The 288,358-nt window shown below is 47.5% G+C and overlaps 2 protein-coding genes across 7 annotated transcripts; one reads left to right on the top strand and one right to left on the bottom strand.

Moving 5' to 3' along the window:
- Window positions 1–82,957: 82,957 nt before the first annotated feature.
- Zasp52 (Z band alternatively spliced PDZ-motif protein 52) lies at window positions 82,958–201,156 on the top strand. 6 transcript variants are annotated; one of them, XM_077676367.1, is made up of 17 exons: window positions 82,961–83,579; window positions 133,113–133,264; window positions 136,850–136,970; window positions 139,854–140,041; window positions 141,714–141,919; window positions 147,178–147,379; window positions 149,061–149,146; window positions 149,630–149,732; window positions 155,332–155,608; window positions 159,423–159,488; window positions 161,242–161,329; window positions 163,682–163,768; window positions 174,981–175,092; window positions 185,151–185,337; window positions 185,552–185,672; window positions 197,794–197,909; window positions 199,015–201,156. In XM_077676367.1, exons 1-17 carry the CDS (start codon window positions 83,472–83,474, stop codon window positions 199,090–199,092), a joined length of 2,298 nt encoding a protein of 765 aa, XP_077532493.1. In that variant the 5' UTR covers window positions 82,961–83,471; the 3' UTR covers window positions 199,093–201,156. The 6 variants fall into 6 exon arrangements, with proteins under 6 accessions (XP_077532476.1, XP_077532472.1, XP_077532502.1 ...); XM_077676346.1 differs by lacking the exon at window positions 163,682–163,768 and having other exon boundaries at window positions 82,959–83,579; window positions 174,513–175,092; XM_077676376.1 differs by lacking the exon at window positions 159,423–159,488 and having other exon boundaries at window positions 82,960–83,579.
- LOC144174698 (SUZ RNA-binding domain-containing-like) lies at window positions 177,927–178,644 on the bottom strand. Its single transcript, XM_077703524.1, has one exon. The coding sequence runs from the start codon at window positions 178,404–178,406 to the stop codon at window positions 177,927–177,929; it is 480 nt and encodes a 159-aa protein (XP_077559650.1). The 5' UTR covers window positions 178,407–178,644.
- Window positions 201,157–288,358: the final 87,202 nt, after the last annotated feature.

The following is a 288,358-nucleotide window of genomic DNA, read 5'->3' as shown; positions in this document are numbered from 1 at the left end:
ATTGAGCAGCTAAATATCGTGTCAGATATGCGCCCAGACGAGGTGGTGAAGGTGAAAACGTTTATTGCGAGTTCAGCGTTCGGAGCCACTGATCAAAACACCTACTCCAAATAGGCCATCGCAGCGTGTCGCGCCGACTTGTTTGAACTTGACGGACCTCACTACATAATCGTGGTGGATTACTACTCTTGTTTTCCGGAAGTAATCAGCTTGTCGTCGACCACCTCCACAGCTGCCATCGCGGCTGTCAAGAGCACGTTCGCCCGGCATGAAATACCTGATGTGTCCGTGTCCAACAACGGCCCGCAGTTTCGGTCACTGTGGTTAGCAGAGTTTGCGCAGAGCTATGGATTTCATCACATCCCGAGCAGCGCGGGCTTCCCACAATCACACGGTGAGGCAGAACGCATAGTGCGGACCATTAAGGATCTTTTCACGAAATCCAAGTATCCACACATGGCGCTTCTAGTATATCTTGACAGGCCAGGAGTGAGCGAATACAGCCAGTCGCAGCTCCGAATGGTCCGACGCCGTCAAACGACAGCGCCGAAAATGCCAGGCACCCGGCAACCGGAGTGGCCGTCAAATGACGAAGTCAGAGCCAGGGATAAAGCTATTCTCAGCAAACAGAGCCAGGGCTTTAACCATAGTCACGCCGCCCATCAACTCCGCCAACCCTCTGAAGGAGAAGATGTGTGGGCAAAGGATATGGCGCGTGCGGCGAAGTTACTTAAGCCTTATATTTCTTTGAAACACCAACAGGCATTATTCAGCGCAACCGTCGGCATTTGGTGCCATACAACGGTGAAAGCATACCTGATGACCTTACGTCTGACAGTTCAAGCACGGACACAAGACACGACCAGTGTCTGTCGAGAACTATGCGGATCTAAGAGGAGAGATGACCTCAAATCAACGCACGGAAGAGCCAGAAGTAATGGCTGCAACGGCCGCGATGTCGCCATCAAGAATACGCGAATATGATTATCCACTTGCGTCAGTGACCACGTCCGGCCGACAAGACAGGTGCCTGAAAAGACTTCACTCGTGAAAGCACAATTCCCCCAGAAGGGGGATGTAGAAGACGCGCACTCCAACGCATCTCCATGCGCCCAAGCAGAAGGTTACTTTCCCACGCACTGCGCTCGGAAAGTTTGAGTTACCCGAGCCCGCAGATGTATGGCAATCGTGTTCGGACACTGCACCCCTCCATCAGGAAGGGGGGTAGTACCACCTACCGATCGGTGTGGCCAAATTCTCCGTCGCTCGTCCTACGACAAGACACCATGCATGCGGGTCTCACGCCTGTTCGGCGACACCGAGAAGCGCACAGTGCCGATAACAGCCGTCCTATTGAGCACAACACGATATTTCGTCGTGGCTGCATTGCTGGCAGCTTGTAGCCGAGGTTGAATTCGGGGAATCGATGCCCGCTGTTGACGTTGCGTACAATTGCGCTTTCAAGGACGTGGTTACGACATGCGCATAAAGTGTGGAGACCAGCACATGCGGTGTTAGGGTGGTGAGCAAAACGCTAGCATTAACGCGAAGCGTAGTCGAGCTTCTCGTACTACTCGCAAGGATTTCTTTCCCATCCCGATACCGATATCCTTGCTTGAGGGTAAATTTGGGCTAACAGCGAGTTGTCGCAAACCAAGCAATACTGCACGTTTAAAGACAAGAACCAGGGATAAATTCTTCCTGAAAGGTTTATTCCCCATAACGAGACAGCAAAGGCAACAAAAAGCTTTACAAGAGTGTCCTTCGAATAAGCTAATTCCCATTCGGTTCGGAGAGAGAGAAAAACTTTATTGTACAAGGCAGTTAAGAGGGCGGGGTGGCCGGTGGCATGAGCCTGGCGGCGACACCGGTGGCTCGGTTCACCAGGGAGATTTGGATCCCCGGATCCGAGCTACCCAGCGCCCCCTCCCACTGCTCGTCACACGCTATGGAGGGGAAGGGATCATTAGGACATGCCCACATGGAGTGCGACACGGTGGCCAGAGCACCGCACGAAGGGCAGTTGGGGGAGGGAAATAGTGAGGGGTGAATATGGTGCAGCACTGCACGACATGGAAGAGTGTCGGTCTGCAAGAGCCGCCACGTGCGTTCCTGGGAGTTATTAAGACTGACATGAGCGGGCGGAAACGCGCGGCGGGAGAGACGGTAGTGTAAGACCAAGTCGTGATAGCTGAGGAGGCTATCTCGAGCCGATCTGGCACCGTGGGAGGGGACAAGGCTGGGGCCCGCTCAGATAGTGAGTTCTCGAGCAGTAGCGTGGGCCGCCTCGTTACCCCCCCACACCGGTGTGGGCTGGGGTCCAGATCAGTTCTATGGGGGTGGTGGGTGGATTTTTGGAGAGAATTTGGAGGGCCTGCGGGGTTATTAGACCCCGGCCGAAATTTTGGACGGCCGTCTTCGAATCAGAGATTACGATTGCGGGGGCTGGCCGTTGAGTTAAGGCTAGTGCAATTGCCGTCTCTTCCGCCGTCGCGGGACAGGTGGTACGGACGGAGAGGGAGGTGACAGGGGGGCATTTGGTCGGTCGACTACTGCCACTGCGTATGCGGCGTGGTGTCGATAGTCCGCCGCGTCGACATAAAGTATGCCTGGATTTATTGGGAAGCGCCGGCACAGCTGTCGTGCTCTATGCTCCCTGCGACCCTTGTGATGAATGGGGTGCATATTGCGCGGTATGGGGCGGACTCTAAGACACGCGTGCGTATCACGCGGAATGGGGAGTCTCTTATCAGTAATTAGAGGGGCGTGCAGCTTCAGACGATCTAGTATGTGCCTTCCGGTGGAGGTGGCCGAAAGCCTCCGCAGTTGATTAATATGATGTGCTTCCACGAGTTCCTCCGCGGTATTATAAACCCCCAGACGTTCGAGTCGAGCAGTGGATGCGTGCATGGGCACTTGTAACGCCGCCTTATAAGCTTTTCTAATGAGGCAATCAATTTTCTGCAGTTCGGTTTTTGTTACATTAAGATAAGGGAGTGAGTAGGTGATGCGGCTTATCACGAAAGCTTGTACCAGCTGGAGCCTTTCTGTCTCCTTAAGTCCTTTGTTACGGGTGGTTATTCGTCGAATTAGGCCGATAGTTTGGTTTACATGCGATGTAATTTGCGATATAAATTGAGTGTTTGATCTGTTACGCTGTATGAAAAGACCAAGAATTTTAACACTTTCTACTGTTGGAACGGTGTTGGTCCCAATCTGAATTTTTATGTCCGGTGGGGCTTTCGATTTACGCTTCGCGGGTAGAAGAAGGAGCTGAGATTTCTGAGGTGAACAGCTAAGTCCTGCCGCACCCGCCTCCTCGACAACCACCTGTGCACCTGCTTGTAGGGCTTCTTCTATGAGGGCATCGCTACCACTCGGTGCCCAGAGTGTAATGTCATCCGCGTACAGGCTAAAGTGAAGGTGCGGGATTCTTTCCAACCTCTTGGGGATGTTGAGGAGGGCGAGATTAAACAAAAGCGGAGACAGTACGGCGCCCTGCGGAGTGCCAACTGAGGGGAGTTCAACAACGTTTGATGTGACGTCTCCGACCTGAATAATTGCAGTGCGAGACGTGAGGAAGTCCCTGACGTAGTTGTAAGTACGTTCTCCAGGGGAGGCTGTTGCCAGCCCTTGCAAGATTGCCTTGTGTGATACCCGGTCAAATGCCTTCGTGAGGTCTAGGGCAAGTACAGCGGCCGTGTCCATTTTTGACGGAGGGGTAATTACTTCCCGGGATAGTTGAAGAAGAATATCCTGAGTGGACAATCCTGATCTAAAGCCAATCATGGAGTGAGGAAGAAAATTAGTAGAGTTGAGATAATTCGTAAGGCGAACATGGATATTGTGCTCTAGAACTTTTCCAATGCATGAAGTGAGGGAGATGGGCCGAAGATGTTCAATATTGAGCGGCTTCCCCGGTTTAGGTATCAGTGCAATTTTTGCGTGCTTCCAGGACTGGGGTAGAACGCCGAGTTACCAAAAATGGTTATAGTATTTTGTAAGGGTTGAAATAGATTGGTCGTCTAGATTACGGAGCATCTTATTTGTGATGCCGTCTGGTCCTGGGGCCGACCCTGGGCGAATGTGGAGGAGGGCGGCTCGTACCTCCGCTTCCGTTATTTCCGCATCTAGTTCAGCATTAGCTTCCCCTGAATAGGACGGAAGAGCCTGTCTATCTCCTGTCGGGATGTAAAGAGAGCGTACCTTATTGAGGAGTTGCTGATTTGTGCCCGGGAAATTATGAACTATGGCGGATAGTCGATTCAACTGAGTTGTCTTGGACCGTTCGGGATCTAGAAGATGTCTGAGAAGTGACCATGTGCGTTTCATACTTAAGTTTCCCTTCATCTGATCACAGATCTGGGCCCATTGATCTCGCGCTAATTCGGCAGCGTGGTTTTGTATGGACTCGGTTAACTCAGCTAGCTTCGGGCGGAGTTTGCGGTTGTGCTTGTTGTTGCGCCAGCGGCGTTGTATGCTTTTGAATGCTTCCCACATGTGCTGTAGCCGGGAATCTACTACATCCGAAGGAATTTCTGGGTCTAAGCGAGTGCTTAGAAGTCGGGCATCGGAGATGATTCTGTCTACCCAGTCCTGGAAGTTGTCGGTGCTAACTTCTTGCGAGGTGTTATCAGCACGGACTTTGCGGAATTCATCCCAATTAGTGAAATAGGTTTGTCTGGTTCGCGGCGGAATGGTAACGTCAAGGAAGATATCCGTTTGAATAATTAAGTGATCGCTGCCCAGTGATGAATCAGTGCAGGTCCAATGGCAGCGCTTGATTTTGTGAGTGAGAGTGAGGTCTGGGGAGGAGTCTTTTTGTACGCTATTGCCAATTCTGGTGGGGATCGAGGAATCTGACTCAATAACAAGCCTGTGTGCTTGTATTTGTTCCCATAGCAGGCGATCCTTCTTTGTACAATGAGAGTATCCCCAAGCAGTATCAGGGGCATTGAAGTCCCCGGCTATGATCAGCATGTGATTCTGGGCTGCCTGCTTAGCGAGAGAAAATAAGTGACCAAATTTGTGCCCAGTATCTTTGGGGCTGCTGTATACGTTAAGTATGTATATCTTAAGTGCATCTCGTTTAGGGGGAAATAAGACGACAAGATCATGTGCGATATCAACGCTATCGAATTGAGATCTTTGAGCTGGCACATTCCGTTGAACCAAGACCGCCGTTTTTGGATTGGTTATAGATTGGAACGCCTTGTAACCCGGAAGCTTAACTGCAGTGCCTGTTTCCTGTAAGACAATAACTACAGGGGGTAACTCCGTAGACTGAATGAGCATCTGCAGATTGGGGCGTTTCCTGCGGTACCCTCTGCAATTCCACTGCCAGACTCGGAGCATCTCCTTATTGTTGCTCATACGTGGTGTCATAAGGGGGCTGGTTCACCGCAGGAGGGGCCGTGGGAGCGTTAATACAGGCAAAAATTTCTCTCATGAAATTGTGCAGTTCTGTTCGTAGTTCTTCAATGTTGGCCTGAACAACGGAGAGATTGCCTTGCAGAGCTTGATAAAAGTTGGAGTATTCTGCCTTTTGCTCCAGGAGCGCCTGCTTACATGAGTCTTCTATAGCGGTAAGGTGCTTGCCCACCAGTTCCTCTCTGTCCGACAAGGCGGGAGCGGACTGGGAGTCGTCTGAAACTGCCTTACGCTTGGGGGGTGGGGGATTGGGAGAGGGAGAAGGAGCTTCTTCCATGTGAGCAGTAATTCTCTGTTTCAGAGATTGGTTTTCCTGCCTGAGTGCTGCGTTCTCCTGGCGAAAGAGAGTCATTTCCGCCCTAATGGCGTTAAGCTCTTTAAGGATGTCATGGAAGGGAGGGAGGGGCGGGAGCGGGTGTGACGAGCCAGGGTGGGAGGCGCTAGGGTAGCTCACCTGTTTTCCGTAGTTCAGTTCGGGTTTTGACGAGGTGACCCGGCGGCGGGGCGAGAAGGAGTTGGCACCAGTTGTTTTGGGTCCCGCGTCGTTGGCCTGGCTGGTGGGATTATCCTTTGGTTTGTCTTGTGATCGCGGGAATTCGGCGTCCTTTTCAGGGGTCCTGTTGATGTTGTGGCCTTCAGTCACGATCTGGGCAAATGTTGGTTGTCGTCTGCGCGATTGGAATCGTTTAGGGCAATCCGCAGTCCCAGTGACATGAGGGCCCTCACAGACGATGCACCTGGGAGAACAGAGGTGGGCTTCAGCGGGGTTCACTGTGCCGCAGCTGGAGCAGCGGGAACGAGCTTGAGCGTTCGAATTCGGGCACACATCTGGTCTGTGTCCGGCCTGCCAACATGCTGTGCAGGCCTCTGTCTTCCTCCGAAACGGCTTGCAGCGATAGGTAGTCGCCCTGTAGCGGATCCAATAGGGCACGTGCATGCCGTCGAAGAGAATTTGGACCATATTGGAAGAGTTCAACCTTTTGGCGTCCAGTATTTTAAGATCCGGGTTGTAGTTGCAAATGCTGTTCATGATCTGCTCTGGAGTATCGTCCTCGGGAATATTGAAGATTACACCGACAACGGTGTTGGCTGGTGCCGAGACGTGAGCTGCAATTTCATACTGCTGTCCACGGAGCGTGAGGGAGTTGATGTTGGCGTACATTTTCGCTCGTTCCTCTGATGGGGTGCTGATGATGACGTAGTTGGCGACCTGGTTAATTCTTATCTGGTCATCTCGGTTAGGGGCTAATCCAGCTTGAGCCTGGATGACGTCAGCTAGCGTTGCTTGTGCGACAGACGTTAACGCTAATCCGCCTCGAGGGCGTAAGATGATTTTGACGTCGGAGGCTGGCAGTGGGGAAGCAGGTGGCTGGCGCTTCGGAGGGCGCCGGCGGCCTTGTTGTGCTGCGTGCATTGGACCCATGGAGTATTCATCATGCTTGCGGAGGCTTGTTCCGCGGCGTGCAAGACTTGTTGGCGGTGCCGGATGGTGGCCCAGCCAGGCTTCTGAAACTCAGCGGGGTCCATCTCTTCACCTTCGACGACGTTTTCCATGCTTGGGAATTGAGCGTCGTCGCTGCGCCGCAGCAGGTAGAGTGGAACGCCGCCCCTGCGGCTCAAGCGAGCTAGATGGAATCGCGAGGCCGAAGTAGGCCTAGCACGGTCGGCGGCGTGGTCGCACTTTCAGATGGTTGTAACTGTCCGGTGGGCACTCCGATGTCCAAGATATTGGGTCCCAGGAATCCGTGTGACACAGCGATCCTCGTGGTACCAATCTTGAGAGCGGGGGTGTCAATATACCAAAGAAACGAGGGGCTAAAGACGGAGCCGGTGTGAAGGGTATCCGCCGAGGACAGCTCCATTCGGTTCGGACGTCTGCGTCTGAAACCACTAGCTTCAAACTACAAAGTTATGTAGTCGACCATTGTACAATTGGCAACGCTGCTGGTGCCGGAAATTATTTTATGGGTGCAAAAGCAACTGCAGCAGTATTTTTTTTTTGTGTGTGTTAGCGTGTGTATGTGTGAGGCAGAAAAAGACTGTCGGATAGGGCTTAGAGCTGCTGATATAGGGCTCACCTCAGCATGTTAAATTAAGTCGTCAGCATGATTTCCCGTCTGGCTACTCCATCCGCCTTGAAATCCGCTAACTGCTAGTAGGACGCTGCTTCCCGAGCCGTGGAAGTACAGATTGCTGCCTTTCAGCAATTTTCTCCGTCAAAAACAAAAACAAAACGAAAGGCAGTATTGGAATTCGCAATAGCTCTAATGAAAAGAAAAGATCAAAAGTTACAGGCCACTTACATCGCTCTGCAACAGGCACGAGCATTTATATGGAGTTTTTTGACCGATAGCATGAAAGAACCATATCAATCGGCACAATATGCACAAAACGTGGGGATTAGAATAACGTTCAGAAACACAATTGGGCGAGAATACCAAAACTTCTTGTGTTAATTTCCCGCTCTTGCGGAAACTGAGACAGCTGTTCTCATATGTCATTGATCTGAAGTCTGAGTTGTCACTTAATGCGACCGCCACACTGAACATGCTTTATCATGACAACCTTATGAATAAAATTATCGGAGAGTCACCGATTACCACCCTGCCAAGTCCCGCGTGTAATCAAGCTGCAACATAAAAACATTAAAGCCGTCCTGCTCAATGTGAAAGCTGTCGGAAGTGCAGAGCAGTGACTCGCCATAATGGGCTGTGGCGCCGTTTTCCGCTCACTGCTACCACCCAATGCAATTCAAATTTCCCGCCTATTCAGTGCTCGCGCGCCCCTGCCTGAAACTGTGCCAGCGGGAGTTCTGTTCTTTTTGTGCTTGCGTTTCCTCCCGCACGTGCCGGCGTTGCACTGCCATTTTTTTCCCGCTTACTATCGCAAAAAAACCACCCAACGAGCATTTTTAACTAAATGAACGCGGGCGCTGCCGCTTAATTACGTATATTTTGGCTCAAATGCACCTACAATTTTCTTTGCGCTAAACAACGGGGAGATGTATGACAAGTTTCAGCGGTATGACGAGTTTCAAACGCTTGGCTTTCGAAGCCTCAGCGTTACGCCGCGACGACGGAACACCGTGTGGTTCTACTTGGGAACAGCGAGAAAGCTACGACGACAAGGCGAGCCTCTAAATTGCTCTGCACTTAAAAGTTAAAGGAAATGTAGTTTGGCCGTAGCACTTCGGAAGACATCATGACATTGCGCTGAAAGCGAAAATTGATGAATGACATCAATAAATGATCGCCTAATAAAAAAAGAAAGAAATATAATTCACTGCTAACGATTTCTGTTTACATCGCATGTGAGGGCGTTGGTTCTTGCGATAACAATTACTGCGTGAACAAAATTTAGGAAAGGAAATTGTCACCATCGCGTTCTTTGCGCACGAAAGTGAAAGCTGCAGAAATTTTAACTATTGTCTAATGATGCGTACGCGTCCTTACGCCGCTTCTTTGGGGGAACTGAAGGAACACTTCTACCTGAACAGCACATTTTTGTTTGCTCTATGCATTTCTAGAGTAAACGAGTTAGGGTGCTGGGTTAGATATAGTTTTTTGATTTTATAAGATATTTCTAGTATTTTTTAATTTGGATATTTTTTTCACTTTCCTGCGACGGAGAAACAGTGGTTGCCCAATTTTGGCTAACAATAGCTGAATTTGGCGACCTATATTTCATTTTGTTTTTACGAAGCCAGGCAAAAAACAAAACCGCTCGTGTATCGAGATTTTGCCGCAAGTTAACGATTCCCAGGCTGTCTCAATTATTTTGCGGCCCTCCAATGCAGTACACTCCATAGCCCAGGTGTTGCTCCGGGTGCTTGAAACCCAGTAACTTTGAACTAGAATCCCCGCCCTTCGTGTAGGCCATGGGGTACATACACAGAGTCGTGTTGCTCGGCCCATTAGGCGGCCAAGAAAATGCATTCGGAGCGTGGAAGCGTTTGCTAACTGATCCTTCCAGTACACATGGCTAGTTCTCCAGTTGTGGTCAGCCAAACTGTGTCCTCTTGTTTCCTCAGCATCTTCCCGCAGCCACCGATGTGGCTAGGTGCGAGACTAAGAAGAACGCTATCACTGCACGAGTTAAGCGTTATGTGTTAGCATTTTATGAACGAAACTGCTAAGGGGTAGGCTTCGGATCCAGTAGTGGAGCAGACAGGCAGTTTTACAAGAAGACCCTTTTCAATCTTCGATTCCCACGGCGACGCCGAAGATGCACCTCCGTCTGTCTATTTGTATCTCAGTGGGTATTTCGCCTGACAGGGCTGCTGGTGCCACCGATGGTCGCCTGGAATCAGACGTTGCGTCTCTGCGCGAGCAAAGTCTCTTGACGCAAACAAGGTGCACATGAAAAGTGAAGTTTCTCCCGGGGACAAACCACTCCTATTTGCAATTCCCGAGATGCAGCAGCTGCTGCAACCACTTCATCGTGTTTCTCGTCGCTGACGTCGGGTTCCTCAGTTGCTGGGCTCGGGCCGCGCGCCGTGAGTCCCGCGTCAACGAGAACATGTTCTTGCAATGCATGACAAGGATGGAGTTGCTCGCTGGGGCCTCTCGGACGAGGGGAAAGGGCTTTCTTTTGAACCTGGGATGAGACGCCCTTCTGAATTCGGCGAGACTTGCATACATTACGGTCACAAAGGAACCCTTTGCCCGTTCATTCCTTGAGGCCCTCTGCGTAGAAAATGGTATGGCACCTGGCTTCGCGTATAGTGACGACATCGCTGCGAATGACCGTGATTTATATAGACCACGCGTCAACGGTCTCGCAGCACCTCAATCAACATCATCTTTTCGAAATCATAGTTTCTGATGTGGACCCGGTCGGTCTTGTCATGGTCGAGCGGCTAATCGCGCTGTCCGCGAAGGAACAGTCTTCGCGGCGTCTCAGTGCTTCTGTGGCAGTGTGCACATATGAATGTGACAGTCTTGTGTGCGCTATGAGCTAAAAAACGTAGCGCCGCGAGCAGCGGATGGCCCCAAAATTGAACACGCCCTCAAAAAAACCGAGTCAAGAAGGGGGTCGAACACATGGACCCGCGGGTAGTGGCAAGGGTCTCATTCACTACTCACACATACGCTACACGAATCACTGGTTTCGAGGTACGCTTAAGTTTGTTTCTGCGCTTCTAGCTGGGAATGCATTTTGCCTGCGCCTGCCGATACGTTACTGGCACATCGCGTGTGTGTCATGCTGGTTCCGTGAAGCTACCGTAATGCTGCTTCGTAGCTGCTCAGAACGGAGTTCCAAATTGTCTTCGAGCTCGTACTCCCTCAAGGAGATTGGCCAATGACAATCACAGCTGAGGTCATAAGCTCACGGCCGATTCACTCCCATTTGGTTACGTCGCGAACACGCTCACCCACAATTCTCACGTACCCTTCCGGGGGACTAGCCAGTGGAGATGACAGCTCCCGTCAGAGGTTCACTGTCGATTCCCCAATAGCCGTCGCCATGATGCCTTCGCATCCAATTCACGTAAGCAGACATAAGTGCCTCAAGTAATTTTTTTTTCAATTCTGCGAACAACCAAGTGATATCTGTCCCATCACTGGCACGATAGGATTATCCGAGCCAGAGGCGCATTGCGCTGGAGCGAGCTTTCTAGTAACATCGTCGCTAGAAAGCTGAAGATCCTTTAGGATTCTAGTAACATCGTCACTACAATCCTAAAGATGGGAAGTCCAGTATGAGTCTATGTAGACATTCACCCCATGTGTTGGTTAAATGGACCCTTCAACCGTGCCGATAAACGCTTCCACTCTTTCCTTAGTGTCTTAAAGGAACCCTGCAACACTCTTTGAGCAGAGAGAGAGAGAGATAAACGTTTAATAAAAACGAGCAAATTTGGTGCTACATGGCAAGGGCACCAGCCCTGTGGGGGCGTCCTTAGTCCGGGATGCCCTGGTCCTGGCTGGCTGCCCGGACTCTTTGAGCAGTACAAGTAAACCTGCGCGACACTTAGCTTACACTACCAGAAATAGCTGAACCAAATATTACACGTGCACGTGCAGCGGTGAGGGCGCAAATCGCGGTGAAAGACGGGGGAAAACCAACCGCGCTCTCTTCAGTTCTCCTCATTACGCACCGCTGGCATGGCCTAAACGATGTCATTGAGGCCATGGCTGTCCGATCGGCAGTCACTGGTCAAGTTCGCAGCTAATTGCTCGCATTTCCTGTGAAGATCCGGCGTCGTCGGCGCTGTGTACAAATGTCTTCTATTCCTCAACCTGTAGGCACAGTTTTGCCGTTTCTTTTGTGTTTTGAGTGCGCGCAGAGTCTGAGTGATGAGCTAGATACTTCCCTTTCAACCAGACCACTCGACAACAAACGTTTATTGCTTCGAAAACGCCCTACCAGCCTGAGCGCGCGCTAGCGAGTAGGCACCCATGCCTGCTTTTATGTGGCACCAGACCGGAAATAGACCTCTCCACGTTGCGGAGAAAAGGAGAAAACTCACCGACCTGCGATATATCGAAGGCCGCAGAAGAAAACGCCGCGAGCCGCCCCCCTCTCCGGGAGAGAGCGCGCAGCTTTCGTCGCGTTGTCCGCGGTCGAATTGAGAGGGAACGATTATGCGCGATTTCTCATCGCGCGTAGTTTCGGTGATAGTGAAGGATTTGCATAATTCTTGCGGGAGGAGATTGCTGGGACAATAGAATTTACCCCAAAATACATTCCTAGTAGTCGATAGTAAGTGCTGCAGGGGTCCTTTAAGTACTGCGAAAGCTGTACTTATCGTCCGCACAGAGCGGCACTGCGTGATTTGCTCTTCGCAGCAGACACGCCTTTGTTTTGCTCTGTTTCTATTTTATTTGAAGTGGCGATCGTGTGCGCTTTTTTCTTTCTGTCGCAACTAAAAGGAATCCACCGAAGAGCCGCGATATAGGTCGAGTTACGTCGCTGAAGTGCGCAAGCAATTCCCAAGCCGAAAAAGATATAAAAAAAATTATGCAAATTTAAATTTATCTGATGGGCGTAGAGCAGCCCGGTAATATTTGGCTAGGGTACTTTGTGATCCAGTAATCTAAGCAAGAACTGCATGCGCTTCTCGACTGCGTTCTCAAAGAATTTCAGATTTTGAAAAAAGAAAGCTGATAAAGGGTTGCAGGGTCCGTGCACATGGTTCACTTTAGTTGCTTTTTTGTGAGGGCATTTTTTTTATCTACTTCTGCTGCTTGACCTTGCATCAAACCTTGCAGTGCAAGGAAGCAGTAAGATAATTGAATTTTGAACACTTAGAATGCAAAGAAAGCAGCGGCAGGATCACCTGCTAACGAGCAAAAAATGAACTGTTAACATACGCCAGTTAAATGAAACCGGTTACCTGCATGTCTACAAAATAAGAAGCACTTCATATGCATTATTGATGAATAAACCAACAACGACAAGAAAGACTCCCAGGACATTGAGGAACCTCTTCCTAGTTCGGGATGCGGAAGCATTGCTGCCCTATTGAACCCCGCTGAGTGATGCTTGGGGCAGGTATGGTGAGGTCGCCGCCAAAGGTGAATTGGTAGATCGCCCTTGAGCTTCTGACGGCAGCTGTAGTCGTTACTGGCCAATCCACCCGAGCGGATATGTTACGTCAAAACCATTGTACGTTGGGCTGCGTACGTGTAGCGGTCGTGGACGTTTTCTTAGTCGAGGGCCACAACGTATTCGCTAGGCCCACCGTTAGTCAGAAAAAACCACAGAGCCAAGTGGTGGCGTTGTTGAGTTTTCGACTCGCATGCCGGAGACCCTAGGTTCGGTTACTATCCTGCCCCAAATTTTGTTAAAGCTCTTTCAACTCAATTACTTTATACTTTTATTGTCCTCGCGTGGTCGGCCATTTTGTGTGCCGTTTCGCTGCTACAGACGCCAGACGGCAGTTTTTCCGCTCAATTGGCTATTTATTGCCTTCGCATTAAAGATCGCGAACGAAACGGCGCTCCAGAGAGCCGTCCGTTCGCTAATGAACATTCAGTTTCATTGTATACAAACGCGAAGAGTAAACGTAAGAGGTGTTTTTTTCGAAATGTGCCAGATCCACCTAACGCCAATTTCGGAAACAAAGGGAAGTTTGTTACCGGACCTAAATACAACGCTGTCAAAACTATTATAAGAAAAATTTACACGTCAGTGGCGGGAACGGCCACAAGTAATTAAAATTTATGCGGTGAATTTCAGCAATATTAGGGCGATAAGTTTGGATTTGGCTAATATTGAATTGAAACACTCAAGTCGATGCGGAATTCTAATGAAAACTTTATTTAAATAAACTTTCAAGAATGGTGCAATTGAGTAGTGGTGGCACTTCAGGAAACAGCGCGAAAAACTTGGACAATGAGAGGGCAAACGCGCTGTTACTAAGGGCAAATAGAGGGGCGGAGAGGTGGGGGAGGGCGGGCGGGGAAGATTTCCCAGGGCTTGTAAGCGGCGGGGATTTAGTTACGTACTAAATTGGTAAATACGAAGGTGAAAAATAGATATAAACAGAGTTACCGTAATTACCCGATTCTAACGCGCCCCCGATTCTAACGCGCACCCTAATTTCCAGGCAAAAAAGCCGAAAAAACTTGCACCTCCGATTGTAACGCGCACGGTACTTTGTGAGCACGAAAAACGAATACGAGAGAAACGGGCGATTTATTTCTCGAAGTAATCTCACTCATCTCACTCCTCCTCGCTCTTTGCTGACCACAACATCTCGTCCTTGGTGCCGTCCAGCGCGTTCGCGATGCCACACTTCATAACGGACGTTCAACCATGGTCGATGGGATCGTGGCCCAAGCCTAGCACGCCCATCCCGAGAGCTCATCCAGAGGCGCACGCTTCAGCCGACCGCTCCTTTTGAACGCGTGAGAGGCGCTGCTGCCATTTCTGTTATCAAGCGCGCAAGTGGAACGATTTGACGGTTTGTGTGAACGCCGATAGAAAAGCCTTGGTGCCTACGCTTCCTGCGTCCGAAAAATCGTTGCTAAAGGCTTTGGCGCCATCTTGAGATGGTGATGGCGATGGGCGGGACGAAATTTTCGTTGTTTCGGCAGTTTCGGTTTCGTATCCGATTCTAACGCGCATGCGATTTTTCGACCTATTTTTGCGGAAAAAAAAGTGCGCGTTAAAATCGGGTAATTACGGTACTCTGTAGGGACGGCAGAGACGAGATGAGATCGTTGTTTCACTTCTCTCAGTTTGATTTCTTTCACTCCTTCCGTTCCCTTCGTCGTTGACACCTGGGGACAAATCTTTCTCGGATCTCCCCATTCCGCCTGAATTCGAAATACGCCAGCTCCTAAAAGCAGAAAAAAAGAGAAAAACCTCCGGAGAACACCCACGAAATAGTGTGAACAGTCAAGTCAAAAGCAAACGCCCATTGGGCAAATGAATTCGGCTCCTTTTGGCCCGTGAAACAGCAGGATTTGGCTCATTTTTGATACGAACTACGATCACCATACACGTTCTTAGGGCGTCATTTCACATATTTTCTTTCCAACTCTTTTTAAAGGGATAGTTGCCGAGTTTTTCGTGTCGCTTCCGGGTTAACTGATTTAGTTCCGGTTTCGGAATCTGGCTCAATTCGAGAAAAAAAAAAGCCTCATATATAACGTTTATGCAATGATGAAAGGTGAAACGAAAGAACGGAGGGAGGGAGGGAGGGTAGAGGTTGAAGTGAATTCAGTTCGCTAACGTAAAATCTAACACAACCGGACTAACTCTAATCCCATTTTACCGGCGCCTAACAGGGCAATTTTGGCTCTGGTGGTTTTTGTTCTAGTTTGTGCAGCATTTGTCAGACAATGTTGAGTATAGAAACTGCTTTCGCTCTTTATTAAAACTCGTGAAAAGTAATGAAAGATCCAAACTTCAACTCGCTCGTTTAGTAGCAAAGATCGTTTTGGTGAGTCAACGATGCTTTTAGGTATTTGAAGGTTTGCGTCCAATCAGCTTCCGAACGTTAATGGCCAAAATCACGATAACCAGAGTAAATCCGCTCGATAGTCGGTATTCTACACTAATCCCCGTGGCTTTCTTTTTTGTCGACCCCCGTGCGCCTCTATCCCTGGTTTCTAAGCATTTCGCTCAACACAATCGCACGGGCAGTGAAGGTATCGAAACAATCTCTTTGCTGCTTGCTACCTAATTAGAGCTGAGATTAAGTGGTAGAGTAGAGTAGAAGCAACACAGGGAAAATGCACCAGCCAATGTCCCAGCCCCACTTCGAAACCTGTTTGCGTCGTGTTTTCCAAACAGCCTTCACCTATCGAAATAGGTGTCGTCTCTTAAGGTATCTAGTGCTTTGTGAGCGTCCACACTCTCAACGGGCGCAGTACAGCCCAACAGCTTTGCCCTTCACCTGCTAAACAAAAAACTGGCGCAGCTTGCACTATCGGTGCAAGGCTGGAGAAACAGCAGAGCTGGCGGCTGATCACCCTTCGTCGGAGACCCGGCTGGTACATCATCATCTGCAGCAGCAGCCCACTAGGTCCACTGCAGGACGAAGGCCTCTCTAATCGACATCCAACCGCTCCTGTCCCGCGCTTCTCGAGTTTATCCTTTGCCTCCGAATTTCCTTATTTCTTTCCTTTATCGAGCAGTGGGCATTCCTCTTTTTCTATACCCGTCTCTCGGTGTCCACTCTGTCGCCCTAGTACTCCACAGATTGTCATTTCGCCTAATTACGCGGTCAGCACAAGTCCATTTCTTTTTCCTTATTTTAACTATGATAACTTCTACTCTAGTTCGTTCTCTGATCCGGGAAGCTCGTTTTTTTGTCTCTAAGTGTTACTCCGACAACTTGTTCCATGGCCCGTTGAGCCGATCTAAGTTTGCTTTCAAGTTGTTTAGTGAGGCGCCAAGTTTCCGCTCCGAACGTCATCACCTCACATTTATTTCTGAACCTGCCGCTTGAAGTTCCTCATGACTAGCAGATCCGGATCGTGTCGTAGTCAGGCCTTCCCATCTCTCCCAAAGTGGACAGCGTTAGCACGCGCTAGAACCGGTGACGAAGTCCAAAGCGAACGCTCGCCCTGCGAACCCAAAGAAATGCTGCGGGGCCGGGATGCGATGAAAGCTCGATCGGAGCTCGAGCGAGCTTCCGTTCGGATAGACGCCGCTTTCATAACGCTAGGGACCCAGGTTCGATTCTGACCGCGGGAAGCGTTTTTTTTTTTTCGGTTGACTGCACAAGTTATTGTTTCCCACCGCTGCTAGCTAATCCACACCCTTCGGGCCTTTGGGGTGGTCCAGTGGTTAGGCTCTCGGTTCCCCGGCTGGCCTAAAGGTCGGGCTTTTTATTCCCGGGACCTCCCTTAACCACATTTCTTTTCTTGAGGCGTCCGGGTTTTCTGTTTACGCCGGACAGATTTGTGTCGGCCTATACAGCTCTGGTGTTAAGAACGGATTAGGAGAAAGTAAAAACTGTACCAGAGAAATGTCGTCTTTTTTTTTTTCTTGGTGCAGATGTCCACAAGGACACCAGTAAGAGGCGTAAACAGGAAGCTTGTTTACGTCTCTTACAAGTGTCCTTAAGCTCGCCTGCTCAAAAAAAGGATATTTAGGCGAAAACGAACTACCGCTAACTTTGACGTTCGTAGCGTACACGCTCGCAGAGACTCTCTCTAACATTTCTGACTTTATTTGTACGCTTGCCTTAGATAGCGCAGTACGCAAGAGTCTCTCCGTCAGTTTTTGCCAATGTCTTTAATAGCAGTGACGACAAAAATATCGCACTGCTTTTATACATTTTAAATAAATTTTAACGCGAATTTTAGGTAGGCCGGGCGTGGATCTTAAGACTCAACTCCTAAATCAGCGCATGTAGTCTACTCCAAACGAATTTTGACAAATTTTTAATACACTGAAAACGTAATTTCATTAGTTATTGTCGTTGCATTTATGGCGTATTTCAGACGCTGAGTCCGCAAACATAAAAGGTATTTGAAATACATTTCGATTATATCCGGAATATAATGATATGCGGAAGCAAATTTTAAAAGTATTCTGAAAGTACCGCCGCTCTAAATGTATTGAGGCAACTGTATTTGTATCGTCTTTAGAGTGAATTTTTTTCCGTGTTCATCCTGCAGAAACAAAATACATTTTTAATATATTTGAATACCTTAAGCCTACGTTGGTGCGATTCTCTGCATTTTCGATCTATCTGGAATATATTCATAGGTAGTGTAGTTTCCCGAAATTCTTAAAAATGTATTTTCAACACTTAGTAAAAATTCGGAAAATACCTTTTCATTGCATTTTTAATATACAGCAAAAAAAAAATCCCTCGAGAATTCGTTCTCGGATTTCTTGAAATATCAGTTGAGTCGAAACTTTTTTTCTCCGTGCATTTACCTACAATAGGCACCATGTATTTGCCCCCATTTACCTCAAAACTTTCTTTTTTTTTGTCTTTCGGGGGACTGCGGATATTTCGAAATGTTGACTGAGAGTCCACTGAGTCCGCTACAGAAACCTGATAAGGTCTCCGTTCTAACGCTTAGCTCACACTACGCGCCGAACACGGTCGTGGCCGGCAAATATACGCTGTACGAGGCCGATGTTCTCTTTACCGGAATGCTGTCCGACGCCTACATTGTTAAGAGAACTGTAGACGACACAGCTGATCATGGGGACAAAGCACAGCCTCGAGAAGTGCCTACAACAACAGAAACAACAAAGATGTCGTGCCTCCTTCTCAGCAAGGTCGTATGTAGGCGTGGCGACAAACAATTCATGCGATGCATTGAGCAGCTCGAGAACGCTTTTCTGGGACCAGATGCGAACGCAAAACAGGGGAGCATCATGCGGTTCTTTCCTCCCCAATAATTAAAATTCCTTTTTCCTGCGAACTTTTTGCCTTATTACGAAAGCGTGCATGTGCAGTGGAGCTTTTGTTGCCGGCATTAGCTCTTATTTCAGTGACCTGGCCACAAATTTTTGGCATTTCGCTTAACTCGAAACTGCGTTTATCTCGAAATTTTGAGCGGATTTGACGACTTCGAGTTATCGAGAAATTACTGTATCTATAAAATACCTAATATTTGAAGTACACTTAAAATATACTTGTACGTTTTTCGAACGTATTCCTTTTCGATAAGGGGTCTGAGCGAAGGATTTTGTTGTGCATAATTTCTTGCTGAAAGTATTACACACCTAGTAATCAGGGATTTGTGTGGGCAAGTGTGACCCTCTCAAGGCGGGGATCATACATTTTATCCCATTACGCCCTCGCGCAGTACTGCATCGAAGCAAGCCTGGTCCACCTTGGGCCAAGGCGGAAGAGCGAACCGCAAAGGCGACTTAACTCCGGTGCAATTTTCTGTCGGAATTAAGCAAAGCCGCGTAACTTGCGCGACAGAGAAACGGCCACATGGCAAGCGGACGTGGCAGGGAACTTAAAAGCTTAGGCAGCCGCCGTCAGCTAAGGGGTGTTCCACAGTGGTCTACTGACGTCAGGCGCTGCGTCAGAACAGCGGCCTACACTCATTCAGCTTCAGTTTAAAAATTGCCCCAAACCCACGGTGTGACCGCTGTGGTGCAGCGAAGTCAAACAAGTGCAGAAAGCAACAAAAAACCCATCTCCCCGCGAGTGGGACTCGATTAAATGCGTCGCATAGGGGGTGGGTGTATTGCGTTAACGTTTAGTGTTTGGGGAGTTGGTGGTAGTGAATGCGTTGTATCAGCAGCTTCTTGACGTAGTTTGGATGAGTCAAGGATATAAGGCGCGTTCGTAGCCTTTCATTCTGTGTGGGTTTTGTGGCGCAGTGGGAAGAGCACCATGTACCTCGCGTTCCACCCACAGGTAGTGAATGCGTTGTATCAGCAGCTTCTTGACGTAGTTTGAATGAGTCAAGGATATAAGGCGCGTTCGTAGCCTTCCATTCTGTGTCGGCTTTGTGGCGCTGTGGGTAGAGCACCATGTACCTTGCGTTCCGCCCGCAGGGTCGTGGGATCGAAGCCAGGCGCCGGTAAGTATTATTTTTTTATATAGTGTAGGGGGAGGGGTGCGGACCTGTTGTTGAGAGCGAGGAGGGTAGCGTGATGCGGGAGAGGAGGAGTGGGGGAGAGGGCGCACCTGGAACGGCTGTTGCGAACGCCGAGGCACGCCAACGCCGGGTGACATCGTGAGTTGAAGAAATGCTCTGCATTTAATAAACAATTCACCAGGGAGCAGTATCAAAGGAGTGCCGGAAAGAAAACACGAATTTTTGTAAACACGAAATTTTACAATTCAGATAATTAATTTAATGAACACTTGGACGGGCTACAGTTTTTCTGATTGTAGGGTTTAACGCGCCGACGCAACGCAGGCGATGAGGCGCGCCGTAGTGGAGGGCTCCGGATTAATTTTTACCACCTGGGGATCTTTAACGTGCGCCGAAATCTCGTACACACGGGCGTTTTTGCTTTTCGCCTCCATCAGAAAAGCGGCCGCCGCGGCCGGGAATCGAACCCGCGACCTCGTGCTCAGCAGCGCAACGCCTTAGCCACTGACGCCAAGCATTGACAGCAGAAGAGAATTCAGAGATGTTTACAACGAGCTAACAAATTGTGACGAGTAAATGAAACAAGGCGAAATTATGAAGTCGTGATAGCAGCTAATTGTAATATGAGTTTTTGGACATCCGCATTTGATCGAGGGCTACAGAACAGTCGGAAGAAAGTTGCCTTTGCCGCGAAGCGTTTTGGTTCGTGTACGTCGCCATTAGGTGGAGGAAGGTTAGCGGTATAGAGTTTTGCTGTAAAATTGAGGAGCAAAAACAGAGAAACAGAAACGCTCGATGTTGGAGAGGCAGCGGTTGAGAGCGCGTGAGGGGGTTGAGCCTGGCAAGGGGTGTGCCAGCGCAACTCTATGCACGAGACAGGGATCAGGCTGACCAAATGCAAGTTTGTTTAATTCGAAAGAGAGTTTTATAGTCCTGTCAGTGCTTGTCCGGCAACAAACAATGCTTGATTGCCTGAGAAATTGATAATTTTAAGCCCAAATTTCAATTCTCCCGCTTCAATTCTCAATGACGGGCCTTAAATCTGAAGATATTCTGCTGAGAAGGGCTGACACCATCTCACATACGGCCATTTGGTTATCTTGTTTATCGCCCACTTTCATAGGTGGCGCTGCAATGCCTCTGAAGTTAAGGTCCCGGGACCTTATCTGAAGTGCCAGTGTTCGCGCTTTGCTTTTGGACGGACTTCTATGCCTGCCGTATTTTTATTGCAGTTCATACTAGTCGTTTCCCAAAACGTGAGCTATGGTTCGACAAACATGGTCATGTAAGTGACCGTGCCACTTATGTCAGTTGGTCAGTGTTGTGTCAGACAAGTCCAACGCGTCCGACGGCTGTGTTAGGCAGTGTCAGCCAGCACAGTTCCGCACTAACTGCTTCGGTGTTCGCGTGTTCGTTCGTAACTTTAATTGTTCACGCCACAATTCTTGCTGCTGTAAAAAAAATGTGTCCTAAATTTAAACGCGAATAGCTCGTTCGGTAAGCTTATAAGCCCTGCCTAATTTGCGTTTGCTTTTGCCGGCATCAGCCATTTGCACAGCGGGGCATATGACAACATAGGTTCTGTTGCGGGAAATGAGTTAGTGGGTCACACGGCCATTCCCTTTCTTCATAATTATAGCTTATTTAAGTGACGTTTACGTTAAAGGTGGTACCAGTATGATTCTAACGAGGAAATCTTTCGAATGAACCAAACTTGTGTTTGGTCTGCATAGCCCCTTTTAGGAAGACAGGCTGCAAACTTTGCAAACGTATTGAAGCGCTCACTGGCATCTATGCATAATCGAGAAGAAGGTAAGCATCCGACCGACATCTTTCTGTCTGTGAAGGCACCGGGTGTTCAAATAAGGAGGCGTGCCATCGTTCTCAAGCATTCGTGTGATATAGGCCACCTCCCTCCCCACAGTAAAGTCCGTGTGCGACAAAGAACAAAACTCCCGGAGTAGTATACACACTTCCGTTCGCCGATTGTCCCTCCTGATACATTGGCGAGAGAAAACAATTTTCGGGGCCGAATCAGGCAGCACAGGAACGACCGACGTCCAAAACAAAACAGAAAGCGCAGCACCGTCACCGAGCACTGCGCGATAGCCATCCACAAAATTGACTTCACCCGAACAGACATCTTCTGACTGGAGGAGAAAAACGTCTACTTCAGTCGGAGCACATTCAGTGAACTCTACAAAACTTTAATCGCACCCTCCGTACTCTCCCGTCTGTGTACACGCACGGGCTGCGCTCCACAGGGAAAAGCTTTGTGGGAGACCGACTGCGCTAAATGACTATACGACGCCGCTGCGCCATAGCCCCAGTCACCCGTGAGGAAATAACCTATAGCTTCTTCCGTTACGTGGGGTTCTCCATTTGTTGTACATTTGGTTAGAGTTTGGTAGTTTGGTATTTTATTTCTCATAATCGAGAAGCATTTACGCCAGTCTGGTTCAAAAACTTAAAGGCACCTCTCGATGGGCTGGACTAGTTTTCTGTAATTTATTGAGCGAAACGCCGCGAGTACTGTTGAGGCCACCGACGGCGGTGGACAAAAAGTATTGCTATCTACTTAGGGGAACCCCTTAAAGGGACTCGGGCTTCAGGCTACGGAGCACAAAAAGTTTGTTTTTCAGTCTTCAACTCAGCGTAATGATAGAGTCGTCTGAGCTTCAACTTCCAGTAGAATTGTTTTTTCCAAGATAGGCATTAGAGTCCGGGAGTAAGCAACTTATTGAGGTGGAGGGCCGAGTTGCATAAATTCGACATGGTGCAGGGCTGAATGGCAAATCGGGCGGGAGAGGGGGCTATGCAGGCAAAGAGAAAAAAAATCAGCGATTTGACATAACATTTGACAATAATTCACAATAATCTGGATAAGTGTTGTAATGGGGAACAATGCCAACTGGAAGCAATCAATTATGTGTTCTTGTCTACCGTCTAACCCCATTTGAGGTCAAACTGGCGTGTCGGCCTTCAGACAGGAAGTGACAGGGGGAAGGGTGGGGAATCTGACGACGTGCTGGGGGCCGCAAATTACTGGCCCGCGGGCCGCAGGTTACCAACCCCTGCATTAAACCGAAAGCTACGGAGCATTCGAAGCATTTGCGGCGAAGCGTTTTGCTGAGTGGACGCCGGACACCACAGAGCCAACGAACGGGAGCGGGGCAAGGTTACGGTATACAGCTTTGCTGTAAAAAAATGGCCGCATATCTGCTCCTTTCGTTGCAAATGTCGACGAAAGACGAGAGTCGACTGGAGTTGCCAAGTAAAAGCCTCCCTTGTCTTTCCCGCTTACCTCTCATGCTGTTCCTTTCCCGGCTAATTCCTCCCAAGATAACACGCAAGAGGTTTGCCCAAGTTAATATCATTGTACGGCATTCTACTTCTCCAAGTCAGGTGTCTCGATGCCAGCGCTGCCGTACTACGGTGACGCGCGTGAATTGAGGCACCCTACTACTACATTTATAGAACCACGATGCCGTACTGCACAAGCGTTCGAAGCGGAACGTAGCACATATCTAGTGGAACCTTTTGTTCCTATTGCCGTTTGATTTCTTAAATGCCGCCAGGAGGTAGCGCTGGCAACAGCAGGCGACAGTTTTCTGCAGTAGATGTAGTATTTCATTTGCTATCGCAAAAACCAAGTGTCCATGAATTTTTTAACAAAGGAGCACTACAAATATCACTTATGTATTGATGTATTGATTTTCTGTCTTATATTTGCGTACTGTCTTGTTCTTGTTCAACAATGTTGACAAGTATGGACACTGACACCGGCAGTAGCTGTGAGTATATAATGGCAGTGAGTATATGACTATTTGGCAGACAGATTTGGCTGGGAGTATATAAGACTATTGCGCAGATTTTATTTCCCTTTGGCCGGGTGGCTGAATCGAGTCACCGATGGACAGACAGACAGACAGACAGACAGACAGACAGACAGACAGACAGACAGACAGACAGACAGACAGACAGACAGACAGACAGACAGACAGACAAAGATTTCTACGTTGAAGTAGCCCAGGAAAGACTATTGTTTTCAAAAATTGGTCGCCATCCCGCCCTGCGGAAGTGGATGTCCAGCAAAGCTGTTGTATACCACTACAAATGGTGATGGGGGAGGGCATGAAATGTTTCTCGTCGTCTCGGCTGGCTTGTTGCTTGCGCTTGGCTAGGGTCACCAGATAAGGCCTAGGTACAGAGTATCGGCACTCATTCTCATATTTTTCCGTACCGCCGGCATGACCATTAAATTAGTTCGCATTACGTGACATTTGTTTACACTGCGACTTTTATGGGCACGGCATTTTGTTCTTTATGCGTTTTAGTCGGTCAACTCTGGTAGGCTTAGCTTGTCCTCTCTGCTCTGCGGCTGAGCGCGACTGACGTCGTTCTCACTGCGAATCAAAATTAATGCGTGTAACAGCATTTCAGCAGCAAAAGTGTGTCCAAAGATGCGGCAAATGCTTGATCCTGCCTAGCCTGACGCATGCGCTCGGCGTCTTGAGCAAGAACTGCTCTGTTTAGTGACACTAGTCCTGCCTAGCCTTCAAACATTCTACGAACATAATCTTTACCAGGAACACATGGTGCGGGGGGGGGGGGGGGTCCCATTGTTCACAAGCGCCTTATCATCCATAATTCGGGTTCGGTGCTTGTTTTGTGGTTTCCTTAAACGAATTCGGAACTATATGCTGTATGCCCGATGGGCCTGACGCATGCGCAAGGCGCCTTAGGTTGTGGCGCCTTGGCGGTTGCGCCGACGGATATGAAACCGTTGGGGGTAGGGGTAGACTGCTTTGCTGTAAAACGTTGGGCATGACGCTACCGCTGTCAAATCAAGCATACCAGAGCTTTCGAGCGACAAATGACGGTGAAGTTAACTTACGTTCGCTTACTAGCTACTCGTTGGGGACGCATGCGTGTCGTATCAGGCGTTTCAGTCTGTTTTGGTTTGTGCACTCACCCATAAGCCAAGGGGAGGGGGGGGGTGAGACCCGCTAATCACAACCAATGATTGCTGGCCACTCATCAACGAGAGGGTCATAATAGGTGGGGTGTTAGACAAGCAGCCAAAGGTCAGAGGCCAAAATAGTTGCACGGAGACTAGGTGACCCAGTCGAGGATAAGCAAGTAACAACGCACCTTTGAATCACTGGAAGTAGCAGCGAAGACACACAGTTGGTCAGCATAAGTTTTAGCTCAGGAGGCGGGCAGATTACCTCTGTGGGATGCTTGGGCACAGACAGAAGAAGGAACGCATCATATGCTGAAAATTTGGCGGAATGACACACTGACGCCACCCAAAGGAGGTGCGTGGTGCACTATAACTCGGCACCTAGGGAGCAGTGATAAACACTATGTTGCAGCTGGTCAAGTGCTTTGGCTATACGCCGAAAGCAGAGGTGCAAATATGAGAGCTTGCCTTGTCACTGCTTCTGTGCACAGAGATCGATCACAGGGTACAACACATGAACCCTGTGCACAACATGCCCCTGTGCATGCGAATATGGGCTTGTGCATGTGTGTGTCGCCTGCCAAAATGGCAATGAAACACTGTTGGAGGGGAGGTGTTAGGTTTTAAAGCCCAAAGCACCCGGCGGAGTACCTTGCACGATGTACACGCGTGCGGGCGACGATAACTACAGAAAACCGACAGCGGGTCCTCCTCGATTCGCAGGGGACGAGGACGCTGTTGCTACAACTGACACCACCGGCCGGGGCTCGTAAAGGCTGTCTGTGAAAGCTCCGGAATACACTGCTGGCGTGCGAGAAGCTCGCAGCAGAGGTGGCGCGTTGGGTGGCCGATGATCGCAAAAGGAGCGCAGAGACGTTACGGATGAAAGGGCGATGACAGGGCATACTGTTGCAAGAACCCAGGCGTGGGAGTGTATGGACAGATCCTTGGGACAACTAAAAGCAGAGAGAGTGGCGTCGATCTATCGGCAAGCAATTGGTTCTAAGGGCGGTTTGCCTCGTGGCGCAAACACGGACCTTGGATCCCATTCCCACGCCACTTTGGACCCCCAACTCCCCAACGCGAGAAGTATAGTGAAAAACAAATGAGGTTGTTTACCACGCCGCAGCTGCACATGGGCTATGAGGCCCGCCGTATTGGAGGGCCCAGGATTAATTTTGACCAGCTGAGTACCTTTAATGGGCGCCTATTTCTCGACACACGGGCGTTTTCGCTTTCCGGCTCTATCTGAACAACAGTCACCGGGGCCGGGATCAAACCGGCGTCCTTGGGCTCAGAAGCACAGCGCCATATCCAGTGAGCCACCGCGGCGGGACGCCGCAACTAGAGTGAAAAATGGCAAGACGCGAAATGTGACCAATGAACATCGTCAGAGAGACTTGGGCAGAAGATGGGGGCTGGGTGACCGAGAAGAGACATTTGTTTTCTAGGTCGAAGTATGTGAGAGCTGCCGTTTTTCTAAAATGCGGGAGGGTAGAAATTAACGAGGCCGCCTTGGCCAGAGTGCTAGAAGGCTTCAAACTCCCTCCGCAAAGAGGGCTGAAAAGACAGCGCAAAACCGTAATTCCTCACAACAAAGCACTTTATTATTTCCCTATAAAGAACTCGTATGTTGCTTCCGGAATTGTTCAGGCATTTTCTCAGAAAGATGCAATGTCCTGCCAATTTTTAAGTCTGTATAGCCATTAAAGTTGGAGTATTGTTAGCATGACGTCATGTCTCCCGCGAACTATTCGCATTAGCCTCCTTGCCCATAACAGACACCATGGAGGGTACTTTTTACACTCATATTTGAGGGCAAGGACGCACATGTCGTTTGCGGGCGCACAAACAGGGTCTCGCATGCTACCTTATAATGAACATGTTAGTGCGAAAGCACTTGTACCCCACCTCTATTGATTTCGTGGATTTAAGCTAAAGTCTTAGGTGCAGTGTCATTACTGCTAAGGAGCCAATATGCGCTCACTGACGTTAAGCCTTACGTACGCTGTGAAGTGTAGCGCCGACAAGGGGCAACCGCAGTGTCGCACAATGAGTTTAACGTTGTTTGTCAGTTCGTTATGCCTAACGTTATAGGCTGCAAACGATAATTCTAGTAAAGCCCTAACAAGAGAGGTTGGCCGAGGCTCAGCGGAAACGAAAAATAAAACTCAAAGTAAAAGGATCATTATGTTAACAGCTTTAATGCCCACATCTCAAAGGGCAATGAAAACAAAAAGAAAGTTCTCTTCATTCAAAAGAATGCCTCGTCAGAATAACGCTGACACCTCTTTTAACGTAAACTTCGCTAAAATGAGCTATATAATGACGCAAGCAGAAGATAGGTATGCGACTCGCCAGCTTCTTTTCCGCACTGCACTCATGACGTATTATGGGCAGCTTGTTACGATTGGCCGAGGCCTACAAAATTCAGAGCAAATTACGCAGCAGTTGTAAGCTTGCAAAATTACCTAATGGGGCTTGAAGTTAGTGCATACACTTTTTTAGCAGTTAGAGTGGTAAACAATGGTCAGCGGGGTAAACAATGGAAGTGACGAACGAACACGTAAACATAGAAGCCCTGCGTACGGCGCTCACTATGCTGGCCGACGCTGCGCAGCCGTCGGGCGCGTTGGGCTAATCTGACCGAAAGTGGCCAATTGACTGGCATAAGCGACACTGCCACTTACGTGACCGCGTTTGTCGAGTCATAACGACCTATGCTTCACGAAACGATCACTATCATTCGTAAGCAAAATACTCCAGGTAGATAACTGAGTCACAAACAGAGCAGGAACAGGACAAAAAAAAATCACACAAACACGGCGCTGTCAGCGCCGTGTTTGTGTGATTCTTCTATCGTCCTGTTCCTGCGCTGTTTGCGACTCAGTTATGTAGTAACTGGCCCGCCTACAATCCGTGTTGCTCCAAGTAGAAGTCCGGTCAGAAGGAAACCCATTGTGGACAGCGGTCTTGAGCGGTGTTGCTGCGCCACTTAAGACGCCGGACGGTAGCCAAGGTTGCAAAGGCGCGTTTCCCCGATAGCGGCAGCCTCAGTCAAGGCACTAACTTTTAGATGCAGAGCATCTGATTCACTCGCCTTGACCCTCCGGCGTCGTCGTCGTCGTCGTTGGCGTTGTCCACCCCTCCTCCATTCACCTCGCCGCGCCAGCTGCGCTCTCCGCCGCTCACACCCTCTCCTCTCCGATAGCGAACACTCTCTCGCGAGGGGCATTGGATTGGCTTGGCTTGGCTTGGCTTGGCTTGGCTTGGATTGGATTGGATTTGGATTGGATTAAAGTGGATTATGTTGGATTGTGTTGCGTAGCCGCGGCAGACGCGCTGGGCCGGCGCATGTGCAGTACTCTCTCTTCCGCGGTTTCCTCTCCTTCGGGCGCGCTGCGCATATAACCGGTGTGCCGTTCTCCGGCGAAGCAACATCCACGCTTGGCTCAAACACCTAGAGTCCACGCCGCTTTACAAGTACGCCAACGTCGTCATCGACTGGGACCGGCTTACGCAGTCCCCTCAACGTTATGCGCGCTATAAAACGCGGTCCCTTCGCCGCTCCGCCTATGCGTCGCATCTACACAGGGGTTCGTTCCCGCGAGGGGAGGTGGGAGTTTTTTTGTTTTAGGTTAGTGCCCATAATGTGTCATTGCTGACGTCATGAACATACGATGCAGCGGGAGAATTGAAATTTTTGGCTTAAATTGTTCAATATCTCAGCGAATAATTAAAGCATCGTTTGCTGCTGGAGAAACGCTTAGGGGAATATAAAACACAGTCTTTGGAATAAAACCAACTTTATTTCGTCGTCGTGGCCCCATAAGCTACAGAAGCGTAGAGGTCCCCTGTTACTGGAATCAAGCTGGCCGACAGTGGGGCGTACCCGAAGAGGTACGGTTTACAATGCTTTATAAAATGAAGGATAACCGCAGTCATTTCAATGAATGAATCAATCAATTTCTTAGGGTATAATCGCAGGCAAGGTCGACCACAAGAAATTTGCGCGCGTAGCCTGCATAATGCATAGGCGTAATCTGAAGCCTACCAAAGCGTTACATACTCACTGAGCGGTTCATATTCGCGTTGATGTACTGGACACCGCTTTATAAGCAGAAATGTTGGATTTGCCTGTTATACTGTGGTTGGTGCAGCCCAACAGTACAGTGATTTTTGTGGAGGGAGGAGGGGGCAGTGACCTTGCCGCGTCCTTGCAGTGACCTTTCCTGGTGTCTTTGTTGGCGCTATTTCATTGGGTCACATGACAGACAGGGCCATGCCGCTAACAGACGCACAGAGAGGCGCATGCAAGTTATTATCATTTTCATAATATAAAATTGCTGGCCTTATTTTAAAATTAACTTTCCCTAAAAAACTCTATACCAACGCAGCTACGCATATCCGAAAACAGCCTGTCCGTCGGAAGAAGCTCGCCTTGCACCACGCGTGGCACTCCTCACGTGATTTCGAACTTGAGTAATAGCTTTTTCTGTCTACGGATGCGGAACAAAAAACGGAGAAAATCCGAAGAAAAGAAATCGAGGACACATAAAGCACTTTTCATGGGCTGTTAATGCGAAAAGATGAATGTCCAACTGAACGCCTGAGGCGCCTTGCTTCGGCTCGCGTTGTCGAGGGACTTTGCAACCTTCCCTGGAGACGCATCGCTTTGAGGTACGCTTTAGCACTTTTTAATGGCTTCCACCTGCTTCCTACGCGTTTTCCCGTTGCTCGTTTATGCCGCGGTGTAATGGGGAGTTAACGAAGAGGGTGAATTTTGGAGCTTGTTCTGATTACCCAAATTTCGAGGACCACACTGCCCGCATTGCCAAGAATGAAATGCCCACTTTCTTTCCCTCTGTGAGCATCTACACCACAGATTTCTCCCCCTACCCCACCCACACCGCTGAGAACAGGCCTTGGGCAGCTCAGACCTGGCGGTTCAGGGAACTCTAACGGCAATGGCCCTCGCGGTCACCGAATCCGTATGGGCCTCGGCCATCCCTCGTCCACAAATCCCAGTTACAAGAAAAATAAAGTAGTCCCCCCCCCCTCTCTCTCTCTCTCTCTCTCTCTCTCTCTCTCTCTCTCTCTCTCTCTCTCTCTCTCTCTCTCTCTCTCTCTCTCTCTCTCTCTCTCTCTCTCTCTCTCTGATGTTATCGCCTAGTTTAAGCTCACGCTGTGGAACACGAAATGAAGGGGCTTTTTTTTTAGACACCGGTACCAGACGCGGGCTTTTTCGCTCGAGCTCGCGATTTGGAGCTGTATGACTTGCACATGACGACACCACCGCCCTTTCCGGTGCAGCCCTTTCAGCTTTCGCAGCGCTGCTCGAGATAAGAGTGGCAGATAAGTTTCCAGCATTCTGCTGTACTAGCAGTGCAACAAAATGGGAGCTACAGTGCCGTCAGTGCAAGCTATCACACCTCCGAAAGCGCCGCATTTCTGTAACGGACGGTGCAGGCTGGCTTTTTCGCTCATGAGCCATTTAAGACTTTCGCCTGAATAAGCTCGTTATATTTTGCGGTCCAAAAAGACGGCTGTAGACAGCTCGGAACATAAACCCACTGTAAAAAATTTCTGTAAATTTACAGAGTTTTCACATACAATGTCTGTTGCCGTACAGAAGTTTTCTGTGATGGTTAGTAAACAGAAACCTGTTAACAGAAAAAACACAAATTTTCTGTTATTTCCTCATCTTGACCAATAACAGGCGTGAAATCGTGAAAATATTGTACTATTAATTTGCATAAAATAGAATAAAATATGAATAATTTTTTTAATGTTTAACAATAATTTTCTTAACCGTCAAACAGCGCCCGGCCGACGTCATTTTGTTGCGCTCCTGCAATTTTGAAATGCGGCCCTTTGCAAATGGCCGCCCTGTAGGTACCAGCATAACGATACAGCGGCGGGCTTCTTTCTTCAATTTTTCATCTTCCCAGGGTGAGTACTAAATTTTAACTATGTCGTGTGGAGGCGGCGCCTAGTTCCTATTTATGCCTCCCTTTTTCGTGCCTGCACTGTTGTTTGTTGGCTTGTTGGATGGAAATAGATTGTTATGAAGTGCTCACCCCGTACCGTAACGATAAGTCGCCTCGTGGGACAAGAGCGTTGTGCCGTGCCTATGCAGTGACGCTCGCCTTAATATAAGTCTTTTTTTTTTATTAATGTTGCACGCAGACGCGGCCGCCGTACTCTACTTTTCCTCTCTGTTTACCCGCTGATGACCGCGAATCAACACCATCTCGCGCGTTGTCTGTGGTTATAGATAGGCATTGTCTAGCGTGGGTTGCTAAAAGTTCTGTACAGACGAAATGAAATTTGGCGGATCAGATGCCGTTTTCCGTCGTGGAGTTTAGTGTGAAGGTTACGTCTCTGCTTACGGATGTTATAATTACGGGTTCGAGTCCCCCCAAGCTTTCCTCTTTCTTTTTTTCTTTATGTGGCCGTGGCTTACAGCTGTAGATATACTTCACGCCCCGTATAAACAGATCGCTACTGGAAAAAGTTCCATTGGACCTTTTTCCAGTGGCAATCTGCACGTGTGCGGGCTGCCGGTCCACCATTCTTGGCAGTTGCCTCGGGTGAAATAAACAAAAGGGCGCCCCCTCAGCTTGCTGTTTGGAGAGCGGCTATGCTTCTTAGGGCTGCACGTTTTTATTTTCTCTTTCCGGGAAACGGAATGCAGTTATCAAACACCTGAGTCTAGCTTAACACTTGATTTAAAAAAAACTGGCAGCTATTATTACAGCGTGATACCATACATAAAACCCTGAAAACGATGTTGTTTTGTTGGTGCACATGTATTTTATATGCGGAACGTATGCTATTCTTGTTGCAGGGTTATTGCAGCCATCAACCCTGACATGGGAGCAAAGAAGGAGAAGTCAAAGCAAAAGCAGCATTTCCTGTTTCCAAATGTCGCATCCCTGATCACTGTGGTGGAAGACCATGAAATCTACTAGGCTCTCCAATTTCCCTGCGCAGCAATGAAGATGTCTCTGATGGAAGCGCCTTGCACCAAACGTGCGGCATCCTTGGTTACTTTGCTATTGTATGAATTGACATTTATATGTTCTCTGCTTTTTTGTGATTTCATTAATGTGGAAAAGATGTTATGTTCCTAGTCTCACAACACTTCCTCTCTCATTTTTCATTACCGTGGTATTTGCGTTATGTTGCATCTCTCTGCTTCCAGAAAGCGCGAAAAATGTCGGATTTTATTTTATTGATGTTCTTTTTTTGGAAGTAGAAGAAAATGTGTTCCTAGTCCTATCGGAGCTCTCACCGTAGTAGTATTGTACTGTAGTAATACGATATGTGAACATTTTGTAGCTTAATGTCACTGTAGAAAAAGTGTTGTCAGTTTAACGTCACTGATTAAGTGCTGTAAATAGTTCCTTTTGCCTCAGTGGCGTGTTTGTGGGCATTTCTAAAAGCTGAAGAAAAGGTGATCTTCCTAGTCTAACAACACCTCTGTCACGGAAAGTCTCCTTTTGTTCCCTGTGCCACAATATCATGAATTGTGATTTTGTTTTCATACTCATAGATCCTTATATTTGAAATTGTTGATACGTTGTTCGTAAGTGAGTTAATTCTTGGTAGCAACAGCCTTAAGTTTGGCAGAAAAATAAATAATGTCAATGATACTTTCACCCTGCTTTCTTGTGTGCCTGAGTGGTCACTTTATGCTGTGTACTGTACGCCAGTAATTGTGTTGGCAGTTTCAAACGATATGATACAGGGTGATATTTTATTTTCAAGGTATGATTATTCTCACCCATGAAGCATAAAGCCGCGAAATCAACTGCAGTACTTCCAAGATGTGAAAAAGTAACAGGAAATGTATTTTATGAAGGACCATAACCGAAATTGTGTCAAGGTGCTGAATACTTTTGCTTTGACTTATTTTGCCAGAGATTGATGTCAAAATAAGTCAGAGCAAAACAATTTAACCTTACTTGTTAAATGAGCAAAACAATTTAACCAGAAACGTGAAACAGGACATTATTATAATTTTCGTAAGAAAAAACGATGTATGCACAACACAAATAGTCTATAAAAAGGTGCCAGTGAAAAACAGAAGGTTCACAGATTTTCTGTGGAGGAAAACACAACCTTACAAAAAGAAAAAAAGTTTATAAAAAAGCCGAAAACTAAAAACGGAAAACAGGGATTTCACATAAATTTTCTGTAGTGAGAAACAGAAAATGCTTGTAAAATAACAGAAACATGAAAAACCGAAAACAGGGAATTGACATAAATTCTCTGTAGTGAGAAACAAAAAATGCCTGTAAAATAACAGAAACATTAAAAACAGAAAACATAACTTTACAGAAAATTTCTGGCAAGACAGCTGCCAGAAAATTTCTGTTTTTTCGAGCAAAAATTTTTTACAGTGCCCGTAGAGTATCGCAACCCGTAACCTGCATGCAAATACTTGGTATTCCATTAAAAATAGAAACAACTGTTATGTCGCACACACATAAATAGGATTAAGTGAATCTCCATATCAATAAGCACCATGGTGCCGATTGAAAAATGATAACTTCGCACACTTATGCGTTTGAAGTTACACGTTGGCGCGCCTATTACGCACGGGACGTGATTTGAGAAGTAAAAGCGTACTTTGTCTGGCTGTTTTCCGAGAAACGCTTCAATAGCAGTTTCATTTGGAGTAACGCAGCGAAAGTTATGCACTACCCAGCACATTTACACGTGTAGTACGCTTGTCCTCTGCGCACCAACCCAAGCGCTTCCTGCTGCATAACATACTTGAGTTAAGCCGAATCGTGATTATGTTCCCCGAAATTCGGCCATAACGAAAGATTGAAGAGAACCTAATTCCGAATATTCGAAGCAAATACACACATAACTCAAATAAATCCCATACCACTGCCGCTAACTCCGACTTCAAAAGCTCCCTTTCCACCCGTCCCTAAGCAACCAGGCGGCTCGCATTTGGCGTCGACTGCAGACCCACATATGCTGCAACACCTCGATATTCTACCACATTATTCCCCTCCGCCTTTGCCCCTGCAACTGCACAGCTCTCCCCGTTCTGAATCCCACCTACCACATAGTATGGGAATTCCAGGCCTACGCGCCGCCCCATCCTCTACCCGCCGGCCCGACCGCTTCCCCGCATGCAGCTCACGGTGTGGAAACCAGGAACGGCTGATGGCTCGCGCCCGGGCTGCTGCGGTGGCTCGCGGCTTTCTGGACTAAGAAAGCCACCCACTCCTCGCTCAATAAATGGTTTCATAATAAACAAATGAAATTTCGAAATATCGAATATCCGTGTAGCCCCATTCCTGAGCAGTGGGACAGCGAAGAGAGAGAAAGTCGCTTTTCCCCGATCGCACCCAAACATATTGCGCAGTTGCACGCGCAAGTGCGAACACGCACCAAGGCACAAGAACAAGAACCGGCCTTGAGGAGTCCCCAAGGTCGCGTCACCTGCAGGAAGACATACAGGCATGATACGCGGCGACACCCACGAACGTCGCGTCCCGAGAGTGTCGAGTGGCGGCCTGTTAAAAAGGACGTCGCCGGGAGCGCAGTCCCCGACTGCATACCGGCCGTCAGCGCCTTAGCCATTGTTTAGCTCAACGTGGGTGCCAGACAAAACACACGCGCTGGCGCTTTGATACAAGGCGTACGCGTGGGCTTTGTTTTGACACTCGGGATGCTTCTTTAATGCGGCCTGATTCTCGCGCATGAGTTGACAGAGAGGTATGCGCATGCTTCTTTCGCTCACGAAGCAGCCGTAGCTCCTGGCGTGTCTCCTGTTATTTTAACGGTGTACGCGTTTTCTTTCTGGCTGGGGAGGCTTCGAACCGTAGTTTCACCGAAAATTGCGTTATGTGCTATTCGTTATAGCTCAGGCTGGAGTGGTCCCCAATGAAAATTGTTAGTTCGCGAAGCATGGCACGAAGATGATTTTGTGAAACATTCAGGCTTGAAATAGCCTTTTCTTCTGGTACTGAATTTGAGCAATAATTGTAATAAATGCCGATTGCACCTTCATTTTCTTAAAGAAAAGGTGAAAAAGAATTATGAGCCATTCCTCTTTGCGAAGGTGGATGGTCAGCGGAGCTACGACATATTGGGGACACCCATGCGTATTCAAGCGATGAGACGTATAAGCTTGAGGTCCAAATCAATGTTTGGAACCTGCGGCTTTGGAGGTGACCGCGTGCTAGTAGCACACATGCCGGGACGATCGCTTTCCAACGCCTCGGGCCAAAGAACGCCTCGCGCTTCAAAGACACATTCAGGAGTTTTTGTTCGCAGATATGCGAAATACACGGAGCGCTAGTCATATAAGCTCCACTTGAAAAAATATTTCCGGTCAATTAATTGCAAAAATATTAAATTGCGCCAGCAATGAACTTCCGGCAGGCTTTCAAGCCATGGTGGACCTTGCACCTCGAAGCGGGTAAGATGCGCGCGCCAGGGGGTCAACACTAGCAACTCTAGAAGGAGAGCTAGCCGGCCAGCCTGTGTGCGAACCAAAGTAAGCAAGAGTTCAGCTGTGGTGATACCCGCGCTGCGTGTCCCGCTAGTGTTATGCTCACAATGGCGGGTATTACTCTGCGAATATGTGGACAGCAAAGTCTGTCTCGGCTTAGCCCCAGGACGGCGATCCGCTGAAGATTTTAATTCAAAGACATCGATAACATCTTTTTAGGACATATATGCGCTCTCGTACGCAAGAGGCAAAGTACTATGGTAAAGTGGGGGGGGGGGGGGGAGCCACTTGTCTCTGGCCGAAATTTTCAATTTTCGAGTTGGGGAGGCACTGAGCTCTGCCTGTCATTAAATAACGACTGGCCAAAATTAAGTTTCTCCCCCAAGATGCACATTATTCTAACCGGATTTCGATGTGTACTGGTACCATGACCATCATCCTTTTGTCTATGTACCTGGAAAAGCTAAACGATGAACAAAATAATCGAAAGGCCATGCAGAATACGCCCACATCCCCCTAAAGCGGTTGCTTTTCATTTTGAATTGAATCATTCGTTAATTTCTTCTTTTTTGGATCTTCCGGTCTGTTCGTGTTTGCTCCCTTTTCGCCCTCTCTGTTTTCATGCGAAATCATCGCTTAACTATGCTGGTCGGAAATCGGGTGTCCGTAACCCACAAAATGGCTGACGGACGGTACACAGAGCGGCTGACGGGTTTAATGATAAAAAAATTCAGAGAAACGGCGGAGCTGTTGTAGGTGGGCATTGCCAGAGACATAGTTAAGTTTCAGTGTCATTGCTTATTTGCATAGTTGCGGTGCTAGTAATCGTTGTACGTTATGTGCATCGAAGAGGCCGTCGTCTTCTTCGTGGCGAGCGGTGCATGCAAGGTCATCCTCAGCGTTGTATATTTATACCATTGTAGACTTCGTCATCGACTCGAAGCAGGGGTGGCGGGATCTGCAAGTCGTCTTGGGAAGGAGTGGCACACTCGTAGCCATGTTTCTAATTATCCATAATGGCTTCTAGAGAATGGGGCGGCCGCGGTGACCTCTCCCAAGCCGGGTGTCGTTTCAACTTTAGCATTAGCGCTGGAGTTATTTTCTTTTTTTTTTTTTGCACTTGCAGGGTAGAGCTTGACGACAGTGATGTTTTTTTTTTTTTTTTTTTTTTTGCTAAAGCCCCCGCGTTTGCCGGGGAAGCTCTGCGTTCGCCGCCAGGCACGCGCTCACGAGCGCTTGGCATTTTCTTGGTATTTTTAAGTGTGAATACACTTTATAGGCGACCCCAAACCATCCACCGCCGGCGTCGGCGGCGGCGGCGTCCGCAGTGCTCCTCTATAAAGAAAAACAGCATCCGGCGCCAGGTTTCGATCCGCGGACTTTGCGGCCGCAGCGCGACGCTCTACCGATCAAGCCACGGTCGCGACGGTGATATCAGTGTTGACGCGCCTTATATCTTTAACGCATTCAAACTACGTCGTCAGCGGCGTGCGTTGGCGACTCAGCGGCGTTATAGCGGCTTGATAACTGCGTGGTGTACACGTGATACTACAAACCCGATGGAAGAGATGGAAGAGAAGGCGGCGAGGCGGTGGGCTGCGGGGGCCGAGCGCAAGCGCCGCAAGCGGGCCGACAACCGTGTATTCGCACTTTCACATTCTCCCCCTCGGGGAAATGCGGGGGAATTTTTTCCTGCAACGGCCAGTAAGAACGGCCAGTAAGAACAGCTCCGCTGTTGAAATTGGAGCAATTAATGCTCAGGATGACGCCACATTTGTCAGGGTAGCTCCTATGAACAAAGGGAATAATTGGGTTTACAAGAAAATCCGGAAATATTGCGCTCGGCGGGGTTCGAACGACAGTCTTCCTGAATGTGAGACGAGTACGGAACCCTTGGACGACCAAAGCTCAATGATTCTATAGTCAGTGACACCTCAACTCTGCAGCGGCGTTTGTAACTTCGAAGGGATGCTCCGCCCACTGGCCTCATGCGGTCGCCCTGTGGGCCTCCGTGATTAAGAATGTAGTTCCGTAATGATAGTCTTGTTTTGACTGTAAACAATCAGTACAAAGGAGGGAGCTATATTCATATTCATTTTTTTAAGGTATGAAGAAGTGTTTTAATAAAGGGTACGCATGGTAAACTAAAAAACTAAAAAAACAGAATATCATTGAAAAGGCGATGCGGCAGAAGAAAGAAAAAAGGAAATGCCAACCTGCTAAACAAAGATTCAGCTTTTGGGATATATATATATATATATATATATATATATATATATATATATATATATATATATATATATATATATATATATATATATATATATACATATATATATATATATATATGTATAATTGCTTTTATATTTTAGTTCGCATTCCTGGAAAAGCTGTTTTTGAGCATTTTTCTTTAAAAACGTGCAGGTAACTTATGCGTGCAATGGTTCCTCCCGTCAGGTTTTGGCGCATTCGCGCACGTGTAGTGTACCACCAACGCCACTTGGACCGTGCGTCGTTTCTACTTTCATCGGCTCTCTGAGTGCGCTGTGCGGCTTTTCTTCCGCGATGTATCCCCACGTGGTGACACCGGCACGCGATTCTTTCTTGCCTGGTGGGTCTGGTGGAGCTGCAACCGCTACACCGAGGACCCTAGGCAAGAAGAACAGGAGCGGCAACGTGTTCAACAGCGCTGCGGGGAAATTGATCTTCCACTGCTATGAGTTCTTCAGGGTCAGGAACACGAAATGCGCCGTGAAAGAAACTTGCGCATTTGACGCCCATATGCTGGGAATGCGCTCGCGGACCGTCCGGAAGGAGGCGCAAGCCACTGGTGGAGTGCTGTCAACGCCGTATCGGAAGCGCCCTCGGAATTCCGAGAAAAAGCGACGCAGTGCCCTGTGCGACAGCTTCATGTTGAACGCGCTGAGGTCTTGCGTGCACGATTTTTTTCTCCGCAACGAGATACCGACGGTGGCAAAGATAACAAAGGAGTTCTTGGAGCGTACAGGTGACCCGTCTCTGAAGGCGTGGATTGCAGAAGCCGGAACTCTCTGCGGCTTGAACCCGAAGACATCCTCTCATGGTGGCACGAGAATCTGCGTGACATTCAGCGGTACCCAGCGGAAAATCGGCAGATTTTCTACTTGGACGAGACCTGGGTGACGGCAGGACACACCACGTCGACTGTGTGGACTGAGGCCACTATGAGGTTCAGTGCAGACGCCTTCAGGCGCAGCTTCACGACGGGACTGAAGCAGCCTTCAGGCAAAGGTCAGCGGGTCATCTTTACGCTCATAGGCTGCAAAGGTGGCTTCGTTGATGGCTGTCTCGATGTGTTCCGTGGCAAGAAGACTTGGGCTACCACGAAGAAATTGATGGCCCACGTTTCGAGAACTAATTTTACGCTGTGCTGCAGAAGCTCCCAAGTGGTAGCGTCATAGTCATGAATAATGCCTCCTACCACTAGTCATGAATAATGCCTCCTACCACTCACGGCGGAACGAGGCGGTGCCGAAAACGAATTACCTCAAGGGAGCGATAACGCACCCAGTATGGCACTAGGCTGACTAAGAAGCAGCTGCTGGAGATAGTAGCTCGAGTGAAACCGCGCTTTATCGGCTACCGAGTCGACACGGCTGCACAGAAGTCAGGCTTTATCGTGCTGAGGCTGCCACCTTACCACTGCGAATTCAAACCCGTTGCCCTGATCTGGGTGCGAGTGAAGAACGCTGTGGCAGCAGCCAGTACGACGTTCAACATTACACGTGTGGAACAGCTGCTCAAAGAAGAGGTTGCAGAAGTCACAGCCAAACATTGGCAGGAAGCTGTGAGGAAGCAGGAAAGCCACTCAGCCTCTGCAGCGGGTCGACAACGTCTCAGGTGTTTGCCCTCTTGATGAGGGTTTATCTCCACCGTCACCATGATGAAACATACTTTTTAAAGGCTACCGAAATTTTGTTTGGAATTGCTCATCGATGACAGCCATGCCTGTCTGCTCTCAAAAACTTCATGATCTATGGCTTAAACAATGGCACGAAAAGCGGTGTCATTAAATAAGAACAGAGTGTACTTCAATGTGTTTGAACGCCACAGAGGGATAACCATACCACTAGTCGAATAAAAGATTGTAATATCTACACATCTAACAATCGCACCGGTAGCAGCGACGCCAGTGCTTTTGATTCTGAGTGCAGCAAGCACAATGCCTCAAAGATGCACTGAAGTGTAAAAGCAAGTTGACCTATATCAGTAGCAGAGTGTCGGGGATAAAAGCGTACCACTCGCAGCAGCAGCAGCAGTTACTTATTACAGAAAAAAAAGCATGAAAACATGAATCGCTGCCTCATACACTTTCCCATACTGCATTTTGCGACATAAAAAGTCTGCAATGGTGAAGCACAGGATTGTTGGAGCTTGCCGAAGCATTTTTCTGAAACCAACATCAAGGCAAGTACATGTAAAGGTAAAATAAATGTACGTGGGAATGTACTCGTTCGCTTTTTTTAAGGGATGGAAAGCTCAGCTTCCGAACATAAAATAGGATGCCTCAGTTGAAGCGGCTATTGTTGTTTCAGTTTTCTTTAAATACTTCACCTTGCATGCAAGCGCTGCCAAAAGATTCCTGCATGCGGGTCAACATGAGTCTACGGTACCTGCTTACCCCTGGAGCATACATGCAGCAGAAAGTGGCAGAATAAAACTGAGTGCAGTCAGCTTGAAAAAATGGAAGGGAAATAGTAGACGGAAAATTCAGCTTCAAATAATTTGCAGCAAATAAGTCAATGTTAGTAATAAAATAAAAGCTGAGAGAGCTATGAAACGTGTGATCTTTCAGTTAAAACAAAAAAATCTTTAGGCTTGAATGCTTCTTGAAGGACAATCAATTGCAGTATCAGTGGGCTACGCATCTTCCAGTTCGCAGAATGGCTTGCAGGTGCGAGGAAACAAGTGTTCTCTCTTATTTGCCAGTCCAAAAGTGTTCTGAGCAATTTGTGGGCATGCCAGAACTGAGGGCTGATCTCTCAGTAGGCATTCCATGGGCAGAAATAAAGCGTGGAGCTACCCTGGAGCAGTATGGGTAGTCTTCAGCTCTATCCGCAGCTTCACGGCCAGAAGCAACATTGTGCGCATGAGGATCAGCGACTTAACAGCCTGACGGCTTGAATCCATTCTAACGTATTACACGTCTTCAACTCTATCCGCATCTTCACTGCCAGAAGCAAGTCTGTGCAAGAGAAGCAGCGAATTTTATTAACACCATGATGGCCTGAATCCACTCTAACGTATTACACAAGTGGCTTGAACTCTCACCTAAGCTTTACGGCTTTACGAAGCAGCGACTTAACGGTCTGAAGTTGTCACATGAATCCATTCCGACGTTTAACATAACAGCCTTTCATTCTTACCGTAGTTTTCCAGCCAGAAGCAACAACCCACCCTTGCGAACGAGCGACATAGCACCTTGAAGGCGTAACATCAAATATTTTCAGCCTGCTAGGCAAACTTGTCCAATTCTTACTGCAGCTGTACATCCAGAAGCAAGAGAGTGTGGTTGAGACGCAGCGACATGACAGCCTGAAGGCTTGAAGTTAAACCATCTTGATATGCCGCATCGTGGCTTTCTATTCAACATTAAAGCTAACGCTTTGCAAAATTAGCCTCACGTAGAAAATCCTTCACCTTTGTCTCGTTCATAAACTTTTCCATCACAGCCAGCTACGCGAGGAACTCATTCTGCCTCCTTGGTACATTTCAGCTCGCATAAATCATGTCTATAAAGTTCGCTTGCCGTCCGGCAGAACTAACACCTTTTCCCAGTCATTCATACCGTGTACATCACAAGAATGGAACCGCCTATACCCACTGACAGCAGAAATTTCGGACCATCAACTTTTCAAGACTGCATAATCATAAGCATTGTATTTTCCTGGTTTTGTTATGTTTTCCATTTTTGTGCTCTGTTTCGTAATCCCATCTTTAATGACTGTGGGCCTGAGGGTACCTATCTAAATAAATAAACAAATAAACAAGCAAATTAATATTCTTAACACAGCTGTATAACCAGAAGCAACAGTGCGTGCTTCGAAATCAGCTACATGGCACCGTTAAGTGGCAACGTAAACCATTTTTTTCTGCTACACAAGTGTTTGCAGCCTAGCCTACCTTCAGTCACTCTATAAAGCATATCCAACTCTTTCCACAATTTATGAAGCAATAACCATATGCAAGTGTTGGGAACATCTGCTGAATCAAAATGAACTGAAGTGCTATGGGAAACCTCTCGAACATTTGCCCCCCTCTGTTGATTAACAATGATCTATCACGATTATGAGACACCGGAAATCTGAATGTCAGCCGATGTACATTTTAAACCCTTTTGACTTAAACGTAAACTCTGTTGTTAAACTCCGTAGATTCTTCAGTGCAGGAGCACGAGAATGCCCGCATTAAACTACAGCCATCACTATGAAACGCAACTGCAATAAACAAAATTTTTATTTCTGCTGAAAGCCATTACACAAGCTATGGCGGAAAGGCAATGGCAAGATAAACTGTTGGTTTAGTCCTCTGAAATCCGAAATTCATTTAGCTATATTAAAACAAGAGTAATAGCTTACGCTTCTGAGAAATCAACACTACAGACACAATACAAGGCAATTTGAGCTCATTCCACACAGTCCGTTTCTCTGATCCCCATTTGGTCAACAACGGGGACATACAAACCAACATCGCATACAACGAAGCATGCACGAGCATTTTTCGCAACGTATCGAAAACACCTGAAGTCGTGCCGCTGGGTCACACACTTGTTTCTTTCTGCAATGACGGGGTTCAAGATCGAGCAATACTTCAGCCTAATGTTTAGTTACCCCTCTTACAAGCAACCACAATCCAGTCACTGCATTTCATTACCTGATCAATATTCGCATTCTTTAATATTGCATTTTTGTCTGTAAAGCTATGAAGTCTTATAAAACCTTGCGCGAATGTTTCGCTCTTCTCACGCCTCTCCAATAACGCTGTAATCACACCTGCTTACGTCAGGAAAAAAAGACACATCGTTGCTGCGGCCGTACCACGACCAGCCAGAGAAACATGCGCAGCCGATGCGAATCAGTAAAAACGCTACCTTCCGCTGTTTACAGTAAAATTTGGCGAGAGACTTAATGACGCGTAAAGCTGTACGGGCGGCGGGCCGTATGCAACAAAACCAACACGCCACACACGCGAGCACAATCCGGCACCGCGTCTATCCAGACAGGCACAAACAATGTAGGCCTAGCGCTCGACATCAGGCGCAGCCTACGTTCGCAGCGCGAAAAAGAACCCTTGGAACTTGTCACTGCTACTGTCGTGGAAGAAAGCCACTCATAATATTCCCTCGGAGAGGTCGCGTTAGGCAGACACTTTCCACAATCACTCCAGCCTCGATGTTCTCGGTTGATCGGTGACGACGTTGCGCCCAAAAACAGACCATGCACAAATCACGACTAGAAAGACGCACACGGAACAAACGATGATAAAGCACCTTCTTGATGCACTACAGCGCAATCGTAACACAAATTGCGTACAGCGCTTTGGTTCTCGGCAAGGTCGTTGACGCTGGACGACGCGACGGCGGTCGGCAAGCGAGCTCGGCCATATTAGAAGTAGTTCTAATTTCAAGCGTACGAGACTGACGTCACGCTAACGGCGAGACGTCATTGGTTGCGGATGAGCACAACATCCCTTTGACGTTAAAAACGCCACTGCAGAATTAAACTGTCACTGACTATAGCTGACTGAAGGTGAACCTGGCGATTGGGTTGTGTCCTCGACTGCAAAGACGTGACAACAAAGAGGTGAACTGCAGAGCACGTTCCTGATAATGGTGTGTATACTTAGGGCTAAAGAGGGCGATGGCCCAAGCGTCTCAGCCATCTTACCCGAAACAGAAGGAAAAGTCGCAAAGGGGAAAAGATGACAATTATCGCTAGAGGAAACATGATTGCCACCGGGCACGTTCCACTGTACACAATATACAGGCACCACGTCATTACCGCGCATACAATTAGCGCTCTGGCTTTCCAGTGACAGTTTTCTACAGGTTTCATCGGTGTGGTGTATGCGGTGATAGACTAAGCCGTCTGCATCAACAGCAGCAGTGAAACATGACGGCGCAGACAATACCGGCATATCCGTTACACAACTCAGCGCTAAAACATTCGCATTCACTATATCACAAGGACGGCTTCCGTGTCCTAGAAGGTTTGGGTGGCATCTCCCCTCCCCAAAATAAGATCGTGCGTACTCCACTCGGTATATGTGACAACTGACGCGCCTATTTACCGTATTACGATCATGTATTTACAGCGATTTAGCAAGGGGTGAGGGCTCCCATGGATCATTTGCGGGCAGGATGGGCGGTTCAGGAATCAGCTCACGAGAGGCCAGCTCCGCAAACAATTAAAAATAAAAATGCCTAAAGACAAAGACAACACGTTGCTGATCGAAAGGTACTTCGACGCCGCCCATCGAGCGTGGGGTTACGTGAAAGACACGGCCAAGGGACGGGAACTGTTACAGGATACCCTGGATCTCAACAGTGCTCTGATCACGCACTCCGCTCATCCCACCTGCATCGGCAACTCCATAGCACGATACGCCACACCAGACCTTACATTTATCGAGAACGACCACACGGGCAAAGTAACATGGCACAACACCGGCGTCGACCTTGGCAGCGACCACTACATCCTCGAAAGGACGATAACCAACCGATTCCGGGGCAACACATATTGCCCACAAGTGGACGGATTGGACTTTTAGATGCGGAGCATCTCATGCTCCGGGCTGTGTCCCTCCCTCCCTTGTCGTCCGCCGTCCGCACTCTACTGCGCATGCGCGTCTCTTCAGCCCCGTAAGCGTTTGGGCTGACGTCAGCGCAGTCCACTATAAAAAGAAATAGTTAGGCGGCGCCCGGTTTTGATCCCACGACCCTCTGGCCGCAAGGCACGCGAAGCTGAACGGCAACGGAAACGACGAACTGAAAACTAATGGGAACTTCAGTCGACCCCATGGCTGCTTCGCATACTACTCAGGGTTTCCCTACGGGAAGATGGTGTAATTTTTTTCATAAGGGACGTCCTACCACAGTACAAGACATCACAGACATCGAAACCTGGGCGGCTGAGCTCCGCGATGAAGTGAAGTCGGTCACCAAGTCTATCAAAACGGACGAGGACGTCGTTACCATGGGCAGCCGCTTGGCCCATCTGATCAAGGTCAAACGTTTGATACAGGCGTGTTGGAAGCGGAAACGGTTGAATCGCAAATTGAGAAAGAAGGTGGCCGACTTAGGGCCATTGAACACCCCTGCAAGCTCTTGTCCCGTCAGCCGTGGAACAAAATCTGCAGCCGAGCTGACGGGAAACTGCATCGTGGTTGCACCTGGAACCTAATTCGGCACCTCTTAGACGAAACCAAGACCAGGGCACACCAGCGCGACCACCTGGCCTGCCTCATGCACACCCCCACACAACACCAAGGGAAAAGAACGCCGTTATCAAGAGCCTCGAAGTCAAGTATCTGCCGGACACGCCAACAGGAACCCACCCGCCATACTGGGGGCTGCCCAAAGCGTGGCTCGACCGAGACATTACCATGTCAGAGGTACGGCTACCGCTTCACGAGCTCAAAACCCGCTCGGCCGCCGGCCCCGATCTTGTTACCAACAAGATGCTACGCAACCTTGACGATGCATCGATTGAGGCCCTATCCAGTTACTTCAATGAATGCTGGTGTCCGGGCAAGCTCTTCAGACAGTGTAAAATGTCAAGAACGATCCTGATCCTGAATCCGGGCAAACCACCGGAAATCGGCAACCTCCGTCTGATCTCGCTCACGTCGTGCGCGTGCAAAGTGCTGGGGCACGTGGTAGCCAGCCGGTGGCAGAAATACCATGAGGAGGAAGGCCTCTATCCAGACACGATAATCGGCTTCCAATACAGATTCCGCACACAAGACGCCATGTTACAACTCAAACAAGAAATCATTGACCACAAGACACAAGTAATTCTGGGGATCGATTTATAAAGCGCATTCGACAAAGTCAAACATTCAGCCATATTAGCACAAGTACCAAGACTCAACATGGGGGTAACGAGTTACAATTACATTCCAGACTTCTTGACCAACCGTGCGGTGGGACTGCGCGCCGGACACCTCAAGCTCCCCGAACGCAAGCTCGGGAACATGGGTACCCCGCAGGGTTCGATCGTCTCGTTGTTTCTCTTGAACCTCGTCATGATCTGGGTAGCGAGGGCAGTGGCGGGGACCGGCGTCTACCACACGATCTACCCCAACGACATTACTCTGTGGGCGGCCGGCAGCACCGACTCCAGCATCGAGCAACAGCTGCAAGCGGCGGTTACCGCCATCGAGCACCTTGGCGGCACCGGCCTAGTGGGCTCACCCGCCAAATCCGAGGTGTTCGTCCTCACGCCACTACGATCGGGACGGAAACGCGATCCCCCTCGGGAGTGCGATCACATCAAGATCGTGACTGCATCGGGGCAATGCATCCCCGAAGTTCCTAAGATCAGGGTTTTGGTCAGATTCCTGCTGTTAAACAAGAGCGGCCGCAACGACGAGACCATCACCAAGCTTACCACCAAGGCAATGGACACCATCCGGCTCATACACCGAGTCTAGACGCGATGGGCGGGCATGCGTGAAGACAGTCTCGTCCCCCTCGTCCAGTCGTTCGAGATCAGTCACATCGCCTACGTTGCGACCTACCTCATTCCGCAGGTGACCGACAGGACCAAGATCAACACGCTGACCAGACGAGCTTACAAGGCGGCACTGGGCTTAACGGAGACCACGAGTACAGCTCGGCTCCTGCAGCTCGGCGTCCATAACACTCTAGAAGAAATAGCTGAGCCGCACCTCACAGCGCAAATGGAGCGCTTCTCTACTACCAAGACGGGCCGCAGTATCCTGGCGTCCCTGAGTTACAACCTCCGAGTTCCTAAGCGGCAACCGTGTGAGATTAGCGAGGAGGTGCGGGCCCACATCCGCATGGACTTCGCCCCGAAGAACGTGCATCTCGAGTACAATCAAGAACGGTGGCAGGTGCGGGCCAAGGTCCTAACCGAGCAACACGCCCAAGGCCCTCCCGCCCAGTACACAGGCGCATCGAAATACAAGCCAGCAGGCTTTCCGGCAGTGGTCGTTGCGGCGGCTACCGGCACCAAGACAACGGCAACAAGCGTGCGGTGCACGGACGCCACAGACATTGAGGAGGTTGACATCGCTCTGGAAATCTACGAGGCCGAGTGGCGCACCGTGCTCAGCGACTCGATGAACGCCGTGCGCCACTTTGCCAAGAGGAGAGTGTGCGCGCCGGCCGCTGTCATCATCAACAGGCTCAAGCTCCAAGACCGTGCAGCACCATCCGTATCAAATGACTCCCGCCGCACGCGGGCGAGTGTGTATTTTGACCGAACCACAACGAGACGGTCCATTCGGCGGCGCGAGCGCGAGCGTTCCGCGCCCCCGAGAGATACCGTTCCGAGTTGTTGGGTGAATGTTGAAACCAAGGAGCGAGTAGCCAGTTATGGCGAAGTTACCCAGGGTTACCGCCTAGCTCGACGGACCATGCCGGCATAGAGACTGGATTAATTCCCGGCCCAGCAGTGCTACACATACTTCACACAGAACTCTATCCGAGTGGTGTATGCAGTGCTTGTGCAGTGTTTGTGCAGTGGGTCCGGCAGACCAATGGTGCATGATGTTGGACTGTGCCAAGTTCCCGACCGAAGCTCCCTCCAGGACACACCCGCCCGAACAAGGACACTCAACTATGGGCCATCCAGCAGGCCCGGGGTGCGCTCAAAACGCATAAGCCTCACGACCCGCCACAAACGGGCCGAACTGAGGTAGTGCAGAGTGGGGCACAACCCCGGGTCCGTCTTGTCGCCTAATTTTGCGCTCTTAGAAATGAAATGAAAATATCTGTAAATACGTATCGATACACTACCTCTGTTTTGCCATCCTCGTAACAATACACAATGCCCGTACGTGTAGAATGTCGTTTAATGCCGATTAGCGGCTGCAGACTTGGTTTATGCAATAGAAACTGTGCCTACGGCAAGTGGCCTGATATAGAAAAAAACACGGGCCGCCAGAAATTAAGCCATTAGCTGGTGGGTACAAAAGAAACTAGCCGCAAACAAGGTAAACACCACGAAGCAGCCATACGCTCTAATCCGGATGTCTTTTTGAATGTTGGGCGTGTTAACGTGTCCACAAACGCCCAAGCGTGCTTCACTGCGCATCACCATGTAACGCGGCAAAGCTCACCCGTAAAGTCCATGTAACAAAGGCTGCGCTTCTGATAACCACGTCACGCCTAAAAATCGTGAGGCGAGGTGTAGCATGAACAAAGAGCGTCAGCTGAATTGAGAATTTGGCTAGAGTGATTCGTGATTGATTACGATTCGAAGCTATAGCGCCGTAACTTATTTTGGACACTTCGGCGACATAGCTAACGTAGTAACTGGATCGACAGTTATGCCAATAGCGTGGTACTTGCAAAGCACCTATTTAATTATTTAGATTACAATGAAATGATTACAGGTTAATATTCTGTTATCTTTCAAATATTTTAGGTCATGTTTTGTGTTAATTCATTCGATTTTGTAAAAATTGACGGGCAATCGCAGACACCTGATTGGAATTGAGTGTCAGCTCCGAATTCGTTGATATTGCGTCGCGATTTCATTTGACACTGCCATTGTATTTCGTCTTGACTTCGTTCACTGAATGTGTGATATTGCGTGCTTGTGTCGATATGGCGTTCATATTGCGCTTTCAGCGAGAGCGGGCCACGTAATGGCGTATTACCCTTTTCGCGCGAACCACTATCGGTCCGCTCGTGCCTTCGCCCTTTCACCGGCGTATGTGTGCACATAAACCGGCTGCTGTGCTTACTGCAGATGCGACGATTCGCTCGGCTATAAAAGTATGCCCACAACATCTATTTCGGTTCCGTATAAAGTGCGGTCAATTCGGTTCTATTTCGGTTCCGTACTGGGGCGGTCAATTCTTATCTCGTCGCCATGGTCGGCCACCAAGTTCTTCATTGTGTAGTAGTAAAGCCAAATGAGATGCCTACCATGATGGCACCTACAGAATAGTAAAAGTACAAAAAAGGGGAAAAAGCCCATCATCAATAGGTGATGCAGACAAGCAGCGGTTCCAGTCAGGAGAGTGGTGGAGCGTTCATAGACAATGCACACTTGAAATGTTCGCTGCTGGAACAAACTCTTAGTTGAGCGCACGGACTCAGCAAGCTAGCTACTAATTAATACGGGATATCCACAAACAATGAAAGCCAGCGAGAACACAGAGCTCAACAACGAACAGTTGCATCATTTGCTACTGTGAGGAGCCGAATAGCGACATGATTAAGATCACAATTTTTTAAAGTGCACGTTGCAACGAACCCCATAAAAACACTCCATCCCAACAATATAGAAAGTAAAGCTCAAGCGCCTTGAGTTTCTCCCATATATCCTTTGATGCGTGTCTCAGGGGACCAAAAAAGCTGTTTGCCTCCGGCCATGTATTTATAGGAGGAGTCGACATACGCAACTAGAAGAAAAATGACATTTCACTTTTTCTGAGATAACCGTCTAGTGCCTAAAATGCGGAGGTGAACCGTTTGACCCGGAAATCCAGCAAGCAAGAAGCCAGGAAGCAAAGAAAATCTATCCTTACTTCTATCCTTGGAATATTTTTCAAGGAAGCAAGCCTGCGGCAGAGGCGAGAGCCCCATACCACGCACGCGGCTGCGACCCAGTGGTTCGAGCGGAGAAACGACTTCAGGCGCGGGCGTTGGACTACAGACGCTCTGTGCACTGGTTGCACCCTCGTTTCGTCCCTGCTCGAGACTGATCTATCCTTGGTTCCGTTCTCAGTTTCGGTAATTTGGTTGACTGGAAATGTTTTACTTCCGGTTGGCGGTAAGTTTTACCAAATGTCACGACAGCTAAACTTGACAAGATAAGTATTCGATACACAGGAGGGATTGTAGGTCCAATAAATAAAAAGCTTCCCGTCAAGTATGGTCAAGCTTCCGGTCAAGGTATGGGCAATATGACCAGGAGAGCCGTTATCGTGTCTTTGACTAAATTGTTTTATCTCGTTCCCATCCCTCCGTCAATTGCATACAAAGAAGCAGACATTTCTAGTGGGCGCGGCAGTAGAAAAGATGATAAATATGCTTCATTTTTTATTACCAACCATTATTTTGTTGCCGTGACGTTTACGGCGGCGTGTAAAATAAGGTTATAACTTCCATTATAATTTCCTGAATTTAACCCGAGCTCGAAAAAAAAAAATGTTTTTTAGTTTTTTAACCGAGCCGCACTCAAAATGCAACATAAGAAAAAAACAGCGGTTACCATTCATGATTAAATGGTTGAGGCAGCCTAGGTTGGTAATCTGATCGTAGCGACGCGTCGTGTGTTTCTCTTTCTTATACCTTACCAGTAGGGATGAGACATTAATTAAATTATCGATTTATCGGGGAATGCATTTTTTGGTGAGGCATTTCGTCAACCGAGTAATCGATGCCGATACGACACCGGTCGCTTTTTGAAACAGATCTATAAATGCCCATACCCAGACACGCTACGACGCACAGGCGACGGCGAGACCTGGAAGTGCGTTAGAACCGTGTTTAAACTAGCACAAGTACAGCGATCAACTTACAATCACAAGAGATAAATCGTCGCGCGCGTCACTGGACCTTCCCGCTTCTCCGTTCCCAGCAGTCCTCCTACAGGCGTCTCGAGGGGCCGACCTATTCACTGGTTATGAACAATATTCGCTTACCTGACACATGGGTGACCCTCATATGCTTCGTAAAAGCGACATCGCAATCAGGATAATAACTTGCATGATTTCCCTTTCTGTCCTTGTTTTGGCATCAGTATGCTGTATTCCAACGTATGCCTCGTGAAGCGATCAATGAAGTCGAAGAAAAGCGTGCCAATAAAAATGCATTTGAAGGGTGTGAGGAGTGCATGTGCCGTTGGTTCAGCCAAAGTGGCAGTCGGTGGTCTCCTGAGCACATGTCGGCTCAACAACCACGCGAATCTTGAAGCGTCCTATTGTCCATATTTGGTAGCGAACACTGTTTATTTAGAAGCTGTCTTGCAGTTCGCCTTGAGCGTGTCGCCGGCTGAAAGCACATCGTGGTAAAGCGAACATTTATTGCGGGTGCGAAGCTTGGGCTTTCTGTGAATTAGTAACCGACATGATCCTGCCCCGTCACGTTACCTCAGAGGGGCTGAAGATAATCAAGACCACTGCAGGGACGTCGCACAGTCACTGCCCTAAAAAATTTTCGTTGGGGTCACGGAGGGCGGCTTGCAAAGCTTTAACGGCTGGCGAGAAAACCCAACTTGAAGTAATGTCACCCTGAGTAACGCTACCAGAAGCGAGCGACGTCCCTTGTAGAGATGCTATTGTGCCATTGCCCGTGATGTCAGCTGAGGAGAGGCGGAGGCGAGCTAGGCGTTGGGATTGTTGTGTGTGACAGGAAAACGGGGGCTACTGCAAAATGCGAGGTTCCGTATAAGTGTACTCCAAGCTGTGCCATAACCGCACGGACGCAGAACCGTAAGGAGTAATTAACGGGTGTTTGTCGATGGATTTCAGTGAACTCGTTGTGGGGCTTGGCACCATATGTAGGTCATATTTTTTGCCTCCTATAATGTGTTATTTCGGGACAGGAACGAAGCGACTTTCTGTTTGCGAAATAAAATCTGTACAATTAATCTGGGTATCGATAAGCATGACGTACGAAACTAAAGCAATAATAAAAGTGGCAACAAAGCGCGTTCTGTTTTAACTGACCTAATCTTCAAAATAAGAAATATTTCCACATTGATGCCTACCATCGATAAGAAAAGCAGGCAGACTACCACGGAATGTGTGTGGGGATTTCCACAGCTGTTTACCATTTGGATATTGACTGCGAAACATCGCTGATCAGGGCGACACATTTTCCATGTTGTGACGCCGCGTAAAGCGCTGTGCACACGACAAAGACTGCGCCAGTTATGATGGCTAACAGTTAGCTTATTGTCCGATATCTTGTATCAACAGAGATGAAGACGACGAGAATGACAATGTTTGCTTTGTGTCCGGTGACCGACTGAGCCAGACAGTACCTACACCGCGATCTCCGGGAAACGTGACCTAAGCAGCTGCGCTGTCTCCAGTAACTGCAACGCGGGGCAGGTAAAAAGCGTTCCTCAGTTTGCAAAAAGGCGCACAAAATCTGCATGTCTATTTCGAGGAACAGACGAGCGTTAGTGTACACAAGCGAAGCCGGTGCATTCCCTAGAGACACCTCTGGTTGAGGCCCGCGGAAAGTACGGGTGTCTCCTCTCTTCGGGGCTGAACACCGAACCAGGGGGAAACGAGAGAAGAGCGACCGCGTTCCGGCAGCTATTCGCGGGGATGGCCCACAATCGGCCCGCCTCACTTCTTAGGAGGAGCCGCAGAAAAGGAGCGCGGAAGCCGGAAGGCCTCGGCCTCCCGGCTTCGCGCTGCTGGCATTCTACCACGGGCTGCGGGCCGTGTGCTTAACCCACCTGGGAGATTTAATGCATTTACGAAGAAAAAACCTACTCCCAGAAGGGGCGTAGGCTGTTGCACTCAAGTACCCCTTGCCTCAGCGGCCGAAAATTCCAGAGGTGACAGCAGAGCTGCGGTTCGATAAGACGCAAGTGTAGTATGGTGCGATATACGAACTTTGAGGAAGAAGCAAGCGCTACCAGTCACATGGCCATTCTTGTCGAGGTTACTTAGTAATTCAGGGTCAATCCGCGAGGCTGATTAGATAATAGTACCGACGTCTGAAGCTGTAGAACCAAAACGGCAGAGTAGGTTACGGTCTTCATTAGACGAATTTCTCACGCTCGTGCGCATTGTTAGCCAGCAACAATTGCAGCTTCTTTTGAACACAATACCTTAATTAGGTTGCTTGAGCATATGAAATGTCTCGTGGTCTGTCATCTCATATTATAAAAAGATAAAAAGGGCATTTGATGCAACGTAGCTACAGCTGAACGGTGAAATGGCCTGTGGTGGCGGACTACAGATTTATTGAGACCACCGGAGCTTCTTTATTGGGTTCCGAAATCTGGTACACGCGGGCATCTTTGTTTTTCTCCTCCATAGGAAAAACAGCAGCCATGACTGGGAACCGAACAACGCCACTGTCGTCGAACATTATCGAAGCAGGCCGCTAACTTACGCAGCCAGGCAAATGTTAACAAACCACGTGAGAGTTGACGCAGCCTGTACAGCAGTTGGAATAGAAACATCAATTATTTGCTTCAATTTTTGTTCGTTGCGGTATCTTAAGTCTTTGCTGTTTCTCAGCAAACGAGGACGGTAAACCACAGCCGCAGTTTTGAAATAAAAATATTAGGAGGCTGCTGAACTCACGGCGCTCATCCAACGTGCGGCTTTCAATGAAAGGCTTCTAGGATAACTGCAATACTTCTTTTGACCACTTGGTTCTGTGACAAATGCAGTTAGAATAAAACCTAAACGCTGCCACAGAAAGGTTTTGCAACAAAGCAAGCGGTTGGCCGTTTTCTCTCCCCGTTAAGAAAAAATAGGGAAAACAAGTACACTCGTCTTCATAAAGTGTTATGATTGCGCGTATTACAGATTGCAATAAATATACAGATTGAAATAAATACAGATTGCAATTACAGATGGCAAAGTATTACAGATTGCTATGAAATGAGGGTGAAATATTAATATTCCTATATTAGTGATGATGACGGTTTGGGTTTAAAGGCGCAAGGCGGATTCGTATATTAGTGTCGGTCAATATTTTATTACGGTCTTCAGGTTACGCCAAAGACAGCTGTGAAGCAACGTAGTTCTCAGTTCATTCTCCTTCAAACGCAGGCCAAGCGTGCTGCGTTTAGCGCGTACATCCTTGCCCCGCCGTTCTACCCTCTGAAGCAGAATTAGACGGTAGTCACCGCAATGACATATACCGGAAAGTGCGTGGAGGTTTCATAAAGTGCGAATAAGAGCGATTGGGTGTACATAGACAGAAAGAACGTGCAACACAGAAAGGCAACAAAAAAAATTCGTGCGCGGTTACGTATGCCTAAAATATACCTCAGCAATTAAGCCACGCGCGTGCGCGTCACCATTAATCGAATAATTTGAAAAAGTGAAAGTGTGACCTAAATGACGTGACGAAGTGCTGGGGTATTTCAGCGTCACAGGGCTATGTTCTCAAGTCCGTATGAAAGTTTCTGCGCGAACATGGCTCAGCAATGATGACGGTCGCAAGGAGGGCGCACCCTGAAGCAAAAATGCTCAAATTAGTCTGAGTAATTAAAGAAAATATTTATACACCCATGGTATAAGATATCAAGCACCTCGAAACCTTTCGAAGGCATGTCAGGTTTCAATACATAAAATCAGAATTGGGCTCGCACCAACCCCCAAGAGGCTTGCGCTCAATACACAGAGTACAAGACTTCAGACACTGAATACGTGACCCGACGTCAGAGGAGGCGCATTCCTTGCTCTGATCGCGAAGATGCTGTACTCAACATCAGGCACCCGATGCGGGCACCGTTGTACATCGCTGCAAAATGCACATTTTGTTTTGCGGCCAACCAAACAATGTACTTTAGTCGTGCAGGTCTTGCTTCCATTTTGCCTCCCACGAAGGACGAAACACTCTGAGTAATGAGTTCTCGAGAGCTATCCTTTAAAGCTTCCGAGGAAGGGGGCGCTCCTTGAAGGGTACTTGTCGAGGAAGAACTCCCGCCCTTGCACTCATTCTCTTGCTTGGTATACGTTGGGCCACCGGGTAGACGTGCACCTTTTTGGCCTACCGGTTCGTATTGTACCACATCGGCACTGCGTGCTACGTACATGCTCCTGCGCACAGTCCTGCTTTTCAGCATACCAGACTGCCCCTCTTATTATAGTGAGGAAGGTAGCATATTTGTTTCAGAGCTGTTTACTACTGCGTGTGTTACTGTGTATTACTGCCACTTTGCATTTCACCACGAAAAACTTATTTGCGTTCTTAAGGTTCTAACGGATTCAGACTGCTCTTCCCGGCCAAAAAAAATTATTTCAATTGTTACAAACACAAGAAAGGTTTCGTATTCGGACTTATAGCAGTATTGACGTTCATAATTCTGTTTTATTTTACACCTTGCCTCCGGCGTTGATAAATATTATCATTCAGTAAAATGACATTTCTGCTCGTTCATCTGCGAAGTATCTTCCGACACACGTGGAAGCCTCATACCCTTTACACGGGGAGTGAGATATTAAGAAGTATCGAACCAGGCAAGTCAACCCTTCTTGCAGCAAATTAAATCTGCTCATCTATTCATCCCTTCTCTTGTCTTTGCGGTTCCTCTAATCTTTTCCACCGAAAACTTTGAAGCTCCAGCCGCCTATGGCCATGGCTGGAAGTTTTACTACGACGATGTGCGTACGGCTGGAAATGTTCTGCTCAGAGTTGACGTTATGCAATTGCGCGAAGATTTTTCTTGCCATTTCCAAGCCGGCATCAGTGCTGTTGGTTGCATTAATGTTCATCATATTAAGGTGAGAGCTAAACAACCTATTTTTTCTGTTACTTAGGGATTCACTGAAAAATAAAAAGAATTTGTTTCTCTAAATTTTCTGAGCAATACAATAACTTCTACATCAGACACATTGGCACGGTACTTTCCCACGAGCATCAGTACACGACCCTAAGAACACGATTACGAGCAGAGGCAAGAAATCTCATGAAGTATATTTCTGAAAATGTGGACACCGAGCTCAAATGAAGGGTAGCTGAGGTCGAGGTGAAATGGAAGCTTCGACTTGCTTTGTGAGAGCATTCGTAGGTTTTGATGTCAACGTCAACCGAGAAGTTTGGGGCTGAGTGAATTTGACATCAGATCTAAGATTTAAGTGAGGTCAAACAAAACAGACTTAGTTTTCGTCGCGGACATCACCTTCGTGATTTTTATTTCTCAAAAGATACTGCAGTGTACAGAAAGGACCGAGAGAGAGAAGGCACCACGCAGCGTTGATGTCTAGTATATCGAAATATAAGAAGTCCGCTACATTTGTGTGACATGTTTCCTAATATGAGGCTGCTGCAGTTTGATTAATATCACTATTGGATTCAATCTACAAATTGGGGGTACGTGGTCGCTGTATTTACATGTACAACCGGTTAAATGCTTGTCTATAACGCAGCTTCTCTACTTTCAGCCTTATCCTGCCAAGCCCGAGGTGCTTTCTTCATGCCCGCTACGTATAGTTGTCGTTCTTATTTGGTTATGACGATTACCGTTTAACCAGCCTCGAAGTGAAACAGTGGAAATATTCTAGCCCCTGTAAGCGCAGATGAGTCCCAAAAACTGTTATTTTGTGTTCATTCGAAAACCCGAAATCGCAGCTCTAAAACCCCGCAAGCAGCTGTCCAGTTATATTCTCTCGCCAAAAAAAAATCCTCTCATTTAAAAACGCATTCGCAACCTTAGATTGCATTAAATATTCTGAGTGTAACAAGCTGGGCAAAGTTTATTTTATTTATTTCCCTCAAAGAACTCTTGTTTTATTTTATTTATTTTACTTATTTGTTTACTTGCTCCATTTTATTTATTCGTATAAAAAAAATAAGTCTCAAAGAACTCTTGGCGGTATCAAACTGAGAATTACTGATGTAGAAATGCTAAAATATTCACGAAACTATGTAATAATTGAAAGCTATGATGCAGTTAGTAATCACAGGAAAACGAATTTTTCCGAGTTTTCATGCATACCGGACCACTCCGCATTCTCTGTGTTGTTCAGAAGGGGGCCTATTCTGTTTACTTTAGCCCTTTGGTTAACATTAGCATGTATGTTTCAAGACCAGCAAAAGGCCCTCACTTTCCAACGGCGTTCGCACATCGGAACTCGTGCTGGTAGGTCACACGCAGGTCTCCCTGAAAATCACCTACACATGATTCAAATATGGCAATAGTACAACGAAAGGGGTAGGTTTCTACAATTAATAACAGAAGTCTGCAAGCTTAGAACACAGGGCACGAACATTCCACTAAAAATGGTAGATGTCTTGCAATTGATCTGAAATGGCAGGCCAGAACCTGTAGTTTGCTTTGTTATGGCACACGTATGGAAAACAGCGAAGCGTTTGAGACGAGACGGGCATCAGTGGCTCCAAAGTCAAGTCAGCTTCAACATCAGGAAGACTCTGAATTGGCCGAAGAGCTTTATAGCTGGGAACAGCCCAAGTACTAGTCAAGGGTCAGCACTGATGGGCTTGGGTGTAGCGCTTTTGTGGTCGTTCCGTGTGCATGGTGTCTGAGAGGCATTCACATGTTGAGAGTGAGTCGTGGACGTGTATCGCATGTATTCTCACAACGGGGACTTGGGGTTCGCCCGAACCGACCCTGCGCATGACGTGTAAGTAAGTGTCGTTTGGGCTTGCAATGACTGGTTAGTTCGGAAAGATTTGGTTGATGTGAACACCATTTCTGGCTTTAGTGGCGAATTGTGTCGTCTAGAGATTTTACTTTGCACTTTTTGTATCCGCGCGACGCCGGGTTTGATCGATTACAGTTTTCCCCTCGTGGGTGGGCCCGCACCGTGCAAGTCCTTGCGGGAATGCTGCCCTGCACATGCTTTGCATGGCGCAGTTCCATTGCAGCGCCTGCAAAATATCCACGTCACTAGCACTTGAAGGATTGCGTAGCCACGCACATTTTTTTTATTGGGTAACTACAAAAGCGACGGAGTACCCCAAGGCAGGGAGCGTCCACTCCCAAATTAGAGAATCGCAAACCACGCCGTGACTGCGTTTACGCCACTTTCATTGGGAACCTAGCATGTTTGTGGTGAGGCAGATATTGCGCCTTGATCAGGTAGATTAATTCACTGTCGGCGTACTTTAGACTCACACCATGAGTATTGCCAAATGTGGGATGGTTTCCAAAAGAGCTTGGACGGTCATAGCAGTGATTTTAGTGGAACTGTCATAGATGTTAAGGTGATGCGCTGTACTTTTCGTTGAGCCGACGTCACGACTGCTGCGGTTACAAGGTTCGAGTTCGTCCTTCAAATGGAGCATCGTGGTTGCGTTGCCTGAATCAGGACTTCTGCTCCTACCAGTCACGTTTTCTGGTCCTTGACTGCTGTAAATGCAGCCTCGTCAACGGCCTCGGATCCATCGACCACTGCAGCAGCGTTCTCTTGCCAATCATCAGCGGCTCGCTCCTTTTGGAGCGATTGTTCTTGTGAGTTCACTGAATTACCATCACCGAGCAGTGCTGGTGGGACGTGTCGTCTAACTGCTCTGCGTTCGTTATGTCAAGATGGACAAAAGGCGAGGACGGTCCCCTTCCTGACAGCAGGTCCCGCTCACAGCGATGAACCAGCCGTTTGATGAGCTTCACTTGCCTGGCAGGAGCATTGAGACGATTAAAGAGCAACAGCCAGTAGCAAGGAATGCAATATACCGTTGAAGTACAAAAAAAAAAGGCGGAACCTCACAGAGAAGATACGGCAGTCAGCCTACTGCATCGATTTTTGTCTTCAACGGGGCCTAAAAGGGAACAGTACGATAGTGCACCGAGCTCCATTCCGGGTGCCGCAGAGGCATTGCTATTTCAAATAGCAGTATATGTCGGCTAAATGGTTGCCAAACAGACCTAACTGAACCCAAACTTGCTAATTAGAAAATAAAATGAAACAAGACTGCAATAGTTACAAAATGGCACGTAAGTAGGATGCCAATTTTACATGCCTAGCTATTATGCCTCTGAAGAAGGCTTCGTATAAAATGTAAATTAGCAAGCATAAATGATTCGTAAAGATCGAGTATGGGAGAGTTAGCAGTGAGGTTATCCGTGAGGTGAGCTTGAGGTGACATTTGTGGTGCTGAACTGAAGTTGAACTTGGCATTCCTACCTTCAGGCCAAATTGAGAAAACTGATTTCAGTTTGATGTTAGGTCGAAGGTGTTGGGGTCATTCACCTATTTTTGCTATGAGGTTCTTCACGTACCCACATTGTAGATTTATTATGAACAGACTTGTAACTCACAGAATTAAGGCTCACACGATCATAAGATTAGAGAAGTACGCCTAACGGCGAGCCGATTAACCTCGGCACTTCAACTGCCTTCTTGAACCTAAAAAGTATTAGTAATTTTTTTTGTATAGCTTCTGCAAGAGTGAATATGCGCCATCTCGGACAGCCTTTTTTTTTTGGTTAACATTAAATTGTGTTATCGCTTCTTAATATTTGTTATCATTCGGTTCTTACACTCTGGCATGGACGCTATATAAAAGGCTGCAGGATGAACAAAGGTAGTAATGTGCCTGGTTCCCTTTTCGACCCTTCATGCTGAACTATCTCCAACCATATTCGTTTATATGCCTCTCGCGCGCATTGTTCTTTCCTCCCCCTTCATTTATGGAAACGTTTAGACTAAGTGTTCTGCAGCTAAACAGCAACAGGGGCCCCCAGCTTACACAGCGGCGGGAGCCGTCCGCTAGCGTTCTAACAATGTCATCCCGCGCCTTCAGTACCGCCCAGAAGCGCGATTACCACACTCGCGTAATGTGTCAGCCCGCGCATGCCACGAAGCTCCTCTGCTATGCGGGCTGCCAGCCGTCCCGGACACCACAGTCATGGATGCAGGCAGCGGTACAGCGGCCGGCAGCAACAAGCTCATGCGGCGAAGCCCACCTACGCGCGCCCCTTCCCAGCAGCTCGTGCGCGGGGGAGGGGTTCGGGCCGGGATTCATTCCGGACAGCCCCTGTCCAAGTGTGGCTAGGCGAAAAGCGATCTACGGTGACGCAACGCATGGCCCGAGAGCCGAGCTAGCGCACCGCGCGCGCTCTGTTTTGGTACCGGCCAGAAATAGCGCCCTTCTTTGCGGCGGCAAGCATGCAACGACGCAGCCTCGCCGGAGAGCGCATCGCGGCCTGCTCCTTGAATCCTTGTGCTGGTGCTGCTGCTTTTTGCTTCGCTTCCGTCATGGAGCAAACGCGGCTGCCGGCCCCAGCCGCCGGACGCGCTGAGGCATCTCGCCGGGAACGCAAGGCCCGAAGTCCGCATCAGCGTCGTGCGCCTCACGGTATTTCAGACGTACACGCGCCGCGGCACTGCACTGGGGGGCGACCTCGGCCGACTGGGACTTGGTTTTCTCAGCGCGCCGGCGAGAGAACGAGAAGACAAGGCAAAAATAAGCCCGAGCTCTTAATTGCGTCGCTGACCTTCAACAACATTGGGCCCTCACGCGGCTACGTGGGGAACGGGACAGCGGGCGTGCCCGGCCACTTCGCACGTACTTTGAGCGCGAGTGCATTAAACGTCTCTCTATTCACATCCCACGGCTCTTTTCTGCCCGTGCGACTCCACCTGGGAGACTTTGCGCGGGCGAAGTTGCTTTACGGTTACGGTGTACTTGGCACTGAGATTTTCTTGATTTATGCCTTAAAGTGGTAATTCTCTAACAACGAAACAAACAACCTTGGTACATTTAGAAGCAAGCATAGACAAACTTTTAGTAATAAAGAACAAGAGAAACAAAACAATTTTCCAGCCTCAAATTGCACTCATTTTTTCTGGCGGCTTGTAGAAACCTACTGCCTGCGAATATTTAAGGTCTCGTTATTTTACTTTTGAAAGGCCTTAATGGGATATTTATTGTATTATTTATAACTCAAAAGATGAACAGGGTGCAGGTTCAAGGGCACAGCACAAATGCGACCGCAAACTTAGAAGTTTAGGAATACACGTTAGCCTCTCTGGCAGCATCCCCCCCCCCTCCTCGCACTCACATCCGTGAATCAGTGAAGCCTTTGTGTAGAAGATACGTTCCGCATTTAACAAGGATTCCAGAACGTCCCCCACTGAGGCGTTTCCCTTGTAGAGGTGCTTGTCGCCACGGCAATCACACTCCCAAGGCACATGCGTTACAGTATACAAAGTGCATGTTGTTCTGCTGACGATCAAGGCTGCGAAGAGCAAACGCAGAGGCAAGTATATCGCTCAGTTTGATTACGCAAAAACTTGATGAGGGCAACGCAAGAATAAATCGTACAAGGGCCAGTGTGTGGCTCCACCATGTCGCCATGCCAGAGGAGCGTCAACAGGAACGTTTAACTGATAATCCTTGCTGCCATGGTTGTAAAAAAAAAATGTTACTCGAGAACAGTTTATAATTAGAGGACACTTATGTTTAAAGCTGTAGACCGAACACCTTCGTGGCGACCGTTGCGGTGGTTGCAGTGCGTGGCTAAATTTAACATCTGAGCTCACAGTCGAATGCTCTGTTGCGAGCATGCGAACGAGAGAGTAGATGAAAGGGCATCGGGTCTCGGGGCTCTGCCCAAGTCTTTTGGGAGTGCCTCCATCCAAGTCATGGGCTGGCCGTAGTAACAAAAAATGGTTCTCTTAAACTTCAGGCAGCCAGTTTCTGCAGTTGTTAATGACAGTAAAAATTATAATTGTCCCAGGAGGGCTAACAAGGGAGGCGCCCCCAAAAAACACCACCTGTTGAAAAAAAAAAAGGCTACGTTTCTAGTTCCCTCCCTCACTGCATAATGTATTTTCTGGCTGTCTGAACCTGACTAACGCTCCATCTAAGCTCTATTTCCAACACTTGAATGGGACCTATGTTGTGTAGACTACTAAATAAACTGAATAACTTGCTATTGGAACATTAAACGTGTGGTTGAAAAGAAGTTGGCGTGGCATGAAAGGTCATGGCAAATAACCTCCACATTCTGCAATCGTAAAAACGCTCAGATGATCGGAGACGATAGCTATAATTAAGAAAGCTGCATCGGCTTGTACGGCGTCCCTTAACCAGAAAAAATACTATGTCCGCAATGTGCGTTGTTGCTTCTCACTAACGTATGTATGCCTCCCGTGACTTGCGCCATTTTTATCACTCGCCTTGCGAAAACACACTTCGCATTTGGCAACTTCCATTTGTTCCCATTTTAATGTCAACCATATAGTGCCCCTTATTTGTTTTTTCATTTTTTTTGTACTTGGCTCACGAACAAGGAATGTCAGACGGGTTGAACGCTGTGGGAAGAAACGGCCTTGAGCCAAGTGTAAGATGTCTCCGGCGCCAGTATTTTCTTACCAACCTTCGCGGTTGGAAAATCAGGAAGCGCTTCGGCTTCCACACAAGCTTTCATGGCTGTGCCGTTGTCGCTGTGGCTACGGTGAGCGGCTACCTTAGTGCGTGAGTGAATCTCAGTGGATAGAGGGATGCGCAAGGGAGAATAAAGAATGTTTGGCGCAGCTGAACGTGACTGCCGCTTGCCGGAGCGACGTGCAGTGAGCCAGCCAAGCTGACGGACGCCGCGTGGTAGCGGCGGCAGCGAACTACGCAAGCACGAAGATGACGACGCCACGATTTCAGCACCATAAAAAGGAGTGGCGGCGACCGCCAGAGAGCGAGCGAGGCCTTCCTTTTCCGGTGTTTCTGTGATACAACACGCCTCCTTTGTTTCTTGGCGGGCGCGGGTGAACGCGGCTGAATAAACGCGCTCGCGGGTTCCGGCGCCAGGCGGCACGCCTGCCAGCGGAGCCTAGGATGTGGCGCATCGGCGTGGCCGATAACAACACGCAGCCCGCTGTGCACCACCCGCTTGCATGGCGCGCTGTTGTTGTAGGCCGCGAAACTGCGCGGCAGAGTTGACCTGCACCGCAGCACAGGCCAGGCAACGCGCGCATTCCACCAACTGTGAAGTTAGGATTAGTTTTCTGCTGTCTACTAGTACTTATCGCGGACAGTTCAACCATCTTTTCACATGCTTACAGTGCACGGCCGAAAGATACAGGAGCGTCCCGCAGCATTGCGCACCATCCCATGAGAGGCTGTGGTAAAGAGAAATTCACAGTTGTGACCACATTAATCAGCCGCTTAAGGAGCTCACCGGAGCATGATCTGGTGTTGATAAGTGAGCGAAACGGTATCATGTTCTTATTCCCGCTGTATAGCGTGCACGATTCCGTCGATCTGCTGTCTCCGATCACTAACGCCACTGGTGGCCATATAGAGGTAATTTTGCGGTGGGAGAGCGTATATACTAGACAGCTATCGCTGACGACACGGCTGCCTACTCCTGCGTCTTTTCATCCAGCAGCATTGGCTAAGGGATCCCTTTTCCCCACCTAGCTACCCAGGAGTATGAGCTGTGGCAAGCCTCTCCACGCCCACAGCGGTAGATCAGTGCCCGAAGCAGCGTGCTGAAATCCGGGCCGTGGAGGCTGTACTTCTGACAAATGGTAAAACAAATCTCTGCGGGTGTACGAGAAAATTCGGCGAGCGGTAAACAAGCCCAGGGGTTTCAAATTATTCCGCAGCCCTCCCGTATGACGAACCTCGTAGTCCAAGTGTGCCTTCGAAAAGTTTCTACCATTCGAAGAGAAAACCATTCTTCTTGAGTGGCAAAATTTTAAGAAAATCTTCATATAACGGGCCTACGACGACGTCTAAACACCGCATGTCTAGCCATTTGCTTTTGTTGTTAGGCTTTGGTCTGCATGCTCTTCCAATTATGTAGGCCAAGCCCGCAAGGTGGAGTACGTGTACAGAAAAAATCCGGGCTCTTTTACGACCACCGGTGAAGCAATATTGCAGTTTGTCATGTAGTGGAACGTATGCTGGCTCCATCAAGTTGTAGGTACGCGCGTGCGTGCGTGCGTGCGTGCGTGCGTCTAGAGGCATCGTCGGGACCCAATAACTGGCGTATGACCCGCCACTCACGAATGTATGACCCGCCACTCACGAGAAGCCGATGAGTAGGCTAAAAGGCGCGACAATACGACAGTGTCCGTCCCGAGGAGCGGGGTCATATTCCCATCGCATGTCACCACAATTGAGGTTCTTTCCAATTCCTCGAAACAAGAATTTACCCCGAATATTTGTACGTGTTCCCTTCGTTCCACCACGATGGGCTCCGTACGCAGTCACGGTGTATAATAAAGCTACAACACAGTATAACGCGAGGCTTGAGTAAGAGTAATCTTAACAAGGAAGAAAATACTGTCTTGTCTTCGGCGGACCAGTGAGTCTTTCTACCAGGGCAAGGTTGATACCCCTATGCCTGAAGTCTAAATTAAGCGGCAAACAGAAGGCAACCTGCCACACATACACACTCCTAGTAATTAGAAGAGGCATCACGTCTTAATCGAAACCATGGAGACAGTTGCTCGAAACCTGACTTCTTATTACGACTGCTCGGGCACCACCTCTCTGTCCAGTTATGCGTAGTATTCTTAATCTCTACTTGCTCTGTCTTCACGTAGGGATCTGCGAGGCTTATTAAAGGAGCGTATACTTTTTCGCCATCTTAAACAGATATAGCTTTGTTTCTTTTAAGAGAGAGAGAGAGAGATTTCAGTGCATTGCACTTAACTCCTGGTGCATTTTTGGGCCGGGTACTGTAGAGAGAGGGAAGGCGCCTTTTTAGTTCAGGTTCAGTTGCCGGATACCGCAACTGGAGGCGCTTGTGATTTAAACCATATGTGATCCTTTTTTACCTTCTGCTCCGCTGCTGATGCCCTTCAAGGGCTTGGTGTTGTGGACTAGCACCTCCAGTCGAAATTTTTTATTCGTTCTCGTTGGGAGGACAGGCGCATCGACACGGGATTAACAATTAAAAACACGTACCTCAAAGGACTTCAAGAAAAAAGTTCTTTCTTTTCGCCTTTCTAAAGCATGAGTTTACTGAAAAGAGCTAAAGTACCTGAAGGGGAAAAAATTCAAGATCTGCACTAACATCTGCACTAACAGAGCCAAGATGACATGACCGACTGACTTACTGGTTGACTGACTAATTGATCAGCACCGAGCCCGAGCCACTGTACCTAAAGACTATAGCCACCGATTACGATGGTGCTCAGGGGCCTCAGCCCCCTCCGGTGTTTTCCATGGCTCTTCATTCGCAATCAATCCCCGTATGTTCAACGTGTGTACGTTAGAGTGGGCCCGAGGAGAAGCTATAGTTTTCGGCGTGGCGTCCGACTCGGTTGCAGGAACTGCACCGATAGCAACTGAGTATGTCAAAGGGAAAAACGGAGCTCGCCTCGTTCAGGGACGAGAGAAAACATCCTGTCATCGATGCAGGTGCACCGTGCACCAGAGAGGGGCAGAAAGCAAAGACATCGCGATGCGCGTGGGAACCACGCAGTGTGGCATGTTTGCCATGCGACGCCGAGCAATGCCACCCGCGCGCTCCACGCTATATGAGAAGCAACGGGTCGATAGTTATTGTTTTGTGCAAGTAGTGCGTTCCAGCTCGCGTTGCTCGCTTACCGCAAAGCGCTTAAGCGCTGTCGGCCCTGCAAGTGTTTACGCTACCCTGAGCAGGCGGACACAGGAGGAGCGTATACGTGCGCGGTATGCACTGCTGCTACTACACCAGCAGAAGCGCGCTCGCCCTGCGCCTCTGAATCACGGTTAGCTGCTTTCGCCACATCCGCGTTGAAACAGCCGAAGGGAAGGCGGCGACAGTGAAGGTAGCGTTCGTCTGCCGACGTCCCCGCGCGTAGCCCGCCGGGAGCTTCTGCTTTTCGAGAGAAGTCACGTCTGTCGCCGGCTAGCCAGACGCGCTGCACCCAAACACTGTCGTCCGTGGCCGGGTCGCGGAAGCGCAGGTGCTTGAACCCAGCCCGTTTTTGGTTACGCTGACAGATACGTGCGCGCGAGCAACGTAACAGGGAGTCGGGGCAAGGAGGAGAGCACGTACTCCTGATCCGACTGTCATACCAAGCTCGAGGCGCTTGACGATAAAAAGCTCCGCGCAAAGGTTTCGAGACGCGTATGGAATTGCCGTGTAATCTTGTCGCAGAATTTGCATGGCCACCAAGGCTGCAATGGCGAGAGTGGAGTAAAGGAGCAGACACCGTGGAGTCGCGCTGGTCTCCATTTGGGCAGTCTTGTCACGATCCCACTGCAAAGGGTAGCAGTGGTAATTTTGCCTTTACTTCGAGTTAGCAGCAACAAAAAAAACAAAACAAAGAATGCGTGGTTAGCATTTCCGCCATGCTTGTACGTTAAGACTGTTGCTGGCAGAGTGCTCCAGGTGGTCGTAATGACTCGGTGAATAACTGAGATTCGTTGAAATGATAATAGATGAATAAATTAAGATTTTGAAAATTCGCAGGGAATATGACCCGTAATTTTGAGTAACAGTTGGAACCGTTCAGGAAAAAAAAATAGGAAATGGTGTTTTGTACCTAAGAAATTGTTGAAATATTTTTTAACGTACTGCCATGAGGCTAATTCCGTCGTAGGCAAATGATAGCTCGGGCTTCTTTGCCTAATATTTAAATATTGCTCAGTACACTTAATACTGAATGAATACATAATACGAGCGCGTAAAAAAGAGATCCCGGCTGTCAGTACCCAGGAGCTGTGGAGTACCTGAGGTGGTGGAGACAGCCGAAGAAATTGTGATGCACAGCTCCACGACTACCTCGCGATCCCGGTCGCGGCCGCCAAATTCAACATACTCAGGGCAAACATGAAAATGCCTCTGTGCTTCTATTTCAGCGCTCGTCAATGATCCCTATGTGGTCTAAATTATTCCGCAGCCCTTCACTACGGCGTGCTTCAAATATTTAAAACAATTACATAATACAGCGTATCTGGCTACTCATAGCCAAATCTAGATGTTAAAAACAACTCGCAATAAAGACAAGCGGCGTAAGAATACAACGCATCAGTACACAATTGTCTGAATTTCTGCACATGTTTCCCAGCACCGGGTTCATGGCCTGTCTCCTTGTGGCATTCCTCACAAACGGGATGGAACGCCACTGTCGCTGATGAAAGAAGACTCATTGTCTTTTTTTGTCCCCCACTAACGCTGCGAGGAGTATTATAAAAAGCGGAATATCGTCGAGAACAGCAGGGCCGTACCGAGAATTTTTTCGGTGGGGAGGTGGTTGGATTATAGGACGAACTTCTGCCAAAGAGAAAACTTGCACTGGCATACACGCTGCCTGGAGAAAAATATTCAGGGGAAGGGGGGGGGGGGTGCGGAGGGGTTGAACCCCGCTATACACCTTGCCTTGCTACGCCCCTGGTGAACAGAATTTGTTGCCTTTAATTATTCATTTATCGACTAATTAGTACCCTTTTTAGAACTACACATAGTAAGGGCACTTAAATAAACCGATGGTTCCCTTACAGTTTTGTGAGAGCAAGCACTGTGGAAAGATACATAAAACTTGAGCAAAGAGCACCAGTGGAGATGTTATATGGGTTCATTTTCTTTAAGCAGGAGCCCGGGACCACTAATTCCGGAACCATTTCTTCGAGGACAATTAGATCCGGGACCTTTGTTCCCTACCTTGGAGTTGGAACCATTTATTCCGGGACCATTTATTCCGGAACTATAAGGTTCAGAGCAATGTGTTCCGGGGAAATGTGTTCGGGGACCGGACCATTTTTTTCGGCACGTTACACCCAAAGCTGAGAGGAGTGGAATCAGCGATACCGCAGAGAGGGCTAGCAGTTTATTCGTCTGGACAAGCCGCCACTGGAAGTTTAATCCACCAGCGTTTAATACCACAACTTTACTTTAGTAGTGAGGGCAACTTTGCTGCGCTATTGGAAGAGCTGCCCGTCATTAAATTCGATATCGTAGGGATTGGTCCGTTCACGAGGAGTGATGACTGTCTTGAGGTGTTGAATAGCGGGCATGTATTTTGTTTCTGAGACCATCCAGAAGTGAAGGAGCTCGGGGTAGTTTCTTTCGTCGACAAAAATACAGCAGGGGTTGGGGAGGATTTGTACAGCTTTAGCGAGAGGGATGCGGTCCTTGCGATCAAGCTAAGTAGGAGGTAGAAATTAAAAGTAGTTAAAGCCAGAAAAAAAAAAAGCATTCATCGAGGCATCACTCCGTTATTTATTTTTTTCTGCGTGCGTTACAAAGCATGAATATCCCTCTAAACACGACATCTTTATATTTTGTTTCCCATGTCAGGCCAGCATAGATATCTTGTCTTTGCCTTATCTTGTCTTGCCGTCTTGTCTTGTCTTGCCTTCTCTTGTTTTGTGCACCCACTGTAGTGCGTCCCCCGCTCGCCGCAAGTATTCCAAACTTTAGCTTCTCGACTGAAACACGCACATGTATGGCCTGCCGCGTCGCGTCGAAAGGGCGATAGCTGTTATGAGCTCGTTAAGCACTAGTGACTATGGACGCCGCTGCTGTCATGTCGGGAAAGCAACAAGAGGAGGGGGCGGGGGGGAGTAAATGCATCATGCAGTCTAGCTAGTGTGATAAGCAGGACCGGAATACTGTAGCATTATGGACGTAAAGCCCGCCCTATATGGTGCGAAGTCACATGGAGATTCCCTGCTGCGGCGCCTGTCTTTGGGCAAAACGATATATTTTCGTTGCTGCAGCAAATTGCCAAATGAAACAGGGGAAGTTCGGCCGTTCCAAACAGATGTAAGTTTGCCGCAGCAGCAAAAATAGATCGTTTTGTCGCACGAGAGGCGCCTCAGCAGAGAATTCACATGTGAATTCGCACCATCTAGATGGACTTTAGCTGGCATCACGTATCTTGGTAAGCGATCCCTCTCAAGTTGCGCCAGTCATAGAATTTCTTACAAAAACATACTGTTGAACACGTGTAATCGTGTAAACGTGAGCCTTATGAGGAGGGTAAAGATTTGCATTAGCTTCTGAATTGGCTTGGCTTGCAATGCTTTAGTGTGTGAAAACACGTAAAGTACACCAAAAAATGACGAGCAAAGGTGTTCATTCACGTAGGTAGGAAATGTAAACACGACTTTTACCAATGAGAAATTCAAATGAGGTACACGTTCTCAGGTTTCCTGTTTTTCACTATACATAGCAGGAGGCCAGCTGCAGCTGGTCTGCGATACGTCCGCGATGGCGACAGGCCAAACCAGTCATTACAAATAATTTTTAACTACACAATGTACCGCGAAAACACCTTGAATCGTTGCACCCTTACTTAAAAAAATGTATTCGAACATTGCGTAGGAGTTGTATACGTACGAGAAAACATCCGCACCGGGGGCTATGTCACAGCTTAAAGGAGCCATGAGGACAAAATACAAGTTTGTTTTATTCGAAAGATTTCGTGTTTTGTAGTGCCCGCAGCGCTTGTCCGGCAGCAAAAGATGCCGTATTCACTGAGAAATTGATCAATTTATGTTAAAATTTTGATTATCTCGCGAAATCATGCGTTTTCGGGACGTCAGCAATGAAGTCATAAGCGCCCGTATACAAACGAGCTTGCACTGCGTGTTTCGGCTGCACCGGGGCTTGCCGTCAGTCTTACCAGATGGCGCTACCATACTCATGCACACACCATTGTCTGCCGTTGCATTGTTTTTTGACCGTATTTGCCTGCACTTGGCTCGTTTTTGTTGCTGTAGAAGGTAATTGTTTCGTGAAACGTGGAATATCCTGGACAAACAAGGTCACGTAGGCAACGTCGCTTACGCCAATCGGCCAGTACGTGTAAGACAACTTGAAAGCGGCGGACTATTGTGCTGCTAAAACAAGCATAGTGCACGCAGTACCAAGAACAGTACGCATCGATACTTCTATGCTTACGTGTGCGTTCGTAACTTCCACTGTTTATCCCCCCATTCTTACTGCTATAAAAATAATGTGCCCTAAATTTAAACGCAATTAGCTCGTTCGGCACACTTATAAGCTCTTCCTAATTGCGTTTGCTTTCGCCCGCCTCCGCCATACGCAGAACTGGCTGGTATGACATCATAAGTTCTGTTGCGGAAAATGAGCTAGTGGGTCGCATGGCCATTCCCTTTTTTCCAAATCGTATAGCTTAATTGAGCGAGGTTTACGTTACAAGTGGTGTCAGTATGATTCTAGCGAGGCAATCTTTCGAATGGACCAAAGTTGTGTTTTCTCTTCATGGCTCCTTTAACGGCGTACGTCATCACACACTCTCAATGTATTCTTGAAGCTGCAGTCACAGAAGTTACAGCCGGGTATGCTACAGTTAGATGAATGTAACCAATCTCGTCACAGCTCCGAAATAACGGTGGCCGGCTCTCAGGCATCGTGCTTGGCCATCATTTCACTGTTTATTCCTCAGTATGGCTTCGGCGTTTTGCATCAAAATTTACAGTGGCAAAAGCTGGCGTTCAAAATGCGCATAATTAACTGTAACTCATTGCACTCGCACAAGGACAGCGAAACGCTGTCTTCTTGGGGCCTTCAGCCCATCCCATTGAAGATTACTGGGCCTCAAGCCCACTACACAACGTTACATGCACTTACCGAGCCAGGACCAAGTCCACAAACGGCCGTGCCCGACAGAACACAAATAAATCAGCGGTGTACACCGAGAGGCACCCGCCAATGCGAGACCATGACGTCCTCGGTGGACACACACACTGCACTGTCATCCCCAAAGTGACAACCGACCAGAACCAGCCCCCACTCTCTTCTCCCGAAGTGGGTGTGTCTGCAGTCTGTCAGTGGCCTCGGGGCCACGCTGTTGATCTTCGGTGCTGAAGCGGACATGCACTGCGCGGCCACTGGTTTCACCATGGGAGTAACCGACGCCGCTTTGTAGGCACCTTCAAATCACTATTGCTGCTGTCCCTTTGATACAAGCCTCGTTTAGCCCACTACTGTGAATCGATAACAGGTCCCACTGTTGCCGCCGAGGGAATCCTACCATTACGTTTGGTTGCACGGTTGATAACAGTGCAGGAACGGCACTCGGCACGTTCAATCGACACCTGTAACAGGATGCGGCATAACAATGGGGGTCGAAGAACTACAAATGCCACTCTGTGGGGTGCGTTATAAATTGTCGTGTTTGTTCTCCCGTAGCCCGATATCCCGATGTACTGTTCACAAAGCGTGTCAGTGGAAGTTGACTTTCTTTTTTTCGGGTATATTAGGCTTTGTTTAGTACTGAAACCACGCGTGATATAAACTTTGTGGTGATATCAATAAAGCACTCGTTGTTCAGCCTTCTTATAATAGGTACTTATTTTGAGCACTAAAAGATTCTGACAATATGTTTCAGGAATGATGGGCTGTGTTGACTGCTTTCAATGAACATTTAAATCAGCTCAACTGAACTGACTAGTACAAGAACCCTCCTCTACGATCTCTCGGCGCATCTAATAAAACCACCTGGCTGGGTCTAATTTATCACTGGCTCATCTCCACTGCGCGCATCGTGTGTACCCCAAGTGCAGTTTTGCCGCATAAAATGTGTGGTTTTTATTTCTCAGCTAGACTTGGTTGCAAAATATTTGGGGCTGAAAATTTAACTGTATCCAAATACGTGCACTAACGCAGTGTAGAGTAGACATTTTCCAACCCAGTACCGAAGTAAGCAGTGAATTAGGCATGAAAAGGGCGTGACATTTTCTTGCACTTGCTGTTTTCGCTCTAAAGGACGCTCAAAAACTATCTAGAGCAATTGAGAAAAGAATGGATGAACAGACGGGGATGAAAGGCGACTTTTTTAACGTGCAGCGCACTTTAGGGGCTCGCCTTGTCGTCGTAGCTCGCTCGCTGGACCCAAGTAAAGCCAAGCGGCGTTCCATCGTAGCGGTTGTCCTCGCGGCTTAACCCATAGGCTTCGAAAACCAAGCGGTTTATATAGTCATACGAGTTCGAAACTCGTGAACCGCTGGCGCTTGTCACACATGTCCCCACTGTTCAGCGCAAAGAAAACTGCAGGTACATTTGAGGCAAAGTATACGTAATTAACCGGCAGCGCACGCGTTCATGTAGTTAGGAATTCTCGTTGGGTTGGTTTTACGACATTAAGCGAAAAAAAGTGGCAGTGCAACGCCGGCATGTGCGGAAGGAAAAGCAAGCACAAAAAGAACAGAACTCCCGTTGGCGCAGTTTCAGGCAGCGAAGCGAGCATTGCGAAGGCGGAAAATCTGAATTGCATTGGGTGATAGCTATCAGCGGATAACGGCGCTACAGCCCATTCTGGCGAATCAGTGCTCTGCCCTTTCGACAGCTTTCACATTTAACGGAACGGATTTAATTTTTTTATTTCTTAGGGCAGGCAGATGGAGTGCGTCGTAGTTGAATAATTCTATGAATCGGCATCACTCGGCGGGTCAGCGCAGGAACCACATGGGCTAAAATAAGCGCGATATGACGGAAACTTCTTTGAATCCCGCCGCCACCCTGTATGCCTAGGCCCGGAGCTTTTGTAGCCGCTGACGGCGACCGTAGCGCCGTATACGTGCACCTTCCAGCGCCGAGTTGATTTCACATAAACCAGTTTTCTCAACTCAATTCACCCATGTATTAAGCGTGAGTCGGAAAGCTGTTGCTGGCAGTTCAATCTAACTCGAACCGGGGGCATCGGGAACTCTTTTATGCCCATTTTTCGGGAAACGATGGGATCCAAATTCCAGCCATTTGCATTGCAAAAATCTATCTGTGAAAGATATAGACATCCACAGTAAATATTTTCGTGGGCAGGAACAGGATGCCGGATCTATAACCAGATTGATGATTCATAGGGTCAGCATTACGCAAAAACCTTTAAGCAGCGTTTGAACCTGGGTTACATTAGAGGCTTACTGGCTAAACTATGAACCTCGTTTCCAGATAGTGTTGGTACGACCTTGTATCAGCATCAGGCCTTTTCACCCTTCCGCATCAATCCCGTTAGAAAAGCCCCTGCTTACTGAATAAAAATTCATATAAAACAAGCTCAACCTGTTAGAGAATCCCATGAGTATCGCAAGCCTTTTCTGAGGAATCATGGGTGTCAGGAATCATGTCTATATACGACGCCCTGGTGGGCTCACATCAAAACGCTTTGTTTGTATACCGGTAGATACCAGTTTCCCTAACTGCCTATCGGCGCGCGTGTACAACCAGATGAGTAGACATCGTTTTCACGCTTCCCTTTTTTCTCGCTAGTTCGCTTGCTCGCTCACCCCTTTTTTTTCTTTCTGTATTAAACTCCGAGTTTCCAGGAACCACAGGGAGGTAACACTTTTAATGTTTCACATTAATGTGCAACCATGATGCGACGTCAAGGGATGACTTTGTATGGGTGGAAAAGCTGAGCAGCCATATGGCTATACCTTCGCAACAAACTGCAGGATATCGCGCTGGAGGAGGCGCGCTAGGCTTGCAGCCGTTTTTTCCCTAGCTTCCTTGACCGCTTCTAGCTGATTCGCCTGCTCGCCTTTTGCGTTTGCTCCTACGCTTGATTCCAATTTGCCTTGCTGGGTGTACTATTCCCCTCCACTCGTACTAGTAATTACGACTATACATCGAGCGACACCGGTGACACCCTAGTAGTGGAACGTCCCTTGCTGGTGTAGCGGCAGGCTGACTGGTAATTTCGGATACGCTGTCTGTAGCCTACATTAGCAACCGGTATAAATAAACCACGTTTTTGCACCTTTCTATGCTATTATAACCGGAGAGAGAGAGAGAGAGAGAGAGAGAGAGAGAGAGAGAGAGAGAGAGAGAGAGATTGTAAGTGTTAGCTCCAAACAAAACAGAAGTTGGCGACTACAAACTTTGGAATTAGGGAAGGTTATAGTGGCTTCTCACTATAAAAGATCTAATAAAATTACATTAGAACGGATTGCTACGGTTGCATGTGTGTGCTGAGTGATCTGTATGCTATGCGCAGCATGTAAAATAAACATACATCAGCAGTACAATGTCCGCATATTTTTGTCGCTATAACGAACTCCCGGAGGGCGATGGCTTCTTAGATAGTCCCACAGTCTCAATAGTTACTGCAAATGAAGGGGTGTCCCAGATAACACATTACAAATTAACGGAAAAATAGCTGTTCGTTGATATGTGCTAAACATGGCTTAGACACAGATCCCGAATGACAGAACGGGCCTCAGTTAGTGATAGAAAATCTGGGATTTCCGGTGGGGAAATGGCTTGCGGAAGGAGGCGGATGATTGAACGGAATGCTGAAATGGGGATGTGTAAAAGGCCCGTGTTCGATATTTCTTCATGAGACTGTTAAGCCGGCGGCCTCTCCAGTCGTGTAGATATACCTTGGGACTACCGGGCGTGTGTATCCAAGCGTTGCTGATGTGATAAATCCGCCAAAAGGATCGACCCTGTTGTGACAGTAGTCAAATTATATATCAAAGTTTTTTGAGCGGGGTGTGGGCCGGGGCCGGGGAGCTTGGCGGGACGAGTCTGCAGTGACGTCAGCATATGAACCTCTCTCTCTCTCTCTCTCTCTCTCTCTCTCTCTCTCTCTCTCTCTCTCTCTCTCTCTCTCTCTCTCTCTCTCTCTCTCTCTTGAAGGAAAATGAGGTATCGCATTATAATGCTCACACGACGCCAGACAGCGCCTCTTTATGGAACACGTGACCCACAAACGCAGAGTGGAGATACCTAGCCGGGGAAAACGGTGGAGCGTGTTTCCCCGAGAGTACATATGAGCCAGACAGGAGTAAGACAAGACGCCAAAGCTTGTTTCGAAACGACGCGACCTCATGGCGGGCGCATTCCACCTCCTCTCCCAATCACTTTCGATCTCGCCGCAGGTTCGTTTCCTACTCGCACCAAAGTAGCACATATTTCCACTCTTCTTTTTCCTGCCATGCAGCGAGACTTTCCAGCGGGGTCGGCCCGTTTTTGCCTCATTACTTGATCGCTGTCATCGTTCAAGCCTGCTGCGCTCTGATCGTCGCCGCAAGTTGGAGGAAAAGAAAACATTCGCCTCCTCTTCCGCTATGTTCTTCTCTTCTTTCCTTTTCTTTTCTTTTCTTTTCTTTGCAGCCGTTTTGTGCCGATGGCGTCAGGTAGCCTAGTTGGCCCGGAATATCATCTGTGCTTGGGAGGCCTAGGCCACGGATGTACAACACACCTGACGAGACAAAGCAGCTGGAAGAATACGAGTGAATCCTCTTGTGAGCCCAGCTCCGGAGCGAAAATCCAGGACTTCAGCACTAGAGCACCCCCTAGGACTACAACCGTCGTTCTGTTGGAAGGGCTCCGTGCGACTGCAGGAGCACAAGAGCGCATTGCCGCTTCCTTTCGACAGAAGAGAAGCCCAAATGAGCGCACTGTTTGTACGCTCTTGGTTCATTTATTAGCCACGGAGTAATGAGACTGCGAATTCCCGCGGACGCGAATAGGAATTCGGCGCTGGCGCTAGGCATCCTAACCCCATTCACTTTCGCACGTCGCACACTTGCTATGGAGTTCAACAGCATAGGCGCGGTGTTTGCTTCCAGAACTTAATCAGGGTAAGTCAGACTTCCTAAAATTAAATCGTTATCCCTCCCTCCCTCTTTACCTTTGTAGCCTTGCGTACGTTGACTACCCCGTCAAAAAAAAGGAAAATATAAGGTCGTTTCAAAAAGCGAGCCTGAATTTCGCGTAAGCTTTCTCTCATTATCAGGCGCCATTTTTGAGCTGAGTATTTTCTTATTGTTTATCTGACTGTATAGGTTACGGTTTCGCAAATTATTATCCCCTTTTTCAGCCCACTTCAAGAGAGCAGTATTCCAAATAATAGCTGCACTGCTGACCTTATTCTTGACGATGGGACAACTTCTATCGCCGAGCTTCATACACCCACGACGTGAGCCTTCTAAAGTAGAGCTCGAAATTGAAATCGGCTACTAGTTGAGTGACGTGACCTTTATTTATTTTTAGACGACAGGGGCTCGGGTTATTAGGCTGTACTCTGTCTGACGAAGGCTTCAGCCGTTTATGTGCATTTCAGCCATTTCTGTGCAAAAAGCAAGATCATCGAAGTAGAGAAGGCGAAAGAGAACAAAATAGTAGCCGGGAAACTGCAGCTGTTATATCACTCGACAGAAGAATACATAGAAATGTAATCAGAAAGAACTTAGGTATGCCGAAAATCTCAAATTTAAAGAAACAAGTTGCATGAGTATGAAGATAATTGCAAGAATTTCATGAGTAAGAAGGTATTGTTCGGCATTCTGTTAAAGACATGTACCGAGCATGCACCGAGATGTAAAGGCATGTACCGGAAAAAGTTGCCAAATTTGATATAACATTCCTATGGATCTTGACACGCTTACATGTACCATCTTGAAATGTCTTGCCCAGTTCAAACTTCCTTCAAAAAGAACCCCGGGAATAAAATCTTGAAATGAATTTAGAGCTTTGTAGTTGTTGGGTGCATACTCGAAACCTTTTGATTCGCTAACGTTCGGCTGTAGTTGATTCGCTTTTAACTAAATTAACAGGTCCTATAACGATGTGTCAACATCAGTATCCTCCCATTGAAGAGGCACTTGTATCGTAAGCATACAAGATTATATCAGGCATTCATTGTGTTCTCGCAAGAACATTCAGATATTAGAAACAACAATTGGCGCAAAGCAAACCTTGTGGAACATCGTACGTAACGGAATTTAAGAAATATCCGCATCCATTGATGAAAGAATGGTGTACGCGCGCGGTTAAGCAACTGCTAAGCAATTCCAAAGCGATGCCCCGAACTTCGTAATTCGTAATAAGTAATGTTTCGGAACAAAACGTCGTGTTTAACCGAGCCGAGATTAAATCGTTTTGTTTCGAAATGAGTAATTGTTCTTCAATGTTCATAACTTTCATCTGAGCCGATCGAATTTCACAGCAACCGTATTGGTGTTATCTTCCACAATGGTTTGCGTTAAGTCAGGATATTTATATAATCGTGTTTTAGAAGATGATTTGGAGGAAAAAGCTAAGAGGAAACGGGAGAAAAGTAGTAAAGTATTACACAAAGGTCTTCAGGACTGTAACATAGGAACCAAAATTAACAAACGCGTCGTTTTTGCTTTGGAAGTTCGCGATCTTTGTTTGGATAAACTTACAGCAAACAAATTTTTCTCCAAAAAAAAACGTTTTGACGTGCGCGAGGGGGCGACGCGAGCGTAGACATTGCCAATGCTTGTCGCCCAGCGGCAAATCTTTGAGAACGCTTTCAGTAAATCTGCTTCTAGCGCAGCATCCCCCTGTCGTCGACTTCGTCTTGCACTCGTTCATTAGCTCTTGTTCTTCAAAGTGCGCTAACTAGCCGCGATTAAAATACTGCTGAAGAGAAAACGCTGCGAGGAGCTGGGGTAGCAGCCCCGCGACTGTTGACAAATCAGTCGAGCCACCGAAGGCAGTTCATGCAGAATGTACAAACTCTACCAAGAAATAAGAAACTTGCCTCTGTAAAAGTATAAAAGGACCGTTTGCCCTACCTGATAATCAGCGCTCGTGACGTATTCCATGCGGGCTAGTTATATCTTTCTTGGCGCTATCCAAACAGACTATAACGTGATTCGTATTACGAGTACCACGCGATACCTTTTGTCACCACGATAAACGCCCTGACGATCGCTAGGAAGAGAAACAAATGGCACGAGAGAGGAAGTGAGAGAGGGTGGAGAGAGGAAGTGAGGAGGGAGGGAGGGGGAGATAAAGATTGAGTCCGTAATTGTTGACGTAGTCCAAGAGGAGACAGTTCGCCAAATCCCGGAGTGCAGAAATACTCGATACTTCGACAAAATACGGAATGCTTCAAAGCGGAACCTTCTTGTCTGCTTCACCGACTTAATAATAGGCCGGTAACTGTACGCTGATGAAATCTGATTCATAATTAATTACTTGGACTAGAGTTGGACACGTGGCCGCAATTTTTCGTATTAGCTATTTAGGACAAATTGAGCGACCCGGCTAGGTGGCGTCGCCGACTGGAACGTGTCATTCTGAGTGCTTTCGCCAGTTTCCTAGGACCGCGCACGATTTTATACGAGCACTGAGTAGGGGCCACCTTACAACGCAACGGTGTGTTATTAATCGACGAGGAGCCCCGAGGCAACGCGTGCGGCCGCCACGCTCGCCGCTGTTCTCCGTGCAGTTCGATATGCCTGCCGCTGCTGAACGCAACCGGGACGAGATCAGGCGCCAGATGCCGATATGCGCCGCAGTATGCAATGCACTCATTCTGCGTCAAAGTATCTCAACCGAGAATTGATTACAGCCGCTCTAAGATTTTTAAATGTTGACATAATGGCCACCAGGAGCGCCTTGCTGGCGATCCGGAGTAAGAAAAATAGCGGGTTTTGCAGTGCAGCATTTCTGTAGAAGAAGCACATTCGTATCCCCTCTGATAGAAAAAAGGGTGTAGGCCTATTCGGGTGTAGATACGAAAAGATGATAGTCATGGTGATGACGAAGAAGATGATGGCTACTGATATGAAAACAACATTGCACACGCGGGTTCTGCACCTGGTTAAGAGTATTTTTAACCGCTGATGATTTGCCTATCCCCTGACTGGGAAAGCGGCGTTAACCAAGGATCATCACTACCATCAGGCACGCGCAAAAGGTGGGCTGGGGTAAGGAGGGGGCGATGCATCTCCCTACGCCTGCTACTTGGGCGACTGCGCTTGCGAGGCTCAATGCCGAAGTCAGTCAAACGCATAGATCAACTCCCTTATGCCCGCCCCTTAGCTTGAATCTCACTGCATCTCACTGCTGCATTGCCTAAGGCAAATGTTTCGCTCTATTTCGCCACTGTATTTCGTTGGAAAGAAGACAAAATTGGCAGACTTGCCATTTCATTTTACTGCCAAATTCGTGTCGGTAAGTGCGCACGCATAAAGTCATCATATGCCGGGGTAGGGAATTGGGCTCCCGAACGTCCAACAGACCTCAACCTGGATCCCATATTACGTGTTACGCAGCAGATAACGAGAGTCACAGGTCCAACCTCAGTGTCTGCGCCTTTTCCAACTACTTCGGTGACTTAACTACTTAAGATATGTGCTTTGACAGTTATTTTACTGTTTTCGTTGGACATTACATCAAACTAAAACTTTCCCGGACGCCCTCGACAGGGGGACTTATGAACCGGAAGGACAATGCCCAGTAAATGTTTACGGTCGCTTACTGATTGATTTGATTGATTGTAGGGTTTAACGCGCCGACGCAACGCAGGCGATGAGGCGCGCCGTAGTGGAGGGCTCCGGATTAATTTTGACCACCTGGGGATCTTTATCGTGCGCCGAAATCTCGTACACACGGGCGTTTTTGCTTTTCGCCTCCATCAGAAAAGCGGCCGCCGCGGCCGGGAATCGAACCCGCGACCTTGTGCTCAGCAGCACAACGCCTTAGCCACTGAGCCACCACGGCGGGTACGGTCGCTTACTTATTCCATTAGAGACCGATAACTTCACTCATCCCAACAGGACAACTTTATCGGATTTTCTGTGCCGCTGGCTCCTCAGCAGATAAGGGAAATCCACTCAAGTGCGAGAAATTCCTAGGCATGGTGAAGAACAGCTTCTCCCACAAACAGGCTTCCATTTCTGTTCGGCGAAATAGGGGGCGCTCAGGTTATAGGGGCAGGGTGAATGTTTATTTTATTTTATTTATCGTATGGTTTAACGCGCCAACGCAACGTAGACGATGAGGCGCGCCGTAGCGGAGGGTTCCAGATTAATTTTGACCACCTGGGTATCTTTAATGTGCGCCAAAATCTCGTACACACGGCCGTTTTTACTTTTCGCCTCCATCAGAAAAGCGGACGCCGCGGCCGGTAATCGAACCCGCGTCCGCACAGCAGCACAACGCCTTAGTCACTGAGCCACCGCGGCGGGTAGGCTGAATGTATCCGAAAATGCTGAAGCATTTCATCACACAACGCGTCCATTGCTTCCTGCAGGTGTCTAAGTACACGCCGCTAAGATTATTATGCAGAGTTTTGACGCTGTGGAACATCTTCACAGGGTTATTTTGTATGGTTTGAAATTAGAATTGGTCCGTGGCAGATAACGAGCGCCGATCTGTTACGTTACGGTGCACGCTAGATATGCAATAGCGACGTGAGTATTACTTTGAGTTTCACAACCGTGTGAATCCCCTAACGCCTGTCACCCGTCCCTGCAGGGCAGTGGACTGGAACTTCAGACACCCTTTACGTTCATACCCTTCTCCGCCATAGTCGTCTCTCATCTCTCCACTCTTACATCCGCTCTTTCTCGCCCAACGCCTAGTAGCGGGCAGAGCGGTTGCTCAGGACGCCCTCTTTGTTTTTCCATTCATGAAAATTTGCTTTGGGAGGTATAGATAAGTGAGCACTTAAATGTGCTTATTTAACAACAGTTCAGGCATTCTACGTGCTAACAGGGAAAGTCCATGATATTTTATTGACTTCATAACCAAAACGCCGTCTAGAACTGCACGTGGTTGTTGCTTTTAACACGAGCAGGATTTTTCAGCAATTTTTGCGAGATAAGTTTGTCTTGTCGAAAAAAGATACCCCTTGTTCGTCGCAGAGGCCCACGTGCCTCTTTTAAAGAGAACCTAAAGATCTACGAACTGAGGCGTGCGGAAGGCGACCGACGTGGCCCGAAATCTGATTATATAAGGTTGGGGTTGTTACCCTGAGCACGGCGCTCCATGGACTTGTTCAGTTAAAGTAACACTTGAGCTCCGCAGGGGCTTGGAAAGCCCTTTGCAGCAGGGTATAAGTGAATGTATCCTGAGAAAGCATAGATGGCAACATTTGTTATCCGGCACACACACGACGAATTTCGTCCATGCTTACACCCGGAAAATGTGCGCTCCGAAATGAGAGACGAAGCACCCAGGTGACGCGAATAATTCAGTATGCTATCAGATGAGAGGCGCCCAGCTATTCCAAAAAATGAGAGCCTAGCGCTCCGCTCCTCTCCCCTGCTAAGATGTGAGTGATGTCTCATCGCAATCATCATCAGCCTGCATATGTCCACTGCAGGACAAAGGCCTCTCCCATGGACTTCAACCAGACATTTTCTGCATTAACCGAGTCCATTGTTTGCCCTGGAATTTTTCTTCCTTTCCTCGAGGGAGGAAAGGAAAAAATTTACACCATCTTCCCGCGAGGGGAACCATGGGGTAGATGCAACGCATCGGGGGTTGCCGTTGCGTTTCCGTTATGTTAGCGGTGTAAGCGTGTGGATTGCTGTTGTTGTGTATCCTATTTACGCAGCATGTTCACCCCCGATGCGTCGCATCTACCCCATGGTTCCCCTCGCGGGAAGATGGTGTAAATTTTTAACCGAGCGCTAGCTGCGCGCTAACGCACAGCTGGCACGGCGACGGGAGCGAGCGCAGCCGAGCGCAAGCTGCGTGTTGACCGCGCTGACGCACAGATGGCGCTGCGGTGAGAGCGGCGGAGCGCGCAGCTGCCGCGGCGAGGAGAATGGGGGAGGGATGCGGACTACGCCGCGACAACGACGCGGGACAAGGCGAGTTAAAGAGATGCGTTGCATCTAAAAATTAGTCACGTCTTTCGGTAACAACTCCGTTACCCTGCATGGTGGTCTGCAGCAGTTCTCATTTCGTCGTGTTACAGGGCCAGTGCAAGTCCGCTTCTTTCTCTTAATTTCTGCTATGACGTCTTCCACCCGAGTTTGTTCCCGAATCCGAGATGCCGCCTACCTATCGCTAAGCGTTCCTTCTACCATCCTTCTTGCAATGGCTCGTTGGGCTGCCCAAACATTTTTTTCAAGTTGTTTCGTAAGGGGCCGAATTTCTGCCAATTGCAAATGGGTACATTTATAGGCTTTCTCAGGATATTTTTTCAATAAAATACTGAATGTTAAACACTAAAAACAAACACTGGGTCTGGCATTCCCCCTAGTGGAGCGAAAAGCGAAACCCACGCGTATGTAGAGATTACTGCAGACGTTAACCTGGTCTCATAGCAGATGTGTAGCTCCGGCGCTCTAAACCTCATTTTTTTCGACCTAGTGACTGGTTGTAACACTGTAATAACAGAACCGGTAACGCGATGGGGGGCTCCGACAAAGCCTTCTCCCTCACACCTCTGTTCAATAACACTGCGCATGCGTCTCCCACGTGGTGTCCAGAGTATTCTTTTTTTTTTTTTTGCTTTCGATGTTTTACGCATCGAAGCTACACCAGGGCTATAAGGGGCATCGAAGTGCAGTGCTCCGGATTAGTTTGGCCCCCTCGGGTTCTTTAACGTGCAACGAAATATCGACGCACGGAAGTTGTCACCTTTCGCCTCCATATAAAAAAACTGGGCCCATCTCCCCGCGAGGGGGACTCGAGTAAACGCGTCGCATAAGGGGTGGGTGTATTGCGTTAACGTTAAGTGTTTGGGGAGTTGGTGGTAGTGAATGCATTGTATCAGCAGCTTATTGACGTAGTTTGAATGAGTCAAGGATATAAGGCGCGTTCGTAGCCTCCCATTCTGTGTCGGCTTTGTGGCGCAGTGTGTAGAGCACCATGTACATTGCGTTCCGCCCGCAGGGTCGAGGGATCGAAACCAGGCGCCGGATAGTATTTTTTTTATGTAGTGTAGGGGAATGGGTACGGACTACGACTACGGACGTCAACGCGGGTGACATCGTGAGTTACTGAAATGCTCTGCATTTAAAAGCGGACAACGCGGCCGAGAATCGAACCCGCGTCCTTGGCCTCAGCAGCACAACGTCTTAGCCACTGAAGCACCGCGGCCAATCGTCTCCAGTGAAAATCGAACGACAAACGAGAGGGCATAAGTGCGCGCCATTCATTCCACGAAGATCTCTTATGCCGGTAAATAAATTCAAATAAATGAATGCATAAACAATCCCCTAACACGTGCATCAATAAAGCAGTCAAACTTGTTCAACATGTGCTAGAAGTTTTAAACGAACACAAAAAGAATGGAAAACAGCAGAGCCACAATGCTAATATCTGCCGGTGCAATAAATGGCCAGGATCACAATGTACAGGAGTTCCAATACAAAAATAGCAAGAAAATGTAAAAAACTTTGACTACTACGTAGACCCACGTGATCGTAGAGATTTTGCACTGATAAGTTGAGATATAAGCAATATATATTAATTTTTAATTAACGAAGTAATATTAATAAATAATAAATATCAATACTTATCATTTATCAATTTCATGAAATTAAATTTAAAAATGAACAATTTTGACCCCCTGGGAATGTTTAACGTTCGCCGAAATCTCAAACACAGTTCGTCTCCATCAGAAAAGCGGCCGCTGTGGCCGGGAATCTATCCCGTGTCCTCATGTTTAGCAGCGTAACACCATAGCCACTCAGCCACCGCGGCCGGTAATAATAATAATAATAATAATAATAATAATAATAATAATAATAATAATAATAATATTATTATTATTATTATTATTATTATTATTATTATTATTATTATTATTATTATTATTATTATTATTATTATTATTATTAAGCAGGACCAGCTGCGTGGTCCTGCTTCAGTCACAATAACGGTTGTTTATGGAGTACGTTTCCGCACATCCTAAATTTGGGCGAATTTTGTGACCTGTGTGCAATTTTTTGGTGTTTCACTTATCCCAAAACTCCACTTACCTAAAATATTGGCCTGCGAGTCACCATGGTTGCATACTAACGCGCGTGTGTGGGCATGCACGACCGCCCGTATTATGGCTGGTGTTTGGGGTCGTACGGGATCCCACCGATATGAACTCCCATGGTAGTGAGGTATATCATAATAGTGGAGAATGGTTTTTATGAATAAGTTGGGATGAGCCCTGAATCATGACTCCGTCGGGCTTATCAGCGGAGTTTTCCTTGCAATTAAGCAGACATCGAACCAGTGGGAGGAAGGGAAAAAAGTTGTTTTTGAAAATAAAGTGCAGGTAGAGTTTATTACAATGGGGAGCCACGACAAAATTCCAAATATTTGCACTTTATAAAGGGCCCTTACACTTGTTGACACCGTCGCCCCCGTTTGCCCGCATACGACGTACGGCAGAGAGGCTCCGGGACGACCCGGCGCGGTTGGTGATGCCCACGGTGAGTGGTTTTTTGCCCAAAGTGGGCTCGTGCGAGTAGACCCTCTCGCCGGAGGCCAGCGCTGGGACGGCCCGAACACGCGTTTACGAGAGCGGCGGCGGTTGCCGTGAGTGGCCCCCCTCGCGCGCTCAGCAGCGGCGGCGACAGGGCACGCAGAAAAGCTTGACGTCAGTGGCTTTTGCACACGGGACGCCGTTGCCCCTCGCGCCTCGCGCGCACCGGCCGTCCGGCAGCGAGCCCCCCCGTTCAGCTCAGCGCGCCGAGGGATTGAATCCAGTTCACGAGCGGCCGCGCTCCTTTCTCCTTCCAGCCGAGATCTCCCCCTCCGCAACTGCGAGCCCAGTGCGCCACGCCGGGCGGCTGGGGAAAAAGAAGAGCGGGAGCGACGCCGCGAACTTTCGGTCTCCGGCAATCGATTTGACGCCGCTGGAGTCGTAACCCCTGGCTAGATTTGCCCCCCTCCTTTCGATTCTCTCCATACATTTGCGGCGAACAATCCGCGTATCAACGGCGGCTATCCGACGAGACAGTGCGCGGTCCGGCGGAAAAAGGAAAACGAAACTCCGGAATTAGCGGCGCGCGGCGACTTCACCGACTTGCCGGTCCGACTTTGTTTCGGCGACAAAGCAAGAGGGGCCGCGAGGCGCAAGATAGAGGGACGCAGAGATTGAAGATTGAAGCAACGAAGGGAAAGTTTTCGGCGTCATGGTTGAGTCGGTGATAACGGTGAAGCTGCAGCGCGGAGATGGCACCTCCTGGGGCTTCCGGCTCGCCGGTGGCAAGGACTTTGGATACCCGCTCTCCATCCAAAGAGTGAGTGGGACTTTATCATTTTTGCGGAATTTTTTGTGACCAGTCTTTCCGTGGTCCGGCACGCGCTGCGGACCACCGGCTCGCTGGCGAGAGAGGGGCTGGGAGAGAGGGAGATGGCTGAAGAGCCCAGCCGGGCCGAGCCAGGCGTTCGTCTTTCCCGCCTGACTCGCCGGCGGACCGACCGCTTGGCTCGGACAGCGGGCGCTAAATTCGGAACGCCCTTGTGTTGGTTCTCGGGGACGGTATTCGCGTTAAAAAAGATGCGCTCTTGCTCGTTGTTCCGGCGATGGGTGCGCCGCAAGGCGAGCTCAAATGACGCGTCTGACATTTGAGCTCCTTTTGCTGCTGCAGAAAACATTTTCTTGTCGGCTTTTCTTGGCAAGTTTCTTTCAGGATTCCACCCAAAAGTGAAGCTTGAAAAATGAGGCGGTATTTTTATCTTCCTGATTATTATTAACAATTCTTTGTTTTTTTTGTTTTTTGTTTTTTACTTATTCGCGTTGAACGCACCTAAACAAACTTCCGAGGGTCTGTCCGCCACAGTGCGCCTGAATGATGAATTGCTGAGTGAAAGGGAGGCAATCTGAGCAACAATGAGACCCTACATGCACATTTCTTCGAAAATTTGTCCTGTGTTGTTACATTATTCAGTAACAAACGCAAGCTTGCATTGCGTGATGCCGGAGTGCCGACAGTATTTTTCTAGTCGGACTTTATAAAGTCACGCGCTGAGTCTAGCTATTAGTCGAATTTTTCATTTTATCATTATTAATCGTGATTCACGTGCGTTAGAATGAAGGAGACCCCTATGTGCTTCCTTAGAGTGTACAGACAAAAGAATGTAAGAAGAGGAAGGAAGAGATTACGCTGATATGCATCGGTCTTAACAGCGGGAAACGACCAGAGCTTGAGAAGCAGCTATAAAAGATAAGGAAATCGTACATGCCGTAGGAGTCACCTTCCCCAAGAAATATATAACTATTCTTCTCTATCCAACGAGTCAAGTTCAGCAAATGACGTGGGTTTAGTGTAAAGATTCGACTAAAAGATGCGGAACCTGTTCCATCGATGACAGTAATGGGTTATTTTAGGACGTTGCAACGAAGCACTCCCACGAAAAGGTTCGAGGTAACACACCGAAGAACGAAAAGTTAATGTCCAATTGTTCAAGGGGATCTCCTAGTGCTCTTATTTATAAGAAACTTGAAGATTGCAGTTCCATGTTGCAGCTACGGCTTGTTTTTGTGCAAAAAACAGAGAAACCGCTTCCCGCAAGGAACGCTGCATGATCGTATGCCGTACAGGCGCTTTCAAGTACTTCTCGCAGGAGCGAGAACATCTGGTCTTCTCGCCCCAGTCTTCTTTGCGAGCCCCTCTACAGTGCCTATGTCAGCACACTAGGGCTCGCTGCATCTTATCAACGCTTCTCGCTGATGCGCGTTTCCTGAAAACGCGCATACACTGCCAACCCTTTGTTGGTTGGGCTTGTCTCGCCTTACTCTGACCGAAGGCTTAGACTTCGTATGATAAAACTCCGAGAAGAAAAGAAGACTAGAAATAGTTGTTGTTGTAGTATCTTTGTTGGAGGAAGGGACGCCAGAGGACGAGTGGGTTAAAGAGGAAGGAGAGGGTAGTGGGTCAGGAATTTTTTTACTGCTCGGCCTTCATGGGAAGTGTTGGGTCACTATCAGTCTCGAATAGACGGGTAATGCAAGGAGACGATTGATTAAATAAAGTCCTTTGGAACTTGAGAGGTCTTTGTCTAATGAAGTGTAATTAGTTGTGGTGTTGTGGTTGCGCGTTGGCTAGGATGGAGTTTCGATAATGTGTGAAACTTGAACAGTTCCATACGGAATGGTGGATGGAGGTCGGCTTTTGTAAAAAAGTATACAGTAAGGGTAGCTTGGTGGAAGACGAGGGAAGAACCACTTGCGAAGAGTCTCAGGAGTGTAGACTGCGTTGGCGATGTACCATGAGGGCTTAAAGGGGCCGTGAAGACAAAGTACAAGCTTGGTTCATTAAAATCACAGCTTTGTCCCGATTACAATGATACTAATTTTGTCTAAAACTTCAAAACAAATAACATATATATGAGACAAAACAGACGAAGAAGTGGCGACTCCCCCGCCCCTTTCCGGCAACTTGTCTATGACGTCACAGAACCTTGTTCGTGCCATTGGCGGCCGCCGACAGAAACGATCGCCGGGGGGCCTCTTGTTTCATTTGATCGCATCACTTGAATGCTAACTACAGTTAACCCACTGGTAACTTTGTTTTTAGTCTTTCCCCCTACCACGTTCACTATTACCCGTATTACGTCACTGCAGCACGCAATTCAAAAGTTTTTTTCAATATTTCTTGAGTTTTGATTTTTTGGTTACAAAACTGTCTTGTATGCTGGAATAGAGCTGAGGGAGTTACGAAAAGCCAGTTCTTTCAAAATGAGCAAGGTTCAGACATGTTGTCACAGCAAACGTACCCGTGCGAGATTCAGGGCAACGTGTGGACGCTGACTGGCGGTACTAGCAGCGACGCTTCTTGCACAGTCCTTCATTTTAGGTTTCATTAAAGCGCGTCGTCTGACAATAATTTACTATCTGAGCGCTGTTTTTTATCGATATTGTATGCGCATGTGCTTCACTCCACCAATTACGTCTCGTAAAATCAACACAATACTTAAACAACTTAAATTCTTGAGCAGCCTCAACTAAACTGCAGTGTTACGCCAGCTAGTTCATGATGTGCTCTGTTCCTACACCGTAGCACCAAGCGTAGCTTCCCTCGTACTGAAATAAAGCGTACCTGGAAACGGTCACGTTTGTACAAAGCTCCCACTTGTTCACTGGGACAATCGAGAGTCGATAGGCCATCCGGTATAATCGGTAACGTGCTGGTGCTCTTTTCTGCTACCTTCACACATATTCTGTGACCCCTATACTTAAAATTAAAACTATAGAGAAAATAAAATTATTAAATCTGAAATGGCTAGAAAAATGCGACATATTGAAGGCGCTACCGTCATTGGCCTATTTTCTCAACCATAACGGTTTCTTGCCTTTCTCCGACGATAGCCTCATTTTCGGTAGTACCCTCCCTGGCAAAAAAGGACCAATACTGTGACCCTGAAATAATGGTGAAGGCTGCTTGTTTATTTCCCCCTCCGATCACAATAGGAAAATTTGTTTGAATCGCGCCGGCGACACCTTCTTCATAACGTGCAGTGTGCGAGTTCGGTCACTAGCACTTTTTATAGGGAACTCATAGGAAGGAAGATATTGTACACGCGAGCTACGCAGAAGGGGTGGCGCAGGAGCTCGCTGCAGCAATCTGAGGAGAGGGGGAAGCATTTATTTGTTGGAGATAAACGCTACTCTTATCGATTTCGAGTACCTGATGGAGACTCGCATTGAAATCAAACGGGAACGTGCCCATGCCCTTCGACCTACTTTCAGCTGTCCTTTATCTGCGCGGAACGTGAGCGCGGAGCATTCGTCTTGCCGCCGATCAAGTGGGCATTCTGTGGCGGCAGCAGTGCGTCGCCTTGTCTATAGCGATCCCTTTTCGTGGGGAACTTCCGATGAAACATACCGGGCCGTATATATGCCCGTTTTCGCCTCTCTCTACCCGCCGAATGGCCCAACGGAAGTAGAAGAAATGTCACAAGACATATCGACGGGGACAGTGATGGTACTGGAATCTCAGTCTCATCTGTAATGGACAGGAGCACAGGCCAACAGTTCCTCATGGTAGTTTTGTCTGCCCGTTCGGACGAAGAGTGGATGATAGAATCAAACTATGGAATAGAAGTGAAGAGTTGGGAAAAAGGAAACCTCTCCCACTGAGGGTAGAATTCGCAAATACTTTGGTTACACATCTGGCAATTCCTTTATGCAAGGGAGCCCATCGTAAGACACATCAATAGAATAATATCCGGCCTCAGGAGTGCGGGGTAATTCAAAAGGCAGACAAAAGAGGGGGGAGGAGGAGGTTTACACAAATGCTGTCTCGTTTCACCTCAGTTTGCAGCGAAACAAGCAGAAACACGCAAATTTTTTTTCGTTTTTTTTCGTTTTCTTGGACTCTGCAAGCAATATATATATATATATATATATATATATATATATATATATATATATATATATATATATATATACTCCAGTGTCGCGTTTCCATTGTCGAAAGAAATGTTTCTCGGCTGCGATCGATGAATGGGACTGAGAGCAACCTTAAGGATATCTTCGTGGCTAGCGAGGTTCAAAGATTTTATTGATATTTATTTTATTTTTGCCTTCCGAAGGAACTCATCGTGGTGGTTGTAACTTCACAAGGTCGCCTGCGACAGCCCAAGCGGGCCGTCATCGCGCACATAATCTTCATATCGATTTCTGCGTTTATGAGTCACAAATCATGTCATATTGAACCTCGAAAACACTCATGAAGGAAGCGTTTCGTGGCCGCTGTTGTTTTCATGATACGGCCAACCCCTTTATTTATATTTCAACTTGACACTTGCTCCGACCTGGCGCAGCGAGTCACCATCGCTACCACTTTACCGCGGCACGTGTAGCCAGTCCCGTAGCGCACTGATAACTCGTACGAGCGAGCCAAGAGCCCGGCATAAGTTCCTCCTTTAGGTCAAGTAGCAGATGCCTTCGTTCCCCACGGCGGTGCGCCTATAAATGTGCGTCATCGCGTATATCAGGATGCTTGTAAAAATTACTGCGAAGGAAAGCTGTAGGGAATAGTTCAGAGTTCGAATGATGGGTTTTATGCGCCTAAGATACACATGCGCTAGGAGGGGCGCCGCGGGGAACGGCTGCGGGTTAACTTAAACTAGCTAGGGATCTTTACATTCTGAGAAGAGTAGTGCGCAGGGACGCTTTTTTTTTTTTCCCGCGCTGCATAAAAAAAACAGCCACCACCGCTGGGAACTGAACCAACGACATCACGTTAAGCAGCGCAATTTCTTAGACACCGAGCCATAGCGGTGAGTCCACTCTGCGAAGACGAAACGTTGGTGCTGATAGATGGGCAAACGAAGTTAGGGGAAAAATTTCTCTGGCTATCGTGAACCGTACACGGCACCAGCCCTAAATAGAAAGGCTTAGTTGCTAAGTCACCGTGACCGTTAAGTGAGGAAAGGGGGACAACGTCTCACCGATTCGCGGACACCTAGTGCCATGAAATTATATGGTTGTACGGTATATGCATGGTGTCATACATGTACTGTGCCATACTATGTATGTGTCATACTGTGTACAGTATATGGTGTCATACTAGCCTTTGGCTATGGGTCCACGCAGCTATTTTTGCCCTTTCATGCTTGAAATGGAAATAAAGTGAAATGAAATGAAATACGCGAGTATAACGGGAACTAAAACTCTGGCCTGGGCATAAATCCTAGGTGCTTGGCATCAGTATACTATGTGACTCACTGTCACTAAAATAGACAAGTAAGACGCGTTCGACGTCGATGCACTGCCAGGTCTGTTCTTGTCGCGTAGGTGTTTAACATTTAGCGCTACAGTCACACGCCGCATACGCTATCGGCTACTCGCAGGTATTCATGCGGCAGCCACACTCGAGACCACGCCCGCGGAACCGCGATGTTAGTTTTCACAGTATGGCCGAAATATTCGCAGCACTGGAACTATATATCCGATAACAGTGTCGACCTTGTCCTAAAGCTGAAAGACTTCAGTCAATCATTTAGGAGAAGTGACGCAAGTCGTTATCGTGAGTAAAACTTACACACTCTGCGAGACAGATTTAAGCGTAAGCAGCAAAAGGTACCGTCGTATATGGCTGCTCAGTTTACGTAAAATTCTACTTTTTCTCTTGTCTTTTCAAAAAATACACTTAGCAAAGCATTCATCTTCTCTTATCATTGTTACGCTCTCATTTAAGAAGAAAAATAATAATAGCGCGGACAAACACGAAACCGATTTACAAAGCGCGTAAAGGAAAACTGACTTTTTGCGCTGTTCCAGCTTTGTGGGAAGCGAAGCTCCCTGAATTCGTAACCGGTTCCTCCGCACCTGGACTATTTCCGCCTTACCAAAAGCGCGCAAAGGAATAAGATACAGCTTATCCAACGTGAGTTTTGATTGAACGTTGCACAGGTCCGAAAAGCGGACAATCTTTCCGGACATCTGACCTTTATAACAAATCATGGGCTCGCCCCGTTCACTTCTCTCCGTTAAGCACCGACTGCGAGATAAAGCAAGGGCTGTAATCTTTTTCGTTATTTAACAGGGACTGACGGCAACAAAAAAAAGTAGATTTAACGGCGTGATGTTAATTCGTAGTGGGGACCAGACAGTACGATGACGTAGTTTCCTCTATCGTCTGGCAGATCCCTTTACGCGGCCCAGGGAAAACAGAAGCAGGCAGCGATAGGAAATTCCTTCGGCTCCGTGAGTCACAAAGCCGGAGGAAAATAAATAGTGGGCCTGCTTAAAAGCGCGGCTTTCATACAACCCCGCAGCAGAGTGGTGTCTCACCGAAACCGGTTCCAGTGAGCCCGAAAGGAAGTCTGCCCGCGACCACTGACTGCACTCTGCCGAAAGTACACATAGACAGACACACACACACACAGAAAAATAGGATAATAAAGAGACAGCTGCATAGCGCAATGTTAGTAAGCCGAAACACGGTGCATATGAATAAAAAAAGAACGAAAGAGAATGCAACCTCAGGAAGTCATAAAACTTGACAAAAGCGGGGAAAATAAAGAAAAGTATCCCACCAGCCACTCGCATTAAACGTATACCGGGTGCATGACGTGGGCACCATTCTGAGCGTCCGAGGCTTCTAATGCAGGCGCTTGCAACATCAGCGTAGACGCATCGCTGACAGACATCGGAGAAGTTTCTCGGTATTCGCAAACCTCGCTTTTCTGCATGCGAACAGACGCCGGCGCAAATGAAGCATGTGGCCTTCGTCTGTGCTCCTTCTGGACGGTTTTTCTTTCCCGGAAAGCTCGGCACCTGAATGCCTTCTAAAATGTGGCAGTAAGCCAACGGTAATATTAATATTTAGTTATAAATCAAGGATTTATTTGCTGCCTAGGGGCAGCCGAAAGGTGCTGCTTCTTGTGCGGGGATAAAAAAAATCATAAGAAACAAAACTTTCAACGTGCATAATCCCTATACATGAAATAAACACTAGTCAAAATGTATCATTAGAGCATTCGCGGATAAAAAATAAATTTCGTCAGGTAGATCAATGGAAACATACACTCACTTCGCACGAACGTGTAAACTAAACAACATCCCCTAACATCGACAACATACGATGCTAACAACAAAAGGAACTGGCCAGCTATAGCCATGGGAAGAACATTTAGTCAGATGAAACAATAAAAGAAATCTACCATAAAGTTTTATCGAACAGATAATGCGATACTCTACCCTGCATATTTCTAAACTCTAAAAGCAAGTAACAAGTGCTCGGCATTCTTTACAGGGTGGAATTCCAATTACGGAAGCTGATAGTGCGAATAGGGTAGAATTTTATTGGGGTTTTAAGAGGGTCTGTTGTCTTGACCTGAGCAAAAGAAGGTCAGTACACGAACTCGTCCATAGCGTACCTAGACAATAAGCTTAAGGTCAGCTTTATGGCGCGTAACCTCTATAGACAAGCTAACGCTCCGAAGTCCATCAGTTCTTAGTCAGGAGGGTTAGGCGCCCCAGGGATGCGACGTGTGCGGATTAGCTTATTTTATACTTTATCAACGCTGCACGACTTACGCGTGGCAATCAGACCACCGACGTATATTCCGGAACTCAACGGCTGCAAATTAAGTGGAGTTTTAGGAAGGATCCAGGGCTACGGAATTCTATGGACATCCTGTAAACTGCTACCAAGCGACAAAGAACTCGCTGTTTGATATTCCTAACGTGCGAGGTTAAGGTAAGCGTGTCAGTAAAGATCCCACCAGTGTTAGGTGTCTTCATATAAGTGAGGAAAGCTGGTGTTCCATTTTCCGCGTGTGTGACAGTACCTGAGTTTTTTTTTTCTTACCAGTCACTTAATCAGTCCGTGCATGGAGGGGACTGGGAGAAGGTAATTCGCAATAAGATGCTTAAAGACTCTAAAAAACGGAGAATATGAATTTTCTGTATTTCCAAACAAAAACCCGTCTCGTGATCTCGAAAGGTTTATCAAAACTGTTTAATTCCTCGAGATCGAACCGAAGGATGAAGCGGATCGGCAAACACTTACACTACGCCCCGCCCGTTGCATTCCTTGCGGACGTCTCGTCCCGTATAGAGATTCCAATGTTGCGGGTGGGATTCTCAATAGAATTTTGGTTTTCTGATTAGTCCCGGGAATATTTGTGACTAGATCCGTGAGTAAGCACGGGCAGGTGCTTTCGTGCGCCATATTACTCGTCTCAACCTCGCGTCAGTTAACGCGCGCCTGCCTAGACGTCGCCAAAGGTGGCGTGAGCAAAGGGTATCCCTCCCAACCAAACTGCGCAGCAGCGCAGCCCAAATATTAGCGGATTCCTCGACAGGGGTGCGCTTCCAACTTGGCGCGGCAGCTGGCGGAGTGCAGAAGGGTACGTCGTGCAGCACGCGTTCCCGCCGGGTTGAGTCGATGTTTATTTTCGGGAGGGCCAACTGGCGCGGCCCTTCAACGCACTTCTCTCGTGTCTGTCGTCTCAGCCCAGACCCGGGCCGTATCGCGCCGTCTGAGCGCATGCGCCTGTGGCAGCCAGCGAACGGTACAACAACGTCGACCTCGGGTTCGGATCCAAATTAGCCCGACATTGTCACCAGGTCTTGACGATAACCGAGAGGTCTTCTCCCCGGGATAAAAGAGAAAGGTGGAGGGTCACAAGAGATGAGAAATGGCGATGCCCGACACGCTTTCATCAGATGAAAATTGAAAATGCAGCAAACACTTACTGGTTCTGACGAGTTTTTCTTTTAGCTTTGCCTTATGTAATATCAGCATTGTTCGAATTGGAAAAGGTCATTTGAACCCGAGATCAAAACAAGAAACAAAAATGCGCGAAGCAATCTGCGCAGCAAATTCGACGCTATCTTGAACAGTCTACGCTACTTTTTTTTTTTCCTTTTTCATTGCATATCTCGATCTAAGCTTGGCTAAGCGTATTCTTTGGTAGACATGGGCCATATTGGTCGGATAATAAACACATTGCTCTTAGCCGGGATATTTGCTTCTCTCTTCCGTCCGGACATCGTGTTACGTCTCTAAACGAAGAGTTCCTTAAATTTACGATGGACAAACAATCAAAAAATAAAAAGGGTGGATCGGGTGATCTGCGGACCAGAAACTGAATTTTTATATCCGTGAAAACATCTTTCACGTAAAATTTCACTCACATGATTCAAATTTGGTTGCTACATCACTCGTTCTATCCGCTTCACTTTTTCGTGTGTTCGTCCATCATAAATTTAAAGCGCTCCACATTTAAACATGTACTCATACATGTACCTATGCAAACTACCCCAACACCACAACACCAGTTTTTACATTATGTTACCGTCTATATTGAACCACGCCCTGAGTAGCTTATAAATAAGTCTTGTACGGTGTGCGTTTTGATGCACCCCTTATAATCCCAAAACCAAAAGAGGTTGTAGGAGCATCAGAAAGAAGCAGAATCAGTCCTTTCTCACAACTTTACTTTGACTCAACTTAAGCGACTCCATTTTACTTCCTTCAGAACCAATGCATTAGCTCAAAATGTAGATTGAGAAAATGTCCAAGGGCACCTAAGCACTTCTTACGAGTCGAAGATGTGAAAGCATTTCCATTTGGACGACAGAAAGTGCTCCTTCGGGTGAGAATGTTGACGTCGCAGCCAGATGTAAATTGTTGCAACAACCGTGCGCTTCTAACGGAAGCTGTCATCGTCACTGGCCAATACACATGAATGGATATGCTTTATGCCTACATTCATACACGTTGAGCCGTGCCAAGCAATGGAAAACTCATCGTACGTCGAGCCGCGTGTACCCACTGTCGATGTTTTCAAAGTTGAAAGCCACAACGCCTTCACTAAATCGACCCTTAGTCAGCTGGCGGCATATGGAACCGACGGAAGTGGCGTCGGGTATGTGTAATCGGCTCGCATTCAGTGTCCTTGGGCTCGATTACCGTCCAGCAGTGGCACGGCCATAAATAATTTTTGGGGGGGTGTTATACGCCACCGATAAAAAAAAGAAGAAAGAGATCCTTCCACTCAACATAACTTTAGTCATTTTCCTGCTTTAATAAACTGACACTATTATTTTTCTTTTTACATTATAATATATAAATGCGGCGTGCAAATAGCATGGTCGAAAAATAGGGCGAAAGGAAGGGAGAGGGAGGGATGCGGCGCTGAGAAAATTTCGGGGGTTGTTATGACATTGAACCCCCCCGGGCTACGCCCCTGCCGTCCCGTCCCAAATATTTGATTTTTGTTCAACTCAGTTACTTTGTTTTGTTCTCAGTTCACTGCGACAGACTCCGGACGGCGCCTTTTCGGGTCAATGGGCTGTTTAATGCTTTCGTATCAAAACCTTCAACATGGCGGCACTAACGGAGGGCAAACAACGCAATCATAATGTAGAAAACTGACAGGTATTGTCACTGAGCAACGAAGGCCATACTTTAGCACGCACGAAATACGAAGACCTGACGAAGAAAAATATATCACTGGGAGTTCTTGCGTGAGAACCTTACATATGCTTTTATGTATGCGTATCCGCATGCTTATAAAACTTGTGTTTAGCACTTGAATCTTGATTTCGTGTGAGCTTCATTATGGCCTTAGTAAAAATTGTTGCTCAATTGAAATAGCTGTCACTGCGATTCATCGTATTTGTGTTGTTTTCTTTCCGTTAGTTTGTCATTTTGTGGATTTTCTCAAACGCGGTAAATTCTAGTTTTGCCCATAAATGCCAAAGGGGAGTGTATTTGCGGGGAATGGCTTTGATCTCCGTTCCGATGGACGATTACGAATACCGGTAGGCCGTCATCCACAAAATGTACTTGTACGCCCAATCAGGGCAATAAAACGAGCGAAGTCTATGACGAGGATCAGTATACTGTATGCTCGATAAATATGCAAGCATGGCCGGGCATTTCGCAATGTTGTCCGGGGGAGCAGCGATCTCATTTTTGGGTCGTACCGTTGCCTGTTATCGCCATCACCAAAAAATTGTGTTGTGACAAAGCCTACCCTAATCATTTTTCACAGTGCACAAATGGGAAAAACCAAAAGACACCAAGGTTCACCGCTATGCTAATCTATAGCCATGAAAATTTCATAATCCGGACACTTTACCATGCTTTTAATCTCAGTTCGGAAACGCCGTTCGACTGTCGTTCAAGAAAAAATAAAGTATGTGTCGAGGTTTTGTTTACGGGTCCATTGGGCTGTTTAATTAATTGTTTGAACATTTATGGAATGCATTCGAGGTCATGTTTAGCGGATGATAAACATTATCTTTTGTGGGCGGTAGAAGACCATGCGCCGTTGATGGCTGCCGCACCGAGTGTTGTGATGACGTCACATTGGTTTCCAAGCTTTCTCGCGCTATCTCAGCCTTCAAAATATTTATTTTCACTCATTGCACTATTAATACCCGCTATTTGATTTTTCTGGCGCTGTTTGTACACATAAACATGCCAGCAATCCGCCAAATTTAGCCCTGCAACACGCGGTGTTGCCAGCGTGACGACCGTCATACGTACGGAACTCAGCAAGATGCATGGTGGGAGGGAAGCGCCCTCTTCCTGTAAAAAATGCGTGTAATTGGCCGAAAAACCTCGGAACATGCCATATGCATTGTATACTTTATTCTGGTAAGGCGGTTAGAGAATGCCAACAACTCGCTTCAGTGTCGCCTTAAGCAGCGATTCCCGCAATACGCCCGCGTATGATACTGGAAAGGAGCAGTAACTGTTGTGTCCTCGTTCATAAAGTGTGGAGCAAACTTGACCACAGTTCTCGCGTGAAGCAATCTACAGGCACGCAAAATTTAATTAATTCAGGCGCATAATAAGAACAACTTATCGTTGCAGTTTGAATACGTACGACGCTCACATCTTGTTGTGCAAATGACTGGCGTAGATAGTGATTATCTTGTCTGCACACTCTCATAGCCATAGAGACAAGTGTTGTATCTGAGGCACTAGGCAATAAATTAGCCCATCATGCCATACAAAATCGCTATCAAATAAGCGGTCAGACACGACGGATACTCATTGCCGATTTTGGCCAGTATAAGCGTCGCACCTACGGAGCATTCCTTGAAAAGAATCACACCATATTTTTATTGCTCTTATGTACCCTTCCCTCTCACAGAACCTTTCGTTGAGACAGGCGCATGTAGCCTATTTCAAAACTTAATGGGTTTACAACGTGGGAGGATAACAGCAGCAGCAAAATACAGACCTTAATTCCAAGCTGAGAAGTTCCTACATTAATTTTTCTCGTTCAGCTGTAAGGAAATGGGAAAGGTAAAGCGCTTGGCGTTGTTGACGAAGCAGGGAACATGGCCGGAAACTTAAAAGATTACATAGAATACGACACTCCCGTAGGGCTCGGTTGGACGCAAGGTATCAGCAGCTAAAAAGAACAAACTGGTTTAGCATATTGAGGGATTAAGCCTAATAGAATGACTTTTAGGTTGTGTTTAGCTAACCAGACGTGAGTGTGTTGTGCCGTTCATCCAAGTTAAGTAATCGGGTACAGCACTGGAATGCTTAATTGGGACAAAGGGAGGCTGGGATGCAAACCAAGTTATTACAAGGGACGCCTCTCATTCATGGTTGTCTCTCTTCTCGTGAGGTGTCGGTCGCTGAGCGCGCCATTTTTTGTCGACCTCCACCATCTGTGCGCAATCTCCCTTTAGAACGACTTTCAGCCGCTGGAGGTCGCCAGTTCGCAAGAGGCTTGGTGCGTCTGCATTTAGTGTAATCTTAGTACTAATGAAATATTGCAAATGGCGCTCTGTGACGTTTGTCGACGGCAGCTGCCTTAATGCCCACGTTTTCCAACTATATAAGAAGGATGACTCTTCTCATTATTATTTTCTTATTATTATTATCATCATCATCAAGAACCAATTTGTGTCCACTGCAGCCCGAAGGCCGCTCCCAGAGATTCCCAACTACTACTGTCGCCTCTATTCCGAGTTTAGCCCCTAAATTTTCATGTTTAATTCCTCAATGGGATCTTTTGTCGTCGCCTGCTCAGTTCGACATCTCTTGGTAGTCATTCCGACTGACGGGTAGTCCACCGGTTGTCCGTCGATCTCATTATATGACCGGTCCAACTCCACTTTTCTCCATTATGAACTAGAATGACTACGCCCTAAATTCACGCCCTAATCCATGACGTAGGTTCCTTCTGCATAATTTTCCCCTCTGGCAATTTTCTTTCCATGGCTCGTTGGGTCAATCTAAACTCCTCTTCCGGTTAATTACTAAATCCCCGAGTTTTCGCCCCGTATGTCACCACCGGAAGCACAATTCGGGTGTATACCAGTGTTTTTAGTGACAAACGTAGCTTATCTGCTCAGGATTTCAGAATATTTAATAAATGCGCCGAACCCCATTCTTATTCTGCGCCTAATTCCTTTTAATGATTTGTATCACTACTGGATAGTTAATTTCACTCCGTTTTTAAAGCATTGCGTTACCTATCTTGAAGGCGCGTTCATTCACATGTCTATAAACATAGGTTTAATAAAAGAGAAGCTTTGATTTTTTATGTATATTTTCCCCTTCGAAGTAAAATTTCCAAGCACAATTTTCAAATCCTGTCCTGTAACTTCTGACGCGCCTGGCTAATCAAGACGATATAATCAGCAAATCTCAGGTGGCTCAAGTATTCCCTATTTTTATGTATCCATGATTTTCAGCAATTCGGCTTTCTAAGATTGCCTTCTTGACAGGCGGTATATACATTTAGAGGGATTGTGTCCCTGTGTTTGACTCCCTTTCTTATAGAGAACTACCAAGTTTTCCTATGAAGGATGCATTACCTTTGCATCTGTAGTAAATATCTAGAAACAGTGATGTACGGCTGGTCCACTTTATAAAGAAATGCTTCAAGCACAGCAGCGGTAGGTAAGGAGTCAAATGTCTATTCATAGACTAAGAATGCCAGCCATAAATATTTATTATATTCCGCACATTTTTTGGTTATTTGGGTAATGGCATGGATATGATATTAAGTTGATCAGCCTCTCTGAAAACCGGTTGGTTCTTTTGACTGTTGAAAGTCTAAAGGGTCAATTATGCGGTTAAGTACTACGTTTACAAACAATTCGTAACCGAGAATAGGCTGATGGAGCTTTGATTTGTAAGCCTTTTAACGTCACGCTTTTTGTGTATTAGAATTAGTTTCGTGTTCATTTCCATGGCTGTGGTACCTTCAGAAATTGCAGCCGTCGTTAGAATAACTTTAGAAAGTTTTATACCACAATGCCTTCACCATTATTCGCTGGTAATTCTGCCGACAACTGCAGTCTTACCTTTTTTTATTGCTTTGAGCTCCACTGCCACACATTTTACTACTGCACATGCTTAGTTTCGTCCTTGCCTTTTTGGAACTTGCCTCATTTTTAAGCGTCTCTTCACGTTTTGCCATGTTGTAAGCACGAATGCCCGTAGTCTTGCTATGTATTTTTAGTCAATTTCGAAAACTCTGTCGCTTCTAATAGCTCTTCCGCTCCAGATACATCAATAGTTCTGTGGTTTCCAGTAAGGTCTATAGTTTCTTTTGACAGTTTGCTAAAATAATTTCAAGGGCTGTCTTCCTACAAAATCCAGAGCTCATTCAATGATGTCGTTAGTTAATTATCATTCGGACGTCTATATCGTCGTCATCGTTGGTCAAGACTTCCAATTTTTTTGCACTCTGAATTCTTCGGCGTTGTCTCTTATAGACTGTAAGTTGGGTTTTTTTCGATTTAGTAGCTTTATTCTTTTCATTCTGATATCCCGAGTGATTCGGCTTCTCACCATCTTATTACCCCTTCTTTCTATCCTGCCCAGCGCTTCAACATCTTGTATAATACTTCGATTCTCCGTTAAAATAAAATAATTCTCATTTTTCGGTTGACCATATGGGCTTCTGCTTTTCCATGTCAATTCCTCTCGTTTACGAAACAATGTATTCTTTATTCAAAAGTGATTGCTTGACGCAAAGCCAATCAGTATATCGCCTCGGCTGTTGCGATAGCCTATTCCAAGTTTTCCCACCATGCGTTCCCCTATCTGATGTTCTTTAATTTTCTATTAAAATACCCATAACGATTAGCTATGAAAATTGAAATGTTCATACATAAAAATAAATTTATTACGAAAATTTCTAAAAGAAAGTCAGAAGAAAAGACTTTACCAGAAGAAAGTAAAAAAAAGAAATTCAGCGGCAATTATATTATCCGAAATTATATGGTGCTACGCAATGCTAGACGCTAAAATAAATATATTTCTGAGGACATTTATGTTCTTTATTCAAAGGTTTCATCGCGCACGTATAAGCGCATCCCTCCCTCTTTCCTCCCTCCCTCCCTTCCTTCCTTCAACCATCCATCCATCCATCCATGCATACATACATACATGCATACAGGCATACATGCACACATACATGCATACATACATACATGCATGCATGCACATACATACATACATACATACACACACATACATACATACATACATACATACATACATACATACATACATACATACATACATACATACATACATACATACATACATACATACATACATACATACATACATACATACATACATACATACATACATACAAATGGAGTGTTCATGCTGAACCTTTAAAAATTCTTTTAAAAACATAAGTTGTACGCGAAATATGTTTTGGCATTTAGGTTATGCTTTGATGCGTGCGTACGCAAAGCGACGGCACGATAATTACCGAGAAAATGAAAACAAAGCTCTCTTACAGAATCACCCTTCGGAGACCTCTGCACTGATGCGAATGTCCAAGCAAAAAATAAACTCTTCCTAAGAAAGCCAAACAGCAAATATATGGCGACTTCATCGGATGCTAAAATATAATCGAATGAATGAATACATTTCGTTGCACTCGGCCGGTTTGTAGGAGGTGTGATTAGGCGTTATGAGGGTGCGCACTTTTACAACGGCAGGTGCTTGCCGTTTACTCGAGCGAAGACCCAAAGAGAGCTGAATATCTGCGTGGCTTCCACTGATTTTGGGTAGGGGAAGGCTTACACTTTTCAGTTCAAGTACGGCTGCAGTTACCCTTATAGTTCGTGCCCTCTAGAGAACGTGGCAAGACGGGAAAACAGGATTCGATCAACAACCGTAGAGGTTATTAGTATTTATGAAGCCTGAAGCGATGACCATATATATATATATATATATATATATATATATATATATATATATATATATATATATATATATATATATATATATATAGAGAGAGAGAGAGAGAGAGAGAGAGAGAGAGGGAGAGAGAGAGAACAGAGGGCTTTGAAGATGGTCACCAGATAGAAATAATACTTTGGAGGAGATTGCGGCCTCAGACCTCTGCCAACGTTTCGGCAAGGAGACTTGTCTTTTTCAATGCCGTAAAAAAGACAAGTCTCCTTGTCGAAACGTTGGCAGAGGTCTGAGGCAGCTACCTCCTCCAAAGTATTATATATATATATATATACATATATATATATATATATATATATATATATATATATATATATATATATATATATATATATATATATATATATATATATATATATATATATATATATATATATCAAGGTTGCAGTCGTCATTGCCAGTGCTATTCGGCTTTTTTTTCGAAATATTTAATAGGGCCGAATGACGTGTGCTTGTCACGTTTCTTTGATACATTGATAAATAAGCGAAAATATAAGTCGAGAAAAAATCCGCCGTTTTTCCGGGAGCGGGAATATATATATATATATATATATATATATATATATATATATATATATATATACATATTACAATTGTCAATGAAGGGTTCGTTGCATAAACACCGCAAGGAAGAACGGCAAGGAAGGTAGAGGGGAAGTAGTTCGTCATTGTATGATAAAATGCATGCCGAGAACTTCTGATCAAAATGCACACGTAACGGCTATTCAATACCTTTCTCATTTTACCTTCGCACATTTCTTCCTTCATCCTACTCGGAAGGCATCGTTTCCCGCTTTCTTTGCATTTTTCTCCACTGCTTAGCGGATAATCTTTCAAAATCGATTGCAACCTCCATGCGCATAGTCGGTCCTCGCTGGCACGTGCTGGCATTTCTCTCCTCTTCACGAGTGCGAAGAAGCTCGTGTGTTCGTAGCGCGAGCGTGGTTCGGGATGCGTGCTTAAAATTCCGCGTGGGAGTCGGATATCCGCTCTCGAGAACAGTGCCTTCTTTCCGCTAGCCCGGCCATGAAATCCAGTAATGCGTAACACGAGGAAACTTTCAGGGTCGCGGCAATTGCTACTAATTAGGCGGCAAGCACGCCCTGCAAGGAGGGACGCGGAGGCTTTGTTGCTATAATTACGCCCACGGCACCATGAGACGCGCTTGTAGGTACAATTACGCGTGCTAGGCACGAAGATGCTTTTATCCGAGATGGCGATACATGCACGCGGAGAAGGGCGGATCGCGGAGACTGTGTCGGCGTAGTATTCTGGTGGAAATGGGACCCCGGATTTGCTCGTTCTAAGTTTAGAATAGCCGTAAGTGTAAACAACATTTGCATGAAGGTTTGCGTAATCTTAGCTTGACCAACTCTTCAGGAAACGAAGCTTTGCAACTTTTCTCTCCAGCGGGTATTAAGTTATCCGGCCTCATCCTCTCCGCAACAACACGCTTCCTTTTCTAGACATGGCCCCATTGCGTGTTTATTAGTCATCAAGGGCGAGGCTGTGTCACTGATTAGTCACTAATATCCTCAGGTTAATGCAGTGGGAGTGGAAACATCCTAGGGTTGCTTAGTGGGCTTACGTTATTATAACTATTTTTTTTTATTTACGTGGTTTGCATGATTGTTGAGCGCCAATGAGTAGACAGGGGCGCCATCATCTTCCAGTTTCTTGGCATACATTAGTAAAGAAATGGTGGGTAAATCAGCCGTTAAGAAAAATAAACTACATCCGCAACCCAACTTCGTTATCAAAGTTCGAGCTCGTATGTATCCACAAAAATGTTGAGTGCTAAACTTACGAAGCCCATACTAAAAATTCGTTTATAATCGACGCGAAATTACGTTTAAGGTTGTACACCGGATACCCATTTTTCTTTATTCTGGGCTGACGATATATCGGATACACGGCTACAACGATGATTGTCATGAATGGTCGCAGCGCTTGGAAAGTCATTTTGGAGAGGTTCTCCGGCATTCCATTTGTGCCCCCCGCACAATTTGTATTCGTACGGTGCATTATTATATTTTTAAGGTTCACTATTTTGCACCCGTGATATCACGATCTGGCGCACAATATGATTCTGGTGATTTCCCAGCAGCGGGTGATTCTTTTTTGCCTCCGCACACACCTGCCGCTACTTGTGCTGCTTCTTGCTGCTTCTTACAGGTCAACGGATAGAAATAGACGCAACTGGGCTGATTTCGGTGTCTGGCTCTTGACTCATCATGCCCTTAAAATATAGTTTAAGGTGTATGTGTAGATCCTATTTGAGCGACAAAAAGAGGCAATGGGCGCTGAAGGAGGTGCATTGAAACCCCCGTCATTGGCAAGCTGCTTTATATTCCGCTTTTCATGTCTTTTTATCTCGGCCAGAATTTTCTTTTTAGAGCTGCCCTGGCTAATTTGTCGCCCATACCTGCGTTTTTGCACAGTGTAGCGATGAGCCAAAGTGAAAGCGTAACCGAGCGGCCTGAGTGCCGTCGCGATGCGTACACCACCGCTGGCCTTAACGGACGATGTGTGCGTGCGTCGAGTCGTGCGGATCTGAGTCTATTCCGAGGGGCGCTATATATAAATGCCCCTCCGTCTGAGCCACAGCTGCACGAGGGCACCTTTGGAAAAAGGAGATGAGGGCATGGTGCTGAACATCGTCTGAGAATTTTGGGGCTCATTGCAGCCAATTTCACTCCAGTGTTTGCTTGTCTCCCCTATCGACACTGCAAAAATAACGCGATTGATTTGAGTGGTGTTGTAACGGGCAACGCAGTGCGCTCTAAACGATACCATTTTCGTGTTCAACTAATAATTTTCGTGATCTTACCAGAAACTGCAGACCTTTATATAATTTATTTTGTGCAAAAAAAGATACGTAAAAGTATACCGGAGAATGGTACCTCATATCAGTGTATATAGCCCATACAATCGCGCTGATCAATGCAGTCAGAGCAGGGCGACTTCGTCTCTTACAAACGGAAAGTTCTCTTGAATAGTTTCAGCAAGGATTCTGCACGACTGACAGCGTGCACGCGTGTGTCTATATATATATATATATATATATATATATATATATATATATATATATATATATATATATATATATATATATATATATATGAGTATGTTTGCGAGCGTGCGGTCTGTTTTTGGTGTGAAAATTGTAATTTTTCAAAATGTTCACCAAAATATTATACGCAGAAAATTGACGGCGTAGCTGCTGACTTCGCTGCAAATGTCGCTGAAATATGATAGTCTTCTGCCGCCTCTGCCATGTAAATGCCTCTCACGCTTTTTCCATCCCATTTTGCTGTTCCCACGGTAAACACGAAGAGGTTTGCTAAAGTCAGTTCAATTTTCCTGCGTTACACTGCTTGCGCGCCGACCTCTCGCTATTGTGGAACTTGGAACGCCGCTACGAGGTACAGCCTGGTCGCGAGCTCTCTTTGTATGTTTGGGCCAAAATATTATTTTCAACGAGCATTTTTTAAAATTTAGTATAGCAATATCACGCACACATTTATTCTCAATTAAAAGAACACTGCGAGTTCAAGTCGTGTATCACTCTTTTATTTCAAATATACCCAATGTTTTCTTTTTGCTCGACAATATTGACAGGTATGACGTATGTGTCCAGATTTAGTGGTTTGGAAAGCTTTTGCCTATATAAACTTCTCCTCCAAAAAGTCTCTCATCTTTTGGCTGGATAGCTGAATCGAATGATGTACAGACTGAAAAACCAAAATTCTCGCGTTTCAGCAGCCCAAAAAATACTAGCTACTCTAAAAACAACGTGTACCTGGTGGAATCCGATCCCACAACCTTCGCAGTAGGCGTTAAGTGCCGTACCAACTAATTTACGGGTATTCCGCCCCATTGCCTGGTGTATGCTGCCAACATTTGTTCCGACCACACATAAAACCCAAAGGGCTGACTCAAATCGCAGACAATCCAATGCAATACTAGTAGCTAATACGTATGAATGTTTTGGTATTTGCTAGAAAACCCTTCTAATGGCTCACTGTGGTGGATCATAGAAGCTTCAGAATAATAGAAGAAGTTTTAGAATGTTATCCTGTTGTTCTTGCGAAGAAGAAAATATACTGGAAATTTTGAGAATGGCGTTGAAGGTACTAAAAGGCGTAGGAGGTCGATGCTAATATATATAACGAAGGCCCCAAACATTGCACAACTAAACAGCCACGACAGCAGTCCCTAGTGCGCAACAATTTCAATAAACTGATGGGGTTAGATAGACTATACTGGGTCTTGAAAATACGTGTCTTGCACACGCTGGAACTTCTGGAAAAAAATAGCAAGCGATGACTCTGTGACTATGACCAACCGTGTACATGCGTGCACGAGGTCCTGAAACACGCTTTACCTTACGCAAAACACCGGCTTTCTTAACGCTGTAAAAAAAAAAAAAAGCAACACTAAGCGCACAAGGAACTTTACTGCTAACTGATCTGTTTTCAAGAAGTTACCAAGGTCAAGACTGCCGCTACAAAGGAAATAAAATACGCGGGTGCCCAGTTTCCCTGATCGAGGCACGCTGCTGCAGCGCCCCGTACAACATCTTAACCCAATGTCACCTTTACTGCTAGTTTTCCTGTTGTGTCAAAACAACAAACCCAAGAGCACGTAGACCAAACGAAGGATGGCGGGAAATAAAAACGAAAGGAAAAGAATTCTCTCGTGCAGTGCGCGTTCCCACCCGGCATCGGTGGCCGAAGCGATAGAAGACGGCGGCGTCCGTAGGAAATGAGACAGCGCGAGCCTAGGCGGAAACGCGTTCAGAATGCGTATGCGCGTCGCGTCGTGTGTACGTGCAAGCCCCAACGGTCCCGCTACCTGACGTCCTTCTCTGTGTCTTCAAGCGTAATGGTTTCTTCACGAGCAACAACAACGCCACGAGGAAACAATCCGTCGCCGAAAGAGAGGCACCGATTTCGCTACTGGAACGTCCGCCGAAGCCAGGGAAGAGCAGGAGGGGCGGAGGGGGATGTGTCACGGATACAGTGACGGTGTCACGGATACATGATGCGAGACGCAACAACGGAGACGGCGAGACTTCCCGAGAACGCGGTGGAAATACTGGTCGCAGTATCGGTCGTATTTAGTCATAGGCGCCGTCATCTGTCTCGATTTATGGATCTCTAAAGCGGGTTTGACGCGAAGCCTTTGAGCCTATGGGACAGGACGTTGCTGCCTGCACGAGACAAGAAAAGATGCGCGTGTGTCTAGCGGATATCCTTTCGGCAAAGTAGAGGAAAAGTGCGAAAGAAAAGAAAGCCCGGATCAGGACAAAACTTGAGAGCTGACTTCTAGCAGGTATTTTGGGCCCTCGGTACAGTCCACATAGACAGATACACTGTGACAGACTAGTCTGCGGTTTAAAGAGGCGCATCCCCAATTGTTGCTCTCAATCTTCTCACACTGCATAAGAAACAAATAGTGGTGTGAAGGGGGGGGGGGGGGGGCACAACAGAATCAGAAAACGAAAACGCTCCATACTTTGGCATTCTCAGTGACTTCTTGATATCTGTATCACTGGTCAAACTAATTAGTGCACTTAAGTTACCTGCCTAGCACGGATCTGCGCCGCTACAATTATGCATTGTTCAACGTTTGCGGCAGTATTGCACTTTTAAAAAGTCGTGTGGTCTGCTCCACTACAACGCACGTGAACAACCAATGACTGCTATGAAAGGGACCAAAGGCGTCAATACCGGAACCCAGCGAATGATTTGACTTGCAAAACAGGGTCTTGCGCGGTTACATTACTCAGTGTGAACATGACGTTCTGATTTTCTTGATGTAACAGCGCAGATCGCAGTTTCGTGTCTAATTGTATGTCACGTCTCGTTATTCATGAAATTTGATTTTTAGCACGTAACGATCATTCTGCGGAGTTGGGCAAAACAGATTCGTGGGGATTTTATTAGTCTAAAAAAAAAGCGTTCACTAAGCGAGGTAATACTATTCAGTAACAATACAAAATTGTTATACAATCTCGGATAATAGGAAGCACCAAGGAAAGTAAAGGAAGCGGCATCAGCACAGCTCTAAGCGAGCAAAGCTCGAAGCTCTAAATTGTACTGAATACGAACCAACATTTCAAAATTGCAAATTTTCCAGAGCTGTGCCAATTTATTTATTTTTTTACATTTCTCCCCTCTGGATGCGCCAGGGTTGAATTTTTTTGCGAGACTTTAATGCCAGCGAACACAGAAGCACTTATTGAACTACAGAAAGGGGCTATACCAACGCACGCCATCTGTTTTCTTGTGCGGGGAAGTGAATATAACACAGCAGAAGAAGTGATAACTGGGCTAGTTGGTATTCGACTTGGAACATCTTGATGATAGCGCACTTACACACGGACACTAATAAAAGAGACGACAAACCACAGCGCTGACTCAAAACTGTTTTTTTTTTATTAGAACAGACACACATTTAAATACTACAACCTAAACCCATGTGACCACACATCATACATACGTCACAATCCATCGTGTTATTTCCAAAACGTGACAGGCACGAAAAAAACTGTGTGGATGAAGGCGCGTGTTTTACATTTACGCTAGAGAACGATTTAAAAATTAATACGCATTTTTATGTAAATGAATCGAAGGCACACTGAAGCACCACATCCCCTTTTTTCTTATATTATAAGTCTCGATAATCTCGCGGGTCAACTTATCCCTGTGCACAGATAATATCATTCCAGGAAACAATGATGCTAGCCCCTAGCATCACTGTGCCCCTCGTTATTCTAATAAGTTCAAACTTCGCAAGCGATAACTGCGATCCTGCCAGTGTGATGCATTTAGAGTCAGCAAACAATTCGAATCGGGAACGAGATTCTCAAGAAGGCTGTTTTGGTGGATTAGTTTCTGATAGGCCTGCACTCACCAAATTTGTCGTCCCGTTCTGATGACGTAACAAACCCACTTCACGTCAGGGGGCAGCCAATAGCAAATGCGAATGGTTTGCTTTGCCGAAGATTACACGCCTTCTCTACAACGCAAAGCGTGTCAACGTCACCGCTAACAGAGTTTCCCGTATGGTCGGAGATGAAAAACTTCTGAGGTGACTTCAAGACTCTCAGTAGATCATAAAATACCCGACGAATTGCGTCCATTCGTCGGTGCCAGCCATGGTGACTGCATTGCCACATAGGAAAAAAAATTGGCCGCGTATCTGCTCCTTTCGTTGCAAATGCCGTCACAAGACGATAGTCTTTATCGGCTTTTGCGAAGTAAATTCCTCCCTTCACTTTTCCGCTCACCTCTCATGTTGTTCCTCTTGTGTCGCGCTCCTCCCAAGGTAAAGACGCCAAAGGTTTGCTTAAATCATTTTAAATTTTCCGCGTTCCACTGCTCCAAACCGGGTGTCTCGATGCGAACGCTGCCGTACGGCGAAGACGCGCGTTAATCAAGGCGCCCTACTTCAGCGTTTATAGAACCGCGTTTTCCTACTCCACGTGCGTTGCAAGCCGAACGTGGGACCTGTCTAGTGGAACCTTGCGTAACTGTTGCCAGTTGATTTCTTAAAATGGCGCCAGAAGCTATAGTGGCGCGGGCGACCGCAGGCGACGGCGGAGTGAATTCTTTTTCTACACTTGATGAAGTATTTAATTTCGCAAATTCAAGCATGTTTGATTTTTTTATAAAGGAACACTGCAAATATCACTTCTGTATTGATTTGTTGTCTCATATTTGCGTAATGTCTTGTTCTTCTTCAACAATGTTGACAAGTATGAACATTACACCGGACATAGACGTGTAGATTTAGCTGTGACTATATAAGACTATTGCGCAGGCATTGTTTTGCTTTGGCCGGGTGGCTGAATCGGGTCACAGACAGACAGACGGACAGACAGACAGACATACAGACAGACCAAAATTTCTGGGTTTAAGTAGCCCAAGAAAGACTATCGTCTTTAAAAAGAGTACTCCGCCGTGCATGTCTTGCTCACCCGCAGGTTTATACTGGCTGCCAGAAGCAAGCAACATATGGGTTTCTAAGAGAACAGCTTTACCACAACGTAGCCGATACAATTCAAGCACCTAAAAATAACATTTTGGCAGATGACGATGCCGAGCATGCGATTTCAGTAGAAAGTTCGGTCTGGGCTGTGGCACCATGCATTCTGCTTTGAACGGTGCCACAACGCAGATCACCGTTTAGAGTCAAATGGCATGCACGTTGCTTTCAATCGCCTACTTCACTTTGTTGGTGGCATGAATTAGTCACTTAAGTGCACTACAGTGAAGCTAAACCGCCGGATTTCATAATGGCGACAGTTACTTCGCCTTGTAAAAGTAGAAAAAGACACGCACTAATCAAATTAAAACTGAACTCCGGCAGCGCAGTGCGTATCATGTTGCGCGAATAAAACGAGCTACCGGGAGACAATAGCAACCGAAAAGTCGTTCTATTGCTTCTGAGACACTCATCAATGGACTTGTCCGCCTACCTCCGCTCGTACAGAAGCAAATAATGACGCGCTCGTTCCTCGTGCAGCTGCATGTCCTGAGATCGCCTGCGTTGCGACCTTGGTAGGCCCGTGCCAACGCCATTAGGTGCACGGCCGCGAAGAGCTAACTCGACTACCGAAATAACCAGAACAAAAGAACTCGGCGCTCCGACACGCCTACAAGGCAGGCATGAACGTACAGTCGCGCCTCAGTTTGACCTATAACGGTCATTATAATTTTGGGCGATAATTTTGTCAAAACCAGGCCTCTTGCCGCAAACGTCAGGGGATTGATGCATTATAACATTATACACCCAATATATGCTTGGTTTTAAAGCCAGGTTGCCAAACTAAGATCGTACAAAGCTCTGAATACTAATGAACGTTGTAGGTGGCGCAAGCTGAACGCGACTGTACGTGCGGGCGCGTGCTCAGTCGGATTGGAAATAGTTTCGTCCGGCACAGTGCCACGATTTTAAATGAAAATATTAACGGCGTCGCACGCAGCCGAATAAGGCCCACCTACCGCGGTGTGCTACCGCCACCGAGAAAGAAGGCCGGTGGATTTTGTACCCTAGGCATTTTGATTAAGCAATGGGCATTTTCAAATTTCATTGACTGGCGCGCTTTTTTTCTCTGCCTTACCACCATTGGCCAAACGTGTCGTTTTCTTCTCTCCTGATGATGATGACGATGGGAGCGCGAGGCTTTCTTCCTCTCGGTGGCGATAGCGTTTGAGGCGCGATGGATACGTTGCGCTCGGATTGAGCTGCGCGAGTTGTCGAAGGTACGCCGAAAAGGGCGCGACCTCCTGCTGCTCGGGTAATACGAATGACGCCGCAACTCCGTCAAGGCCGCTATGCAAACGACGGCGCTGGTAGCGTGACACTCGGCCGGGACGTGCAGTTTTGTTTTGTCGCGCGCTGTCGCGGCTTGGAAACGACGTGGGTGTTTCATTGTCCCGCAACTTTATAACGCTCGTACATCAAGGGGCGTCTGTGATTCCACGGCCCAGCGTTGATCGATAGGGGGCGACTCGGCGAGTGCGGGATGGACAATTAACGCAGCGCCTGTTAGATTATATTTTTGTGTCTGTGTGCTCCCGCAATATGAAAGAAGACGAAACGGTGAGTCCCTTGCGGCCTGCCAGAAGCCGAGTTTGCGAGTTCGATTTTCACTAGAAGTCTTCGCATTCTTGCGACCGCTGGCACACCAAAAGAAAATGTTCGTTGGCGTACGTGCGCGCTTGCGTGTGCGTGCGGGCGTGTGTGTTCCGGCACATGGAACAAGTTTTGGTACTCCAAATGTGAAATCTATTCCGCAGCGTTTGCGTACTGCAAAACTCCGAGGTTTTTGCTTAGGTTTTGTAGGCTGCGCCGCATTGTTAATGGTGGCTGGTCGCCAGCTGCTCGCTTTTCAAGCTTTCTCGGGGCGGAAAATTATTCATGAAACCTCAAAAGGCACCAACAACGAGTAAGGATCAAGCAAAAATTCTTTCTGCTCGGCTGTAGGATAAAAAGCACCGTGCGCGCGATGCAGTTTGGAAATTGGAAATGGCGGGAAGGTTCAGATTCAGCGTTTCCTTGGGGAAAAAAAAAGGAAGGGCCCATGACGTCAGCGGGGCATACGTTGCGACACGTGGGATTACTTCGCCTAACTTTTTTGGACGGCCAAGATGAAGGAAGGTCGGCGTGCTGAAAATTACGCCTAATGTTCAGTAGAGGAGCCTCCACGGTGTCGTTTCTTTTTGCGCTCCGTTTATGATTTCTCACTGAAGATAAAGAAACAAAGAAAGGAAAAGAGAAATAGAATAGGAAAGACACAAGCTTTAAAAGTGCTTACAACGCCGCCGCCAGGGTCTACACAGCTAGTCCACTAAAATTCAGCCGGTGTGTAGAAGTTAAAACCGGTAGTTCGGACTTGTCGTTTAGCCGTGAAGCGGTTCGTGGTATCTCGGCAGAGTCTGCCGTGTGACTCGTGTCCGTAGTACTCCCGGACATAGATTAAAAAAAAAACTCCTCCTTAACCAGCAGGGAAGAAAAAATTAACTTCCAATAACTATTTCAACAGACATTTATTCATTCAATCAATCCATCAATCAATCAGTGAACTCGCTTCTCACTTTAGCGAAGATTACTTTCACCATTTTCATTGCTGCCGAGTGCCTCTTTTTTTCTTTATACGCTGTAGACCTAGCCACACAAAGAGAGCGGCAAACACACGTTGAAGTAACGTGCACAATGCTGGAGTTTCGCTTGATTCAAGCATCTATGGGCTATCTTACATGCGTGTCTTTTTGCGGTGAGTACTAAGAAAGTATGTCCTATTATTTACTGCGCCTTATTATTTAATATGTGTGGTTTGTTATCCATACTCTTTTTAGACGGTCTTTAGTATAACAGTGAAGCTACGTATATAAAGTGCGTTTTCTGGGATAACAGCGTCAAAGATTCAAAACCTTGTCATTCCAAAAATAAAGATAAAAAATTCGCTAACAATGAAACTTTTCATCGCATTTAAGCACACCGGGGAAAATTCAACGGTCCTTTTTATACCAAAGCAATTTAAATACGACAATCAATCATTGCATGTTTCGTTAAAGGGGGAAACCTAAGGAGATGTTGGGAGACTTTTGCGGGCTTCAGGTAATAAAATTTGGTATTACATCCAATTCTTTACACGGCGATGCACTGCGAGACATGTTGAAGGGTTTGTTTCACCAAAGTACTCTAGATGTCGGATCACTGCTGTTAATGGAGCAAATTTGGCGAATTATGAAGCGGCCAGCCGGCCATTTGACTCAAAAACGAGGACTACGCTTCGGTAGTTCTCAATGCCACAGAATAGGACAGGTAAATCTTGCCCCAACCCCGTCGCTCCTCAAATTTGATTGGTAAGTTCTACAGTTGAGTCATGGAGTCACAGTGTTCCGGTCCGTCGTAACAAAGCATGCCCACGGGCGCGCTTTAGTGCGTTTTTTTTTTTTCTCTTCACTTTGACATTTCCCTAATTACATGCGATCCATGTCCACAAAATTGTTGATGATTACCGCAGTTATCACAGCAATAACAAAGGGCGTGATTACAAACTACAAAGCGCTCAAACAGGCGCTCAAACAGGCGCTCAAACATCGCTGTCGTCTGCCCCACGAGACCGTTCACTGGCTCGGCCAAACGCGAGTGAACGTCCCAGCTTCAGAAAACAAGAACGAAAGGAAAAGCGGTACATCACAGAAGAATCCGCACTAATTATTGCAGCGTGTGTGCGTACTTTTCGTGAGCTAGCGCAAAATTTGCCGCTGAAGCGCAGTATCGCTGTCCCGAAACGTATAAAAATCCTGGTGCATCCAATTAAAAACGGCCCCGGCACCATAGTAATACACTTTACACGAAGTAATATCATAAAAACGGTCTTGTACAAGACGTTTTCGGACCGAAATATCGGATTTTCCGCCCGAGTTCGTGTTTCGGGGTAACTTGAGTTCGCGGAACAAGCTCCGAATCCCCAGCTTATGGGCCTCGATGGGCGCGCCGAAGGCTTCGACAGCGCACCTACCGATACCGATGGTGAGAAGCTCGCAACGTCCACTCAGGGCCACAAGCGCGCGTGCCTGGGATGCGCAAGCTTGACGGACCACCAGCAGTGCCTGGGAGAAGAAGAACACCGACATCAATTAGCTCAGAAATCTGGGTCGCTCACGCCGTGCAAATCACTTCATTAGTGGCACAGGCGCTCGATCCTTCGTCTGCCTCCCCGCTGCGCAACTTCGCCACTTTATCCGTTTAACCGTTAGAGACGCGGGGTGGGAAAAAGAGAGGGCTGCCGAACAAACGCGGCAGGACCGCCCTTTCGCTTAAGGAGGAGCCCAACCCGCCGTGCGCTGGCGGTGACTGATGAAGCCTGAAAGAATAACGGGGATAAGCGAAAGGTTTAGTTCGGCGGTGCGCGAGCATGCTCGCCCTCATCATTGCTAGAGCTGAATTTGAATGAATCGCCAGGCACTTATACTGCGTGCGCAGCGTGAAGTCACAACATTTTAGAAGACTGAATCCATGCACCGTCCGTGTTCACCGCAGGGATACGTCCGGACGCATTCCCACGGTACTTTGTTTATCGGGCGTAGCCCGGGAGAAGCTCCGGAAAGTTGGCCAGGTTGTGCGACTAGGCATTCAAACTTCACCCCTTATGATATTCAGTCGGAGGCGGCTCAAACCTTAGTAGCGAATGAGAAGCTAAACTGAAGTGGGTGTTTCTTTTTTTCCTTCTGCTATAGGCTCAGAGAGCCTCCATGAATATGCATCGCTCTGATGTGCGTGAATGACAAATCGCTGCGTCTAAGGGAACACATGATCAGAAACGATGCCGAACGTTCAATTCCACTCAAAAATAGGATCTGCGCAGTGATTTCATTGCGCCCAAACCACGCTTTTCAGTCATATCGTATCCTGCATGATGTAAAAATAGGACAGCGTGGAAGGCAAGGCCAAGAGAGGGAAACGCCACAGCGCTGACTCGGCAACGGTGATGCCACGTTATTGTATTTCATTTCTAGTACAACGGGCCCTTTTAAATATTTTTCCGTGAACCCGTGTTCTGTTTTCTCTCTCATCGTCATTGCCGAGTCAGCGCTGTGGTGTTTCCCTCTCTTGGCCTTGTCTTCCGCGCTGTTTTTTCTTCTTGCATTATACTTGACGAACTCGCCCAAGCATCCATATATCCTGCAAGGCTCTCCAGTGGCTTGCTTTGTCAATCTGATCGGAATAATTGGTCGTTTAGCTGTATATTAAGACAAAATTACACGTAAAAAACAGGCCTAATGAGAATAATCTGCCGTAGAAGACCACTTACCGTTTTAAATAAGTAAATTGAAGTGCGTTCTCGGGATACAGACCCATGGGTGTTTTTTAGACTGTACATGCAGATCGGGGAGGGGGGGGGGGTGGACATCGAATAACTATTGGCGCTTACGGATACTACTGAGGCACGGCCGCTCGACCTACCATTCATGGATTCGCTGTGACTACGGCGTTGGAATAATTGTTTACACAAGTTGGTAAAATACAAGCAAGCCTGAAGGAATGGCTAATAGTTTTCCCACTTTCGGTTGCGAAAGTGAGGAGCATTTGATTAGTGCAGGAAATCAGTGCAGTTTTCGCGGGGGAAAAGTTAAAGAAAAAGCCGCTTAGCGCAAGGCCGAGCGTCTGCTACGTACACGTAATGCGCTGACGGCGGGCTACGCGCAACGCCCGGTAAATAGGGCAGGGTATACATAAATTGATGGCTCAAGCTACTCTGGCTTGATTATATTCAACCCGACCGGCAGCTGTGGAAGTCGGGCTATATGCGAACGAGTACAGGTAGAGCGGCTGATGAGGTCATATATCTTCCAATTAACACGTCCTATACCAAAGGCAGTGCACTGAGTGCCAGCCGACACCGGTGAGCGCGAGAGCTCGGCTCCGATATCGTAGTCTGAATCAGCGACCTCCTATACCGGCAGCGGCAACAGGAGCGTATAACGGCTGGTGGGCGGCAGCTCTTTCTCGATGGAAAAGGCGTCGCGAGTGCAGCTGTTGAACGGAGAGAATGTTAGCAGTTTCCCTGTTGTCTCGTATTCGTGAGATGCCGCTAGGACGCGCTTACGAGAAAACAAGGGAGGTGTATTGATCAGCTGCGTGTCGGCAAGGAAACAAACCGTTCAAATGATAGGAGGGCTGATGATCGGGGCTCCTCCCGCGGGAACCACGGGGATCCAGGCAGTTGACCACCGGCAAGCTAGCTGCGGAGACTAAAGTAGTGGGCAGGCTCTCCGAGGAAGCAGCGCCAAAGGGTGGCGGAGCTAAAAACCACACTTTCATGTTACGCAATCATTGTTTTGTGTACAAACATTGTTTGTAGACTCGGGGAACCCTCCCGCGCGCAGGGCTTTCAGTGATGGTTTTTATGTCTCTTCTTCGCAGCAAAATTTTGGAGCCACACTCATTCATTTCAATGACAACCGCATTGTTGTGAAATAGGGCTGTAATTATAGTACTAATACACACATGCCGATTGCATGAAAGCAAGCACCACGTCTGGGTCGCGAAGCCCCTGCTGAGTTTTTTCCCCCTGTCTTTGAACGTCTCCTCCGTCTCCAAGAATCTTTCCTTCTTTTTGAGAACTGCATGACCTTTCGTGGTGACTTTCGCGGTGACCGCCAATAAACTTTATACTTTTGTGTAACTACTTGGTGTGCTGTAATACTTTTTCGGAGGAACGGAAGCCTTCGAGTTTTAACCCTGTAGAGCGGCTCCGTGATTGTTTCGTTTTCGTTTGGGTAGAAAATAGGTGATTGAAGCTATGAAGCGTTCTTCCGATTGGCCGGAAAAGTAGTCATACGAACGCACGTTTTGGGTTCCGTGAATGCGGTTGAAACCGACATAACCCCTTTATCTGGCTTCGACGGACTGGGTTACTAACTGAAGAGACACCTGCCGATCGTCGTTTGAGCCACATGCCGGGAGACCTTTGCCCGTCAGCTATTCCCTCTGAAGTACCATTGATTTTTTTTTATTTTCATGCTTCTAAGTGTAACCTTTTAATTCTATGCCATAAATAGTAGTATCTGTAATTAAAACGAATTAGCTTGGCCCTTAAATGCTTCTCAATGTCTCAGCATTTTTCCACAAGCCCTTCATCACACCAGGTACACGAAATTATTTATTTATTTATTTATTTATTTATTTATTAGTAATACCCTCAGGCCAATGGCATTATAGAGGGGAGTGGGTACATTCATAAGAATAACAAAAAAAAGCAGCGAGAGAAATACATATCAAACAAACATCTTATACAAAATTAGGCAAAACAAAAAGAAACACAGCAAGCAAGCATAACTGTACACAACAAGCAAGAATTACACAATGTTGACTATGGCATTTTTGAAAAGCATGTGATTTACAATGGTTGCTGTAGGAGAGGGAAGGCGATTCCATTCTAATGACGTACGAGGAATAAACGACTGAGAAAAAGCGGTCGTTCGGGTTGATGCAATACCGACTTTGTGAGCATGATCAAGGCGAGAAGAAACGTACAATGGAGGCAAAATGAGTTCTTCATGCAGATGTTGGTGATAGAATATTTTGTGGAACAACGAAAGTCGGGAAATTTTACGTCGAACTGCTAGGGATTGAAGGTTAAGGGTAGATTTCATTGTTGTTACGCTGGCGGTTCGGTTATAGTTAGACAGGATGACACGGGCAGAATTGTTTTGTACCATTTCAAGTGAGTTTATGAGATTGTTACAAGAAGGATCCCAAATACACGGAGCGTATTCTAATTTAGACCGAATAAGTATTTTGTACAACAGTAGTTTAAGGGAAGATGGTGCCTTAGCAAAATTACGCCTCAGGTAACCCAGCATGCGGTTTGCATTGTTAATAATATGTTCAATGTGAACGTTCCAGGTGAGGTTGCTTGTAATGTTAACACCGAGCGGAAGCATCATATTTTTCTCGCTACATCTGGCTTCTATCACGAATCTACATCCGTGAAAAGTCCCGTGGGTGGTTTACGTTATAAAACCTTTAGTGGCAGTTTGAAAAGGCTGTTTTTTTAGCGTAGGGCGATTGGGTTGCGGGAAGCATCAATCTGTTTCTCTGTGTATGCTCATACGAGTACACAGCTTGCGTGGAAATAAACATTAGCGCTAGTCATTCCGACTCGTTTACGAGACGCATAAACCGCCACTCGCGGCGATCTTTTCATGACAGATACAAAGTAGGGCTTTGGCTTCCCGCAAAACCACGCTTAATACACGCATAAGAAAGCCCCTTCATCCGACATGCGGTCGCGTTCACTCACTCACTCACTCACTCACTCACTCACTCACTCACTCACTCACTCACTCACTCACTCACTCACTCACTCACTCACTCACTCACTCACTCACTCACTCACTCACTCACTCACTCACTCACTCACTCACTCACTCACTCACTCACTCACTCACTCACTCACTCACTCACTCACTCACTCACTCACTCACTCACTCACTCACTCACTCACTCACTCACTCACTCACTCACTCACTCACTCACTCACTCACTCACTCACTCACTCACTCACTCACTCACTCACTCACTCACTCACTCACTCACTCACTCACTCACTCACTCACTCACTCACTCGCTCGCTCGCTCGCTCGCTCAGGCTGTGCCGGCACAGAATTCGCTTTGTCGCATTAGGAAGATGTTGTAGCGCCCGGATATTTCAACATAACACCGTTACCTCTCCGGTAACTGTATATCCTGTTCACGTTAGCCCAAAAAGCTTTTCTTGGGAAAAATATACGTGGTTATACAGAAGTATTCGCATAACCTCCGATCTTCTCAACTCGTCCTCGATAAACGCAAATAGTCATGGCATTAGGTTACCACATACATGGGACGCTTTGTGAAATGCAAATATTGATTGCAACTGAGGCTCCAACCCGACCTTCAGGAATGTTCGCACCTCTGCAGTTGGGCCGCAACAGCTGAGATGTTGATCACATGACTGTGTACCGCTCTCAAAAATTACTGTGTTCATGCAATTTCACGAGAAACGGTTGATCAGCGCGGTAAATCTGCTGGGTACTGATTCTCCAGATCCCATTTGCAATTGACCTAGACCTATCCTCGAGAGCTTAGTGTACTGTTTTCGCAAAAAGTTGACTCTCATCGTCGGTTTGTTTCTTACTCGTATCTTGGCTATAGTCCCCCTCGCTACGAACTGCTATGTATCACGTACCGAGCTTAAGCACCATTAATTTGCAGTTCATGACAAGCCCCGGGCGAATGTCCTTTCTCTCGCTTCACAACGGCTGAGAACACGCATGCTGCAGGCCACACATAGTTGACGGCCCTATAGACTTGAAAAGCGGCAGTTTACGCGCATGGGTGGTTTTCTACAACGCAGGTCACCTATGGGGCCATGCTCCGGCTTTTGCTAGCGGCCCGGAAGAGAAATATGAAAGCAGAAAAAATGTTGATGGATGTCACATTTTTATTAGAAACCTTGCTTTTCACGTAGCGTGGTTCCCACCCAGTATATAGCAGAAACGGCTTGCACAGATTTAGTTTCAGGATAAACACGTTTTTTCAAAGAACAATCTCTAATTACATGTTGCAAATGTTGAGGAGCTTGCGTCTTCTTTGTCTCTCAAGAACGAAAGACAGTGAAGGCCACGCAGGAAGCCTTGTTTACAATCGTTACTAAATGCACATAGTTTCCCAAGTTTATAGGAAAGGTTTTACTGGGCTCTTCATGAACGCGCACGCACGCACATGCAGGCACTGAGTTTATTCTCTGTTTATATGGCCTGAGGAACTATCCTCGCACATTATATGGAACGCTTAAGCCTCCATATCTATGAAGCAGCTTAGCCACTGCTTGTACGCTTCCACGTTAAGGGGTACTCACCTGCTAACATTCCTTTGGGACTTTCTCTTGACCCACGGGCTATAAAAACCATAGCGCACCAATAAAAAAAAATTCCCCCGCACCTCCCCGAAGGGAATGGTGCAGAAATGCGAATGCACTGGGTGCACCGATGAGTGTGTTGCGAGTAATGGGGTAATTAATGACGAGAGTGTGAACGTAATCATTTATTCATCAGCACCTGTTTGTGTTATCGTTGTAACTGACGGCCACAATCACTGCCTTGTGATCGCTAAAGTGCACGGTCAAAGGGTCTCTGAGAAGCATACGCGCGTCACAGTTTCGCGTAAAGACCAGATCAATGCAACTCCCGTGAATGGTAGTGGGGCACGTGTCGAAGCCGGCAGAGAGACAATGCATAGAGTGCCTGGTCTGCATGTACTCGACCCGCCACTCGCCACTCTTCTTGCGCACGTCAACGTTGAAGTCGCCAACCAAGACTATGGGGTCAGAGGGTTTGGAGCGCACGCGCACACTTTCCATAGCCGCGTACAGCTGCGCGGCAACGGCGTCTCGAGCGAGGTTGGGCGCGAGGTACACGGTCACCACAAAGACTCCGTCTCCGGTGTAGGCAAGGGTGTACAAGTCCTTGTACGGAGACGTGTCTCGAACGGGAGACGTGGCAACGGCGTGCGATATCAAGTTCCCATACACGTTAGACACGAGACTAACACCGCAGTACTCGCCGTCCTTGCCGCTTCGAGCAAAGTAGTACTCGTTGACGGCGTCATCAGCCACAGCACTAGCACTCGGGCAGACACTCAGATCGAGGACGAGGAGTGACGCCTGTCGTTGTTGTCGCAGTTCTTCGCTGAAGGGCAAGTAGCGCTTGACGAACACGTCCACACCACCGGCTCGGCGGGTGGCAATGGCACGTGCAGGAGAGATAACACCTGCGGGCGCACGCCGACGGAGCACGACAATCCCCGACTAAGAAATGCATCCGCATTTACGACGACGACGACGACGAAGGCAGAACTACGAGGCGCGCGCTCACGTGCGCTCGCGCTGGAGGAATGCAGGCGCACGCCGGCCAACGGAGCAAGACAACCCCCGGCTAATAAATGCATTCGCATTTAAAAGTTTTTATAAATATGTCACTTCTGTCCCGAGATAAACAAAAGTCCCGCTTGCTCGGCAGCGAGCGCCATCTAGCGAAAGCTACACAAACCAAAATGTGCTTCCTGTTTATTTTTTATTTCAGTAAACAAATGCTATGCTTCTAAAAGAAGTAAGCTAGGTCGTTAGGAGCACTTATGTGCATTTGTAAAACTTTTCGTATCGTTGCACGGTGGTTCTTATTCCTGTTGGTCATGAATTACTACGTCCCATAGGAGTGTGATCAGGTGAGTCACCTTAAGGTTCATGCGTTAGTCACAATGTTCGCCTTATCACAGTCTATATATGAAGGACCTGCAACTGCAAATAAGTTCTGGAGGCACACTAGATATATGGGCAGGGTAAGCCGCCACAATCGTTTTAATAGTTTAGAACATTGAAAAAACTCACACAAGTATATTATAAATGCGCCTAAGAACACAACCTTCAAACTAAAAGTTGTTCCATGTTCTCCCAATGCACACGACAAATTTTTTAATCGAAAATCTTGATAAGACGGCTTGAGCAGAGAGCAGCTCGAAACGAAGAAAACGAGCTATTCGTCCTAATAAAAACGAGACGAATAATTTTTGAGGAAAAAAAATTGCAATAAGACCGCCGAAAAAAGCCACTGGAAGCAAAACGTTGTACGCCAAACTTTCTTTCGAGTATTCATTGGATCGTCGAAGAAAATATCCGCTGCTTTTTTGGGACTGTTAATCTTATTTTCTTTAGCCGGAATAAAGAACGCGCAATTGGAAACATGATTAAGTGGCTACTTATTTCCCGTCTCATTTGCCCGCCGCGGTGGATCAGTGGCTAAGGCGTTGTGCTGCTGAGCCCAAGAGCGTGGGTGCGATCCTGGCCGCGGTGGCAGCTTTCCAGGTGGAGGCGAAAAGCAAAAACGTCTTTGTGTCGGTATTTCAGCGCTCTTTAACAATCCCCAGGTGGCCAACGTTAATCCGGAGCCCTTCACTACTGCGCCCATCATAGCCATGGTGTTAAATCCTCAAAGAAAAATCTTCGTTATGATTTGCGGCTGTTGTAATGTACTGGCGAGCACATTCGTTCCGGGCTTGACGTTTTACGACGACTTCGGGATCGGTAGACTCACATTGTTCTTGACGGCGCTTCCGTTTAACCTCCGTCCTTCTTGACCACCATTCAGCAGCAAGATCCCGAGGACGACCTGCTCTATTCTTCTCATGTCCCTTCCCTTAAGACGATAAAGAAGATTCTGGAGCATAGCCCCACCCTCATAAACCCGCGACAGGATACTTCACAATAAGGTCATATACGTTCTCGCGTAAAAATAGTAATGATTTTGCATACATCCGTCCGGGCGACTATGGATATGGCACGCTCGAAGCATAGCCGTGTTTTTTTCTCTTCTTAGGGGTCTTTTTTTTTTTGTTTTTCGACGCCTGCGGACCGACCGCGGAGCGCCACTGCTTCGGACGGGCGGATGTTCGTATAGGGTTACCTCGATCACTGCGCGCGAACAATTGATACAGAGGTGCAACACTTCTCGCAAGAGATCTCGGACTGCGCAACACGGCTGCCGCCGAGGCGCGCTCTGCGGGCGGCTGCGCCTTCCGGCCGGGGGCCCGGGGCGGGTGCGGTGGCGCTCCCGTGTCCGCGTGTCGGTGGCCGCCAGAATGTAAGCCACCACGGGCGGGGAGGAAGAACCGGGGCACGCCGATTGCGGAGCCTGCGCAGGAGAAGAACGCGATATATAAGGCAGGAACGAGAAAACGGCACGCGAGAAAGAGGGGCCCCGGAGACCCCGAATCACCTCGATCCTGACAGGAAGAACTCGCGTGCCTGCGGCCACCCTTATCTGCTCTAGATGTTCCGCTTTTTGTCCGCTTTTTTTTTTTCCCCCTCCCGTCGGCGACACCGTCCGAGGCGTTCGCCACGCCTGGAAGGCGTCGGGCCAACAACTGCTCGGCGCCGGAAAACCACTCGAGAGAAAGTTCTCTTTATTTATTCGGCCTTTTATTGCTCGCGACCGCCGAAAATCCACGCTCACCCGAGGAATGCCTTCCCTCACGGCCTTGTTGATTGCCGGGACATCGCAGAAACGCCTTATATGTCGGAACACTGTCCTCGTGTAACGGCTGAGGCTTTAACGCTTAGATGCGACGCGGTCACGATGGCAGGGCATGGGCTAAGGTAGTCTGGCCTATTGGATTTAGTTGTTTTGGCGTGTATATTCTCTATCCTTTTTTGTTTACGTGTGAGTGATAACGAAAAAGCATTCCCAGTGCGACTCCCTCCGCAGAGTAAGATGGACGGGACGCTCGGTTGTTGCCTTTAGAATTAATTAGATCCTGGGCGGGCACGGCCGCATGTTGCGTACACGGCATGTCGCAGAAATATTTCTATGCGCTAACAGATTCGTGCAATCCACCAATCTGCGTTGAAAGCTTTTCAGCTTCACAGTTTGCATAATCTGATTTAGTGTTCAATATGTTCACTGTTGTATAGTATTTTTTTCTGCTATGCTGAACGGTGGTACTTTAGTTATGATACGCACTCACCGTATGCAAACGTCGGTCTATGCAATTATTAGGTGACATATGTACGAACGCCGAATCAAAATGGCACTTTGGCGTAAAGCTGACGAAGCGGCGTGACGAGAAATTTTAAGAAAATGTATGTTATGTTTTTTTTGTTTTTTTTTTCAACCTGGGTAACATAATTGTAGAAGTAAGCGCCAAACCTTGCTACGGCGGGTGGTTCATATTACGATGTACAAATACAAAAACAAGAGCTACATGATTAGGTCCCTAGGTAGCGGACTTTATGTAGAGGAATTCATGATTACGTAATGGTGAGAAAAAAGATTGGCCTTTTTCCCAAAACAGTTTAAACTGGGTAACATTCAAACAAAGAACTGAACTCTCGGGTTCTTGCCTACTTATCGACAGCCTTGGATAGAATCCATCGCATTACTTAAATATTTTATTATCGTATTCGGTGCATTGCCTTAATGAATTAAAAGCTAAATATCAGACAGAAAGCACTGAGCACCCCTAAACGAGGTACTCACCTATAAATAACTCACGGCGTACCCATATTTGTTTAGAATATGCGCAAGTGTTTTAGTTAACGTAGACAAAACGCGGAGTGCAACATTTATTTTGAGGACAGACTAATTTTTTGTAGGAAGAGATGTTCACTATCATATTAAAGAAGGTAAGAAATCATAGAGGGAAAGTTTTCATTTTCCGGGGGGGGGGGGGGGGGGGGCGGGCTGCCCCATCTCTCCATCCTTCCCTCCATCCCTCCCTCCTTCGCTCCCTCCCTCCCTCCCTCCCTCTCTCCCTTCCTCCCTCCCTCCCTCCCTTCCTTTTCATTTTTACCCCATCAAGATGATAAGATGATGATGATGATGGTGAAAAGAAGAAGAAGAAGAAACGTACCCATCGTTATCATCATCATCGTGTGTATCCAATATGGTATGTCGAGATTTCGGCGCACGTTAACGATCCCCACATGGTCAAAATTACTCCAGAGCCCTCCACTACAGCGCGCCTCAATCCTGGGTGCAGAATTCGGCGCATGCCACAATAGTCTGAATCTGATTCTGATTTTGAGTGCATCTGACTTGGCCTCCTTTTCAGTACTGAATAAATTATTTATATTTATGAACTCTGCCTGCAAGTGACAATGTCTTCGTCCCTAAGAAATGTAAATTATTAGATGAGCTTCTTTTTGCATGAGTCTTCATATTTGCCTTCTGGAAAGAGTAACAATACTGAGGCACAGAACACTCATGTGCATTTGACAAGCCGCTGATAAAAAATTGCCGAAGGGGTCACTGAAGACGGCAGCCTTTTTTTCATGTTCAAGAGAGCACGCAAACCAATTTAACGCGAGGTAAACATACAGCAACATATTCATTCCCTGAGCATAGGCTATCCCTAACATTAGACAATGATCGTTTGTAGGCTCCGTCTTTCTCTTTACAAATACAAAATATTCTTTTGTGTATATTTAAATGTATCTTGTGTGTAATGGCGCTCACAGTGAAAAGTAAAAAAAAATGGAATACAAATATAGAAGACCTAACCTCCGCTGGTGCTTCTAGAGCGCTTGTGCAAAGGATTTTAAGGGATGAATGGAAAGTATGAAAGTAAGCAGTGAACGTGTGCGCCAACAATGATGCAGTAATATTTCAGCCACCATAGGATTTTAAGCAAAAAGGTACAGGCAACACAAAAGAAACCTCAACTCGTAATGTCACTGGCAATAGAACTTCGGGGAGTAGGGTGGGGGCGAGGCCAGCATTTCCGGGGCGGGGGGGCTGAGCCTCCTCGGGAAATCTCGGAGGGGCTCGCGCCCCCGAGCCTCCTCGTAGTCGGCGCCTATGTAACAAATCAATACATGAACTTAATATATTGTCCGTGGAAAAATTTGGTTATTAACTGTTCAAACATTAAGGCTGTGCTTTTACGTTCAAAGGGCACAACATGTAATTTCCCCGTAAGCTGCTGCGTACTAAATAACATTGAAATTGAGGTTTTTCCAAACGTTAAACACTATAGGTATTTATTTTCATGACAACATGTAATGTGCATTCCGACCAAACTACTTGCAAACTAAACACAGTAGGTATTGGAAGGGGGGGGGGGGGGGGGATAAATAAGAAGGGATCAGAAACTGCTGCCGAAAAAACAACAATTACTTCTCTATGACTCCCTTTTTTGTTCCATTTTACCTTACTCCCATTTGAAGTAGGGTAACATTTAAAAAATTTTTAAAACCTTGGTAACCCTTCAAAAACAGACTCTACGTATAGTAGGAAATTATGGCTATAACGCTCGTACATCTGAACTGTGTTAAAAACATCTTTATGGGGGTGAATTGGCTCTACATCTATCAGCTTTTAGTGGTTTGTCCCAGCACCGCGTAGAAATTTTGGTTAGGGTCTCCCACACTTGACACATTCCACATCACAGAAGGAGGTTTGAAGTGCCCCTCTAGAGGTGGTTAGCAAAGTATGTTTAACTAGTTTTCCCAGTATGTATGTCTTGTGGGGAGTTATATAAACGTTATGTAGTTGAAGCTTGTTGGAACTTTTAACCACTTAACTTTGTTCCTATAGCTGATTTCAGCCTATACTTGCTTGTCTGTATCCCTAGCATGTAGCGTAAATGGATAAGTCTGTTCTCTTTTGTCCCCCTTTGAATTTGTTTTGTTGCGTTTTTGTTAAGCCGAAGTAGGGACGAATTCGCCAAGCTACCGTGCAGCAGCTGTTCCCGCAACCGCTGTTGTATACGCAACTTCTAGACGTTGCGAGGAAATAAATTCAAATGGAAATTCACATCCACTTGTTATCTACACTCATGGTGCTGGTCAGAATAACATTGGGTCCTTTAAAACAGGTGTTTATCTTCTTCGTTATGTCTCGGTACAAAAGCTCTACGACTACGGAGTACGACGTTAGCGTCTCGGCGCAGGCCTCAAGCACGTAAACAGCACTGTGAGAAAGGCAGTTCCTTTTAAATGTGCTCGGCCTTATGACGCTTGACTCCTGGTTTATTGATGTGTGCCATCATCTTCCCGAATGTAACCCAGTCGTCCTTACAAACCCAACGAACTAGGTCGCCTCAGTACAGGTGGCAAGCTCGTTGCAACGAACGATGCGCTCCGAGCAGCCAAGCAACGCAATCCCATGTACCGACTATCCTCGCTGCGGAACATTACTTTTATTTCAGGAACGTCCAACCAGGCGAGAAGAAAAAGTGTGACGGTTTTGATAAAGAAAGGAATACAGCATAGACAAAAAAGCAACAACACGGGCTGATCTGCGTTGGGGATGGTACAAGCTCATATGCACCCACAGAAAAATAAATGCGAGTTGATAAAGAGGGTAAACATAAGAAGGACCTGAGTGATACGCAGCATTCAACAAAGTCCATCCATGGCCGACGCTACGGACAAGCGAGACGAAGAAGACCGCATGTCCGGCCCCAATCTCATCGCTGCCTTCACTGGGGCTTTTGCTGGAAAGCTGCAGCCGTGAAGAGCTCTTCCCCGTTGCTGAATGTGACGACTGGACAGTGGCGTCGGATGAGCCTGAGCGCAAAAGCCGGAAAGCTGCCCTGCTATCCCCTTTCCGCTGCCCTGCCCCTGAAAGGCTGATGAGGAGACAGGGCATGGCTCTCGGGCACCAGGATAGGCGAAAGACGGCTGACGAGTGCGGCTTTTCGGTCGGCGTCCTCTTTTGTGCTCAGAAAACTGTGAAACGACAACAAACTACGACTGTTTCCTTTCCGTCGAGGTAATCATTCTGCACGCCAATCGAACAGGGTAGAGCCGCAGTAAATCAAAATGGTGTTTGAGAACACGTGGGTGCAAACAGCGACGTATGAAAAGCAATGAACCTGGTATTTGCGATCTACAGTGCATGCTCCTTAATTCTGAGAAATACTCGCTCATACAAACAGGACCAAACAAGTTATACACGCGTATTACGTTCTGAGGAACCGACTAGTCGCAGGCAGCAATAAAAATAAACAGCAAATTGGCATTCCCAAACTCTTAGTTTTATTTGCTACTTTTTTACAGAGCTTCGATGAAGCCAGTAATAAAGAGCCATTGAAAATGTTCTGATTACGCTTAATTCGTTTTTAATTAGGTGTCAAAACACTTATAGTTCTTCCCGAGAGGTACATAATGTCATCGCTGATGTCAACGGCTCATGATGCTGACTAGAGCAGAAACGACAAAAACCAAAACAAAGAATAGCTTTAGAGTTTATCTTTGGTGTCATATTTTTTTCTTATTATCCAGCCACCCACAAATATTTAACTAGCGTGCGCGAGCAGCGACATTCCTGTGCGTCAGCGCCGTATGACGGAGCCAAGTTGCAAACAGGCTGAGGTTAAGTGCATGCTCAGAAACCGCGCTCAGCTGGGCCCACCGTCTCCTAGGCTGTTCCTTCTTGAGAGGGTCACCCCATACGAGTACACTCAAAGCAAACAGGCAGCGTTTAAGCGATTGGTTTTGCAGGTATTTTTTGCTCCTAAGATCGCCGTTTCAGCAACCAATCGAGGAAATGAAATTGAAAGATAACCGCAATCCGCCGCATCATGAGATAAGTTGACAAACATGGATTATTCATTTGTTACTTGCTGACGCCAATGTCTTTTTTTTTTTTTTCAAAAGGGGTGCTTATAAACCCTATGCGGCGCAACGCTAATCTTGGGAACACAAAATACGAGCAAAACCATTCGGTTAATTACGCTGCCTGTTCGTTCGCAGTGCGATTACATGGGACGACGCTCTGAAGAAGGAACAGCCTAGCAGACGATGGGCCCAACTGAGCACGGTTTCTAATCATGCGCTTAGCCTCAATTTGTTTGCAAATTGGCTCCTTCATACGGCGCTGACGCACAGAAAACTCACCGCTCGCGCACGCTTTAGTTCAAGATTAGGGCGACTGTACATAATTCCACGGTGACAGCTATGCCGCTGACCTCATCCTTAGCGCCGCGCCAAGTTTCACCTCCGACCGTCATGCACCGGCTACGCAAATCTTCCCAATTAGGTCGAACACGCTCACTCGTGAAATTAAAAGTCGTTTCACTTAAGTAAATGCGAGTGGTAGCGCGCGCGCGGGGTTATGCTTGGTAGCAGACGACGCACTTCGAACGCTTCGGCCTGCAGTGCCGCACTGCGAACCAACGTTGTTCCGAACGCCCTAGTGTTGCCATGATTTCAAGCGCAACAAAAAACACGGACGATGAACACAGGCTAGACATGACAGGCGCTACTCTGTGCTCATCGTCCGTGTTTTTTTTTTTGTTTTTTTTTTTTTGTTGCGCTTCAAATCATGGCAACTATTCACCAAGTAGCCCAGCAAGAAGTTCTCACGCTAGTGTTGCCAAGCAACGTTCTTACTTGCTCACGCGACACCCTTTCCCTTATTACCCTGATCGATGGGCTTCACACTGCGACAGAACGACGCTTCGTCTTTATTGGCCCTGTATTAGCTACCGCCGAGGCATTCTGAAGGCGTGAAACACCACCATATTCATTTTCACATTGCACTTGCCTTCAAGATTGATTGATTGATTGATTGATTGATTGGTTGATTGATTGATTGATTGATTGATTGATTGATTGATTGATTGATTGATTGATTGATTGATTGATTGATTGATTGATTGAACTTCTTGACTGAATTAAATTAATTGATTAGTTGTTTTACAAACTGTTGTCCAACACGCATTCGCGGATATGCTAGGTACGTTTCTGTTATATAACCTTGCCTTGGCTGTACTAGTGTTTCTTGCGTACTGGGCTACCTCTTTTCTCCCAAATATTTTTCCCAAACCGCCAGTGTCAATCCAGGGAGTCCATCCGAAAATTTTAACTTTGGGTCCTCTTTCTGTATCATTTGCAGGCACCGCGTGTGCTGAGTTTTCGCTTTTGACAAACCTTGAGTGATACACAGTTGTACTAGCTTACTAAACAAGCGCTTACCTGAAAAGGGGTATTTAAAACGATAACGTGTCCATAGTAAAGAATTTGGGCTACTTTAATTGAGCAAGGCACACGAAGAAGCCCAGGCGTTTGCAGCTGAGTCGTGCAGTTTTGTTTTCTGCCAGTTCCCTCCGCTAGTAAATCTTCTGCACATGGATCGGGGGGCGGGTACACTTCTCCCGATGAAGAGGAGTGGCTGTAATTGGCTCAATGAGCGCGTGGTAGAAACTTCTCGCTCGAGTGTAACGCACAGCGAAGGGTGAAGGAACATTTTTACTCGCCCCATCTTCCCTTTTTTCCCCTCGGAGCAGCGCAGGTTCATAATTTTCACAGTGACATATTTTTTTGTTTTATTAGTTTCATCCGACCCACCGCCTGCGTAGAAACAAGAACACGCACACGCACACGCATGTTGTTGCACATGGGCATCGTCACGGCGGTGTGCTTCCGTAGCCACTGTTGATTGGTGTGCGTGCCATGCGGAATGACCATTCACCGGTAGGGTCCACATCATCGCTGTAATGACATTTTGATGGCACCAGGGAGGCTAATTCCGACGCATCGTTTTCTCACGGCCGACGAGAATGCACGGTGCGATAGAAAGTGGCCGTGGGAATTCTGGGAATTCTAGCACCGGTAAATCGAACCAGGTGAAGGCAGGAAATAAAAACGCCTTTTCCGCGCCAAATGAGTGTCGGCGCGCAGAAGCTCAAGGTCCTAAACGTTTGCAGAAGGGGCAAGCGCACGCGTGTGCAGGTGGCCGGTGCCGCTCATGGAACTCCTTGAAGGCCTGCATATTGCGAATATTATGAGCGGGAAAAAAAATGATGAAGCGCATGCGCGCACCTAAGCCTATACTATACTACCGCAGTGTTGCCAACCAATTTTGACCGCTACACCCCACACCCTACATGAAGAAGCCCAACATCGCCCTACGTAATATTTTTCGTGGCCGTGCGCACCGCCCTACGCTAAAATGGCCTATTTTCTGACATTTATATCTATTTATGTATAATTTTTATTCGGGTTAATTTAATTAATGCGCTTTTGTGAATCAGATCACTGTATCTGTGCAAGCAGCAAGGCCTTCTCTTTTGTTTCATGACGACAACTGCCGAAGAATAATGCGGCCCGCTTGTTACATGCATTTTGCACGTTTACATTTCGATTGACAACGCTTATATCTGTATTGCGCTGGTTGGAATGTTTCCCCAGATACTGAATTATTTTTACTATATCAGCATAATTATTCGACATAGGTACACGCCAAGGAGGTTAAAGTCAGACGGCATTTTTTTTTTGTTCATTATCAGGCTGCAAGCCCTACAGCATCTTCTTAGTTGCGAATACACAATACATGTGTCTACAGTTGAGTACTGAGTCTTTAGTGTCGTGTGATACGATAAAGATGGCAGCACTGAAGGGGAACAGTGTGTTATTACGTGACAATCCATTGGAATTCCTAAAGTCGAAATCAGTCAACTGCGTCACCTACTTTTTTGTACCTAGGAGAAAGAGGTGGTCTTCTCACTGCATTAGGAATGAACGCTCTGAAAAGATAGCTTGGGATCATTGATTACGGATTTGATTTCGAGGCAAAGTCACTCGTTGTCTTTGGGTTATTCTTCTTTTTTACTTTTTTTTCTAATTTTGGAGTCTTCCGGAACATTCTTCTTTGATGCAATAACATCGGAATTCTTGAGCTTCGTTTATTCGGATTCAACCTTTCCAAGCACACCTCAACAGGAATGCTTCATCAGCCAGACGCTTAATGCTCGGCTAAAAACGTGTCACTCATTACAACTTTTTTTGAAATATGCACCGGCATTATTTATGTCCATGGCAACACGGCTTTTAAAAAGTCATAAATTCAGAACAATACGCACTAAAATTAGGGTAATCACGGAGTCCCTACCATGAGTATCGGTGGTGGAAAAGCCTCAAGTGCCCCATTGTGAGAAAAACCATCGTTTTGTTGCAGCTTTTCTTATTCAATTTTTGGCAATGACAGGTACTTTTACAATATATTCAGACACTGAAACTCCAGTGGTGCGGTAGCTCCTGTAACTATGCCCTATCATTCCTGTCAACAGGCTGAATTGCGTAACAATGTCGTATTTAAAAAGTTACAAAAAAAGTCGTAATCAGGGGACGAGCAGGAACGACCATTTTAAAAACAAATTTGTTGCAACAGAATGACAGCCTAGGAAAGAGGTGAAAAAGAAAACAAGTTAGCTCCGTAGTAAAAATGCGAACTAAGCCTTCGACGTTCTTTCAGGGGCTATCTGTTAGCGAAACGGGATGGAAACATTTTGCGTCTATGCACTGATATCATCGTATATCATAATGAAGACAATAGTACACAATGCCACGCGATTCATTCACTTCAGTTGCAGTCCTGTAATTATACCCTACCATGTTGTCAGTATGAATCGGATATGCTTGGTAGGAAATAACGACCTCTTAAGTGATTACGATCAAGCACTGACCATTTCACGGTGTTTACGAACCACGATAGATTTTTAAAAAATCCGTGAAGGGAAAGAAAACGAGCCAGGCTGTCCAGAAAGAGCCCGTGGAAATTGCGGCTAGAGGGCTAGGGTATGTTTCTTGGTAATGGCAGACCGCCTAGAACCAACACTGCTCGATCTTGGTGCAGGTTATTCTTCTGTAGCAAGTTAGATGTAGACAAGGTATTCGGAAGACTTACTTTCCCTTTTACCTTGAAGTGTTTTGCGGCAACAGCGGGCTCAAAAATGATTGTTGAGGCCTTTGCGCGCCTTTTTTCCACATATTGCCAGTCCTGTTAGCCGTACCGCTTTCCCTTTCAGCACGTTTTTTTTTTTTTTTTTTGCGTACAGGGCGCGTATTTTCAGTTATCGTTAATCTCAGCAAGATAAAGCGCTCTAAAAAAATCACCCGACCGTAAGTTGCCTGTCGGGCTTGCATGCCTCGGTGCTTCACTCACTATATACTGCAACGAGAAACGCGCCCCAGGCAAATGGGCCGCATCTATTTGTGCCTTAAACCTACCCTTCCCCGAAACGTTAGCGGGGACCTTCTTTCTCCCCTGAGCGCTTCGCGAGCATGTTCGCGAGACTGACAAGCAAGAAGAGAAAGGCTCGCAGAATTGGAGCTCCTTTTCCTGTCCGGAGCCGAACGCGGAATTCCACGCACCTAGCCACCGACCGCCCAGTGGCGTGAGTGTGCTCGTCGCTGGGCGGTGCTCGTTTCGGAAATTCCGCGCCGCTGATCTCAGCCGCTTCGCTAGAGTCATTCGCTGCCCGTCGGTGCTGCTACGGTGGGCAAGATATCGGTCAAGTGCGCGCGGGGCCTCTCCTCTCCCATTCGCTGTCTGAAAAAGAGTACTACTGGGGAGTGATCGCGCGTAATTGATACTGCGCCGTATCTTCTCGAGTGCTCCATATGGCGCTCAGAGGTGCAAGTGGTCCGAGAGGACGCAATATATTGAGCTAAAATAATGGCGCAGTCCCCAACTCAGCTCCTGCGCAAAATACGGTGCCATAGTGCGTCCCGCGCCTACCCACCTATTCTCCACCTCGTTTTTTCCCCTTCTTTCTGTCTTCTTCACGGTACACCGGGCTCGTTGAAGAGCCCTTTAGTGCACTCCACCACGAAGGGCTTGCATGCTAGCACCTCCCTCGTCGATCTTTGTGATCTTGCGCTCGATGCCCGCGAGTGTGTGATGACGCTTGGGGGAACACTCGGGTAACGTTCTGGACTCGACCGTAAGTGTGGTCGGCCGTGTAGAAGTCCCTAAGACTACCTAGACATGCGCACCTCTTGCTCTGTGATGAATATATGATTGTATGGAGATTTCGCTCACGTAAAATTTTGTTAGCTTTATATTTAACATTGACGTGGGCATTTGAAGGTGCATTACATTGCATACAAAGTAGCTTTGTCCGAAAAACAAAGAAACACCCAATTGTATTATCCCTATCTCATGCGAAACCGAATTCATTTCGCTTTTTAATGTTGTTGGCTTTTCCCATGTCGTATGGATTACAACTTGTATGCGTATTTGAACACGAATGATCAAGTTTTTTTCTTCTTCTTTTCTTTCACAAGGGGCGCCAATATTATCAGAGGTGACATAATACCAGCAAAAGAATTACGCCATCAACCGCATTTTCCACAAATATTGAGCATGACATGCTCGAGCTGGCCATAATTTTAAAAGGTCGTTTCGGTTAAGTGATGCTTCGAAGCCAGTAAACAGGCCGCACCACTCCGGGAAAGCATAGATGAAAACGTTATTGTTTAATGTTAATTAAAGAATAAAGTTGTCAATGTGCACACAAGTTAAAAATATATGAAAAGGAACCACCAGTGAAATATTGAAATACGAACACACGACATCAAGACATCGTGAAATCATACCCAAGTAATGTTGCGCTTCTATATCTCTGGTGCTGAAGCTAACTTCCATTTCAAAAAGCCTTTATTGATAATTGAGTTCTTTCGCTTACTTCGTGAGATTACGGTGTGGCCTAAGCCGCAAATGTTCTGACATTTCTATGTTTTATTCTTTTGTTGTCAAGGCGCCTGCTTGTTTCCTCTTTACTTGTTGCATAGCTCATGTGGAATATTTTACGATGTCAAAAATTTCTTCTGAAGAAAATCAAGCGCATATATTTAAGTTTGGGATTGAGTTTGCGCCTGAGTTGAAGGAGTTGACCGCGCATTGCAACTTTAAGGATCTCCCTTGGCAACAAGCCTGCGCAGTTAAGTTGAGCCAGTTTACATTATACCTCTTTTAAATCTGTCTTCCCGGATTTCATGCAGCATCGGTGGCGGCATAAGCTGTGGCACGGTATCCCTAAATTTAACGCTGCAGTTGGTAGTTACGCACGATAAGAAATAAAACTAAACTGGACGCAGTTATAGAGCAGCTCCAATGGACAAACGGAACATTGTATGTTTGAAGTTTTCCCTGTTAGCAAGAGAGATATGTGTAAGTTTTAAGGGGCCGTACTTCTCCCGTAGAAGTACATGTATTGGACCGACGGAGGATGACGAGAACTCTCAGTTTATAACGGGGTTGAGGACTAACTGGGCATCAGAAATGCCTTAAATCACCGGTGTGTTTAGTCCGTCGGGTGTGAGGGATCAAAAATGGTAACATCAGTTTTTTTTTTTTAATTCACTTGCTGCACCCCGTGAGTATAATTTTACCTCTGCGTTGCAAGTTTCACGTATGTCCACAGGAGCGCGAAAAAAAATTCGGCGATGGGCTGTGTTCTGAGCAAGCCATTTTGTGCCTGAAAATTTACGATTGAAGCCCGGTGCAATAGCACTCCACCTGCTTGAATTTACGTGTTGTCACCTGCTGAATTCCAATTCAAGATCGAATTCAATATCTGTGGGGTATGAAGAGCGCGTAGTGAAGCACCGTACGGGTTAGTTTAGAACACCAAGACAAATGGCCTACGCCAGATTTAATTTCGAGGGAGGCCGGAACGGTGAACTCGACCAACAGAGAAAATCAAGGCATCGGTGCCAACATATCTAAAGCGAGATTGGTGTGCTCTGGGGCGCAGGTGAACCCAGGGAGCTTGGCCGAAAAGGGCGGCCTGCAAACGGGCGATGCGCTGCTCTACATCCAAGGCAAGTCGACCGACCAGTTACGCCACAAGGAGGCACAGGACGCCATCATGCGCGCCGGCAACTACCTCGAGCTTCAGGTCACAAGGTGAGTGACAGCTTCGCCACACTCGATGTGTGGCCTCGGTCATATTTTAACGCCGCCGTTGCGGTTCATATCATCAACGCCAAACCTCACAGTAGCTGCCTCCAACTACGGTGTGGTCCTTAGGTGCTGAGACTACCAGCGGAAAGCTGTGACGGCGCTGCATACGTTACACAGTCCTCGTAAATACACACAAAAGGGTGATGTTCTGCCGACACTTGCAGTCGACTTCATTTATTCTTTATTTAAAGGACTTTATTTAGGTGGCTGCACAGAAATGAGTGATAGGGCATGCACGTATGAATGGTACTTTCCTGCATTGTGTTCTGTACCTGTGAGGGAATGGGCTCAGGCAGTTGCACTTTTTCCAGCAAGTAATCGAAATGAAAATAGAATACATACAGTAGGGCTACTGATTAGGACTGCTCAATGAAGATGCGCATAGAAACGATTACCTCCAGGCGCACTTGCCACCAGAACACGCCACCATGGCTTACGCGCATCTTTCCGCGAGTTTCAGACCTTGACATCCCAAGCAGCGTATGGGCCTCTCCTGGGAACTCCTCTTCGGAGTGCCTTCCATGGTTGACGGCCTTCTCGAGGGGAGAGGACGAAATAGACTGTATTAATTCTTGAGGCGGTCTAATGAGTACGGTTCGTTTCGTCTCCCGGGGGCTGCTAGTTACATAAAAAAGAACACCAGTAACCTATGTGCTGGTGATAGGCAACAAGCCCTTACAATAGTTGTGCTTAGATTCTCAACGCCGAAAAGAGGGAGGGGGCTGTTGTCATGCAAATAGACCCACAGCTGGCCTGCTCACGAGGTCTTCTATCAGAGTCCACACAAATCGCATAAAAAGCTCAATATTGCCGTCTAAGCCGCTTGTATTTGATATATAGACTTATGCCGAACAGTCTGAACACTCCCTGATTAGCTTTATTTATATTGCGAAAGAGACAGAGTGAGAGAGAGATAGAGAGATATATATATATATAGAGAGAGAGATAGAGAGAGAGAGAGAGAGAGAGAGAGAGAGAGAGAGAGAGAGAGAGAGAGAGAGAGAGAGAGAGAGAGAGAGAGAGACAGAGAGAGAGAGACAGAGAGAGAGAGACAGAGAGAGACAGAGATACAGAGAGAGACAGAGAGAGAGAGAGAGAGAGAGAGAGAGAGAGAGGGGGAGAGAGAGAGGGAGAGAGAGAGATAGAGGCAGAGAGAGAGAGAGAGAGAGAGAGAGAGAGAGAGAGAGAGAGAGAGAGAGAGGCAGAGAGAGAGAGAGAGTGAGAGAGAGGGAGAGAGAGAGAGGGAGAGATGCGTTTTATTAAGCCTTTAAACGCCCCTTAGGGGGGGCGTGGTGGCCGGCGTACAGGTTACCACAGCATCCTTCACCGTGACTGCCCGTTGGATAGTCTGGTCGGAGCTGCCCAGTGCATCAATTTTGTGCATGGGACTATGGTTTCTACCCAACTATTCTCTGTTCCCCTCCAAATTGAACATGTCTGGACTCGGCTATAAATATAACAAACGGCTCCTCCTCACGGGGTAGTTACTATAAATTTATTATGTGACTGGTCACACAATAAAGCTAGTCCTGCGTGAACCAATCTGATGCGAAATTTCCCCACTGGTCACACAATAAAGCTAGTCCTGCGTGAACCAATCTGATGCGAAATTTCCCCAAGAACAATTGGAGGATTCAAAATGACAAGCAGACACACGTTTACAGCGCCGTGAGAGTTCGGCCATGCTAATAGGGTCAGTCGTCTGTTTGGGAGCCGATTTTCCGGTTTCCAGTTGTATGCCTAACGTCCGTACTAACAGATACAGCCATAAGCTAGAATCAGCGTAGGCAGCGCACTCTGTCTGCAAGGCCCGGCGACAGGAGCTGGCAGCACGACGCATTCACATTTCATACGTGCCTTTCCCGTCTCCGTCACGCCAGCGAGGGCGCAAAAACGATTCTCAGAACGCATCACTGGCGGCGGAACGTAAAGGAAAGTGAGAAACAGGCAATCCGTTACAGAAGATGACGCGACGGCGGTGGCGGGTGTCTGGTCAATTTCGACCCTTGTCTCGAGAGCGTCTGGATTGCCTCCGCACTGAACCGTATATGCCTGGAGTGGAAAAACTAATAGGCAGTCACCGAGTTCCCCAGAACCGAGTGTAAGGATACAAGACCGGCAGTCTGTAACGCCAAGAGAGGCATAGGGAAAATATTAGGCTTTTCTACCACGATTAGTGAAGTTAACGTTTTTTTAGATTTTATTGGGGAAAGAAAATAAAAAGAAACGCGTCCGGAGTGGGGGGGCCGAACCCACGCCTTCCGATTAGATCTCGGAGGACGAAGCGGCAAGGCATCCGAGATCTAATCGGAACCCGAGATCTAATATCTTTCTCTATTGAGAGAGAGAGAGAGAGAGAGAGAGAGAGAGAGAGAGAGAGAGAGAGAGAGAGAGAGAGAGAGAGAGAGAGAGAGAGAGAGAGAGAGATATTAGCAAAGAACGGAACGTTTTCTGGTATTATTTCAAGCAATGTCGGGCGTTTCCTTTCTTTATTCATTTGCGGAATCGCTCGGTAACGAACATCGTTTTCGCGTTTATGCTCCCTGCCGGTGTAGGTTGCGTTAGTTCCGCCATTTCTCTTGTAACTTACTTAAAGACTCTTCGCCTTTATAAAATGAGCTTGGAAAGATCGCTTCGGCAGCGGCATATACCCTTGGCACATTACAAATAACAGGTGCCGTATAGGAGGTTGCCCTTTTAGCCATCTGCTGCAATACGAGTAGCGTTGCTCTTTCCAGGGTTTGTTGGTTCCAGCGAGCAATGATGGCTGAGTGAAAGTTGGAACACCGTGTTATATTGTGCCTGAGGAGGCGTATTCAGCGACAACGCATACAATACAGAGCTGCCTTTTTTTTTTGTCGTTGTCATACTTGCATGATATACCGCGTTCTTATAACTCCAATCTTAAGCAGCCGAAGATAAACCGCCTAACTGATCGCCGGAAGATACTGGCAGCGCAGCATGGCTGCGATAACTTCACAAAATATAGGTAAAGCAAACAAACTATAGATGGTTATCACAATCATGTATCCTTGTCGTGTCTTATTGAGTTATTAGTCCGCCATGTCGTGGCCGTCCGTCAGTCCTTCCAGCGCAGACTGTCGCAGGCTGAGCAGTAAAGCTCGCACTGGGTAAAGGAAGACAGATACATAACAGAGAAAGGGAAAGGAGAATGAAAACAGAAGCAGCAAGAAAGCGGTAGACGGACTTGTGCATGGATGCTGAAGTCAAGCCTTTCGCGCAGATTGATACGAAGCGCTCAAGAATGTTTAAGTTTTTGATCTCTGGAGCATTTCCATATGGCTCTTTTAAACAAAATATTCTTCAGATCATATGAAGTGTGCCCATAAAACGCTGGACTGGATGAATAATGGTTTATGTATGTTTTACTCGCCTCGGGACACGAGAAGGCGAATCGCTTAGCTCTTAGCATAAGGATGGGTTGACCAGCACGGGAAGCCAAGGATGAGGTCACAAAGCGAGCAGAAAACTTGTATGGCAAACTTTACTAAGGATGACATCACGCAGGGGTGCCAGCATGACGTGGAAGCCCAAGGTGACACCGGTCGGATCGGTGCCGAAACCCGCTCCAATGAGTAACGGGGGTCCGGCCCCGGTCACGAAGACGTCGCTGGCTGCTAACAAACAGGTGAGCCGATGGTCTGGGGGCTGATTGAGACCAATGGTCAGTGGAAGTCTTGTTGCTTCTATTTACGAAGTTTGAAGTGTGAAGCGCTCCTGCTATGACAATGGAGAGGGCAGCAAGTGCAAACACACCAAATTGCTTTTGCTGCCCGTTGGTCAACGTGGGTCTCTTAAACACGCACGCGTTCAGCCTGGAAGCGAAATATTACAGTAAAACCTTAAATAGCGAAATATTAAAATAAAAAAATCATTGTGTGAACTAAAAATTCAGTCCCGGATATCAACCCGTTATAACTCGGTGGAACGGGAAGGGTTTCCGTGCATGAGCCCGTTTAATTAAGTAAGTCCAGGATATCAATCACGGTAGCGCTGATGCAGTTATGAATTCCAGCGTGACTCTGTGGGTGGTGAATTGATCTTCGACACTTGGTTACTACAAAAATATTTGGGCTGCGTGCAGCGTTGGGAGGGGGAGAATGGGAAGGGGGGGGGGGGGGGGGTGGAGGACTGCGGCAGCCGGAACACGTACGATGGTAAGTGTTCCTGACGGTACAAGCTGGCGTGCTACCTGGCACTGCTAAGTCTGTCAACGTTTTGTGCGTCCTCATAATTCCTGGAATATGAAGTACCCGTACTCACTTTTGAATAACAGTGCATATATTTTCGCAGTTTATGCTTTGTTGCTACCTGGAAAAAGAGAAGGGAAGCTTTATTCTGTGCCCCAAGCTGCGGCTGAAAGGGAAGCCAGTAAAAATTGAAATGGGAATACAGTCAATTATGAATAATGCGTTTCTTTAATGCATTGGTGCAAAAAATCCTTGAATTCGTGCACTACACAATGTATTAAATAATTTAGTCCAAATACTTTATCTGAGAAATGTTCTTTGTATGCACGCTTATGTTGTTTATTCGATTCGTCCTCGGCAGGTGGTCATGTTGTTGCTGCTTTATCGTTACAAGTAATGAACAAGGAAGACAACTTAAATACCGGTTGTATTTAAAGGAATCAGCCCTCGATGTCTCGTTCAACTCAATTCTGGGCCACAGTGACGTTGTTTCACCGGAAAGAAGGTCGCAAATATTGAAGAAGTTTCCAATTCCGTGCCATACAACGTCAGCAATGATGTCATTGTAGAAATACCAAGCACCGAGCACTCTACGTGTTCACTCCACGCTAGCATTAAAGATGCGCGATCAAATAGAACTAAATGCACCACTCACAATCATGTTTATTGATGGTAGCTTTTGTCGGCGGCCAACCGTCCCTGTGATGTCATAGTAGGAAGACGAGAAATGGGCTGAGGAGTCGCTATTCCTTCATCCATTTCCTTTAATATTCTGCTTAAGTTCCATGCAACTACTTTTCCATCTTTTTCAAAAGGGAAATGATTTTTTGGCGCACTCAAGAAGGGCACCCAGTACTTACATTAGGCGGGGAAGAAGTACCCAAGCCAAATATATCACTGATCTACGCACATCAGATAACTTTAGGACTGGTTCAACCGATTCCTCTTTCTTGGTCTGTGCATTGTTTTCTCACTTGAATGACGTCATTCAAGGGATATCGTGGCTGTTGGTGGGCTTCCTTTCCGTCTCAGCAATTTACGCAGTCAATAGCCACTTCAAATAAAGTCGCAACAAAAAGCAAAGTAGATGCGGGAAAAGGTGTCAGCTGCGACGATCAGATGCCACAGTGCCGCCTTGCGCATGCGATAACTGTATATCTCAACGGGAATCCAGGAGTAAAGGCAAGAGTGAAGGAGCATAGAAAAGATGCATTTATTGGCGCGAAGCTTGCGTTAAAATTGGCATGATACTTTATTTCTACCTTTAATCCAATGGCGCAACCCTTGGAATGAATCAAATTGGCATTGTTTCTTCGCGGTCTCGTTAAATGCGGTCTTGCGGAAATGCCGAGGTGGATTGTAGATAATCTCAGCACCAGAATATTGTCGCTGGCTGAGTGGCATTCGCGCCAATCAGGGAAGGCGTGCAAAGTGCACACGGGGCAGGTCGTCGGTGCTGCTGCGTGTGTGCGTTACTATAGAGGCGGTGGTAGGAATCTGTCATTCGCAGCGTGAGTATACTGCCGCACAGGCGCTCCCATTTTCGCCCCAAGAAGTGTCGCTTCAAGCACGTCTACTGGTTCGTGGTGGACAGTTGCGACCGCGCTGGTGCAGGTTCCTGTCCAGGTCTCACAGCCGAGGCTTCCCAAACCGCATAAGCGATCAGGCACACTACGCGGCTTTTACGTTGGAGGAACGGAGGTTACAGGGGCGGGCCCGCCCAGCCATTAAGCAGAGCGGGCTCGTACGAGGGCAATCGTGAAATCAATAACTCCTCGCATTTACGTATTTCGCCGTAAAAATCACTGAAAGATTTCTGCAGTGGCGGAGGAACGAAGTAAAAACGATGTGAGGTCTGGGTGACCCATCTATATTATCCGCAGCACTTCCAAAACGGCAATGGAGACTCGCCAGTGCTACCGGAGCTACCCACCCGGCAACTCGCTCAATGGCCGTTAGAGGAGGCAGTCGCTCGCAGGAACTTTCTTTCCTGCCGTTCTTTTACTTCCTTCCTTCGTTCTTTATTCGCGGTCGGGGGGAGGGCTGTCGTGTACTGATGCTGTGCCATACAAAACTGCCAAAGAAACGAAGACCATGCTTCTTTCTTGCTCGCTTCTCGCTAGCTTGTCAACTTGCAACCTTTAATACGCATGAGTATTTTAAATTAATGATTTGCGATAGTGACTATGAACGTAACGTATTTCAGGAGACATTGCGACAATGCTTACCGCAATTCTTTGCTTTGACTACGGCATCGCCCAGTGTATCGTTTGCTGAACTGAATACGGGTGGTTGTTACGCGGCCCTCGCTGTGCACGCAGCCATACAAGCCGGTGGGCTCCGGACACAACACTCCGGCCAAGCCCTTCGGCGGCGCCGGCAGCGGCAGCGGCACGGTGCAGGCGGTGGTGCACAACCAGTACAACTCCCCGATGCCCGTGTATTCGAGAAACAACATCGCCGACACGCTGGCTGCCCAGACGGAGGTTCTCACGTCGGGGGGCGTCGGGTCAGTACACTCTCTCGCTGCCTCTGAACTGTTCTTGTTTCCCTTTCGGAGCGGCTTGCGGTGCTCGACGCGATTTTCCGAAGCCCGGAAATCTGTTCACGGTGCTTGAAATTCCGCAGCTGGTGTTCAGTGAAAGCTGACGCACGACCTCGCCTCGCCTTCTCCAGCTTTGAGCGCTAAAGGTTCACGTGCAGTCATATATAAAACCTTTTGTGCCGTCTGGTGGCAAGCATATTTACGCCAGAAGCGACACGCGAAACAGCGCAGGTGGAAGCAGCGAACTCACAAGAGCCCCTGCTGTGTGCCTCACTTCAATCTGTGCGGCTGCATGCACGTACGTGTCAACTTTTTTGAGATATGAATCAGAAAGTCGCCCCATTTTCGCTCCCGTTTTCTATTTTAGCAGACAGAAAACTTTCACCTTTCATGACGCTACAATTTATGGTACTTGTGCCCGCTGGGCAAGCAGGACTATCAGCTGGGACAGCACCGCCATAGTTCGAGGAAAACGTTACGGAGTGCCAGCTTTCAGTAAGACGCGATTCCGAGAATACTTTCTAATACTACTTGTTAGGTTAATTAAACTACGTGCTTAACTAGCGTGTGCTAAGCTAATTGCTAAGCTAATTAAGCTAGAGGCGTCCTTTGCTTCCTCCTCCTCCCCTCCCTCATCCACCTGCTAGTCTATATGCTCTATCAGAACCGACTTAAATATTGTTCCCAAACGTTCCGACGTCAGCCATATTCCCGACGTTGTTTATATGGTTACAATCTTTAGCCTCTTACTTGGATGACAGTGAAACAGAGACTCTTCTGTTTGTGTTTCTGTCTTTCTCCCAGCGCAGTGCTGACAGGTGGATGACTGCTATCGCACCATACTGCTCAAAATTGCTTGTTTCACATTCAATTTTGATCATTCGCCGACTGCACCTCCTCAAACACTCACTGCATGCCCATTATACAAGCGAGGATTGACCCGGATCCTTGATTTTTAAGCAAATAAAAATACTGCGTAAGATTTCCAAGCAAAATGTGCCACTTGGCTTCAGGGTACCAGTATTTGAGGGGAGATTCTTTTTTTCACAGTCTTTTTTTCACAGTTTTCTCACAGTCCTCTCGCCGAAGGTTACATATCAAGCAAGCCACAAGAGAAAAGTATGACCACTATCGAACTACTTTAGAGAGTCAGTGCGGATTACTGCGCCTTTCTCAGACTAAACAAAAAAGCGTGAAAACAAACGCTGCGCACCTGCGTTCTCACCACCGCCAGACGACGGCGCTACAAGGGATGCACGCTCGCTTTTTCACTCCCCTTCCTGCCTGTCGTCCCCTCGCGGATATTGGAACCCAGAATAAACCTGGCTCAGCCTTGCCGACCACAGAACACTACAGAACAGGTCCCAGGTGGTTATCGCCTGAATCAATAAAATAACAACAAAAAGGACGAGTGAGTCATAAAGTCCTTCAATGCGCGGCGCCCTTGCAGTGCTGCTTGTACATTGTTCACAGAGGCTGTATTTTCGCTTCGAGCATGCGATGGCACCAGTGAACCTCTATGCTAGTCTTCGAAGACCCTTTGAGAGCGCCTATTGAGGTTGAAATTATTGTCCGGACGTCGCGGAGGCCCTCATCGCGAAGGTGACCCGTTTGTTCCCTTCGATTCTCTCCGCAGCATCAACTTCATGAAGGGCGACAAACCACTGAACAAGGACTCGGCGGTGTACCGCATGGTCCTCGAGGAAGACAAGCACCCAAAAGGTGATGAGAGCGACCTGGTCAGTCTGTCCGAAACGCGGACGCAATCGCTCGCCTTCCGCAAGCTGCTGGCCGCGCTCGGCGATGACGATGACTGCCTGCGCTCCTCGCATGACGTCACAGGTTTGTGCGTGTCACGCATGCCTTGCCCTTCCCTTTAACAGGTCACTCCGCACGTCTTCCCGGATAGCGTGAACATAGAGTTTCTCAGTAAGTATACTAGAGAGGAAGCTGCACCTGATAAGCCTTGTCATCGTGGGGTTGATGGGAAGACCCCCGCTTTAGTCTTGGGCTTGGCATGACAATTGGATTCTTAAGCGGTTTGGGGGATTTGCTTCCTTCACTATGCATTACAACGTCGAGTTACGAGGAGGCCGAAATCCTCCCTGTTCTGTAGTAGCCGTGTTCGGTGAAACAGCAGGCAGTGCGTGATCGTACCTGACGTTGGTCATGCCGCAGTGGAAGGACGTATGACTGAGCGGGTAATATGGTGCCGCGAAATTTGTAGCTGACGAAAAGAAGAAACAAAACGTACTTCGACGAAGACAAGATACGACAGATAAGGGCACCTGTTTTAGTCCTATCTTGTTATCGTCCACGACTGTTTAACGCCATGTTTTTTTTTTCTTCAAGTTTTCTTCACCACTCGCTCACAGCAAGTTTTGTTAAACTGTAGCTGACGGTCCGTGCACCGGTTCACAGGGAAGGCGAAGTTTTCATAGGCACGCTCAAAAAACTTTCCGAACTCTTCAAACAACTTATTATTTCAAATAATGACAAAATTAATAAAAGAAGAGTCTCTTATTAGTTCCCTCCAAAACATTAACATTGTTCGTAACTACCAGCTTGGCCGCAGAAAAGCAGCCACAACCATTCCGGCAAAAATACGCTTTACTTCCTTTTTCTTTAGTTATAAAACAAGGTGTTTTATTTTTCCACTTGCATAATTGCACACTGTTCTTCGGATGTTTGTGGCACTTTGTTTAAATTCGCGGTCATTAAAACGTTTCAATCCAAGCCAATGATGAAACTAAGGTGAGCACATATCATGACGACACAGACGGCCTTGATGTGAGCGCATAGACGCTAGCCCCAGATTCCTCTCTAGTGTATATTGTAAGAAACTCTATGAGCGCGAATGCTTCGCTACGTTCTACTTGGCTAGCCACACGACGAGAAGCCGCACCGACGGGAAGAGACTGCAGCCCCTCATTTGCCCTGTCTCAAGATGTTGCCCAAGATGTCAGCAACCACAAACGCCATGCAGTCGCTTCTAAACTGACGTCTAAAATGCTCGCAGTTGTGCATCGCATCCCTCAATGTTCTAATTGGATGCTTGCATCAAAGTCCAGGGGTTTCCTTTTTTTCCCCATGATGTGGCAGCACATTTGCTACAATACGCTACTTTGCTATGATTCGAAAAAGGAAATGCTATAGGGTTATCGCATTGCTTGAAATAGAGCACTTTGATAACGCTATAGCATGCTTTTTATCCAGATAGAGTCAGCTGTTGGGAATAACACCCTAAGAAGCCGTCGTGAATCCAGAAATTACCCGTGGATTTTTATGCCCAAAATACGTTGGGGAAAAGCGTGACAAAACTTGCATCGCAACTTCTATTGAGAAATATAGATTGAAATGCAAATCTTGGAGGGGCCATGAAGACGAAATACAACTGTGATTCATTTGAAAGAACTAGAAAGACGCTTTTGACGGACAAAACGCAAGAAGTATTGATGAACGTTCAAATTTCACGCTACAGTGACGTGTTATAGGTAGGAAGGACGTCATTTGGGACTGCACTAAAAACATAGTTGTCAGTGTGTTGACTGCACGTTGGTATTCAAGTGATGCGATCGAACGGAACTAGAGGCCCCACTACATCGTCCAGTCATGTGCTTAGCGGTGGTTTAGAACGGCGGCCGCCAATCGCAAAAGCAAGATTGTGTGACGTCATAAAAAGTTGCCGGAAAGTGGCTGGGAAGTCGCCACTGCTTCACATGTTTTCTGTATTATCCTATTACTGGCTTTAAAGTTTCCAATAAAATTGACGTCATTGTTATCGGGACAAAGCAGTCTTTCTAATGAAGCAAACTTCATGGCCCCTTTAATCAGAAAAGTTAAATTGGCTTAATCATTTCAAGGTTCACCTTTCGGAATAAGATAGCATCTGCACTTGTTGCACAAAGCCTGAAAAAAAAAGCTTTGCATAAATCCTCTAGGTATTGTTTATAGGCTGAATTTTGTGCTCATTAAGTAAAAAATGCTAGTGTCAGAGCAGAGTGCCCAACAGTTCTTCTATATAGCTCCCTGCGGAGCTATATCGAGGACCTCTAGAGTACCCCAAGTAGCCTGCACCTAACTTGTGTACCAAATGAAGAAAACGATCACATTTGAAAGCTAACAACAATTGTTGCAAGTGTGCGATCTAGTTTGCTTCAGCACAGACTCGATGTGTACGCATGGGAGACGCCTGACTTTCCTGCATGGCTGCACATATTTGTGCCGTTAGTGTCGATGTTCTTAAGGTCTCTTCGCTTTGCAGTTCCGAACTTTGCCCAACTGCTTGATCCGCAGTTCGGTATTTATCCCCCCGTTTGTGAGGGCAGTCCTTCGATTGTGACCAAACTACACAGTACTATCAGAGACTGGTAAATCGAAGAGACCAACAGGCTACAGGCACCGAATGACTCCGGCTCGCAGAGCATGCTGTGCGTAAAAGCTTCTCGCCGTAGTGCGCTGACACTTGGACTGAGATACTGAGAATTTGTTTTTCCCGCCCGCCTAGAGAGTGTGCAACTCTGTATGCTCGCCCAAAGCTTAGCAACCTCACTATCATCGCCCCTATCACTCTCAGTAATAGCAGTCGCCTGACGGGACAAAGGTAAGTCCATGAAATTTGTTTGTGATCACAGACCCTGTAATGTTTGCCATAAATGAACCAAATGCAGTTACACTTGATATTTTACTGGTAATAGAAATCGAAATAAGCACGAAAATGGAGGAGTCTGCAGCTAGATTTGATTAAAGAGAAACCAACGACTGGAATGAACTTTCATATAACAGGGTCAATGCCCTTCAATTGTGCGTTTCACCACGCTAGCAATAACGCGTGATATAGAAAATTTCCCGCTACAGGGAGGGAGATATAGTGCTGGCATTCCGTACGTACTGGGTGTAGCGATGAGCGCCAGTCGTTATTAAGCCTAAAACATACGGTAAATTAACTGCCGTTTTACAACGTAAAATATGCGGGTGAACTTATAAAGCTCTATGCGAACGAACATGCGACTGAAGTGTGCAGGTTTAAATTCAGTGTCTAAGCGGAGATCGCAAACTTTGTCTCATGCGCAAAAGCTGTTACAAACGCTACAAGGTGATGTTTGAGATTTATACGGGTGCAATGAAACATTCAACAGTCCCTAATACGGCGTAGGACACGTTAGTTGCCACGTCTGCCAATCAGGATTAGAATCCCACCGCCGCAGACGTTGCTGTTCTGGACAGTGGTAGCCAATTCAATCTTGAATTGTTCTGATGCTGCGCCAACACGTTCTAGGCGAGGAGAAAGCAAACCACTGTACGACCTTATGGCTGCTCGTAGCTGCAGAAACTGCTCCTCTGAGTAGTCACAATGGCCGCTTTTTGAAGTCGTGCTCGCAGCGGAGGTCGATTGACACCCGAAGCCCGGAGACAAATGACATCGGCATAAATGGATACACAGACATTTTTTGGTAGAGCGTGTACAAGTCTGATTATAGCTAGGTTGAAAAGGGTCGACAAGATCATTACAAAAAATGATATTCCGGGCAAGAAACTGCGTATCCATTTGTAAGTAGTGGTAGAAGAGGAAATCTAGGACTGTTCTGTTGTTGTGACATCATGTTCTAGATCAGAGGAAGGCCTCGCCATAACCACTTTTCCTCATGCAGTCCTTCTCGAGGAATGATTGGCAGCTTCCATCCCTTTGGAGTGATGTTTGTTCCCATCAGTATAAAGAGTAATGCCATGTCTGCCACGCCATTATGGTGACGACATCCTGGGGATCGTTAATTTGACGGGGTTCGTCGTAGTCCCCAAGCTGGCTTCGCTTATAAATAGGTCCGCGTGCACGTAGCACAGGCCGACTTGATTCAATACGCCAGGCTCAGAGAGAAACAGCAGGTCCTATATGGAAGTTTTGTTTTTTAATCGAATTTATCCTGTTATTATCCGCTTTTCAGCACTCGACATGATTTGAGTGACATTTTCGTAGTTGCTGTCCGAACTCTGCGTGCAGGTATTGGGCAACGAGAAACGTTAAAGTACAAATACAAAAACCAATGCGCCATATCGGCTCTGGTCGCTACTTTTTTTAGTACTGTAATTGTCGGAGTTGGAGTTCAGCGCTTTCTAAGGCCATGGTCAACAATCTGCTACGCTGTTCTGAAATATATTCCGTGGAGCCACCGCATTCCGTTGCGGAAAAAAAAAACATCCTGGACAAACCGACTATGTTTTGGAGTCTTGAGCGCTGTGGCAAATGAGAAGCGTGAATACGTGATCTGGTGGGCACAGGCATGGCGCATTTTAAAGTAGTCATGGCAGCAAAAGAATTTTTAAAAAAGCCTCCTGAACACACGCGTGCAAACAAAGCAATACCGTAAGCGGGTAAGAGCGCCAAGGGCGACAATATCCAGCTGCACGCTTGGCGGCGACACAGCTTGATCTCGGCAGCCGCTACTACGCACCTGCTCCTATAAAGCCCGCAGCGTAGCGAGCTGCATGGCGCAGCGAAAGGGAGTCAGTTAGATGGGGGTGATGTGAAACCGTTATGTCACTTAACCGGAAGGATTATTGTTCAAGAATATCTCGTACTGCGAATCGACGTTATTGGTCGGCTGCATCTAGACAGAGTCGAACCACTTGGCTTTCTTGCCAAATACTCACTTTAAAATATTTGTTTAGGAGAGGTCCTCGCGTCAGACATGTGGCTCGCAGCTCGCAATAACAGCGACACGCAAGGTCACTTGCTACTATCGGGCAGATCGCTCCATACCGAAAGTGTCGCACATCCGCGATGGGATACCTTCTAGTCTGCACCGTATCGCGCTTTACTCAGAGTTGTGCACCACGATCGCTAGCTGGCGCGTACTGACGACAGAGCCACCCTCATACTTCTTGCTTATGGAACTTATAAGCAGAGTCCTTTCTCACCTCTAGCCATTAGTTACGTGGTATCATTAGCCTCCCTATGGCGCACGCTCGGTGCAAGATGTCGTTAACGTGGTAAGCCAACAGTCTTTTGCGATGACCTGCACATTGTGTGATCAGTCGTCACGTTCGAAAGCAGACGCCCAACTGATTTGCGCCTCTCCTGCCCTCCGTGGTGTCCATGGCAGACCACGTCGGCGGCGGCAGTTGCAGCAGTCCCGCGCCGGGCGGGGCCCCCGCACCTGCGGCGCCCAGCAGCCCCGTCCCGACGCCCATGGTCAACCTGCGCCATGTGGAGGCCCCCAAGACTGCTCCAGCGCCGCCCGCCGGACAGCCCAACACCACTGTGGGCGCCCCCAACACGTGTGCTGACTGCGGAAGGCTCATCGTGTAAGTCCTGCGAGGCCCCACCACGCCCACGTGCACTAAGCGCACGCGCGGCATCAGGCGCAGGGACCCTTAAATGAAGCCGCCAAAGTACGAATGCCCGGAGCACCACCTCATCGCCTCTGCTATATTCACGTCAATTTAATAACCGTTACGGAACCTACAGCGATGACGCCGATTAATCTTGGTCCGTAAGGGGCACCAGCATCTCACTAAGGGGCCATAGCTATACGCATGGCCAAAGCCTTGTGTTGTGTGAAGGGTGTCGGCTCCACACAGCGGCGTGCATCAAACGGAAACAGGGTGGCGGCCGAATCGTCATCCGGCGCGTGTCGCTGCCCTCCCGCTTCCTTGTGTTGCTGCGTCTTTTGACGGCCGCGTCCGCAGCGTCATGAATTAAAGAAAGCGCGCGCTCGCGTTCTCCCTACCGGCGACCTCCGAAGGCGTCCGACATTTCGAGCTTTTTTAGAGGCATCAGGGGGCCGCACCGAGATAAGAGGAAAAATAGAGAAAGGGGCCAGCGTCGAACTCCCACAACGCTTCGATACCGCAGTGGTTAGCACGTTGAGCTCTGTTTGAAACCAGAATAATGTCCGCTTGGGGAGGTGTCGTACGACTCGATTGGTGAACAGCCACGTGTGGTGGCAAAACGTATTACACAAGTTTGGATGAAATTTTTTTGTCACTCAGTGGATGCCCGCGTTGCCTACAAGTATGTTTTAAAGCGACAAAAGACCTAGAAGTTGTTTTAAATCGAAGCTTTAGTGTCCGCAATGTACGTCAATATATCTGCACTAAATCCAACTTTCCCTGACGATGATGAATGATCGTGGGTGAAGGGAAAGAAAAGAAACGCTTCCCGTGGCAGGAATTGATACTGTGTCCCTCGCGTTATGAAGCCAGCGTCTATTCGATTGTTCCATTTCGACATGGTCGAACCGAACGCCAACCAGCAGGTGCCAATTCGCGCCGTAGACCCCAAACCCAAAGTTTAGGCCAAAGGATTGCACACCCGAAGGTTGCTGTGGGTATTCTGCAAAAGTGGTGCGTACTTCTAGAGTACCACATAGTGGCAATGTGGGATTGGCCAACCAAAGAATACATCACGAGAAAGCTTCCCGTTCAACCATCGTCATCGTTAGACGGAGGGATCATGATTTTCCACCCTTAAAGCGAAGTCAAACACAAAACAAAAATAGCAAAGGGCGAATGTTTCCCACCGTCGTTTCGAGAAAACCTTTTTTTTTGTCTTATTTCAATACCTTATCACTCCCGGCGTCTGAGTTCTCTGCAGTTAATTTTCGCGATCAAGACGACTCCGAAACTGAGTTACTCGGCTCGTTAATGCTCCGAAAATGGCACAATCGCAAACGCCCACCTGTCGCTGTCATATAATCCGGCTAAGACGAACTCTGTCAGGGCGAACTAGGCTCGTAACGTCCACAATGCAAAGAACTTCACTTAAGACGAATTTCTGATACTACGAGCAAATCTTCATGGTACCTTCGGGTTCGTCTTAGAGGGAGCGTATACTGTATTCCCATCCTTCCTAGTGTTGCATCGTTTGGCCGAGTCCACTGTGCGGCAGAGTCATGCGTAGCGTTGCATTCAAGGCGCTGACTATTCAATTTCGTTTTCGTCAAGAGATGCCGGAGATGCATTTTACGTTTGTTTTTCATCCCAGGGGCGTTTTTGTTCGCATCAAGGATCGTGCCCTGCACGCCGAATGTTTCCGCTGTGCCACCTGTGGGACTTCTCTCAAGAACGTAGGCAAGTCCGATCCTTCCGTATTACATTTTTCGCAATAGGCGTTGACCGAGTTAAACTGTCATCTTCCTTCGGTAAACGTTTCTTCGCATTATTCACTTCGGTAACTGCGAGCTTCTATGTTCTCCGGCTCTAAACTACTCAAAATAACTTGTAAGAACGATACGCGTCTGCTTCCTTGCAAGGCGAAGACCTGAGTGCAAGGAGTAAATGTCAGGACAAAAGCAGATGCATGAGGTTTTGCACGTTAACCTTTCGGGACAATGTACTGACGTTTTGACGTTTGCCAGGAAAGCAAAGTAAGAAGATATATAAACGCACGGAGCAGCAGCATTCTTTCCCGATTCCTTGTGTTAGCTCTTGCTTATTTTTACAGAGGACTTCATTGCGACGTAAATATTGTTGGAATAACGATGAGCCCTCGACAGTAGCACGATCCTATGAAATATTCGCAGCCTAACTCCTTGTGTCGTGATTACGCTGCAGGATACTTCAACATCAAGGACAAGCTGTACTGCGACATCCACGCCAAGCAGGCCGCCCGCCACATCGCGCCTGGAAGCAACCTGGAGCCCGTGCCCGTTCCTCCGTGAGTGGCCATGCCCGCCGTCGCGTACTGCGTTGTCGCCGCACGAATGGCAAATGCCGAGTTAATTGTGCAGTATGGAATCAGTAGTTGGATATCATTTGTGAAAGTTAGCATAAAACACCAAATGCTTTTTTAGCTTAAGTGAATACACAATTGACAGAGATCGCCCCTTGAGGCGCACATAGGCAAATGCAGCGCAAACGTTCTGCGCACTGACGACTGGTTATTTCATCCCGCGCGCTGTCTCGTTTGCGTTTCGTTTCACGTATATCTTTGCAGAGCCTTTTGTAACGTGCCTACCGCCTAGCCCGTATTGATGCCTTCTTGAAGCGAAACATAACAAAATACAGCCTACTCGTCGCAAGCGCGGAATAAAGCACGTCTTTTCGCATTAGAAATAAGTTTTCTTCCCCCGAATAAAGGCTCTGCGTCGGTGCTGCGCTTGCGAGGTTAGAGAGAGCCTACAAAGAATCACCCATTTACACACGCTGTCGCTTTACAACGCGCTGAAATCAAGTGAAGGAACTATGTTGAAGGCGAGCGAATATTTCGCCTGCCTCGCATGGATTATAGCGAACTGTTCGCGATATTTCATTTTTGTAGCGTAAGCTACACTGGCCGAGGTTGAGCAGTTTCGCATGGGCCGTGAAGGGCCGTTCTGCGCAAGCGCGAAGAGCATGAGATTGTGTTGAATTGAATTTGGATTGGATTGGATTGGATCGGATCGGATCGGATTGGATTGGATTGGCTTGGCTTGGTTTGGATTTGGATTGGATTGGGTTGGATTAAATTGGATTCTATTGGAAATCCAATCCAATTGTAGTACGGGTATGCAGAGAATTGGGTCTCCACATTCGCCAGTCTGAGCATTCCAGAGGAGTGACGTCATAGCCGCGGCAGACGCACTGGCGCGGGCGCGTGTCCAGCTGTCGGCTCCGTTGCGCAGTAACCAAGTCTGTCACTGCGCCGGAACCGCTTGATAGCCGTTTCGCGTGGCTCCTGGAGAGCCGCGCTGCTCATGCGGGAGGAGAGGGACTGGACTGGAGTGGACTGGACTGGATTGGATTGGAAATCGTTTTAGCAGCAGCAAGCATGATAATCAGCTAATCCTAGACAACCAGGAAACCTAAGAAAAACAGCTGAACCTTAACTCACGCTACGTATACCCTGGCATAGCCGAGCTAAGCCACTGCTAATTTTTTACGAAACATTACAGTAAACAAAAATATCAGTCGCATCTTTTCGAGCTTTTTGAACTGTTCTATTATCAGAAATTTTTCATTAGAAAACTCGAATCCTGTCCCGTATACGAGGTCTATTTCATGGCGCTCATGGCCATAACCAGCAGCACGACCGCCGAGTTACAAATCTGGTAAGTTGCTATATGAACAGTGATACAGTAATGCGTTCACTTTATAACCAGCACATCGGTTTAAATATGTACCGTTGAGGATTTTTTTTTAGTTCGTTATCTTACAACTACATGTAGTTTCGTGCGCTCACTCTCACACTCTAAGAAATCGGTGCAGTTGGGCTTTACCATAGCGCTTTACAATTGCGATTAGAGTGAAAATTAGAATCTCCACCATGGGACAACAGCGTATGCTATAGGCGTGCATGTGCGCTGTTGTTTCATCAGATTCTCTTTTTTAGTCTAATCGAATGCTGGGCCTGGTCATGCGCCGAATTCGAACACTTGGTCACGACGATTGGTCTTTCTAGGGCGTTGTTGTAAAGCCCACCTGCGGCGATTTCTTAGAGCGAAAAGGGCGGGAAAATACTTTTGGCGACCTTTAATTTTTCAAAACTGCTGCCACTGTTTATAGCTCATCGTTTTCATCCATTGTTGTCCCAGTTCCTTCCCACAAAATTTTAAACATGTTAATCACGCTTGTTTAGGTTATCGCAGCTAACGCGCGTGTTTCAACATGATGTCAAATTAAGGGGAGTGCCTAAAAAGAGAAGGTCTAGAAAGGCAGCGTTCCCGCTTACGCTCATGCCGTCGCACACCAAAAAGAATATGGGACGACTTCTTGTATATCCGGTACAGATGCCTAAGCACGGATTCGTCACGTTTTCGCTGGTGCCGTAGACGTTCTTGCTCGGCACAACGTGCTCGGCGCTGGGCCCCGGTGTCCGTTGACGGTCCCGCTTCGTCCATGCCGGCGCATGCCGCGCTCTCGCACACTTCCTCTTATGCCAAACACGCTTTGCCCTTCGCCCAACGCGCCCGCCATCCTTCGCACACTGCGCGTTTGTACTCCTAGACCACCTTATAGGCTCCCGAGCCCGCGCGCCGGAGATCCGCCACTAAGGTCCCGCCACCTCACTGCGCACGCGCACACCAGGGTATTTGCCCTTCGCGAGGGACAATTCAGGATGGTTCGAGCTCTTACGCATGAAAGACTGATTAGAACTGTAGGATAAGCAATTTCTAACCGGACTAGCTGGGGTGACTTTCTGGTCAGAGCAAATAAGGAGGGTCCTACGTCGTGATTAATTGTGGAAAGTGGTGAGTGCGTATCTGGGCTAGCTCTCCCCGCCCTTGGCATGTAGGTGTTGTCTCGGACGTGTCTAATGGCTCTGTACAATCTAAATAATTCCGTGGCTCCGGTTTGCCTCAGTGCGTGCGGATGATCAATCGCTGCGTCCTAATGTGTTACACGATGCAAAACAGCATGCGTAATACCGCATGGCTAATGTTGCCGCATGCGTAATGTCGCAGCGCAGACCGCATTTTTGGAATTCAATCATACGCTGGGCGTCGTCATTGGCCTGCTTTGCAGTCTTGATTGCAGTGAATGGTCATTCAGCCGCGTTGGGGCGAAGCCAACCCCTGGGAATTTTTTAGAGTGCGCACCTAGCGAAGGCCTCCCATACTCAGTGCCGGTACGAGGCATAGGAAACTGCAGTTACGGGTTGACTTTCAGCGAGCCAAGGTAAAGGTTGACCGACCATCGATCATTTGTAAAATCGTTACGGTGCGTGTTGGCTGCGCACGCTCGCTTCGATAACAGACGGCTGCAGGGGTCCCCGTATTCGGCAGCGCCACATCTCACGGATGTAATTAGCGCCGGATCAACATGATGGTTCGGTGTAAAACGACGACGACTTCTGATTGCGTGCTTGGCAAACCAAATTATAAGTATTGTTAACAATTACCGCACAGCATTATGGCATCGCGAATCCCCTCAAGGCAAACTTTGATCAAAATTTTCAGTTCTTAGCACTTCTCAGAGAAGTTTATGTGTTAATGAGTCCATTTAGCAAGCGGAGGCGTTAGTGCAAATTTACGATTCAAGTTCTTCCGCAGAACTGGATTCAGTTCTTCGAGTTCCTGTGGATTTCATCTGCCTGGGTTAATGATAGCTGTCTGCACGCAGCAATATTGGTGCGCAAAGATGTTACAGGCCTGTTTTGAAAAGTTTTCTTCACTTTTGCGATTTTCCTAACTGATAATCGCTATCAGCAGCCTGCAAAATGGTCTTCTGCCATTCCCAAGCACTTCAATTCTGCGTCATTTACTATTGCAGACTATTTTAGCCCAAAGGTTCGAGTGTGAAAGCTGGTAGCCAAGTCTTTCTTTGAATAAAGGCTGCCTGTGCCCCTACTCCGTGAGATGAAACTAAATAATTTGGTCATCATGTCAGTAGAAAATGCCTTAGGGATATTTCCTGTGACAAGCGATATAAAATTTACAATAAAAATTAGGGAGAGGGTACCTTGCTTCATTGGTCTCGATATTCATTTTATTGCCGTCCTTTGTGGCGATAACAGCCATCTCCTCTCACACTTTGCTTCTTTTTTCAATTTAGAGAAAACTCAAAATTTACCCTAAAGCTATGCACGTAGCACTTTGTCTGTTTGTCAAAAAGGTATCATTTTCCTAGGCATAGCGAGATTTTGTTACCAATAGTGTAAGTAAGTAGATGCGTCGCTATTAGAATAAGATGTCTCCTGTTTTAAAGTGCACTTATTCTCTTTCACTTTACCCCCACGCCGATGTTTGATTCTTTGGCATTTGGTGTAAGACGGTACAATTTAGAAGTGTACCTTTCACATAATACCCGTCATATATTGTTAGAAATGCAATTTAAGCAACGAGTTACCTAAATTTGAGTCTATTGAGTGCAAATGATACGTGATGACAAATCAACGTGATTTGTAAGACTCCAAGTATTCAGCGCGTCAAAAGGTCATGACTGTCATTTCTAGCGTCAATATCACAGTCTCAAAGCAGCCCCAGGATCCAATTATATCTATATGTACTACACGAAAAACGAATGAACTTTGATTGGGATCCTTTTTCCCGACCGATGAGAAGGGTGGCTCAATTCTTTCACGGATTTGTGACTGCAGTTAAACCTGGATATAACGAAATTGACAAAAATCCCGAATTTTTCCTTGAATTGCAGGTATGATGTTAAGGCTCGCGTGAATGAAGCCGAAACTAAACCAAAAATGCTAGACATCAGCGATGGCGAACTCACACTTAAAGGATTTATTTCACAGTGCAAAAAAACGGCGTGATTTGCGTCTGCTGCTTTCCCACGAAGTTGGTCACTGTACGGCACTCCAATCAAGCAAGGTCACTTACTCCCGTATTAAAAAAACGTAACTTGCCTTTTGACACTTTTCGGTAGCTTAACCTGTTTCAAGGACCAAACGTATGCTGAAAGGGCGCCTTTCCCCGAACTTGGTGCTCTTTGCCGCACTCAAAATTGTTGACAGGGTGCTAGCTGGATGAATGCTGTACCGGGCGGCAGCGTTCTTCTTTCTCGCCGGCGGAGACGGCATTTGAAATTGCGAGCTTGTCTACAAAACTTTTCGTTTTTTTGGCAGCAGAGCTCATCACTGACGAACCACGGAAAGCAGTGGCGACCCGCGACGACACGCCGACAGGCAGGCATAACACCTAAACGACACCGCATTAACACTGCAAATGCGCGGTAGTTTGCGGTGCGGGCGAAGTTCGCTAAATTAGTGCATTTGTCCAGCCGAATTTCGAGAAAAAGTGCAAAAAGCAATTGATCATCATAGTAGCGAATTCGTTACATCAAGGTTAACCGTCGCAACGCCTTCGTTATATAGAGGTCGCAAATACATGGGTTTCAATGGGGTTGGCAAAGGGGAATTGAAAAAATTCGTTAAATCCAGGAATTCGTTACATAAACGTTCGTTACATGCATCCAGGTTTAACTGTATGTTGAAAAGAAGACAAATAATGAGGTCCCTTAGTTGAGCAACAGCTATTTCATGATTTCACCGCACTCAACGTGCGATGGGTTTAAAATAACTTTCACCGGCCTCTTGGACGATGCGTGCGGCTCGCCGAGCCGCAGTTCTGTAAACTCAGCAGCCCTACGTGAAGAAGTGGCACTATTCCGCAGTAGTGTTTTCAGTCTATCGCATTTAGTCAGCCCGCCTCTGTATGCCAGGACTAGCGTCCGGGGAGCATGCATTTGCCACGCGGTTGCACTAAGCAGTGTGTATCGGCGTATACTGAGTGGGGAGTCCTGTGCACGTGCTCCCGTAAAGCGCTTAAGTGCTCTCGTGCGCTCAAAGCGAGCCGCACTCCGCCGTCATTCTGGCTGTGCAGGGGAGGCCACATCCCGCAGAACGTGCCTCTGGCCCCAGCGCCTGCCCCGGCCGTGGTTCCCGTGGCGCCCCGTGCTCCCGCCGGAGCGGTCACGCCGCCGGCTCCGCTCTACACGCCTCCGGCTCCCAAGCTCGCCCCGGCAGCGGCCGCCCCGTACACGCCGACCCAAGTCGCACCGGCGGCGCACTCGCCCGCCGCGGCTGCACCGCTGGCTGACCAGCCGCCGCCGCCGCCCGACAGCCCCGGCATCTGCTATGACTCCCCCGTTGCCATGGGCGTGAGTAACCTCCGCAAAGTCTTCCAGAACTAAGGGCTCGCGACGCTTTCGGTCACCGCGGCCGCATCGCTACAGGAAGCCAAGCACCTGCGGGCGCACTCGGCACACGCGTCGTCAGCATTGGCGCCGGCGCGCGATGCCACTCTGTGGCCATTCAGCGTACGGGCACGTGCGTGGTCCATTTCGCCGGCTGTTCGAGGCCAGAAGTGATGGGAAGCTTTAGGGACGCTCGCGTCGCCCGCCGCGCTTAGTGTGCCAGTCGGAGATCCCCGGGGCATCGTAAACGGATCACAAGCAGTTTTTCACGCTCAGAATTTTGTGTGCGTAGCTAACCCTTATGTGTCGAGCTCAATCTCTGGTAGGGGCATGCTGCTGTTGCTCCTTGTTTGCTCTTTTTCTCCTGCTGACGTGTTCGCTGACACTCTGCAGCAGTTTGCCTTTTCCTCCTTTGCTCGTCACAATTCAAATTTGGCGCGTTTGACTAGCAACCACTTTTACGGATTCTAAGAGTGTACCTCGTGAGCTTTGGAGATGAACGTCATTAGCAGTTAATGGCTGCAAAGTTAGCCGGTACTTGATACTTCTCGCTGGGTGGCAAGTAGTGTGCCCCAAAAACCTAGCCCTTTCTGTTAATAGATGTGTCTGTCCACGCTGTGAAGGGAAGAGGTGACTGTACTGTTATGAAAATCATAGCTCGGCGCCTAAAAACTCTTGTTAGACTGCGAAGGCAGCTGCTGTTATTTTGGTTGGGGCTTTGAGATGTATATGTCGGAGAAACGGAGCCAGCAACAGGATCAGGAACCAAGTGGTTCTGTGTGTCAGGTGCGAAGAGAGCAGCTGTGGCTTTTCTGTGTAAAAGTGGCGCTAAAAACAGGTTGATTATCTGTTACACGCTGCATCGAAAAAGGCACTTTGTTTTTTAAGCCCGATATTGCCGTTTGCTTACGGCATTTCTTTTTTGTATTTAGAACGTCGTGCTGAAGTGTCATGGTGCGTGCGTCTTAGAAATTTACAAGTTTGGACATGTGCTGTTCTTTTTTTTACATGATTTGAAGAAATAGGGATAGAGAACTTACGCAATAAACTGTTCACTCGCGAAACTTGTAAACTTTCTCAGAAGTTTCAAATTTAAGTGAGGGGCATAAAAGAGTACCTGCAAAATACTCAGTTTTGTCGTTGTTTTTGTAACTTCCGTAGCAGTACTAATACTAGCTAATAAATAAATACGGCAAGGTAGTGTGGCATAAGATAAAGGTCTCATTGCGATTACAACAAAATGGAGTTACCTTTGTTTTTTCTTAAGCTCACTGTGAAGGCATATGTTGTGTCTATCTTCAAGTATATAACAATTTCTCCTGTCCAGTGTGAACTTATTGAATGCTAGTGAAGGAAGTGCGCGATTCCAATTCCAATATATCCGGTGGGTTGTGATTAGCACTTTGTTGCGTGTACGACCCAAGGTCGTGCGGTAAACGGGAACGAGTTTCGGTATTTATGTTGTCTCGTTTGGAGCCAGGCTGCGTCACACCGACTGTACACCGTGTATGCTGTACGGCTGAATTGGCGTAGTGCGTCGTCAGTAGTTTCTCGGTTTTTTGCTGCATCGTCCTATGTTTACATAGGCCCCGAAATGACAAGTTCTTCGCGGCATTGTATACCGCGGCAATTTGCTGAGCCGCAGAGTAATATATTTACGGAGGAGTGTTAAGAACGCCATTTCGCTGTGTTGTCCACCGTGTGATGATGAAATGCTTTTCAAATAAAGTGCAAAAAAAAAAGAACAAAATTCATTCTGGCCACCTCTGTTTACTCCTGGTCGTCGTCGTCAAGTGCACGATTAAGACTAACCGTGTAACCGATGCACGAAGGGATGATGAGCAGCCGGAAATGCCCCGCTCTTAACGCTCCTCACGGTGATGCCTCTGGTCGCGATGTTGCAGCGCGCGCTGTTTCTCGGCACTGCAGTTTCACGCGGGATGGAAGGCCGGCCCTTCGCGTGTCTGCTCGGTTCTTGTGGCGGTAGTAGTGGTAGTCTGCACGGCTTCTGTCGGAGCGCGCTTCGAAGCAACGCTTCTCGCTGCTTGGCTGCGCTGGTCGCGTCTGACTTGTGCTTGAGTCTAACACGTACAGCGCTGTGGTTGTTGTCGCTACATGTGTTTCTTGTTTTTGTCTTCCTTGTTCGCTGCGTTCCCTGCCCCATGCATTGTGCGTCGCATTTGTGGCTGGTCATAGTTGTCTTCGCGGGTGTTTTGTACGGCGAAGTTTGCTTCGGTTCAGCTTGGTTTCTTAGGAAAAAGCAAACGAACAGAGGAACCGCTTGCAAGCGGTGGGGATAGCGGGACATGGCACACACAAAGAGACGCGTCACCTCTCGTTCCGTACTTTGAAAAATTGGTTGAAGCTGTCTCTCGTTTAGTAGCGGTCATCCACAAGGGTGCTGGTAAGCTACAGCGCAATCGGGAAGTTCAAATGAGTGGTGTTCATCTCTAGGGACATCATCAGGGTGGAACCATTTTAGCAGCAAAAAAAAAAAAAAAAAAGACAGGTACTATGAAAGAAGCAAACAGTACAATCCCTAGAGACTGTCCTGTTTGCCTTTTTTTAGGTCCCCGTCTTTTTCGCTGGTAAAATGGTTTTAAGTCAACAACAACTAGCCCAACTTTCACCCTTATCAGAGTGGAATTATTTCAATACATTTTGGGAGTGCTCCTAATCGCCGGACATGATGCCGAGCATACATTGCGTAGAGCAGAGCAGAGGGATGCGTAGCTAAGTCAATTTTTCTATCCACCCGGTAACGATGAGATACGTTCAATTAAGAAGCCTAATTAAGGGAATTGGCATGCAATACTTGTAGATGGCAGTAATATGTATGTAGATTAATTTAGAGTGCAGTAGTTTGAATGCAGTAACATAATTTAGTATTTATGCAGGGATGAGTGGGCGTCTAGGGCGTCTAGTGGGATGGTCCTAATCACGCTGGATCATGCATGAAAGGTATACATTCTAGCTAAAGAAACATGCGGTTCGCCGTCCGGGGTTCTTTGCGATCCTCACTTGTGGTTTGAGCTAACACTGCGCATGCTCAAGTTTCCCCGGAAGCAACTACAGACAGCTTGGCCTCACTCTGAAGGCGCAGTGCGCAAGGCAAACGCCGTCCGTAATGTAAGATGTTGGCTGCTAGTATATGCTTCGGGAAGCCAGGGGTGCTTCGAACAGCAAATTTGCCTTTATGTCTGCGTGACTCCCAAAGAATAATAACATCACTTCTGGGCAGCCTACGGCGCGAACGGCGTAAGGCTTTTGTCGAAAACTCTGGGGTCATTGGCCCCGGGCCGATTCAGAGGGAAAGAGTAGCACATTATGACGGTTAGGCTGCTGCCTAACACTAAAGGCTTGAGCTGTGATATACTGCAATGCAGAAAAGAAAGAAAGAAACTAGCCCTACTTGGATGCCGTAACGACGACTACTTGCAACGACGTATTCGACAGATTATGCTGTGCTTTGTATTAGGAGGAGCGAGGTGACGTTTGAACTTTTCGCAAAGACGCCTGTCCCCGATCAAAAGGTGCATGCGAAGCTCAGCAGCGTCTGTTAGTAAATAAACAATTGCAAGGAAAGAGCGAACGTCATATGCGGCGCTTTGTGTGCGTGCGTGTGCAGGGGCCAATGGTTGTGAAGAGCGAAAGCAACGCTTGGCGCGCGATGGTGCCCGAACTGCACGACTTGCACATTTGAGCACCCCTGCATCTTGCTGAGTTTGTCGCTTTGGTCTCTTTCTTTTCTGCGGCGCTTCCGTTCTTCCCTGGACAGCGGTCCGATTACCGCCCGGTACCAGCGCATTCACCCGCAGCGGCGTCTAAGCCAATGACTCCTCAGGTAAGGCGTTTCACGTGCCCGGCCTTCTACAATTCCACGAGAGAAGGACGAAGCATATATTATTAAGCGGCGCTTCTATGTATCCGCGCACTACAGGGATAAATGTAAGCGGCAGAAAACAACAGCGGACGTTGGAGATCTGGAACGTGTGGTATATCATAAATGGGCAATGAGTGGGAGCGATAGAAGTGATCTGGCCAGAAGCCGCATATGCATGTAAGGCCTTCACGCAGCTCTCTCTACGATTTAGATACTTTTCACAAGCTAAAATATAACAATAGAAACAAAAGAGGGGCTGCCTTCGAATTCACCGCTGACCAGAGTCACGCTTCACTGGCACTTATATGACAACAGCTCAACCGAATGCTTAAAGTCACGACTGTCGCCCAAAATGTCTCTATATGGGCGTTGTGCACTGCGTTCCTGTTTCGTGGGGCAATTTCAATCAAGAGCGCGAGACGTATCCTTGCTTGCAATATCAACTGGAAAGTAAACGTACTCGAGGGAAAGCTTTTGCGGTGTGGCGCGCCTGTCCAGTGGAATGCTTATTTCTGGACGAAAAGCGGTATATTTTAACGATGACTGCATCCGACCTGGTCGAAAACCCACAAACAATAGGTTAGTGATCATTTTGACAATTATGCTGAGAAAACGTTTCAAGAATGTGTGAACATCCATCAGCATTGTTGCAAGGACCCCAATTAATTATTGTTTTCCTGAAATTCCAAACCTACCTCTAATCATTTCTCCAGTCATATACGCCGCATGATCAATTCTGTGTCAAAGTCGATCCTTCTAATTTCCGCATTCACCATGGCGCTATACTATTTGGCAGTTTTCGTGAGTTTGTCGCACGCTTGTCGTGGAAGACCGTAAGTGGGGCAAAGCGAACAAAATTCGTTGCGAGGATATCATTTGATCTTGTTTTGTTAAGTTACAAAAATTATTTTCTCACGAACAGTCGGAGGAGGAACAAAAAAAAAAGCAGGCGTGGTGCGCAGATTTTGTTAAAATTTCTGCCTTCTAATTTGTTTCCCCAGCATCACTTGGGACGCGCTTTGACGGGCACCCTCAAACCCGAGTTCTGTAAGGGATCAGAGGAAGGAAGGAATTTCGGCACAATCTCCCCTTTGGAAGTAGCACTATAAGTCATGGAGGGGAAAAAAAAAAAACTAGTCTCAGCCTTACCTGCTGAGATTTTTCTGACATTGGGTGGTAATCTCAGGAAATCAGTCGAACCTTTTCATAGAGGCGCTATTATTTCGACAGCAAACCTTTCTCTTGAATACCAACCTAGCAAGTTCCCTGTGAATATATTCATACGCTACGTGTGTAGATATATACAGTTGTCAAAGTTGCTCCCCACAGAGTGACGCCTGGCAGATTAACCTCTGTTGAAACTCGTATTTTACCTTCAAGCCAAACTGCGTGAACCAACTTTGCAGAATACTTTCCCGAAGTTTATCATGAAAGTAATTCAATGTCCCGAAAAGCCTACCTTTCTCGATTGCGTGATAGTAACTAGCTCCATTATTTTGTGAAGGCTCGTAATGCAATGGACACTCGTCTAAACGAGTTACTCTCGGAGGCGTATCAAGCTGAACGCTTCGTAAACAAAATCAGAGATATCGCGGCGTCATAACGAGCTATGCGGACGGCTATAGTTGAGGCCTTCGACAGCTTAGAAGCTTCAAGGTAGATACAGATCCACGCGATCACTGACATGGCGGCTCCTGGTCTGCTTATCCGGCAGTCTGCGAAGACGACCCCGCCCTTCGGCGGCATGTCACCTGTGCATCCCGTGACGGCCCCCGTGGGAGACGCACACCGCCCCGTACCAGGTGAGAGTCGCGCGAATCGGGTACAGTTTGTTTGTGTTCACGTTCTTTGCGCCCCGTGCCTACACATGGTCGGACCTGTAGTGAACTCAGCTCTGCCGTACTGCGTACAGCGTGCTTTGAATGCACTCGTAAGCATAAGTGGGCAGAAGTTTGCAGCCAAGCCGCGTCACTTGTCCAACAGGAGCGTTGCGGAAAGCCAACAATAGTACTTCTGTGTTTAAATCTTCCTGGGGATATTTTTTTGACGCGATCAAGTGTTTGCGCTTGTCTGTCCCAGTTCGAACGACAAGGCCACCGGCTTATAAATGCTTAGCACGGGATGCGAATCCCGAGAGCAGTGAACGCACGTGGTAGTTGCGCACATCTATGTAGAAACTTTGCTCCTCACTCCCTACCCCTGTCATTTTTATATCACTCTGTTACTTGTCATCCTGCCCTTGAAAAGCTGATGAATGTGTTTTTGTAGCGTATACACGCAGTCGGGAAATGTGCTAATGCGGAGAAAATGCCCTAAGAGTGCGGAGAACAAGAACGGGGGCGGGTGTGTGCGTTTTGAGTGACGGCACTGATTAGCGCCACGTGGGAATGTGGCCACTGACATACTTAATTAAGTACTTAAAAAAACATTAGTCCATCCTGAAAACCACCTTGGGAGTAAGATTCTCTTGGGAATTTTTCTTCCTACTTTGTTACACCTTGTGAAGACGCAAAATGAAGCAAGCCTACGATGTCTAGATGTCGTCCTGAAAACCGCAGTTTTTATTTTTATTACTACGTATAAGCAGTCCCCTATCGTGATCGTTTAGGCTTTTTTAGAGCAGCATGCCTCAGTTCTGGGTCTCTTATACAGCCACCATTTATCTTCATTGAGCCTCATATTTACGCTGCAACACATAAAGTGCATTTAGGGAGGAAAATACGACACTGAGGGGCCTAATAACCTAAAGTTGTGGTTTACTAGGGTTGATGAATCGTGGAGCGATTCTAGAGTTTCGGAATAATTTAGAAGTCAGTAGAGTGGTCTCCCACGTCCGCAGAAACTTGGAGGACAAGCACGTCAGAATCAGGAACACTTTCACTATGTCCGCGTTCAAAGCTGATCTCTGTCCTCTTCTCTGCTTTTTTGACGCCACATGTAGCACCGTCAAATTCGCTAAACAGATCAGTTGATAAAGTAAGAATGTTCACACTCAATCACATATAATCATTTCGGAGCTGCAACATTTATTGATAAATTACGCTGTGCAGGCAGCGTTTTCATATAAGCTATTCCCATTTCACTTCGGGGAGTAAGATACATTAAATATAATGCATGCCACACTCAAGTCACAAGTACTTACCGCTGTAAAGAATATTAATGATCCGTAAACAATTAGGATGAGTAAAATTAGAAAGATTTAGCTCTCAGAATGCTCCGTTCGTTCTGTGCGCACCGTGTTGACCGGAACACGACTGCGCCTTCGCGCGCGGGCACGGCGAGGAGGACACTGCCCACCGTAACGAATGCGTGGGCATGGCGAGGGCCGGCGCGCGGAACTAATCCATCCTACCAGAACGAATGCGCAAGTGCCCAGTCGGGGCCCGGTCAACACGGTACGCACGGAACGAACGGAGCATACTGAGGGCTAAATGTCTCTATTATCTGGGCGTATACATCCGAGCTAACGATACCGTAGTCAGTAAGAGGTTTGTAGGCCACACGAGATTCTCCACCTGCTAAATACTTGAGTGTATTTGACGCCACAAGAAATTGGCACTCGCGCAATGCAACTTGTAGCTACCAGCGACGTGCACACTCTGAGACCCTCCTGTGGGTCGGCGTCGCCACAGTGCGCTCGATTGGCCAATTCATCAGCCAGCAACGGAATTTTGGCGAATGACGATGTCGAGCACCCGAGGAGTTCGGTCTGCGCTGTGGCATCTCCACCGAGCCAGAATACGCGTGGGCATCTCACAGCCCACGCATGGGGTGTTCTGTGCTGCCACTGCGCGGATAACGTTTCTGAACCGAACGGTACGCACGTTGCTGCCATTTGCCGAATTCGCTTTGTTGGCGGCATGGCTAGGTCGGCGGCATTTTACCGCAGGATTGAGGTAGCGCTACGCATAACCCAAATGTTTTTATTTTGTTTTCAAAATTTGCCCTCCGAACGGTTTTGAAACGCGGTTTAAGAACAGCGCATTTTTGTTAACCATGCTCATTTTATCCCCTGTTGCTGAGTGTTTATGTGACACGGGCTGCTAATGGCACCTGTAGTCAACTGTGTGTGGGCTAACAGCACGTCCCTGTTGTACTGACAGAACTAATGGCGTGCGGTGTGGCTAATAGCATGCATGGCCTGATGCACGCAGAGAGCGCAGAGTCCCCTGCGCCTTACACGAACGGCATCGGGAATGGACATGCCCATCAAGAAGAAGGCCTCCAAGACATCTTGGAATGTTAGTAGCCCTTTTTATGATTTATCGTTCGCGCTTTCACCATTGCCAATTGACAGACTCAAATCACCTGCAGTGTACGGGGGTTTTGAGCTTTCCCCCGCAATTTCGGTTCGACTTGGCGAATGCAATATACACTGAATTATCGCAATGGGGCAAGAAAAGCATAACAAGCATAAACGACAATGACGTCACGAAAGCCTGAATGCGACATCATTAGGGCCGCTGAAAAAAGAATCACCTCGCGTCGTAGCTGAACGAAACAGCGAGCTGTAAAGTACGACAACAAATTCTCGAAATTCCAGCTACGCGGCGTCAGCAGTGACGTGAATGGAAAAACCAAAATAGCTTTATCAGCGTGTAAACACCCCGCTAGCATCAAAGCGGCGTGATTAAGCGGCACCAAATGCCCCACACCAATCGCACAATCACGTGCATTCGCTGCAGCGATTGTCGCGGGCCGCTAGTCACACAAACGAGTCCCCGTAACTTCATAGAGGGAATGCGAGGAAGTGGTTGGTGAATCGCCACTGTTTCTTGCTTAATCCCCATTACCTAGAATAATTGCTTAAAATTTGCGTTAAAATTCGCAAGGTTGGGATCCTGGCGCGGTAATTTGTAAAATAGTGCAAACCTTTAGGTTGTCTTCGTGGTTCCTTTAGGGGTATTGTACCTCGATCGTCAAGTCAATACAAAGTTAAGGGGGACTCACGTGATCACACTCCTATGGTACTTACTAACTTATTACCCACGGGCTTAAAAAGCACCGTGTGCCGATACGAAACGTTTTACAAATTCAAAGAAATGCTCCTAACGGCATAGTTTGCTTCTTTCTGAAATATGTCACTTCTTTACTGAGATAAAAACTAAGCAAGAAACGCATTTTGGTTTATCCAGTTTTCACTAGATGGCGCTAGTTGTCTAGCAAGCGATATTTTTAGTTGATTATTTTAGCACAGAAGTGGCATATCTCTAAAAAAATAAGCAAACTAGCCCTTTCTGAACATGTATATGTATTTGTAAAACTTTTTGTATTCTTGCACAATGGTTTTTAAGTCAGTGAGTCGTGAAGTGTTACTCCCATAGGATTGTCAACAGGTGAGTCCCCCTTCAGTACTAACAATTGCGTGTGTACCCAGTGTCTGTGTCTACGTGCATGCGAATGAACTTCCAAATGCGTGCGCGCTTACCTATACTGATTCATACGTACGTACAAACGTAGCAATGGGCAGCATGTACAGTCATGGACAAATGAGGAGCGAACTCTAAAATATGAACCAGAACACACAAAAAAAACGAAGAATATGGTTCGTGGAGATCTCAAAACGACGCGGTTGTGGTACATTTGGAAAGTTACATTATAAACTCTAATGCTGTTATGGGACCATCCAGCCATTTGCGTTCGATGGAAAGAAATTGGGCTATTTGTGTTTTCCTGTTCATAGTTACGCGTTCTCGTTTAATTTGTCCATGGCGGCACGTGTATAACATCATTGTGGGCGTGTATAGACGCGTATCTGCGTAGTTGCGCGTGAATGTACGTATGCACGTACGTATGTATTAATATGCATATCTGCGTATCTACATGTGAATGTTACGTACAGTTTCCTCAGCATGACCTTAAACTATCATTAGCATCCAGGAGGGATCGCCATAACTCTTGCCATAAAAGTCAGTATGACGTTTGTTGCATTAGGACGTTATGCATTTGATTTGAAATTGCAATGTTCTATAAAGCTATGGATACTAATGATCGCTGTAGGTCCTACTGAGCGCGACTGTACAACTTACGCGCCCGAAGTTGTATGTGTGTATGCACGCGTGTTCTCCACTTGCATGTGTGCGCGCGTGCGCCAAGACCTATGCTACTTGTCAGTATTTCGTGTTGAAGCGCAAAACCGGGGACGCGCGAGCCTAACCGTGGATTGTCCTGCCCCAATTCCTCCGCCACTTCCCTTTCCCCCCTCCTTCGGGCCACGGGAACAATGGGCCAAGAATCACTTGGGACCCACCCGTGACACCTACGCGTCACGTGATCCGCGGTCAGGTCACCCACTAGTAACCGGTGGCTCATGGGTAATGACTGGCGGACCACCATCAGTGTGTCACCACCAGTGACAACTCCCGCGTGACCCACACGGGCATCGGTGATTGATACCTACTAGTAATGCCGGGTAACCAGTAACCCGCCTGTTGCCAGCCAGACAGTGACCCACCGTGCTTGTCCATAATGCAGTGGAAAAGGCGGAATGGATTTCCCCATCCCGTGCATGGAGCCGACGTTTTCAATACGCAATAGAATTGCGTAGCGATTCGACATACATTTTTGTGTCTTCTTGGTGATTCCACCAAGGAAGGGATTAAGACAGGGGAGTTTAATGCGGAGCAATACTTGGCACATGGGCAGGCATACGGCACATAAATTTACAATACTGGCGGCGCGTCATGCTGTTCCGTCGAACGACCCGCCGTGGTGGCTCAGTGGCTAAGGCGTTGAGCTGCTGAGCACGAGGTCGCGGGTTCGATTCCCGGCCGCGGCGGCCGCTTTTCTGATGGAGGCGAAAAGCAAAAACGCCCGTGTGTACGAGATTTCGGCGCACGATAAAGATCCCCAGGTGGTCAAAATTAATCCGGAGCCCTCCACTACGGCGCGCCTCATCGCCTGCGTTGCGTCGGCGCGTTAAACCCTACAATCATCAACATTCCGTCGAACGCTGCCTGGCGGGCGATTCAATAGATGGCGCAGGCTGACATGACGCGCGTAGTTCGAAACTTCGAGACATTGCGCTGCCCGGCGGACTGGATGGCGCAAGCTGGCGTAATACTCTGAGATTACAATACGGCCGGTTTATCGCCTTGCGTTTTCACGACCTCACAAGCAGCCACGTTACACTCGAAAATATAAAGCCGCCGCACTAAACTGATTGATTGATCGTGGGGTTTTAATGCGCCGACGCAACGCAGGCGATGAGGCGCGCAGTAGTGGAGGGCTCCGGATTAATTTTGACCACCTGGGGATCTTTATCGTGCGCCGAAATCTCGTACACACGGGCGTTTTTGCTTTTCGCCTCCATCAGAAAAGCGGCCGCCGCGGCCGGGAATCGAACCCGCGACCTCGTGCTCAGCAGCGCAACGCCTTAGCCACTGAGCCACCGCGGCGGGTTGCCGCACTAAACTCGGCGACATTTTGCCGCAACACAAAACTCAGCGACTTAGCTTAGCCACGCAATCAGAAAGAAGCAATTACATCTCATTTACACATCATTAGAATTGCTTAGGCGCTCCCATAGTTTCTGGCGTATTTACCTATACTGTTGGCGGCCATTCGGTGAAAACATCTTGCGTTACTGGCTGTCTCCGCCATCAGCCCACAAGGCGTGAACGGAGCTCGTACGTTTACCGCGAGCGACAGGCTTGAACAAAAGCTTACAGCACGAAAGACTCTAGTGACAATCACTGAACTAGAACGTCTAGTGCCTTAACGCTGGCCATACTTAATTGTGTGCGGTCTGCTTCCACCTATTCACCTTCCCTTTCCTGCTTGTTCATTTTTTGCTCATTTTTCTTTGCGATAGAAAACTAGGCTGTCGCCAGAATAACATTCCTGCCTTCCTGTTTTCTCCTTTCTCCCGCTCTTCCCTATTCAGTCATTCTTCTGCGGCAAACGTTTCATTTATTTGGGGTACTGACACTTCCTTGTTTTCAAGAGCAATAAGGTGGCCATACTGTCCGCCGCTGGGATTTCACAATATGTCTACGAATGCTACAAATTCCCGATCCGGGTACATCAGCTTCTCAGGTTGTGTTGCTTTTTGCATACACCAGACGCAAACCAATATACTGGAAGCGCCCCAGGCAAGACTTTTATAGACCCATTCCTCTTCCGGCAGCACATTGGATCAATGAACACAGGAAGAAAGGCATAGTCAAACTAGACCTAGTGGATACGAATGGGCTCTTGGCTACAAAATCAAATATTTCGGTAGTGGACGAGGAATCAATAATGCAGTAAATTCGGCGAATAGACGTGCCATTTCGTTTCTTGTAGTATTGGCCAGCCACCAAAGGAATTCCATAGTACTCCTCCTTTGCCCGAAAGTCAATGGATGGTTCTGGAAATAGAACAATGACAAGTCTTGCGCGCGCGCACACGCCCACACACGCCCCCCCCCCCCCCCCCTACCCACACACACATGAATGCGAACGCGAACGTGAACACACCCCCACACGCACCCACCCACGTGCGCAAACACACAAGCATACCCGCGGCCACACACCACACGCACTCGCACACATGCACACATACACGCATGCACATGCACACGCACACGCACACGCACATGCACATGCACACGCACACGCACACACGAACGCGAACACACCCGTACTCGCACGCACGTACGCGCGCACACGCACATGCTCACACTCGTACACACACACACCCACCCACCCACCCACACTCTCACACACACACACACACACACAGCCACCCACACTCACACACACACACACACACACACACACACGCACACACACACACACACACACACACACACGTGCAGACACGAACGCACACACGCTCGCTCTGTTTCTCACTCACGATATTGAACCGCCCAGAGAGAAAGAGTGCACGCGCGTTTATGTGTGTGCATGTGTGTTCGTGTCCGTGTTTGCGTGAGTGCGTGTGTGTGTGCGTGCGTGCGTGCGGGCGCGCGGGCGTGCAGGGAATCTCGTAAGCGGAAACAACGAACTTGGAACATCTCCGCTTTATCGGAGTTGTATTCGCACACACTTGGGCTGTGAGACGCACCGTAATGCAAGGCTCCGGATTAATTTTTTGCCACTTGGATTCTTTAACGTGCGATGCAATTTCGACAGGGAGTGTTGTGTAGCTATACCCTCAGGGGTCGACAACCTCCGGCATGAAGTCACAAACTCCCCTTGTAACCTCCTATGGAAGGCCGATATGGCAGTTTTGACCTCAAATGGAGTTAGACAGGAACAAATCAAGATCGTTTACAGCGGTCGTTTGTTTTTCTCTTTGCCTGCGAAGCACCCCCCCCCCCCCCCCCACCTCCCACGATTTGCCTTCGGGCCCCCGCCGTATCGGCTTCATGCAGCTCGGCCTTTCGCATCAAACAGTTGCCGACCGCTGCTGAAAGGCAATCTTGAAGTTCAGCTTCACCGCAACGACATGAATTGGCCAATCCATGCCGCGAATAATAAAATTTCGTCGAATGAGGGTGTCACACATATGATTTGATTCAAATATATCGTCTGTGCTGTGGGATTGCGCAATACAAGCGTGACGTTCAAGAATGGGAGCTGCGCACCAGCGCAGCTCCCATTCTTGAGTCTAATGGTACGTAGTCCGTTACTGTAATTCGGCGGATACACTTTATAGGCGGCATGGATTGGTCACTCGAGTACATTGGGGTGAAGCTGAAGCACGGGATTGCCTTGGAGAGTAGTAGTAAGGATAAAAGCTCCTAGTGATAGAGTGGTGTCCTAAGGCAGTTTTGCACCCAGCAGGCATAGTTTTGCGGATTATTAAGCTATAGTCCTGGAACGCTGACCACTCAGCCGCGAACGGCATTAGTTCTCGGGCCACAGCCGCGACAGGTGGCCAGCATCTGTCGCAGTTAGAGAAGCCTAGCGTTTATAGGTGCAGATGAGGTGCAACCGGTGACAAAATAACTAGGGGAACACTAGCGGTAGCAAAACGCATCGGTTCGCCGCCTTGCGTTGGACCTCCGGTGTCGATACATCATATCGCGCGCGCACTTCTTTTCATGCTCCCTAACGTGACGTTGCCCTCTCTGACAGGGCGAAAGCTGATTACACGGAAAGTTTGGCGCTTGGGGTTACGCCTTCGGTTGGCGAAATATGGGCCAATAATTCGGTTTCATGCCTTTAGCAATGTTTGGTAACGATCTCCAATCATTCACAGCAGGAAATTACTTCGAGGCAAGTTTTCTTAGGCTGTCAGCGATATAAACAAAGACGTTTTTAACGCTAAATGATTGTAGATGGTGACATTTTTTGTCTTCAAGTATAGTTTCTGCTAAGTGGAATGCCAACAGCCCCAATTTCGCTTTCCTAGAGCAATTTTAATTAAGGCTCGACCGCGTTTTATTTTCGCTTACTGAAACTTACCGGAGAAATTGGGTAAAACAAATTTTTACCTTTTTGCCTCCAGAAAAAAAAGAATAACGGGGTAATATCGTTCGTCACCCGAAAACGGAGGACCCGGACTATTTCTCTCCAATGAGGCTTCGAATACGGGGATGCGGGATTGCCGCTACTGTTGGCCTCTTCTGGTGTGAGGCTACACCTTCAGTTAAACGCAATCGACTAATTGCGTGAAATGAAGAGGGATTCGTTAAAATTCCGTTTCCCGCCATCCCTCATCGGGGACACAACTGCTTGGACATCTTGAGCCGAGTTTAAATCCTTGCGCTACTCCCATGATGCTGTTCGTTTTAAATTAAAAGAGTCGATCGCGTTTTCTATGCGTGGATACTAAAAAAAAAGCGGAAGGTTTCCCGCTTTGCTCAACTGGGTGAAATATGGGGCGCGGGTCGTTGTCGGACACCTTTGGACTCAATTTGTTTTTACGTTGACAAGGTACCAACTCCAGACACGTTGACAAAATCAAACGGGAGTTGAAAAGACGACGAAGAAAAGAAATGACCTGCAATTCGACGTCAAGGCTGTCAGAAAGGTTTTTAGAAACGTGAACTGACGAAACGGTGGTTGGCTGGGCTAACGCAGGTCGAACCTCACTCCCGATGAAGCGAAAATTGTATAAAATACCAAACAAACAAACAGATTTAGTCCCACAAGTGGTGAGACACGCCCACAAAGGTCCTGCTAAGTTGCTAAACTGTCTTTGCTTTTTTTACTCGGTGGCAGGTTGGCCGCTGTCGCATCGGAAATCGCTAAGGTCGTGCCGCAAGATTCAGTATGGGGAAAAGTCCGCTGGCCAAGTTCGATACGCGCAGAGCTCGCAGCACGGGCCGGGGCAAGCGGCCATCCAGCTCCAGATTAGGCAACGAAGCCGAATACTTTCTCCTTCTCTTATTCTCAAGCTGTGGCAATGGATTATTGATCGAATGCAATTTTGTGGGCTGGCCGGCAGAGGTCACAGCTGGCTGTTTTGTAACTGGATCGAACTTGGCGGTCACGGGACGAACTCCTAGGGGGGGCTAATCTCCGACATTGCAGATCACATGACGCAGCTCCTTTGCTGGAGAAAGCAGCGCTGAGTTATAAACTACAGGGAGAGGAGGCAGAGGTAAAAAAACACACACGCAAATTTAAGCAACCTGAAAGCAACGGGAATTTTAAAGGTGGTCTCGGCCTAGTTATTGTGTCAGTTTACGGGTTAACTTGCATAAAACAAGGCCATTCCGGGCAGTAAGGCATCCTGCTAGGTTCTGTCGAGGTTTCCTAATACACCTACCTATTTTTCGCTACGACTCTTCTTAATTTTTAGACCAGCTTAAATCTCCCATTTTAGTCCAAATAGCTCACTTTTCAAATTTTTGTTAGGGTCCTCTCTCCATATCTATTTCTGTCCGTTTTCTAAACTGAACAGGTAAAAGAAAAAAAAAAACGCTTTGATAGGCTTGCATTGCAATACAGCTTGGCTCCAGTCAAATAATAATCGGCATTCCCTTATAAAGAACCCTTTAATTTTTGCCAAACGCCCTGCTTTGTAAGCAAAGCGTCACCTCCTTCTTTCGCAGCCAAGGAAAAGTGTCCAATTATTAAATTCTTTTAGCCGCCGCGGGGGCTTCGTGGCTAGGGCGCTGTGCAGCTCAGCTTGGAGTTCTGGATTCGATCCCCGGCTGCATCTTTCGTTTTTCCGATGGATCTGGTGAAGGCGAAAAAGAACAAGACTGTTATGCACGAGATTTTCGGGAACGTCGAAGTATCACAGGGGGCAAAAGTATAGGCATCCACGACGGGGAACCTGAAATACAACCACGCACAGAAAAAATGGAAGGAGTTCATATCATAAACAAAATTGGACACGTATAACGACAGCGAACAAACGTACTTATCAGAATGTGGATGATGAACGAAGTGTCACTAAGTTCGATGCCTTCAGCAACAATCGAAACTTTTTACTGGCTCACACATAGGAAGACACTGAGTCAAACTAGAAGATTTTTTAGGGACCCCGGAAAATATAATGGATTTACTTCTGCTAAAAGGGTATTGACACATTGAAAATTGTAGTTGAGTTTTGATTTACAAGTGTTATCTCTTTCACGATGGGCAGAAAAAGAGATGGTCAAGCTCTGACATGTCTTTGCGTACCTGTAAGTTGCAACTTCCATTTAGGCACTCTCGCGAAATAGAAATATTATGCATGCACGGTGTCTCTACTAGGTGTCGCCACTAATGTCAGCTTTATATGGCTTAGATACTCCTGAAACGATACGTGTAAGACGCAATCGGAACATCACGAATGCGCTACTGTAGTGGTGTGTCGAAGCAATAACAGCAAGCCCGATAGTTGAGGTTCAACAAGGCCAGTCTGTGTACAAACGAGGCATGCTTTCAAACACATCACGTGTGGCCGTTAAGCATGGTCATACTGCTTACGGTAGATGAGATTCTCAGGAAAAGCACGATGACTTGAGGCGAATGAATGGCAGCGTATATGGCGACGAAGTACGGCGGCGCGTCCCGAAAAAAAAAAGTCTGGTTTTAGGAATTTAAAATACTCAAGCAGCTCGACATGAAGCTGACTTCTAATCCTCAATTCGCACATGCGTACCAGATAGCGAGTTTTTGTAAAGCAGGTATTTAACTGGCAGCATCCCGTTCGATTTCGCCTAATCTCCAGAAGGTGGTGTAACGTACGCGCCAGTTGCATCCATGCTGTCCTCGCAGCATTTTTGTATCGAATATGTCCCCGACCACATAGATTTGTTTCCCGTCAATACACTTTTCTACCTCTGCCACAAGTAAAATCATAAGAAGTAAAAACACAAGACGCTCCCTGGCTGTTGGAATTGTATTCCCCCCACAAGCCAATTAAAACATCTTGAATATGTTTCGATACCTTCAACAGGTGATTGTAGGCAGTTCCACCAACCACTTGAAAGTACGCGTGGAAGTGATCACCAGTGTTGATCTATGCAGCAAGAAGATACACAGAGCAACATTTGAGACGTTCTTATTTTAGTAAAGCCGGCAGCAAGGTTCTAGACAATGTTATGTTCCTGTAGGTAGTTCGCTTCTCAGCGGGGCAGCCTTGTTACAAACCCTTTGTTATGCCTGGGTGTGACCGACTGCTTTCGGGTAAAGGATTACGTTATGCTTCTTATTGCGCCTTTTAACGACAACCGCGACCAGTCTTCCTTATTTTTTGAATTCTATATACAAATAGTCCTGGCGTTTTTTCTCACAGTCATAGCGAAAACAGCCTATCGAGCGTAATGGTAACTAGGCGACGAATGGGGACGTTGACGTGTTCATACAAACCTTCTCGCGGCTTATATTTAGCATTCTTTAAACCAAACTGTAAAAGTCCAAATTATGAGGGGTACGGGCGCGTTTACATCCTGCACTGCACACACACCAGCTGCCGATTATAACAGTATTTATAACGATAAAAAGTATAGCATGAAAAGTTTCCTGAATAGTTCTGCCTGTGATTTATATTTCAGCGCACGTTACCGAACTGCAGGTTGTCTGAAATAACCCTTTACGATGGCCCCACCCGAAGCTCAAGTACAAAAATTTGACTATCCCAAACTTCAAATAACGAAGTGACGTAGGTGACATTCTATGGAGCGCAATTGGTCGAAGCCAACGTTTAGTCACGCAGACGGGAGCTGCTAGAGAGTAAACAGTGAGGCTTTGTTGAAAGCAAATTTGAGGCCTATTTTGTGCCGATGACAGATACAGATGTACAACGGAAGTGAAGCTTGATATCAGCGGAGGCATAACTGACAGACATGCGAATCGAACAGAAAAGAGTGAGATAAATCAATTATGGACCAAAGAAAATGTGGCAACCGGATGTAAAACAAAGGGTAACCTGTGAAGTGGCCAGAGCTTAGGTGCCATAATGTGTAGCCGAGCAGACGCTGGGGTTAGGCTGCAAATCAGGCACGACATTAGACCGCGACATGCCAGCGCGGTCTCCGTCGTTACTTCTTTTTTGTCTGGGCCCTCCGCTGACCGCACACTTCGCTACTGTTACCTGACAAGAAGAAACTTGAAACTGCAGTGGCTGCTATGAAGCGGTGAGCATATGATTCGGTATTAAAGCTTGAGTCTTGAGGTCGGCAGCGAGGTTGTACCTGTAATTGCTCGGGGAATCAAGAAATGGCTCCATCCAAAATATCTGGCTCACTTCCCTTGACACAGTGGGTCTTATCGGTCTATTCTTTGTCAGATTTCAATGTGGGCACTACACCAGGTTACCTGGGATCATTAAATCTCGTAGACAATGGCCTATTTCAGCATTGCTGTACAAGTCTGACAAGGAACGAAGGAAAACCATGCTGAGGCTGTAAGCGTTGAGCTTTCCTAACTGCCGTTTCATTGGTGGGCACTCTTTCTGCACCTGTCTCTGTGCTTATCATCTGTTGCTCCTCTGCCCTGCCTCCCTCTTTCTGTCTCCTTCCTTCTCTCCTTTCCTCTCTGGCTTCTGTACATCATGACACCGCGGTGGCTGTCGATGCACTTTCGGCAACCGGGCACCGCCATGACGGCGTTCAAGGAGGCGCCAAGTTTACCTGGCCGCCTGCCCAGGCCGGTGGTCCCACACCCCCGTCGAGCCTGCTGGAGTCAAACGCTACTCCGAGCGTGCCCACCTACAGGCCTCCGCCGGGCACCCAGCGGGTGGCGGCTCCGACGACGCCGTCGACCCCCAAGTGGGGTCCGAGCCAGGGGTACGGGGCGCCCCAGCCGGGGGGTCCCTTTGGGTCTTCGTCCCCTTCCGCGTCCCCCTACTCCCCCGTGTCGAGCCCTGCCTCGTCACGGCCCCCCTCGTTCCTGTCCTCTTCGCCGAGCCCTCTGCTGGGCTTCGGCGCGCAGCCGGCTGCCGGCGGTGGCGTCAAGGTGCCGCCGCCCACAGCGCCCAAGCCCGCAGCCCGAGCTCCGGCCAAAATGGGCAATGGTGGGCCTTGGACGCCCGGGGCTTCGTTGGCCACCGGGGCCTCATCGGCGCCTTTTACGGGCCCCTCAGGTCTCTCCCAAGGAGCCGGGTCCAGGCCGGCGCCAAAGAGGGGCCGCGGGAAGCTGACGCAGGCCATCGGCGGCAAGATACCCATCTGCGCCAGCTGCGGCTCGCCCATCAGGTAATCCTCACTTTACAGCCGGACATTGGATGCACGCGTAACAGTGATGACATGTCCTGTGAATAATCCACACAATCAGTTCAATAATTTCTATCTTACTGTTCCTACGCAAGTGCTCGAAAGGGTAAGTTGTAGGATGAGGCTAACTATTAGCTCAAGGTCTAGAGTGTCATGCGACGGCAGTGGAGCTCAGCGCTAGAGATGGCTAGCGGGCCGTCCAACGGCATTCGTGTCGTTCACCATGAGCTGGGACCGTTCACAACGTGCCACCTCATCGCTCAGAATGGTGTACGGATGAAGTCTTCGCTGCAGGGGATGGAGGGCGAACGTTTCGAGCGCAGCGCTCACACATTTTTTACTTTGTTTTAAGCGAAGCTTCTATGGCTAGGGCTCCGTGTATTTCCTATGTCCTAGAACAAAAGTCGCGTGTATTTTAAGCACGAGGCGTTAGAAAACCAACGCCCCGGAGCATGTGCTCTCAGCACGCGGTCCCAACCACCGAAGTCGCACGCCGTTCAAAACACGACTTTCACCTCAAACTTGTGCGTCTCATCACTTGGATATGTATCTCCAGTGGAACACTTATCGATCAGCACCATTTACAAGATCAGTAGAGTCAAAATAACAGTGTGTGCGTATATGTGTGCCTCTTTTGGGGGTGGCCGCCGTCAACGCAGAGAAGAAATGAAAGTTGTTCATACCTTTTGCCTAAATTTGTGTCGCCTCTATGTCGTGGGTTAAAAATCTTCGCAGGTCATCCCCCTTCACAGAGTGGAATGGCTCCTGATTTTTTAAAATAGTTCTCGTTGTTTCATTGAAGGTTTTGGTTCTTTAGGTTAGGTTCAAGTTTTCTAAGGTAGAAATTTTTGCTTTTGTTAATTAGGTTGCGTTAAGTATAGGTTCCGGAGACTGAAGTAACTCCAGATGGACCATTACGGAAAATAACGGAACCCAACGAAACGTAGGAGAAATGCTTATAGCCCCGCCGTGCGGCATTTTATAATTAATGAATCCAATTAATAATAAAACACTGAACAGTGCTGGTGGTTTTATTAATTTGTCGCCAAACATTTACATCATATAAATTGATGTTCTAGCTCATATTCAAAGAATGAGGACAGGTAATACGTCCTGCTGACGCCCGATGAGCTCATAAAGGACATGGCCCAGACGGAATTTACTCGATCGAACATTTCGTACAAACGAATGGTTTGGCCGCTGACACGTCACTGCGCCAAATGCACACAAGTTTCAATTTAACGATTCCTTCGACAACTTATTTTTGATAGCACAACAATTTATAACAGCATAGAAACCAAAGCATAGAAACGAGCATAGAAACCGAAGCCTCTCCACGGTGCTGAGGAGCAAGTCAGGTTTAGCAGAGAATCTCGAGACTACATCGGCATTGCTAGGCGCGACGGTTGTGCGTCTAGATGACGCCGATGCCAGCGCGTCTGCTATGCGTTGCTTCCCGTGCGTTTTAGAAATGCGCTGTGTGAAACGTATAACGCAACGCTTAATTTTGCGGCAAAGCAACAGTGTGCTTTGCGGCTAGGTAAGAAGACATAATCTGGAGGGGATGGACTAAATGAAATACCCCCCCAACCGAAGTGGTCACGCCACCGCCATGATCGTTTCCGTCCTTGCAGAATTGTCCAAGAAGCTAAATGGGTTCTTTCTCGGTGCAATCTGGCAGTGCAATTTTGATAGTTGTTTTATTAACCGGTTTTAATTATCTTTCGACAACTACACTACATAGAAACAAATAAAAAAATAATGGTGACCTATCACAGAAGGCGGACCGCTGTATGACTTCCATTAAATCGAGGTTCTGCGCAACTGGAATGCACCTGTTGTACTCACTTGCCATCAAGTTTATGTGGCACGCGGCACGCACTATTTCACAACTTTCGCGTTTACAATTCATAGGTTTTAAAGTTTTGTGAAGGGATCAGATTAGTTCCACAAAGCTGCCGATTCCTGGCGAATCCCCCAAGTGGGTATGTGCCAAAGAGAAAGGATCAGCGACAACTTGCGTGCCACTGCTGGGAACGTGCGGAGACAACCCAGTGGTAGAGCATTGGGTTACTACTATATGCAGACCCGGAATCAAATCCCATCGGATTGCGATGGGCCTTGTGTTTACTCTTTGGAGTGGAGGCCATTTTCTTTCCCGGGCAACAACAACGATGACGACGACAGCTTTTCCCAGAATGGGGCACTTATGGCTTTCGCCTGAAAAGTTGCTTGTTGAAGAACTAGTGTTCTCAAATGCTGTAGCCACAAATTCAAATGTCAATGGAGGCTTGTTGCGTGATTTTTCCTCGAATTTGATTAAGAGCTAAGTTACAGCTGCAGCCCAGAAAAGCTAAAGTTGTGTCGCACTGTCTGGAGTCGCTGGCTGCATGCCAGCAAATATACTCATCATGCATAAGCACTGATGGCCACGTCCGAAAAATGAGACAAACATTTCAGAATGAACCTTACGTTAGGCCAGGCATTTTAACTCGAAACTGCACTCAAAAGATCACACGTCTCACAATCCAGAACGTATGCGAAAAACGCGCGCAACCACAGGAGAACAAATTTTATTCAAGAAAGAAGTGTTGCCAATCATCAGTACTGTTAAGAGACAAATAGTTGCGCAAACGTCGAAACCACAGAGTCTACGAGGGAAAAAAATGGTGCAGGAAAATAAAGCAAGACCTCGTCATGAGTTCCCACAAGGCGGCCAGCACTTGGCGTAGACAAAGTCTCGAGGTTTGCGACGTCGGTGAGACGACACGAGAGGACCACAGTTATTCAAGGGCGGATATGATCGAAGTACGTGGCTATTTTCGCGGCGGAGGGAAGGAGTTGGCTCGCGGGATATCTCGCGGTCGGAAGGGATGACGCGGTTCGGTCACCGCGGGGTTCCTGGCACCAGCACCACTCGCCTTTCGATCTTTGCTGTTGTCCTTGCTGTATGCCGAGCCCAGTATCCGCAGGCGTGCCTCGGCGTACTCGGCCTCTCGTTGCTGAAGGCTCTTGAGGGGCTGTCGCTCGTAGGGCGGCTTCTCAGAGCCGTTCACGCTCCCGCCGGCGCTGCTAGCCTGTGAAGGCCGTTGCAGGATCTTGACGGGTGCCGCGCGCTGCGCCCGAGCGCCGTCGTCTTCGGGTATCACACAAGGCATCTCCAGAACCTCGCCGCCCCCACCCTCTTCACGAGACGCCGTACTCGTCTTCGGGTCTTCTGCAATCTTCAACTGTTCCGACGTCTTCTCCCGATCGCCCCTTCGAACAATGTCAGCCCAGCTGAAGCGCGTATCCATGGCGAGGTCGTCAAAGCTCCCACCTTCCGCCGTGATCACCGAATTCCACTGCGCGAGGCTTCTGGCGACACTGCGCCTCCTGACGGCTCCGCAGTAATACAGGCGAAGATTCCTTAAACGCTCCAGCCGGCGTTAGTCTGCCTACTCTTTCTCATCAAAATACGTGTGAGCAAAGTAACGAAATGTACTATGAGGGCTCTGCATCTACACTTCAGGCAACATTTCACATTTATTGTATTTTTTTTAACATTCACCTACACCTGATGACACGTCATGCTGAAATTCAATGGGATGAAGACGACAAAGACGACAAAGACGATGGCGCTGACTTGCTAAATAAAAATGGCTCGTGACTATATAGGGGGATTGGCCACTACTTACTAGTATCGCGCGCGTTTATAGTGAGCCATGAAGTAACCAACCAAAGTAAAAAGTGTTATAATTATTCCCTTTTCACTACCAACCATGACAAAGGGATAGGTGTTTAAGACACTTTAGGCGACATATGTTTTTGCACTTGTGGCCTCGAGTGTTTGCTTGTTTATTAAGCGAACGCTTGCCGCGAAGGCAAGGACGACTGCAACGCTACAAAATCTGCGGTACGTGACAGTTTCGCAAAGCAGGGGGGAGTTGGGAGTTTTAAAACTAAATCGGCTTGTTATAGCATTGGTTGGTTGGATGTCTAGAAAATATGAAATCCTAAAATAATTGACGCCAGGAAAAGACCCTAGAGCCCTGTAGACACACTGAATGTTTTGCAGGGGGTAAATTTCAAATTTATTATCCCGTCTAAATTTTTTTTGGCCAATATAAACGCTTTGTTCAAAGGAAACTAACCCGGTTGTTAAAGGCGACCGCATTTGAAAGAGTTAGTGAGTACAACGTCTCTCGAACCAAGGAAGAAAAATAAAAGGAAACGAAAAGAAAGGGATGGAGGAGCTTCAGCAGGAGCACAGTCAACGCTTTTGGCCTGCAGACTCCCCAGCCGCGTCTGCAAATTTGTGAACGCCTTTCTTCGGGACCGCACCTTCTCCCTTCGCTTGACCGGGAAAGTTACAGGACACTTCACATCGCATTGGGGTGCTCCACAGAGCTCTGTGTTGGTGCCGGTCGTGTTCAGTTGCCTTGCTTCCCCTAGCTTGGCGGTTGGCAGAAATACCTGACGCGTATGACATCATGTATGCTGACGACATTACTGTGTGGTTCGTGCATCCTGACACCTCTATCCAACAAAACGCGCTACAAACGGCGTTAAACATGACCGGTTCCATGTGCGCCCAAGTAGGGCTTGAACTATCGGAAGAAAAAACAACACATGTGTCAGTGGCTAACAAGCATGGGCGACGCCGACTTGAGAACCGGCCTGTACGGTCGTTTATTCCTCAAAATCTATTCATGTGCTGGGCCTTGATGTTGCCTCGTGTGGGTCCGCGGCTCCATGGGTGAAGGGTGCGAAGGATCGTGCCGCACGGACAATACACCTGATCCGTCGAATGGCAAACGAAGGTTGGCGGGTCGCGCACCAGCGTTGGTCGCCTCCTTGTGCGGTCAGTGTTGCAGCCCCGACTCGTGTACCAGGCTCAATTCCACCATTTTACGATGAGGGACTGGGATTGCCTCGAAGCCATCAATCTGGAAGCCATGCGGGCCATTACTGGACTACTCCGAATGACACCGATACCAACTCTGCAGGCTGAGGCCTAACTCAACACGATTGATGAGCTGGTGTACCAGCACCGCTCTTCCCGTGCCTGTAAAGTCGCGATGATCGGTGCAGCTGCTGCGCTGCACCGATCATCGAGGCAGCGAGTGCAGTTAACAGACAACAAACCAATCGGTCGCCTCCGTCACCCAGTACCTCGCCAGGCCACGGCCCAAGTGTCTCGCCTGCATGGCCCAGGCATGGAAACGGCAATCGCATATGTAGATGCCAGCGTCAAGAACGGCATGATGCACACTGCACACACCTGCGCCAAGCTATCAAAGATGTGCCAAACTTGCTCTTATGCGGCTAATCCATTGCCGCTAGCGTATCCTCCTGAACTAGCAGCAATACACCATGGGATGGCCGCAATACTGCCTAATGTCGAGGTAAGGCCATACTCTCGACTAATCTTGCGAACTGACTCCACGCAAGTCATCCACGCCACGTGGCACAAGCGACATCGTTCGCCGATGCCATTCACCACCTATCATGAAACACTCTAATCCAGATCCGCATAGAATGGGTACCCCGTTCAGCCTGTACCTGGCAATAAGGAGGCAGACATGTCTAGTCGCTCGAATACTCTGATGCGACCACTACCACTTTTCCTCGAAGATCGTATTGGAAACCTAGCACAACAGAAGGAAAATCTCCGGCGCACCACGCGAGCCCTCATACCCTCGTGTGATTCAGAGATCCCTGGTGACCTAACTCGATGAGAGCTGGTGGCGCTGAGGAGACTACGCGTTGGGATGGACCTTACGGCGTCCGTGACTGCCTCTTGGCCATCGCAGTACCTCCGCCCATACGACTCCACCGTACGGAATATAAAAGTGCAGCATCTGCTGTGGACTTGCCCGGGACTGCATCAAATCCGACTACGGCACCTTCGTGCAACCGGCCTCCACCCTGGCCGCCCTCGAGATCTGCAGCGCTGGGTTCATGGACCATTTCATCGACAATTCTGGACTATATGCACGAAACCAACTTGTTCGTGTACCTGTGAAATCGTGTACCGTTTTGCCGCAGGGCAAACTTCCGAAATAAAAAATCCCCTTGTGGGTACGTACGACTACACCAAGGGCATCATCACCATCATAGGCGCCGAGTACGGGGGAGCTCGGGGGCGCGAGCCCCCAAGAGATTTCCCTGGGGAGAGGAGGGGGAGCCCCTTTCCCTCCTTCTACTCCCTGAATTTCCATTGCCAGTGACATTACCAGTTGAGGTTTCTTTTGTGTTGCCTCTACCTTTTCGCTTAAAATGCTATGGTGGCTGAAATATTTATGCATCATTGTTGGCGCACACGTTCACTGCTTACTTTCATACTTTCCATTCATCCCTTAAAATCCTTACCATAGGAGCACAAGCGCTCTAGAAGCACCAGCGGGGGTTAGGACTTCCGTATTTGTATTCCTTTTTTTACTTTTCACTGTGAGCGCCATGTGCACACAAAATACATTTAAATATACACAAGGGAATAATTTGTATTTGTAAAGAGAAAGACGGAACCTACAAACGATCATTGTCTAATGTTAAGGATAGCCGATGCTCAGGGAATGAATATGTTGCTGTATGTTTACCTTGCGTTAAATTGGTTTGCGGGCTCTTTTGAACATGAAAAAAAGGCTGCAGAGATCTTCAGTGACCCCTTCGGCAATTTTTTATCAGCGGCTTGTCAAATGCACATGAGTGTTCTGTGCCTCAGTATTGTAACTCTTTCCAGTAGGCGATCATGAAGACCCATGCAAAAAGAAGCTCATCTAATAATTTACATTTCTTAGGGACGAAGACATCGTCACTTGAAGGCAGAGGTCATAAATATATATAATGTTTTCAGTACTGAAAATGAAGCCAAGTCAGATGCACTGAAAATCAGAATCAGATTCCGACTATTGTGGCAGGCGCCGAATTCTGCACCCAGGCGCGCTGTAGTGGAGGGCTCTGGAGTAATTTTGACAATGTGGGGATCGTTAACGTGCGCCGAAATCTCGACATACCATATTACAGTGCACTAGAGGGGCGCCCCTCTAGTGCACTGTAACCATATTATATACACACGATGATGAGGATAACGATGGGTACGTTTCTTCTTCTTCTTCTTCTTCTTCTTCTTCTTCATATAATCATCATCATATAATCATCATATCATCATTATCATCTTACCACCACGATGGGGTAAAAGTGTAGAGAGAGAGAGAGAGAGAGAGAGAGAGAGAGAGAGAGAGAGAGAGAGAGAGAGAGAGAGAGAGAGAGAGAGAGAGAGAGAGAGAGAGAGAGGGAGAGAGAGAGAGAGAGGGAGGGAGGGAGGGAGGGAGGGAGGGAGGGAGGGAGGGATGGAGGGATGGGGGCAGCCCCCCTCCCCCCCGGGAAAATGAAAACTTTCTGTCTATGACCCCATCATCCTTCTTAGTTTAAAAAGCCGCTCACCGCTGCTCGAGATCAGGGAATTGGGTGTGGTTTCGGGGACTAGCGGGACAATTAATTCATAGTGCGTATCAAGTCAGTTCAATGTACGACTTGCTAATGAGACATAATTAAGCCCCAGCGGGGAAGGGCAGGAGCGACAGTCGTAAGATGAACTCATTCGCCGTTTCCGACTGAAGCCGCTGCCATCATTTATACAGGTGGGTTTCACCTGGAATTCCCGGCTGCGCATCGCTATCGACATAGCGCAGTGTAAATCTATATTAAGCGAGGCGCGTGACGACCATCTGGCTTCTCCTCATTACCACGTCAAGCCTTCCATTTACTTATGTTCACTAAGCATTGATCAGCCTTCCTGCCAATGCCTTTAATACAGTGCGACTGTTGAACACAAGTGTCGCTAGGTTTTCTTACTGATATAACCATCACTACCAGCAGTAAAAGGTAGTTATGGAATTACAGGCAGCAAGTATTCTTTTTATCTTCAAATTTCGTTTGACTTCGTTTGACCCCTGCTGCCGCTTGCTAAAATTATCCCGGAACCAGCAGTCTTTCTGCTCATCTGCGAATTGTACGCACGTGGTTTGTTAATGTAGTTAATCAGTAAGTGTACTTTCGGTTTTCTGTGTTGCGCCCTGCTTTGCTAGTATATTCATTTCAGCCAGGTCGTTGTAACCTTGCTACTACAGTAAAAAGCTCGTTAATTCGAACTCGGTTAATTCGAACTTCCGGTTAATTCGAACTCACGCCCTGGTTAATTCGAACGCGTTGGCATCCAGAACGGTTATAATTCGAACTGGGATCCCCTGGTTTCCATCGCACCTCGCAGAAGAAGTCGGCCCAGAGTTATGGCAACGTGTTTCAAATCCAAACCAAACCAAATTTACTAGAGATGCAAAGCAACGAAACAGAAAAACAACAGCGCGGCGCGCGCGCTCGGCTCCTGCAACAGCTTCTTTCGGCTCTACAGAGGTCGCCGTGCCGCCGGCGCCAGTGCTCCGGCGCAGAGCATTAGTAGTTTCGAAACGTTATTTACGAAAGCATCTGCCACAGACGTGTAGTAGCACCTACTTCGCGATAGCGAGTCCAGAGGTGGCTTCTTTGTGTTCTACCCGTGCAGTGTGGCGCGATTTCCATTCATTCTAGCGCCCGCCCGCTAATTCGAACTCCGCTTAATTCGAACAATTTAATGGTCCCCTTCGAGTTCGAATTAATGAGCTTTTAACGTATTACTGTAACCTGTCAGCTGATATGTTTCTGATTGGGTTTTTAGTTATGGTATAGCTGCTTTAAACCGTGTCCCCCGCCGGCTAGCGATGTATACCTGTTTGCCACATACTTGCTCTTTTGTTTTTGCGAGTGCAGCGCTGCCCGCGTTGTTTCCTACGCGCTCTGCAAGAGGATGTCCACGTGCCCGTTTTTGTTATGGACCACTTTCTCTAATACTCAGCCTGCGCGCAATTCTGCCGCCAGTTTGGAAGGAAATAAATCTGCAAATAAATCGGAAGTTCGTATGAGCACGGCGCCCTCTACCATCCCAGCGCATGCTGCTTTGCTCGCGTCGAGTACTCATACGCTTGATTAGCCCTCGAAGCAGCTCAAGTCGCCTTCCCGAGCGAGATCCGAAATTCCACCGTTTTGTCTCTCGGAAGCTACGAAAGTATTTTGCGAAGTCTCGCTCGTGGAGGATAGATCCACTCTGCAAAAGTGCACGTGTGCGTGTGTTCGGGGGGATAGAGGTGTGGCGTGAACTATTCATGACAACTATAGAATTCAGAATGACGGACGCGCATGATGTGAACCGTAGACATACATACGGATAGTTTAAGAATAGAAGTGATGGTTGTTAAGGCCTAGCGAAGCGGAGATGAACTTGTTGTCGTGCCTGTGCCGGTGAGAGCCAGTAAAAAATTAAAGACACGCCTGTGAAATGTGCTGAAACATCGGAGCTGACTTCGGCACGCTGGCGGCCCCCTTACGCAGGTGCGGGGGTCGTCACAAGACCACTCGCCGTGGTATGTACCTACTCAAAGCTGACCCACGGTGGCCTGGTAGTTTATCAGTACATAAATGTGGGTTCGTAGTGCTCTGCGTGCCCCGGCGCATGAGCCAAGATCGCGCACCGGACGGTCGTCGCATCGCGTTGTGAGCACTTCTGGGCTCGCGGTAAGGGTCCGAAGGTGGCGGGCCGGCGGTCGGCGCGGACGACCGAAGGACTACAGCCCCATCAAGATCGTGTACGGCGACCTTTCGTTCGACTACGGCAGTGGTATTTCGCGACTTTGGCACGCTGGCGGCCACTTCCCACAGAGGCGGGTATCGCTCACAATGCCATTCGCCGCTGTATGTACGTACTCGGACCTCTCTCATGGAGGTGTGGTAGTTTATCGGTGCATATATAGGGTGGGAGGTGGACGTGGCCACGGCCCGAGATCATGCACTGGACCGACGCCTTGGCAGGTGCGCCGTCTGTTGGCCCAGCGGCGTACCTTCGCCTAGCGTGACGGGCATCATTGCCGGATATTGTGGGCCCGTAAACAGCTCCGCTGTTTTAAAACAAAGCCTTCTATAATCTTGTACTGGTAGGTAACTAGAAAGCTTTGGCTCCTTTGCAGGGGGCCCTTCGTGACGGCGTTAGGAAGAAACTGGTGCCCCGAGCACTTTTTGTGCTCCAACGGCAGCTGCCGCAAGTCCCTCCAGGACATCGGCTTCGTGGAGGAACAAGGGAAGCTGTACTGCGAGCACTGCTACGAGTCTTACATGGCACCCATCTGCAGGAAGTGCGGGCATCGCATTAAGGGCGTAAGTCTTTGACAGCGAAGCTGTTTACCTCCATCCCCTGTGTGCACCGCTAGGTATGATCAACATGCTGCATAGTCCGCACATTTCAGCAGTTCTACCTCCTTTAACCGTCCACTCCTTTTTCTTGACCTCTTATTGTCCTACGCATCGTATTACATAATCCATACGAACAATCTAGTCGAAGATTATTCAGAAAAGGCGTTTCTTGCCGCAGGATTGTCTCAACGCCCTGGAACAGACTTGGCACCCTGAGTGCTTCGTGTGCACCTACTGCAAGACAGCCTTCGGGAACAGCTCATTCTACCTTGAGGATGGCATGCCCTACTGCGAGAAAGGTATTTTCATCATCTTTGTCGTCATACCTTTACTGTTATTGTAAAGGAAGGAATTAGAGCAACCTGCTGCCCTAATTTGAGAATGGCGACACTTGGCAACTTATTCGAATTGCCTCAATTTTTAGCGAGACCCGTTGCGTTTTCTGTTGCAATGCCTTCGGTAGTTGGCGCTTTGTGTTGACAGTCGCGTCCACGAATGGAGCCCTGGAGTTGCTTTAGAGTGTTTCGTCTCTTGCCAGAAATTCGGAGGAAATCGTAGCGTTGCAGAAGCGGGGACTATAGTGTGTAGTCGCAAATTCTTTCGAGCCTCTGTTGATTAGCGTTTACAGGCCCCCGGCAAGCGGAGCCATTGGTATGCGAAGGGGGCACGCTGAAAGCACAAAAAAAAAAATCCCACTGTGTGCAGGTTTTTGAGTGGCCACACTGTCAAGGGGGTGTGCGGGTTCGTGCGAGCCCGCTAGTGAAGAAAAAAAATTCGGGTATCTACGCCTTCCGCCGTAAAGACCTAGTTCTTAGTTAATTTAATTTGTGAAAAGGGCACTTAAATTAGACACGTGCATCTGTAACGCAAAAACCTTGCTGTTGCGGTCATCGAAGTTGCAAAAGCTGAATTAGTTTTGGCCCAAGGTATTTGGCGATAAGGCAGGGCTGCTGACGTAATTACTATTGAATGACGCACGTGTTAGCCGAAAGTCAAGAAGCATAGTCAAAGCCAGGGCGCATAGTCCCTGGCTTAATTAGCTATTACGGAATCCCCCAGGAGATCTGCGCCCGCGCTTGCTCTGCTTGCTGGGTGACTCGCTGTTTCCGTCGATGGAACGCGGAGCATGCACCCCAAGTGGGGGGTGGGGGGGGGGGGGGGGGGACTGCCGCTGGTGCGTCGTACGCATGTATAAAAGGGGCAATTAAGATAAAATGCAAGTTTGGTTCATTCAAAAGATCGCCTCGTTAAAATAACAGTGACTACACTTTTAAAGTAAACCTCACCTAAATAAGCTACATAATGAGAAAACAGAGAATAGGCATGCTACCCACCAGGAACTTTTCCGCACTGAACTTCTGACGCATTGTGGGCAGCTCGTTGCAATTGGCTGAGACCGACAAAATCCAAGGCAAACTAAACAGGGCCTATAAGCTTGCAGAGCGAGCTATCTGCACTTAAATTTAGTGCACATGATGTTTGTAGCAATAGTGGTGGGTAAACAATAAAAGTTACGAACGAAGTGGTAAACATAGAAGCACCACGGCGTAAGGCGCGCACTATGCCGGCTGAAGCTGCGCAGCCGTCTGGCGCGTTGGGCTTGTCCGACACGACGCTGGCCAACTGCCACAAGCGACATTGCCACTTACGTGACCATGTTTGTCGAGCATACTCAACTTTTCACGATTACTATAAAGGGTAAAAAAAGTAAGCCAGATACAAATCCGGTCAGAAACATAGCAGGTGTGGACAGCGACCGTCGCGCCATCAGTAAATAAGGTAACAATTTAGACAATTCGACGTTCTCATAAGCCTTAGTCAAAATACTACCATTCGTTTTACCAAATTCTCTGAATACGTCATCGCCGACGCCATAAAACACGATTTAGCGAGAGGATGAAAATTGCGGCTGAAAATATTTGATTTCTCAGTGAATAAAGCAGCGTTTGCTACCGGACAAGTCCTGGGGCACTATGAAACACCAAATTTTTCGCACAAAACAAACTTGTGTTTTGCTTCACGGCCAATTCAAATAAAAAGCAGAAAGACAGGCTGTGTCGTTTGCACGCACTCACACGGGGTGCGCAGTAGCAACAAAATGCCACCTCAAGAAGAGGTACAGTTCTTGAATTGTACCTGAATAGACTATCTATTATGAAAAACGCCTGAAAAGACTTTCAAATTCCTGCACTCAACGCCGAGCCGCATGTTTGGCGTTTCGCGCTTAACTGCTTTTTCACCCAAGCCATTTCGTAGAAAATGATCCATTATACGCGGCAGTGTTCCTTCATGTTTGAAATGAATTTTTTTTCTCCTTATCCTTCATTTTAAGTCAGCAGGCGCTGAGAGAATATGCGTTGGTTGAAGAAAATGTGTTTGCTTTTTGCTCTTTACGGAGAGCACACGCAGTTGCTAATCCTAATTATCCATGAAATCCTAACGAGTTAATATAGTAGGGTTGTGCGGATATTGGAGACTTTCGGTTATCGAAGCGCATGATCAATACGCGATATTTTCTTCGGTTTTGGGTCAAGAAGCACTATTCAAAATTTCTGAGTACGTTCGAAGTATTTTGAATTTAAAGACCTATAGGGACACTTGTTTAAAAAAGCTAAAATACATAAAACCATGTCTCATTCATAACGAAAAATGCGTTGCTAAAACAAACATGAGCATATGTTATGCTCAACGAGTTTCGACAGTTGGGCGCGCGATGTCCTTACGCACTTTGTGCGCCTGCATGCGCTCGATCACCGCAAGCATGCACAGCTTCCCCTGCTAGCGGCGCCATGCTTTCCGGCAGTGCACCAGTGCCGTGCGCTTAAACGGCAAGTTGATGTTTGTGGCATCTACATGCTGATGCATATTAATGTGAAACTCCACGGTGCTTGTAAAGCCCCCCTTATCTCCTTGACATTAACCCAACTCTGCTATTTTGGTTTTATTTTCGGATCCAGCTAACGCGGTCGCCCTCAAGCTTCCGTGGTCTCTTGTTGACTCTTTAGATAAGGAAGCCTAGCTGCGTACTGGCACAGTCCCGAAGTCCCCGGATTTCTGATATTGGGATGTGCTAAGTTGGTCTTTTTTGAACCTCTATTGTTCGTTTTCTATGTATAGGGCACACAAAAAAAAACATGAACTTGTCTATCTTTGCGCTCCTAGGCCCCTGCATGAAGCTTTCTCAACAAGAAGGCGTGGACACCGTGGCACTCGAGAAGATAGTTTGCTGACCATGCACGTTTGTGAAGCCGCGCGCGCACCAGTTTTGGTCAGAACTATTTTTATTCGTTTAATTAGGCACGAAATTTCCTTCGCTGAACCCATATTAAAGATTCTTGTGCGTGGAAGTTCGGATATTCGCGTCGCAAGTGTTTTCTAAAAATACAGTTCATGCATTGTTAGTGCAACAAGTTCAAAGACGAGGTGATACCACGATTTCGTGAGATCATGGTGGCGAGCTTCCAAAATCATGCTAATTTTGAATGCCTTCGGTTGCCCTATATGCCGAGTTTCCTCCTTAGAACTGCGTCAACGTTCAATGAACTGCCATTTACCCTTTTTGAAAGATAAATTTGCGAACGGTAGCTTGCCAGAATGTAGGCCCTCAAAGTTGCCTGCATATAAAACCAATAAAGCACGTAAAGCTGAAAGCAGAACGATAGCCTCTGTATGTTTACTCTATGCGGTAAGAAATTAGCAAACACTTTTACGAGGGCCTTAATTTCTTTAACGCTGTCTAAAGCATGCGTAATAAATTTGAAGTTTAATTTTTATTGGATATCGCCAAATATTTGCCTCTATCGGCTACTATTCTGACAAAATCATTATTTGCTTCGGGTTCACTTCTAAAGCAAAAAGAAATCACTATTTTCACACCCCTAGAATATACAGAAGGAAGGCAGGCCTCAACGCTATTTAAAACGGAATATCGAAAGTCGTGTCTTTCTTTTTGGCTGTGCACAATGTCTAAAAATATTAGATATGAGCGAATAATTGAGGTTGTTCTGTCCTATCTTAAGCATTTTTCGTAACGAAAAAGAAGAGTCGTTTAGCGCAGGAACTGCGCAACGTTATTGACTGCTACATGAAAAACGTTGTGCTGCTGAGCCCAAGGACGCGGGTTCGATGCAGGCCACGGTGGCTGCGTTTCTGATAGAGGCGAAAAGCGAAAATGCCTGTGTGCTGACATTTCGGCGCACGTTAAAGATCCCCAGGTAGTAAAAATTAGTCCAGAGCCCTCCACTACTGCGCGCCTCATAACCCAGGTGTATGGAGTGTCGGTGCGTTAAGCCACACAATAAATCAATAAACGCGCAAAACGACGCTCAAAATTTTACTTCATGCTAAGCCTCGTCATAATAAGATATCTCGGCCGGCTCGCCAATATACCGTCGTGAGCCTGTTCGTCATTGTACGCCGCACTGAACTCCAGTCCCAGAATTAAGCGCCCTGGGGAGCCAAAAGCCAGCGTTTTTTAGCGCACGCTGGTGCCAGGCAACTAAAATAATCGACGGAAAGGCAGTCTTGCAGACCCTCGTACTCTGCGTCAATCAGCGTGGAAGCATATAATGCTGAAAAAAAGAAAGAAAACTGAAGTTAGTAGCGCGCACACGCGCACAAACGCAAATACAGTCGCGCGCACGTGCTGCCAGACGAACACATACTGCTGAGAGCAAGATATCGATGGGATTTCGTGCCAACAACAATCGTTTTTCTTGTGGCGGTGAAAAACGAAACCGCCCGTTTGTACGATATTTTGGTGCACGTAAGACATACCCAGATTATTTAAATTATAAGGCGTAGTAAATTACAACCCGGTGCACCTCATAGTTAAAGTGCACCTTTGACATGTTTATGTGCAACTTTGGCGATTCTAGATAATTTATTATTTGAAAAACTTGTGCAACTGGATGCCGTTTCCTGCGGGTGGTTGAACCGCCCTTATGTGCACAAAATTATGTAATTACAAATTAACTAGTTAACCCAGATATTTATATGACGTGTTAATTAGTAGCTTAGCTTACAATATCAACGATTGCATAAGCACTTGTCCTTAATGGAAAACTGTACCCGTCATTAAGTTAAATTAAAAGAGCGTCGCACCAGCCATTTTGATGTTTCAGCCAGGACTTTATCTATTCGGAATTTTATGGGCAGTCAGTCGGGTGGTCCAAGTAAATAATTTTCTTGTGCGCTGTAGATATATGGGATAAATTTTCAATGAGGGTTATGCGTTCAATTAATGGCCTAAATTCGTTATGGTCTCTCTATTAAGAAGCGTAGGAGAGATAACATCAAAATTCGAAGAAATGAAAGCGGGCTCAGGACGTATGCTGATGTTAAAATTGCAGCCGCATAGTCGCAGACAAAAGTCTACGGGGCATGGTCCCATCTTCCAAAACCACCAGGATGCTAGCTTGGGCTTGTTTGTACGTCATGGCAAAAAAGAAAATACCACCAAAGACGAGGACGAAAAGGGCACACGCCAGGGGCTGTATGCCTGTTGCCCTCTTTTCGTCTACGTGCTATTTTTTCGTTGCCATATGAAAATTCAAGTTATCGTCTACCTGGAGCTGCAGACACCGGTTACGTAGGCCGAGCTAATGCGGTGAGTTGTGATGCGTCCCTTGCTCACGCGAAGCACTCACCGCAGTGGCCCAGCCCTTGATACCTTGCGATGCCGGGAGAGAGCACGTGGGTTCGATACCCTTATGCAGAAACAAGCTGTTTTGTGATGAATCATGTACAAGTGTGGCCGTTAATGCTATACTTGAGCGAGCGTTGAAGAACCACCGGTTGCCCAACCTGATGCGTAGCATTGTAGGCAGCGCGCCTCACAGCTCAGGCGCAGCTTCATTGCGCAAAAACAAAATCCAAATTGTCGCACACAGTATACCATCGCCTCTATTTCTGGGTGGCGCGGCGCGACGAATAATTTTGAGAACTGCCACTACGTACCGTAGACTAGTATGCTCGACTGCGATTTATGAAAAGAACGAAGGTGCTTACTCAGCCTCCCACACCACCTAAGAGTCTGGAGCCATCCCCTTCTGAAACAACCAGATACGCTTAGTCTAATGCGTCTTTTAAGCACCGAGTTTTACAAAGTAAAAGATGAATATACCGTTGTGAATGTTACATTCATTTTTCTTCGCAGTGCAAGTTTATTTGCGTTGCCTTAATTACCACCTAAACATGTGAGCTTGTTCAAACGGGATCAGGAAACCGGGTTTCGCAGCTTTTGTTCTTTATTTCGCGCTACACCTCGAACACATGGCATATTATAGTTGCATGAGGACTCATCTGCCAATGAAAAAAAATAAAAATAAAGTGATGCCGTCAACTCACACCGAAACAATCGTTTTGGCTGGCCATTTTCGCAGATAGAAAGAGAGGGCAGCAAAACAAAGAATCGGCTTTGCTTTAATTCCCGCTGCATCCTAGCACCACGAACCAGAAAGCGGGAACTGGCCCACTTTCCTGCACGGAACGTGTAGCTAGCGCAGTCGAGATGGGGAACGTCGTTTTCCTTGGAACTGGATACGTCAGCCGTGCAGCCGAACTTTACCTGCGCAGAAAGAAATGACACAAAACGGACGAAATGGTTCTCAGGTACACGCAGCGACCTGCGGAAATCGTGCACCTGAGTTAATTCAGCTCAGCCGCGGCACTTCGGTCTTCGTCACAGCGTCCCTGTCGAGTCAGCACACACAGGGTCACAAACAATACGGCTCGAATAAAACGAAGCGCACGGTGCACGTACACAGCGCAGCTGACCTTTCTTGATGGCCAAAACGAGACCCCTTGGCTTGCGGGAGCTTATTTATTTCGGACCGGAATCGAATCTGGGGAGCCAGGGAAGGAGATGTCCGCAGAGAAAGCGTAAAGGGCAATTTTCTATTTCTACCAGCATTGACCGCCTGGCTTGTTGGTGAGTGGCATGACACTCACAGCAAATACGAATAGAGACTACTACAAGCTATATATTGCCCCGCAGAGCAAAATGAACGAGAATCGTCCGAGAACGGCCCAAAACTGGTGTTGAAGCACAGAGTCGCCGAGTGTCGTCGTCGAGTGTCCAGCGCCGTATCACAATTTGTGCACCGTCGAGCACAAGTTCAAGAAAACAATCTATTTCGCCAACTTAGAATTTCTGGGCGTAGAACCTGGGCACCTCAGATTTTTATGTGTGATTCATAACCACTCGGTAACCATTATTTGCTCATTGCGTAGTGCAATGGGGGGTTGTGCATTCAAATTATGTGGCCTTGCTGTTATGGGGCCCAAAAGGCGACACAGACATTCACCATGGCTTGTAGCTTTCGCCACAACAGTGAAACGCGACACCAAAAAGTCATGCCGTTGAGGCTGCAGACCTGACGCCCTGAGGGTAACGATCATTCATCCGATACCCAAGCTCGGTGAAGATCCTGGAAATCCTCAGAATTTTCGGCCCGTAGCTCTAACCCCCGTAATATGCAAACTTATCGAGCGTATGATTAACAATCGACTTGTCCACCATTTGGAAAGTACAAATTGGTTTCACCCCGCTCTAACTGGTTTCCGCCCCCATCTTGCTACCCACGATTACCTATGGCTGCTCCGCAGAGTTATTAATCGAACCTCGCGCAAGGCCCTACCGGACTACGTCCTCGCCTTAGACATGCACAAGGCATTTGATAATGTCAGCCAGTCAGGTATCCTTCAAGAGCTTTCCCTCGCCTTCCCCAGCCAAAAGGCCCAGGCCTGGGTACGGGGCTTTCTTCAGCATCGGCCGATCCGTCTTAACCTTCAAGGACACCAGTTCTACCTCGATAGAGGAGTCCCACAGGGGTCCATTTTGGCTCCTCTCCTCTTTAATCTCGCAATGAACCGTGTGGCCCGAGCTCTCGAGCAGGACACTGCCGCCTGATTCGCGCTTTATGCGGATGATATTGTGGTATGGACAGTAGCCCAGGATTACAACTCTAAAGAAACTATGCAGAGTTGCAGGCAGCAGTCCTGAGCTTGGAACAAACGCTGTCCGAATTCCGGCTACAGCTATCCCCAACCAAAACAGAACTGCTCAGCGTGGATGGTAACCGTGGCACAAATAAGGAACAAATTATCTCCCTCCAGGTGGGAGATACGCTGCTCGAATCCCACAATGGCACCATTCGACAACTGGGCGTTCCCGTCAGCAGCTGTAATAGCCCAAAACAGTGAATAGCCTCACTTAGAAAAACGTGGCGTTCTACCTTATACCTAGTTACCAGGATATCGAATAAATATGGCGGGGCGCAGCAGACAGCTTGCACCATGCTCGCCCGTGCTGCGGCGCATGGGCGCTTCACTTACGGCTTCCCAGTTTATGACTTACGGCATTCACATGCAAACGCCCTCCACCAAATGAATCAGCACCTTCTCCGTGCGATCAGTGGTCTCCCCGCCTTCACAAGGGTAGACACTACACGATGCAGTTCCCCTTCCGCCTCTCGCTAACCTCATCGAAGAGACACAACTACGCTTCCAATATCATCTGGACCATTCGCCACAAGGAAAAAGAATCCAGAAATGGGACCACCTAAATAGTCAGTCTGAGAGCACCGATTTGCCGACAGCATTCCCTCCGTGGGAACGCCCATCCATCGGAATTCTGCGTCGACGCCCGATCCCCCGGGATAAAAGAAAAGTACGCGAAGAATACGTTCGCACTCTCGCAAATGACAAGGAAGGCGACGAAGCTGACATCTACACCGACGCGGCTCTGAATGGAAGGACGGCGGCCATTGCTTGAATATCTGCGGACCTGCCGGGATTGAATGGATCCAGGCACATTTCTAACACATACGGCCTCGTAGAAGAGGTAGAACGTCTAGGAATTCTGGGAGCCGCGCGGCAAATTTATAACCATTGCAGCCATCTATCCAAGAAGAAATTTAGCATCATCACGGATTCCTATGTTGCTGTACGAGAATTAAATCGTCCGTTTTCACTGAACAATACGGCAACCAACATCCTTACTTTGATAAGAGACCTACAAATTGAAGGCTTCAAAGTTGGAATTGTTTGTACTCCAGGACACACTACAGGCGCAGACGGCAACCGTATGGCACACGACGCTGCCAGGGAGACGCTACAATCACCTCCCGCGGTGCCCGCCACGCCCGAGCCCCCTCCCCTCTCCAAGCAGACTGGCAACTCCAGCTTCGCCACCTCAAAAAGGAAAGCTTCAAGTGCTTACAGGCAGAAACTCTTGTTGGCATCCTTGCCCCTCTCATGCGCTTCTCGCGCCCGGAGGAAGTATTCGCCAATGAAGTGTATGCGAATGCAGCGTACACCGCCCCATTATTTATAAATGGACAGCTCCAGCAGGACTTGAATTGCGCCGATGCCCCTACTGTAGTCGTGAAGGCACAGCAAATCTTTATCCCTTAATTTGGCTTTGTCTATTATTCGACCGCAATCGCCACCAGCTTTTAACTCTAGGTCCCGCCCCTGCGACCGAACAGGAACATGTTAGTCGGGTCCGTGACGATCCCACCACACTAGAAGCAATCACCGAGTACGCCCTTGAAAACGGACTCTACAAATTAGTGTAACGGCCTGGTAGACTTCCCCGTTCTGCCTACAATGTGAACTGTTTTCACTGTTTTCAGTGTAAACCGCATTGTGCATTTTGGTGCCACTGACTGAATTTAATGTGTTAATTTTGTGATTAGGACCCCAAGACTGAAACCCTGTTCATTGTGCGAGTTGTGACCTTCCCCTTTTCCCCTCATCCTTGCTCCCCCAGGGCCCCATGGCCTCTCGTCTAATAAAGTTTTTCACTCACCCACTCCCATGCTCACGCGCGCGTGACATATATCCGGACGGGGATTGACCAAAAAGAGTTTGTGTGTGTAGGGTCGTCTGCGCAGGTCGACAACGGCACATGCACACATGGAACATGCCTGCGACCCGCCGCGGTGGCTCAGTGGCTAAGGCGTTGCGCTGCTGAGCACGAGGTCGCGGGTTCGATTCCCGGCCGCGGCGGCCGCTTTTCTGATGGAGGCGAAAAGCAAAAACGCCCGTGTGTACGAACTTTCGGCGCACGTTAAAGATCCCCAGGTGGTCAAAATTAATCCGGAGCCCTCCACTGCGGCGCGCCTCATCGCCTGCGTTGCGTCGGCGCGTTAGACCCTACAATCAATCAACATGCCCGCGCTTTAGGTTTTTTTGAAAGCGGAGACTTGGAAAAGTACCGTGCGGAATATCAACCTTGGAGAATGGTAATAACCGAACAGTCATAGGTCAACAGTTTACGGAGTAGATTGTGTCATCTTAGTATTATCATATATGAATTTCTGTGTAGTAGCGCGAAAAAAAAAATGCTGCTGAAATTATAGGTCATTTCGTTTTCTCCACGCGCTTACGTGTATTAGAAATCACGCGAAGTTGAAATAATCAATATTTTATTCTTCATAATTTACATACTTTTCCCAACGAACTTTATAAATAGAGGCTATTGGAAATTGAATTCAAGGCAAGAATGAAATCCCGTTTCGAATGCGGTCCGATACCGCTGGTTGGTACAAAATTGGGCACTTGGGTGAGTAAAGGGTGCACTGGCTTTTGTCGAGAGGTAGCTCGTAACCCGTCTACATTGCTCTTTCAAGGGAGACCGCGGCCAAGGAGTGATAATGTACGATTACGCGTTGACTGCAACAGGCTGTACCACACAAAAAGTGAGATGTTGAAAACAGAAAGGAAAGTAACCAAGAAAGTTTTTCGTCTTTACAACCCTGTTCTGCTTGCAGACGACCACGCACAGAATGTCGGCGCGTGCGCGGCCTACCGTTACACCCCTATTGTTCACACAGCTTGAAGAATAACTTGCTTCGCAATGCGGTTGAAAATAACTCTCGCAAAACTTCTCTCCGAGTAAAAAAACGAACGCTCTAAATTAGTTTGTTAACGTCTGTTTCACACTTCCACCATTTTCGTAAGCGTTCGCACAACGCAACTGCTAACGAGAGGCACGCCATTCGGTATATACACAAGTCCAGCGCCACTTATCGGTCACTGCCAATGTTATGAGCGCCAGAGCTGCAGGCTAGTGCTCGCGACATCGTCGGAACTTCGCCCTCGGCGAGGTTCCGACGATAACCAGGCCCCCCACAACGCGGAAGTGTACAGAGGTGCAGCCGAATCAATATTTTGATGGAGGGCATTGGGTTCTAATTTTCGGCGCTTAGAAACCGAGGGTGGCCACCAGAGCGCTGGGAGAGCGGTGAAGGCAGGGTTCAGAGGGGGGTCGATACGATGTTGTCGCGTCTTTCAGGCGGATGGTCGCCGTTCTGTCCGAACGGCGCAGAACCGTAAATGGACACTGAAGTGAGTTGTAAACTTGCCAAATTACTTTACCAGATGAAAGTACAGAATACGTAAGACATGTTCGGAGTTTTTTTTCTCGATTTATTTGTATTTTTTAGCGGGACAAGTGCATTTAAATGTGTCGTTCCCCTTGCACCGCCCTCCCCACCGATCTGCCCTGACGTGGGCTGTGGCGACACATTTTGCAAGTGTGGAGGGCTACAGCGGATTTCGTGGCCTCTTTACGTGCATACTGCCTTCGTGAGCAAATAATAAGCCAGAATTAACCCCCCCCCCCTTCCCGAAGAAATTGGTGATGCCATTTCGTTAGTTGGCGCGGTGGTTTCGAGCGGCGGAAGGTACTTGCTGCTACCAATTACAGGTCAACTAATGCTCTATAAATATCTGACAAACAGCCAAATAAAGAGTGAGGTGAGTGAAACGTCCCAAAGCAGCCACGAATAGCACTCCTACAAATTCATTCACTTAAGCGTACCTTTAAAGGTTCGTAAACGGGAAGGGGGCATGACTGCTGGCCCCGCGTTGCCTGTCCGGACGAAATCGAGATGCCGCCTGCGAAGTATACCGAGGCAGAGGCGCGCGACAGGAGAACTGAGAGTTATGGTTTTTAGTAATGGTTAAGCGGTCCCTTTAGGGAGCCGTAAGTGAGCCCATCATTTGTAAACAATTACTGTGCTCAGACTCCGGTTGGCAGAAGAGGGGGGAGGAGGGGGACTTGTGCACTGACAGCGCGGGCCTTCCTATACCGCTGGCCCAGTCACCTGTGGTCTGCGTAAAGAGCGCTCGGCTTAGAACAAAGGGGGGGGGGGGGGGAGGGCGGGGGGAGGGGAGGAGGCGTGTGGGTGATTGAGAGCGTGAGTGTGGGGTATGTGTGTATATGAAAGAGTACAGATCTACCAAAAATCGCGCATTATGCGTTGGCAATGCTGCCTATATTTGAATTCTTTTTTATTGTGCCGGGCAACTTCGTGCAGAAACTATAAAGAAAGCCCCCCCTTACCTACGTCTATCGATTAGCGTATTACAAACAGAACCACCAGCCTTAACAGCCGCTTGTATCCGCAGACTGGAACGAGCTGTTCACCACCAAGTGTGTCGGCTGCGGCTTCCCGATTGAAGCTGGAGACCGCTGGGTTGAGGCGCTCAACAACAACTACCACTCGCAGTGCTTCAAGTGCACGGTGAGTATGACGGGGCGGCATCGAATAACCGTAAAAACGCAAAACCGCGTTTCACCGAAATTCCTCCCCAAATCGATTTTTTTTTTCGTTACCTCCTCCAATGCTGTAGAAATAGCGAGCTGCGTGAGGCGTGAGCGGTTATGTCATGCGATGCCTCCATGGCTGTATCGATATCAGTTGTGATAAAAGGGTGCATTTGCATTGGCAGGTAGATTGTTTCAGGCCTTTGGCTATCGGAAGCTTTCAATATTTAATTCGTGATGCGTAACGGTGCGGGGATTTGATAAGTGAATCAAAGAAAACGTATTATATAACCGGTGGTAATGACATGGATTGCGAGAATTCGCCTCGATACAGTGTTATGTTAGTTTATGTCGCTGATTGAGCGAGGTCAATGTGATGTCGACAGAGAAGGTGTTGTAAACGATCTTTTTCGCGAGATTCTTGAACGATTACGGCACCTCAAATGGTTAGACGAATGGGCGCCGACAGGTCCGGGGCAAGGGCGTAGGGGGCAGTTGCACTTCTACCGTCAGATGTGAGATTGAGGCTGCAAGTAATACTTGATTCGAAGTCCAGATGAAAATTTTCAATGTTAAGAGGAAACCTCGCTCGATTCAAAGGGGATCCGCAATAGGCTTCTTGAGCAGCTTAAAGGACGAATGCTAATATTGTAGGATGCGAAAATACTCTATTGTTTCGCGTCCTACAAGATTACCATTCGTCTTTCAAACACCAGAGGTATAAATAAGGCAGGCCTGTGAGTTCAGAAAGTGTGTGCATTATATCCCCCTCCGTTCACCTTGTGTGGGCAGCCATAAAGTAAAATGTTTCAAAGAAGACTCATCAGCAAGGACAGTGGGCTGGAGACAGTATAGATCCAACTCGCGTGCAGTTTACATCTAATCACGCGCTCTGAGCTGCCCACACTTCGGATGCCGGTAGCAGGCTCTTTTTTGGCTGTTTCAAGTATTCGCAAAACGTCTCGTTCTGCTTGCATACGCGCTTACCGAAATCCGCCGTCTCGGTCGAGACAAGCATGGCGGGATTTTACTGTTTAGGGCTCGCTGATAATCGCGTTTTCTTTTTTCAACTGTGTGTGCAGATTTGCCAGAAGAACCTGGAAGGCCAGAGCTTCTTCGCCAAGGGGGGTCGCCCCTTCTGCAAGGCGCATGCCCGTTAAGTCGCTCCTCGAGTTGCGTGCAAAAAAAAAAAAAAAAGAAGACAAAAACGAAAAACAGAAAAAAAGACGTACTCAGCGTTCACAGGGCATTCGCAAGGGCATTTGGAGTACGCGCAAGAGAAAAGAGAAGAAAAAAATGATAGCTATCACGATATATTTGCTTAGGGCTGCATCTTTTCTTGATCTTGCCCAGCTATTGAGGCAGGGAAGCCAGCGGCAGGAGTTTCTCCGGAATAAACCAGGGAGAAAATTTCGCTCGAGCAGACGGAACGAGGCCGATTGCAACTGTCTAGCCGGTTGTCCTTTCAGCAGGTTATTGCTTTGAAGTGCTTTGAGCAATAGCCTGAATATCGTGCTTAGGTATTGCTTTGAGTGCATATTTTCTTTCACCTTAAGCTTAAGAAACAGGACAAAAGAATTTGGCCCAGTACCACCGTGGCGAAATGCAATTCGTATATGGATTCGCTATTGAGTTGGAAATTGCGTTTACGCCGGGTACCGTTGAGGGACGGAATGTTTTTAATGCCCGTGCACGTTTATTTATTGCGGTTCCACACATTTTCGTGTTCATGGCGCTGTCTGCTGGGCGCGTTCGTTAATGCAAACGAACAGTTCATTTTTGGTGAGACAGCCGGAGTAAAATGAACGTAAAAGATGCAAGAGGTTTATTGAAGTTTTCGAAAAAATGGCATCACATTACCGGATTTCTCTAGCCCCAGCTTTGTTTCAAACTTTTCTCATTTTGTTTTAAGCTTTTGACGAAGACTATGTATCTATGTGTTCATGAGACAATGTGCGATCCAGATAGCTCATTACTGAGCGTCGTGGCACGTTTAACCTAACGCCTCAAGTCTATATATATATTAAATGGATGGGAAAAAAATGGCCCTACATACGCAACCCGACGGGCTATGCTGACTAAGAGATATTGTAGTTTTGAAGTAAGAAGAAAAGAACCACTACAACGGATGCCATTTGCGTCACGTCAAAAGAGAAAAATGTAGGGATGTCGTCACCAGGCTACAACGTCTGTCTTCTCCGTATAAAAAAAGGAGGGGGAAGGAAAGGGAGATTTGAAACTTTCTTTGTTTTGACATGACGCAATTATTTCAGGGCTGCTTATTGAACATGCCTAAACGTTGGGAAGGCGGCGTTATGACCAAGCTGGGAATAGGTTATAACAAGTCAGCATTTATTGAAGAAGCAAAAATAAACTTGAGGGCCTTGACAGCTTCCTGAGCGATGTGGTTGCGCAATGTTGGAAGCATTACACGGTGCTTGCGGGGGAATGAACTACGTCTTTTGCTAGCCTGTACACCAGCAAAGGGTGTTCATTTAGAACACAGAAAATACCAGGAGGAGGGTGGGGGATAAACATGATTTGGCCCTTCATTAATCACTTCGTCAATCCAGGCTCATATATATATACATACACATATACATGCATGCATACACTACATGTTGGACCACACATATAGCGCGACGCAAGATCTCGCTGCTCCTACGGCTCCCCATTTTGCTCGGCCAAGCTTAAATTCTCTATGAAATCCTGGGGATGAAAAAGCACAGGCAGACCACACATCTTTGATAAGTGCCCCGTAATGTTTCCAGCATTAAAATTAGCCATCGCAAGCTCGTCGTCGTTTCCCACCAGCGAGGTTTGGGGAGCGCAAACCTCGACGCCATTACGGAAACAGCGCCACGAAGCTTCACGCCGGGTGCTGCGTGCACGTCTTATGCCTGCCTTTCTCTTTATGCTATTTGCCGGTGCAGTGTATTTTATTGTTGTTTGTTTTCGCTGGGTTTTGTGCCAGATGCAGGTTCTAGTCCCCTCGTTTGTTACGTTGTTGTAGGCGCACGTTTATCGTACAACGGCCATTAGTGCTTCGCGGACGCTACGGGTGGGCGTCGTGCAATGAGGGAACGCTTACTGGCGCCGCCAGCTTTGCCTTGAGTTCACAGGCGGGACGTTTTTTTCCTCCTGAGCTCGTGTTGTGATCGTCTCAATGCTGATGAAGTGTGTAACAACGAATAAAGCTAATATCAACAACTGTTCGAAACTGACTCCTTCGTTTGTGTCCGATAGCTCTTTGCTCAACCTCGAATAGCTTTTTCGTCCTCTGGAAAACGTCGCCTGTGGGACTCCGTCTGGTGGGCACGGCTCAATAGGCACAGCGTGTGCATCTTTCATGAAATAGGTGTTGTTGGAGTCAGAAGAGCAGTGCACAGCAGCGAAGGACGGCCAGTGAGTATAAACCATGCTCATAACAAAGCGATATTCATAAAGGTGAAGAAATCACACACACACACACACACACACACACACACACACACACACAAAACTTCATAAAAATCTTGAATGACAAAATCACCGTGCAGCTGGACCTCTGCACTCACTCAGGGCATGCTTTGATACACCGCCGCGCCGATCTGTTTGAAGACAAGAAGTGACGACGAAAAAATGTGTTTTCGGCTGCGTAATTGCAACTGTAATGCAGGCAAATGGTGGTAAACTTAGCAGGTAGCCGGTCTCGGAGTTGTCGCTTGCTTGATTGATTGTAGGGTTTAACGCGGCGACGCAACGCGGGCGATGAGGCGCGTTGTAGTGGAGGGCTCCGGATTAATTTTGACCACCTGGGGATCTTTTACGTGCGCCGAAATCTCGTACGCACGGGTGTTTTTGCTTATCGCCTCCATCAGAAAAGTCGGAATTGTCGCAGCCGACATGGTACAAGTCAATTTTTCCTTCGCTAAACTTCCCATTTTTATGTTCCCGTTAAATTTAGGTAGCATGACAGATGCCTGTTTCCAGAAGCGAGTAGATAACCATTCCCAGTTATTTTGTCTTATAAAAAAACTGGGGCAGTAGTTTTAGATGTTAATGGCGGCCGATTAGGTGTTACATTAAGAAGCTACATTTCTTCAAGAAGAAAGTCCCCAAACATGGTTGCGTACTGGAAGAGAAAATAAACCTCGTTTTTTTTTTCTTTAAAATGAATGTGGTTCGACATTTCGCTTTCTCCACTGGTTTCTGGAATAAATGCTTGGAGGGAACTCCCGCGCTACTGCTTTACCGATTTACTTGTGACAGCCATAATAAGTTTTAACTTTATAGCTTGGCACCGGCCTGCTGGACATCAGAACGGAACCTGGCATGGGAACATTGTTTCATGGTAAATAACTGAAGCGCCAGTATTTCTCCAGTAACGGCTGTGGGTGGTTCACTGACCTAATCAGAGTGCAGGAAGCGGTTTTATTAAGGCGTGAACTAGAAGACATGAAATAAAAATGCAGCGCTTCGCGTAGTTATGAGCTCCAACAACAACATTCCTAATGTAATATCGGAATTGGGAGGAGTGAGATGGGGAAGAAGGTGAAACATTTGAAATTCGGAGCACCAATCCTTACTGATTGGCTAAGTTTCAGTACGCTGTGTAAACGTGCTGCCGGGCTCGTTACGGGAAAAGACTAACTGCAGTGAATCAATGAACGAATTAATGAATTAATGAAAACATATAAGGCATGAGGTGGTGGTGCCAAGATTATGTGATCCCCTTGGTACAGCCGCGAAAAGCGCGGTGCCCTTTCGCACAGCGAACGGCGTCGCAAAGATACGACACTGCGCCTCATGCCCGCTGAGACCAACCACGCCACCGTTATTTACTCGGGCCCAAAGCACGCGGGCAGACACTTTTTTTTCCCCATGAACCTGCCGCGACCTTCGGAGCAGCTTGTTCTCATTGCCTGGCCCAAGACCCCCCCCCAAGACATAAACGTATGCAGAGCATGGCGTAACAAGTGAAGCGTTTTAGGTCCAGGAGATTGGCATGCGCGGTACTTTCTTGTGTCCGCTGGTGTGCGACTCGCGCCACACAAAACCTGGGTAGTAACAAGTGTCCCACTGGGCCCAACCAATCTCTTTGGAAAATAACTGCTTAGAACTCCAGAGGTGCCAGTGATGCTAAGGATGCAGATGGCGCCCCAGGATCACAGGATGAGCTCGTGTCCGTTTAGGGAAAACGAGTGCCAGTTTTACTTCACCGGATCCTTTACCTCATTGACGAATGTACGAAGGAGCCACACGAATTTTCCACACGAATAGCTTGCCATGCATAGGGAAAGATTTACATCTATGAGATCCTTACATGCTGGTCCATACTTGCTTGAACTTAATCTTGAATACCATCATCATTTTTTTAGCTGTCAGCCGTAGAAGATGCACCGAAACATAAAACATGAACCCAGTGAATAACAAAATCGCAATGCGAATCTCTAGATTTATTGTATGAATAATTTGTGCTCAAAGAGCACCTGCAGCGTCTAACGACACCCATATAAATCCACCGCTAAATCTTTAAACGTAAAAGGAGTGAACTTAGAGAGAAACGACTGAAAGTAAGGTCAGATCAACTGACTATGTTGTCCTGCATTTCTACACCCTGTCTATTATATTATGCTATTTAGTTCAGAATGCCGCATGAAGCTTGAACCCCACCGTTTCCACAGCGGCGAAGCATGATGTTAAGAAATTAGAATGCCCAAAACATTTACAGCAGGCCTTCTTATGATATTATATCTACATATAGCAAAAGAACCAGGGGCGTTTCGCGTAACAAAGAGAAATAAAAGTAGCGGAAGAACAAATAGCAGCTTCTCATTACGGGTAATGGCCCACATATAGTTGCCATAACTGAGAATAATAGCCCGTGATTTCACAGAAGGGCGCAGGAATGCGAAACCTACCCCTCAAAACAAAATCGCGTCTTACCATGCGAAGCACGCACCATCTACGCAGTATATCTGAAGAAAAGTGCATCTCGAACACGCAACCGCACGGGTGCATACTCTCCGTGGAACGCCATCAGTGCGGAAGATGCTGCCAGTGTGCAAAGTACTTGAATGTCCGCCAACGGAATATGCAGCTGGAACGCATTTCATGACCGAGTGGTATGGGTGGCCACCCGGAATAAATGATCTCGGCTGCACAGCACGCAAGCACACGGCCGAGGACACCGTGTCGAAATGAGCACCGTGAATGCATGCTGCCTCGCGCAAAGAGCTGGCTTAACTCAGGGGTGGGATATGCGGCAACAGACCGAGCAAAAGTGCACCGGCCTCGCTTAAGCCATACATATGGTTGGTAGCACAACGCTTGTATTCTGCACAGGCGACGTTTTTTCATAGATCTCAGCTGGATAGAAAGAAGAGGCACACCAAAATTATACGCCCGAATGAGCAAAAACCCATTGAACACGGCTGCTGGAATTTTCGCTGTCGCCCACTATAGCGACTACCAGGCGCTTAAATCACGGCACGATTTGAGATAAACTGGAAAGGAGCGTACATTTGGGTGGCTCAGCCGGAACTCTTTTGCTTCTTGGGGGGGGGGGGGGGGGATGCCCCGCTTCTACACTCACACACACGCACGAACACGCGAACACGCATACACACGCACGCACAAAGGCCCCATAAGGATGCAAAACTCGGTTTCACGTTTCTCTTCGCCGTCGCTTTTTTACACGCAACCAAAAAGCACCATGCTTGGGTGCCCGCTGTATAATTTAAGGATTAACTCAATCCTAGCATTGTCTTGAGTTTTTTTTTCTGGCCACCTGTATTCGGGGTGCATAAAACACCAGCCTTTCTGTCCTAAAGATTGACTGAAAAAAAAATCAGTGCGTAATTGCAGGCGTCTATTTCGGCAATTCAAGCGCGGCGACAGCTGTTAGTGCGCACTTGGAAACCTATTCGAGCCTTCTATACACTGTAGGGGGACCCGAGCTGCTGGTCATTGTGTTGGCCAATGGAGCTCGTGAGTTGCTCTAGAGTGTGAAGTCTGCCGCTTGCGCCTAATATCGCGCCCTCACGACCATACCTCACACCACCTTCGCCAAATGGGAGGAGCGGCTGGCCGACTCAAGCGCTCAAGGCCAGCGACAGCTGGTTTAACGGGCGAACTTCACCCTCAGCTCCATACCCGGAGCTCCGGGCTAGAGGCGCTTTCCGTTAATAAAGTTACCTCCCTCCCTCTTTCCCGCCGAGAATTATTTTGGGAGACCGTCGCGGTGACCGATAGTGTTTCGTCGCAAATTCTTTCCAGTCTATGCTAAGCGCTAGAATTTCTAGAGAACTGCTTTAAGCGCCGGATTATGGCTCACCCGAAAGCCGCCAAACGGGCACTCTGCTCTAAACGCACGCTGTTACCATAAAAAGAAAATCCCCTCCAACTTACGGCTGTGGCCGTGGAAAATTCGCCTGTCTTCGCAGCAGTCTATACGTCGACCAATTTCCTGCAGAGTCTTGACGTCGTCGTGGCCGTTCTTTTAGGCATTGCCGCATGACTCTGGACGCTACTGCACACGACACCACACCGCTTCACTGCACTTCCTTCCTTCCAGCATTCTTCCGGTATACCTGAGGTTCTCCCAAGAGCGTGAGCATCACTGTGTATGGCCAAGTCCGCAACCCACCCTAGTGTCTCGCGCCAATTAGGGGTGTTGTGGGGGGAGGGGACGTAATTGAGTGCCAGGAAAAGATTGGCAGTACCGACAATTTAGAAATCATTTTAGGTACCAGATCATTCTTCAGGCGCGGTTTTGCTGGTGCTGCCGGCCAAGTTTTCTTTTGTCTTTTTAATTTAGCATGCACGGTAGCGGCTTTTAAATTTCTGCATGGTAGCGTTGAGTGTTCAGACAGTAGTTATGAGGGGTTCAGATAATGTACGCCCTATATATCGCTGTCTGTCGAGTATAGGGGCTTAGAAAACAGCACCCCAACCAATGCGTCCGAATAAAGACGCTTGTCACCACCTCCCTCACCCCCTTCCTTGTCCCCATTTCATTTGGAAATGCTTTTTACCTGATGCGATTATATATAAGCAAGCACACAAAACTAGCACTTTTCAGATAAGTGAGAAGGCTAGGGCACTCTCTGAGAAGGTTCATGCACGCCTCTTATATCACTGCTGCGCAACATGTCTGTTGGCTCAGCAACAGGGATTACAAAGCATACATGGTGCCTGGTCGTTGTGTTAACAATACACCCTCATGGTGATTATTACAGCGCTAGGCCGATTATTCCAAACGCATCACACGTGCGCGCCGGGAACAGTCATGCAGCGCGAAGACATTAGACTCATTGCCTTCAGCAGCCGTTTTTTACTTTAGCACGTAAATGTGAAATTCAGGCCTTATGGCCGACCTCAACCTCAGATAGGTCACAACCTGATCATTAGAAGTAAAGTTGAGGTGGAGTTAGAAGCTGCAATTTATGGAGTGAGTGATGTCGGACGGTTCGGCATAAACCCAGCTGACGAGTTGGAGGCATGACTGAGGCTGAGACTTGATCTGAGGCCCAAGTGAGGCAATGGCAGGGAGCCTGTCTATCCTTGTGGACACCGTGGTAGTGCGAATAAATGGCAAAATTTCAAGCCAACGCCCTCTAAATTTGGTTCACAAATTTCACAATATTTAGCTACGATATTTTGACCAACTTCTATCTTTCAGCTATATATGTTGAATACCTGAACTCCACACGCTTATTTGCTCTTTATTTTGGAGGCGCTACGTATCGCTATGTTTTTAACTGCGCAATGACGTATCCAGGTTAAAGTGCTTCTCTCGGCAGCTGTTTTCTAACAAGACAGTACGGCGCAAATGTTCAAGCAATAAAGCAGTCAAGAAAACAAGCGTTAAAAGCCTGATGTATCTCTGACCGCTCGTTTTCAGAAAGAGCATAAGAACGCACACACACGTTCGGCACTGTAAGGCCAGAAAGTAGAACTTTCAGCCCCAAAGGGTCCATCTCAAGATGCTTTCAATACAAGAAAAAAATTGTTTAAACCGCCATCCATGCCTTGTTGCACAGAATTTAAAATGTATACGTATGTTCCTTGTAAGGTTTATAGCTGGTCCATACCGTTTTCACAAATACGAAAGCCTACCCCAACGGAGTTAACAAGATCCTCTCGTTGACATTTTTTTTTCACGCATGCAAGGAAATGTTTGTTGCTCAAAATTATCGTGGCTTCACCTATGAAAAGGAAGCCTCGCTCCAATGAGAACCTGTTGACGACATTAGACCTCAAAGCGTCCATCTAGCCTAGCTGCAGCCATAGCATCTCCATGTGGCTTTCTGCACCTACAACATCCGCAACACCCCCGTGCACTGTACGGTCAACTGACGACCGAGCCATAATCAGTGCGCGAACAGAACAGCCTAAAATGGCCATTTTGAAAGATGGTTTTCCAGTGACGCGTTCCGGGAATGTTTTTGTGGGTGCTTGGGTCGGCTACATGCCAATGTAGGCTATTTCATTTTTGTGATCGAGGTCAGTCTACGCCGAGCTCTAAGTCACGAAGCGTGTTCGCGCCTGTTTATGGTCTGCATGCGTCGCCGGGAGTTAGTGGCGAACGCACGTCCCATTCTGTGTCGGCTTTGTGGCGCAGTGGGTAGAGCACCATGTACATTGCGTTCCGCCCGCAGGGTCGAGGGATCGAATCCGGGCGCCGGATAGTATTTTTTTTATATAGTAGGGAGAGGTGCGGTGCGGACTACGGACGTCAACGCGGGTGATATCGTGAGTTACTGAAATGCTCTGCATTTAGAAGCGGCCGAAACAAATGAGCATGACTGCAACGAGCACCGTAAGACGGCAGTTATACCGTATTTGCACGGTATCGCACATCGGCTAAAGAAAATAGGGCAGAGGGCTGGGGTTCGCGTTGTAATGTCCACACCAAGCAAGCTCGAGAGGCTTTGCAGAGATACATGTCCTGTACAAAAAGAACAGACGGGTTGTAACGTTGGACACCAGAACAAGTACGTGAAATGCGATATAGGGGTTGTGTACCGTGTTCCGTTAGCCTGCGGAAGGGTATATGTAGGGCAGACGGCACCGGTGCGTCAACTCCAGGTTACGTGAGCATCAAAACAACGTACACAAAAGAAAGGATGGTAACCTGTCGACTCACTGCGGTGAATTCCTCAAGTGTGAACCATACTTTAAAAAGTCTGTGATATTGTTTCACGACTCTGATCAGCGCACGCGTGAGGTAGTAGAGGCAGCTGAAATGCAACTAGGTGATTTTGAGTGTGTCAGCACGACAAGGCTGCACGACATCAGTAATCAGCAAGTAGTCAGCACGATATCAGTAAATAAATAAATAAATAAATAAATAAATAAATAAATAAATAAATAAATAAATAAATAAATAAATAAATAAATGTGTGTGGCGTCATCAGAAAACCCCTGGTCATAGTTACTGACGCTGTATACCTCGCGCGCGAGCGCGCGCGTTACGAGGAGCGCCCGGCGTCGTCCAGGCTAGCGCATGTCGCTCGCAAAAAAACACCAAGAAAACACTTCACGTGTGTTCGCGCCTCCAGGGAGAGACGCCCAGTTCGCGAAGCCGGTTGCCGCCGGTGCAAGGGCGAGCTGGAGTGTTCCAATTTGGGAGAAATGTGAAAGCCTGCGGAAAAAATGATCCAGGCCCGCCAGTCATGCATGAGGAAGACGACGACATAGATGGATATGACGATGACTACCACTAACACAGTGAAAAGCGACAACTGAACAAGTAAATAAACAATTTCAAACCTAATGCAATGTGTGGTGGTGTGTCCTTCAGTGCTTACATAGAAAGAAATCTTCCAACTTCGCTATGGCTCAAGCCTTGCGCGACTTAGTGCAAGCTTCGCCAATTTTTTTTTTTTTTTCAGTTGAAGTATGAGCCAGGAAACCATGAAAGCCCTGCCGAATATGCAAAGAAGTCACCCACTTCAACAAGGTTTAAAACGGATGCGAAAAACGTCACATATCCCAGAAAGGCAGCCTTGTCTTGAATATTCGATAGTTGAACGACTTCTTTTAAATTATGTAGGACCACTATATCTTTTAGGCGACTAAATCATATAAAAAAATGTGAAATAAGGTAATAAGCACGGTATTTCAATTGCTTTATCTGAGTGGCCAAAATATGAATTCTTATATTTCCTTTTGGATGAAGTTTTGGTTTGCACTCGCACAGAGCACGACCAGTGACGCGAATGATTCCCCGTCGAGGGATATACGGTTATCGCTTAGCTAAAATTGCTTTTGCTGCTGACGCTCCGGTCGCGCTGAGCGGGCAGCCAGGAGCGGAGCGGACTGCCAGAAACGGTCAGCTAAAAGTCTCCATTGTGTGCTAGAGTACGACATTACTCAATCCTTATCCTGCCAGTGGACCCGCTTCCTTTCTGCGACCGCATTAAACGCATTCGGAGGCTACTTCAAAAAAATAAAGCAGAGGGTAACAAATCACGCAGCGCCGCTCTGTGCTGGCGATAACAAAAGCTTTCAAAGTACGTCCAGGCACAAAGTAAACCGTGAAAACGTTTGTCGGCGGTGTTTCGTGGTACCCTTAAGACCAGGAGAAAAAGAAACCGCTAAACAGACTAGCCACTCATAAAAAAAAGTCACACAACCTTTAGCGATTAATTGCCAAACACAAAGCTCCCTACACACAACTATTCACAGCTCACAACCCTACGCACAGACACAAGTGCGAGCTTCTCCCTAGCCACTTCTTTCGGAGCCTTTTTACCGGGACATCAGAGATCTGAATGTGTGCCGCGACCACCGGAAACAATAGCTAAACGAGCCGATTAGAGGAATCCATGCAGATAGGAAGAATAAACGGGGAAATGTAAAGAGCGCGCGCAAACAGAAAGCGGAAGTGAGAGAAGGGGAGGTTAGTGTTGCACTTTTTTCCTTGATTATAATTAAGTTTTTTTGGTGAATGGGAGATACCCAATCAGGGGATGGGGGAATGGGCAGTTGTCGGGGTAAGTAAAAAAAAAAAAACCTAGTGAACTGGCTGCACAGCGCAGCTTAAAGATACTTTAACTCTGGGTTCGAAAGAATTTTGAATCAATGAAGAAACGGACGAACCGATGAGAAATTGAAGGGAGTGGGTTAAATAAAATGAACCGAATAAGTTGCAAGAAAAACTGAAACTGATTACAGCAGAAATCAATTAGAATTTTCAATGATGCTCATGAGACAGAGCACACATCCCGGCTGCAGAACTGCGTCTCTGAAGCCCGATCTTTTCGCTCTTCTTTTGTGTGCTTCCTCTGTGTTTACCTTTTCCAGCGACAAACGCCGCCTAGGCGGCATTGTTCCGGCTAACTTAGCTGGGTACCCTAGTTTCGATTTACACTTGCCTTTACTTTGTGCTAGCGGCAGTTTCTCCTGGCGATCTCCAGTTTCGATTTATCCTCGCCTCTGCTTTGCGTTAGCAGCAGCCTAGCTGACGCTGTTCGGCCGGGGATTCTTTCGGCCGTCTGCATTTGCGGGAGTCATCCCGACTCGGCGGCCGCGCTATCTTACGTCTGGCAACTTTTGTCTGGTCACGATCATCCTTCGAAACTTTACAGAAAGCAGTTCAGAAGCACAGGAGAGAGGGCACCGCCACCACCTTTGCATTCTGTGAATCATTGTCACCTACAGTGTGGTCCACTGTTAAAGGGGACACGCAAATTCTCTTCCACTCGTTAAATGCACAATTAAGCACACGTGTCTGCTCATTGGGGGCTTCCGGCCGTCCTGAGGACTAACTTTTGAAGGCACACCATTCTGCTTTGCCCACCTGCACGTCAGCTTTAGCAGACGCTCTGAAACAAGCAGTCTTGTTCCGTTTAAGAGTGGACCGCACTGTAGAGTTTCGGTTTTCTCTGCCACATGCGGCACTAAGTGCGGCTGCTCGGTCGTACAAAATGTGGAAAAGCAGGAGAGAAATGTTTGTATTGATAGTTTACAAGTGCCTGCAAGTGTGTCTGCAATAGAAGTGTCTGCGACTGTTAACAGTTAGACACACTTCTGCGAACATCAAGAGCCCCTGCGAAAGCCACACCAGAGTACCGAGTAACAGTGAAATTTTATAAGCTCAAATTTTGTTCCGGCATTCTCGTTCGGTACTTTCGGGGATTTTATGTCAAACTTTGCTGTTTCATTTCCGTCCTCCGGCTCACAGGCGCTCAGTAATTAGAGGTGGTCCCTGTTACAAAGTTGGCATCCCACCGCTGGCAACTAGTTGTTACATACTGGAAGGCACCCCCAACCGGGCTCCGACGCTTCCGTCGTGCGTGGTAGCGTGGTGACCAGCGGCCAGCAAACGTTGCTGCCTTGGTGACGACGACAAACAGCCGAAGGCAATCTTAACTGGTTTACTGCATGGCGAGAGATGAGCCGAAGCAAGGCAGGAACAATGCCCCAACGGGCGAGGCTACAGTACAGGACGCGAGCAGATTGACAGCATTGATTCACTGCTCCAAAACGAATACAATTTTGGATTTGGGGCCCCGTATTGATGCCCAAAGCGCTAACGCTCAAACAAGTTTTCCCCCTGCTTTTTGAACACGGCGCTAACATAGTACAGACAAACACAACGCTCTTTCTCGAGTTCGTGAGAGGTCGGTAGTAGCGGCGCACGCTGATTCTGATAGAGGGGGGAGATGAGGTCTCCGCCGCGGCGTCCCCGTCCTTCGGGGAAGTCTCAACTCTCCGCGTCTGCCGCCGCTGAAGTTTGAATCACACCGACAGCGAGACGCCCTTGCGCAGACCATTCTGCGGCATGTTACGATCTGTCTGAGGCAGGCTTGCACTCGCAAAACTTTGCAGGACGCGCAAACCCGGTTGCGGGCGCGCAGGATCGTAACATTCCGTATTCGTCCGTTGAGTTTTCCGGAAAAGCCGTGTTCGTGTTTGCTTGATTTTAACTACCCTAATTCATGGTGATTGCAATGAAGTCAAAACATTCGGCACCTAGCGCAGTAACTTTGATTAGAATTAAGTACCGAATACGTAGTTGAAATAGGGCACAGGTTAAAAAAAACACAGGTTAAGATAGGCATGGAATATACGGCCAAACCGACTGCCATTTCCTTAATAAAGAAAAGTTATTCACGTAAGCAGCGGAAGCTCCGCAAACAATGCCTACCTGCTACCGAGGCATGAACTATCGATGCTAACATTTACGTTCTGCACTGTATACGCTAAGTACTATTTTATTATTTCGCTAAGTACAGCGAAATAAAATAATTGACACATTTCGTTCGGGTTCTTGCTTTCACACACCAATTTTCCTTTCTTCTTTCAATCTTGTATTCAGTGTAACGTACTTTTATGGGTACATTGATTAAACTTGTACTTTCTGTAGTTTCCCCCCCAAATGAATTCATGCAGCATTGTGCTGCTGTGATGTCATGTTTTGTTCTGTAGTATGAATGACCCTTATTTCCCATATGCATATTCCTGTATACACAAGAAAGTTGCGCTCTCTTTCTAGGCTTCTCTTACTAGACCCACCTTACTCAATGTCCTTGGGGCATGTAAGGAATTCGTCATATATAAGCAAATGTTTGTATGGCATTTTCGCGTTCCTTGCGGGCTCTATATCGAAGTTCTAACATGTCTGTTTGCATAACGGCGAGCTAAAACAATCTGAAACGCAGACAGCTGATAGCGCGAACTGGAATGCGAGGTTGTCTGCGCCAGCTGACGGGCAGCAGGTAAAGCTGACTGCTAGTCACAGCAAGTATTACATTGCGTAACAAGTATCACATTGCGTAACAGCAGCGAATTGCAAAGCAAGCACATTAAGCACATCTTGAGTAGAGTTGCGCAACGCCGATTCTTAAAGGAGCCATGACGACAAAATACAAGTTTCTTTTAGTCGAAAGATTTCGTATTTTATATTGCCCCCAGCGCTTTTCCGGATGAAAACGATGCTTTATTCGCTGAGAAATTAATCAATTTATCTTAAAAGTTTGACTTTCCCGCTAAATCCTGTGTTTTCGTGGTCTGCAATGACAACACAGGAACCGACCAGTCTGCAGCCGATTGCGCACAGCCGGGCTAGAGCGGCGGCGTTCGCGCGTTTGTTTGCGTTACTGAACCTAGATGGCGCCACCATACCATGGTGGCGCCAACCAAATAAAGTGGAACACTGCGGGAGCGACGGCCCAGAAAGGATGTCACGGCGCGAAGCCAGCCTAATTAAATAGGGCGTCGCCAAAATACTGCCAAAATCGAGGGATTCCTAAAACGCGGGATTTCTAAAACACAAAAGGGAAACCAATAGCAATCATCAATCATGATAATCATCCTCACCTGTACCTTAAAAGTGTGGACACCCAATAGCGGAAGAGGACGCGAAAGCTGGCGACTAAATACTTTATCTCTTGCATATGTACTTTATGCAAGAGATACTTATACTTTATATGTACTTTATCTCTTGCATATGTACTTTATGTACTTTATCTCTTGCATACCTCTTACCCTAACATTTCGGTTATTTTAGTAGGCGACTTCAACTTTCCTGGAATAACCTGGTCCGACATCCCTCTAACACTTTCGAAACACAATGTTGATAGTGACTTTGCTAACACGTGCTTAACATTTGGTTTGTCCCAGCTAGTTTCCTTTCCAACACGAGTTACAGAGCATTCCGCAAACATCCTTGACCTTGTCCTGACGTCACATCCCGCAAACCTTGCATCTTTAATTTCCCTCCCAGAGATAAGCGATCACGTTGTACTGCATTCCACTTTTTCAAACGAACTACCACGGCCGAAACTTACCAAGAAGACAATCACACTGTACGATAAGGGAAACTACACTGCTATTAACAATGAACTATCCATATGCAGTGCTTGGTATCTAACTAGTTTTTTTCAACGCCCCCTTGAAACTAACTGGTCCTTGTTCAAGAGTAAAATGCATGAGCTGATTAATAAGTACATTCCCACTACCACAATCACTGAACGGCCATCCTCACCTTGGTTCAATACATCCCTCAAGCGACTTAACAACAAAAAAAAAAGCGTTTGTACCGTTCCGCTAAACAGTCGAACAGCGCCAGCGCTTGGAATAGATACCACAACGCGGCTAAATTATTCAGATCACTTGCAATGAACTCCAAGCGTTCCTTTTTTTCTTCCACTTTGCCTAACATGTTACGCAGTAATCCAAAGCATTTTTGGAAAGCCATTAATCCTAACCCGCAGCGCTCCTTAGCATTGCTTCACGAAAACGGTACCCCTATTCCTGAACATGCCGCCCCCCATGTACTAAATTCCGTCTTCTGCTCTGTATTTACTTCGGACTCAAATGATACGCTTCCAGACTGCCCTCCTTTTGATAACCCAGTTATGCCGGACATTGTTTTTGATCCTAACGGTATCATAAAATTAATAGATGCGTTGAAACGTTGATGGTATCAATTCTAAAATTCTAAAAAAAACACTAAGTTGTTAACCAGCGTTATCCTTTCACACATATTTCAGCAATCACTTTCATGCGGTGTGGTGCCGGAAGACTGGAAGCTCGGCAAGATCATTCCTGTCCCAAAGAAAGGTCCAGCATCTTCTCCGAAAAATTATCGTCCCATTTCCATCACTAGTGTATGCTCTAAATTAATGGAACATGTCATATATTCACATGTCATAAAATTTCTCAATTCCGTTAAATTCTTTCACCCCAGCCAGCATGGATTTCAAAAAGGTTTATCATGTGACACTCAACTTGCTCTCTTCATTAACGACCTTAGTTCCAGCATCGACGTTAACATACCCGTAGATGCCATTTCCCTTGATTTTGAGAAGGCTTTTGACAAAGTATCCTATCAAAGATTATTTCTCAAGCTCTCGCGCCTTAACCTTAATAACCTGGTATTTAATTGGATATGCGAGTTCTTGAATAACCGCCAACAGTTCGTTTATGCTAATAATGGTATTTAATTGGATATGCGAGTTCTTGAATAACCGCCAACAGTTCGTTTATGCTAATAACCATTGTTCCTCTCTTTCCACTGTGTCTTCAGGCGTACCTCAAGGTACTGTTCTTGGTCCTCTGCTTTTCCTAATCTACATTAATGACCTGCCTAATAACATATCTTCTAACATCCGCCTTTTCGCCGACGACTGTGTAATTTACCGTCCTATCCGCAGTACTAACGACTCCGCCACCTTACAATCAGATCTTTCTCTGGTGCAGTCATGGTGCGAAAAGTGGCTAATGTCTCTTAATATTCAGAAAACATGTGTCCTGTCCATTCACCGTCGCCCGGCTTACTCACCCGCTAAATACTCTATATTTAATTCTGAAATTACACCAATTAGTTCATGTAAATACCTTGGCATTACCATAACTTCAGATCTCACCTGGTCATCCCATGTCATGAATATTATCAATGACGCTAACCGTGTACTTGGCTATCTTCGAGGAAACTTGCGACTCGCTCCGCCTTCCGTTAAACTTCTTACTTATCTAACACTTGTCCGCTCAAAACTGGAATACGCATGTGCCATTTGGGATCCCCATCAAATCACTCTTACTAACACACTTGAATCGATCCAGAACCGTGCAGCCAGACTTATTTACTCAGATTACTCCTATCTAACCAGCGTAACCGAACTCAAATCTCGAGCTAACCTTGCTGACCTATAGTGTCGCGGCGCAAATTTCACAGACTATGCATTTTTCATCGCTTTTATCATTCCATACACCTAAACCAGGCTTTCATTCCTGCTCATCGCCTTTCATGTCGACTAAGCCATTCGAAAGCTGTTTATCCTGCTCGTGCGCATACTGCCGCGCACCATTCTTCATTTTTTCTTCAAACATCTAGGGACTGGAATGATCTGCCTTCTGACGCCGTGCACCACTCCTGCATCACTCATTTCAAAGTAGCCATCGCACAAATCATCCTTCAGTGACTTGTTTACCCCCTCATGTAACGCCCTTAACGGGGCCTTTGAGGTATAATAAATAAATAAATAAATAAATAACTTGACCGCGGCGAATAAACAATGGAGGGGGGGGGGGCAGTTAAAAAGCAAGTGAAGGAAACAGAGGCGCTCATGCGGACAGAGAGGATGGAAAAGAAAAGATAACTGGGAATCTGTAAGGCAAGCAAACAATAGATCCGGAAAGAGAACGTTTATGAGAACAATAAAGGTAGCGCGTTCCTCTTTGAGGCGTGGGCTGGCTGCTTCAGAACTAGAACTAACATGAGCTTACATTCGTCCCAGGATGAGACACGTGTGGGATGTGGCAGGCATAAAGAAACAATCCATCACATAGTAATAGAATGCCAAAAGATTGAGCCGGCTAGAATTGGGGGAAAATCCTACTTCCTGAGGCACTGGGCTTCGCAGTTGATGGAAGCATTAACTGGTCAGCAATAGGTATTACTAAACAGCGGCTAGAGGATTGGTGGAAGTTGATAAAGTGTCATCCCAGCCAGGGGTAGCCGCAGGGCAGAATTAAAAAGAAATACGAGTTGGGGGTTAGCTAAATTTAAATTACTAAGATAGGCTAGATGGCGCATGCCGTCACCCCGATTCAAAGGGGAAGCCTTTAATCATCATCATCATCATCAAGCCGTTTTCTGCCTTCGGTTTGTTTTTGACCTGGCTTGTCTTCATTTTGGGAGGAAATAATCGCTTCGTGAAACATCATGCTCGCTCGACAAATATGGTCACGTAAGACACCGTTACTTGCGCCAATCGGCCAGTGTCGTCTCAGACAACCCCAATGCCCCGCAGTGCTGTGCAGCTAAACCAAGCTTAGTGCGCGCAGCACCAACAGCAGTACGCATCAGTACTTCTATGTTTACATGTGCTTTCGTAGCTTCCACTGTTTGTCCCACCATTCTTATTGCTTTAAAAAGAATGTGTCCTACGTTTAAGCACAAATAGCTCGTTCTGCAAGCTTATAAGCTCAGACTAATTTGCGTTTGCTTTTGCCGGCCTCCGCCAATGACAGATCAGGCTGGTATGACATCATAGGTTCTGTTACGGGAAATGAGCGAATGGGTCGCATGTCAATTTTATTTTTTCCTAATTATAGAGCTTATTTGAGCGAAGTTTACGCTAAAAGTGGTGTCAGTATGATTCTAACGAGGCAATCTTTTGAATGAATGAAGCTTGTGTTTTGTCTCCATGGCTACTTTAAAGACGGGAGCCAAAATCAAGGGCCGCGCGTGGTGAAACCAGCGGCCAGTGCACTGCGGATGGACAGGGGACAAACGTTATTCTAGGGGCTTTCAGTGCGTCCGGGGACTTATGAATTCTTCACGGGAATTCATATGCTTCATTATCCGCCTGTCCTCTGGTGACTGGCCGGAACTGATCCTCCAGGGCGGGGCTGGACAGCGAGGTACTACATCTCTGGTTAAAGTTTAGGTTACGGGTGGTTGGCCGTGGGACAACTTGGGGTAGCGGGTGGTTCTGACAAAGCCTGCACTCTCCTATCATGTGCTTAAGACTGGTTAATTTTTGACAGACTGGGAAAGCTTCTTCATGCTGGTTTTGGAACGTGCAGTGAAGGAATGGACCCTAACTGGATTTGTGAAGAGCAACTGAAAGGGTGGTCGCTGATACAGCGCATGAAGCTGCATTTCCCCTTATCTCTCTCTCGCGCTCCCTCTCCCATCCTGCGTTGCGTCGCGGTGAGGCGAACGCTGAATAAATAATGACTGAAGTGCACGCTCATCCCTTTCCATGCCGGGTATGCGAGGGCAGGAGGCCGTGGGGACGAGTGGAGCTACACGCTTAACCTTTTCAGTCCTACTCACAGGTTAATTCTCCCAGTTGCTTCTTAAATTCAAAGTTTGATTGTAAAACTGCTATTAGGAGCCAGTCTTCAATACTAAGTTACTTATATCCAACGTGGTTACATCCATGCAAACACACGAATGTGACGCCTCTGCGCCGTCGCCTCTCTGCGATAAAAACCAGCCATATCACTAAATTTTACCGCTTCCCAAAATAACGACGGAAAAGTGCCGCCGTTGTGAGATCATGCTGAACGATATACTTATGCCCAGAAATGTTTTAAGCGAAGCTTATAAGGCTAGGGTGCCATGCATTTTTTTAATTCTGCGGACTCAATCTCATTGTAAAAAGAACGCCTCGTTGGGTATTCTATTGGCACGCGGACACCATAAAGTCGCGCGACATTCAAAACATTGATTTGGACCTCAAGCCTATACATCTATTCACTTGGATATGACTTTTTAGTAGAGTAGTTAATACTAGGCCCCATTTTCAAGATCAGACAAGTGCCAGGCAGATGATAAGTGTTTCTAAAAGGTTTGCCGCTTGGCGAACCGCTTCGGCCATGCTTGCGTTCGCCCTGCCCTCACTTTTTCAGCGTTCCAAGCACTTCCGTGTCTAGTTTCCTCCGGCTCCCCGGGGCTGCAGTCCGGTCGTCAAGACAAGTTGGCGTTCTTCATTTTTAATTCACTTCTGTACCGTAGTCGTAATGGAGATGCCTCATGTAGCCCGGACTCAAGCTTCGATGATCATCCATCTCCACAGAGTGGGATGGGTCATGAATCTTTTGCGCATAGGTATTTCTAGGCAACCAAATAAAGTGGAGCACTGCGGGAGCGACTGCCAAGAAAATATGTGTGCGCGAAGCGGGCCTAATTAAACAGGGCGTCGCTAAAATACTGGCAAAACCGCTGGATTCCTAAAACATGGTCAGAAACTCACACAAGAGTTAGCTTTACGCAGATTTACCCCACCGTAGTGCCATTGCGCACATTCTACAGCACACCGCGATGTCGTGGCGCCTTCCACGCATTACTTGATGTGAATCTGTTAGTTTCGTTGCAAATGTCGTCGAAAGACGATGGCCTTTTGCCGCCCCTGCCGCGCAACGCCCTCACCTTTGTTCCCCCCACTCCTTGCATTCTTCGCCTCCCGGCTCACTCTTCCCACGATTAATATAATGAAGGCTTTCTTAATTCAGTTCAGTTTTTCCGTGTTCACGCTGGTCGTGCACCATCTGTTAGGCGGTTTGCAACTTTTGGGCTTCGCGCAGATCGAGCTCGAGCTGTTTTTTTTTTGTAGCGTTAGACTTTATCTCGCCACTTTTCAACTTCGTTTTTAACGCGTTTTTTTTTTTCATTTGCTATCTTAAAACCAATCCAACGTGTTTTCTTAACTAAAAGAAGGCTGGTACTCTCGGTTATGTACTTATATCCGTGATGGGTACAAAGGTCCACCATGGTACATGGTACAAATACTAAGACAGGCAAGTACGCCCTACGAAGTGCTCAGCTTCGTCCTGTGTCTTCGTCTACGTGCCTTCGTCTTCGTCCTGTGTCTTCGCCTCTGCAGCACATCACCCAACACGAATCTATGCCAACGTGCCCAACTCGCAGTTATTCTTTGTGTACTTACGTTTTGCCTCAGTTCTGTCTGGCGGTACTTTTTCGCTGATTAATATCATATATGCATGACCACTGTTTTAGTACTTGAATGCTCTTTGTTACTTATACGCCATCTGCAAGAGTTTTTTCAACTTGTTTTTGTCCGGGTGGTTGAATCGAGTGACGGACAGACAGACAGACCGAGGGAGAGGGAGAGAGAGCGAAATAGATAGATAGATAGATAGATAGATAGATAGATAGATAGATAGATAGATAGATAGATAGATAGATAGATAGATAGATAGATAGATAGATAGATAGATAGATAGATAGATAGATAGATAGATAGATAGATAGATAGATTTCTCTTTAGGTACCACAAGAAAGATCATCGTCTTTAGTAGAACATGCGAGCCCACGCCGCCTTGCCAAATGCAGGCGTTACTTCTCCGCCTGCTTTGGACGTGCTTCCTCCCAGTAATGCACCCGCAACCCATACCAAGTGCTTTTTAACCATTATTTTTGCATTTGCTTGTAGTTACAACTAGAAACCAAGCTGTAATCAATCTGCAGAAAATCGTTTTTTATGTCACAGCTATTTTGAGTCTACGCCAGGTTGAGCCGAATAATTTGAGCCCATGCGTGTCGTATGATTTCTGAATCGATGCAAACTCTGAGCCTGGGTTCGTTCATAGACTGAGTGAGTTCTGGATCCATATGAGTAAATACATATAAGCTCTGAACAGGTATATGTGTGAGCCAATTTGATTTCTCAGGTAATGTGTATTCCCAGCTGGTATGACGGCTGATTCTGAATGAGTTGAAATTTGGAATCAGCTCTGTATCCGCTAGGGTCTTGAGCACAAATAAGTTTATGTCAGCTATGATTTCTTGCACCGTAATGCGTCTTCATTAGTAGTAATCGCATGGTATGTTTCGGGTCGCCTGAGTTTGAGGAAGCCAATTCATATGAGCTGATCACAGATCAGCCTGAGTTTGAGAGAGGCGTGATTCAAAAATGAAGTTGTGAGTAAATTTGTGCTGAAAAACTTTACTTTTGCCGAGGACTGTCCTCTTTATTCCTGTGGCCCTGTTTCAAGGTTTCCACACATAGCACCGAGAACAGCTATTATTTTCAGATGAAGATGTTGAAGGCATCAAAGTATATCTCAAACACGGGACAGATGCCGCAAGCAGAAACCTGCTCTCCGCGGGCAAGGCTGCGCGGCTGAGGTGACGCGAATAATCTAGTAGAAATAAGAAGAGATTTAAAGGGATGCTATACGTACGCAGGCTTTGTAAAGGTCTCGGAATTGACGAAGCACGATAAGGGGTAAGAACGGCCTTCAAGGAGCCAAATTATCTAGCTGAGATGTGCGCTCTGGCTAGAAGCAAAACAGCTCGACACATGGGGGCCATAGGGCATCGCCCAGGCCACCCTCCCGATATTCATCAGTGGACGCAAGGCCCATTTTACAAGACACTGTCAGACTTCATTTCGGAAACTGGACTGTATAGTTTTCTCTGGTGCATGAAATCACCCGCATCATGTCGGTTTTTTTTCTTTCCAATTTTTCTGTGTCGTAGCTATATCCTGTCTTGTACACAGCCTCTGCGTGTTTCTCCCCCCATGTGGCAAGAACAATAAACAAAAAAAAAAAAATTCCCGCGCCTTCCCGCGAGGGGAACACGAGTAAATGCAGAGCATTGGGGCCTCAGTACTGATTGAAGGCAGTGTTGCTTCCATCGCTTCTTCCGTGATGCTGGAGTAGCACACACGAGTAAACGTGGGCACGAGCGTCAACCAAGGAAGGAAGGAGCAACGCAGTGACTGAAACACGAGCGACCGCTAGCCGCTATATTTGCAGCGCGCGCAGTAGAGGGAGAGCAGTACCCGCCGCGGTGGCTCAGTGGCTAAGGCGTTGTGCTGCTGAGCACAAGGTCGCGGGTTCGATTCCCGGCCGCGGCGGCCGCTTTTCTGATGGAGGCGAAAAGCAAAAACGCCCGTGTGTACGAGATTTCGGCGCACGTTAAAGATCCCCAGGTGGTCAAAATTAATCCGGAGCCCTCCACTACGGCGCGCCGCATCGCCTGCGTTGCGTCGGCGCGTTAAACGCCACAATCAATCAATCAATCAGGGAGAGCAGTACGGGGGGGAGAGCGCGCATGCGCAAGCAGCGCGCGCCCTTCCACGCCCCACCGCGCTGCTATCACGCACCTGTTACGCCGAGACCGCGACGGAGCGAACGGGCTGACTACAACGCATGCGCGCGCCAGCTGCTGTTGAGAGAGAGGAGGGAAGGAGAGGCGCACCTGTTGCGGACGCGGGACTGTTGACACCGTCCGACGCAGGAACAGGCGAGGCTAAGAAATGCTCTGCATTTAAAAGAAGCAAAACATGAGGCACCGCTGCTCATGAATGGAGCGGCTGCAATGTTAAGCAGGGTACACAGGACGTTCCGGGTAGGGCACCGTTTGTTTATATTGTAACGGCGAATAGAGTTCCCTTCGCTGCCACTGCGGTAGCATGAGGTCCGGAGATGAAGTAAATAATGGTCGAAGGATTTGTGATGTTAAACTTGTTTAATTACTGATATTAAGATTTAGGCCTCAGATGAACAGGTTACACTGAATTGCATAAAGAGAGCAATGATAAGTGAAAGTACTTAACGGAACATAGCGGATTGCATGGCGAAGGTTTTCCGGCGTGAGGGTCTATCGACGGACGGCAGCATTTGTCGAATGAGTCCCCGGTGCCGGCTGCTGCTGCCGTGAATCCGGCGGAGAGGGCTTATGTTTGTTTCAACCACACCCACGGAAAAAAAGCTTACTCTGGACACCCTTTTCGCAGCCAATCAGGGAGACGCTTCTTAACTCTGATCAGCCTTAGACAAATTAGTGTGACACAAAACTCTGGAGTAGAAAGGTAAAAGACGAAAAGGGTCGTTTCAAACAGAAGGAGCGCCCTCATCCCGGCGGGCGCTTGTGCCTGTGGGCGGGGCGTCACGGGAGGTGAACGCCCATCTTCCGGCCAAAACGCTCGCAAGTATACACGGCATGCGTTTCTTAGAAGAACGGGGGCCTTGCCGGCCGACTTCGTTATCGAAGGAAGGAAAGACGAACAAAAGCTCAGCTTCGCGACACTATGCTGATGTGTGTAAAAGGAAGTACGTGAGCCAAAGCGGACGCAGCACGAACAAGGAGTTCAGGGAGCTTGAGCTATTCCTGGGAGGAACTTCGCACTGGCATTTCTGGGCGCACTGCCGTGAATGCCCGTGTGGACGTCTGTTTCCTGCTGTGGCTATCTAGGCAAGGGAAAGGGGGCAGTTGAATGGGGAGACTGTAGAAGCTTCCCACATTAAGGAACCACCCGGCTCATGTAATATTCAGGAGTTGTCCTCAGTAACAAGGAGTACGCCTATCTGTGCCGCGTGTGCTGGTAAAGGAGCCACGCCACGATTACACGCATTAGTGAGCCCCAGGAATGCTTTAGATAGCATTGAGTTTTAAATCGTTTGTTATGATAACTTGCAGCCTCCTGTGGATGGCCACGTTGCCATATGATCATATATATGTTCTAGATCGTTAATAAACATTTCGTGTGTCCTTCGCAGGATTCGTTAATTCACGCAATAAAATGTTCAATCGGGACTCCATTCCAACTAGCCCCGATGTCTTCAATTTTAACGCTATAACCACGACGCTTGCCCCCTCCCCCCTACTCTCAACACTGACACCCTCCATCATGTGGAGGTCAGAAAAGTAGGCCTTTGCTGCGATGCATGGATGGAGGCAACTTTATTGATAGCCTGCAGATCGACGCCCTAGAGCGCTGCGACGCGGGCCTCTACGCCATCCTGGTGGGGTCCTCTACTCGGCGTCGGCTTCTGCTACTCCCGCGGTTCGTCGCCCGCGAAGGCGCCTCCCCGTCATTTTCGCTCGGCTTCTGCCTTTCGAGAGCCTCCAGGACCTGCTGGACGGCCCATGATTGTTCTTCTTGGTCGTAGCTCGCCATCGCTGCTTCTAGCCTCGACAGCAGCCTTCCTCTTCTTGTTGACGCTCACTCTGGAAACTTGACGCAGTCCCACAACACGTGCACGAAGTCCGCCCTCCCCCGCTGGCATACCTGGCACGTGTCGGTCGGGTAGGCTTCTGGATATATGTGCTTCATCAGGACCGGGGTGGGTAGCGATCCTGTCTGCAGCTGTCGTAACAACACTGCCTCTGCACGGTTCAGCCCCGGGTGAGGGGGCGGGAGAGTCCTTCGAGCCAGGCGGTGGAACTTTGTGACCTCGTTGTGACCTCGGTGGAACTTTGTGACCTTTGTGACCTTGACTCCACACCCCTCCAGATGGTCGGTTGCGGCGGCGCGGTTAGTTAGCGCTCGCGCCGTCACGTGGGCCGTCTCGTTGGGGTTGTCGTTCGTAACCGACGCGTCTTCGCCTGCGTGCGCCGGAAACCACTTGAGACGTTTGCTCCTGTTTTTCTTTTGTAACATCGCTGATCGCAGCACGCGCTCGGCTTCCTTGCATACTCGGCCCCTGGCGAAATTTCCCACCGCATTCTTCGAGTCACTCAGCACGGTCTGGCACCCGGTGTCGGCAATGGCCAGGGCGATGGCCACCTCCTCCGCTTCGGACGCCTCCTTTACTGGAACGCTCGCCGCCGCCCTCGTAATACCGGTCGATGCCTCGATGACGACCACCGCGAACGCTTCTCGATCTCCTTGATACTCGGCCGCGTCCACGTACCTCGCGTGGCCGTCCCTTGCGTGTAGATCGATGAGGACCTTGGCCTGAGGGCCTTGGCCCTCGCCGCTCATCTACCCCTGTTGTACTGCGGATTAACGTTCCTTGGTAGTGGGTCCACCCTGATCCGGCACCGGGTCTCATCGGGGATGGGGACTCTGCTGCTCGCGTTCCCCGCGGCCGCCTCGTACCCCAGGTCTCGCAGTATTTTCCTGCTTGCCTCGGTCGTAGATAGTCGCTCTAGCTGGGAGGTCCGTTGTGCTTCTGCGATCTCCTCGAGCGTGTTGTGCACGGCCAGGCTCAGGTACTTGGTCGTACTCGTGCCCTCGAACAGCCCGAGCGCCGCCTTATAGGCACGTCGTATGATGGCGTTAATCTTGTTGCGCTCGCTCTGCAGCCAGTTGTGGTATGTTGCGACGTACGAGATGTGATTCATCACAAAGGATTGGACGAGCCTGATCAGACTCCCCTCCTTCATACCTGGCTTGCGGTTGGCGACCCTCTTGATGAATCGCATCGCGTTGGCCGCCTTGGCGTTCAGTCGGGCGACGGTTTCGCCGTTTCTCCGCTGTTTCTCGACCCCCATGCCCAGGACCCGGATCTTACTGACCTCGGGGATCACTTGGCAGCTCCTCGTCACGACCTTGATCTTCTCGTACTCTCTTGGCTTGTACTTGCTTCGGTTCGCCCTTTTCGGTGGTAGCACCAGCAGCTCTGACTTGCTCGGTGAGCATATCAGGCCGAAACCGTCGAGCTAGTCCTCGATCGCATTGACTGCTTCCTGCAGTTTGCCCTCAATGTGAGCGTCGCTGCCTCCTGGGACCCACAGCGTAATATCGACGGCGTAGATGGTGTGCCTGACGCCCTCGATCTTCTCTAGCCGTTCGGCCACCCCGATCATCACCAGGTTGAATAGCAGCGGGGAGATGACGGACCCCTGCGGAGTCCCCACACTGCCAAGCCTCTTCTCTTGCAGTTGTAGATCGCCGGCGCTAAGCTCGCCGGTCCGACCCGTCAGAAATTCTCGTATGTAATTGTACGGCCGTTCACCCAGGCCGCGTCTCGACACCTGGGCCAGGATCGCGGAGTGCTTCACCTTATCGAAGGCGCTCTGCAGGTCCAGTCCCAGGATGGCCTTGTTATCTTGCGTCTTGACTTTGTCATCGACGATCTCGTTCTTGAGTAATATCATCGCATCCTGCGTGCTCAGGTGCTGCCTGAACCCGATGACCGACGCGGGGTACAGCCCGGACCGCTCCAGGTAGTCCTGCCACCGGTTCATCAGGACGCGCTCCAGCACTTTGCCCACGCACGATGTGAGCGAGATGGGCCGGAGGTTCTCCGTGCTCGGCGGTTTGCCCGGCTTGGGGATGAGGATGGTACTGGCCGTCTTCAACTGCTTCGGCAGCGTCCCCGACTTCCATCACTTGTTGAAGTACTTGGTCAGCTTGTCGACTGCCTCGTCGTTCTTTTTCCTGAGCAATTTGTTCGTGATGCAATCCGGTCCGGCCGCGGACTTGCCGTTCAGCTCGTGCAGAGTCGTCCTCACCTCCTCGACGTCTATGTCCCGGTCGAGTTTCTCGTTTGCTTCGCCCCCGTAAGCGGGATGCCGCTCCGTGGGCGTTACCGGCAGGTACTTGTTGTCGATTCTTTTGACGACCTCTGCTTCCCCGTGATCCCGAACCGCCCGGTGCATGAGCTTTGCCAGGTGGTCGCGCTGGTGGGTCTTAGTTTTCGTCTCGTCAAGCAGGTGACGCAGCAGGTTCCTGGTCTTGCCGCAGTGCATCTGCCCGTCCGCCGCGTTGCAGATCTCGTTCCACTGCCATGCGCAGAGGACTCGGCAGTGGTCTTCGATGGCTCGGTTTAGCTCCGCCACTTTTTTACGTAACCTGAGGTTGAGCCGCTGTGTGTTCCACTTACTAAGTATGGACTGCTTGGCCTCGGTGAGGTGAGCCAGTCGGTTGTCGACCCCCGGGATCTCCGTCTCCATCTCTATCATTTTCGTTGCCTCCTTCACCCTCGCCTCGATTTCCGCAGTCCACTCCTCGACGTTGTCGATCTCGCCCTCGTCGTCCGACAGCAGTCGGTCGCGGAACGCCACCCAGTCCATCCATCTATATTCCTTCCTTTTTTCGTCGTTCCCCGGTATTATGAACTCCACGATGGCGTGGTCGCTACCGAGATCGTCCCCCGTGTTGCACCAGGTAGTCGCGCCCTTCTCGTCGTTCTTCACGAACGTTAGGTCCGGCGTCGTATCCCTGGACACCGAGTTGCCGAGTCTCGTCGGATGCGCTGGGTCGGTTATCAGTGTAAAGTCGAGGTCCATCGCGTCTTGCAACAGATCTCGCCCTTTGGCCGTGTGCTTGCTGTAGCCCTACGCCGGACGCCGGGTGCATTGCATTGAAGCCGCTGCACGCTAACAGCGTGTGGCTTCCTGCAGCGGTGCACGCCTTGCGCAGGAGCGTCTTGAACTTCTGCTTCCGTTGCTACGGGTTACTATAGATGTTGAGCAAGTACACACTACCCTTGCGTTTCTTCCCCGGGATTATCTCGACGAACAGGTGTTCGATGTTGCATGCCGTGATCTCGGGCTCCACGAACGTGAGTCCCTTCCAGACCATCGGGCAGATCCCCCTGCTCCCGTTGTCCGCCGCCGGGGCCTTCGCATATATTCGGTATCCGGGGGGCGATGGAGCGTCGAGGAGCGTCTCCTGTAGCATTATGACGTCCGATTTCCTCGTTGTCTGTGCGATGTGCTGCTGAATCACTGCCCTCTTCCTCGCGAGCCCGCGGCAATTCTATTGCCACACGGTAAGTCCCTCTACTGTTGCTGGGGTGGCCACGATTGCATCAGCGTGAATTGCTGCGTCGTCTCTTGTATGTAGGGGTGCTGCGCCTTCACTGACGCAAACGTCGGGTGAGTCACCATCGGTCGTAGTGTTTGTTCGATGAAGGTTAGCCTCTTTACGTTCTCGGTCTCCATTGTCAAGATCGCTGTCTTGATGAACTCTTCCAGCTTGGTGAAATTCGCATCGATGCGTGCCTCGAAACTGTCAAAGCGTGCCTCGATTTTATTCAAACGATCCTCGATGATGTTGATTCGCTCACTCACCGTACTGTCCCGTGGACTCTCGACCGCCCGCTTCTTGGCTGCCGGTCCCTTCGTCTCGGGGGTCGCTGGCGTACCGCCTCCGGTGCCCACGCCGGCCCCGCAGGGTGCCATTTCGGGCGTTTCGGTACCGGCGGTGGTACGGGTCGCTAACATCTTGATGTCCTCGATCTCCTTCGACATCTTGTTGACGGTTGCTTTCAGCTCGCCGTTTTCGCGCCTGAGCGCTTCGTTCGCTTCCTTAATGGCTCTCGTTGCCTCGTCCTCCTTGTTTTCGTTGCCCTCAATCTTCTTGCTCTTATTCTTGGCAATGTTGGCCCAGCTCACCTTGTCTCGTGACTGCGACCGCCTCCTGCTTGCGCTGCGCTGTCTTCTCTCGCTGTTCCTGCACTTCGATGGGGTGCGCGAGGCGCGCCGGCCAGCTGCGGCGGCCTCCCCCGATGATGTCAGCGATGAAGTCAGCGACGGAAAATCACCCGACCCGAGCTGCGCCCGCAGCTGCAGTATTCGCCGCGAGCTCGACATGTAGGTGGCGACACCGTCACGCTGCTAGTGTGGATGCTCCGTTGAGCGGCCCGTAAGAATGCACACTGTGGGCGCGCTTCGTGCCTTTTTCCCGCCGTATGTGCCCACGAAAGGTGCAAACAAGAGTGGTATACTGTAGGTCGGTCCTCAACGTTCAATGTATAGCATGGAAGCGGCAGTCAGTTTTCATTACTACGCCAAAAAAAGCGACGGCTCACCGGGAATCTCAGAATGGCCGTAATTGTGACAATGAACTTGTACGCTGTGGCTCGTAGCAAGCTCGATCTTTCCAGACTATGGCTTTGAGCCTTCAATAAAAGCATAAATAGAAACAAATCAGGAAGCCTCGATATCTGAAATTCAATTTACAGCAGCAATCTCAATCGCTTTCACTGGTAGCATGACGCATTCTGGCATTTGTGGGATGCCCTGAAATGGTAACACTACTTAACTGCCCCGAAATTCTTTCTAAGAGCTCACGATATTTTTTGTGTGTTCAAAAGGCAACATAAAATTACTGAATTTTCATCAGCGCAGATATATAAATGTAACCGCTCTAACAGGTCTTTTAAATGAAATTTTAGCGACTCTGAAGAAAGGTTTGATGAATAACGGTTTCAGATCACTTATTTACGGCTTTCGTCGCAAGTGAACTTGCGAATTGAATTGTCAACGCACGCAGTACAATCAGCATCTCATGTTTAGCTAGGTTTTCGCAAAGTGACAAGCAGGTGTGCAAACCAAGCTTCTGGGACCTCATAGTGAGCACAAATTTTCTGTTACAGCTGCTCTGTTGACCATTTGCGTTCCTTTTAAAATCTAACATGTGCCTGCAAAAGCGAGATGTGTTTGCATTCTTGCGTATAAGGTCGCTTACGAACCCTAAAGATGGCAATAAATGAAGTTGCGCTGTTGCAGATGTAGTAAAACATTTCCTTTTTATTTCTCGTTGCGAGTCAGCGCAACGGGTTCCCGGTAACTACTTTGATTCGTAAACTGAATATCGCCTTTGTCTTGGCATTTAATTCTTGGGGATTGGTTAAAAAATGAAATTCTGTGCATTTCTTTTTTTTTTTTCGGGAAGAGGGGGGGGGGGAAGGGAGGGGTCCGGCCAACGTTGCAAGAGCAGAGAGAAGAGAACGTATGTAACGCGAAAAGCCTAACTATGGTTATCAGTATTACTTACAATCGAAACTACACTAGGCGTTGTGTTCTGTAGCGATGAAAAAGCAGTACTTTAACACGTATTTTCAAAATTAATTAACCACCCTTTGGTCCGAGATTGTCCAGGAATTGTGGGTCGCCTTTTTCAAAAATGTATTGAAAGCAAGAATTGTGGGAAAAAATTAAAAAAAAAATCAGCGAGTCAAGGCACACACCCCTCACACATGTGGGCAACAACGTGCATTATATTACGCGTTTTCTCCTCTTTCTTTAAACTTAGCTCCACCTTAAGAGGTTAAGACGTGACCATATTAGGCATTTGGTTATGCTGAGTGAGACACGTTTCTGGACAAGGTGATTCATGTCGGATTTGAAAATGATAAATATGAAAATGACACACGAAATGCCACATGACAGACGCAAACTCACAACTGCTTAATTTTACCGAAAAATCTCCCCTAAATACTCTTGCGCATCCATAGAAACGTATTTTAAATAATACGTAAAATTAGCAACTCGATACAGTTGAAGAAATGTTTATTCCTCCTCCTCAGTATAAACAACGACTGTCCAAAAATGGTATTTATTTTAGAAATATACGGGAAGGACATCACACAGGCGCTTGCTGGTGTAAAATACGTGTCCGGTAATGTATGGGCGATAGCTCAGGGGTCGTGTGCAGTGTAAATGTTTTTGTTTGTTTCTTCTTTCTATAAGGACACAGCGCAGTTTTACAAGGGTGTGGAATTTGCACGCTTATGCACAGGTCTCGCTTCTTACCCGTTTCGCGTACTAAACTTTTATCCTTTAAATAATCACCACGCCACATTCAAAAAGCACCCTTCGACGTTCCCGAAACGGCAGACGACGGCACTCAACGATAGGAAAAGTGCAATGTGTGGAAGCAATGTTCACACTCAAGCGGTGACCACGGCGAAGATGTTTCGTGGAATTAAACCAGCGCATTAACCCTCAACGGCCGCTGATTATTGCGTTTCTAGAGGAAATGCGCAAGCAGAGGTAACTACGTCATTGCTTACTGCCAAACGAGCACACATATTGGTTGTTTTGTCGTGTGCAGCACGCGTCTTGCACCGCACGCAACGTGAAAAAGCAGACGACGCGAGAGCGCCATCCACACTAGGAGCGGTTCGTCCCGCCGCCGCCAGGGGCCGACTCTGTTCGTGCTCGGGGCGAATAGTGAACTAGAATACTTGGGTAGTGGAAAAAGCGGCCGCCTCTGAGCACGGCCTCCGCGATCGGCTGCCGGCGGCGCGCCGGCGCTCCGCCGGCAGCCGATCGCGGAGGCCGTGCTCTGAGTGAGGCACTTTCAACCCCACGAGGTGGAGCTCGCGTGCCCCGCCCGAGCGCTTTTTCGCCACGTTCAGCGGTGGACAGGCGTGCGTCGGGACAGTCTCCGAGGGGCTACAGTTCTTTTTTAGTGTAAAAATAGTAGAGAATGCTATTAATGTACCAATTTTTTTATGGGAAAGGTACCTACATTGTGTATTTACTGTTTGCTCCTTTTGTTTCATCACATTTGGCCAACCCAGCAGACCGCGCACGCCGTGCTCAATCTAGGCTAGCGTGCGGATACTTTTTTCTTCGTTGTTTGATGGTTTTTCTATCGTGTTCTGTCAACTGAGAATGAGCGGGGTGCTTAAGGCTTTCTGCTTAAGGTCAATGTTTCTGGTTTTTTTCATTTTCTTTGCTGATTTTTCTATCAAGTTCTGCATACCGAGCAAACAGCGTCGTGCATGCGCAAACATTTACGTTGTTTTTTTTCCAAATTGTACTTACGAAGCACACATGACAGATGTCTTAAAAATTCAGTCAAGTCAACGGAAAGCGTGCAAATACAGGATTCGCGACCGCAATTCTCAGAAAAGCACCAAGCCACACAGCATCATTTTACTGCGCGATCATTTTAAAACTGCATACTGTTTCACACACTGTACACCGAAAAACATAAAATAATTACACCTTATTTACATTTAATTATTTATATCCACGTTACAAACAATTAAAACAGGGAACCAAGAACATTTAAACAACTGTGGTTTCTGCTAGGCTCCTTTTAAATTTCCCAAACCAAGATCATGTGCAGCGGCTAGCTGGTTGTTTTTTTATAAGGATCATGTGCACCGACTCATCGGTGGGAAGATAATGTCATTGTGTCATCTATTTATTGTTCGCTTTCCATACTGTAAATAATTACCACGTGTGGGCGCTCACCCACGCATGTCCAACGAACGTGTGGAGCGCTAAACTATAGCAGACTGTAGGGACACCAAAGGAAAAGCAAAACCGAAACCACATGTGAGTCGAAATGCAAGTGCGAAATAGAAGCTCGGTGCGCTTGAAGCAAGAACAGGTACGAATCAGTACCACACGAAAGCGTCAACTCGCCGGAGCGCGCGAGCAACGCCAAACGAGTCCCGGTAATGCGCGCAAACGCAGCGCGTATGAGAAAACACAAAACAACGGAGAACGGAAGCAAATAACGCAACGCGCATCGTTCATTTTCGACTGTATTCGAGGGGCATCAGTTCTGTTGCAGTGTAAATTCATCCCTGGTGCGGCGAATGCGCTTTGCAATAGTTTTGCGAATGCTATTAGTAAGGAAGCAAGGTTCTTATGGGAAAAGTGCGCACGTACTATTTGTTCGTTTTTTCAACCCATTTGGCCATCCAAGCAGACCGCGTGTGTCGTGCTTTAGTGATCGAGGCGAGCGTGTGGATACTGTTTCTTTATTGTTTGCTAATGTTTCTGTCGCATTTTGTCAGCCGCGGAAACAGCATGGTGCGTTAGGCAGGCCGACTTACGCACATTTCCGTTTTTTTTAATTTGATCACGCTAGAGCACTGCGCAAGCCACAAATCCTAGGCCAGGCCCGAACCCGGCAAATTTTTAAATATAGGCCCGAGCTCCGCCCGTACCCGGCAAAATTTAACGTAATAAACCTGAGCCCGTCGGACTGTTTTGAAATATCAGCCCGCGTTCGAACGACTATAAACATGAGTCCGAAAAAATTTGGCCTTTTCAACGTAAAATGTAGCGATAGAGCGAGTATATTGGACTTACCATTTTTTAACTTGGACCGAGCTTCGTAAATATATATCCGGACACAGATGAATTTTGGAGAATATCGACGAAATATATTTTTAACAGAGCTCTAGTGACTTCGCTTAGTTTTTTTTATTTAACCTAGTTCAATGAGCTAACTTTTTGGTATCAACAATCACGAATTTGCGGCGCATGACTGCCGGGCTTCAGACACTGCAGGCATGCGCCCGGGCCAGCACGGCACGAAAAAAAATTGTTGAAGGCCGAGCCCCGCTCGGTCCCTAGAAAATGCGTCCCACCTTGCCCGGGCAATTTCAGTGCGCTAATCCACACAATACACCCGATATGCTTTTAATAACTTCACTCAAGGCAGCGAAAACGATCAACATTCAAAACTGTAATTCTCAGAAAAGCACCATATGGCGCACTTTATAACGGGATCATTTTAAAAATGTACAGTTCAGTAGTACGCTGGCCATTCATTAACATGAAACAATTACCTTATTACGAATGCACAAGTTAAAGTGCTACCCACGTCTTGCAGACGCAAGATATTATGAAACAGTTAGGAATTCAACAAATAAAAGCAGGGTAAAACAAATCGCAAATATAAAATCTTTGTAGCAGTCACATGAATTTATTAGGGGTATAACCAACAACACGCTATTGCACTATCCTTTCAAACCGCATGGGCCATGACCCTTCGGAAATAAGAGACCGCCGCAAGCATATGTCCTCTCTAAATTAAAAAGAAAAAAAGAAAAAAGAACATTTAAAGATCAGCGTTGTGCAAGCTAGGCTGCTCTTGCAATCACACACACAAAAATATCATGTGCAGCGGCTTAAGAAACATCAGAATTGAGCGTGAACCACTCAACAGCAGCATAGCGGCAAGGCGCGCCGCCTCGGGATCTCCTCGGGCGGGGCACACCAGCGCCACGCGCAGCGGTTAACATGTTCGGCTTCAAGGGCGCTATGGGGAGAAGGCGGCGCCTTTTTTCACTACCCAAGTATTCTAGTTCACTATAGCTGCAGCTGCTCCTCCGTCATCTTGCGCTCCCACTGTCTCCTCCGAACGACGTACGGTATCTTGTACTTGTTCTTGCACGTTTTGTCACCTGTCTCGTGTGGTCCCCCACACAGCCTGCATTTCGGCGTACAATCGTGGCCTTCCTTGGGGTTAGTCGTTCCACAGGCGAAGCACACTTTCGCGTTGGGCGTCGGGCACACGTCGCGACGGTGTCCTACCTTTCCGCACAGTCTGCACACGTCAAAGTGCTTCCGGTACAGGTTGCACTTGGTTATTACTGCACCGTAGCACACGTAGTTTCGAACCTTCTGGCCTTGGAACGCCACGATGACGGTGGTCGAGTTCCCGATCCTCTGTGCTCCCAGGGCCAGCGGATTTCTTGAGTTTATGATGTTGTGCTCTATTTCCTGCCGAGTATCTTCAACTGGTATCCCTCTGATTACTCCTTTCACGGTACCATGCGGCGCGGTACGGTACACGCCGACTTCGTGCTCCTTGCCGTCTATGCGAATGGACTTAATGTGGTTGTACATTCTTGCTCGCTTGTCGTCGGGTGTACTCACCACTACAATATCCCGATGTAGGTTCGGGCAGAACGAGTCCGCCGCTCCCTCCGCTCTTGGCACCTTCGCCGCCACCATTATAGCCGACGCCACGGCAGTCATCCCGGTCTTCGCAATGTTCAGGCCTCCCCGGGGCCGCACCACGATCTTGATGTCCTCCTTCGGTAGAACGTCGGGCATCCTTGCAGCCTTCGTTGCCAAAGCCCTCGCGTTCCTGGCATACTTCTTGGTTGCGACCTCGACTGATGACTGACGTGTCCTGCTGGGGCCTTTGTACCGGGGCCCATAGTCCGCATTCCGGAGTCTGCGTAGAACTCTTCGTGTGTAATATCGTCTACTTCCACCTCTATGCACATCCGGCTGCAACCGGATTCGACCGAATCCCTAACGGACGTCTCCATGTCGGGCTCCATGTGGACAGCCGCTGCCCTGGGGCGACGATTCTTCGGCGCGCCGGAGCTTGGCCTAACCAGCTACGCGCCTAGGCTTAGTGAAGCCGCCGCATCGCTGCGGTCTCAAAGTCCCAAAAAGGTGGCAAAAAACCGTACCTTTTGGTAACAACTGGTACCGGTCGATGTCCCGCTATTTTACGGACACATTGGTAGTAATAAAACTCCAATTAACGTTGATGAACACTGCGTAATTAATCAGAAAAGCCGGAGCCGATGCAAACACGTCTGCACGCTTTGGCGATCACAGCGCCCCCCTTTGCTGCGGCTACTCTTCCGTTCGAGAACCGCCTTTTTACAGTTTACGTTACTCTGCAACTTCCAGCCAAGGGCTTGCTGCATAGTCAGGCTCAGGCATAATTTCACTCTTTACCTTGTAAGGTGTTGAAAAAAGTTCACAGCCGATCACCCCCAGGTGATGCGACCTATAGCGACACCTGTTGACATACATCTTGGAGTACGCATCATTTCCACTTATTAGAGGAGCAACATCTTGCATTTCTCGTGTACTTTTCTCGACTTCCGAAACCTACGACCCATTACGATCTCTTCTGTTCGCTATGCCTTAAAGTAGGCTCACGTTTAAAGCGCGGACAGACGATACACAAGAAGATCCAACTAGCTCAACTTTTTGTTCTACTGCAGCTTAAAGTAGGCCCCAGGCTTTCCACATGAAATCCGCAATTATAGCTTGGTATCAGCATGCACTCGTAGCCGAGAAGAATTATCATCTGACTGAAGTGCTATTTCAAGGATGCCAACAGTTCAACGTGCCTGCTTAACCTACTTATTTTCAATAAACTACGTACAGTTTCCAGAAGAAAAAACTGATCGTTCAGGCTAATAACATCGGAGAGAGCTAGATACCGCAGGCTGTGGCCCGTGGGCAGTCAAATCAAAGTACTTTTGAAGTGTCCTGAGAAGGACATTAGGAAACAATAAAGCATTTTGCAGTCAATGAAGCAACGTACAGTTGTTTCTGGGGCGTCACAAAGTCGGCTGTTCACAGAAGAGACGAAAATTTGCGTACTATGCAGCCACGTTTTAATGGGCAAGGTTTCAGCATGAAACTTAAGAAAGGTTTTTGTATACCTGGAGAAAGAGGAATCTTACGAACCTATGTAAGAACGCCTTGTCAAATTGACAAAATTATTCCAGACCCTATTGGGATGCCATTTCGTTTTGATGCTAGCCATCTACTAATAGTTTGTAGGTATTCATGCGAGGGTTTTATTTCTTCGCCCCATTCAAGCCCTCGCGTTGTACTTTGGTTTTTAACTTGTAAATAGGCTTTGTACGAGGGTGAGTCAAATCAAAATCTTTAATATATTCTTTTTTTATAGACATGAAGGACCTTCAATGATATTTGTTCTTGAATTCAAGGAGAGTGAGGGCGGTCATATCGTAAAGTAATATAGCTTTGTGCCACGGATGCACATTAATAGATTGCAAGATCATTCTGCGAAAGATGCAGGTACAGGTGAGAGATACCTCCTAGACAGCAGCCACTCTCCCAATGTTTTACGCCGACCAAAGGTGGGCAGACGGTGCGAATGGGGAGGCTGTGGATGCGAGCGTGGTCGCGTTACACGGAGCTCTAAGTGTACGCCAATGTTGAACCAGAGCCAGTTTAAAAGTGGGATTTACGAGCAGGCCTTCCGCGCCGGTTATGCGGAGCGTTTCACTTAATTTTGACCAAAGAAAACTATTATAAGTATTGAATTTTCTAGCAGTAAAGCCACAAATAATAATCCACAATGGTATACACCACCCAAGTATATTTTTGCATTAGATAAAGTTAGGGAACTGGCCTTTTTACGAGTGAAATAACTAACTTTTTTTTACGAGTAAAATGAGTGGCCGAAAAATTCCAACAATCTGTTGTAGTGTGCCTGAAAACAGGTCAAATACCAAAGTTTCTGCGAGAGTCCCTTGAACAGGATGGAATTTATGGCGATCCAATGAAATATCTGAAAACGTAGGCGCAGCTCTTAATTGCGTCCCCGTGCACCCCTCACAACAATGGCGGCTGCTCGCGCGGGACGCAGCACGGTGGTGTCGAGCCCGCGGGCGCGCTGGAGCTCACGACGCGTGAATAATACGCTCCGCCAGAGTTTTATTTGAATTTGGCGCGTTGTCTTTAATGCGTTCTCACGCGTTCAACGTAGCTCACTACGACCGACTAAGCACTTCGGGTCATGCACTTCCCGTGCGGATCGCCGAACTCTACAATGAACCTTTCTCGAGGCCGATAACTCAATCCCCAAGAATATTAACTGAAGCTACACCACCCTCTCCCCACATGGACCAGAGCCTCCCCCTTTGTTGAATAAAGGCCCTGCAACAACAATCCTCAAAATTTTATTATTTTCACGGAAACTGCTCGTTTCGGTGTTTCTTTTCAAGCTCATGCGATCACTTGTTAAAAGTTAATTACTTTATAGTGACTAATTTCTTTATTACCCTATTGCAAGAACAGTCGAGGGTGTCCGGGACACATAGAATGAGTACCATGTACTTTGTCCAATAAAATTCACTATTTCTAATTCCGAACCTTTGTACATGTTTTGTGAGACACGTTGCGTAGATGCAAGCATTCCAAAGACCGGTTTGCACACATAGCAGCGAAAAGTATGCATACCTTTGCCGCTCAGATTTGAGAATTTCGCCTGTGTTAGCTCTACCAAATCTTACGCTTAAGTGTTGCAGTAGAAGCTGATATCGATATCACACTTTCGTAATTACCAAGCCTAAAAGAGAACAACCCGGACTTTATTGAGAAATATTTGAAAAGGAAAATAATGATCCTGCCCTACACTATATCGCCAGAGGCGATGGTAACACAGCGCCCAGAACAAAAAAGTTACGAAAATGCTCTCCTGCGTTTACCCGAACTGGAAAAGGTTCCAAAACAACTCACATAGACGACAACCGTTGCGACGATGACGTCTTGTACCTTTGACAATCTCGTGCTCGTTTTACCTTTTCTAGGTGATCTACCCAAAGTTTTGTAAATATTGTTACAAGTCAAGGAAAAAGAGTGGAGTGGCGCACTCCGCCACGGATGCCGGATTAAAGGCGACGACATTCTGAATGTGATGCCCTCCCGGGGTTCTAGGTGCGCCATGAAGGTCCATAAATCATCGATTCATCTACCATGCATGGTTTGTCATTCGTCCGGCCACCGCATAACAATATCGGCAGAAATATTGTTTAGCAAGGGTATTGTGAAGTACCAGTAAAATTTGTTCCAAATGGGATGATCTCAAAGGACGTCTACTAAACCCTGTTCAGAAGTGGTCCGCTTTAGACCAAAATCTATTTGTTGTCTTACTAAATCAACAGTCAAGTTTTTTTCGGAATGATCCCCAAAAGACAGGACGGAAGCATGCATTGTTGTGCAGGAACATCTGGAAATGCTAGTATTTGATGGATCGTATTGCAAGCAAACCGTGCATTGTCCAGTTGCTTCTGCATAATTGAAACACAATCATTGGTACCAACAATTCTATACAAACCACGGTGTTTTACTCTGTATGTGCGCGAACAATAAAAGGGACGCGTCGAATACATGATCAGTTGCATCAGGGATACTGCGGTGGCGAACATTCGCTATAAAGTTGGCTTTACCGCAGTGGGTTTCTAGCGTTCGTCCCGTTCACAGCTAACTATACCAGTCTCGTTGCAAAAAATGTGTTTTCTTTGCCAAGTCAACCAATTTTCGGGACGCCAAGTACCTCCTTCAACGAAGCGCAAGCTCGTACCTCAAAGTTCATCATGGAAGTTCAGGTGTGGGATGTTCCCAGATGCTCCGACGTATGCACGAGAAGTTAAACCCCGGTACGGCCGAAATGACTAACACATTCTTCTGGAGGACGTTCTTCATACGCACTAAAAGCCCATAGCGGCGTGAATTATTTTGACACTTGAGTCAATCATGGTCAAGCTTTTGCCCGTGCATCTGTTCAAAATTCACTTCACTGACAATCAGACTTGTCAGTGGAGTGCACTTGTACCAGTACAGTGCTTGTAGCCAGTAAAATACTCGTACCAATGGTACTGTAATCTGCTGTATACTTTTTCCATGCTGGAATATCGAAGATATATCCATATAAAAACGGCAAAAATCACGTCTCTAAATATTGTGACGTTGCAATATATATTATTCCTAATTTCCCTTTTGATGTATTATTACATACACATGGGGCGTTAAAACAAAGACATGGTGTATAGACCTTCAGAAATAGAACATTTGGTAATAGCGGTAAAGACCGACTTGTGTAATTGGAGTTGTTGCTGCACAGAAGTTTCTAGAAGGCCTGGAATGCTTTGCAGGCCTGTCGATTATTTTCAAAGAAGCCCGTGTGACCAGGTTTCGGCGCAAGTTAAAGATCCCCAGGTGGTCGAAATTAACTCCGCTTCCGTCCCTGAAATAAAAAAAAATGTTTTTAATGTCCCTTCCTAATATTTCCGCATGGCGGCAACCTCTGAAAATAAAATAAACTTAAAGGAGCGCTGATATGTCAGTATGAATCTGAAGGATCTGGCCTGAATTTGTTGTTTACACCGGGTTCAAAGCTGACCTACATTAGGCTTCAAGTGGAGTCAACTTTGTATAAACATGCAAAACGCAAGATAGCGATAAACCCTTCTTCTAGATGCTTTTCGCTGTTTGCATCAACTGCTTAAGTCGAAACTTTCTGACAAATCATTGTGCCATTTTCGTTTCCTTTCGGCTATTAAACTCGCAGCAACAGTTAGACACGCGTCTTGCAGTTAGGGGAACAACGGCCCTCAATGCACACTGTGTCGCAGTGGGAACCCAGCAATTTAAAATGAATAGCGTTCAGGTGGTTCGTCCGGCGATCATCCCCTCATATTCCATATTCACCCACCCTTTCTCGCATTTTGCACACACTCTTTCAAACGTAAGCAGTGGTTTCGGGGATGGATGAAACACTTTCCACATTTCTCAACTTTTCTTCCGTGTACATATACAGACAGGCTTTGAAGGTTGTGTTTATTTCACAAAGCAAGAAGTACGATAAGCGAAGACATATTAGACAGGGACAGCGCTCCAATCAATCTTAAACACGGAAGGTCGGCTAGAATAAACCTGGGCCAGAATTCGGCGCGCGACCCGCAGCGAAAATTCGGCTTGCAGCCATGCGGCTCACGGAGATTGCCCCATTGCACACTGTACTTTCATTTTGCTGTTTGAAAACAGCATGCAGAAAACCCACGCTTTTAATGTCGAGGTAGTAATTGGGTTGAATAAATAGGCTTTTATTGTTGGTCAAGTGGCCGTGCTGGTGTTTCCAGTGCGCTTGCTTCAAATTTTCATAGTCGTGTCCTAGCGAGGTCTGTTACGATTCAGCGCACCGCCAACCTGTGCGGGCGTGCCGCAAGTTTTGTGTGCTGCGGTAAAGCCGCCCTCCTCCAAGATGTTTCGACAAACCAGAGTACGCTGGCGGGGAATCGCGCCCACAGCAATTGCAAAACAAACTGTTCTACCGGGGATCTTCTTGAAACTTGATTCTGAGAGCGGATGCCGCCAGCAGAGATCTCTCGTTTCCCCCTCTGTCACACTTAACGAGCGCCGGCTCTCACGAGACTGGGAAAGAGTGTTCTTTTGTGTCTGTTCTTTGTTCGTACCGTGTACAAAAGCCTGGGAAGCGGTGGAACCATTGCCACTTCTGTGCATTAATGCCACCCTCTAAGTGGCTCTAATCAGTAGACATTTGGGGCTAAACCAAAAGCGCTGCTCTGCGCGTCGACTTCATGCTGTTCCTGTATCTTCGCTGTTGATCTCTCGCCATGCAGTTAACCAGTTAAGTTTTGCTCTCGGCTCTTGTCGTCAACACCAGGGCAGCACTTGCGCACCGCTCGTCCACCACGCTACCACTACATGACGGAGGCGACGAAGCGCGGTACGGGGGTACTTTCGCCAGTGTAGCAGGTCTTACCGGTAGCAAGAACCAGCACTATGCCACTTATGCATATGCAGCATAATCTAAAATTATTCCAGAGAATTGGCCCCACCCTTCATGAATGCCACAATTAAACGCACGACCCCACGACCCCAATTCTCAGTTGTCCTTCTTAGCCAGGGAAGGGGGCTTAGAATTGTACATCATCGTTTAAGTACCCACGAAATGAAAATTTAGCGATGTCAAGGTTACACATTTTTGTTTTCGCGAGAGCTTTAGTTTTTATTCTTGGAAGCACAGCGCAACAAGAAAGCAAGATTTTGGCATCGTGGAGCCAAGGTAAACCTCGAATGGACGCTAACCAATTATTTCAGGCGATTGGAGGTCATGGCAGAGCCTGCGCCATGCTGAGCTTGTGGGGGATTTTGACCTCAATTTGAGACGAATAGTCTGGGAGGGGGAATTGGGGTTGTGGTACTGAAACTTTTCCAGCACATGAAACCAAACAATGTTCAAGAACTCTGCCTAAGTCATTGTGACAATCTTTGCAATATTTACAGATTATTTGAAAGCAAAGCTTCCTAGCTCTACCAGCCAATGGTTCTTTCGTGGCATGCGGGACAACAAACTCCCAAAGCTGCGGCGGGGAGAGGGAGGGGTGGCGGAGGGTTTCACTCACGGAGCACACTAGAGATGGCGCGGCGAATTTATCCAGCGTTCCCCGCGCGGAAGTGCCTGCTCGCCGGCGGTGGCGTTGGCGGTACGGCTTTGTCGTCTGCTTTAGCGACGGTTGTTTTGGGCCTGTTTTGGCGCAGCTTGGCGTCCATTGCGCGGGTGCCTTCACACGGCTTGATTAACTCGTTCGACAGCACCTCCAGGGTAACGCGCACCCGACAGAATTAAGTGGTCGCATGGCAGGCATACGTCAACGATTGGTTTGCAGGGCGGGAAAACCAAATGCTGAGACCACATACAGACATCTGGCCGATAGAGAAACGCTACCTTTTGCGCACTGCTTGCCAGGAATGGGACTGGATGGGACAGAAATTGGTGATTACAAATTCGGTTGCGTTTTAAAGTGGTATTACAAAACGCGAACGTAGGAACTGGTTCTGATAAATAGCGATTATAAATGTTCCCTTAGCTTTCTCGCAATTCTCCAACTTGCTAAACTAACTAGTTTAAATAGGTATAAATGGGAATCACAACCCTCACATGCCGAATTGTTTCGGTGTCTGCGCTTGTGTCGGGCGGTTGTGTAGCCCCAAGATAGCACATCATGATGGCTAGGTTCCGTTGTCCCACCCTTCGAAAGACGCTCCTCTCCGTTTTCTTTCTCCCGACTCACGACTGGGCTACAGCAGCGGCGTCCGTCGCTCTAGCCCGGACGTGGCCGACGCTGCTGCTGCGTTCGGAACGCCGCCCCCGTGAATTCCAGGTAACGGCTGGCAGAGTCCCTGATTTCACTCTTTGTAGAGCCACGTGTGTGAATTCAGTGACGTCGCATGGACAGTTGTTGTGGGTGTCATTCAAAGCTTTACTTTCCAACCACCTTCACAGCGTTGATTGGAGCCATTTTTTTGTTCGGTAATAATTGCTCATTAGCTAATCACTACAAACGACGCATTTCCGACATTCTAATAAGCACTTCATTTTTTTTTGTCCTTAAAATTATCACTTTGTCCTGACAGAGCTAATCAAGCGCGCTGGTGGTGAGCTCTGGTGGCTTCCATTCGTAACGTCCTCCCGTCTGTCTACCTCACTTTTATATTAGTTTACTTTTGCTGGCAGAACCCCGGGCTTGGATGTCCTTTCAATAATGTTTACTAACAACAACCTTTCGACAAAGACTTCCCTAGATTAGGCGGTACTGCTGAACCTTTGAAGCATTCAGCGAGGTGCGCAAAATGTCCTTCAAATTTTTGGCAAATATATTTGGAAAGTTAAGGCGATTCGCTCCAGGTAAGCGTCTGCACTTAGCGTCTATGATGTAGAGTCGGTCCGCTTTGCACGCCGAAGGTACATGAAATCTTCAAACGGAGCCTACTGTAAGCGTAGTATTTGCAGATATGGATCGTTTATGTGCTTTGGGGTTCAACTGACGTTCGGGCCAGCTTGCCCCGAGCGGAGTTCAAGCTCAACGATGAGGTTGGCATAGAAGTTCATGTGAGGTCGAGAGGGGCTTTGAAGTTTATGTGAGCCCACATCAAGATAGGTACTTTGCCCAGCTCTGCCTGGGATGCATTTGGAACCCCTACCCCCTCTTTTTCTTCTCGTACGCTCAACCTTGACGTTCGACAAGGGTGGGCGTTCAGCACCTAAAATTCTCGACAAATATCGGCCCGTCTTCCTTTATATTCTGAAGGTGACGTACCCAGACTCACAAAGAAACAAATTCTAAACACGAAAATAGGAATGGTAAAACAGAACTACCGACGATGACGCAATGATTGGCTGCGAACCAAAGGCAATTGCATGCGGGAAATTCGCACAGCCCGTGCTGAAACTGATTAACTCATCTTTTGTTTCCCGGCCCGGCACCGCACACGGCTCTTCTCGCGACGAATAGGTGCCAAAGTCGAGGCGACAGGTGGAGCGAGAAGAGAGACCGCAGTCGCGTTGGTTGGGCCGCGCATGCTTACATGCTAAAGGTCCCAAACCAGATGATATCAGCAGATGTCGCCCGTGCAGACCGCAGCAGGCCGCTCCAATGTTGTATACGAGCGTTCTTGCCAACTGTAAATTTTGAACCTTTTGAATGTACCCGACCCGTGTCATTATTTCCCTTCTGTGTACCAAATTTTTGGAATTTGAATCTGCAGATTCGTAACTGAAAAAGCGTTGCGCTGCAGCCGCTTGAAAAATCGCGCTGAACAACAAGCAAGAGACGCAACTTTTCGGCAGCCTGGCTTCCTGGGTTGCCACGCAAGCTTTGCAAACGTTGGCGCAAGACGAACGCCAGTTAGGACACACCGAATAAATACCGAAACAGAGGCGTCGGATACCTATTTTTGCACTAATTTTTTTTCTGTGTGGCTGTAAAGTAGGGGAAAGAACGATATATCCGGGCTCTCATAGTCGCACGTTACAGCAAAAAAAGTAACCAAAATGACAAGGCACGTTATAGACATGTGTGGAGCCTGCAGAATATCTATCTTTAAATGACAAAAAAATTCAACTAATAACAGCCGAAAAGGTAAGAAAACACACGCAATATCAAAATTTCGCACAAATGCATCAGTATCGGAAGGTCTTTTTTCAGATAAATTGTGTATTTCATTTTATAATAACGATGCGGCGTTCGGGGGAGGCCGTGGATGGCTGATTGATCTTTACTCTAAAACTTCCCTCAGCTGTCAGCGACACCGAGCCGAGACATTTTTCCAATTACAGGACAGCGCAGCGTGAAGGATCTTATCACACACTTGGCTGCGCCTGCAGCTTCTGTATTGGTACCCCTTTTCATCTGTGCGCCCAGAATGCGCCCAAAGGCGGGATAGAAAGAAACTGTGTCATACATAGAATCCCCAAGGAAACCACAGGTGTTAAATAGGAAGAGCGTATTTTACGATGCGTGTATACATACCTAAGCAGCCTAGGCAAGGTGTGGGGATAAAAGATGAAAAATGGGTCTACAGTTCGGCCTCCTGAATAAGCGCGCATTGCTCCATGCTTTGCACGGCTCTGAGTTGCACCATTTGGTTTGAAGAACACTGATGTTTCCCTCCGTTCGCTAGGCGAACAGTATGAAGCGAAATAAATAGTCCCTCGCAAGGGCAACAGGGTAATGATACCGGTCATTCTGCCAAGTACCGGGGCTATGATCCTCTTGCAGACAGACACGCCCACACCATCCACACGCAGACACTGACGCAAATGCAGACATCGAATCCTTGACACAACGCTTACGCCTTCATGATTAAAGTTAGCATATCTTATGCAGCCCCACGTCGGGCATACCATTGTGGTTTGTATCGGTAATCATTACTAAAGCCTGATATCTGTCGGCTATTCGCACTTTAAGCGGAAGTATGACAAAGTCTGAATAGTTTTTACGGGCCTTCGTATCCAATTGACACTGGTTAAAGTTCGGGTATGTCTAAATGTTGGCTTTTTGCCCTCGAAATATAATTCGGGAAAACCAAGTGTATCGTGTAGATTTGCGCCGACACACGGACGCTCTACAGTATACAGCGCATTGCGCAGCCATCATTACAGGTCCAGCATAAAAACTTTGCAATGTTGAAACTTCGGTCATGCTTAAGTCGTAGTTATTTGGCTCAGATTATCCTTTTGAACAGTATGGCTGCCATATCATTTCTTGCGGCGAGGAAACTGCGCCACACGGTGTTTTCTGTTTATTTAGAAAAGATCGGCTATGCATGTACACAACGTGAAGCAGCTCTGGTAATGGGAATTTTCTACATAACTTTTAAGCGATGCTTCTTGTGGGCTTTTGTTTGTACGTTTATTGCAACGGGTTGAAACCACCTTTGTGCTCAGATATATGTATCTTCTCTTCTTCTTCTTCTTCTTCTTCTTCTTCTTCTTATTATTATTATTATTATTATTATTATTATTATTATTATTATTATTATTATTATTATTATTATTATTATTATTATTCAGCCTGGCTGTGTTCACTGCAGGACGAAGGCCTCTCCCAAATATTGCCAGCCACGCCTATCTAGTGCCTGAAGGCGGATAGTGGGATTATGCAATCATTGGGTGGAGTTTAGCACACGTACTCAACCAGGGTTGCCAAATCCTTGTCTGGTGAAGAAATGCTGTTTGTGTCCCTGGGAGTCTCACCTAGCATGTTTGAACTTATGTAGTACGGCCTGCCGTGGTATCCGGCGCCGTTGTATACCGGACCAGGCAGCATTTCGGACCTGGTACAGTACGCTCTCATATTCAAGTTTCAAGACCTGGTATGAATGCTACCGATAGCTAAAAGAAGGACGTAGTATGGTTGTGCCCGCCCACTTTACAGGAGCCATGAAAAGAAAACACAAGTTTGGTTCATTCGAAAGATTGCCTTGTTAGAACCATATTGACACCACTTGTAACGCAAACTTCGCTCAAATGAGCTACAAAATTAGGAAAAAATGGAATGAACATGCGACCCACCAGCTCATTTCCCGCAACAGAACCTATGATGCCATACTAGAATGCTCTGCGATTGGCGGAGGCCGGCAAAAGCAAACGCAAGTTAGGCAGGGCTTACCAGTTTGCATAGTGAGCTATATGCCCGTGAAAAATACTGCACATTCCGTTTATGACACTAAGAACTGTGGAATAAACGGTTGAAGTTCCGAACGAACACGCAAACATGTACGCCAATGCGTACGAAACTACCGCCGACCGAGCTGGACATCTCGCCGTCGCGCAGACGAATTTTCGGGTTCGAGGCTCTTCGGGGCCAACGAACCGTTCTAGCACGCACAACCGCGACCTTGCTTGGTATCTTAATCCCTTGACAGGAAGTTGGCGTCCTATCGCCAGCCAGCAAAGGTAAAAATAGAAACGAGGGGAGTAAGGAACATGAAGCAGCAACGAGATAGTGCCACTCGTCGCAGATGTTTCGGAATGGTGGTCGTGTTGGCTTGCTGCTGTCGTTACGAGCTCGTTTTCAGTTTACAATCACTGAAAACTTCAGTTTGTTCGAGTACTTTATAATGAAATTTTGTTGTTGCGTCCTGAAATGCCCATGTAGTACGGGCAAATCGTCGAGGGAGTGCGACTTCCCCGCCGGTGAAGAGATCTCCTTTCATGCGCTGCCCAACGACGAACCTCGGCGAAGCAAGTGGCTACGTCTTGTGAACTTTGCAAACGGAGGAGAAAGGGAGCTAAAGGAAGTACGGGTGTGTTCGCTTCATTTCCGACGAAGTGATTACGGCAGGGACCCTTACGTTAGCTCACTCCTGGGACATGCCGCCGCTCGTCGCCGACTTCGTCAAATCGCCGTCAAAGCGCTCTGAGCTTGGAAAAAAAAATACCTACACACCGCGCATTGACGCTCGTATCTTTCTGGTCGCAGCAGAGAGCTCTCGCAAACGGCTTTCCATACACGACACCGGGCAACTGGCATAAGCGATACTGCTACTGAAATTGAAATATTATTAACCGTAATAAAAATACGGCGCCTACGTACCAGTCTGTATTCGTCCGTCGCGACGGGGCTGACGAGGCAGCGGTGCCGACGGCTGGGCGTTCGTCTGTTGTGGGTATCGCGGTATGGTCGCTTTCCGGTGCATCCGTGTATCGCACATCTCCTGCCGCTCGTGCACTTAAAAGCACTGAGCGTTCAAATGGTGTGATGTTGTTAAATGCAAGCCCGAGCTCCTCGGCGAGAGCTTTGTTGTCCGGATCAGGCGATTCCATGAGTAGGGCTGCGGGTGTACTAGGTTTTACTAGTATTTTTAAAATGGCCGCTGTCCCGTTTCGCCATTAGTTCCGGTTCCTGTTTGATTCCCGCGTATGGGTGCTAAATGGAGTCGACATACTAAGTATCTGTTTCATGTACCGGCTCATATGACGCCATTGTTCACGTTATGAAATGTACAATTTAGCGGGAGATTTAAACATTTGGCTTAAATGGCCTTATTTTTTAGTGAATAAAGCATCGTTTGCTTCCGAGAAAGCGCTTGGGGTACTATGAAACACTTCATCCTTCGAATAAAACAAACTTTTCTTTTGTCTTCATGGCTCCTTTAAGTTTTTAGATGGCAGCATTTGGTACATTTTTGATCAAGTAGCTCTTTACGCATGGGGGATAACCATGTGCCTACGCATGATTGGCTTTAATCTTTCCGCTTTGTTCTGAACAGGGGAACAAATATGTGCTGAAGTCTCAGTGTTCAAGGACTTTTCAGTGATGTTAGCGCCACCTCAAGGATTCGAGACCTACTGGCTGTTTTTTGTCGGAGAATATAGTGTATGCATGACTCCAAAAATAACAAGTTCAGCTTTCATTGGGCTTTTGTCGCAGTTGGTAAGAACATCTAATATGATTATGATTTCAAAAAATGGCATGACCCTACCTGCGGTCATCAAAAGCTTTACAACAACAGAGTGGGGCGTGATGTCCACTTGCGCGTCTTAGACGGCTGATGATCGGCGCTCACGGCATTACCATCCGCACTTGGCTGCTCCAGCGATGGGCATAACCTTGTTCACTAGCTCCGTCACAATCGTAAGCTGCCTCTCATGCATAGACTGCCACTCCTTTCTTTGCTGTTAAAACTTTTAGCGGCTGTATGTACATATGTATTGAAATAACATGTTCACAATTCAGTTTCATTCGTATGCACCCGTCACGGTGGTATGACGGCCGAGGCCAAAAGGCACTCTCTAAACCTCCGTTAAGCCTTTGTGCTGCTACGTGCGAGGTCTTTCGCTCGATTCCCAGCTGCGGAGGCTGCATTTTTTTATGAGCCTCGCATATAAAACTTGTACAGATTATTTATGGGTGGGCGCCCTTGAACAGGAGGAATCACTTCTTCCTATCCATGACGCGCAAATTCGGTTCATGTAGTTTCACGTCATAAAACTATGAGTGGGACTAGGGATTGATCAGGAGGGCTGCAGGTAAAAGTTTATATCAAGGCTGGTTTTGACCAGCGGAGTTCGACTTTGTGTTGGAAGGAAGAAGGCTATGTCGATGTCCATTTAAGGCAGCATCTCCTCAGAACGTGCTGATCTAACAGACATGTATATCTGAATATCGAAACGGTAATCTGTGTATAAAATGCAGAATAAAACTGCATTGGAAAACGAAACTTTATTTGACGGCCAAGCTATCCACCAGTTCTCACACGAAGGAGAGATATACGCGCAGTCTGTAGGGGTGTATCCCAGTCAAAGGCGTAACTATATTTTAAGATAAATGGTTGACATTATGAGTCAGCACAGATGGGTTGATGCAATGAAATTTTTAGCAACCTTCATTTTACTTTCACGCTATATTAATGAGAGAGAGAGAACACTCTTTAATGAAATGTTACTTCTACCTGGCCAAGCGGACTGGGGAATTTCGAAACTCCTGCGGAAACTTGCAGGAGGAGAACGATGATTGCTGAACAGGTTAAGATACATGATGCAGCCATGCTCTGGTGTCACAAGGATGGTAGGCCATTCGAGGCGCACCGTTCACAGAGTAGCAAGAATAACAGACGCCATTGTCATGCGTTAACGCGTGAAAAATAAGAAAGCTGTGCAACTTTACCGGGGCTTAACAATCTTCTTCGGTCGGAGAAACGTACGTTTTTACGATCGGGCCTTCAGAGAAGTGCACAAAAAAAAAAGGGCAACTCTTTTCACGTGGAAATCCAATGTTCCCAGGGCGGTGACAAATTGATGGGCCTCACTTGCAAGATGGACGCTGGCTGCCGTTTCTCCACTGAGTTGCGCAACGGACCCAATTACAGAGGCCGCCAACCAGGGAATACCCTCAATCTCTCTTGTTAGGGGGACCAGGCACCTTCGCAACCATTAGCAAGCTAGGTCAATTAGGAAAGGCATATTCGTTTGCAGCAACCTACGTCAGCGCCCATACTGCGGGCTCCCGGTGACGCATATTTGGAACAAGACACGCTCTGTGCAACAAACAAGACCCGCTACGCCCGGTTGTGTAACACCTTGTCGCGGCGTGTATTGGGTGACCCAAGATGCTGACGTCCGTAGGACTGTCGGACTTTTGCAGTGTCAATATAACCGCTCAAAATAAGTTCAGAAGTACGTTGCGCGGATAGGCTAGCATGCGCCCCACACGAAAAAGACACCTCACAAGTGATGTGCAAGCCACCTCAGCACGAGTCTTCTGCTTCGCCGCAGTGCTTGCAGAGAGAGACTTACAATCTTCGAATACACTTATACACTGCATGCTTCACTCCTCCCCAGGTTTAATGTTAGTGGAGATGGCCCAGGATTTTTTTATTTTCTTAGAAGGAATAAAGAACCCCGGACAAAAAGATGATCATGGAGCAGTTTGACGAGTCCCGGAGCCTCGCACAGGCTACAGCAGCAAAACAGCACGGTATAATAAAAAAAAAGATAGAGACAGGGAAAAAGTAAGCAAAAAAAAAAAAAAAGAAACAGCAAGGTGCTTTTATTTAGAAAAGGTTGAGTCCAGCGCAAGGGATGTCCCAATGACAAGCTTGCGTTAGAATAGATTTGGCACGTAAATGACGCGCCTACCCACAATCATATCCCCATTAATGTTTATAATGGCTATGTTGCATAACAAAACCCACGCTGAATTTTAACGGGAAAAAAACACTCAACAGGTTTAAAAAGAAGGCCTTGCCACCACTACATAAGTTTGCGGCAAACATTCGTGTTGAGCAAGTTCAGCCTAGCCCATTGTGTGCGCTATTTTCAGGCAGTTACGGCTGAGCGATATTTATTGTTCGTTAAGGTTCTGTTGTCTCCGTCTAGTAATGTCATGACAGGAATGACAAACACGTCACATGGAATGAAGGTTAAACATATGCGACGAACTGTTGTAAGAGTACCTGCAGCAAACTTTACTATTTTGCTGCTGGCAAACTAGTTTAATTGCTAGTTTGATTATCAGGCCTTTTAGATGCCAACTGACTGTGGGATATAGAAGCGCAATACCAGAAGAAATTTCCCGCGGGTTCCTCTGATGAAGAAACAGTTATTTGTTTTTCTAAAGGTAGATGACGTTCATGTATCATAGGCTATTTTTCGATGTTTTGTAAAATATTTAGTTAATTAAGCAACATGTGTGTTATTCGAACACCTTATATTTTTGATTCATTGATACTTATTTCGCTAACGTTATTCGACCGACCGCAATTGTCCGTTACTTTATTGATGGGTAATGAAGTCGAGAGCATGACGGAATCCCGTCTGAACGGGAGGGTACATTCGGAAAAAAAAAGGGGACGCCGATCAGTCCAAACAAAACGTACTGACGTTTCGGCCTCCAGCACGGAAGCCTTGTTTACAATGAAAGCATCACCAGAAGTAGGTCGTTTAGGTGGGCTCGAGTAATCGCTGCAAAGAGCGTGCGTAGATCTGGTTTAGAGTTTCGTCGTTACGATTGGCTGTGTTAGATGTGGTCTGAATGATTAATCATTTCAGATATAGCCGTCATGCTGCCATTTTTTCTGTTATGACGATTCTTGCGTGGTCCCAATCAATCTTGTGGTCATTCACGACGGCGTATTCGGCTAAAGCTTTGTTGTGGACGCTGTTGTTCTTTACCTTACGGGCGTGCTGCTGCAGACGATTCTTCTAATTCTCTGATTCCCCGATATAAACACCGCTGCAGTCTGCGCAATGTATCTTGCATACCACACCGGGGAAACACTCCTTGGGCAAGCGGTCCTTGGCTCTCACGAACTCATGGCGCAATTTCTTGGCTGGAACGTGGGCCACCTGCACTTTATTCCCGATGGACACGTGCCAAACATTCACCTGTTCCTGAAATGTATGGTACAGGAGCTCGCTTCATCGGTGCAGGAGGCGCGTCCAATGATCCCCGTCGGGTCAGTTGGCGTTCCGTTGCGCTTATAAAGTTCCTCGGGTAACCACAGCTAGCCACGTCGTCCCGTACCTTTGCCGTGTCCACCGTCGCATCCTCGTGCTTCGAGCACAATCTTTTAGCACGCTGCAGTAGCGTGCTAACAACAGCCCTCGTGTTGGTAGCGGGGTACACGGATCTGAAGTTCAGGTAGCGGTATGTGTGTGTTTCCTTACGGTGTTTCCTTGTTTGGGTGTTTGTTTACCGTGTTTCCTTCCTCAGCTACAGTGGATCCGCACCTGCACTTTATGGACTGCCAAAAATTCCTAAGCCAGACGTCCCAATGCGCCCCATTGTTGATTATACACGTTCTCCCCTGCACAGCCTGTCGAAGTTCCTTCACCAAGTTCTGGCTCCGCTCGTCGGTCAAGGGACCACTCGCGATCGTAATTCTTTCGATTTTGTCGAGAAGACTCGCAACACCATGATCGAGGAAGACGACTTGATGGTGTCATTCAACGTGAAGTCCCATTTCACGAGCGTTCCTATTGACCTGGCTGTCAATGTATGCACCGCTGCTCTCGGGGCTGATGAGACGTTGCCCCAGAGATCACCGATTCATGTGCCAGACCTACGCAGACTCCTGGATTTTTTAGTTAACAATACGTACTTCATTTTTATGGGCCATTTCTACAAGCAAAGGCCGGGGACTCCAATGGGTGCCGATATTTAAGTCACAGAGGCGATCCTGACCATGGAAGCGCTGGAAGCACGGGCGCTAGCCTCCTTTGCCCCTCACCCGAAAGTGTTCCTCCGTTATGTCAACGATTGTTTTTGCGTCGTTCGGAAAGGCGCGGCGAACAGCTTGGTGGCCCGCCTCAACAGTATGGAACGTGCCCTTTAGTTCACGTTAGAAGAGGAGGCCGATGGCAAACTTCCCTTCCTGACGTTCTAGTGTCTCGGCAAAGCCAGAGGCTAAGTTTCAGCTGTACCGTAAGGAAACACACACAGGCCGCTACCTGAACTTCAGATCCGTTTACCCCGCTACCAACAAGAGGGCTGTTGTTAGCACGCTACTGCAGCGTGCTAAAAGATTGTGCTCCATGCCCGATGATGGGGCGGTGGACACGGCAAAGGTACGGGATGGCCTGGCTAGCTGCGGTTACCCGAGGCACTTTATAAGCGCAACGGAACGCCAACTGACCCGACGGGGACCATTGAACGCGCTTCCTGCCCCGATGAAGCGAGCTCCTGTACCATAAATTCCAGGAACAAGTGTATGTTTGGCATGTGAGCTACGGGAATATGCCGCGCAGGTGGCCCACGTTCCAGCCAAGAAGATGCGCCATGAGTTCGTGAGAGCCAAGGACCGCTTGCCCAGAGAGCGTTTCCCCGGTGTGGTATGCAAGATACCTTGCCCAGACTGCAGCGGTGTTTATATCGGGGAATCAGGGAATTAGAAGAATCGTCTGCAGCAGCACGCCCGTAACGTAAAGAATAACAGCATCCACAACAATGGTTTAGGCGAGCACGCTGTCGTGAGTGACCACAAGGTTGATTGGGACCACGCAAGGATCGTCATAACAGAAAAAATGGCAGCATCACGGCTATATCTGAAATGACTAATCATTCAGACCACATCTAACACAGTCAATCGTAACGACGGAAATCTAAACCAGATCTACTCACGCTCTTTCAAGCGATTACTCAAGCCCACTCAAACGACCCATTTCTGGTGATGCATTCGTTGTGAACAAGGCTTCCGTGCTGGAAGCCGAAACGTCAGTACGTTTTGTTTGGACTGGTCGGCGTCCCCTTTTTGTTCCGAATTCTTATTGATGGGGCACGAAATTATCTATGGATTATTTCAATTTCCAGCGGAAACTTTCGACAAACAGTCACGCTTGGCCTTGCGCATGCCGGCTGTTCCCAAATCTAATCGGCAACGTAGAAAAACAATCATACAGGTGGTGGTTTTGGAGTTTCTGAAAGGCTTTGCGAAATTTATGGTTTCTTCATTCTTTTGCATTTATACCATGTTACTACAATAAGCTTAAGTTACAAAACATTTTAAACTTTTTGATGTAATCAAGCGCACCTCATCTACTCGGGAGCAGCTTGATGCTCAGGCCCCGATATTTCATTTCTCATACGCTTGAAAGAATCGAAGTGTGTCTGTGGCTTTTTCGGAAAGTTGCCAATTTGATAAAACCTGCAGGATGCGGAAATTTTTTCGCTATTACAAAAAAAAAAAGGCGGTCATCACTCGGAACAGATACCAACACAGTATACAATCTACGATACCAATGAAAGGATCGATGGTGCTCAACGAGGAGACCAAGGGTCTTGGTGGAGATGTGAAAAGATTTTTGAATCTCGAGGATTTTGTGATTGTTATAGAGTGCGCATTTGTTGCGTTTACGCTAATATTAATTCCCCTAGCAAGAACAAGCGCGTACATTTCTTTGCTTAAAAATACTCTCCAAAAGTACTTAAATTTGCGAGAAAACTTGATTCCTACAGAATATAATTATTAAAGGGGCCATGAAGACAAGATACAAGTTTGCTTTATTCGATAGATTTGGTGTTTTACAGGGCTCTCAGCGCTTGTCCGGCAGCAAACAATGCTTATTCACTGTAAAAAAAAAACTTAATCCAAAATGTTAATTCTCCCGATGTAGCGTGTTTTGGGACGTCGTCAATGACGTATCTAGAGCAGGAACGGGAAAAAAATTCCCGCGCCTTCCCGCGAGGGGAACACGAGTAAATGCAGAGCATTGGGGCCTCAGTACTGATTGAAGGCAGTGTTGCTTCCATCGCTTCTTCCGTGATGCTGGAGTAGCAGACACGAGTAAACGTGGGCACGAGCGTCAACCAAGGAAGGAAGGAGCAACGCAGTGACTGAAACACGAGCGACCGCTAGCCGCTATATTTGCAGCGCGCGCAGTAGAGGGAGAGCAGTACGGGGGGGAGAGCGCGCATGCGCAAGCAGCGCGCGCCCTTCCACGCCCCACCGCGCTGCTATCACGCACCTGTTACGCCGAGACCGCGACGGAGCGAACGGGCTGACTACGACGCATGCGCGCGCCAGCTGCTGTTGAGAGAGAGGAGGGAAGGAGAGGCGCACCTGCTGCGGACGCGGAGCTGTTGACACCGTCCGACGCAGGAAGAGGCGAGGCTATGCATTTAAAACGGCAGTATGTTGACTAAGGCAACCGCCAACGGCCAAAAAACGTCTTTTCTTAGCCTGGTTACCGTCCGCCTTAATAGATGACGTAACGATATTGCTCGTGGACGACTTTGTGAGCACGAGCTTTTGTTTTGTTTTGTTTTTTCTGTCCGATCTTGTACCTGTCCTGTTGTTAGAGTTGGTAGAAATCGTGCCGTGAAACATCGGCTATTACTCGAAAGACAAGTTCACGTAAGTGGCGGTGTCACTTGTGCCTGTTGGACAGTGTCGTGTCAGACAAGCGAACGCGTCCAACGGATGTTCAGCGTCGGCCGCCACAGTGCGCGCGTACGCACTAGTGTTTGTATGTTTACGTGTTCGTTCGTAAATGTCATTGTTTACCCCACCATTCTTATAGCTCTATAAAATGGGCACTAAATTTACGCGAAAATAACTCGTTCTCCGAGATTATAATCCCTGTTGAATTTATGTTGGATTTTGTCGGCCTAGCTAATCGCAACAGACTGCCCACAATACCTCATGAGCTCAGTGAGGAAAAGTCGCAAATGAGTCGCATGTTCTCCTCATTATACAGGCTATTTTAGCGATTGAGTTAAAACTGGTGTCAGTGTGTTATTCTAACAAAGAAATCTTTAGATGAGGAACACGTATTTTGTCTTCATGGCCCTTTTAAGTTGCGGCAAAAGAGTTTCATAGGGGCTGTATAACACTGAAAATTATCACACGGTGTTCTAACTGAAACAAGACGTGACAAAAATTTCCACACCTCCTCCATATGAATGTCCGTTTAGAAAAAAAAGTAATGAGCCATTCCGCTCTCTGAAGGTGCATAACCAAGGAAGCTTGGTTGCGGATTATGCAAACGTCCCAATAACGGCGTCAGTAGAGAACTGAAATTCAAAATATAGAATGGCAACTTCACGACGGGGTTACTGCCCTAAGGATCCGGTGGAAACAGACACGCAAGCGCTCAGAAGTTCATGTACCTTTTGTATCAAAGAGCTATTAACTTCAGTCCGTGGGGGCCGCTTTTCTGATGGAGGCGAAAAACAAAAACGGCCGTGTGCACGAGATTTCGGCGCACGTTAAATATCGCCAGGTGGTCAAAATTAATCCGGAGCCCTCCCCTACGGCGCGCCGCATCACCTGTGTTGCGTCGGCTCGTTAAACCATACACTCACTCACTCACTCACTCACTCACTCACTCACTCACTCACTCACTCACTCACTCACTCACTCACTCACTCACTCACTCACTCACTCACTCACTCACTCACTCACTCACTCACTCAATAAATGAATCAATGAATGAATGAATCAATCAATCAATCAATCAATCAATCAATCAATCAATCAATCAATCAATCAATCAATCAATCAATCAATCAATCAATCAATCAATCAACCAATCAATCAATCAATCAATCAATGAAAAAGCTATAAACGTGAAGACAAGTGGTTACATTAAATCTCCACATCAGCACTCGACAAGGACCAATCATGACAAACCTAAAAAGCGATTTAACACCAGTACAAATACATTCGAGGGTTCTTTTTTCCGTGGTCCATTGAAACCTGGAAAGGATTTCTGGCTCCGACGTTATCAACGCCACATGGGTTGACAGCTTTGTTAAGAATGCAGTATTGCGGTTCACCTCGTCCCTGGGGCAGTAAAGGCGTTCGGGAAATGTGTTCATTTTTTTATCTTGTCTTTGTACCTCATCTTGACGAGATTACAAGGCAAGAACGTTGTTACCTTTGATTTCGAGCATGCCTTGAAATTTTGCATTTGTTCGCCTTGATTTACCTGATGCCGTGTTACGTTGGAAAGTCTTTCATTGCGTCGTTTGTTAGAAGAGATGATTCGATGTTGTCATAAATTATTTTTTCCTTTGGTTTTCCAACTACTGTATGTTCACTGAACCATAGAGTTGAGAAAACGCTTGGCTTTCTTTTTTTGCGTGCTTTGGAAAAGACGCGGTTGATTTGTAATGCTTTCCTTTTCATTTGATCGCCCAGTGTGTACCGATGCGCAGTGTACTCATTGTTGGTCCCATGCATGTAATGTGCAGCAAAGTATGACACAACTGTCGATTGGCCAAAATCGTATGCGCTCGTATTTTTATCTGGGTTTTGCATTGTATGAAACAACCGCTTCTTAGTCTTTTTTACAGCAAAAAAATGACTAGCATAGTTTCGGGGGTCAAGCACTTTCTCTTTATTTTTTAACGCCGGCGTATAACACCCCCCGAAAACTATTTCTAGCTACGCCACTGATGTGCAGCGTGTGCCCGTTTCCTGTAAGAGCCTGACAGTGATTAGAGTATTGATAGATAAATAGAATTAATGGATATAAAGAGAGGGCAGTGCGAACGTACGCGTGGCCGACGCGGGTCGCACAGCGGCCTAGCTTTTACATTTTACAACCTTTATCCTTTACCCTGGAACTCTGCTGATATTGAACATGTGCCTATGGATAACTAATATACTCAGAATGCATATCCAAGTAATGAGACGTATGAGCTTGAGGTCTCAGTTGACGTTTCGAACAGCGTTCGACCTCGATGGTGACCGCAATGCTAGTCGCCCACGCATCAGGACGTTCGTTTTGAAACACCCAGGATCTATGCCACCAGGTGACCCGAGTGTCTAGGGTGGATGCTGCGCATCCTTTACTTAATTATCACAAAATCGAAGAATATCAATTATACAAGAGAAGGGCTTATCCCCCCCAATGGATCCCCAACCAGGAGCCCGGAGAACTCGTTCCGGATCCTCCATAGAAATAACTTTCCTCACCCGACCAATCCCAATTGTCTATAGTGCGCAGTACTCACCGCTGTATAGATTCTGCGCTTCCCCGGGCATCCTGTACTACGTAGTATCGAAATGTTCGGCAAACCCCGAGACTGCTAGAATCCCCAACCCTTCCCGGCAGCAGTGGGAGAAAGGGCAGTCCAGCTCCGGTTCCGACTCCCAGCAGCAGCTTTTGGAAAGGGCCGCTGCAGCAGGAGTCTCCAAGGGTGTTCTTAACTGTGACCCCACCCGACATTTTGATGCACGTAGTGAAGTGTATTTTCTACTTCTCCTTTCAAGCGCCTCCCTCTGTATAATCCCTCGCGCTTCAAAGACACGTGTGATTTTCTTCCCCAACGAGAAAAATAGATGGAACCCCAGCCTATAAGCTTCGCTCAAAAACACAGACTGCGAAGGTAATTTCAGTAAGTCAAATATAGGCTAAGACCATGTTTCGTAAACGTGAAGCAATGAAATGACAATAACAGGTGGTGTGTAAAGCGACGATAGAGTTCAGATGTAGAACTTTGAAATTAGCATTAACACCGGCACTACGAGTCAATATTGTATAGCATGACGAAGTCATTCCACTTTATGGGCAAGTAGTCTATGAAACAGTGCAAAAATAGGAAGAACAAATTGCTACGCAGTGAGCGGTAATGGGGTGTAAAAACGCTCTGGGCGCGGCATTGATGGGTTAATAGTCGACCTATTTGTTACAGGTTACTCGTGTTTGAAAAGCGTAGGACAAGATGATTGCATTTGTTAAGCTCCACAAACAAGAGTTAGCGAGTGGATTGTAAATTATCTACAAACCCCAAGACCAGGGTCCCCATTCACGAAGTTCTTCGTTCGTAAGATATTGTAAGTGGAGTTTGCGACTGGCCGCGGCGCCGTAGTGTGGCTTTTATCCGGCTTTTCGCGGCGAACCAAGTGTATACTGGCGCCACGAAGCCACAAGTTGCTGTTTCGATATCTTACGGGATGCCAGCTTTGTGAATCCTGAGCCAGAAACCTAGTATAGGACAAAATTCAGTACGCACCATTTCCACCAGATCATGGCACTACAGCGAAATCTTCACTTCACATAATCATAATACAAGGTGTATCCCCAAGGAGCTTAGCAAAAATTCCCCGGTTGCGTGCCAACACATAATCGTATTTTCAGTTTACGTTGTGCTGACGCGCACTTGCTTACTCTAGAAGAATTTTCAGAGATATGCACAACTTGTCCATAGGGGGAGGGCCTGTGAGTCGAAGCCAAGAAGTACGGTGTTTGAGCTACGTTATGCTTTGAGGTCTAACGCCGTCAACTGTTACCCGCAGCTTGATGAACACTGATCGTGACGTCGCTTGGCACGTAGTGACTCAGCGTCACGGCTAAGTAAAGTTCAGTTTAGTCTGCGGGCGCTTAAAGTTTAGTATAACCGAAATAACATGATATTGCTACTCTAATTGCTCACACACAGCATCGACTACAGAGAGATTGCCCATACGGGTTCGAGCGGGCCAAGCCACTGTACAGGGACACTCTCGCCCCAGGAACACCAATAAAATATAGCGAAAACAACGTAAATCCAGTTCCACTCAGTGTGAAATCTGCTAAAGCAACGGAGCTGTGGTTCTCTTGTGTCGGCTCCGACGTCAACAGGCGCTCGACCGAAAACGACAGCGCCGACGTCGGGAAAATTCTATGGTTCGCGCAATGAAATTGGCTCCTGTACGTCAGTGGTGGTAGGCTCCGTCTTCTCTCTTTGCCCTAGGGAGACGGAGAGGAACCCGCCCCTGCGAGACCACTACGTCCTCTATCCGTAGGTCTGGAAACCTGCTCCGACCTCTGCGTGACGCACGACTTACAGCAAATGAATGAAAAGGCTCGACCTATAAGAACTCCACTGTTCAAAAAATGCTTGCGCTGTCTAAAACAACTTTGTGGTTCAGCCTCACCCCAATAAACTCTATCGACAAATTCATGCAGCCAAAAATCAAATTCTGGGGAATGGCAATGCCGGGTGTTTGATTCGACTCTGAAGATCGTTCGGCGCTGTGAAATCACGCAGACAAGCGATCTATAAACTATACTGTTTTGTCACCTTGGATAATTCATTACCACTAACCGGTTGCCTGGTGTTAAGAAAGAGTTCCTCAGACATTAGCGGTATCTAACACTCAGCCACTGCATTACGGCCCTTTTCGCCGGCGTGTATCTTGGAACGGCTACGCCGATGCGGGCACACGTGTGCTGCATCGTTATGCTTCATCGCGTCTTTAGCTTAATGCAGACTCAAATAAAAAGTTGCGGGTTGACAAGATGAAAGGTTATATTATCACTCAAAACATGTGAGAGCGGTCCTTTCGGAGGGAGGTCTCAAAATTGTCGTCAACGGCAGAGGGTTTTTTTTTTTTTTTTTGCTTTTGACCTTACCCCACTGCTCTTGGCGCATGCTGCGCCCGTAGTGCAAGACAGAAGTCCGTCGAGTTTTAACCAGCCGAATAAGCCTCTATAACTCACTAACTAGCCCGAATGACCATTAATTATTAATCAATTGCCTTGCTTTGGCTAAAGTTTCGCCGAGATGTCGGAATAATGAAGAGTGACTCCGACAAGTCAGTGAGCATTAGCGGTTTGATTGGCTGGGGAAAACTCAAGACAGACTGCTTTCTTGCTAGATGAGCGGGGCATGCGCAGAGATCAGTGGGGGGAAGATAAAGAGTGAAAAAAGAACATCTCCCGTTGTTAACAGCCCGCACCATTTGCAAGGAGAGTAGTAGCATAATTATGAGTTTGTGTAGTCGGTAAATTTGCATTACCGAAAGGAAAGTGACGATAATACAGGCAGAGCAAAAAAAAAAAAAAATGCCGACGGAGACAAGCACTTGTAAGATGAGATAGAGCCCTACCTGTTAGCTTACTGCATAATTGAGCTATTCTTTACGCTCACTTTCGTTCAAACGCGAGAAACATAGTGCCTGGAATAACAAGGGATATAGTTCGCTGCAAAAGGTGAAAAGTACGCACCAGGCGATAAGAATTTTCGGTGCTATAAATATTATCGTTACTTGCCTTCGTTAAAAACGCGAACTTGTCTGCTCTACAAACTGAAAAACCGGTGATGAAACCGTGGACCCAAAGAAATAGCGTAGCTTGCACCAGTGGTGCAACGCTGGAGAAGCCGCAGAGCTGCTTGCAGCCCCTCTCCTTTCGTGGGAGACCCGGCTGTTGCACCTCCCATGGATTTTTGGACTCGCCTCTGGAAGCTCTTCATTACTGGCAGGCCCGGATCTTTCCCACCACAGGATTTCACATCTCTACCTAAGTGGACCGCGTTAGCGCGCGCTAGAACGCGCGGCAACCGGCTTCGCGAATTCGGCGTCCGTGCTCCCCACTTCAGGCGCAAATACACGCGAACTGGCGAGGAGAACAGCACGCGAAGGATCACGCCATGAACGTTGGGCAGAGTGTTCTCGAAGGTCGAGCTGGCCGACGATGGGCGCTCCTCACAAGGGGCCCGCTCACGTGCGCTCGGTACTTTTTCTTGGTATGTGTTTTTCGAGCTACTCACGTTGCGCAAGCCCACGCGCAAGCCTGGACGACGCCGTGCGCTCCTCACGAATCGCATGCTTCCTTGCGCTGGGTATTTTTTCTTTGTATTTCTTTTCTAGTTACACTGGACGGCGGAACTGAAAGCTTAAACGGCTCTGCTGTTACAAGCTCGCAGCCTCCTCAATGATGCCACATTCGGTTATATGGAAGTTCAGACAAAGGAAATGATGTGCGAAGCAAAATGTACTTACCTCTGGATTTCTACTTACTCGGTGGTTCAATGCAACGAAGAAGGTGAGACGCTAGCCCGTTTTGTCTTCATGTCGATTGATTTAAAACCTCTTGCACTGTCTGTTCCTTTTTCCCCCCGAGGAAACCTTTTTCACAAGTAGGTACGCTTCCCAGCTGTGCGGGCGGCTTTTTGAAGCAAAAAATGAAATGCAACAAGAATACAAGCACTGTGAGTATATAGGCATAGGCTCTCGCCAGTGTGCAGTGCAGTAGGTTTGTGACTTTGTTGTGTCTGGACTAGTAGGAGCCGACCAATGCGTCAAAAGGGCCAAGTCGAAACTTCATACTGCCTGCAGGGTGCTGAGGCTATTTCTCTTGCGCAGCCTCGCAATCTGCACAGCCGCCAAGTGGCAACATACGGTGCCACTATTGGTGCGCATGCATTTCCACATTTCGTGGGCGAGAATATAGCGTTTTTATCCTTGTTATCGATCGAAGGGGGCAAAATGGGATGTTGATTGGGGAAAGGCTAGTTGGGGTTGGGGAAAGGCTAACTCTAAAAGGCGAAAAAAATTACTTGAAAGAAAACCGCGCCCCCAAAGCAAGGAGGCTCTTCTGGATGGCACAGGCGGAAGCCGAGGTCAAACAGCACAAGTTTGTCAGGATCCGAGGTGTTCGAGTACTGGTGAAAAAAAAAATTGAAGGTGCGCCGATAATCCACGTTGACAACGAAAATGACCTGAGCAAACTTGTGTAGTATCGACGACACATTAGTTCCTTTCAAGACTAGCTTGAAAGAACCCGGGCTTGGAAAATTGAACAATTCAATCACGCGACTTTACACTTAATTCATAACAACGTGAGGAGTTCGCGCAAGCACTGGGATTTGTTGCAGTTGTACTTAAAAGGAACCCTTGTAAGTCTAGAAAAAACTAGTCCTTACAGAAACTACCATCCGTGAACCGGAATGTCCGCAATTTACAAACGATAATTTTCAGTCGTTCTCACTTTGCAGGAAAAAAAAAAAGAATGAGGGGAGGCGGAATGGTATTTGTAATGCAGACCTGGTTATGCGAACAAATCCCAGGGTCTTTTGAAGAGGGTGAAATAATAGTTTTGTGACCAATTAAGTCACAAGAAGAATTTTTTACGAAGGTGGCACGATGACATATTCCTTGTAACGCGCACATTTGGGATAGCTATTGCAAAATGCATTCGAGTGGTCAGAGCAATAATACAATGACTCAGCTCTAACCGAAGCTAACCTGAAACAAAATTGAGGATTACACCTCCAAGAAGGTGAAAGCTAACAGATTATTGTAGCTAACCAAATAATCAAATTCATTGGTAGCATGATCTCGTCTGCGCTAGTTGGTACAGCTTCGGTGGGAATCAGCTTGAATAAAACGAACACAAAAGGAAGAGGGGGATACATGACACACTGCTGTTCATTGGTAGCGTTTACGTGGCTGTTGTAGGATTTTTTCTTATGCTACAACTGAAAAAAAAATGCGCGCCACTGGTATTAAACGCTAGTATTTAAACGCGCCAGTACGCAGGCCAAACTCTAGGGTTTGCCGGTTTGCGTTATGGGTGATTGCATGGCGAGGATTGCGATTTCTACAAAAAAGGAAATGGTAGAAAATGTTTCCCACCATCATACCTCTTGGCGGTGGCTTTATCTATAGTCGCTACGACAACGTAAGGTCTGGGCGGGAAAGTAGCGGGTAAATCGTCACTACTTTATCTGTTTTCCTAATATCTCGCCCTGTTGTTTAAAGTTTGCTTTGAAACTGAAAGAGCGCCTCGTGACGGACGCCCGGCGTCGGCCAGCTCGACATTCGAGAACGCTCTGCCCAGCGTTCGTGGCGTGATCTCTCGCGCGCTGTTCTCCTTGCCAGTTCGCATGCATTCGCGCCTGAAGTGGGGAGCACAGACGCAGAGTTCACGCTACAGTTGCCCAGTTGGCGAAGCTGGTTGCCGCGGCGTTTAGCGCGCGCTAGCGCGGTCCACTTTGAAAGAGATGTGAAAGCCTGCGGACTTACACAGCGAAGCTGTTAGCCTCTCGTTGGTCGGAAAATTTTGTATCGTAAACAAAAAACCGAGCAGGACGCAACAGTTCTCGCCCAAGACCGCGAGCGTATACATGTGTCAGGCTGATTAATCAGCCGTGGAGCATAGGGCTCAGTATTCGTGTAAATAAAAAAACCACGAAACTAGCATTGAAACCGCGTGATAAATGATCCCCCCCCCCCCCTTCACCGCTTCCCCGTGGGTTCCGGTAGACATTAGATTTGCAGCTGCTCTCGAAATGGGAGGGAGGTTGACGTCATTCGAGGGCTAGAGTATGCGTCAGGCAAGCAGGACCGAGTAGTTCTCGCCCAAGACGCTGAGCGGATGCGTCAGGACCCAGAATTTGCCGCCAGAGAAGCCGAGTGCAAGCGACAAGCCCGCCAAGACAACGAGGAACATTTCATGCCCTCCCTCATCCACATGTGTAGTGGTTTAACACACCTGCGCTGGACATCCACTTTCGCAGGGCGGGATGGCGTCCTTTTTTAATACTATCGGGACCTGCCAGTCGTGGAGAACTTTCAGCGGAAAGTTAGGAAACCCATGTGAGGCACAACAGCCGGGTCTCCGACGAAGGCAGAGGGGACGCTCGCTCTGCTGTTTCTTCAGCCTTGCACCACTAGTGCAAGCTGTGCCAATTTTTTTTTTTGTCTTGGGGCAAGTGAAACAGGCAAGTGGCAACATAAAGTACTAACGGCGCTGGGCCATACTTCATAATTAACTTTATTCGCTTTATAAGGATAAATATCTGCGAAAATATTCTGGCTTCATTCTCGTTTTTCCTGCGTTTCAACTTGAGTTTTGTCATACTTTTTGTGTTAACCTAACAGCTGGAAACATGTACAAAACTTGCCTCTTCCCTTTTTCGTCGTGAAGGCATTTGCCGCTCTACGATGCGCTCATTCTTATGCTGTCGCCGTTTTGATGTGCTATATGCAATTCATATGTTTTCCATAAGTTTGGATTCTGAGCTTACCCTTTTGACGAGTAGAAAATTTTATGTTAATTTATTTTTTTATATACTAGATATTGTATCTATTACACTTTTTTGTGTGGGTGGATAGCAAGCCTTGGGGTCACTCCTTCACTTATTTTCAATATGCGGATCAGTTTATTGAGTAGAGATGGAATATTGTGACTTTGCTTTGTACCGTTTTTTTTCGTTGTTTTATAATACGAAGTTCATCCTTATTTTTTTTTCATACAAGAAATACGCAAAATGCTATACTGAGTGTTATACATTCTTGCGTATTCTCTATATATTTATTTTTACACCAGTACAAGGGGCCAAGGGCCCCCCGGCTGTATTTTGGTTCACCGATTATCAGTTGGTTCACTGCCTTACTTTTTTAGATGCGAAGCATCTCGTGCTCGGGGCTGTGTCCCTCCCTCCCTCGTTGTCGTTGTTGTTCGCCATCCGCACTGTACTGCGTATGCGCGTCTCTTCAGCCCCGTCAGCGTTTGGGCTGACGTCCGAAGTCCACTATAAAAAGAAATAGTTAGGCGGCGTCCGGTTTTGATCCCACGACTCTCTGGCCGCAACGGGAGGTACGTGGCGCTCTTCCCACTGCGCTACAAACCGTAACGGGAGCATGTGCTACGAACGCGCCTTATGTCCTTCACTCATTCAAACTACGTCAAGAAGCTACTGATACAACGAATGCACGCGAAGCTGAACGTCAACGGAAACGACGAACTTGAAAACTAATGGGAACTTCAGTCGACACCATGGCTGCTTCGCATGCTACTCAGGGTTCCCCTACGGGAAGATGGTGTAATTTTTTTTAGTATTATTAACAATTGTCTTGCCACAATTGCATCCACTTTTGTAAACGGTCACTGTTTCTGATCAACGCGCTTCTCTCCGTCCTGTACGTTACGCAATACGTCATGGGACTTTGGATCCGAGGTGTTAGCCTGCCCTGCCACTTTATTTTTGGCCGTCTGTTGCTCTCGACCCTGGGGATTCTCACTTCATTATCGTATTGATAGATGCGTTGTCGATCCTCCTCATTAAGAGGCTAATATAACTGTTTTTGCCTGTGCCCTTTCGCTGGGATCTCCCTCGGGTGCGGTCTTTTCGAACCGAACGTTATCTTGCAATGTCATTGCTTTGCCCAGTCAGCACCATTAATCTTTTACTCCATTTCTGCTGGCATTCTTTAGAAGAGTGCTCCGGTTAGCGTCAAATTCCTTTCGAAGCGGATTACTTGGGAAACCCGACTGTACACCTCCATGTCCGCTATCGCAGCTGCCACTGTGCTTTTATAGTATTATAGCACACAAGAGCATTATCCTCTTCATTGCGAAATCATCCTGTTGGAGGTGCTCACATCTCTGGTCTTGTAGGCTGCAAACCGTTCCTTTTGTATGTACTAATTGTCTTAAGCCATTTGATTACCATGCTGAAGGCACCTGTTCTTCAAAGTTGAATTCTGCTCACTGTCTTGATAAAGCGAAATGGGAAAGGTTACTTTGCGCGTGTAATACTCCAAAGAAATTTTTCAGCCTGTTTCGAGACAACACCTGTATTCAATATAAGTGGGCTCAGCATCAAACTTGGATGCAGTCTACAGTATCGCATCAAACTTGCAGTTTCCACCGGGCCCTCGCAAACCTTTGCAATCGTGCATCCCCAAGTATTTTAAAACAGTCCAGCATACTGTCCGGGTGCTTTAGCTCTAGGCTACTTAAAACTTCTTGCTTTAGGAGTGTGTCATAAGCTTTAAGTTCAATAAAGAGCGTGTGAACCTCTTGATTGTTTTAGGGAGCATTTTTATCATTTGTTCTATGCCGAATGCCACATCTGTAATTGCACTCGGCGGCAGTAACAATATGTTTTTGAAAATCGCAATATTTTCGGACATACGTGGTGTTTCTTCCTCAGTAGTTATTGCAGTTGGGGTGTCGCATTTATTTTTTTTTGTGGATAAAAACGTTCTCTCTTTGCTTCCACGTACATGGTATTTTCTACTGCTTCAGCAACAACTAAGCTCCATTTTCTCAAGTTCTTTAGCTGCTTTAGACACATTCTACTTGGTTCGGCTGCTTCCATTCATCCGTTTCTACACTCGTAACTTACTCAGGGTTCCTCGTCGGGTGATATAATGCCGTTATTGATTCCTAGTCATAGCACTAATAATGCAATCAAACATTATTAAGCCATGGTTGGCGTCAAAACGAAAACGCTACATCCGAAATATTGACCCCTTAAGCGTATGCAAAGTTTACACAGCTGGCGCGCGGTTTCCACGTGAATATTTTTAACCTCAAAAACGTCTTAAAGGAGCCATGAAGAGAAAATGCAACTTCGTTTAATTTGAAAGAACTACGATTCGGTATCTCACTCAGCTCCATTCCAGCCGCAAAAGTTGTTTTTTAACGAAAAAAATGCAAGAAGTATGCAAAAACTTTCAAATTTCGCGCCACAGTGACGTCATATGAGCCAGAACTAAAAACATAATTTTCAGTGCGTTAACCGCACGTTAGCATTCAAGTGATGCGGTCAAATGGAACTAGAGGCCCCATTACAGACGTACAGTCATGTGTCGTCGCGACAGGTCAGTTAGGCGGCCGCCAATCGCACAAACAATGTTCCGTGACGTCATAGATAAGTTGCGGGAAATTGGCTAGGGAGTCGCCACTGCTTCACACGTTTTCTTTAATATCTCCGTTATTTTTCCAAGATGGCGATGATATTGGTATCATTGTTATCGGGACTAAGCAGTCTTTCTAATAAACGCAACTTGTATGTTGTCTTCATGGCTCCTTTAAGCGTGTATGTAGAAACATGACTCTACCGTTAAAAACATAGCAATAACGCTATTCTTATTCCCATCAAAAGGAGAGGAGAGAAAGAAGAGCACATGGGGCAGCGATATAGTGGCGTAGCCCCTTGAGCTGCTGCCAAGAGGGTCGCGGGTGCGGTTTCCGATTGGTGAGGCCGTGTTTCTGATTGAGGCGAAATACCGAATTTCCATCGTCAGGCCAACCCATCGTCGGGCAAATACCTCTCGCTCTTGCTCGAGTTTATGAGCTGTCAAGAAATATTTAAACAAACATTATTAATAAAAAAAATTAATTCATTGCATTGTAATAAATGCTTTTAGTAAAAGAAAAATAACTTAGACATCACGCTTTTCATAGTTTATTCAGAATCCCTACGACGACACATTGTCCTTCGTCCTTTGAAACAAGGAATTAACGATTGGGTTTGTGCCTGTTGTTCGCCTCAGAGGTTTTCGTGACGTAGAGTAGCCCGTTACAAATAGCGAGTGAGGCAGCAGCGTGGACTGGTTGAAGATGTATAGCGCTAGACAGGAGCCACAGGTTGACGAGACTGGTATACCTTCTATGCTCAAAACCTTATGAATGCGCGCCTGCAGACGAAGTTTTCAGTGAGGAGGCTGGCTTATATATTTTGGCGGGCTTTGTGAGAGCGAACAATGCGTTTATTGGTGGCACTGCTGGTGTTGCCGCGTACAATTGCCCGAACCGCCTCCTCGAACCGATTGTAAGCAAAGCCGAGGCTCATGGACCAAGCTGCAAGACATCTATCAATGCTGTCAAGTGGCTGTCGCGACTTGGTACCGCGGAACGGCACGTTATGCGCCGTCCTCGGAAGTTCTTGCAGCCGCCACTTGTGATGAAAGCTATATCGTTTCCATCCAATTGCGAGGGGCTGCAAATGAACAAAACAGGGCATTACTAAGGGGGGTTGCCGCTGCGTTGCGCCTGTTTACGCAATGTGTTGCGATGGCAGCCCCACTGTGCAATTGCAGATGCCTGAAGCAGAAGGTCGTCGTGACAGTAGAAGTGGGCTCCTAATACAGGGGGTCGCCTTAGGGCTGCAGTGAAGTAAAGGAAAAACGAACTGAGGAGGCCTCGTCTCAAAGATCCCGGCGTGGTGTCTGCGCTGTGCCTACCCCGAACGAGAGGTCTTTGCGAAAGCCTTACAGCTCATGTTGATGTCGCTCATACCACGCCTGCGTCTGGCAACTTTATGGGTCTGCCGCTTTCAGCGCTATAAAACAAACTCTGGCTGTCGAGAAGGCCGCCTGCCTTCACTGCGACGTCATCTACCGATAAAGCTAAACTTATTTTTTCAGCTTGAGGTGTGGTTTCTACGTGCTCGTAATTAATTCGTAGCCTTTACGCGAGAGTCACTGCGCACACTACGCACGCCTCGTCTCTCGCGTGTAGCTGGGCAGCGTTAAATAGACATCGTAACTTGAGTTTTTGGGGGAAAAAAAAGAATGTGGGAGGGGAATCAATTATTTGTAATCTCAAAAATTACGAAGACACCTAAGCACTCCTGATGATGTATGCCAGATCATTAGCCTCAAATTGCCGATCATGTCCCCTAATTTTTATCATAGTCCTTTACCTTTAGTTCTTTTCCGTCTTTTAAAGCCAGGTTTTCAGCCTCTCATTGATGTCGTGTGTAGTCCACCCAAAATGCACTGCAGGAAAGTTAACTTTCTCTGGCGATGATGATGATCGTGGGCAAAGTTAAGAATGAATGAATGAATAACATCTTTAATCACAGCAAGGCACCCGCCCGGTGGAGGGGATCCCTATAGTTCTCGATCCCCTGGCTGCGGTTGGCTGCGCGGGTCCTCTTCCCCGGGTCAAGCTGGAACATATATGGTCCTGGCTGGTCAACCGCGCCGTCCACTGTTGTAAGGCGGAGTTGGGGTCTGGTTCCAGATGCGGTCTTTTCTGGCACCGCAACACCTGATGTTATAGGGTACCGGGCGCTGGACAGTAGTTGCAGGTGCTTGATAGTCGATCTATTGGACAAATGGCATCAACAAGGGTGCGGGGTGGATATGTGTTAGTCGGAAGTCGTATGAAGGTAATCGCTTCATCCCTTGTGAGTTGATGAAATGGATTGGGGAAAATTCGCCGTTACTGTCCGTAGTCCGCGATGTCCTTGTAGCGCAGAAGGGATTGTAGGTTAGGTGGAAGGGGTGATGATTGCTCAGTGTGGGAAATGACCAGGTGCATATAAGCGCTGGCAGCGGCGTGGGCCGCCTTATTCTCCTCAAGGAATTCGTGTCCTGGCACCCACGCTATATAAGCTTCGGGAATGCTCGGTCTCGTTACAAGTAAATGAAGTGCCGTTTTAGAAATATCTGCAAGCTTCCTGAGAGTCGGTGATTATGGTGATTGGGTCTTGGGTAGTGGTGATGGCGTCAGCTAACGCGTCTTCTTCGGCAGAATCCATAGCTGTGGTATTAACTGTGCAGGATGTAATTTCTTGCCCCGTCTATTCACAACACAGGTTACATGGGGGGGGGATGAGGGGATGCGTCCACATAACAGGTATTTTGGTCGTTTTTATATCTGGCGGACAAAGCTCGTGCTCGGACAATTCTTCTTACCTTGTTGTATTCCGGATGCATGTTTCTTGGTATTGGGGCCACTAGTATGTGCTGTGGGATCTTCAAAGGTATGCTTGTTTACTGATCTTCAATCGTTGGAGTCGTATAACCTAATCGGTGAACAGTAGCGCACCCTATCGGTATTTTCTTCAACCGCTCCATCCGAGAGGTGTGGTGCGCGTACTGTAATTCCACCCAACTGTTACGCTTCCCGTGGTCGCAGTCAAACCTGGGTCCCTCCAGTTATAAAGCCGACGTATATACAATCGCGCCATTCCGAAGCGATAGACGGAGTTTGGATTTGGGGAGAGGTGCATGGACGTGCAAAATCAGACGGAAAAATCATGCACCCCTCCATCAAATGACGATGATGGTTTAATGCGAAGATTTCTTCGTGCCAAATCATGTGGCGTATGGTCAAAATCGAAGCCGCTGCGATCAAAAGTCCGAACTACGAGTGAGTCAAAGTCAAAGCTCAAACAGTCAAAGTCCAAAGCGTCTGCGAGTAAAAGTCAAAACTCATACGACAAGCGAGGAATCCCTCGCGAGAAAGCTTCGCGTTCAACCATCGTCTTCATTAGGCGGAGTGGTGCATAATTTTTTCTCCTCCCGGTTACTATGACTCGGAGCATAGCCGCGTTCGCATCGCAAAGAAATAAATGATTTAGTGCGAACGTACTTTTACGCTGGCCTAATTGCTACCACTGTGACTAGAAGTCTCAAATTGCTCACATAGGTCCCAGTACATACCTCAAACATACGTTTCTAAGTCACAGGCCACAACGCATTCACGGGGTCCACCATAAGTCGGATTTATTCACCAAACTGTGGTAGTTCTGAGGTTGCGTACTCGTTTGGCGTTGCTGTGGCGCCTGGTTCAAATCCCTTCGAGACCGTAATTAACCATAGTTTTCTTTCAACTCAGAATTATTACGCCTATCGAAGCTTCCCTGTAAAATTTCGCCTCAGAGCATTTTTTCACGCGTTTGGTATTCTGCGGGCAGTCGGTCGTTTACTGTGCCATCCACCCGCCATTTTGCTTGTCGTATGTGTGCCACGGAGATTTTCAGCCTAGCGATTTCGCTACTTTTTTCGCAATAAAATAGTTGACAGGGGCCAAGGATGACAGCTTCACGGTGCTCTCGAGATTTGTATTCCTGTGTAACGACGACACGGTCAAGGCATGACATGCTACTATTCTTGATCACTTAGTTATTCGGGTGAAATTAACTATTCTTCTTGTGAGCCCAGAGGAGTTTGTTTAGGTATTGCTTTGTTTGGTTGTTAAAAGAAAAATATTTCATTCAAGTAGAAAAGAGCGTATTAAGGCGAGATAAGGAGACGCAAACGTCAGGCTAAATTTCATTGCTGCCTGCTTTTCTATCAACTGGTTCCCCTCGGCGAGTAATTTCGGAAAATGGATTTTACTTTTCCTTCCATTTTCGTAGGTAATTAGTCACTACGAAAATGGAAGCTGTCATTAACAGGCATGACTAATTCATTAATGTGAGCAAAACAAGAAGCAAACTCTACCATAGTAAAAAAATAATGGTATAGAAAGAAAAAAAGCCATATGAATGTTTTTGCCTGATGATAAGCAATAAACTGCGAATAATTTTTCTTTTAAACAAGGCACCGATTGCAAACTCTCACAACTTCTACAGATGCCAACATCACAAAATGAACAATGCATTAGATTGTCGAAATGAGAAAAGTTTGTCTTTTTGAGCACAAGAAATTATCTTCCCTGTCTATAAGGCACTGCGTCGGTCTGCTTCGTTTTAATGCGCCCGAATGGTCAACGTTGCGCCCGGGGAAATGAAATTCGCGGAATGGTGAGGCAGTGCATACGCTCTAATTTTACCAAGGGGTTGGCTCTACGAGATCACGCAATGCCACGTGCCGAGTTTCATTGCCCAATGGAGAGACCTGTACATCTTAATTTTTTAATCAAGCAGCATGCTTGGCCTCGTCATTTGCCCGCTTCGCCCGTTCGCCCCGGCAATGTTATTGACCTGTTATTACAGTGTTGGCTGTCGCAGCCCCCCTCTCCGGCAGTCCTGTCCACCGCTACAGCATTGCGGAAGGCATTGCGGCCGGCTAAAGTGCGTCCGCAGAGCTAGCATCATCCCGATGGCATCAGCCGCTGCCTTGAGGAATACAGCACCGGCTTTTGCAAGGCTTGAAAACAGTGTACCAAACGATGGGACAACCGACCCGATACGCTGTGATCAGCATTCTTCAATGCGTAACCTACTGCATCCTTACGGTAACTAAACCGCGCTCTACTCGCCTATGGGTGGCAATATTAGGATTGTAGGGTTTAACGCGCCGACGCTTCGCAGGTGATGAGCCGCGCCGTAGTGGAGGGCTCCGGATTAACTTCGATCACCTGGGGATCTTTAACGTGCGCCGCAATCTCGTACACACGGGCGTTTTTGCTTTTCGCCTCCATGAGGCCGCCGCGGCCGGGAATCAAAACCACGGGGGGGGGAGGGGCTGGCATTATTAAGCGAATAGCTTAACGTACTACAATATTTTTAATCCGGGTTCTTTTATTCATCATTGTAAAAAACAACCCAACGTGTATTTTTAATTAAAGGAAGCCGTAATTTTTGTTATCTACAGCCGACCAAATCTTTAACCAGCGTGCGCGAGTGCTGATTTTTCGTTCTTCTGGCGCTCTCAAGAAGGAACAGCCTAGCAGACGATGGGCCCAGCTGAGCGCGGTTTCTGAGCATGCACTTAATCTCGATCTGTTTGCCACTTGGCTTCCGTCATACAACGCTGACGCATGAAAAGCCGCTGCTCGCGCACGCTAGTTAAAGATTTGGCCGACTGCACTTTTCTTTCCCCTTAAATCTGCCGAATTGCAACTAGCTCCGCGTAAAGCAGTGTTTGAACCGTGCCACCCGTGGTGGTAGTTTAGAAAGGTGTTTTCTATAAACACGCCTCATCCCGAGGCTCCCTATTACGAAAGACACATACATGGTGCTAGTGGTTTTTCGCGAAGGGAACAACCAGTGCAGCACGAAAGCGCGAAAGAAAATTTCGCACCAACCCCCGGGCACCCCAGGTTACTAGCTAAATCATGCTAGGCATGATTTAGGCTCGCAGCACCTCACCCGGAGATCTCCATATGCGACACCAACTGGTCTATTCGCTGCTTTCCGCAACGGTAGTGATATGTACCGCACAGAATATACCCAAAATTTAAATTTCCAAGTTTTACGCGCCGAAGCCATTACGTGGTTCGACGAAGTGGAGTGCTGCAGAGTGATTTAGCTCAGCCGGGAATGTTTACCGTGCGCGAAAGCTCGACACGCTGGTGTTTCCATCTTTTGCCTCCATCAGAAAAACAGACCCCGCGGCCAGGATCGAGCCTGCGTCCTTAGATTCAGCATGCCGTATAGCCGCTGAGCCTGCCCGGCAGGCAGCTGTGTGGAATTTCTCTCACGCGGCGACAGGATTGTCGGCGATCGGTCCATCTGGCAGCGATGGCCTGCGCGTGGCGTCACCGCTGCGCAAGGAGGATAGCAATCGCAGGGTGTCGTGAAATAATCGACAAATATAGGTTAAGCAAGCCCTGGTAATCCGCTAACGCTCTCGAATTGTCGAAAACTTGGTTTTTAAGGCACCATAATTCACGAACTGCTGTTCGCTGTAAGGTTCTGACCTGACTTGTATACCTGCCGTATTTTTGGTATTGTTTATAGTAATCGTTTTGTGAAACATCAGGTATGACTCGACAAACAGGGCCACGGAAGTGGCTGTGTCGCCAGTGTCAGTTGGCCAGTGTCATGTCAGAGAAGCCCAACGCCCTCGAGCGACGGCTGTTTTAGGCCGGTTTAGTCAGTGTCGGCCGGAAAAGTGCCGCACTAACTGCTTTCTATGTTTACGCGTTCGGTCATTACTTTCATTGTTTAGCCCACCACTATAAGAAGAATATGCACTAAATTTAAGCACAAATAGCTCGTTCTGCAGTCTTAGAGCCCCTGTTGGGTTTCCCTTGGATTTTTTCGGTCTTAGCCAAATGCAAGCTGCCCATAATGCCTCAGAACTTCAGTGCGAAAAAGTAGCTGGAGGGCAGCATGCATACTCGGTGTTTTCTATTATATAGCTTATTTGGGTGAAGTTTACGTTAGTGGCGTCACTGTTACGCTAACAAGCAATCTTTCGAATGAATCTAACATGCATTTTGTCTTCGTGGCCCCTTTAAGCAGTGCTGTTGGCTTCCACTGCACTTTTGTGCCAGATGAGTGATTTAGAACAGACTGCTTTGCGCGAGGCGGCACGGCTAACTTAAGGCCGCAGCAGATTCCGCAGAAGGCGACAAGTGTTGTCCCTCGCTTAGTAGCGGATGTTTTCATTTCGTTAAGAATAGTCGTTTTCAGCAAAACGACAGCGTTTAAGGCTCGGTACTGATCCCGGCGCGCACGTTGCTGGACCAGCCCGATCATAGTCCGCTCAGCCCTTACCGTCTTCCACAGCCTCTCCTGCAGGGACTACAATCGCGAGATATACTTGAGCTCATGGAACTAAGAATTTCTAAGGAACTAAGGATCTAAGAACTAATGATTTAAAATAGTGATGTACAGGAACCCTCAGGGCTCATATCAGTCCTATATCGCGATGCGATGCGATGCGATGAGGCTTTGAGGGGGGGGGGAGGTAGGAGGAAAAGGCCCGAAACTGTCTGGCGAAGGGTGCCGACACCTTATCAGGCCTTATGGCGGTGCACGGGAGCTCTTCCAAGTCATATAGGTCTGACAAAGCGGCATACATGAGCCTTTTGGGCTTTTTGTTTCTCCACAAGCTTGAAAGCAGGTCAGTGTAGTCGCTGCGGCTCTTATACTGAGGGCTGACCGGCGCTTGAAAGACACTGCCCCTGCAACGGTCAAAGGTGTGCATTCGCTTCTTTTCCGCAAGTTCAATCATTCGGTGATATTTTGAGCCCGCAGTGGATTTTTGTGCTCGTATTGTGGACCTGTGCCTGTGTTACTCTTCGTGGAATACCGCGGAAATGTGAAAATGCCAACGGGCCCTGGGGGAACGGAACCACACGAAGAATGTGGTGTTTCTTTCCGGGAACGAAACACGCCCAGTCTGCTTGTTTCTGTCTCCGTTTTCACGGTAGGTTTCAATCGTTCAACACCGCCCCATGCCTGGCGTGGGAGGTCTTGCAAACCGGGCACCGTTGGAGGATGACGATAGGGCAGATTACTATCTCACTCCTTTCAGCGACATAACGCAACACTACAGGGTATCACGACGCACTTACCGCCAGGGAAAAATCAAGAAGTCGCCCTCCGTCAACTCTAAACACACCTCACGGGACCACGCGCCACCCACTCCACACTCTGCACCCTACTGTGCAAACACTTTGACTAACGTGCTACTCTCAGACACATGGTCTGGGAGTGCCAGAGTAGCCCAGACTGGAACTTAATTCCCAGTCGTACGTACGAGTAGTGGGAGAGGGGAGGGAACTTGCCAGCTCTGACCCGAAAAGGCAGCGATGGTTGACCGACAGGGCGAAGACGGCGGGTAAAGCCAACGAGGTTCCGGACTGAGGACCCCACCCACCCACTAGCTCTCCGGTTAAACAAAGTTTTTTTCTCCTTCTCTTCCTCCTGGCGTTCGGTTTTTGAGAGAGAGGGGTAGAGCGATAAACAGTTCTTACGTGAAATGGAGACATCAACCCTGCTTCTGGTAGGGTTTGGTGCGCCAGGTGGGTATAGTTAATGATGTGGGGTGAATGTGGGAGATCGTAGGAGCAACAAAATATTGAAAATGGAACGGAAGGAAATGATTGAAATGAAATTCGAAGAGAAAACTGCGTGTCATGAAGATGAATGATGAATTGATTGATTGATTGATTGATTGATTGATTGATTGATTGATTGATTGATTGATTGATTGATTGATTGATTGATTGATTGATTGATTGATTGATTGATTGATTGATTGATTGATTGATTGATTGATTGTAGGGTTTAACGCGCCGACGCAACGCAGGCGATAAGGCGCGCCGTAGTGGAGGGCTCCGGTTTAATTTTGACCACCTGGGGATCTTTATCGTGCGCCGAAATCTCGTACACACGGGCGTTTTTGCTTTTCGCCTCCATCAGAAAAGCGACCGCCGCGGCCGGGAATCGAACCCGCGACCTCGTGCTCAGCAGCGGATGAATGATGAATAAACTTTGTTTGAGTACAGGTGCTGATGTTAGGGCCCCCGCCCGGTGGGACTCGTCCTTAGTCCGGGATGCCTTGTACAGTGCTGGCCATCCGTGCCCTCTCCACCAATCGTCACTGGTGTGAAAGCTCGGAGCTGGTCAGCAGCTCCATGCACTGCTCATACGTAGAGTTGGGGTTATGGGTGAGGGTAGGGGATTGCTGGCACTCCCATACCATGTGGTACAGGTTGCCTGGTTGGGGCAGGATTTGCATGTGGCAGGGTATAGGGTGGGATGCATGACACGTAAAAGGGTGTTATGTGGGTAGGAGTTAGTCTGTAGTCGCCGGAAGGTAGTAGCTCCAACACGAGAGAGGTGCCGATGGGGGAATGGGTATTTGCGACGCTCGTTCCTATAGTGGGCGTGTATTTCGGCGTATGTTTGCAGTGGGGTGGGATTAAATGTTGCTTCGAAGGGGGGTTCGTGGCTCTCGTGGGAAACGGCCCGGTGTGAATGAGCGCGGGAAGCGGCGTGCGCCGCCTCGTTACCCCGAGGGATTCGGTACGGGGAGACCAAATCATTTCCAGTCCTGGGAATGGTTCCGTTGGTTGCAGAATTGTCAAGGCGGGTTGCGATATGCGTCCTTTTAGGTAGTTCCTGCAAGCGGCCTGGCAGTCAATAATAATGCTCAAAAATTCTTCGCCTGTTGTGGCGGCAAGGGCGATGGCAACCTCTCCAGCTGTTTCGATTAAGTTGGTGAAAACAGTCACTGCACTGAGCTCAGTTCCTTTGGCATTGACCACGCTGGCGGCTTGTTCATATTTACGGTGGTATAGCGATGCGTCCGTATATCAGGTGCATTGGAGGTGGTGGTACTGCTAAGGAATGTTGCTGGATCTTGCTGCTCGGCGTGCTTTGTTGTATGTGGGATGCATATTCCGTGGGATCGGAGCAATGCGAATGTTTTGTCGTATAGCCAGGACTATGCGAATATTCTGGTCGTGGGCAAGTGGTATAAAGTATTGTAGTTTCAAGAGCGCTGCCCTACCCGTAGGAGTTAGTTTAAGCCGTTGTATTTGAGAGGTGAGGTGTGCTCCTTCGATTTCTTCCCATGTGTTGTGGACGCCAAGCTGCAGGAGTTTCGTAGTTGCGGTCTTCGGGGTAAGGCCCAGGGATGTCTTGTCTGCTTGGCGGATTGATTTGATTGATTGTAGGGTTTAACGCGCCGACACAACGCAGGCGGTGAGGCGCGCCGTAGTGGAGGGCTCCGGATTAATTTTGACCACCTGGGGATCTTTATCGTGCGCCGAAATCTCGTACACACGGGCGTTTTTACTTTTCGCCTCCATCAGAAAAGCGGCCGCCGCGGCCGGGAATCGAACCCGCGACCTCGTGCTCAGCAGCGCAACGCCTTAGCCACTGAGCCACCACGGCGGGTATGCTTGGTGGATCGCGGAGTTAAGTCTAAGGATCTCCGCTGGTTTGAGGGTTAGGTATGGAGCACCATACGTTATGCGGCTGATGAGGACGGCTTGTATGAGGCGAAGCGTGTCGGTTTGTTTAAGACCGAAGCGACGATGAGAGACGCGATGTGTAAGGTGCATGACCTGCGCGAGGGTCCGCTGTAGAGAGGCCCTCCAGTTAAAAACATTTTACGCGCTGCTTTGCTGGAGACATCCGTAGGTCATCAAAGAGTGCGCACCTGCTGACATTTAAAACACCCGTAATCCTGAAACACAGTGTTTCCAAACAAAACTTATGTAATTCCTTTTGCCAGGAATCTCAAAAATTTTCACGCCCGATTTTTGTTGGCATGACGTCAGAGTGCTATTTAAGGACAGGAATTTAAATAATTTTGTGTCTTCATTTCAGTAACGAAGAATAGGTGAATAAAATCTTCGGTTGACGATAGGTGCTATTAGGGGAACAGGCCCGGTAAAGGGGATCTGCATTGCGGGATACCCTGGCTGGGGCTGGCTCCGCGCGCGCCCTCACAACGTAATTTTTCCTTGCTGCCATCGTGGGACGTGCCCTCTTTTTTTCGTTTTCCTATCACTTGAAAGCGAAACCGTAAATCTCCAGGGAATGGCATTACTGTTCGGGTGACTAGCTCTTCCCAGTGTTGTACGGAACAGCGTTCTTGGAACTGGTTCCTTTTGGGAGGAACGGGGGAACGTCACCGATCCATTAAGGGTCGGTGGAACTGTGACGGTAGCCCGTCACGTTTACGAAGGAACAGAACAGCGAACGACGTTCCTTCTGTAAACGTTCCATCGCTAGGATTTGGCGGTTTTTCATGCCACTGCTTTAGGGCGCTGAAGCTAGTCCAAAAAATCCCGGGCCATCTCCCCTAACGTGAAACCTGGGGAGGGGCAAAGCATGCAGTATTCTCGGTGCCTTGGCGTTTTTGCCAACGGAGATGAAACTTTTTGGGGATAGGTGTATACAGCTTTGCTGTAAAAGTCTCTTGTTTTGGAAGCACGAAGCTCTCTAGCGCGAGGCGTAAACGGGTGTGCCGGTGTTTTTGTAGTATGCGTTTCGATGCGCTACAGCGCGAGGCGTAAACGAGCGTCCCGGCGTTTTTTTAGTACGCGTTACGTTCAAGCGCGAGGCGTAAACGAGTTTCCTGGTGTTTTAGTACCGTGACTACGTAAAACGACGATTACGACGACGATTACGAAAGGAGACGCCAACAGTCCCACTTCCTGAGGGGCTTCGCCGCTAAGCCACAGGCCGCTACTGTGTTTGGCTTCCTATAAGCTGCCCAATTTGCCCGCTCCTCCTCGGAACGTCCTTCTTCGAAGGTGAAAGGCAAAATAATGACTACGCAGCGGGCAGCAGCCTGGTGGGCTGGCTTCACCTTGTGCGTATAGCCCTATCGCTGCGGCGGCTGCAGACGCCAATGAAACAGGTGCTTCCGGGCCCCTTTGATTCGTATTCTCCCGCGACCTCTCCTTTTGTACAACGATGAACACAAAAACTTGGAGGGCGCTTAAACTCAGCCTTTGGGAGAGGAACGCGAAAGCCGGGCAGGAACGATCGTGGATGCGCCATCCGCACTCGTAGGAGACGCCAGCTCGGAAGGGCATCTCGCACAGGTGGACTGCACCGTATTCATTGCACCCAAGCTGTTACAGGCAGCCGAGCCAGCCGAACGTGTCGTACGAGACTGCTGTGTTGTCTGTCAATGGACACATCGGTCTCCAGTGTTGCGCTCACCTCGTGTAAAAACAAGGCGTCAAGTTCCTAGCCTCGCTCGGGTTCTTTAAATATTGTCGGTGCCGCCCAAAGCGGGGCGAGAGCTATCCGATCTCCTGCGCAACAGCAACTATCACTGCGAGCTGCAAGCTGAATCGACCTCCTACGTTCTATCGCCCTACTGCACGGACATGGCGGTCGAACGCGCCGCCGTAAACTTCCTCACGCACAGAGTGGACGTACAGTTTCGTGATGTTTGCCAGGTTTGCTGCGACGATTGGTCTTCGCATTTTGCTGGGAGTTACCGCGTCCCGTTCCCTTCGCATCGTAGCAGTGCGATTACTATAGTGTATTGTTACGGACCGGCTCCGACCACTGCTGCAGCCGGGCACTGATAGCGAGCCGAGTCGTAGCAGCGTGGTTGGTGGCTGCTGCCGTGTGTAGATGTGCTTCGTTCCGACGACGAGAATCTAGACGCCAAACTCAAAAACTGTGTAATGCGTGTTAAGAGGAGAGCACAAAGTTACAGAAGACAAGGCTGCGACAAAAAGGCGAACACGAATTCGCAATCCGGCACAGCAACACTTTGAAGCTCTGTTAGCGCACTTGATCCGATGCTCCCGCGTGCGAGAATGTAAGGAGCAAACCACGATGGTCAAAGTTATGCGCGCGGACCCGCAGAGAGCTTTAACGGCCGTCAAACAAAATATACAGAATGCAACCACTGTGTCCGTGGAGAGTGCTGGTTGCATGCTTGCATATGCAGACAAAGAACTTCGAGGGACTGAACCAACTTTTACTCAAGTACACCACAGCAGTACTCTCAAGCGCTTCGGTGGAACTGCTCTTCAGCATTGCCAGCGAAGTGTTGACGAAAAACCGTTTCGTCTGCCCGACTCAAACATCGTGGTTAGGCTCTTGCTGAGTTCAAACAAAGGACTCCACTAAGTTGCGAATATGTACTACATTCCCCCCCCCCCCCTAATACTGTAATATTGAATCAGCATTCATTAAACGCCTGTGTATTGTTCTTTTCTGGCGTTTTCTTGTGCAAGATATTTAATTATGTTCGTGCATGTGAGTAACTTTCTAATTGCCCATCTCAAGCGCAGTATACTCATTGCGCATTTGAAGACCGATGTGGAAAGTGCCATGTGTGTTGCACTTGTACTAGCCGAGCATCAAAGTTGCAGTTAGACGTGTGTGGCGTATTCCGGTGATCCCTGGAAAAATTCGTCTGGGAGCATTTGTTTGGATACTTTTTATCTCCAGGTATTCTGCTTCCGGAGGTGTAATAATCGTATAACATATATATTTCGATGTGTATGTTTAAATTGCTCTCTTTATTCCGCCTTAGCATTATCCCACACTTTATTTTAATTAAAAACCAAATGTAACGTTACTGTAACGACACGTTCCAATGTTGGAAGTGTGACTGGGACGCGTTCCCTTCGCATTAAGGGAACTTGTAACCGGAACTCGTTTCGAAATTGGGGAGGAACGAGGAACGAGCTTTCGTTCCTGTTTTAGAGGAACGTGTACAAGACTGGCTCTTCGTTGAATTCTGTGTTCCACATTGGCTATGAGGCGCGCAGTGCTTGAGAGCTTCGGATTAATTTCGTCCACCCTGTCATCTTGACCGTGCAATGAAATTTCGACACACTGATATTTTCGCTTTTCTCCTTTAATCTCCATTAGAAAAACAGTCCCCCGGCTGCGATGGAACCCACCTCCTAGGGATTGAATTTCGGGAATTTATCACGCAGAAGCTGCCACTGGGCAATGGGGCGCGCCGTAGTGGAGGGCTCCAGATTAATTTTGACTTCCTGGGATATCTTTAACGTGCGCCGAAATCTCGACACACGGGTGTTTTCGCTTTCCGCCTCCATCGAAAAACATGGCACCGCGGCCGGGATCGAACGTGCGTCCTAGGGCACAGCCACTGCGCCAATGCAGCCGGTAGCCTCTGTCTTGGAGCACTAAGCTGCACACGGACTGAGAAACTCCACACCTAGCGGTTACGAGTTGGTGCGAAGTGCGCACCATCGGCTCTCCGAGGCGGGCCCTCCCCGGCTCTGCGCTGCGAGGGAGCTTGATAAGCATTGCGTTAGACAAGCGAGACCGACGATGCCTCTGTGGGCGCCTGAGCGAAATTCGAATGCCCTTATGTGCTGCGTTCCGTACTTTTTCAAGTTTGACATAAGTATTCAATTTATTTTAAAGTGAGTTTCAAGCATACTATTCACTGTGTTCTGTTTGTTATGGAACGCTAACCCTTCAACACTGTTATTGTACTGAGGAAACGAAAATGCGTAAACAGGCCATGCCCAACAGCACTACTTTGCCTGTGCGCATTCAAATGGTTACCGCAACTTTCTATAATCGGGAGAGGGGGAAAATATTACGCTTCAGCGCAATGCTTGAAGTTCTTGAACTCACAGCGCTTGATGCTGATGTTGTTTGAATATTTGTTTGCAACGAAACTAGAACATAAGCAGCGAGCAGAATGACAGTGACGGCTATATCCCGCAACGACATTCCCTGGGGCCATGGAAAACACTGACAAAGGAAATCATGTAAATACCAGAATGCCCAACCCGCTCTGGCGTTCAGCGTACGCCAAGAGGTACATTTGGCGTACGCCAAGCTGCCAGAGGTACATTTCTGAAGCTCTTGGCGAGACTTGGTGCTTCCTGGAAAGCATCGGCTCACCCAAGCAGAGGGTGCAAATTGTCAACCCTAAGAAGGCAGCGGCATGCGTGGCCAGTAGTTTACATTTACTGTGCTACTCGTATTAATCCAAAAAAGTCTGCTACGAGCGCACTACCAAGCATTTGACAGGAGCAAGTGCCGCGAATAAAAAATAGAAAAAAAAGGACGGTAAATTTCCCGGTATGGTCAGTGCTGAATTGGCTAGAGACTCAACCACGCAAGCGCCCCTGTGGGCTGCGTGGGACGCAATATAGATTTCTCCTATAATGCCGCAAACACTGCCTCTTAAATGGTTTACTTGTGTTTTGCTGCCAACGCCTGGCCGTGCCCGACTGCCTCACCTTGAGTTCTAAGCTAAGCGCGTGTTTGCTTCTAACCCCTTTCCATGCTGCACCGGCAATTCCATTTTGATAAGAAAAAAATAGTAGTCTGTAAAAAATAATTTTGAAGCAATAACACTGCTCTTGATTCTGATCCTGAAAAAAAAAAGGATGTCGCTCTGGCGTCACCGTCCTAGACTGATTTTTCATAGTCTAAAAATGTTCTCGATCAAATCTATGTTTCTAGTAACGACAGCACTTTAGATGAATGTGTGCAGAGGAAAATCCGTGGCACCCGCCACGGTGGCTCAGTGGCTAAGGCGTTGCGCTGCTGAGCACGAGGTCGCGGGTTCGATTCCCGGCCGCGGCAGCCGCTTTTCTGATGGTGGCGAAAAGCAAAAACGCCTGTGTGTACGAGATTTCGGCGCACGTTAAAGATCCCCAGGTGGTCAAAATTAATCCGGAGCCCTCCACTACGGCGCGCCTCATCGCCTGCGTTGCGTCGGCGCGTTAAACCCCACAATCAATCGAAAATTCGTGGCATTCGATTCACCGACCTTCGTCTGTGCACGTCACTTCGTTGACGGCTTCCTCGCCTATTGTATTTTCTTGAAGTTCTTTGCTCAGTGCAAGTTCTCTCTAATAAACGTTAATTCCTACAAGAACATCCTTTCGTTCCGAATTGCGTGACTTTGGGAATGGGTGTGTACAGAAAAGTCCTCTGATAAATCCCACTATCCAAGACGACGATTTTGTTTTCAGCGTCAGTGATATTATTTGTCCCTTCGGCATTTCACTAATTTTATTGCAAATTCTAGCTTGTTTATTTGTACTACAGTGAAATCTCGATATAACGAACTTCAGGGGACCGCGTAAAATTGCTCGTTATTCTGAAAGGTCGTTGTAGCGAAAATCGCAATATTTAAGACAAAAAATAATACTCACATGCCTAAACGATCTACCTGTAGAGCTGTGCATCCTTGAAGTCATTTTTCAGAAAAAATGCGCAAGTGATCACGAAACAATGTACGTTTATTTAAAGTAGTTGGCAATTTTCTTCTGGTGCGTGCAGCACAAGCTTCCTAGCACGAGGGACTCCAACTCATCCATATTTGTGTGTACTGACTCAGTGGCCGAGTGGTTTTCCCCGGAAATGTGCGGTTTTCGTACGCTGTCCAGCACATCTGCAGTCATCACATGCTGGTCGCAGTCTTCGAGTGCTGCCTCGGCACAATCAGAGGCATCGTCGTTCAGGCCGTCCTCGCTGCCTTCTTCATCCTGAACGCTCATGCTCTGGATATTGTCCTCTGTGGTCAGCTCCGCTGATGTCCGTGAAGATCCAGCAAGCAACCCGAGCAGTGGTGGAACGTAGAAAAACTCGAGGTGGGGCGCGAATAGCGCGGCCGCGGCTTTCTGTACAGAGGAGACCACCCATGCTTCATTTTTTCCCCTTCTCCTCGCCTTATTTTTTCTCTCTCTCGCATCGGCTCCCGCATTCCGTTGAGCAAGTTGCAAGACGTCTTCTACTGCGCTGCGATTTTCCGTGTCGTCTGCTAGCACACGGCTCCGGTTGCCGCGATTGTTTAACGGAAATCTAAGAATCTCCGGCCTTGAAAATATCAGTTCGTAGTACTGAGGCGTTGCTAACATGGCACGGAACTAAATAAAACGATCGTTATTTTGAAAAGTTCGCTATTCTGAAGTACGTAGTAGTGAAATAATTTTACATTATATCTATAAGCAGTCGGCGTGGGATTTCTTAAATGCTCGTTAATCTGAAAAGTTCGTTAATGTGGTGTTCGTTGTACCGAGATTTGACTGTATATGCATGCGTATTGTGCGGAACAGTGGGTGCAGGTGAGGTTTTAACTTTTTTGTTTCTTTCACTTGCACTGCAATTTATACAACAATGACAAGTCATAGAACAGAAGCCAGTGCAACTGAGCGGCAAAAAAAAGGTTAACACATCCCTGTAATAGCACTCACATATCTTAAAAATCAGCTTTCACAGTGTTCAAGAGCTGATCTGTGCGTTTTTTTTTTTTTTTTTTGCTACTATAAGAGTATAGGTTGCGCTGTGGGGCGATAGACGCTCGTGCGCTGGTCGCGCCCCTGCACAAAGCACGCGCAAAACAAGGCGGCTATCGCGTATTTTAATATGCCCATGAACCACCGATTAGCCAGCTTTACAGGACATATCGGTTCTCCACAGCGGTCTTCTGATTGATTATGGGGCTTAACGCGCCGACGCTACACTGGCGATGAGGCGCGCCGTAGTGGAGGGCTCCGGATTAATTTCGACCCCCTGGAGATCTTTCCGTGTGCCGAAATCTCAAACACACGGGCATTTTGGCTTTTCACCTCCATCAGAAAAACGCCTGCCGCGGCCAGTAATCGAACCCGTGTCCTTGGGCTCAGCAGCACAACGCCTTTTTCACTGAGCCACCGCGGCGGGTCATCACAGCGGTTTTCTGTAGAGCGATCTATAAATTTTGTAAGCAATTTATTCTTGAGATCTTCTGTATAGCTGCCCTGTATAGCTGTTGTATACTACTTAACCTGGGGCGGTATTCTCGTGTTTTGTCCATTTTGTATCCGTTTCAAAAGTGTCCGTTTTGAGCGAGAGATCTGATTGGCTAAAAGCAAACAACCGGTTGTGATGTAACGCAAGCTCTGCGGACTTACGGCGTTCGATCACGGCTTTTGCGAACAGGCGATTTGAATTTCATACAGACGGTTTTGGAAGCTCAGTCATGAATGCGCTTGTCATCGCCTTGTTGGCTCGCCGGAGGAGCAGGCTGTCGAGAAATGTAGACGCTTTCGATATGCCCGCAGAAACATTCCGCCAGCATTTCCGCCTCTCGAAGAAGACCGTGCGGGGGCTGTGCGACGAGCTGCGGGCCGAACTTGGTCCGCGGCCGCGCGGGCTCAGTGTCGAGGAGCAAGTGATATGCACCCTTCGTTTCTTCGCTACCGGTGGCCTTCAGTCAGGGGTCGGTAACGAAGAAACGATATCGCTGTCGCAGCCCTCCGAGAGCCTGCGCATCTGCGCCGCCACCATTACACAGTGAAATAAACGATTGTCTGCGAGCTAGCTAACGGTCAGCAGGCGCAGTGGAATAAACGATCGTCTGCTAGCTTGATAGCTGTCGAGTGGACGACAAAAATTACACAAGCACTCCGCACGACATTTATAACCTTTTATTGGTACTTTACGCATACACATACCATCTTAATGTTCGTAGACTTCACGCGCAACAGGTAAGTCGTTTAGAAACGAAAATACCCCCTGCCCCACTTGCACATTTTTTCACTTGTAGAGCACCACGGAAATTCCAACGACGTAATGCACCATTCTAGGGTCTTTGCACATCCCGCATCAGCATGCCGCAAGCGCGTCGATGCCAAAAATACGTAACGGGAGGTTTATATCGATGTACGGGCATTCTCACCGACCTCAAAATGGATCTTGGGACGTTCGTCCCCTTGCGGTGAAAACTTTCAACGTCGTAACAAAAAATCTCATTGCGTTTAAATTTTTAAAATACGCCCAAATAACCACATAGAAGACTGTCCGACATAGTTTTAGTTATTTTAAATGCGTTTGCGAGAATAGTTACGCCATTATCAAAGGCCCACTGCTTAACCGGAAGTACGTCACGATGAAACGGACGCAAAAGGGATGATTTCAAAACGGCCAGTTACGAGAATACCGCCCAAGTATAACTCTTGTATAGCTCAAGTCCTCCACAGCTTCTATCCGGTTTACCTCATATGCTGTAAAACTCCCGTGCTTCATGCCCTCATATGCTTACGTGATTTTGCTTCAGGGAAACAAGCTGCCCCAACGCTAAGCATTGCGCATGAAATATTGGATTAGAGGAACGGCTGGTTTTTTTTCTGGAAACTCGAATCGAGAAAAAGACAGCGAAAAAAATACAGTTCCGAGCAATCGTGGCTAGCCGAAAAGGCAGCGAAACCGTTATATTTAGAATCACTTGGTCACTATTAAAAAGATTGTTATTCTGCCATCTAAAGCAACTGCTAACTTTGCTTGGTTTTGTTTAGTTACATTGTTACTCTTATTTCTAGCCCTTTGAAATACCCGCATGGACTTGTGAAGAGTTTTGGGAGCTCCATCAATCCTGATGCATCGTTCTCCACGTTAAGAGAAGAGCGCAGGAGCGCGGAAGGAGACTCCCACCCGACAGTGTACTTTGCTGTACCAACTTCTCGTTTCGGGGAATTACCCTTCGCGTTGACCAAAAAGATTCCACGAACGCTGTTTTTAGAGCCGAAATTCGATGGTGTACCTTACGCAAGCAAACGACGTACGGCAAAACCTCCGCACTACGTGCGCGCGAGGATTTTCTCCGCAACATGCCTCTAGATAAACAAAACTTCGATCGGTGCATACTTAGCATTAGAAAATGAAATCCCTCTAAATATGCGCGCCCACGCGTAGACGTGATCCGAAAACGCGTCCTTCTGAACCGGGAGCGTAAACTGCGGCTCCCGAGCAGTTTGAAAAAGGTCAGGCATGCTCTACAAAGTAACACCTTCAACAGGCACTGGTTCGCAGTGAAGAAATTAAAAGGTGAATCGGAATGGGAACACCCATTTTGTTACTTTTCTGTAACCATTCAGTCACTGTGATGCGCTCGGTGCTTGTTTATTTGGAAAAAGACGGCTTCGTGTATAGCTTAGGAAAAGGTTATCACGTCCCCAATTCTACTTTTGAAGCTCACGGTGGTGGTAGTGCATGCAACTTGCTGCTTTATTAGTTTTTATCAAAGTTGTTTCCAGCTACTGGTTCTTGGGAATAATCTACCAAGTTTGTTTAACTTAATTTTCTTTCTAACCAGGGCAACCCATCCACCATTGGCGGCGTAAGGAAACGTTGAAGGCGCGTTTAGAGTAATAAATTTGAACTCTCGCCGAGTTTGCACGCGGACCCAATGCCGCGAACCATGCATTGGGTTTGTTTATTTATGTTTTGCTTTTACCGCCCGGCTGCTCCGGTCTGTGTTATCTCAGTGCCAAGGGAAGCGCGTGTTCCATTCTTTCTTTCTGTGCCGCATGTGTTATCTGTTCTGATACGGAGAGCATTCCGATCTAAGGTGAACAGCCCAGGGGCGGTATTCTCGTAACTGTCCCTTTTGAAAACGTCCCTTTTGCGTCCCTTTCATCGTGACGTACTTCCGGTTAAGCAGTGGGCTTTAGCAGTAGGTTTGCCGCATTTGCGTTACGTCACTTCCCGTTGTTTTCGTTTAGCCAATCAGGGCTCGCCAAAAGGGACACTTCTGAAAGGGACGCAAAAGGGACAAAACTCAAGAATACCGCCCCAGAATAATATTCTTGGAACTACAATGTTCTCGATGCGAATCGACGGTTCGAGAACCACGCGCGCCGAAAGATAAAAAGCCTGCAGAGCAGACGCCGGGGTATTCGACTCGCCATAGCTCGCATGCGTACGTCACTTTGTTGACTGCTGCTTCGCCGCCTCTGTGTTCTTTGAGTTATTAGGGGAGCACAAGTTCGCTCCAATGAACGTGTTTTCCTCGAAGACAACCGCGTCGTCTTTGGCCACGTGAGTGACCATATATATATATATATATATATATATATATATATATATATATATATATATATATATATATCACACCCTCTTGCAGAAATAAAACGTGCAATTGCAAGGAAGGGTTGAAGCGACGGGTATGCAACTGCTTCGTATATTTGAAGGGCAAACAGCTAAATCAAGGAAAACCACGAAAACCTTGGATATAACATTTTAGGCATATATTTAATGGATTAATAAAAGGAACTAAATGTTAACTTCAGAATTCTAAGACAGTACAAGAGCTGTCGGCATGAAACAAATGTACAAACTATATTACAGTTTATTTGTAGAAAGGACAAAAGAATGCCAGCTTATGAAAGTTGCTCAAGAAGCGAGATTTTCACATGCCTTGCGTTCTCTGCTAAAGTGTGACCCAGTATCTGTTTATAAAAGTAGGACAATTGTCATAATAAAATATGAACGACTACAGAAACAAAACGTAAAGGGAAATTTATAGAAAGAAAGGGTTTTGCACGCAACCAAAAATATTAAAGAACTCGTTAAAACCGTAGATAATTACCCCTTTAGACGCCCCGCATAAGTGCGCTGTTTTGTCGCTTTGCTATTTTTTTCCCTGTGTCCTTTCGTTGCGTGCTGTTTTGCAGTTCATTGTTTCGACATTGTTCATTGTTTGGTGGGCTGCTTCCCACCACTTTCTTGGCTATTTATGTCAAGGTATTTTTTGTTTCCTACACTTGGGAGTGGTAGCCAGCGCCACTCGGACTACTCAGGGTGAAGGGGACCTTCTTTTTAACCCCCGGGCCTTGACTGGAGTGTCTACGACATGTCGAGAGTGGTCGACCAGCGTTGAACCCTCTCAAGCTACCTTTGGCACCCTGACTGCCAGAACAGAGGCCCTCGCTATGCATGTAGCGAATCAGAAAATGGGAAATGAGGGGCTCGGTGAATTAAGACAGAATAAGGGTTGGCAGTCAAGAAAACCTCGGAAAGCAAAAGGGAGGAATGCGGTAGGTCATAGAAAAAGATGTAGAATTTCTGAGTCAGAAAGAAAGTGGTGAATATATATATATATATATATATATATATATATATATATATATATATATATATATATATATATATATATATATATATATATATATATATATATATATATATATATATATATATATATATATATATATATATATATATATATATATATATACAGAAAGAAATGCCGGCAGTCTACAAGGCCAAAGAAGGCATAGGGGAATGGTTAGACAATTTTTTTACCGTTAGTGACGTTATATTATTATTATTATTATTTTAATTAATACGTGAGAAAGAAAGAAAGAAAAACACGCGCCCAGAGTGGGGACCGAACCCACGCCTTGGGTTCGTGGGTTCGGTCCCCACTCTGGGCGCGTGTTTTTCTTTCTTTCTTTCTCACGTATTAATTAAAATAATAATAATAATGTAACGTCACTAACGGTAAAAAAATTGTCTAGCCATTCCCCTATGCCTTCTTTGGCCTTGTAGACTGCCGGCATCTCTTTCTGTATTTCCTAATGAGCCCCTCATTTCCAAACCTTATATATATATATATATATATATATATATATATATATATATATATATATATATATATATATATATATATATATATATATATATATGAGAGAGAGAGAGTAACACTTCGAGCTTGATTTACTGTCGTCCCGTTGTTCTCTTGCATTGTGTTCATTTTCTCCCATACTTAGCTGTGTATGTCTTAAACAAACAGATACATATCTTGTC

The sequence above is a fragment of the Haemaphysalis longicornis genome, unplaced genomic scaffold (genome assembly GCF_048455015.1).
Source record: "Haemaphysalis longicornis isolate Haplotype H1 unplaced genomic scaffold, Haemaphysalis longicornis Haplotype H1 scaffold_1, whole genome shotgun sequence".
Taxonomy (NCBI): Eukaryota; Metazoa; Arthropoda; class Arachnida; order Ixodida; family Ixodidae; genus Haemaphysalis; species Haemaphysalis longicornis.
Note: the sequence above shows the minus strand (reverse complement) of the source record. Positions and strands in the feature narration are given on the sequence as shown.

Bases quoted from the DNA above. Each gene is read 5' to 3' on its own strand.
- Zasp52 (XM_077676346.1), top strand. From the start codon at position 83,472: ATGGTTGAGTCGGTGATAACGGTGAAGCTGCAGCGCGGAGATGGCACC. The intron at 83,580-133,112 runs GTGAGTGGGACT...TCTGGGGCGCAG, and splicing joins ACCCGCTCTCCATCCAAAGA to GTGAACCCAGGGAGCTTGGC. The intron at 175,093-185,150 runs GTAATCCTCACT...GCTCCTTTGCAG, and splicing joins AGCTGCGGCTCGCCCATCAG to GGGGCCCTTCGTGACGGCGT.
- LOC144174698 (XM_077703524.1), bottom strand. From the start codon at position 178,406: ATGGATACGCGCTTCAGCTGGGCTGACATTGTTCGAAGGGGCGATCGG.